The 288,358-nt window shown below is 36.6% G+C and overlaps 1 protein-coding gene across 5 annotated transcripts; it reads right to left on the reverse strand.

Annotated features, from left to right (window-relative positions):
- Nucleotides 1-26,743: 26,743 nt before the first annotated feature.
- HS3ST5 (heparan sulfate-glucosamine 3-sulfotransferase 5) lies at nucleotides 26,744-226,275 on the reverse strand. 5 transcript variants are annotated; one of them, XM_032184438.1, is made up of 9 exons: nucleotides 209,459-209,548; nucleotides 208,878-208,949; nucleotides 190,055-190,115; nucleotides 189,288-189,460; nucleotides 187,591-187,662; nucleotides 122,737-122,944; nucleotides 75,981-76,118; nucleotides 33,552-33,690; nucleotides 26,744-28,497 (listed from the first exon to the last, which is right to left on the reverse strand). In XM_032184438.1, exons 8-9 carry the CDS (start codon nucleotides 33,656-33,658, stop codon nucleotides 27,567-27,569), a joined length of 1,038 nt encoding a protein of 345 aa, XP_032040329.1. In that variant the 5' UTR covers nucleotides 33,659-33,690; nucleotides 75,981-76,118; nucleotides 122,737-122,944; nucleotides 187,591-187,662; nucleotides 189,288-189,460; nucleotides 190,055-190,115; nucleotides 208,878-208,949; nucleotides 209,459-209,548; the 3' UTR covers nucleotides 26,744-27,566. The 5 variants fall into 5 exon arrangements, with proteins under 5 accessions (XP_032040329.1, XP_032040324.1, XP_032040325.1 ...); XM_032184433.1 differs by lacking the exon at nucleotides 75,981-76,118; XM_032184434.1 differs by lacking the exons at nucleotides 75,981-76,118; nucleotides 187,591-187,662; nucleotides 189,288-189,460; ... (1 more) ...; nucleotides 208,878-208,949; nucleotides 209,459-209,548 and adding an exon at nucleotides 226,257-226,275.
- Between the last annotated feature and the right edge of the window lie 62,083 nt (nucleotides 226,276-288,358).

Consider the following 288,358-nt stretch of genomic DNA (forward strand, 5'->3'; position numbering starts at 1 on the left):
CTAGCATGAAATAACAGACTCTCTAGAGCAGCCCCATCTGTCTATAACATAATGATTCACACATTATTCCTCAGTAAAGGGTAGGGGAAGTCATCACTCTGGGAATTTACAATCCCCTTTGGTCGTCCACTATGCAGAACCATAACAACAGCTTTCATTATTGTGCTCTAGTTTAAATGGATTATCCCTTTTATTGCTGGCTGCAGTTGCAGTTCTCAGAAATAAACCAAAAATTATTCATTATATTAAAAAATTCTCCAATCTTCATTAATGTTGCTCTCTTTAGTGTTATTTATTGAATGATTAAATTACCATTAGCAGATGGTAACTGAAGTATATAAAATGCAAATGCCTACAATATCAGGCAAGCATATTTTACTGACAAAATTTAATACAAGTGAACATCATGATTGCTCGTTTTTGTGCACAGAATGGAGGATAATGGGGATGCGTACCATGTCTCACTTAGATTAATTAATCTATTTATTCAACAAATCAAGTTGATGCCAGTAGTTTAGTTAACAATATGGAAAGATAGGTGATATTAGAGCATATGTTCTGGAGTTAAAATGAACTTTGTTGCTCTATAATGGAACTTTTTCCCCATGTTTCTTTATTTTAATGGTACACCATCAGAAGCTTAAGGCATATTAAAGAACAAGGCTGTAAATTGTTTCTCAGTTTTATTCTGAAACCTAGGTAATCTCGTTTTATAGAGAAGACTCAAAACATTGAGATAAGGACTCTAAATACTTGAATAATAAAGAAAATGTTCTTTTTCATGTCACCAGGGTCTTCTACATTCCCCATGCAGTTTGTTTGAACATGTACCCCAAACTCCCATTAACTGCAGTGGGGATTAAACAAGCCATATACATTCAGAGTGGTAGCCTTTGCAGATTATAATATAAAGGTAATGGGAAAAATATGGAATATCCCCATTGTCTCATTTCCTGGTTCAGCAGGATTAGTTCTTCCTTTATGCATCTAATTCAGCAGGATATATCTGAAGAGTCCTGAAAACATTAGGGTAACCACACAATAGGGACCCCCCGTGCATATATTCTTTCTTAATTTACCTGGGGCTCAGGAAAGATTCTTCAGATTACAGAGACAAACGAAAGTGCTCATTTCAGTGGGTATAGCAGTTGCAAAAACAACTACACTTTCTGTGTTCTTCCTTTCTTCTCTAACCAGCCTGTGATGTTATATCCTTTGCAAACCACAAAGCCAGTTGACTAGTGCACAGGGCACAGAATTATTACTTCTTGCATGAGTAGAAATTTGTGATGCAGACTGGATGTTAGAGGTTTGCATTTGCTTAGTTGCATATTGTTTGTGACAAATCAAATGGAGGCAGTCAGCAATGAGGAGAATTAATATATATGAATACAATGATAACATAACCGAACTGTTTGCAAAGGCTGTATATTGCATATTCATTGGGATAAAAACATAGGTGATGAAGGAGAAGTTTCAGTTAGCTAACATGGAGATAGTAAGAAAAATCAGAGTAAATGTTATCTAGAACATATCTATATAGTGTTGCTGTATATAAGCTATTTCTACTGCTTTAAGAACAGATATGGATTATTTTACTTGAGGGAATTCATTTACTTTAAACAAACAAAGAAGCAAACAAACATTCTACTGCAACTGCACATCTTGCAAAGCATGTAGTATGGCTTCATGTGGCTCTGCATGTAAACATGCCTGGCTGCTGAGCACTCCCTCCAGCTATGCTTGCATAAGTTATACTTTCATTAAGTTATACTTACATTAGGACTTTTCAGGTCATATCCCAGAGGCTGTAGCATTGAGGAAAGCAGAGCAAGCAGAGCACTTTTCTTTCTCAGAAAAGTGTGGGTGGGCAGAGAAAGACTGTCAGCACAGGAGAAGTATAGCTTCTGCTGTTCCCTCAAAGGCCAATATATTTGCCACTTGAATTTTAGCCAGGATCCTGAGGGGTTTGTCCATACTGCCACAAGGAAGAAGAACTACTGAAGGACTGAGAAAGAGGTTTTTGTGCTCAGTAGAGCCAGAAAAGGAGTAATGTTAGAGCTGGAAAATAAACTGAGAACTTGATTTCAGGGTAAAGTCATATTAAGCATTAATTTTTTGTTGTTGTTGGTTTTTTTTTTTTTGTTTGTTTGTTTTTTTTTTTTTTTTGGAAGAGCTGAAAAATATAAGTATTTAATTTAAATTCTAAAGAGTTTGTTATAGCAAGATACAACAATAGCTTTGTCTGGACCAAATGAACAATAATTAACTAAATTTGACATAATTAACTCAATTAGATCCTTTCTCCCCATTTAACTGCAGCTTATTTCACTTTCAAACAGTGGCTACTCAAACTTTTTTGAACTGAGCAAAAGCAATTTCTCTGTCTCAGCAGGGGTCTACAGCTGCATCATATTTCCAGGTAGGTCCTGGGAAACCCTCTGGTTATACTGGCTGTGCCCTCCCAGCTGTTTCAGTTGAACAAATAAACATAATTTGCAAAGATTAACTATTAGATCTCTGGCAATCTGGCTCCTGAATGACTGAACATTCACTCTGACTGCTGAGAAGATTTAAGGGGCAATATCCCACAGCAGAGGTTCAGTATTTAGCAGCCAGGGCAGAGGTGCAGATGGTTACCTTTCTCAGTAGCATGGCTGTATGCCCAATGCCAGCTGCAGGCTACAGCAAAACTGTGAAGGTCTGAAAAATACACAGTGTAAATATTGTGCAATAAAAATAACAGGGAGCTGAAGAGTTTAAGGGGTCAAGATGAATGGTGAAGTGATGTTGCTGGGGCTGACAACGTGTAGTATTTTACTCCCTATCTACTGTACAGCATTGAAAGGAAAATAAGTGATAAATACTGTGCCAAGGTCATTTTCATGATTTCATCCAGTTTCTGGAAGAAGTAAAACTAAGCACATTCTGGAATAGCTGATCATGCCATGCTGAGATGTACCACAGAATGCTAAGAGTAGGACCTGGATAACCTGAAAGATTGTATTTTCCTAAGATGTCAATGGATGCAGTCAAGCAGATAAAGCTCTAATACCACCAAAACTGTTGCAGAGGATAACTTGTTCAAATCCTAAGAAGCATGGACATCTTCTCCCATGTAACCTGTTTATATAGATGTGTGGCTGGTCACTGCATGTGACCTATGATGAGTCAAAGTGAGGGCATGCTTGGGATGCTAGAGGCACTGAAAAGGGAACAAAGTCCCATTCCTGTTGATGCTGACAATTTTCTCTTCTCCCTCATGCTGATCTGCTTAGTACCAAAGACACTAGTAACTATTACTGGGTTATTACTAGTAACTATTACTTCTCTCCTCCTGCCCTTGTTTTGTTTTCATCACACTATATAATGAAGGGGCAGTAATGAATTCAGCCTGGCCTCCACTCAGTAATAATTATGTGCTGTTTTTTTTTTTTTTTTTTTTTTTTTTTTTTTTTTGATATATACAATTGTATGTCATTTTTACAGGATTTGGGTTTCTTTTTCTATCTAGACTGCAAAATGTTTATATCAGAGAAGCCAAGGCTGAAGACATGCATTGCAACTTAAAGCTGTAAGATATATGAAGGTCTTAATGTTTTGGGAAGGGTTTTACAGTTTTGGCCAAACCTAGTGGATATTTCTGAACACAGTGGATATTCTGAACATAGTGTGGTGACAGTCTCCTGTAGGTTTTCTTTTTTGCTACTGGAAATTTTCTGCCCCATCACCTCTTTTGCATGTATTGCATCAATGGACAGTGAGCAGTGAGACTACAGGAGAAACACTTTGACAAAGCTCCATGCAGCAATCCATCTAGCAGGTGTCATTTAGGTTTTGCTGAAGTGTGAGTGACAGGGCTGAGCCCAGATATGGCTTTTTGTACTATAGCAAAGTATCAGCCATTTTATAGTACAAGAATCTTAGTTCGAGTAAAATCATATGCAAATCTCCAAAGTTACCCAGATCAATGTTCTAATCTTTTCTGGCCTAGGTTTCTTTATTTAAGAACAGCCTCACTTCTACATGAAATTGCTTAGCAAACTGAATATCAGCCATAAGCGAATTAATGCCCTGAAGAAAATCTCTAAGATTTTGTAGGTTAGGATATCAAGATTGCTTTAGTTAAAATGAGAAATCTGTCTCTTATTGCAAAACTAGTTTCCCATTGTATTCCTTGAGGGGGAGCTCCAGTTAATGAAAAGAAGTGAGGGTGAAATACATGGAAGAAAAAAAAAAAAAGATGAAGTAAAGGAATATTTTTTAAAGATGCTAATAAGCCAATTGATGGAACAAATCTCTCACTCACATGTAACAAGCTTAATTTTCTAGCTGATACACTGCTTTTCCAGCTGTCCTCTCTCAATTAGTACACTGTAAAGTTCTGTAACAAGGATTTCAATGTCATCTTCGGGGGAGCACAATAGTGCAATCAGCTTCTGTTCTCTCAGCTCTTGATATTTGCGTACACTGACTTTCTAAGACTCTTCCAACTCAGAAAGAATATATTACTTTTCTGCGTTTTCCCAGCAACCCTCCTGGCAATAAAAGTTTCTGTGAATATAATTTTTTTTTTTTTAAATATATTTTATGACACAGAAAGAGAAACCTGTTAAATCTTTCTTATTTTAAAGAATATTATTCTTCTCAGCCCTCAAGAAAAAAGATGCAAAAGTGCTACAGATTCTGCATGGAGTACTAACCCATTTCCTTTCGAATATAGTACTACATTTTAAGAGGTTCAGAGGTTCTCACAGTAAGGTAGAATCTTACAACTTTTTCTCTTACTGAAGAGAAAATGTCTCTTACTGAGACATTTTCCTTTTGTTTCTCACTTTTTTGTTTGTTTGTTTGTTTTGTTTGTTCTTCTACTTGAAGGTTAGTTTTAATGCTATTATAATTGCATTCCAGGTGTTAACAATTACTGAATTCTCTACATCCAAGATAAAAAACAAACAGCCAAAACAACTACAACAATAACAACGAAAAACATATTGCCTTGGCCGTCTGGAAACAGATTATCAGCACAGGTGTGCCTGAGCATTAGTTTTACCTTTATAAACATAAAAGGTAGAGGAATGGGTTCCATAAATATTAATTTACTAAAAATTGAGATTTTATGGATTCCCATCCTTATTATGATTTTTTTTGCACCACCTCCCCCCCCCAAAAAAAAAAAAAAAGTTTTTGGATAGGAAAGCTATGAAACACCATGCTATTGATTTACTTTCATATCTTGTGCAATAATACATAAGTAGCAAGTACTTTAATAATTTTATGGCCTTTTCAGTCACAAGGTTACTGTAATATTGCTTTGAACAGCCTTTGGGTAGCGAAGAGCTTGTGTAAAGCTGGAAAGAAAGAAACCTTTATTTCTTTAAGATATATCTATTCCTATCTGAATAAATGCAACAAGATTAATTTCCCTTATGACAACCTGAATATGCTGTATTATTCTTTTACCCATTTTCACTTGCTTTCCATATACAAACACAGGGGGGTTGTGCAGTCATAAGGGAATCATTAGTCTACAGATGCACTTTACTCTTCATTTAAACTTTATTTATTTATTTATTTTTACCTAAACTCTTCATTTGCAGAATATATAGTCAAACACATGTCTTTGATCACGATGATCCTCGTAAGGGGGTGTCGAGAGGCAGGAGACCTTTTCTCCATTAACACTAGTGACAGGACCCGCGGGAACGGGGTTAAGCTGAGGCAGGGGAAATTCAGGCTGGACGTCAGGAGGGGGTTCTTCACAGAGAGGGTGGTTGCACACTGGAACAGGCTCCCCAGGGAAGTGGTCACTGCACCGAGCCTGTCTGAATTTAAGAAGAGATTGGATTGTGCACTTAGGCACATGGTCTGAACTTTTGGGTAGACCTGTGCGGTGTCAAGAGTTGGACTTGATGATCCTTAAGGGTCCCTTCCAACTCAGGATATTCTATGATTCTATGATGATGAGGAAGGCTTTATCAAGAAGGTTGAGGAAAGTTGCCATGCTTACAGGGCTACTTAGCATCATGAATCTTGCCTCTCAGCCAAATGTTCTGAAAATGAGGAGCAAAAGAAAAGCAAAATGCTCATTTGCCTATGCACAAATCAAAAGCTCATCACCTGCTCCATAGCAGTCTTCCACAAACATGTACAGCTGCAACAGCAGTTCCAGCTCCTGTTGTGTTCACGAAGTTCATCACAGTGCAAGATGTCCTCTACTACAGCAAGAATTTCCCCTCTGGACAAGTCTACAGCTCATTGCCTCCTGCCAGCCAGAGCTCAGTGGGACTAGAACAGCTCATTGTTACCTGCTTGCTGCTGTGGTTACAATGGTTGATGTTGAAGTCCGGCAAGTGTTTTGGATGCAGCTGTTTGCTTTCAGAATGTGGTCATGGTGATAGTCAGTGCCATCAGTTGTACCCATGCAGACAAGAAATAGCATGTACTCCAGCTGTGGTTGATATTACCAGGAGTAGAAGGACAGCACAGTGTTAACTGAAGTGAAAACCCTGAAGACAGATTTGTGTAGATTGTATAGCCCCTAACTGATCTGTCTGGGTTTGTTGTATTGCACTGAGTAATAAACAGCATTATGCTTGTGGATTTTGTGTTTCATTGAATAGTTGAATCTGAGGACCTGAAACAAAGTTGCTTGCACAGGTCTTTGAACATGTCTGGCATTGAACACAGGTAGTCTTACTGCTGCTTATCCCAGTTTTCCAGCACAGGATGACTCCTCAAAGAGATTCTTGTACTCCTGTCCCTGAAGCAGCTCCTACCATTAACTTTTCCACCCATTTTGTGTTGAACTACTCTAAATTAAAAAGAGGTTTTAGATATTCCTTTTGAGCATGGCCAACACATTCCTGTGACTGTAGTGGGAGAGGGTTGAGACCTCTCACCTTCATGTGTTAGGGAATGTAAAGTGATAAATTTCCAGTTAGCAAAGGTTAAGGGATAATCTGTTTGGCTTAGACCTGAGAAAAAAGGCCAACAGAGATTGTTCTTAATTGTGAATGTTACATACATCTTAAACATATTCTAGCTTCTCCGTATTCTTCATACCCTGGTATTATAGTTTACATATATACCAATAAAGAAGAGGTTTGGAGAGTGTTTGTGGCTACAAGTCACTGCCTTGACATGGGGAATGCTAGCAATATGGACCATGTTGAGATAGTGCTCTAGAACAATTTTGAACGAACAGATTTGATGCAGCTTAGATTACTGATAGAAATGTAGGCACAGTGCTCAATAGGTTGTTTTCCTTCTAACAAATTCCTGATGCACCTCTTATTGCATCAACATCCTTATTTAAATGAGGCATTCTAGTTTCTCAGTTTTATTTTATTTTCTAGAAGTTTAAAGGATAAAAAATAATTTTGTAATGATTTATTATTTCCTTAAAATATATTTAAATGGTACATAGTTTATATTTATTGTTTTTCACTTTTTCCTATATGACTATTTTTTTCTTTTTTCTTTCTTTTTTTCTTTCTTTTTTCTTTCTTTTTTTTTTTTTTTTTTTCTTCTGTCTTTCACTTCACACAAAGGTGAGATGTTGTCTGTGAAGGATGTGTCTTGCTGCACATAGATTTGTCAGCATTTCCTGGCATTAATTATTTCCTTGATGAACAACTCAGCAATGATAAATTGCTTGTCTAGTTTGCTCTGTAACTATCATTTTAAATAGGTGCGTGATCCAACTCTTGAAGTCTTATTATCAATAACCTAAAACTCCTAATGTTTCTCAGCCATGAAACTCTCTGAGAATTTTCATTTGATTATTAGGCTGTAAACAATGGCAAATTAGTCTTCTCCAACCTCAAAGTCCAGAATGTTTCTGCAGATTACTGCACAACATGAGCTCTTTTGAAAATACTGTTTTAATGAAAGATCTCATCAGCCACGCCCTTGCTCCAGTTATATTGGGAATTTTTTTTGAAGTTTTAGGACATTTCTTTCCATGACTGTAGAAGAATAGAAAAACTGCCTGACAGTCCTCTACAAGTAAAAGCATGAAATGATTCTGTGATGATAGCACTGTAGTTCTTTCATTGTAAAGTCAAACTGCTGGTCCTAGCTGTCTGTGGTAGAGACTGGAACACAGTGACAGCATATTAATGCTGACTAAGTGGTCACATAGTAGTAGGGCTAGCTGCAGCATTCAGGAATCTTTGAGCTTTTACCCCATGACAAACATTGACAAACATGCAGCATGACCTAGATTTTGGCTTAATTTCTGTGGTTCCATATACTTCTACCTTGATAACTGCAGCAGTGAAACCTTTTAGCACCATTGGTCCAAGAGGCTAGGCATACTCACAATCTGGCCCTAACTCTTTGGTATTTCACTGACTTTGATGTTAAAAGGTTCCTGTGTATAGTTCTGACTGCACAGTTGGTAAAAATCTCTGGACCATGGATTCTGACTTTCCATGCATATGCAAAACCCAATAATACAAGAAATCAATAAACAATAAGCTTACTAGTTTGGCATCTAGCATCACTCACAAGCAAACATAAATCAAACAGAAATAAAAGGCACCAAAGAGAGCTGAAGTAGTCCTTTCCTTTGCAAATGTGTGGTTCATTAGGCATACTGTACAAATTAGGTTTAAATGTGTAAACATGAAAAATATGAAGGTAAAAACGTTATTTTCCTTTTATTTTCAATGTAAACATATATTCTTTCTATGGATTAATGCTTATCTCCTGAAAATAAGTACTGGTAATATCACAAAAGTATTTTTATTTGAGAATATTTACTTTTATTATATTTTTTATTTTATTTTTTATTATATACATATTTACTTTTATTTGAACTGTTTTTCTCTGTTATGACTGCTGCCAATCTTCAGATTTACCTATCAGTATGCTGTTCAAAGATGAGCATAAACAGCTGTTTACATAATGGTACATAGAATAGAGTGGAACCCTTTAGTTTGATTTTCATGATAATTTTGTATGTGTTGTAGTTCAGGTATGAGTTGTAAGTATATTCAGGAAGGACTCATACAATAAAAACCATTTATTTTTCAGAACATGCATGTAATTTGCTCATATATGTTAGTTATTTCTTCACAGACCTACTTTGCAGAGATTAGTTGTGTTATAACTCAAGATAAAACACTTCTGATATAGATATTTTTTCCAAGTTATTTTTGTTTATTTAAATGAAAATCTGCTTGTTATTGAAAATAAAAAATTGCTTTCACAAGTTTTGCTGTTCATTTCTATCAACATTTTTGACTTTGGTATCATTTTATAGAGACATTCTTACATTTATGCTTATATTTCCCACAGTTTGGCCTAAAGATTTTTTTTTGAGGCATTTTCCTATTCTCATTGAACAAAGAAATGTAAGGACAGATCTCTTAACTGCTAAGATGTTATTGCTAAAAATGGAGCAATACTTTGCATTTAATACATTTTTTTTTTGGTGAATAATTATATTTTGCTCTCCAGATTTCCATCCACTTTTTTTTTTTTTTTTTTTTTAAATGTAATATAAATATAAACATATATCTATATATATATAAGCACACACATGTATATATACACTACTTTACTAATTGTTCTGATTCAAGTTATCTGCTCTGAAGGATCCATGAAGTCTTTCATATCCCAAAGAATTTTCAGGTTCTTAGTTGGAAGCATGGAATATTTATATTCTCTTTCTTTACATTTGCCAGTTACTGATGTGGTGGTAGAGTTACTGTATAAAGAAACTCGATTGCATTTGCAATTACACATGGAGAATGTGGTTGATGGGAAAGAAACCCTGAAGCACCAGTGGAATCTCTCCTGACCCCAATACTCTTCAGACCTGATTCTTCTAAAGCATTGAACACCATGACTACAACTTGTTCTTAAATTCTTAAAGTAGAATCACCCGAAGAGGGGTCATGGTGATTATGTGGTTAATGGCACGCTACCTCTGGGAAGTCAGGTGTTTGATAGACAAATGACTGAAAAGTTGCTTTTGGTAAAATACGCTGATCAGAAGGAAAATTGAGACTACTGCAATGTTAGCAGGTGAGTGTGTAAATCTTCAGCCCAAAAAAAGAAGTGTTACCATCTCCTTTGTTAGGTAGGAGTTGTCCCAGTCAGTCATGCCCGCTAGCTAAATCAATACTATTGACTAGAGCCAATTGTAATTTGGGACCTGTGAGATCAGAAAACAGAAGGTATCTCAGTTTTTAGCTCAGTGATGGATCATTATTGCTTTCCTATCCCCTTTTTGAAGTAGCAGAAATACTCCTGTGTATTTCTTTTTGTGGTGATGTTTTCTGGCCTAATGTGACATTTTGGCCTTTCAACCATATGTCTGTTTGACCTTATGAACTTTTCAGTTTATAATATTTCACCATCTGGCTCCAATCCATTTGCACAAACATTAACTTTCTGTTACTACTTTATCCACCAGTTTCTTGAGAGAAAAAAGAAGAAAAATAACTACATATCTACAGATTCACGAAGAAAGAGCTGCACATCCATGCACACACACATGTACATACACAAGCACACACATTTCATGGAAGAGGTATAATTCACTGTAAGATCATTTAACACACTCTCACTACCTCCATGAATAGATCAAAATGTTGATGGAGATAACAGTTTGACTTCTAAAAACTGCAAGTTTTTGTTGTTTTGTATTTAAATACTTAATGCTGAAGCTATATTATTGGAGCTAGAAGACATTTTGCAGTTTGGTAAAAGTCCAGCAAATATAAATGTTAAGGGAGAAAAATTCTCAAAAATCTCTCTTTTTTTTTTTTTTTTTTTTTTTTTTTTTTTTTTTTTGTAGCCTCTCACTTCTCTGATACATGTCTAATTCATTTATTCCTTACTGGTGTGCATTGTCAGGCATGTATGTTACTGAATTTACCTGGTATAAACTACACTGTGCAGAAACGAGATTTGCACTTTGTAGAGAAGAAAGTGAGGCACAAGTTACCTTCTAAAGGTCATATGGGGAGAGTGAAGCAGAGCCAGAAATTCAACCCATAGCTCCTGCATTTTTAGGCAGAGCCTTAACAGTAAAATGAGCCTTCCCTTTTATCAGATCATGTATGTTTCTTAAAAACCAGTAATTTCTAGCTTGAATGCCTAGGGTTAGAAACATAAATCCATATTTGTGTGTACTTTCATAAATATCTTGCCTTTCAGCTTCTTCTCCGGTGTTGCTTCATTTGAGATACTGTTGATGTTTGCTTTAAGTTGTTAAACATATTCTGGAAAGTGGGAAAGCTGTCTGTACACATTTTCTTCCTATATTCTTATTTGTAATGTAGAAATTGGCACTAATACTAATCTTGTGGAAGGGTTCATTTTCTATATTTAATTAGGCAATCCCATATAGATATTCATAGAAGTATCATTGTTGTCAAAAGCTTATACTACATTAATTCCAGACAAATTTATTTCATTTTTCTCACAACTCCTAGCCGTTCACAACCACTGTAAAACATCCACAATCCTGAAATTGTTATTATGCTATCTGTATCCTTTTCATCTACTTAAGACTAATGGGAATCAACTTCCTCTTACTACCTTCTAAGTGAAACATGATTATACCTCTCTTCAAGAGGGCTGCCTACCCTTAAATCAAGACATTTTCTTCTTTTTTTATTATTATTTCTTTATTATTATTATTATTTTATTTTAAGTGTTCCCATCTGATCTCTAAAAAATGGTAACTAATGCTTTTCTAAAAAGGTGTTAGACTAACTGTTTTAAAATCTCTGGAATACCCATAGGATTTTATCTGAATTATAACGTTAAACTAGTCCATTTTCAGTCTTCAGATATCTCTGTTCAACTTCTATTCAATGATCTTTTTAAAAAAATTGCTACTGAAATTTTCACCAGTTTGCAACTACCATTACCTTTAGAAATCTTAGGTATGACAGCTTATGTCCATTTTCTTGGCTCACTTAACTGGAAAAAAAAAAGGGGGGGGGGGGGTTGAGAATCTCAAGTCTTACTCTCAATGGACAGTGACCCTGTCACAATAATCATCTTTAAAGCAAAGGGTTGAAAATGGCATGAAGACTAGATTTGTCTCTCTCCTTTTGTTCTGCTTTGTCCTGTACTTATGGGTAGCTATAGATAAATTCACACTGCTCTTGACTATTTGATATTATTAATTGAGGCTTTTAGTCAATAGGGCTGTCTAATAAAGGTCTTTCATGTGCACTAAAGGATAAATCCTGAGGCTTCTTCATTAAAAATAAATAAATAAATAAATGATGTGCTCTTAGAATATGTGCACTTATTTATTTATTTGTTTATTTATTTTTGTCCTGGAAATTTTAACCCAGTGCAAGCAGTTTTGACCCAGCCATGACTTAAAGGTCCTACCCATAGAGTTAAGGTATGTGGATGTTCGGCACTTTCAGTAAGTCAAGTGGAGTTCCTACTCCAGCTGAGCTGCCAAATGTTTGGATATCTTAGCATTGTCAGCATAACTGCTGTGCCCAGTGGAGATAACTCTTGTGGTGAAGACTTTTGCAAAAGAACAGAAAGACAGCAACCCCCAGACAGCTATGAAAACCAACTTTCATCCTGATAACTGATGGTTCTATGTCCAAGTCAAGGCCAATGACAAGTGGTGTCCCTCAGGGGTCTGTCCTGGGACCAGTTGTGCTTAATATCTTTATCAGTGACATAGCATGATTGAGCGCACCCTCAGCAAGTTTGCAGGTGACACTAAGATAAGTGGTGCATCTGATACAATAGAAAGAAGGAATGCCATCCAACGGACCTGGAAAAGCTTGAGAATTGGGCCCCTGTTAACCTAATGAGGTTCAACAAGGCCAAGTGCAAGGTGCTGCACCTGTGTTGGGGCAATCCCAGACATGGGCACAGACTGGGAGAAGAACTCATTGAGAGTAGCCCTGCAGGGAAGGACTTGGGGATTCTGATAGATGAAAAGCTTGATATGAGTCGTCAGTGCATGCTTGCAGCCCAGAAGGCCAACTGTATCCTGGGCTACATTAAAAGAAAAGTGGTCAGCACGGGAAGGAGGTGATTGTCTCTTTCTGCTCTGCCCTTGTGAGGTCCCGCTGCATCCAGGTTTGGGGCCCCCAGCACAAGAAGGATGTGAATCTGTTAGAAAAGGTCCAGAGGAGGGCCACAAAAGTGATCAAGGGGCTGGAGCACCTCTCCTAGGAAGAAAGGCTGAGAGAGATCGGGATGTTCATCCTACAGAAGAGAAGGCTCTGGGGTGACCTCATTGTGTGTTTTCAGTACTTAAAGGGGACTTATAAAAATGGAGAGAGACTATCTTCTCAATGAGATAAAGACAGGATAAGGCAGAATGTTTTTAAGATAAAAGAAGGGAGATTTAGATCAGAGATTAAGAGGAAATTCTTCACTCAGAGGGTGGTGAGGCACTGGCACAGGTTGCCCAGAGAGGTTGTGGATGCCCCATCCCTGGAGGTGTTCAAGGCCAGGTTAGATGAGGCCCTGAGCAACCTGATCTAGTGGGTGACCTATGGGGGTGGGGTGGGGTGTGTGGAACTGGATGATTTTTGAGGTCTCTTCCAACCCAAGCCATTCTATGATTTGATTATATGATTCTATGAACTGATCTGGCAGATAGCACTAAAAGGACTTCTGCAAAATCATATAACAAAATTGGAAGGAGAGTTGATGATACTGAAGGAGACATAATATAAATGGTCTTGACAATGATGGAGCAATTCTGCATACAAACTGATTTTTTTTTTTTTTTGACATAAAAAATTTTTTTTTTCAATAAAAGAGTGATATATTTTTGGTCAAAGTGACAATAAAATACAGTCACTCTGTAGCAGTAGCTGGCTTCCTGATTGTTTATTCTCTCACTCATTTTTATGTCACCTGGAAATGGATAGGGAAAACTTTTAAGCTCATCAGTGCTGGTAAAATATTAAATAGCTATTGAACTTTGTGTTTAAAATTATAATTAATTATTAAATAATAGTGTAAAATATCATGCTAATAAAGTTCCAATCAAGTTTTGATCAATTTGATGACCTTTCCAGCAGAATTGCCATTAGGCATAATCACTAATTCTGATTGTTACTTCGTCTACTTACTTTTTTTTTTTTTTTTTTTTTTTTTTTTTTAAGAAGATATCCCTTCCATTCTCTGTGTAGATTTAGTGGCTTGAAACAGATGCACAGCAATGCTACATCACAAGTACAATTTATGTTGCTAACTGAAATTCTTATTTTCAAAAAATTCATGTTCTTGTGACACAGAATAATCTGAATCTCTGTGATAGGTAATGGGGAGTAAAAGTTTTTCTTTATCCTAAAGCACTACAGTGCATTTCTGTAGTGGGGTTTGAGGATAAGATCATAATTTGAAGTCTTAAGGGCTTTTATTTTTATTTTTTATTTAGTTTGTGGGTTATGATTTTTACTTCATAGCTTGACCTATTACTCAGGGATTTTATCTTAGTTATTACTCTGGCCTTTGAATAGAAAACAAACATCTCTGCTTCTGAGCAATGAATAGACAGCTCTCTACTCACCATCATCATCATTATTATTGTTAATTATTAATTTGAATTACAAGTGTATTATTTCTTAAGAATTAAGACTACCTTCCTTTGTAACAGCTTAAAGTCACTTAATTATGAATCCCATTTGACAGGTGTCTTATGAACAACAACAACAAAAAAAGCAGCTGCTATTCCAAAGAGATCTGTGTGAAGCACTGCCATGCTTATCTGTTCTATAAAACTTGGATGGATGGTGAGAGTTGCCAGTGCAGACAGACTTTAGATTACACAAGCTGAGGAAGTTCAAGCCTAAGTATCCAGCTTTTCAGTCCCTCTGCTGGACATAGACTGAGAAGCAGGAAGGGTTGTGAGATTGCTCAGAGAAGAGAGGGAAGCCTGGCTCTCACAGCTGAGCTCTGAATCTGGATCTCTGAAAAGTTTGGCTCACAGAGCAACAATGGAAAAACAAACAAACAAACAAACAAAACCCTTTGTATGAAGCTGAACATGACTGCTTTAGGTAAGTATTAAAACAATTACAACAAGTCTTTGCTAGGCTTCTGTGTTCTTAACTAGGAAAGCAGAATAGTTAACTTTCACTCTTGAGCTGAGTCTCTGCCCTCATTCACACAAACCTAAGTGTGCAGAATTCAGCAAGTCTCATCAGATAACACAAGCCTGGAACAGGCAGCAGGATTATATAGTTACATGACCTACATTAGAGATGAGTACCTGGAGAAAAAACTATCAGAAAGAGCAAACTACAATATGCATCTTCAGTTTATTTTAGCTCTTATTTTTGTTAAATTTCATGTCCAAATCTTTCTTTGGTATTTTTCGTGAATCAGAGAACTCATGCCTTGGATTATTTATCAATTTATTTTCTCTAGTATTTCCTTTCTCTGGAATACCTGTAAAAGACATTCTGATTCCTCTTAAATGTGTTGACTGGCATTAAAATGTTTTGCTTATTTCTATTGCTTACACTTTACCCTCACATATGGCAACTAGTATATTTTTTTCTCTTTTCTTTTCTTTTTTTTTTTCTTTTCATATTTATCATACTTAAAGTGACATCCTTTTACTCCTATTTCTTGTCAAATTGCATCAATGTTTGCTTCTATATATTCTTTCTTTCCAAAGTGTCCTGGTTTTGTCTAGGATAGAATTTTTCTCCTAATAGCTGGTAGAGTGCTGTGTTTGGGATTTAGGGTGAGAATAGTGTTGATACCATGCTGATGTTTTAATTGTTGCAGAGCAGTGCTTACACTAAGTCAATGACTTTTTGGCTTCTCACACTGTCCTGTCCTTTAGCCAGTTTGGGTCAGCTGTCCTGGTTCTGCCCCCTCCTAGCTCCTGCTGCACCCCCAGTCAAGTGTTTGACACCATATCCCACAGTACTCTGTGACTGGCTGCTCGTGACTTGGATGAATGGTCTGTTCACTGGGTGAAGAACAGGCTGGATGGCCAGACCCAAAGAGTCATAGTGAATGGAGTTCAGTCCAGGTAGCCTTTTCTAGCCTAGATGATTCTATTCTATATTTACACACTGGCTGAGTATGATAAGTATGATAGAAATCAATATTGGCAAACCATATTTAGTACACAGCCTTGACCTGTTTTTGAGGATATATTGTTTTGAATGTCTCCAGCAGCTGGTGCTCCCCTCTTTTTCACATCCAGAATTTCCCTTTTCTCTCTGCAGGGCTATAAAATAGGGCTTTACAGAGCTATCTCCCACTAATTTTACTATAGGTGCAGCAGATAGAGACTTACATTAAAGGCAGTTGTATTTCATTCTTTTGGGCTCTGCTTCTATCTTGGATTTGATTTTTATATCTGTGAAAGAAAATAAACTCCTTCTGGATTCTCAGACTGCATTTACAAAAAACTGTAACAAAATAGCTGGAATCAATTGAATATAAAGTGTTACTGCACCTTCAGCTTGATTATATGGAAAGTTGTGCAAGTCAAAACGACACCAGATCTGTTGAATTGTAACTCATTAAGAGCAGTAAAGGAGATGAAATTAGATCACCAGCGGTACTCAGATCAGCTCCATTTATTTATTTATTTATTTTGTTACTAGGTTTGAAGATTGCTTGGTGGATATCAGAGCAGTTCTGTTTCTTTACTGCTTGACCAAACTTCTCAGAGTACTTAGGTTTCCCCATACCATATGAACACATATAATTCTAGCCCTGCAGTTTACTATTCAGAGATGCAATATTGTAGAGTACCTGGCCTAATGTCCCTTCTTGAAATAGTTGTAGTGTTGGTTTCATTGCACAGACTGCTAATGTGTTGCTAAGTTTTGATGGTCCTAAGCTAGCTGTTAACTCACAGATCTAGAACCTGGTTTCACAACCAGTTCAAGGCTGTCACTCCAAGACGTGGGGTAACTGCAGCTCATTTTTTCAATGTCTAAACTTTGTAACCACCTTGTGGAATTTGTGACCCAGCAGTATGTGCTTAGGTTGCCCTTAATGTATGCATGGGCAGTGCTTTCCAGTGATTCAGCTACCAATACAGACCACACCAGCAGTATCATTACAGTATCTTACCTCTCCAAGATTTCATGGCAAGATCAGTGGGTGCTGAGCAAATCTAGCAAGCATTCAAACATGCATTAACGCTATGCCAACACTTCTGTTTTACATTTGCCTGTATTCATGGCTACCTTTCATTCCAGTTTCCTCATTTTGGAGGAATTTGAATGATTGTCCCATATGTTCAAAGAATATCCTAATCATGGTACAGGTAGAAACAGCCTTTGAATGTAGCTCAGTACATTTTTTGGATTAGGCAAAAGCACTGGCAAGAAGGGTCTTGCAGGCTAATTCTTAGCAACAACTAGGAAGAGAAAGACTCTGTAATTATATCCTATTCCTGTGTTCATTTCTACTGTCTTATACAACATGTATAAAATGTATTGCTGCTTGTCGTAGTTTTGGCAGGGATAGAGTTAATTGTCTTTGTAGAGGCTTATATATATTTATATATATATATATTTTTTTTTTTAAATGAATTTAGTTGTTGTTGAGCAGTGCTTTACACAGAGCCAAGGCCTCTCCTGCGGTGTCTGAGTACATATATTCTGGATTGTTTGTAATACCTAAGTGTCAGAAGTAGAAGTGAATATGACAGCTCTGAAATACTTAATATGAATTTTCAGTATTTCATATTAAAGCCTGTGTGGCTTTGCAAAAGGAAATTTTACAGGATCTGAAATATAGAAGAACTTCTATGATTTGCTGTACTTGTTTCACTTTTGGTATCAGCAGAGAGACTGGCAGTCTACCATGGCAGACCACATGCATGCAGGTGGCAGTTTTGGACTCCAGGATGGAAACATAGTCAGACTTTTACCCTAATCAGCACCGAGTGCAAGTTTCTCCTCCAGTTAATGCTGAGGCCTTTCAAAGCAAATTGATTTAAAAGAGCCTGAAGGTGTAACAGTAACTGCCCACAGTATTGGATATGAATTGTTAATTACTACCGATGGCAATGATAATTACATGTGGTTACCTTTTAGAAGACTGACTTTACCATTCACAAAAAAAAAAAAAAAGATAGGCTGTCCCTTTTGATTCATACCAAATGTGATACTTTTCCTTTTTTAAGACAAATGATGATTTCATTTCACCAACCTTATAGGTCTGGACTGCTTCTTTACAAGGCACTGTGATACACCACAACCATACAAAGTAAACAGATTTTTTACTGTTCCTAAAGCCTTATTAGTAGTGGAGTTACACTGAGGAGCTTGGAAGAGTTGGTGAGATTTTTTTTGAAGATGAAGTTAGTAGTAATGCTGCTGTTAGTCCCACCTCTTATGAAAGGCCTATCACTTTTTCATATAGTAGGGAATTGTAAATTAATTCTTCTCTGTCTCCATGGGTTTGGAATAGAAATGATGCCTTCACAGTTCAATGAAGTGGAAAGTCTTTCATCAGTAGAGAATCAGCCAAGGAATTGGATGGCAAAGGCCTCATACATTACAAAACAGTTGTTTGCAATTAAGGCCAGGAGTAAGATGTGCATGAGTCTGTCATGTTTCTTTTTGCTTATTTAATCAGCCTGAGGCATAACATTAGATGGTTTGAAGTGCTATTGTTTCCTTGTCACATCCTATGATTTGCTGTGTATTATATTTACAGTATATGTAATGTACTAAAGGACAACAAACTGTTCAAAATATAGTCATTTCATATTTTGCCTGAATCCTGATCAATAACCAGGACATTTTCACAGAAGCATTAACCTTCTAAAGCACTGACCACTGCTTATAGGGGAAGATTATTTTGAAAATTGCCAGAGGGAATCAGTTAAATACAAAGCCATCAACAGGATGAAATGCTGTGTGCCACAGTCTTTCTCTGCAGTCACAGTGGCAGAGACTGTGCCTCTTTGTGACAGCCTCTGCTAATGTCTCAAATAAATCTTCTGTCTCAAATAAATAAAACGTACATTTCAGTGAGAGCTGTGGATCACTGGGCACTGTGATAGAGAAGTTTGTAGCTGATATAAAGGTAAATAGAGTCAAGGCTGAACAGAAAGCAAACTAGTTACAAGCTAAAAAGTCGGGTAGTTTGGTCAACATCTGCTTCAAAAGTCACACTGCTGCCAGTTTTAACAGAGATCTCAGAACAGCAGGTAAGCTTATTAACAATATGCTGACCAAGGTTCAACAGATGGATGATGGTGTTCTAGTCGTTTCTGTGCTTTTCTTGCACATGTCAATTTGAGCCCTAGGAAAAAGGCTGGTATCCAGATTGATAACACATGGATGTTCTCTAAGGGCTTGACTCTTTCATCAGTGCACTATTGCAGAAATAATTGAAATTCCTTTCTCTATAAATGTAAATTAAGTTAGTGATAGCTAGTACTTCTGAAGGTGGATTTACTGTATCTGTCTCAAAGTTGTCAGAAGGTAAATCAGGCTTTAAAAAATGGATTAACCAGAGCTGATCAGCTGGTAGAAGTGTTATGAAATATCATACATCCAGCATCTCCACAGAGAAACTAGTAAACAAAAGAAAAAAGAGCTCATGGGTAGTGATGACAGTGAGCCTAGGCATATCTCTATTTCAGTACTATGCCTGAGTCTTCAGTAACAAAATTAAGTCCTTATAAGGTAATTTGAGACTATTTAGATCCATGTTGCCAAGGTTTATATATATATATATATATTTTTTTTTTTTCTCTGTGAAATAAATCTTACATGGTGGATTCTAAACAGTGACAGTGAAATAGAAGATTAATAGCACTGTAACCTGGTAGCAAGTTGGTCTCCTTGGAGTTGACAAGTAAAGTAAGAATTTTTTTTTTTAGATTTCTATTTAAAAAATCTATTTAAAGCATCTATCTGAAGTTCTTTGCAAGCAAGTTCTTGAAAAAGTCAAATTTACTATTCTTTGTTTGGTTCCTGCAGTTTTTCACAAATTTGAGAATGAAGATTGCTCAAAAATCTCCAATAAGATTGAAATATTGTGGCAATTTGTATTTATTTATTTACTTATTTATTAAAAGAACTAGAGGATTTCCAATGGAGGGCAACAAAGGTGGTGAAGGATATAGAAGGCAAGGTATATGGGGAGCAGCTGAGACCACTCAGGGGTCTTAAAGGGAAGGTACCTGAGGAGCAGCTGAAGTTCCTTGGTTTCTTCAGCCCAGAGAAGAGGAGACTGGCATGGAGCTGGGACAGGGGATAGTCAGGCTGAGGGTTAGGGAAATGTTCTTCACTCAAAGGGTGGTCAGGCACTGGAATAGGCTCCCCACAGAAGTGTTCACAGCACCAAGCCTGCCAGAGTTCAAGAAACATTTGGATAACACTCTCAGACATAGTGTCTGATTTTTGGGTGGTCCTGTGTGGAGCCATGAGTTGGACTCAATGATCCTTGTAGATCCCTTCCAACTCAAGATATTTTATGGTTTTATGATCCTGTAATAAAGAAAGCCATAGCATTTTCAGAGTGAATTAGGAGGGAAAATAAAACTTCTATTGCCATATCATTATGTTCATCATCAGATTTTAAAGGCACTACCCAAACTTTTCCAATGCATTTTGTACATCTATTATTGCAAACTGGTAAAATAGGAGGGCATAGAGTGCATCTCTGGAACACTTTTTAGTGGGCTCAGTGGGTTTCTGAGTGACTACATAGGACAGGAAGGCACTCGCTGCTACTTGTGATGATCACGCTCTCCTACTGAAGAATTCCAATGACTGAAGACTTGGGGCTTGGAAATGTCTTAATTCTTTCCTTGTCTTTATGCCCTCTCTGAGGCATTAAATATTGGTCACTTTTAGTGACAGATCCTGGTTTGAGAAGAACTTTGCACTGACTCAGAACACAGTTTTACCAATGTTACTCAATTTTTAGATCAGATTATTATTCTGCTTGCACAGTAGACCAAATCAACTCCACGTGGAAGGAGCAGGTGAGCATGAAAGTCAGTGCACAAAAGAGGGGAAGAGCACATTTTGTGGGCAGGGATGTTGAGATCTTAGCAGACAGCAAGTGGGTTGACAAACCACCATGAGATTGTAGGCTCATTCTACAAACCTGGTTTTCAAAGCTATTTTTATACAGCCAGAAGTAGCTGTGTATCCCATTGTAAATAAAAGCAGAGAGACCATTCCCTGTAACATTCAACTCCTGAACTCTATTTGAAGCAGGGTCATTTGTGAACTTCCTGATCACTGAGGGCTTCTTAGTCATTGTGCCAGAACCAGCAGCAGGGATTTGTAAGACTGTCATTAATGAACTAAAAATTAAAGCTAGAAAGACTAAAACTCATGAAATTTCTGAGTTTTGGAGCTTGAAGAGTGCATGACCATTTAAGTGGTAAATTCTTATCTGTTACAAAAGCAATGTTTGAAAAACTCATGCAAAAAAGTAATTTGTTTGCAAAAAATTCCTGGTAAATTTATAGGAATGTTATTCTCTCTGTTATTAATATTTGATTGTTTACAGTGAAATAGATCTAACTTCCTAAGCCATGATTTCAATAAACTTTATTAGCATCTTTGAGCCTATATTGAGGACAGGGAAAGGAAGTTTCTCTAAAACTTTATTCTCATGATTTTTTAGGTTGATTGAACTTTTACTTTTTTTTTTTTTTTTTTTTTTTTTTTTTTTTTAATTGTGATCTACACGTTGGTCTTACATATAATCAACATCAGAAGGCAAAATCAGTGTAATTTAAACACTTACCATGTACATTCAGGCATTCAGGCACGATATTTTTGCATTCATTTAGCAGTGCGTACATTCTGAATATATCCCTAAGTCATTACAATCCCAGTTTATGTAGCTACTAATATAATTTGGAACTTCAAATAATTTGAATAATATGCATTCATAAAAGAGGTTTTAATGGCTCTATTGCCCAAGTTTATGGGTATACCTCAGGTTCTTGCTGTGGAGTACACTGTGCAGGAGATACTACCAACTGTGAATTTCTTGAAAAGAGCATCACTGAGTTCTATTTTCTGAAGATTGCCTACTATGGAGTCTGCATTAGTATATCCTCTACCACTCAACATCCCTGCTGAGGTCATCCAGGATAGGAAAAAGAGAGATTTGTTCTAAGTTACTTCCTTCTCTTCTCTGATCTGAAGGCTTCAATCAGTTGCAGAGGCTTCCAATGTGTGTTAGGTCAAGTAGCCAGAGAGCAAACACACAGTAATGCTTCCACAGCTTGGGTTTGGTCAGTGACTGGACTGGCTTGTGACCCTGGGCTTGGACCTTCTCTGTGGTCTGTGTAACACTGATGTCAAGAAGAACATTAATGGTGGAGGGAGATCCTGGACTACTCCAATGAAATATGATGCTGCAAACCTCATCTCTCCTCTATTCTCAGATATCATGGCAGAAAATAATGCCATTAAAATATAGGAAATATGTTTTCATCATAAGTTTACTCTGCTTTCCTTAGGAAAAGACAGTATAATGGGTTAATGGCAAATGAATCACTGATCTCCAAATGTCAGTCCCCTAGCTATCTATATACTGATTTCAGAAAATACAATTTTAAATTTATCTTTCATTTTCTTTTATGCTGAAAATTGTTGTTCTATAGAGTTTAAATAGCAGCTGGGACAATCTGATAAAAATGCACAGAAATATTAGAAGTTTTAATCCAAACATTTATCAGAGCTGTGAAGCCTGCAATTTTACAGTACAGAAAATACAAATGGGGCAATGTCTTTAAAGAACTTGAATGACATAAGTTAACAGCTGCAACTTAATATAACTGTGCATCACTCTGCAATCATAAACTCAAGCTCTGAGCACTCTTCCCAGTCTGAACACTCATGATCAATTTGAATAGAAATGATTCACCCAGGATTTTGGAAGCAAAGCAAAGTGGCTGAAATGAATTATTCACAAATTGCTCATGAGGTAAATACTATAAGGTCAGAACTTCTCAAACCAGTTACGAATACTGCAGCAAAACCCCCATAAACCTGAGTGTGCTTTGGGTGTTATACTGAATCTGAGTATTAAGACTCATGTTTGACACTTTATTTTCACTAGGTAATGTCAAAAAGACTTGAGGATATTGCACTGAAGTCTCCATGAAAGTGAATCAGTATCCTGCTCTTCTAAGCTTCTTAATGATCCCTCTTACCTGCCCTGATCCCTCTTACCTGCCCTGTTATTCCTGACTATTCCTCTGTGCTTTTTTGAACCAGATTTTTGAACCAAAACTCAATCAGATGAAGGGAGTATACAGCATGTGGAAAGAGGGACAAGCCCTTGGGAAGAATATAGGAACATTGTCAGAGTATACAGGGATGTGATGAGGAAGGCCAAGGCCCATTTGGAATTTAATCTGGCAAGGGATATCAAGGACAACAAGAAGGGCTTCTTCAAATACATCGGTAGCAAAAGGAAGACTAGGGAAAATGTGGGCTCACTGCTGAATGGTGTGGGTGCCCTGTTGATGAAGGATACAGAGAAGGCAGAGTTACTGAATCAGCCCTCGGAAATCTCAGACCCTAGAGACAACCGAGGAAGTCTGGGGAAAGAGGGACTTCCCCTTTGTTAAGGAAGATTATGTTAGAGATCACTTAGGCAAACTTGACACCTACAAATCCATTGGCTGCAATGGAATGCACCCACAAATTATGAGGGAGCTGGTGGATGTTATTGCTAGGCCACTCCAACATCTTTGTAAGGTCATGGAGAACAGGAGAGTTGCCTGAGGACTGGAAGAATGTCACTGTCACCCCAGTCTTGAAAAAGTGTAAGAAGGAGGACCCAGGAAACTACACACTAGTCAGCCTTACCACTATCCCTGGAAAGGTAATGGAACAGCTCATCCTGGATGTCATCTCAAAGCATGTGAAGAATAAGAAGGTGATCAGGAGTAGTCAGCATAGATTCACCAAGGGGAAATCAAGCTTAAGCAATTTTGTAGCCTTCTATGATGAGATTATTGTCTGGGTAGATGAGGAGAGTGCGGTGGATGTTTTCTATCTTGACTTCAGCAAGGCTTTTGACCCTGTCTTCTATAACCTCCTCATAGGCAAGCTCAAGAATTGTGGGATAGATGAGTGGACAGTGAGGTGGATTGAGAACTGGCTGGATGGCAGAGTTCAGAGAGTTGTGCTCAGTGGCACAGTCTAGTTGGAGGCCTGTAGCTAGCAGGGTCCCCCAGGGGCAGTACTGGGTCCAAGCTCATTCAATTTAGTCATCAATGACCTGTACGATAATAGAACAGAATGCGGCCTCAACAAGTTTGCTGATGACACAAAGCTGGGAAGAGTGGCTGAGACACCAGAGGGTTGTGCTGCCATTCAAAGGGAAATGGGGCTGGAAAGGCTCATGAAATTCAAGAAAGGCAAGTGCAGGATCCTTCACCTACAGCACAATAACCCCATGCACCAGTATGGGTGGGGGCTCACCTACTGGAAAGCAGCTCTGAGGAGAAAGACCTTTGCAGTCCTGGTGGACAGAAGGTTAACCATGAGACAGTAATGCTGTCTTGTGGCTGACAAGGCCAATGGTATCCTGGGGTGCATTCAGAAGAGTACTGTCAGCAGGCTGAGGGAGGTGACTCTCCACCTCTTCTCAGCCCTGGTGAGGCCACACCTGGAGTTTTGTGTCCAATGTACAAGAGGGATGTACAATGTACTGTCCCCAGTACAAGAGGGACACGGAGCTACTGGAGTGAGTCCAGCAGAGGACTACAGAGATGATGAAGGGATGGGAGCATCTGTCATATGAGGAGAGGTTGAGAGAGCTGGGCCTGTTTACCTTGGAGAACAGAAGGCTGAGATACACATCTTATCAATGTGTACAAATATCTGAAGGGAGGGTGTCAAGAGGATGCAGCCAGTTTCTTTTCAGTTTGCCTAGCGACAGGACAAGAGTCCTGTCAAGGGTGTGATCCTGTGCAGTATGCTCTAGGTGGGCCTGCTTGGCAGGGGGTTTAGAACAGATGATCTCTGGAGGTCTCTTCCAACCTCAACCATTCTGTGATTCTATGATTTTTCTAAGATATTGCCTACATTTGTCCACGTGTCTCCAAGATTGCAAATGAGAAGCTGGAGGTAAAGTAAGTTGATTTCAATAAGCAGTCTTTGCCTTTTAGACCACAGTCTCTGAGTTAGTTTGTTGTTATTGTTGTTGTTTATTTTATTTGTCTGTTTTTCTAGGTAATTCAAGGAGATGTTGTTTTCAAAAGAGTATTTCAAACTTTGAGGTAACTTTTCCTTTTCATTGCAAATATATCAGCCCTTGGCTGGAGCTTGTTGACAGTAAGTATTACAACATACTCTTAAGCCAGTAAGTATTACAAAAGCCATCTGGAATCTGACTGCTCACCTTAAAATTATGCAAATTTTTGATTGGTTAAAGTCTTCTCTTTGTGCACTGTTAGGTGAGTTAAATGTTTTAGTCTTTATGCATGGACGTGGGCAGGATAAATGGCTGTCATGCAGGAAAACAGTGAGTAGTATTGTAGCTACTGCAGAAAATTTCACATATGCTTTACTGTGTTGTGTTGGCAAGTCTGAATCAGCATGAAGAAAGGGCACGTTGCTCACATGAAGAAAGGGCATGTTGCTCACAGTGCTAGCACATATGATTAAAGATACAGCAAGACAAGTACCAATCTCTCACAAGAGATTTAAAAATCACTTATTTAGAAAACCGATGCTTCCAAATCACTGAGCAAGATAAACAGCCCACAGGGAAAACTTGATCTTATTATAATCCGAACTACCAACTACTCTGCTATTGTAGGTCAGAATTTTCAGATGTTCTGGATACCTTCCAAAACCTGTGTCCTTACCAATCTTTAGGGGCTATTTTTAAATTGCTCTTTCTTTCTTTCTTTCTTTCTTTCTTTCTTTCTTTCTTTCTTTCTTTCTTTCTTTCTTTCTTTCTTTCTTTCTTTCTTTCTTTCTTTCTTTCTTTCTTTCTTTCTTTCTTTCTTTCTTTCTTTCTTTCTTTCTTTCTTTCTCTTTCTTTCTTTCTTTCTTTCTTTCTCTCTCTCTCTCTCTCTCTCTCTCTCTCTCTCTCCCTCCCTCCCTCCCTCCCTCCCTCCCTATCTCCCTCCCTTCCCTCCTTCCCTTCCCTTCCTTTTCCTTCCTTTTCCTTCCTTTTTTTTTTTTTTTAAATTATTATATATATATATATATATATTTTTTTTTCCATAAGAGTAATGCAATGTATAAGGCATTGAAACACTCATTTCCTCTATTAATTTCTTGTAACTTACTGAATGGATACATGAATTATACGTTTACACGAGTAATAACAACACTGTGGTTGTTTCTGAACAGATGCATATGCTATCGTATAAAAGCAGAAGAATCACAACAGTTTTGCCTGACTTCTGAAACATCACCAGCTTTCAGTGATGAAATCTCTATAACTCCTAGTCTGCTTTGTTTGACTGTTGTTTTGGTTTCAATGGATGTTCTGTGTTTCTGATATACCTGTTTATACCAACAGTTTACAGTCATTCTTTAGCCTCATGGGCTACTGCAACTGAATTAATTATTGCAAAGTGCTGTAACAGAGCAGCAATAATGTTCTTTGAGCTGTGTATAACACCGGATTCCCAGACGGTTGAGTTTTTTAATAAACTCAACTTCAATTCATGTATTGGTTTTCTCGACTGTCTAGAAACCAAATATACACATGCAACTCTTACATGTACATGCACATGATTTATCTGGGATAAAGCCCCACAATGATGTACATCAAACGAAGGTAAAAATCAGTTGCACATATAGTTAACTTTAATCCATTCCATTTTTAAATACCACAATAAATTTAATTTTCACAATAAATTAAATAGCCATATTCAGTTTACAAAATAGAATTACTTAGTGTGAAACCAGTATTTACAAACATTGTACACTATGTACATGATGTTTATCTTTGTCGACACACAAGCATAGAAGGAAAACTTATTTGACCTTTCTTTGACACATGATTGACATGCTACAAGTGACACTATGGTCCATACATTAAAACAATAGTGCAAACTCACCACAGGAACTCCAAAACAATGTAGTTTGTATGAGATAAGTTATTCATTTCAAATAATAAGAAAATAGTACTATCCACTCTCATTGTAAAAATTCAGCACTATATTTAAAGTGTCAGTATTCCTTCAACAATATACATACCAAATATAGCCTGAATATTATTCTTTCTCACAGCTTCACATACTTTTGACATGAATTTGTATGGCATAAACTAACATTCTGTTTAGGTCAATAATTATGTCACACAAACACTTCACCAAGCAAGAGGAACACTGACCCTTTTAATGGTGTCTGACTTTGTTTCCCTAAATACCTCCTTTTCCTTTATTAGTATATCTGAAAAGACACAAATATGTCGATGGTAAATTATGTTAGTTACTACTCTGTAGAAAAAATTTATCCCACCGTATATTTGGTCACACACTGCATATGTACATGTATGCATGAAAAGAAGTCACTTTGAAAGCCGTGTCTATGAAAAGTGCATATTTTAGCAGAGACATTACTTCATGTCTCAGGTGCAACAGAAAGTTTTGTATGAAGTTTAGGTTAGGGCCAGTTAAAAGTCCTCCCAGTGATCTGGTAAAATTTTTGATTAAAAGGATGAAAGAACTTGCGCAATTTGGTAATGACAGAGGTATCCACCTCTGGATGAATGCGTCCCTTGCTACCTGCCAGGCACTTGTTAAATACAATATTAAATCGCAAACAATAAAACCCTCTGGTGGCATTGAAGTATAAATTGTACTGACTTATCCTTGGAGGAAGATTTAGGAACTTCTCAACCAGCTGGAGTTCTGGTAGTGGTTCTGTGATGAGCCTGTCTCCATCTACTATATGAAATTGTTCAATTGGAAAGTATTTTAACCACCTCTCCAGATGTTTTGTGTAGATGCTGGTTCTCACTGCTTTGTACTTAGTGTTCACTTCGCAGGTATTAGGATCAATTGCCAGCTTCTCAAATTTGTAGTAGGTTTTGTTCTTTCTTTCCTTGCCTTCCAGCACCTGAGTATAATCAGAAATAGCTCTTGTGGTGGGTTCCCTGACAATGATCAATAACTTGATAGACGAGTTCATTTTGTAAATCCTCTCAGGTACTTCCTCAGTGATAAAATATGCAGGGCTTTTCTCAATTGTTATTTGATGAGGGTAAGAAAAAGGCATTTTTTTCCGGTACCACTCAATCCCCTTGGCATAGTTCTCATCATTGTCAAAGAAGTGAATCTCCTGGGAAGCTTTGACCACTGCAGGGTGAAGGTTCAGCATCTCTAGCAGTGCGCGGGTGCCTCCTTTCCGCACACCAATGATGATGGCCTTGGGAAGCTGCTGAACCAGATTGTGCAGTCGTATTTGCTCCTTTGTGGCATTGCCTTTTCGGAACTCGTGGAGTAGCCCTCGCTTGAACTGCAGAGCTCGCAGTGCAATTTCTTCCTGGCCACGGGGTCCAAACTGACCATCGACGGGGCAAAGGGGCTGCAGTCTGTAACCAACAGAAGATGTATTTGTAAACAGAAGCCAGCTTTTAAGACAAGTTTTCTGTACAGCTCATAGAAACCTTTTGCAATGTGGTGTTTTTCAACTTTTCTTTTATTCTGCCAGAGATTAGTAATTAGTGCAAATGGTTTGATTATTTATTCTGGTATTTTGCTATGATCTGTCTGAATAACCCCTTCCTTCCTTCTTCTGCTCTTTTCAAGCATAGGCACTGTGATTACTGTTCTTGGAGCTTCTTGAACCTTACCTCACCTCCCACATTACCAACTAATTTGAGATTGCTTCAGCAGTTCTTAAAACATTCTAATATGAATTTTATGTGGTCATTTTGATCCAAAAATCCAGCTCATCTAAGTACTGTCTTTCCAACACTAGTCCTATTCTAGCCCAAATTCTTTCCTCTACTTCCCATTGCATTATTAGCTACTGATCCAGTTAGCTTTTTTAGTGAAGATGAGAAAAAGAGATTAAAAACAACTCTCTAGGCATCAACTCTCAATATTTTCCCTCCTGTTTAGAAGATATCCATTATTTTTTCCCGGGACAAAATCAGAGAGACCAAGGTTTTGAATCAGACATGCTTAGTGAAGAACAAAAAAAAAAATAAGAGAAATTTTCAAAAATACATTTATTGCATCATTATATCTATGATTTTCTTATCACCATTTGTGTATCCTCTCTCTGAACCAACCATTTGTGCTTTAGTGTTTCCTCTGTTACCCCTGTTTGTCTGAGCCATTCTTTTACAATCACCTGCAATTATTTCATGTAATTTCTACTTTTCTAATGCTTCCTTATTGTATTTGATGTCAAGGAATGTAAGAAATGAGTCAGTAAGAAAAATATTAAAATTTTGCTCCTACAGGACCTTGAAAAATCCCTCACTTCCACTCCCAAATCAGTGCTTTGCTCTTTATACAAGCCAATGTTACACTGAAGATGAAATCAGTACGTAGGCAGAACTTCCAAGGTCCTACAGAAAAAAAAATAACATTAATAATTTTGCAGAGCCATGCTCTCCAAAATTAAAGATATCTAAGAACAAAGGTTGCCTAGGCAATTCTAATATGAGCTCACTGTGCAAGTATATTATGATACATTTTTTAAATTACATGACCACATGCTATTATTTTTTCACAGGACCCCTGCCTCAGCCAGTATACCAGATGGGTAATGCTCATTAATAGCTGTTTAGGTATGCAGTATTTATTCTGGTTCCTCAGCATGTGGCCCCTCACTCATTTACTGTATATTATTAAAACCTTGCTTTCAGGACAGAATTATTTATTTCTTTGTGGCATTTCCATCCATCACTGCTTGTTGGGGTCTCCTATTTGACACTGATGCTAGGACAATTGATGTCTGGGACAAAGTAAGTTTGATCCCTCTGCATTACCCAATAGCTGCTTCCTTGGCTATCCAGATGCTGAGAGATATACCCCATTCAGGCAGAGCTGGAGAAATAACCCAGATGAAATTGATGGGTTCACATGAGCTTTAGATAAATCCTGCAGACTAATGACAAAGTGTGATGAGAAGTGAGTATCTGCTATTTCTTTTCTTAAGTTTCTGTTCTCTTCATTTGCTCTCTGCCATCTACTGAGTAAGAGCCTGACTTGGTCACAAAAATTGTTGCAACATGGATGCTAACCTGCCTGAAAGCAACATCTTAAACTACTTGACTGTGATATTATTTGGTCAGACTGTGGTGTGGCTAGTAAGAGTCTTTCTGCTGCAACAAGGTGGCAATTAAAAGCATAAGAAACAGAAGTTGCAATTGCTATCTCTGTTCTTCTATTCCCTCTCCTTCTGTGTATTTGTTATTTGTTTTCAAGCAAAAAGGATTCCACAACAGCAGTTCCAGACCCATCTCAACTAATTTTATCTTTTTCCCTCAAAAAGACAGTTAGCACTGCCTTCAGTATAACACAACAGCTTGTCAAACAGGGTGGCTTCCTTTAAAGTAAATAAATACTTAAGATATCCTGTAGCCTAAGGGAAAGATTGGATGTTGTTAAGAGTTCTTCCTCAACACTTTACATTTCAGTATTTTCACTCTTTCCCCTTTCTTCTTCTCTCTCTAAACAATAAGAATATCCTTTAAAACACCATGGCTATTGAGGGAGTAAACAAGCATCAACTCTGGGTAGTTGAACTCTGAGATACAACTGTTTACCATACTAATATTTTTGCTTCTCTGAGTATTTTTTTTCCCCATTAAAATAACAGAATTGTTTGTGAAGAAAGAATATGTGACATTTATTGTATCATTGAAGCTGTTCTCCCAAAACAGTCAGTTTCTCAAACAGCTATGATAAAACTTCACAAATATTCTTCTTGAGAAAATCCAGCATAGGCAATCTCAGAAAACTATATTTTTGATAAATATCTGTCCTGTTTTTTGGCTAGGATAGAGTTAGTTTTCCTCCTAGTAGCTGGTAGAGTGCTATGTTTTGGATTTAGGATGAGAAAAAATGTTGATAACACACTGGTGTTTTAATTGTTGCAGAGCAGTGCTTACACTAAGCCTTCTCACTCTGTTCTGCCAGTGGGCAGGCTGGGGGTGCAGCAGGAGCTGGGAGGGGACAGACCCAGGACAGCTGACCCAAACTGGCCAAAGGGATATTCCATACCATCTGACGGCATGCTAAACAATTAATACAGGGGTCTGGTTGGGGTGTGGGTACCGGCTGTTCAAGGATAGGCTGGGCATTGGTCGGCATCAGGTGGTGAGCAATTGCATTGCGCATCACTTGTTTGTACACATTGTTATTATTATTATTATTAATATTATTATTATTATCATCATCATCATCATCATCATCATCATCATCATTTATTTTCTGTCCTAATAAACTGTCTTTATCTCAACCCACAGGCTTAATTTTTCAGATTCTCTCCCATGTCCCAGAGAGGGAGGGGGGAAGGGTGAGCAAAAGGCTGTGTGGTGCTTAGTTGCTGTCTGGTTTAAACCATAATGATATAAAAACAGCTAAAATAAGTCTAGGTAGGCAATCTTAACAAGTAGTGTTGCTGCCTTCACTGTCTCTCCTTATCCAAATCAGTGGCTAATTTGGTCCCAATACAAATATCACAGTGGCAGGAGATTAGGAGACTGGTTCCAGCATAAGCAATTTGGAGCATCAGAGTTGAGTGTGGAGGCTCCTCATGCTGACAGTAAGAGAATCAAGCAACTTGAAGATTGATCCAGATTTTCTCAAAACTTCTAGGGGAAAAAATTGTTTGAATTTCTACAAGTGAAGTAGCTCCATGCACTCAGGATCCCAAGGACAGGGAACTTCCCTGGTGGGAGGTGCTCAGTTGATCAGACTTTATGACTCAATGAATCAGATAAGCTATCAGTAATTTTCTAAGAAAACTCAAATAATTCTTGAGGCTGTTAAATAAGCAATCTCTAGATCTCTTCAAGTTTGGACTGTGCCCTAGTGCAGAGGTGGAACATTTCCAGTTAATTAATACTTGTCTCATGTTTTCTAGTGATTCTTTTCTCTGTTTTTCATAACAAGTGCAAATAAAGGGCTTTGTTTTCACAGTGTGTTTTTTTTTTTTCCACATTGGGTAATGCAAGAAAATTAAACTGATTTTTATTGCCATTGGCAACATTATATATGAAACCTGCGGAATTCACTGCCACAGGAGGTCGATGAGTCAAATACTGTGGTGAGTTAATTTTATGGCCATCAGTAAATTCTGTAGATGTGCAAGCATAGACAATAGCATAAGGTTAATTAGATTTCATGCCTTCCAGCACAAAATATACTGTTTCAGGGACCAATAAGGACCTCTGCCTCCATTTCTGGAATCATCTTAATCTCAATGAAGTTTTCACCTCTGGAGCATCAGAGATGCTTTGATCACCAGGGGAAGAAAGATAAATCCTGGGGCTTAATTTGCAATATAGTTAGTCCTAGCTGAGAACATGGCCTCCCTCTTCTTCTGAAGTGGGGATAAGCAGATGAAGAAAGCAGGTAGTAACCCTCGATGGAACTCAGTTGATGTTAGGTATCTCTATTTTCAAACAATTTTCCATGCATTGTTTATTCAGTGTTGTGTCACATGTTTGAACTCAACTAATATTTTCCATGTTTTTAAATAAGATCACTAATAAGACACTCACAAACCGTCTATCAACTTCTGGCAATCTTGAAATCTTGTTTCATTCATTCTTTCAAAACAGCTTTTTCTATACTGTCTTTGTATAGCACCTACAAGAGTAATCCCAGGTCATTGTGAAGATAGTAGAACCAGCAAGGTCAGTTTAGGTAACACCATGGTTACACTGTCAATAACGAGCCAAAAATTGGCCTGGTCAAAAGTGCCAAATACTCTTTGATTACCTCTTCTGGACTTTATACTGCTCTTCAGGAAATCACTTGCAGAGACAATTTACTTATTTAGCACTTTCAACTCTAGAAAATACTGGCTAATTAATGCAGTTAAAATTCTCAAACCCTGCAGCAATCGTTCAAGTGAAATAGTATTCAAAACTTGACGAGCTACTCTGCAGGCTCATACTTAATTTTAACTACCACTGTAGCACATTAATTGCTAGCTCGTAAATTTAGTAAAGATGGTATATAAATACATCATAACTGTTTTGCTGAAAGTAGAGGTCAACACACAGATGCACATAGACTAAAATGAACTACCGTAATGGCATTTTTACTGGATGTTGTATTATTTCTTCTCTGAAAACAAGTGTCAATGTGCTTAGAATACAAATGGGCAGACAGAAATACTTTGACAATGATGACCTGCAACTTAATTTTTCTACTCTGTTCTCCAAAGGGAAGGAAAGACCAATGAAAATCAGTATTAGGATGGACAGCCTTTCAATATATGAGAAGGAAGGAAGGAAGGAAGGAAGGAAGGAAGGAAGGAAGGAAGGAAGGAAGGAAGGAAGGAAGGAAGGAAGGAAGGAAGGAAGGAAGGAAGGAAAAATAAATCAGACCTTTTAAACAAAGGCTCAGACAATCTGAGCACATTTACAATTAAGAGAGCAGCTACTGAATGACTTACCTATCCAAGCTCCCAACTCTGGCAACTAGATATAGGAGACTTCCAATAGCAAGGCTGCCTAGCACAAAAAGCTTCTGTCTCAGCAACGCCTGCTGTTTGAATAGCATGGCCCTCCATCAATCTTCAGGACTTCTTCAGTCTGCAGAGACAAGAACATATAAAGCTCTCATCAGAAAACAATATGCAGGGTGATGTTTTTAACAGGCTTTTGGTCGGTTGTTGCAAGTAATTAAGCCACATTTGCAAATAATCTTTCAAAACTGCAAAATGAGTAGTTAAAACTTGTTTATTTGTTTATTTGCTACTGTTTCTGTCTCACATAGTAACACCAGGCAGTGCATCTGGACAAGGGAGATAATTCTGGAAGTTATGTTTCAGCTACAACCATCATCACTAGGGCTCTCTAATAGTCACAGCTTAGGGCTTGGCTGTGTTAGAGGTTTGTATAGTAATAGCATCAGCAACTGGGCTTGAAGATCCTGTGCAAAGAGTGCATGGGGCAGGTTTACTGTGTCTCTATTATATTATTAGAATGTTAACCGTACAGAAATCTAAACTACTACATTTCCTGATCTGTGCCAGCAAGTTCTTGGTGTCAGACCTGAGAAGCATGTAGCTAGGCTGGGCACATGGATGTTTTTTCAACAGCAGTGTGACAGTGTGTGACATATCCTGTCAACTCTCCTTGCGTGTCAGCTTTGGCTGGAGAACCCCCTAAGCACTACATCTGCCTGACACCGGCCTTGGCTGTCACCTTAGGACCTGGTGTGATGCAAACTGTTGCCTCTGAGCTGAGAATGTCCTTACTCATTCCCAGCTTATAGGAACAACTAAGCATGGACTTAAATTTCCTTTTCTGATGTGTGCCAAAGATTACTAAAAACCCACTGTCCTGGTTTTGTTGAGATCAAATTTTTTTTTTTCCCTTCCTTCCATACTAGCTCACAGAGTGCTATATTTTGGATTTGTGATGAAAATAGTGGTGATAACACACAAATATGTTACCTGTTGCACAGCAGTGCTTGCAAAGAGCCAAAGACTTTCCTACTTCTTGTGTTGCCATGCCAGCAAGGACTGTGGGTATACCAGGACCCATGACGGAAGATATCCAGGACAGCTGGCCCAAACTGGCAAAAGGAATATACCATGACTCTTCCCTCAATATTAGGTTGGTACTTGGGACTGCAGACCTGTTTAGAAGACTCATTAGACTGGATGCCTAAATACTTTGTTACTGAGAACTGAAGAGAAAGATCATTCCTTCCCTTCAAAGCACAGATAAAGATGATGCTGTTCTTCACTCTGTTCCAGTCTTGGACTTTCTTATAAATGCACAAGAGACTTAAGTTACAAGTCCCCTCACTGGCTCATATCTCCTGTCTGCCAGATGAATGTTTTAATCACCAAATTACTTCTCTTGATATAAAAAACAAACATAAACCACTAATTTGTCTTTCCCTAGACCAGGGAATATTTCATGTACTGTGGATCAGTTTCAACAAAAGCAGTTTTTTTTTTTTTTTCCCTTCTGAATTTTAACAACTTATTTTAAATGATTTTTTTGATGTCAAGCCTCTTATGTTTTGTGAGTAAATCTCCCTTTGCAGTTCACTTTATTTTATTTTATTTTTTCCCCACCCTTGGGATTGCATCAAGAAAGACAGGGATAGATTATTAGAAGTATATGACTATATGCAGAAGGTATTAAACAAAGCCAAAGCTTACAAATATTTATTTGTCCTGCCTGACCATACTGTCATATTTTTTGGCCCAGGAAGCTCTCACAGGATTCTAGGATATAGTTTGGCAGCTATCACAAGCCAGAGACCATTCACTCCCAATAACCAGCATTCATGCAGCCTGTCTGCCTCAGTGCTAGGTGAATTGAATGGTAGGTCACTCCATATGGATTGTCTTCAGGGCAGTAGGATAGTCAGACTCAAGCACATTTAATTTATTGGTACAGAGAAAGCCTTTGTAACTCTAACCCATCATCTCTTGCATGCAACAGTGGAGCTCTGAGTCCAGCTGAGTCTGTAATACATGTCTGCTGAGTTAATAATAACAATAGCTCCTTAAATAGTCAAGTCATAGCTACATATAACCTATCATACAGAACATATTGCTTTCCACATAGATAAAAGCAACTCTATAATAAGAATGTTTAAAGATCTTTTTGCAAAAAGAATCATATAAAACAGAGTAAAAGGAGTTTGCAATGTAAGTAGAAAGACAGGAGTATTATAATCCTTTTAAAAATAAATGAGAAACAAAGGTAGAGAGAGATTAAGTGATTTTTTCAAGGTCACAGAGAAAACCTGTAGTCATAGTGAGATTCAGTGTGAAGTGTCTGCATTCCTATCTAGTACCTTAACTACATGATAAGTTTTTTTGTTTTGTTTTGTTTTGTTTTTGTATACTTTTTCTTAACAGCAAACAAAAGATATAAAAATGCTGTATGGAGAAGGAATGCTAGAGATTCAACAAGGCAGAAAGAAACAGTTGAAGATTAATAATTAAGAATAATGCACAGATACTTTATCACTGTTAATATGCTACTGTCAATTACTCTTTTAATTTATTTAATTAAAGAAGAGGGAGGAGAAAGACATGATGATCACGATGAGAATACCAAATTTTCACAGGCTTCCAGTTTTAAGTCCTTCAGTGCTACTCTCTCTAAATAAAAGTATAATGTCTATGTTACAACAATTGGTTCTGAACTTCCTCTCTCAGAAACAGCCCTCTACATGAAACAAAAGTGCTCTCCACATGTCCTCCTTCACACACTCTTGGACTATAGTTAATTCCTCTTTGCAGGTCTCCCTGAGGCTAAGGAGGTCTTCAGGCCATAATGAAATCAATTAAAGACAAAACTGAAGACAAGCTGTTTCAGGAAGTAAGTTCCACATGGTCTTATTCATTCCATATTCACGCGTGCAATAAAATTCAATGAGAAAAACAAAAACAGAAACAAAAACAACAACAACAACAACAACAACAACAACAACAAAATGTTTCCTTTACTCTGTGTTTCTATGTACCTGTATTTCCACATATGAAAACCTGTTTGGCAGAATATCAAGTATTGAACACTCACTAGAAATGCAAATGTAACATTATTTATTTGATTAAGTATTTTTTGTTATTACTTTCAGCATTTAAAGTCTACAGAAGGAGCTTTATTCTAGAGAGGCTGTGCCCCCTATAATACTTTTCTCAGATGTTAGCTGTTTTCATAAAACAAAATAGAGAAAAATAATATCTCAGCTTCAGAAATGGCTACATCTTGCACTGGATGTACTGAGACAGCTCCATGTGACAGAGAAGACCACTGAAGAAACAGTGCTATTTAAGCCACAGAGTTAATGCAACCAGAATGTGGTTAAGGTGAAGGTCCCTAAGGCAGAAATGTTGGAGACTAACACAGCAACACTTAAAAATGGAAGAAACAAGAATTCTGGGACACATTATAAGCTTCACAGTTTACTGTAGGGAATGTGCACTTTTAAACCTAACAAGAAGCTGGAAGGCAAGATAAAATGTAATCCAAAGTGACAAGATTTTAACAGTTAAGCAAATAAGGATTATATTTTTGGAATTTTGATCTCTGTCTTAGGGACCATGACTGAACTCACACACCAGGTTCTGAGCAGCAGCAGGAGGCTTGGGAAAGCAGCAGGCAGAACTTTGCCAGTAACTGGATTCTGAATGTCCTACCAAAAGAGGTGACAGTATACTGCTGCAAATCTCCAGTGGGCTTACATCACAAACACCTATCTTGAACAATCTAGTTAAATATGAAAATAGACAAAGAAAGTCATTTCCTGGATATCCACAATGCACAAGAACAACATAATTCACAATTTAGAACATGTAATTTCTAGAAATGAAACTGTGCTCAACAGAGAAAAAAAAAAAAAAAAAAAAAAAAAGATGATTGAGAATTTCAGATGAACAACTAACCTAACCTGTTAGATTGACATGGAAAAGTTAAATAAAAAGGCTTAATTTAGTGTATTGATGCGTATGCCTCACTCAGCCCCATTTCCCCTGGGAGAATGCAGTGAGAAGAAGGTGTTTATTGAATGAATTGCCAAGAGAAGACAGAGGAAGACCATGTAGAACTATGATAATAATACCATCTGAAAAGCAGATGGACTATTCCTAAGGAGACAATGATTGTGGTTAGAGGAAGATGTTGCAAGTGCTGGCCAAATAGAGCAAATTTTTGGTGAACTCTCCCACAAATTAATTTTAGGTTCAAGTTACGTCAAAGTTAAATTAAGTTTAAATTAAAGATGTAAAATATAAGTAAAATCAGAAGCTTTATAAATACTTGCTAGATTGGTGTGGAAGTAAAAGGAATGTTTTATGGGATATGGGGCTGACAATATCAGGCAACAGCATCATTCACTCTGGTGGACGTGCCAAAGACCTGAAATGACAATCCAGAAGAAAGCAAGCAGACAGTGACATAAAGCAAGTTACACAACAGGTGCCAATTAGACTGAAGAAGGCATATGCCCTAAGTGTAATTTTAAGAAGCAAGAATACCATGATATTTCAACAAATGAAATTAAAATTACTTAGGACATTAAGAATTTTCCAGAGTACCGAGACAGAAACATGGTGGCAGTGAAACAAATTGCTTTCCCTCTGTGAAAGGGAAGGAATTATAACCCCCTATGCCACTATACAACATCATTGACTAAAATTATTGAAAAGTTCAGTGTGTTAGTCAAAAATTTAGTCCATTGGCTAACATAAATGGGTGAAAATGGGAAAACAAAACAAAACAAAACCTTATCAACAATGATGTCACCACTGATATAAGTCTGAATTTGATAACAAATTTCCAGAAGCACTGAAACCAGTTGTTGCTATAATAACCTTTTCCAAATAAACAGACAATGAAGCAACAACATCATCAGAAAGTTGTTTGAAAATTATCAGAGGGAATTTTTTAGACCCCCAGGGCAGAGATAAGAAGATGCTAAGTGAATAAAGCATGGTTGACTATGGAGAGAAGTGTAAGAAAGAAGGCAACATGAAATCCTTGAATAAGCAGGTTGAAGAGAGTCTTGATGGAGTGATGTGATGTGCTAAGCAAAGTGAAGTACAAACCACTGACAAATACGCACAAAGGAGGCTGAAGAAATAATAAATAAGATTTGTAAAAATTGAATTTATCAATCATTTGGCTTTTAAATTATTATTATTATTATTATTATTATTATTATTATTATTATTATTATTATTATTATTATTATTATTATTATTATTATTATTATTATTTGGCACACCAGCAGGGGTCATCTGTTGACCAACAAATATTTGTCTTCATGCATTGCAAAAATATCTTCGTGTTTATGTAGGATTTAAACAGTGACTGAGAAAACAAGTCATGGAACTGACCACTTGGCACATTTCCATTTCTTTTGCTTTTGCATTATGTTTCTAGGAAGTTAACTACAGCTTCTTGCATTTGTCACTGTCAGTAAAATTTATACAAATCAAGCACTTAGTCTTTGTACAAGGTTGGAAAACTCATAGCGTTTGGGAAAGAATTAAATTTATCCTTCAAATTGTGTGCATCAGCTTATGAGCTCATGATCTGCATGCTCTGGCAGAAATAGCCAGTCATGCACCTGCTCTTCTTTTAGCCTCCTCTTCTTCCCTTTTTGCAAGGTCACCACTGATAACAGCCTAGGCCAGTGGCAAAGAAAAGGTACACACTCTGTATTTTTCGCAGTACCCTATGCTTATACAGTTTAATTGCAACAATACTGCTGCATCATGTGAAATGCACTAGAGTTTCAATGATCATGATAAAGCATAATGTGACATTTCATTAGAGAGAGGGTTTTTCATTCCTAATAGAATTGAATAGCCTAAGAACTGGCAATTATTATTTTATTTTTATTTTTATTTTTATTTTTATTTTTATTTTTATTTTTATTTTTATTTTTATTTTTATTTTTATTTTTATTTTTATTTTTATTTTTATTTTTATTTTTATTTTTATTTTTATTTTTATTTATTTTTTTTTATTTTTATTTTTATTTTTTATTTTTATTTGTTAACATTGTACCACAAAATAAATAATGAAAACAAAAATCTTTGAAAATATGAGTTTTCTGTGGGAAGGACAAAGGTCTGAGCCTGTACAAAAGGGAATTTCAATTTTAGTTTTTCAAAAATCTTCCTTAGTAACTCATACTTGCAATATCAAAACAAAACAAAACAAAACAACAACAACAACAACAACAAACACAACAATTTAATTGCAGATGAGTAATTACATTTCTTTAATTCATTCTTTTTCTCTCTTAAATACTATAGAATGAAATGGGATGAAGTAATGTTAGTACACATTTCAGGACCTGAAGGAAGAGAAGATGGAAACCCTTTCACTACAGGGAACAAGTTCACAGATTCACATAAATGTCCCTGCCTTCTAAACATGTCCTTTTCTCCTCATAACTCATATTGACTGAAAAAGTGAAACAGTGGAGAAGAAAATGTCAGCAAAGCTGGCAGAAAATAGTAGTGGATGCAGATAAACTCCAACATAAAGATTTCGTATAATCTTATGCCACTGCTGTGACAATAACTTAAAAATACCTTTTCCTATCTGCTATTATAGAGTTTTGACATTTACAACTGCCTTTAAGCTGCCCTTGAAGCCAGTTCTTTGTGTAACAAAGGTGTAATATATTTTCTCTAGAAAGTTTGTTTTACTCTGGGATACCATCCACAAACTCTGCATTTGAATGCAGATATTAGGTAAACAGATACATGATTCTTTCACAGAAGTGAGCACACTATCAGTGCTGAAGGAAAACGTTTGTGATTCATATCCAAAATCTGTCATGGCTGGCTCGGGTGGTATGCCTGGATATCTGGGTTCTCTGAAGCCTACAGAGAATAGTAGAGGATACTTATTTAGTCCATTCTCCATAGGTCATCTCAGTCTAGACTCCCTTAGTGTTCATCTATATGTAGTTTTACTATCCCTAGATATTCAATGTGTCAAATGACAATAGTAGACAAGGTCATAACCAGGTCTTTTTCTCATTCCTTTCTCAGTCTGACCTATTTTTTTTTTTTTTTTAAATCTCAGTGAAAGACATTGAGCAAAGTGGTAATCGAAAGAGAGAAACAACTGCAAAGCTGCCCTGTGCCAAACAGATCTGCTGCCAAACTGTCAGAGTAGTTAGGAATCTCAGACTCTTTGATGCCCTTGAGGTCTCAGACACATCTGCTTAGGAAAACTGCCTTATTGCCTCTGAGCCAGCGAGGCAAGTGGCTGTGTTCTGCTGAAAGATGACTAGGCTGCCATGATCCATGCTTAGCTACAGTGCTCCAGGAATACTTCCAAGCACATAGATCTTAATAGGACTTCATTAGTCCAAAATACATATGCCTGTCTCCTTGCCAGCATCCTGGAGTATATTACCCTGCATTGCTCTTCAAAGAGCATAAGATTAATCTGATAGGGTTAGCCCTTTTCTTCGTATTAATGGTGTTTCCCCAGCTACTTTCCTTCTGAAATCAGCACCTTTCTTGTCTGCTTAATTTCTCAGGAATATTGGAGCTGATGATGCTGTGATAGAAAACCTGTGGAATTGGATTTCTGACTGTGGAAAGTTTATAATAGATACTAATTTCACACTTTTCAAAAGAGAATGCCAGCCTCATTTCTTCCGTCTAGCATTATGACAGCTGCAACCAAAAATTGACAGAGAAGAACTAGGGAACATTGGCACTTTAGGAATCAACAGGGAAATACCCATGAATTGTCCCAAAAGAATTAGGGAGGGCTCCTCCAAAAAGGTGATACAGCCTATAGCCCAGCTATTTTGCCCCTATACCAATGTACAACAGATGGGAAACAAGCAGGAGGAGTTGGAAACCACTGTGCAACTAGAAAACCATGACCTAATGTCTGTCATGGAAATATGATGGGACAAATCTAACAAAAGAAACACAGCAATTAAGGGCTACAAGTCTTTCAGAAAGATAGGCAGGGAAGGAGGGGCATGGTGTTGCTCTCTGTGTTAAGGAAGGGATATATTACGAAGAGCTGCCTCTGAGAAACACACAGAGACAGGTTGGGAGCTAGAGTGTGAAAAGTTAAGGTCCAGATGAATAAAGGTATGGTTATGGTCTACTAAAAGCCACATGATCAAGGGGAGCCTGTTGACAAGGCCTTCCTGCTTCAGCTACAAGAAGCACTGAGCTCACAGGCTCTCATCCTGATGGGGGACTTAATCCCCTGTCTACTCACTGAGAAAGCTACACAGGAGGCTGTAAGTGATCCAGGAGTGTGTCAAGGATAACTTCCTGATCCAGGTTTTAAACAGACCAGCCAGACGAGAAGCATACTGGACCTGGTCCTCACCAGTACATATAAACTCATGAAAGAGGTTCGAACTGGAGGCAGTCTGGGCAGCAGTGACAAAGCCCTAGTTGAGTTTGTGATCTCAGGGAATATGAGACTTGCAAAAAGCAAAGTCAGGACCCTGAACTTTGGTAGAGCAAACTTGCAGCTATTAACCTAGTGGATGACATCCCTTGGGACACTGTCCTTAGGGACAAAGAAACTGATTAGAGCTGGCAGCTCTTTAAGGACTTCAGAGTGCAAGATTTGGGTTTGTGACTCTGTGATCTGCTTCTTCTGCAGCTGCAGATTTCCCTGTGTATCCTGTGGAGCAGTCAGCTCTCTCTTGCCCACCTGCATATCCTTATGTAGATCACTTGCTCATCTCTTTTCGCTTGTCCAAACTTATATCTGGGACTGCTTCACTACGGATGAAAAAACACCACACTAATTAGTATAGAGCACACATTCTGGATCAGTAGCATCAATCTTTTACTCAGACCCTTAATCTGAGCCATCTTCAGCTCAGACTACTCTCCAAAACCTCGTATGAAGGTTTATTTTATATATATATGTATATGTATATATATTTCTTTTTTTCCCCCCATGGATTCACCACTTTATCTTAAATACTTCAGTGGTCTTTCCTCTGGCCTTGGCAAATATAACTTTGCTCCGTTCACACCTATTCTGAACAATGTTGCTAAGATCATTTTTACAGCTTGTGTCTCTGACCACACCACATTTGTCTAGGTATCCTTTACCTGTCTTCCCTTCCTCTCCATGCCTTTCTGTATATTTTTATTTCTTCATGTTCCATGGATTTTGTATTGGGGGCACAGGGAGAACAGGAATGTAAAACTAGACCCCAAAGACAACTCAGTTAATTTTCAAAATGTAAATTCTAGATGCTTATTCCTCTGTAAGTCCTGGTCATAACATCTCCCTAAGTAGTGCTGCTTATTTTAATGATGAAATCTAAGTGAAAATATCAATACCAGTTTAACCAGGGACTTGTTACAACACCTTCATGAGAAAGGGAGACCTATTAACAGTTTTCTCTGAAAATGAAAGAGCTGTGATTTTCTGCTCTGCATGTGTTTTAAAGACCCATAATGCATTGCTATATTGGCCTGAGTGACAGCTTACAGTCCCCATTTGGGAGGAAAAAAGGGGAAAAGGAAAGACAGCTCATGTCTGTAGCAACCAGGTGTTACAGAACTGCACAGTGCCAGAGAGTTCCCTATAAATGAGCTCTCTGCTTGCTAAGCAGTCCTGTTTCCCTTGCACAGCCCATTCATCTTCCTCCCACTGGGCAGCATGAGCTGCAGAATTAACTGCTGTCTTGGGGCTATGTTCACTCTCTTGCATGTATCCAGCTTGGCAAATAAGCCTGTACCACGGTTTTAAATTAAACAAAGTAACAAACAGAACAAACAAAAAAGTTAACCAAAACCTCTTTGTACATCCTTTACTGGTGGGTTTCTGAGGCAAGAAGGATGCCACCAGAGAGGTGTGCTTCTGATCCTCACTGCAATCACACCTGAAAAATCTTAGGCTGCTCCTCTGCTGGCAGGAGATGCCTTCTCTATCTGTCTCTTTTGAGCGACTTGAATATTTTTGGTCTACTATTCATGGTCCTTCTCTTATCCTGACTTCACACTAATGCAGCTTGATTGGCTTGCTAGACTAAGTTTAGCTCCATGGAACAGAGAGAATCTAATCCTTCCTTTATGGGTGATTATGATTTAACATCACTTTCCTAGAGATATATTTGTTTATTAAAGTTAACCTTATTTTTCCCTTATCTAACATAGTGACTTACACCACATGGACTATCCATATTTTTGGATGTAGACAAATTTTGCTTGCATGGTAATATATGTTAGAAATGATGCCACAGCTAAGGATCATCACTTGCATACCACGTAAGTTAGTCATGAATCAGTGAAAGAAGAGAGAGAATCAATGGATTTAGCTAGATGTGAACCTCCAGTGATTTATCCAGGAATTTGAAATAACCTCTGGCCTATGCAGTTCACATTTGTAGTGGTCATTACTCAAGATATCTGTCTGGTTTGGCTACATTTGCCCCTGAAATTCATTTACAGAACTTATATTATAGTGCCTATTAGGGATATGGGCTGGTGGTAGCCTCAATGCTGATTATTTTGTACTAATATAGGAAGCTGTAAAATAATCTGCACAATTTCAAATATATTGTAATGTATTGTTGGCTGAGAATTAACTGCAAAATATCTCAATGCTTTGTTTAATTGTCTTTGAAATGTAAAAAACCACCTCCACATGTCAACTTATGTTCAAAAGAACTTGCATTCAAAACAACTGTGCTACATGTATGAAATAAAGTTAAACTAATTCAATTTCCTATGGGGGAAAAAAAAAAGTTCTCCAGTGTTTTACAACTAGTGGAGACATCAGGGAGTGACATGTTATAAATGTCTCAACAGATGGAAGATTTGATCTAATAATGTAGAAAAAGATACTCACAAATAATTTATTTGTCAATTGGTGGGGGAAAAAAGAGTGAATAATTTATTTGGTCAATATTATTCAATCATCAATAGAGCTGGTAGAATAATTTATAAATTTTCTTATGAATAATTTATTCACCAATTGATGGTAGGAGGAAATTAATGAAGTAAACAATATTCTAATAACACTGAACAGGCTCTTAGACTCAGGCAGGGCAGCCACACAGGATCTGAGGAATGGATTTTGTTCTCCTCAGCCTGATGACAGGCTATGCACCAATGCAGCACATCACCAAAGTGCAGCTGCTCTGTAGCTGCTTCTGCAGTTTGCTGGTAGCAATCACCTTTCCCATCTACCCACCAAGGCCAAGAAATCACCAAAGGTGCCCTGACAGTGCTGGGTGGTTTCTCTGTCTTTGGTGGGGAGCAGCTTGGAAATTTGTCATGTAGTAGTCTGCTGGTGTCTGCAGACCGTCTGCTTCTGACACATGCTAGCAAAGGCTGCAGGTGCCATCACAGCCCTTCAGCAGCTTGAAATGTGTCACACGGTTGAGAAATGTGCTGCACCCTGCTTGTGCACGCAAAGTAGGAAGCAGAGGGTTTCCTTCAGAAAGCCACAGGGCAGTGTCCCTTATTTCCAGACAGACTGCAAAAATAAAAAGTAAAACTCCAAGATAATCTAGGAGAAAAAAACTTAACAGCTTAAACTATTTCATTGTACATCCTTAAAGGGGCAAATCATCAAGCTGCTGAGATCCACAACAGATTTTAAAAGTCTGGTTGTGCAACTGAATCGTGCTGCGCATGAAATCACATGACAAAGTGTTGACATGTAAAGAGTTAAAAATACCCCCCTTGACACCCTGTCTTTTCAAATATGACTTCACAGGCTTGTTACTTTGACAGCTGAAATCATTTCAAGGCAAATCTTATTTGAAAATAATTTCTAGATTTGTGTGTGTGGGGAAATTTAGTAATATTTATTAATATCTTTCTAATGTGGCTGTGTGAGATGGAAGTTTCTCAATGTGTAATGCATTCAGAAACATCCCACTGCCTTCAGACAGAATCCACAGGTTTGCTCTGAGTTTGCTTTATGGCCATTGAATGGATCATTTACAAATCCAGTCTGAACATTAACCAGGAGCTGTAAAAGAATATAATTAATAAAAATAATTTCAACATAGCTTCTGTTGTACTGTAATCTCACTTTGTAATAGCTGGCATAAAGACACAAATAAAAACTAAGCATGAGGATATGAGCATTTTTTTTTCTTTCTATCTTTTCCCATTTTCAAAGTGCTAAATTTAATGGTGGATATATGTGTAGTTTGGGATGAAAACAGATGCCCTTTATGAATAGACTAAGTGGAGGAATCAGCTGGCTTATGCCCTCTCTCAACTGTTACCAGGGTTTTTCTATCCTTTGTTCCTTTGTTAAATATAAACTGTAAGCAGTGAAAATCAAAAAAAAAAAAAAAAAAAAAAAGGAAAGTTTATGAATTATACACGGTCACAGAGTTTATTAGTGCTCTGTGCTCAGCCTCTTGGGAGTCACTGGAAGAAGAGCTTTGAGCAATTTCTAAATTTTCATATGGGTTCTCCATTTCTTTATCTCATCCAGCTTTTGATATGGTGCATAAATTATTTATCAGGGCTACCATTATTTCGTTAGCTCGCGTTGTCCTCTGGCACCATGTCTGTAGAACGATATTCATTTTGCATTTGCAATTACTAAACTTAAAAGAAATCAGTTAATTCTTCCTCTCTTCAGTTCTCTCATTTAACAGAATGATGTGTGAAGGACTGGGACGGAAAAAGAATTCCATTTTGACCTTGAATCCTAATTACTCTTTTCATCCTGGCATTTCACCAGAAGTAACTGAAGTTTATGTGGGAAATATTTCTATTTTCCTTTCTCTCTTTCTTTTTTTAATGAGAAGATGTGATAGGAAATAAATTTTTCCACATCATAAATTCACCATTAAAGCTTTAGTGAATTATGTGCTATGCTGGTTAAGTTCAGAGAAGGATCCTCTTTTATATACTTCAAGTCTGTCTCCTGGAAGTTAATTTTTGAAGTATTTCATCTCATAGCCTGCTGGTTGCAGTAAAAGAGACACTAGTCTTTTCCCCCACCAGAGTGTACAATATGTTCACAAACAAATGTTGATTCTGATTCTGCTGAGCACTGCTGCATCCCCACTCAAGGCCACTGTCAGGACTGGGGCTGGATGGTTGTGATGCGCTCCTTCCCCTGTGCTGACAGCCACCCAGGTGAAGGACTCGCCTCCTCTCTGCAATAGGCACTGCTTTCTCAAACGCAAGATCACAGTCTAGAAGAAATAAGCAACATTATAGTGTTACCTAAGATAATTTTACCAGTAGCAGATGTGGATTAATTCATCAATTTCTTTCAGGTAGCAGAGTCTGACCTACAGGTTCCCTTAATTCTTCAGTCCTTAAAGATGCTTCTTTCAGGACTCCATGAAAATTCTTGTTGTTACCTACCTTATTTCTCGTTAGAAATATTTATTTTCTTAAAAATCAATGTCCTGTAATACTTCCCTGAGCAATTCTTCTTGAGGGGACAGGAACTTTTAGTCTTGTAAATTTATTAATTGTATTGCGTATGATCAAATTTAATGTATCTAGTAGTCTGTGGGACTGAGTACCCTTAATAACAATTAAGAATCCAAGAAGGTGGGATGATGGCAGGGGCCACATTGTTGATAACAACAGAATCAAACCCTGGAGAGTGTGGTATGAGAAAGGGTACCTCCTTACTCCAATTTATTGGTCTTATTGTTATCTGTTTAATAGTTATCTACGGAATATGAAGTTGCAGAGATGTCTTTATGTTGTGTTAGGTCAGCACAGGAAGTTTCTAACTTGTTTTATAAAATGTAGACATAAAGTAGGTACAAAGGAACCATGGAGTTGAAGTTTTATATATGAAGAGAACCTTGCTCTCTTCTATTGCAAAGGATTGTTGTTACATTTATACGTAACGTTTATTCTTTCCTTCCCCTTTGAATTTGTAGATATAGTTTTTGCCTCTGAAGGGTGTTTGTTCAGAGCCCTTGACAGATAAAGCTACTCACAGAAGAGATGTCAGATTAGCCTCAGCAGAAGAAAGTTTCTCTAGCTACACCTTGTCAGAGGAACAGTTCAGCGCCTGAGAACCATGTCTGCTGGGATTCCAGGAGCAATATTTTTTTAATGCAAATACACAACTCCTAGGCAGAAAAATGTTTCCCTGATGTGAGGCCACTGCTCTCCCTGCTCTCTTCACTCCAGCTGCCTGCATTTTTTCCAGGAAGAAGCTTCTGGGCTTCTGCCCAACCTGCCCATGCTCCCAGGCAGCCCAACTTCAGGCTTTGTTCACACTGCTGTGTGAAGAACAAGGATGATTAAAAAGAAATCAACCCTCTACACACATTCACACTTCTTGTCCTAAGCCCTCACAGCTCTATCAGCATATGCTGCAGAAACCAGCCACAGAACTATGAACATATTTGTACCCTTTGATTCACCAGGCAAGAAAGAAAAAAAAATCTTTTATCTCTTAGAACACTAACAGCTTCTTTCCATCTATGAAAATAACAAACACTTGCTTTGAAATGAAGTCTGTCAGCAGAATATTAATGGAAAGCACTTCTGCAGACTAGTATCTAGGATCTACTCTGCAGTGTAAAGGTAAAAAAAAAAAAAAAATAAAAAAAAATAAAGGCAACCACCCAGTTGTCTAGTTGTCTCCTATCAGAGAGAGACTGTTCTGCACAACACTGTGTGTCCTGTTACTTCCAAGGTTACTGCAGGGACCAGCCCCAGCACATGGAGTTTCTCTTGTTACTGCAGCCTCTGTAAGGATATAAATATTACACAACAACAGCAGCTGCTAGGCTTATCTCTTGAACAAACAGAAGATAATGCAATTGAGTTCGCTTTTGGCCAAGGAAGGTCTACTCAGAGGGTAACATAATGCTTTGGATAAAATTGTGGATCAGATTATTTGACACCAATTTAATACTTGGGATTCGAGAGCAGGCAGTTGCCGCTACCGTGGTGTCATTCCTATACATTTCCCTACAGTGTCCCAAGCCTTGATGGCTGCAATGTTGTGATAACAGGACAGTTCCTCCTGCCTGTAACTGCCTCTCAAATTGCAGCTTGGAAAACGTACACTCCATTGACAACTTCTTCCTCTGCTCAGGGTTACCATTTTTCCACCAGATCCTTCCCCTGCCAGCTAACAGAAGTAATCGAGCTGAGACCTCTGTTGTGACTGGCAGTGCATTGAGCTGTACCAGCCATCTGCTTTATAGAAAGGCAGATGTGTTTGAAATTTCTGTAGAAGAACAATACTATTATTATTTCTAATTAATAGTCTACAAGGACACAAAACCATTCAAAATCAAATTAAATCCCAATCAAAAAAGTCAAGAGTGATTTCTCATTGATTGCATTTTAAAGTCAACCGAGTTGAATTTTTTTTTTTCCACAAGATATAATAGCTTAGTGATAGGTGTTTTTCTAGTGAGATTGAAACTGAAATGACTGTGCTTTTTTTTTTTTTTTTTTTTTCTGTTTTCTTTTTCTTTTTTTTTCTTAATATTTTTTTTAATGTAATCAATTGTTTAAAGGAAGATCTATTTTAATTAGAATGGCATAGCAAGGTCTGTCAAGCTTATGCTCCTCTGGAAGTTTATTATGAAGTTGTGCAGAAAGAAAAATGTTCTGTGTGTTTACTCTCTCCCAAAGGGCAAGATGAAGTTAAAATGAGCCTTTGTGCCTGCTAGCATATACAGACCCCATGGGTCTCCTAAATTCCTGCTCTGCAAAGGCTGCTGCATACTGAGAAAAGGAAATATCATCGCCTTTCTTCAGAATGGCAGATTAAGTTTTCCCTGGTTCCTCCTTTCTGAGGATCAGACTCTAACATAACATATATGGATGCTAAAGAGCCCAGATGGCTGGTTCAGCTTTAAATTAATAACATCAGCACTCCAGTCAGATGGGGGATGATACAGTTGTTAAGTTTGTTCAACCCCACCCCTTCTGTGTGTTGCACTAATAGTTTAATTTAGTGCTGCTTGCATTCCTCTTGCCCAAATTTAAGGAAACTGTTATTGAATAGCAGTTGCCTGTATTTGGCCACGAATACTCAACATTAGAAGAAGGGATGCTGCGCCTTGTTTCAGACTGTGACAGTTAAAACTCTTGAAAAGCTGTAAAAATATATCTAACAATATTGGAGTTAAGTCTTTTGATGCTACAAGGAGGAGATGTTGTAAAAGTCTGAGTCTCCAAATTCCTGAACTCTTGGTTGCTCATGACTGCATTTCAAGGGGATGTTAGTAAAGGAAAAAAAACCAACACAGTATGGAGCAAGCACTCTGTACTATGCAGGATGAATGAACAAATCCCGAGTAAGAATGATCATGGATCTGTGGAAATCAATACTACAGGACATTTAATGGTGATGCAGGAAAATCTGTATCACTGTGAGTGAATCCTTGGAAAAACAAATCAATATTAAGCCAGTCATTCATTACAGAATGACCATGAAAATGATGTGGTTTAAGTATTAGAATCTAAAAACTGGATAAAGGCATACAATATTCTCCACAGCAAAAACAAATAAATAAATAAATAAATCCACATTTCATTGTATTTGAACAATCCAACTTACATTTTGGGCAGAACCAATATTGAATCTTTGGCACTTGCCTAATGGAAAGAGTGACTTGCAGAGGTGTCTACAATAGCAGAGATGTTATCCTATTAGAGAGGGCCATGGACAGCTGTTCCTGTTTACAGTATAAATTATTTTTTCTCCCATTGTTTCCTTATGTTCTTGAAGGGCATTTAAAATTTCTGGGGAATTAATACATATTTCTTCCTTGTTATTTCATTCAAAATATGAGGAAAGACTGAAACTGGCTTTAGTATGTGTTATGTTCCAGTCTTCCTGATGAGGTGACATCTTTCTGTTGTGGGTCTAAGGCTGCATTCCTAAAGGACAGTACTTTGCACTGGGCTCTGTTACGCTGTCAGAGCTCCAAGCCTATCCTCCAGAGGACTCTTTAGCTCTCTGAGGAATATACCTATATACCATTAACTGTTCTTCTCAATTGTAAAAGTGGTAGAAAACTCATTATATTCTTCTTGCACTATGTTTTCCTTAACTAAATTATATTTGCCACTGTAAAAGACCTATTGATTAATTTAATAGATCTTTTGTTCTTTCTACAGATTGATGTCTTACTTGTTATCTTGCCTTCCTGTGCATTCTTCACTTCAGTCTATTTAAGCATTCTGAAAGCTTTATAAGATTTTTAAAATTCTTTATTATTTTGTCCCTCATGTATCAGTCTGGACAGGGGTGAAATCACACAGGCACTCAGCAACTACCAGCCACAAACAGGTCCTCTCCCCCCCTAGGGTAGTGTCTGGTGCAAAGATGACAAGTGCCAAAAGGATTTGTCACTCAGAAAACTGACATCAGGAACACTGGGCTAAAAGTTGACTCCAATCCCCAACAGGACTGCGTACGAATATATATGATTTTCCTTTGTCTTTAACAGAAAATATTCTGACAGCACTTCTTGGTTCTCATCTCTCTTTCAGCTGGAGCCTTGGGAAGCCAGTCTAGGTGTGAAGCTGTAATAAATCCTGAGGACCACAGCAGAGGCAACAAGAAAACAACTATTATACCAGTGTGATAATATAATGGGTAAAGTGATGGGGTAGGGGAAGCAGGACATAACACTTGATGATAAAAGTTCTCCCTGGTCAGTGTCCTAAATGTCAAAAGTGTCACCAAGCAATTTAATACAGACAGCAATCTGACTTCAGAGCTACATGGTGGAAAGTCATATTCCCCTGGATGGTAGTCTTAAATCACTATCTCAGCCTGCACAGTTCACACTGTACTGAGTATCTAGGCTTTTTACAAATTTCCCATCTGCATACCGCAATTTGCTTGTTGATGTTTAGACATGATTGATATAATTTGACAATCTGGCTTATTAGTTTGCTTTGTAACTATGTAAAACACTGACAATGATTACCCCAGTTGACTGAGGACATGTTTCCTGTGACGCAGTAAACAAACGTAGCAAAGGAGGCTTTTTCCAAGTGATTGCTCCAGTCCCCTAATGAGAATGTTAACTTATTTCATCAGCTCTGCACTACACCAAGCTTCCTAATGAATCCTGAAGCCATGCAGCTCTGTTTCTGTTTCTTCAGCTTGGGGTACAGTAGCTAGAATTGTGTTCCAATGGTCTTTTCTCCCATCTTCAGCTGTGTTATAATGAAGCCACTTTTTTTTTTTTTTTTTTTTTTTTTTTTTTTTAGATTGCCTGCACAAGGGCATTTCTTTGAAAAAGAAAGTATTTCCGAAATTTAGTTTCAAAACCAAGCAAACTCCTTAGAGGAGTGCTTATAAAAAAAAAAGTGCTTATATAAATCAGTGTCTCTTAATGGAAAGAACATGATGAGAGAATGAGTAATGATAGCTAAAAAAAAATAAGAATGAATCAACCTGCTCATTAACCTGCTTGCAGAGTAAATCCTCTGTGCTCTGAAGGCCAGGATTTAAGACAGTTCCTTTAAATCAAAGTTGTTTTTTTTTTTTTTTTTTTTTTCTTATGAATACTGTTCTTCTCCTCCCTTCTGTAAGTTATATTTGGGTCTTCAATGGCTATATGTAGGGGACATTTTTCAGGTGACTGCAAACATCACTGCTGATTTATATGGAGGAAATAACACATGGTATTCCCAGGGGAGAAAATCATTACCTTGGTTTTGGTGCATCTAATTACAATAAGCCTCAATCACACTCACCATCTACCCTAATTATCGAGGGAATTGGCAGTGTTTAACAATGAAGGAAAGAGTGCTCCCATGTCCAATTAAGGTTTTCTTTGAGGATTAATAAATCATGTCTCATCAGCCCCACTGACCCAGAGGTGTTAATCTTCACCTTATCACTCTAATCTTGAAGTAAAATTCTGCAGATCAAGAGCAACAGAGTGGTTGAGTTAATTGTTCCATTAAGTTGATGAAGTCTTTATGCCCATGTCCAATAATATACTATTCCCTAAGCATCTTTCCAGGCTCCGCTACAGAACAGAAAACAAATAATATAAAGAGTGCCACAGCCATTGGTTGCAGGCAAGCAGTGGTTTGGACTCTGATCTGTACCTGTTTTATATGACTACTGATGCTACATTCAAACACTGCAGCAAGAGAGTGAGAAGATGATATAGAGTGAAGAGAGGTTTTAGCACATCTAAATGCAGTTGCAAAAAGAAGTAAATCATATAGTCAATAATGTAAAGAAGACTTAACTGTTATCTGCCCTGTAAACAGTATCCTTGATTACAAGGCATAAACAATAATGTTTTATTTAAGGGCAAGTATCCAGATATTTTTCTGGTAAGTTTTTCTTATTGACAAACCTACAGTAATCATGGAGAACACAGGAAATTGAGTTAAAATATGCTCCTAACCACTACAACAAATTAGAAAACAAATTTTAACTGCCTTCCCAGTCTACTTGTATTTGTTTGTGTTTCTAAGTACTCAGTCATGTAAGATTCTTTTGGCATGAATATTCACAAACGTACTGAGCTCACAGTAAAAAAGCAATTTCATAAACATTTATTTTCAAGAAGTTCCTCTTCACTATGAGAGCTGAGAAGGAAAGGAAATGGGAATTGTTACCTTTCAGGGCATGGGTCAAATACTTGTGTCACTGAACAAAGGAAGAGGGCAAAAAATGGGATCAAAGACAATAATTTCATGGGGTGGGTAGAGGGGTGAAGGGAGGTGGACTGGATTTGTGAAAGGCTTTTTAATGTATAATCTTTTTTTTTGTTTGTTTGTTTTTTTCCTATTCACACATTATTTCCTTCCCCCCTCTGCCTCTTTTCCTTCTACACAAAACACAAATCTGATTTTCCTCTTGCCCCTCAGTCTAGCCCCAAAGCAATGAAACTCATACTCTTCCAGGAGTGAAAGACTAAAAATGCTGTATTGGATTCAATAGCACAGGAGCATGTGCTTAAAACAAGACAGGCATTAAATGAGGGTTAAAGAGTTAGTTGAGAGGAGATAAAAAAGAGTAATATTTTTCCCCATTCTGTCAAAAATACAAGCTTTATATATATATATATTCTGAAGCTCAGGTAAAGCCTCTTATGCACTGAATTCACTTCTGAATAAACACCTAAATAAGAAAATACAGCATTAAACAACATGACTGATAATGTTTTTCATAAAGATTTCTCAGAGAATTTTGAACAGTTCTCTTAGCTGCTATTTCATCCATATTATTGTTTCTTTTTTCTTTTTCTCTTTTTTTTTCTTTCCATCTTGAAGATATTTCAAATTTTAGAATGAAAACAGATAAGCTATTATCATGTCTCCTCTCTATGTCCTGTGCTAAGAAATGGGATATACCATTATACTGACTTCAAAGCACTGCATCTGTAAAAATGACAAGTGACTTACACATCAAAGCGTGCACCTAATAAAGCACCCCCACCAGATCATTAAAATGATTATTTTCACCCATAAAGTTTTGGGATAACTTGATTTGCCTCTTTCCCACTACTTGTCATCTTCTCTGCCTTCCAAAAATTTATTATTCAATAAAATACAAGGCATGCAATATTCCCAAGGTCACTCTACCTTTCTCCTTCAAGACCTCCACTAAAACTCTCTTGTAGTATAAGAGTATGAAAACAAACAAAGAAACAACAAAACAAAAACAAAACAAAACACAAACAACAACAACAAACCACCACCGCCACCGCCACCAAAACACAAAATTAATCCTCCCTTACCCTCAAGCCTAAGAGGATTCAAACTCACATATCTCACCTCCCAAGAGAATTACAACCTTTCCATTTATGGGCTGGTGTCATTATGTATGTGCATGCATGTGCAAATGTACAGAGACAGAGGGACAGACAGAACACTGCACTACTTCTAACAAAGCTGTTTTATTTTACATTAAATAATTAAGAATTCCTTGGGCTAGAAAGCAGGACAGAGCATGACTAGAGGCAGCAATTAGGACATTCAGCAAGGACAGGGAACACCTCGTTTTTGTTCTTTGCTTCAAAAAATACTCATTATTTAAATCAGTGACTGCTCTAATTTAAATACGTAGCTGTGTCTTTGCCCCTAGACTGGCTGATGAAGCATGTGAGCCCTCGTGTTCCATGTGACTAGTTAGGTACATCAGAAGGACTTCAAGAAAAAGAAGTATTTTTTAAGTCTGCTGCACTGGGGCAGTTTCTGGCACTGGGTATTTGCTAGGGCATGATTTTGTCAGGTCACTGCCTCATTGGGTAACCACAAAATTCAAACACATCTCAGAAAACTCAGGATTCAGTAACAGCTGTATTACTTTTCTGCTGCACTTGTGTTTGACTGGTTCTTCTCACAGGGTGGAAGAGATGGTAAAACTATGTCAGTATCTTTTTCTGGGTAAGCTTTAAGAAAAGCAATGGCACTAGTTCCCCAGGTAAGAATCCTAGCACAAATTGTGAGATATGTTCATCTGATTCATGTCAGTTTGGAACAGTGCTAGGGCCGCATGGTATGATGAATGTGACCTTCTGTCTTACACACCTTTGTATAACCACAAGTCTAAGAAAAACAGAGTGGTTAATGTATATAATTCTTGTATCTTGCAAAGGAATGTTTTAGCAATTTGTGTCAATAGAGAGATTGAAGGGAAATGTATTTGTAGGTTATTCCTTGAAGTCTCTGATATCTGGGGGGTTTCAGAATAACTGCTAACTATTATGACTATTGCATGGGACACTATACAAGTCTCTGATATCTGGCCAGGAGATTAAGGAGACAGGGAGAGCTGAAGAACAACTAAAAGACAAAGCTTGCAGGGGATGTTGCACAAGTCTCTGACATACAGCCAAGTTGGACAATAGAGAGGGGGGAGGAAGACTATGAGCCTTCAGCATGAGAGACCCCCAGAGACCCCCAGAGGGACCACCGGAGACTGATACGCATGCTCCAGTAGGAGGGTTTGGATTCCGGAAACTAATTATAATAACCCTGTTTTTTTTAGAAGTAGTAATGAATATGTATCAGCCTAGGAGCATAAAAATCAGCTGCTTGATGTAATTGGTGTGCGTCTTGGTGGAGCAGAGACTCCTGGTGCACCCAGTGCTGTTTGCTTACCTCTATTCCTTTAATAAATTGTAAACTTTGATTATAGTCCTATTTTGAAGACTGAGCCATCTATTACAAAACCAAAGGTGAATTCTTAAACGAAACAATTGTCTACCCATTTTTCTAGTCACTCTGGTTCACAGAAGTACCTTCAGAACATACCTAAGGTTGGAGTTAAGGGTTACAGGATTAAGTACTGCCAACACTTAGGTAACTCAACTGGGTTATCAAGATTCAAGTCCATGCTCCAGAACAAATAATTAATCATAATTCTCTATTTGCATTAGGTGAATGGATGAAATATCATAGAAATATGTGAAATGTGTCTGGTTCATCAAATATAGAAGGAAGGTTTTGGCACCTAGCTGTAGGGCAGAATGTATGTCCAAGAATATTGAGAGAAAGATGTCCCTCTAGCCAGAGGTAAATGATCCTTTCCCCTTCATTTAATTCCTGGTTTGTCTAGGTACTTTCCTGTGCAGTTCCAAGGTGGAGCACTGCACCAGGGATTGAGGACTCCAGGAGATGTTAATTAAATACTCTACATATCAGTACATGTCTTCTACCTGAATCTAGGTAGGTATAACCTATGTCCCTTCTATTTAATCCTTCAGAAGTATAGAAGGAATATATGTTTCCAAAGTTGGATGAAACCATACAGATTATTTTCAGTTATTGTTCTTAGAAAACAGATGTGTGAGACAGCACTGGAAATTGTTGTGTTGACAAAATAAAATCAATTATGCAAAGAACATTATTATGAGACAAGTAAAATGTTTGTAAAGTAGTTAATGTCAGATTGTTCCTATTCATGCATTTTTAAAATAGATTTATAAAATGCATCCAATTCATAAGTGTTTTACCTTTCATACTTTTTGTTAATTTATTTTATATTAGAATTCCACTAAGTGATTATCTCTGCACATTTTTTACATAGCAGTAAAATAATTTTATATCTTCTTCCATATCCCTCTGCCTCAATTTTAATAATAATAAGTCTGATAGTTATAAATACAAAACTGAAAGCAACCTGCCTGACAAACTAGAATGCATAAAAAATCTGAGTGTCACCATTCTTTCCTAATCTGTGACAAATTACACCAAGTTTGTACAAGATATTACCTTCTTGTTTCTTCTCTTAAAACAAAACAAAACAAACAAATCAAAAACAAAAGCCTCTACATTTATGATTCTCATTTTGTTTCGCAGCAAAAAAGTAAATGAAATTAAAAGGGACTAAAACCTGTTTAAAGTGATGAAAAATGAAAAGGGAACCTTGTGAACACCTTTCTTTCAATTGCTTTTATTTCATCAGCCCATACAACTGGGCATCTATCTATAAATCAGTTGCAGACTTTAAATTCAGTTTGCTGGAGCCATAAAAATGATTTATTATTATTATTATTATTTTTATAATTTTAATCAGCAGGAACCTGAACCACATCAATATGAAATTGATAGGAGTATTTCCACAAACCGAAACATACTTCGGGCTACACTTCTAATTTGCTCCAGAATTTTTCTTGTTTTGGGACACACTTTTCCCCTAGTGGCTGGAAGACTACCAGGTTACTTCTGTGGTACTTGATCTGTTTTCCTGTACAATTTAGAATATCATTTTCTCCATTAACACCAGTGACAGGACCTGCGGGAATGGGGTTAAGCTGAGGCAGGGGAAATTTAGGCTGGACATCAGGAGGGGGTTCTTCACAGAGAGGGTGGTTGCACACTGGAACAGGCTCCCCAGGGAAGTGGTCACTGCACCGAGCCTGTCTGAATTTAAGAAGAGATTGGACTGTGCACTTAGTCACATGGTCTGAACTTTTGGGTAGACCTGTGCGGTGTCAAGAGTTGGACTTGATGATCCTTAAGGGTCCCTTCCAACTCAGGATATTCTATGATTCTATGATTCTAAGATTTCTATATTTTCAGTTAGAAATAATTCTTTTGTCATTCTGGGGAAACAACAGTTGAGGTGAGAAGGGTGCCAGCTGCAGAATCTGGCACTCAGTAGAGATATGGCTTGCAGGGATTCCAAGAGGGCAAGCTAGAAATTGTCAAAGTATCTAAAGCCTTGAAGAAATGCCAATAAAGTAAATAACATTTATCTCAAGGTTGCCTCCATACTAAATACAACCCTTCTTTGTTGTCTTTTGTCAATTCTTAGAAGATTTGAGTTGCAATAGACTGTCTACCACATCCTGTTGTCACCTCTAAGCAAGGTATAAAAAATTAGTTCATTAGCAGGATTCTTTGTCAAAGACCTGGAGGAGTATTTCTTGCTAAGATGTAGCAAGGTAGAAATTTTAGCTAAAAGACCTAGTAGTAGTTTTTAATCCAGTAGAAAAAGCTATAACATTGATTTAGTGACAATTGCAGTTTGTATTTGATTCTTTACAGAAAAGAAAAAAAAAAAGGGGGTGGGGTAAAGGAGAGGAGAGGAGAGGAGAGGAGAGGAGAGGAGAGGAGAGGAGAGGAGAGGAGAGGAGAGGAGAGGAGAGGAGAGGAGAGGAGAGGAGAGGAGAGGAGAGGAGAGGAGAGGAGAGGAGAGGAGAGGAGAGGAGAGGAGAGGAGAGGAGAGGAGAGGAGAGGAGGTAACTGTTATCTGTATTTTCCTAAACTATTTTGTATATCCCTAGCTGAGGATGATGCAAACTCAACAAATAGTATATTTGGATTACATCTCCAGGATCACCCCTTTCTCTTCTGTTAGCATTCACCCAACAGAAAGGATCTTGTAGGGTCTCTTGCTGTAGACTTCAACTTTCCAAAGGGAAATTCTTTCTGTGTCTACTCCATCTGAGTGCATGCCTCCCCAGGGATAGCAGGATTCCCTTTCTGCCTTTTTTCTGTCCTTGGTTCTTGTTGAGTGCAATTTATATCAATACACATTTTTATTGCAAACAACTACTTTTTTTTTTTTTTTTTTTTTAAATTGGGTTTGCTCTGCAAGTATTAGACTACAAGCTTGGTCTGGAAAATTTGTCCTCTCTAACATTTGATTTATTCTCTTTGTCATTTATTTTTCCTCACCTATCTATTTTCTCAAAAATAAATTTTGTCAACATTGCTGCTCGCAGCATGGTGTCCATACTACCTCAGTAAAAGAAGGAAGTTTGATGTCTGGACATATGTAGTCTTGTGGAAAGGGGTCTTACTTCACTCACTGGCAAGCTTAGAAGTATAGCTAACAGTATTTCCCAGGGGGTGGGGGGTGGTCTTGTTAAAAAAAAAAAAAAAAAAAGAGAGAGAGAGAGAAGAAGAAACAGAAAAAAAAAAATCAATATTGACTCTTGACACATTTTCATTTACATCCCTGCATGGCTTTCAGTCTGGGCGCAAATCAATAAGCAGCTTTTAACACTGCTCAACTAGTTTGTTCTATGTAAAAGAAGAGAGATTTGCCTCAAGTGGCTTGTTTTTCCCTTTGGGCTCAAGGCAGGCTCTCTGCCATTAACACAGTGTGGTTCTTCAAAATGAAGTTGAGTTTATTTGACTGCTCTTTCTGTGACTGATCAGAAGAGCTTGAACTGTAATATTAATCACACAATGTTTTCTTCATCACCACTTACAGTCAATTGACTTTGTACTTAGTGAAAGCATCTCAAGCAGCCAACTCGATGTACCAGAGGGCAAGAAGTCAATAGGAGGAAGAAAGATTTAGTTTCAAAATACACATTACACAGCCTGTGGAGCTGCTGCCACTGAAACTCTGGGCGGTTTATCATGCTGCAGATGCGCTGCTATTACATGTTTGTTATTTGCATGATGAAGGCGTCTATATCATCTTAGTTGTTTTCCTTGAATAAGTCTCCTCAATCAGCTGCAACTTCAAGATCAGTTCTGCATGGGAGATGAAGAGACCAGATAGTTTCTCTAAATTGAGCTGGGTTCAAATACTACTTAGTTTCAATTCAACTGTCCAGATTTCAGCAGAGAACTGACCCATGAAGCAGACACCTTCTGTTTCAGCCAGACTGATGACTGTTACTCAAATGCCAGGCATATGTCATGCTAATACTACTACCCATATGCTTAACAAGTGCCAGTTTGCCTAAGCTACCATTAATATTTCATAGCCACTTGCATACAGTGGGCCTTCTAAAACCACGTCTTTAATATACATCAGATTTTGAAGATAGACTAGGAGTACAGATGCCCAGAGATATAACATAATCACGTTTTCCTGAAGTCTCAGCACATCAGCTCAGAGTATTTCTAGCTCAGGAAGCCTCCACAGAATTTTCCATGCTAAACAAGTGCATATAACACTCCAAAAAACAGCCTAGAGGGTACATTTATTGCATGTAATAACTTAGAAATGTTTTTTGCTGTTTTGTACTCTGTGGGAGGTACAACATGCCATAAACTGGGCAATCATGACCTTTTTTTTTTTTTTTTTTTTTTAAATGGAACATTTTAAACATGCACAACAAGAGAATTCCCACTTGTATAAATTTGCTCATTGACTGATTTCATTGCTTTCTTGGGGATGTAGTAGTGCAGAACTAATGTAACACCTAGCACAATGCTGACCCTTTGTCTTCTTTTCTTTTTCTCCCTAATTATGTACATGCATAGATATATGTAGTAATAAAATAATGTATAATAAATTAATATGTGTTCATACTGAACGAGCTTCTTATCACCTTATTAAGCAAACTATATATATATATATATATATATATATATATATGTTTTCTTTTGTGAATGAACCAAAGCTTATTGAATGGATAGAATTAGTATAATTTGAATAGAACACATTGAGAATATTTTCCTTGAGACAGATTTTTTTGGTTGTGAATTTTTCAAAATTTCCATTGACTGGCACAAATTATGAAGCGGCTGTCAGTCTTGGACCATGCAAATCAGTTTTTATTTGACAATCTAAGTTTTCTTGACATTAGTCTCTTAGGAGTTTAAAGTTACAGGACAACATGTGTTTCCCAGTGGAAAAGAACAGACTCGTAATAAGAATAAAGAAGGACTTTCAAGGACACTCACAGAGAGAAGATAACAAAGGCTTTCTTTAAGTCTGTATTCTTATTTGGTTGGGAGGGGGATGTTAAAAACATATTATATCAAAACAGTGAAGAAAAACAAATAAAAATAACTGTCCAATTAAAATATAACTGAACATTAATCTGGAATTCAGCTCTGCATACCATCAGTTTTTCACTATTCTTTTTCCCTCAGTTCTTAATACAAATAACAACATGCACTTGTTCTCAACTTTGTCCTCTGACATTTACAAAATAGTAGGAAAAACTCATATTAATTGCTTAATTAGGAAGCATAAAGGCACATTTCCTGTGGAACAGATCTGTTTCGATATGACTTGTACACCATGTACTAGTACCAGACGCATAAGGCTTGTACTGCTACTCACCAGAAAGCCCATTAAATGACAAGTCCATAAGAACACTCCAGCTGTTTTACAATGTTTCACCAAGAGGGGTTGAGGCAAATTACCCCTGTTTAGTGGGACTGGCTATCACATAACAGTTAGAAATGCAGACAGTGCACAATACAGCGATCAACACTGTGCTACAGGGCAGCAGCAGTGGGAGGTTGGGAGCCGAGCACTCCTCAGCAGCCCAGTTCTTTCCCTATCAGGTGACAAACAGTGAGCACACCACAACGATTGCAATGCCTTTGCTCAGCTTCCTCCCCACACCTTCTGAAATTCACCGACTACTTAGACACAAAGTATGAGAAGCACTTTTATGTCAAATTTATAGCAGAAATAAAATTTCACATCTATTATAAGAATACTTACAGATCCTGTGATTGTTTTTATACATCTCTGGTGTTATGTACTTACAAAATTCTTTCTGAATACATGTTATATAAAATATCAAATGAGCATTATATATCTGTTGATAGAATAAATTGTAACATACAAGATCATCAAAGTAAATTTAAATTTTACGTTCTTGTCAGTTAAAATTAAATTAAATTTTACTCCTTAATTACTGAGAAATAGACTAGTATTGAAGAACTTTTCCCAGGACAGAAACTAATTGCTCAGGGGAGAGCTGAAGGAGATGATGGGCACTTGGAGCTGTGTATAGAGGACAGGGTGAGACTGGAGCTGTCTTCTGGAAGCTTCCAGCTCTATTGCATTAAGCTCAACATGATGGACTATTTTAACTCTGTCTATCCTAGTTCAGAAGTGTAATCTAACAGAGGTAATACTAGGCAAAGTTTCAATGGCAGTGGGGTGAGGCTAAATTGCTCTAAATCTGAAATAGAGCCTAACATTCTTTTCTGGCGACCATACCACTGAAGTGCAACATACGTTTAAGTGGACAGTCAGAGTTCAAACATATGCAGTCAGGCTGGTATTTCACAGAGGACTGCATTTGGAATGAAAAAGAACATGAGGATAAGGCCATGGGACTTTTTCACCATCTGTGATAATCATTCAGAAAAGGCCTGGCACACAATCCGCAGAAGAAATTTTCTCTTTGGGTTACAATTCCAGGATTAACTTATAGGATTCAAGAATTAATTTTTATTTTATTTTATTTTATTTTATTTTATTTTATTTTATTTTATTTTATTTTATTTTATTTTATTTTATTTTATTTTATTTTATTTTATTTTTTTTATGCCTTATGATTGTTCACAGAGGCGGATGATTTTTGTGTGTGGCATAATTCTCGGAATAAGTTGCCATTCAGTATAAACCACTACCCAAAAAATATTTGCAAATGACCAGACACAAGGTAGTACTTAGGCTAATTTCCAGTGCAGTACCCCATTATAGGCTGTCCCATTCTTTCAAATCACATTTCCTGAAATGAAAGATTAAAGACTGTAAAACCTGCCTTGGGTATATCCTGCTGCCTGATGCTACTGTCCCTTCACAGATCATGCTTAACTCAACACTGGCTTTTCTGCCTCCAGGCAGGCAGGGTCAGACCCTTGTTTTCAGGACTGTTATTTCTGCTAACACTGAGAGAATCAGTGCCAAACTATTCATAGCAGTTTCCAATGGAGTCCAAAGCCTGCTAGATTTTTTCTTTCTACTTCTTCTCCCTGTCCCTGGAAATGAATGGTATAAAACAAACAAGAAGCAAGACAATAAAAACAAAGAGTACTATTTTGGAAGAACCTTTCTGATGGGTAAATTAGCTCTTAATCCTCTTGTTTGTTTGTTTGTTTTATGCTCAATACATGACACTTCCAGACTAGAATGCTTTAAAATTCTTATGTAAAAAACATTTAATCCTATTCATTACATGTTCTCAAACATTTCTTTTGACAACGAGCTTCACTGACTAATTATTTATTACTGAGTCAGCTGGGGCTTGCAACACCATTGTTATTAATCAGATCAGGTGTTTTCATTTACACTGAAATGCAATTGGAAAAAAAAAAAAAGTCCATTTCAACCATTATGATCCCTGTACAGACATGAATGTGGACTGAACAGAAACCTCTGCAGAGCTGAACATTTCTGGCCTCTATGGAAATGTCAGAAAACCCAAGACAAAGTCCTGCTGATGACTTCTCTGGTTTGGCTTTAAAGGTCAGAAAAAATATAATTCCAGCCCTGAGACCACAGAATCCAATGATAGTCAAGATACATCTAAAGGAAAAGTATTTGGGGAGCATCCTCTTTTTCATTTGTTTACCATTGTTAAAGAAATCTCAACTTTCAAAATTTTGCAGTTGATTAACTTTGGTGTTACAAAGAGGTTTATTTTGTTCAAAGCCATGGGCTCTAGTTAGGATAGAAATTTAGTCATTGAAAGCTAGGATAGAAAGTTAGGCATCAGAAAGTTTCAGAAAGAGAAGGCTTTTGTGAGAGCTTTTGATTTAAACTTGAGTTTGAGGCATAGGCAATCTTGGACATTTGGCAGTTGTATTAGCATCAGGTGTCTATCACTGACTGCTGTCCCTTGTTCCACTCCAGCCAGGCTGGCACATCACCTGTTCATAGAACTGTGCCACAGCCCCTTCCATGCTCTGTGATCACATCTATCAACTAGTGATAAGCTGTGTGTGACATATTGAGTCCTGGAGCAGGAGAAAAGCTGCCATAGAATCATAGAATGGCTCAGTCTGGAAGGTATCCCAAAAATCACCTAGTTCCAACCCTCTTGCCATAGGCAGGGATGTCACCCACTAGATCAGGTTACTCAGGGCCTCATCCAACCTGGTCTTGAATGCCTCCAGGGTTGGGGCATCCACAGCTTCTCTGGGTAACCTGTTCCAGTACCTCACCTCCCTCTGAGTGAAAAATTTCCTCTTAATCTCTAATCTAAATTTCCTTTCTTTTAGTTTAAAACCATTCCCCTTTATCCTGCTGTTATCTCTTTGAGCAGAGTCAATCTCCATCTCTTTTATAAGTCCCCTTTAAGTACTGAAAAGCCACAATGAGGTCACCTTGGAGACGTTTCTTCTCCAAGCTGAACAGCCCCAGCTTTCTCAGCCTGTCTTCATAGGAAGGATACTACAGCCCCTTGATCATCTTTGTGGCCCCCCTCTGGACTCATTCAAACAACTCCACATCCTTCTTGTGCTGGGTGACCCAGAAGTGGATGCAGTACTCCAAGTGGGATCTCACAAGGGCAGAGCAGAGAGGGACAATTCCCTCCCTCCACCAGCTGGCCATACTTTTGATGCAGCCCAGAATGCACTTGGCCTTCTGGGCTGCAAGTGAGCACTGCCACCTCATGTTGAGCTTTTCAACTGCCAGAACCCCTGAGTCCTTCTCTGCAGGGCCATACTTTGCTACTCAACAAGGCCTGCATGCTCACAGGAGCAGTATCCCTCTTTTTGACTTGTCAGCAGCATGGCCCTCCATTGAGATGTTGCTGCGTTATGTGTGGAAGAAGTGGACAGGAGAGATCTGCTTTGGATAACCCAGACAAGAACCCATCTGTTTATTTTTATTACCCTCATCCAGACACATGATGGGAAGCAGGTCTATACGAGTATTATCAATAGGTATAGAAATAGACAAGTAGGTGCAAAGGTACAGATGAACATTGCATATCCTACATTTGATGAGATAACTATGTTCTTTTAGCTTGGGTAAAACTTACAAAGCAAAGTAAGGATAGCAGACATGGCTACCCAGCAATGAAAACTTGTTTAGGGTGAAGATATTAAGGTGATATTTTAGCCTACTTTTATGCAGGAAGGGAGTCTTTAAAAGACACACAATTAACTGAACTCTGCATTGGTTCAGAGCAATTAAAAATCTGAAGTTGTTAAGAGCTCTCTGTAGAATAGTGACAAAAATGTAATGACATCTCTTCAGAGTCCAGGCACTAATAACGATGCCTTTATTTTCGTTATGCTTCTCAGGAGTGAGAGATTAAGAGAACAATTTTCCTGCCACAAGCAGACCTAAGAATTAGAGAGTACAATATTGCATTTTTATACTGCACAAAAAAACTTTTAAGATAGTTCTCTAGAGACATAGTGTTAGAGAGATGGATTGTCCACTATAAGGAATATAGGCTTACATGTCATAACATGAGTATTTATTCTAGCATATTCATACCAGTCACACATGTGGCTGGATGCACAACTCCTTCAAGCTATAGAGAGATATTCCACACACTAGTAGTTCTACAGAGCTGTATTTACATGGTGACAAAAGATGTTGAAGTCACAAAATGTTATTACCATTGAGTGGCACCCACCACTGCATTTGGACTAATAAATAAAGCAGTCTGTGATCTTGGAAGTAGTTTTCACCCATACAGCTAAATACTTTTTAAAAAGAGGTGACTATTTTTTCTTATTGGGAATAGCTGGAATGGTGCTGGGGCACTGGCTTAGAGAGTGTTACTTGGCAAGAACCCAAGTGGATGTCGGAAAGCACACAAGCAATTAGTGAACAACTGAAGGATAGTGCTTGAGCCCCTGTCCTGGCACTTAGTGATGTAGGTGCAGTCTGTGCACTTAGTGGTGTAGGTGCAGCCTGAAGCTTTCTTTTCTTTGTCAAATAAAGTTGCTCTTGGACTGGGAATACTGGGGGTAAACAGGCTGTGGGAAAGAAGAGGACTACAAAGATAAGAAAGACCATATGCTGGAGATAAATATTCACATGATCATATTATGCTAAAGACCTCCCAATGACCATCCAACAAACAGTCTGAGTCCTTCACTGAGATCTTGGACCTCTACTGAGATCAGATAATCTAGAGGGTGAGGAAGGTGAGCGAGAGAAAAAGAAATGAAATTTCCATCCAGCTCTCTGCTCATTTCTTGCCTGAAGGAATTATACTAAATATATCAAGTACTACAATACTTTGTACTACTATTTTTTGGCATTGATTTATTGAAAGGTTCATATTTTTTTTGCCTACCACTAACTTGTACACAGATGGTGGCTTGGTGAATGGGCATCAGTTATTTATATGTATCAGGTAAGCATAAATAAACATGAAACAGATCCCTTCAAAGAAAAAAAGTTTGCAGTTTTGCAGTATTACAGTTCTACAAAATAAAAAATCTCCTGTGTTTGCCAGACCTAGAAGCAAATTGGTTGAGAATCATCAAATATGTTTACATAGGAAATAAGTTTGTGAAAGGCAGGGATACTTTTAGTTCAATTATTGAGCTCTTCTCTAGAAAGAATAGATTAAAGTGACATTTTAGTTTAATTTTACATTTCCCATGAAGGCTTTCTCCTAACAATCATTTTTTGATGAAATGTCCATTTCAATTTTAAAGAGTTCTTGACAGAAGATTTACCCACCTATTTCTGAAGAAGGAAGATTAATTTTTTAATATTATGATTATTTTGGTTTATTATTATATAGTTGTATTAATATAACCTGGTTTTAGAAAACATACAATACATGGTAGAAAGATGTAAATGAGGAGCCATTTCGTTCATATTGGTATTAAAATATGCAAAATGAACTCATTATTTTGAAGCTGCAAAACTACCAGATATGTGTGGAACAGTGAGGCAAGTGGGGCTGTTAGGGTAAAATGCTGCAGAAGCTGCTAAACGGAGGCAGCTTGTGCTGCCATTCAGAAGCACACCAGCTGCAGATCTGCCGAGCTGCTGACACTGTTACAGCCACATCATTGCTCTCTACAGCTTTTATCAAGAGTAGAGTATGTGCACTTTGGACCAGCAGAAGGAGCTCCTCTGACAGCACCCTGGGGGGCTGTAGTTTCATACTTTGCTTTTCCCTCAGTACACAAGGATAATACTTTCTTTTGCTTCTTGCAGGAAAAACTACTCCTTCAAACAGACTTACCATGATGTTTCTTTACAATAGTGTCTTCCATTTCTGTTTCATCCTACTCTTGAAATTGCAAAAGGAATGAGAATTTTGGAAATTTACGGTAGATAATTCAGATATCCAGTTTCTAATGCTCCTCTTTGTGTGTTTATTATTGTTCTGTCCCTCTCTGTGATAACAGATGTAGTCCCTACAGACTAGATGTCTCACTACAGACAGCACCTCAGTGAGTCCCCCTGTGATGCTTGCCTTTATAGCCCATCTTCAAGGTGATCAGAATAGAGAAACACATGTGCGTAAGTACAGAATGTAGTTCACAGATTTTAATTTTCAGAAGACAGTTGTTTCCTAGCAGGGAAAGAAAAAAAATAATATATAAGTGTAGTGGAGAGTTAGATTAGGGATTTGTAGTGGTTCAAATTCCTAGAGTTTTTCCTCCGTGAAAAGTAGGAAGGTAACAAAGGACTTAATATATACAATTATATACATATATATGTACATATATACGCAGACATATGTAAGGAAAGGTCTGTATATATTTTAAAATATTTGCTTAGAAAATTATATCTGTTTCTATTTAGTTCTGGAGATACCTCATCCCTATATCATAACAAGATCCAATACAATGTTATCACCTAATTTGGATAAATAATATTTTTCGCATGTACCTAGGAACACTGGAAAAAGGCTCTTATATTTAAAATGACTAACTCTGCTGAAGCCATGTTGAGAGATTTCAAGCTGTGATATTTTCTTTATCTCTTATGTCATTTAAAATGTCTTAAAAAATATGTACATCTTACTAGAAAAAATGTAGTGGAGTTTTGGCTTCTGTTAACTCAATGGCAAGGTAGGTATTCTGTTTTCTCCTTTCAGTTTTCAAGTTCACACTTATTGCCCACTCTTTTTTTCTGCCACCTCCTTGTATTTATTTTCTGCTGTACTTCCTGACATGACTTGTGCTTACACTAATTGGACATCTAAATCACAGTGAGAAATTTACATGCTGTATTCTCTAGCTTTAAAAAATGCCAAACTAGCTGAAATGACAAAAGACGTCCAGTCAAGGAAGAAAATATGATGTTTTGATAACAGGATATATAAACCTTGTTATGATCTGTTAATATTGTGACCATTTGGATAGAACAGATTAATGGTATTTGGATAAAACATAGCTCAGAAATAATGTCTTTCTTTTATAAATTCTACAGAAAAAAAATAAAAAATATTCTGAAGTAAAGGTGACAACTCCCTTCGAACCATGCTTGTTGCCCTTATAAGGGTGATATTTCTGTTGCCCTCAGTAAGGGATGTTTTTACATTCTGTAGTGCACTTTCAACTTTTTATAAAACATCTGATAACACTCAGTGATTTATTATAATTGCTTTTATTTAAAATGAAGCCTCATTTCCTATATGCATGTGATTAAACTGGAGAAACAGAATAAAATAAACTCACTCAACATATCAGTAACTGACAAACCAGATTTAATAGCTGGGGAGAATAGCTTGCAAACATTTTTGAATTATTCTCCAAAAGTAAAGCTCAATGTTGAAAGACAATCTTTTAAAATAGATTTTAGCAATATCATGATTTTTGAGGCCTCACTAGATATTCTGTCTGACCTCACTGAATCCAAGTAAATCTTATGTCAGAAGGCTATTCAAAAGGTTGTGGATGTGAAAGGCTTGACATGGTGTTGTGGGCAAAAGAGGAGACCATGAAGCCTCTTCCTCAATTCTGGCACTGGAGGATACTTTACCAGTTCACATCCCAGAGAGCAACTGGGCAGGGAAGGTGGAGCTGACCATTGGGAGGGATCCCATGAAAGAAAAAGCTGCAAAGCACTGGGGCCATAGAGATACTGAACAACAGTTCTTGAGCATTTGCATCAGTCCAGCTTGATACCTGTGGCTTAGTTGTTAAATCTTTTGGAGATGACTCGGGCAAATATAAGTTCCCTTGTGGTTTTCTGTTGACAGATATGCAGTTTTAAATAAATAAATTGATAACAGCATCTGACATCATCAGCTTGTTGATGGAAGTTTTATCTTTTGGCACAAATATTATCTTTAACCACTATATAATCTGGCTGAAAAAAAAAGAAAAAAAAAAAAAAGAAAAAAAAAAGAAAAAAAAGAAAAAAAAAAGAAAAAAAGTATAACACTGTGTAAAATAAGATGAAAAGAAGAATAACAGAATACAATGGACATTAGCAGGGAATGACAGTCATTGCATTTAAGATACTTTATTAAGAATCAGGACATCCAAGTCCAGTTTCCCCTTTTACCTAATTATTTATCAGCTTATTGGGGAAGTGACTAAGTCTATCTGTGCCTCAGCACCATATCTTAAAATATTTCCTTTCTTCATCTCATCAAATTAGATTTGAACTGCTCACGTTAGAGACTTTCTCTAGCTATCTACAATGATTAACATAAAGAGGTCTCTTGTACTGAGTGCACTGGCTACATCTGCACTAGTAAATTAAATATTGACATCATACCTTCAATAATATGAGCCTCTAATAGTGGTCATCTATACCTTTAAATAATGTTTTTATATGATACATTCAAATGGCACATAATTTATATAAAAGGAGAAACATTGTCATATATAAAATACTCAAAATACATATTATACACATGTAACAAATTGTATATTGAATTAAGAATATAAAACAATAAATTTTACATATAGTATCATTTTTCTGTCCCAAGATACATGGCTAGATGTTTAGCCATAATGTATTTAACTTCACAAGATGTTGCTGGTTCATCTCACTTCATAATATAAGCCAGGGTAATTAGCTGCACATTATAAATGCTTTATGTATTATTATCGTTTATGTTGTTTGACTAGTACCATATTTTACCTTCTAACATTTATTAATCTAGTGAAAAAGACCTCCTGTCAATAAGATAGTACTGGACATAAAAGAAAAATGGTTCTCCTTTTAGTTAAATAAGACTCTATGTTACAAAAAAACATGAATTCTCTCTCTGATGTAAATAAACCCACAGCAATTTCAAGGAAGTTATTGCATGAACTCCACACTGAATTTTGTGCAGCCATTTGGGGAAAGAAGTGAAGTGATTTTCTGCACTGTAAAAGCAACTTCTGTCACTTATAGCTACTCCTGGAAAAGACTGCATGGTGGTATGGATTTGATTAGCTCATCTTCTTTTGACTCAGAGACAGGGAAAATGAATGACTAATCACTTCAGGTTGCTGTTTTTACACTGAGGCTATTAAAGAACCAATTAAAAAAGTCAGACAGAAAGCTATATAAATGTGATTATGTTACAATGCTAATACAAGGAAATGTGTAAAGATAATTATTCTGCAGTACAGATAATTCCAACAAAGACTAATCAGAAGACATATCAAACACCCAGGAATCACAATTCTGCCTGAATAATTTTTAACTGGGATTTTAAAAACTTCACATACATTGTGACATTTTAAACAATAATTAGCTGTGACTCTTTCCTTCTTTGCCTTGCATGACATTGCCCTGCAGTTCACAGAAGCTCAGTTTGCACTGTGTTCTGGCGTTAGTCACATCTGGGGTGTAATTCAAAACAGTTTGGAATTTCTCTATATTCCACTGGCTGGTAATAGCTTCGTAGGGACTACCCAACTGTGGACTATAACAGCACTGCACACACAATAGTGTGTGGGCTAGAGGGGAATGCACCTCTGCATCAGGAGATGCTGAATTAGACTCCAAGGCTAGGAATAACAATGACCTTCCAGAAACCCAGGTATAGAAGGGAATACAACAAACAGTAAGTTGAAGTAGTGCCATGCCACCCTTTGTGTCTGATTTCTAGAAATGGGCAGAAAACAGGAACAAACTCATTTATATTGTTATCTTCAAATATATTCACCTTTCTAATGTTCATTTTGAAATGCTGAAGAGCTTGCCGTGTATGCAACTCCTCTTGACCCACTGCAACGCATTTCCTTCTCCCCTTCCTTGTCACCACTCTTTTGTCTGAGTCCTCTCTGCAGTGGTGCTCAGAATAGAGCCTGCTTCTCTCTGCCAGTAACTCGCATTTTATCTCAAAACATGACTCAGTATCGTGCTCTCCTTCTCTTTTTCATTATTTATACCATGTGCCCTACACAAAGTCATATTATTCAGCTCTGAAAACCCTGATGCAATTCAATTCACATCAAAGCAGCCTGTTTGTCAGCTGCTCCATCACCTAAAAACCTCCATATTTACTGTCTGACCTCCCTGAGCAGATCTGCTACTTCCCTGCCTTCTGCCACATGAAAAAAAAAAAAAAAAGAAGAAAAAACAAAAACACTTCTGCCATGCTACTTGCAGGGAATTGACTGATTTGATACATAAATTTTCTCTTGTCTTCTCTTTTTCACTGCCTGCTGACTTTTTGTCTCTTCAGCATGTTTGTTCCTCAGGGCAGAAACACTGCTCAGAAAGCATTTAGCATGCACGGAGTGGTGCTTAAGTAATAATTGCCAACTTCACTGTGCACCTAAATGCATAAGGCACCACTGATAGTTTCTGCTTTATTCCAAAATGTATTTTTATACCCGTGCTTTAAACCTTTCAAGAAACAGCATTTTCCCAGCAAATGATGCCCTGTGTGTGAAATAAAACCTTTGAAGAATGGCTTGCTGGGAGCCGTTAATCAAATAATTTAAGGAAAAATTGAAAAGTTTCTCAGCATCTGCCAAGCCCCCATTAACTCAGATGTTGCCACGAGCTGTTTCTTGAGGTGTACAACTCTATTTTTTGTTGTTGTTGTTGTTTTTTTTTTTTTTTTTTTTTGACGAGCAGAAGGTGTAGCCTGAATGGGCTGTAAAGGTGATCTGAGTTGCAGAATAAAGTACAGTAGCAACATCATAAACTCCTACAAATTGCCGTCTTATATCCTAAGGTCACCAAAAAAGATAAATTCTAAAAATAATTAGGCCTTGATATGACCTGCTTCATGGACTATACCTTTCACTATTTTTTTAATCTTAATTAGTATTTAGCATTTATGCAAGTCTCTGTGATTTAAGATGCTGAGTGATATATGAGTTCAACGGAGTCCTCAGCTGAAGGACAAGTATTTTAGTGAATGTGAGACCTGACCCAAAGGCTATTTCCAGCAGTTTGTCATTTAGTACAGGGAAGGTTAGGTAGGTTACAGTGATATATGATCTTTCATGCTCTGAACCTAACAGCACAGTTGAACTGCTCCTATGGACTTTCATTAATTGTATGCAGGTCTTATATATATATATATAAAATTGCAAATGTTTTAACCTGTGACTGAAAGAGAAGTGAAAACTTAGCCATTAGGTTTGGTCAGTCCACCTAAGCTCCATGATCATGTAAGCCTGAATGCAAATTCTTGCTGAGTTTATTTTGCACCCATCTGTATACCAAAAGGGAGAGTGGGGAAATCTTGGCGAGGGCTCTGGGTGGACTCCTGCCAGCATGCTGCATTAAGCAGTCATGGTAGCAGAGTAGCAGCCAGGGGGACAGCGGTGATAAACAGCACCTGCAAGTGTGCTGCAAATGACACTGGTCTGTGAAAGGGGTGGAGAATAAATGAAAATGGACAAAATATGATGAAAATGGCTAAAAGCCACAAGCAAGAAAGACATATGGGTAAACTTTTCTGCTTACAGGAACAAGTCAGTGGAACAATTCTCTTCTTTTCATGTATACATAAAAAATAGAGCTGTTAAAATTTCAAACAGTGAGAAATGAACATTTTTTTAAACAAGCAGTGTTATGAAAAATTCTGTTTTATTCCTCATTGTTGTCATTTTCCCACATCAACATTTTCCGCTACAAGAATGATAAAAAAAAATAAAAAAGGAAAGAAAATCTGGAATTGACTTACTTTTCTCTAGCCAGCTGAACAGACACCATCAAAAACAAATAAACAATTATTTCAAGTGGCAGTTCATAATGTAGATTATAATCACAAATATTTTCATCAGTAATGTCCCCCCCCCCCCCCTTTTTTTTTTTTTATTGAAATCTTTTCAGATGAAAAATTTCCAACAAGCTCTAGGTAAAATATTAAGGGCCTGATTCTCCCAGTAAGCTAGTGAGGCATTTCTGTTCAGCTCGAGTTGCCTTGCATAAAACAGCTGAATGGAGAGCTAAGAGTCTGCTGTGTACTCATGTCATCGTGGGTGTTAATATAGCAAGTTTCCCAATGGTGACATACCCTTAAAAGCATCTTAGAATATCTAATTGTAAGTCAAATAGACATTCAGGTACATATGGAGAAGAGTGAGTGGGAAATGAAGCAATGTTTTGCTAACCTTTGTTTCAAGGTCATTTTAGGTTCCCCCTGGTAATAGCTGAAAAAAGTGTGCAGTTTTTGTAAAAAACAAACTCAATCCCCAAGACGGAAAACTTCTAAGAGCTAGAAATTTTGAAAACCAACAACTGTTTTACAGAAAGCCAAGAGACATATCTTTCTTTTGTCCATGCTTTTTGTTCAATCCAGAGACAGAAGTCTGGGGGGCATCCATGGAATGGCACTGCTTGTTTCACCCAGATAAGCTATGGTAGTGAGAGCAGGATTCAGGTATGACATTGAAGAATATACCCCAGTTTACAACCTCTTCCCATTGCATGACACTAATTTGATAATGGAATAATGGTTAGAATTCCCTTAGTCTTGAATAACCATTTCCCATAATGGTTTTCCAAAAGTGAGTAAAATAAGATGTACTTGCTTCTTAATATTGTCAGGCTGATAATCACTAGATGCTTTTGACCTTGCTGCATGCAGCCTCTCCTTTGCTCTAGGACTTTAAGAATTCATTTCTTAGAATTCATTTCTTAGAATTCATTGCCAAGTATGGGATGAATCAAGTGCATTATTACAAGCAACTTAGCATCTTCAGCTTTGGAAAGCAACTATTCCACAGTGCTTTCCACCCCCTCACAACAGACATCTGCATTTCTTCTATATATAGACCAAATAAAAAGCTTTTGAAGGAAGGAAGAGCCCCAGCATGGTAAGCAGCTGCAGAAAATCATGCTGGGAAGCTCCCCTTTTCATGAGTGATTCCTCCTTACATCTGCAGAGTTGTTGATTTACTGCACCTTTTGGGGGGCAGTGGAGACCACAGTGGTGCTGACCACACCTCTTGTTTTCAAATAAGTTGGGCAGCAGCGGTCTTTCACTCACTTGTATCAAGGTAAAGAGGAAAAGTTTTGCCTTTTTTTTTTTTTTTTTAATTTGATTTAAAGTACATGAGACAGCAATATTTCTAGATTCCTCATCTATTACATTATTGTTAACTGAGGTAAATGATGTCCTGCTTATACAGCATGAAACTTTCCATGAAAAACAAACAAACCCACGTGCAATTCACTGTATACCCAACCAGACTTAGATGTGAAAAACCACGGGGCAGAAACACCTTTAACTGTGGTTACTTGCACTGTTTCAGGCAAGGTGCCGTTCAGCATGGTCACAGCCACTCTGCATTGCTTGGTGCTGCAGGGATGTGCAAGAGCCCCCTTCTGCACTGCATACACACATTTTATATGAAAATTAAAAGGTCTTATCATGTGACCTTATCATTGTAAGGAAGTTTTAAAAATTAACACTTGCTTAACAAAGCACTCCTTTAATGGTAATACAATGCAGTATCTCAGAGTGTGGACATACACTTTTGAAGCCTTTGGAAATTAAAATCTGCTTCAGCCTTCCACATTGCTTTAACATTTAAGAATCTTCTGAATTTCCTCTACCAATTGCTGACATTTTACTATTTGTATGAAATACTTGTTATTTTTAACCTAAATCTTCAAAACAACTACCCTGAGAAAATTCTAGCAGACAGAAATACATCTTGAAATTAGAAAGGCCTTAAGGAAATAATAAATGTACAAGGTCTTAAATAGTGTATGAAACTTCGTTTAAAATTGCCATTTACAAATGAGTGATAAGACAGACCATTTGGGGGTTTAAACTACTAAAATTTTTTTGAAATTTCAAATACTGTAGAACATGCAAACCTACAACTTCCCCCAACCCCATCACTGGTCTGACAATGAAGTTATGATTACAAAGGCATTTCCTGCTTTCTAAGACAGCTGCTTTCCAGGTTGCTAGCCCTGAGGGACTCATTCTTGCTCCAAAGAGTTGGACACCTTGTCTAGAGGCAATTATCCTGTAGGTCCTACCTCTGCCTCGTCAACTTATTTGTTAATTCTTGCTTGTGCAAAGGTCTGAGAGTCATTAGCTCCCTTTGAACTCAATATGAATAAAAGTAATTCAACATCAGAAGCCTGACATTATTTTGAATGAAATCATGACATTAGTCAGACAATGAAATGAGTAGATTTTACTTGGTCTTCTGTCCAACAGATATACATTTCAAGCACATGAACATGACCCTCCTATTTAGGCATCTGCCCTGTTCTATGGAGCAAGAAAGGATTTAATAAAGGTGAGGTCAATTTGGCTGATCTTAGTAAAAAATAATCTTGATATTTCTTAGCACTAGATTATGCATTTAGTGATTTCAAACTTTCCAAGATTTTGAAGACATAGGCTTGAATTTTCCATGTGTGGTGGCTTTTTCAGGCTGCATTTTTGGCATGGAAAATTCATAGTCAATAATTCATCTGTTTCAGAAAATAAGAAGAGAACCAATGTTGAAGAATGAAAAAGTGGAAAAAAAAAAAAAAAAAAAGGAAAGAAAGAAGGAAGTACAAGGCACTTACGATGGAGAGGACAGAGAAAGGGGCATAATTATGGAAGCCAGAAAGGAGAGTAAAAGAGTGAGTATGAGACAAATAAGTGTGCACAGATGGAAAGGATAGGACCTGAATTGGGTGCTAGGATGCTCGTAAAATGAAAATTGATTGTGTTACCATTTTCAGGGTGTAGTATATGACTAGGAGTTATTTCATACAATCTGCTATCAAATTTGTGTACTTGAAGCTGCAAAAGGGTAGGGAATAAAGCAGTATGGTCTCATTGTTGACTCTTCCTGATACATTCAAAAGAACATTAAAGAATTGCCTCTTTTGCTAGTAGAACATGTCTTTGTTCTAAATCTATGCAATTTATCAAGTTTATTGAAGTGGGAATGATTATTTACTTCTCGAAAGTGAAAATCATTAGAGGTTTGCAAACCACTCAGTAGGTTTCAGAATGATTTCAGATATCCTGAGGAGAACTCCAGATACGTAGACCACACCAACCTCTGAACCATGAATTGATTTTCTTGTATTAAGGTCTAAAAAATTGGGAAAACGCATGGAAGCATTTAAATTTTATGTTTAAAATTGTGTTAAATTGTTAAAGATAAATACTTTTCTCTTCAACACAATATAGGAAGCTGAGTTTCTTCCCTCATTACAGAGGGAAATCCTCTTCTTTTGCTCCAACACATTCTATTCGCACTGGAGTATTTGCCTGACTTCATGTCTTAGCAAAATCATTTCCCTCACTATGCACTCTCAGAGACAGAAAATAATCTTAAGATTTACTTCCAAGGAAAAGCATTCTAAAAGAGTAAAGGTTATCTGAAGGGATATCTGAAAGGTTTGCTGTTAAAGGATCTGTAAAAACACCTGTGAAAGCAGAGCAATTAAGTGTTTTCTGTTAATTATGTTGTTAATATGCTCTATTGTATTAGGCAGCACCCATACATACCTGTCATTAGAAGAAAATGTTGTCCCTTCACCATTAATAGTTTCTAAGTTAGTCAGTCATCTTACAACTATAAATTTGTTCTTGCATAACATTCAGTGACAGATATTTCAAGACACATATCTCTTTTCTATGGCAATTACCAACAACATGGCTACACTCTCAGGTTGATAGAACTGGTTACATGATTGACTATTTCATTAGCAACAGAGAATGTGCTCTAGAAATCACTCTCCAAAGGGTAAGTCTTGCTGTATGAGTGCTCACTAAAGTCAGAGATTGCGTTCCCCCTTTCTCCTCCTTTGCCCCAGCTGCTATCACTGAGCACACTGCCACATGGTGTGGGACATCCCTTTGGGCAGCCTGGGCCAGTTGTTCTGGCCGTGTCCCTTCCCAGCTCCTGGGGCACCCCTACCTCCTCGCTGGCTGGGCAGCACCAGGAGCAGGAGAGGCCTTGTCTCTGAGTGAGCACTGCTCTGCAGCAACAGAAACATCCCTCTGTTATCAGCACAATTTTCATCACAAATCCAAAATACATCATCATACAAGTCTCTATGAAGAAAACTAACTCTATCCAAGCCAAAACCATGACAATTACCAGAGAGGAATCAACATCTGCAGCATCACGAAACCCCCACTTAAGTCAGTTGGAGGTAGGGAAGGTATAAATTAGCTCAACTAAAAATGTCTTAAGAGGTAATCATAAAGAAGTCACATAGCATACAAGGCATTCAAAGGCATTTCAAGTGGATAAGTAAGACTGTTGTTTTAGGTGCAAGTTGAAGACTCACCAAAACGTTTTATTCGGGTGAGAGAGAAGTATTAGGAGATGAAATGGAGCCATAGGAAAAGCCATAAACATGCAGTAAAAGCATGGTCTTGACTAAAGAGGCAACCATGTTTGCCAGGGCTTGCAGTGGGAGCAGTGACCCTGAGGGAAACTGGAAGCCAGGACAGGAGCTCAGGAAGAAAATGGCAAAGCAAGCTATTGCATGTGAAACATCCTCTCTAGTTAAAAAACAAGGGTTAGACTGGATGAACTGCATTTCAGTAAGCTACATTTGAGCCATGCCATGTCATTCATTGTAATCTTTTAAATGTACCTAAATAATGTAAACTGACAGACTTCTCCTAGTACCTAATCTCTCCTACCTGAAAGGAGTAAGCTTGTATTTCAGCTTTTTTTTTTTTTTTTTTTTTTTTTTTTTTTTTTTCTTGGGAAGGTCTTCTCTACCTGATTGCTTATTTTCATAAACAATAGCTATTGCAGAGAATTCTATCTTCTGCCAGGTTTGGTCAACGGATTCAAGTTAATAGCCTTCTAGACAAATATGGGAAGCATGTGCAAGTAAAACACATTTTCCTTGGGGAAAAATGAAAAAATAAAAAAATAAAGTGAAAAATTTCATTTACTAATTCACATAGCCTGACATGTATGGTATCGTTTTTTGCTCAGGAGACATGCTCATATATATATCATTTTTTATACTCCTAAATTTCACATGCATACATAAACTAAAAAAAGAAAAGCCTCACAACTTTTTGAGGTTAGTCCATCCTTGGGAAAGAGATGTTTTCTCATCTGCTGGCAAAGCATATTTGTCACATTTCAGGCAAGAGCATCTGAGCATGTTTTAGTTATCTATTTATTTGCTTGCCAAAAAGAACAGATGATGTTAATCACAGCAATGATGGAAGAGAGCATCCAAAAGGTCCACATGGCTTTTGATTAAAGCTTGTTAGATAGCATTTTAACTTCAAGGGGCTTGTTGTTGTCACAGCTCCCTGTAGGGAGGCACCTAATATATCTGTGCTTTTTCATCGAGTAATGCATGTTGTGTGCTAGATCTACTTCTGCTACTTCACATCTCACTTTTTCTATTTAAAACCCTTGGTGATTTCATATTCATATCTAAAGCTTTATCCAGTGTTTTAAAATATTTTAGAAAGCCCCAGAACTGAGTTTTCCTGCTGTTTATACCACAACTCCTTAACTCAGGAGATTCAGCTCCATAATTTGTCCTGCATCATGGAGACATCCTTCACAGGCAGCAAGATTCAGCCTCACCTGACCTCCCTTGACTACTATTTCTTATACTGACATGCCATTTTCCTTTATATACCTATATTACTGTTTGAGCTACCATGGGGTTTGTATTAAGAACTACTTAGGTAGTTCTATAGATGCAGAAAAATTCTTTTGCCTACACTACAGGCTGTGCATGTACCTTTTAGGAAAATATCACAGAATCACAGAATTGAAGGGGTTGGAAGGGACCTCAAAAGATCATTGGGTCCAACCCCCCTGCCAAAGCAGGTTCCTTAGAGCAGGCTGTCCAGGTAGGTGTCCAGACAGGTCTTAAATATCTCCAGAGAAGGAGACTCCACAACCTCCCTGGGCAGCCTGTTCCAGTGCTCCGTCACCCTCACCGTGAAGAAATTCTTTCTCATGTTTGTGCAGAACTTCCTGTGCTCTATCTAGTGACCATTACTCCTTGTCCTGTCACTGCAAACCACTGAAGAGTTTGGTCAAATCCACCTGTCTCTCACACCTCAGGTATTTATAAACATTGATGAGACCCCCTCTCAGTCTTCTTTTCTCCAGGCTGAACAGACCCAAGTCTCTCTTCCTTTCCTCATAAAGAAGATGCTCCAGGCCCCGTATCATCTTTGTGGCCCTCCGCTGGACTCTTTCCAGGAGATCCCTGTCTTTTTTTGTACCGGGGAGCCCAGAACTGGACACGGTACTCCAGGTGAGGCCTGACCAGGGCAGAGTAGAGGGAGAGGATCACCTCCCTTGACCTGCTGGCCACGCTCCTTTTAATGCACGTCAGGATCCCTCTTGGCCATGAGGGCACAGTGCTGGCTCATGGTCAACCTGTCGTCCACCAGGACCCCCAGGTCCTTCTTGTCAGAGCTCTTCTCCAGCAGGTCATCCCCCAGCCTGTACTGATACTTTGGGTTGTTCCTTCCCAGGTGCAGGACTCTACACTTGCTCTTGTTAAACCTCATTTGGTTTCTTCCTGCCCATCTCTCCAACCTGTCTGGTCTCACTGAATGGCAGCACAGCCTTCTGGCGTGTCAGCCACTCCTCCCACCCAGCTTTGTGTTATCAGTATACTTGCTGAGGGCAGACACTATTCCCTCATCAAGGTGGTTGATGAAGATGTTGAAAAAGACTGGACCCAGCACTGCCCCCTGGGGAACACCGCTAGTCATAGGTCTCCAGCCGGACTCTGCGCCACTGATCACCACCCTCTGAACTCAGCCAGTCAGCCAGTTCTCAGCCCACCTTGCCGTCCACTCATCTATCCCACACTTTATCAATTTTTCTAGTAGGATGTCACGGGACACAATATCAAAAGCCTTGCTAAAGTCAAGGTAGGTGACATCCACTGCTTTCCCCTCATCTACCCAGCTGGTGATGCCAATCATAGAAGGCAACAAGGTTGGTCGAGCACAACTTCCCCTTGTGAATCTATGCTGATTCCTCCTCATAACCTTCTTCTCTTCCATTGCTTGGAGATGGCATCCAGAACAAGCTGTTCCAACAGATATACACAGATGGGCTGCCCAGGGAAGTGGTGGGGTTACCATCCCTGAAGGTCTTTAAAGACGTTTAGATGTTGAACTTAGCAATATGGTTTAGTGTTAGTGTTAGGACTTGTTAGTGTTAGGTCAGAGGTTGGACTCGATGATCTTGAGGTTTCTTCCAACCAGACAATTCTATGATTCTGTGATTCTGTGATAAACACAATATACTTGTGTAATCCAAGTTTGATTTGAAACTAATACTGTTGTATGCCAATGCATATGAGCAGTTGTAGATCTGTTACAGGAGAGGCATTTGTTTAAACAGGAAAGGAGACGAGAGAGGTAGTATCAGGAAAAAGGAAGGATTGAAGAGGTGGAATTCCACACAGGGCCTCTTTCAGAGGATGCATTTCCACAAACAAGTGCGGCGGCACACTCTAAAACTTCAGCACAAGGACTACATCAAATTCTTGTTCTTTCTAGTGAAGAGATTTAATCACTAATGAGCTATAATCGTGTATTGACTGTACTTAGTACATATGACAACTGCAAAGAATAGGCATAGAATATAATTAAACAGTCTGTTTTCCCCTGGATAACATATACATGTAGCTTGAGTATTCTTCCTAGTTCCAGTACCAGGATGTCCACAGTTCCTCTGCAATAGCACCAATACTTTGGCATCAATTAAAACATCTCAGAACTGGAGGTTTTCTGTAAGAAAGGTTTGTGATGGAGAGATATGGGTAGGGTCACACATATTTCATATGATGTCATATGTAATCTAGTGATACACAGTGAGCATATGCAATAATAAATGTGATAATCGTTCCTCCAAGCTCACTTCTGAGTTTCTTTGATATGCAGAACTTTGTTGGATATTCTGACCTAAAAGGAACAAACACAGACCTTTTTCTACTTGACTCAACAGGTTCCAGTGACTGTATCTGGTGTAACATTAAGTACTAAGCATAACGGAACTAAAAAATATAGTAATTACAGAATAATGGGCAACATGTAAAGCCTGCAGATATTAAGATTATTGGTGTGTGTATATGATAACTATGTGGGTGACTTTTAATAAGTTCTGCCAATTACACTGGTTGTAATACATATTTGTATGAACTGCAATGTGTGAATATTTGTTTTACAATAGGTGATTATTTCATAAAGAAAATAATTTCATAGGGCAGACATATTGTGTGTTTCAAGGCAGATATTTCTGGTGACAAGGTGTCCATGTAATTCTTATAAATTTATAATTCCTACAACAATTATATCTATCATTGAAATAAAATAAAATAATAAAATAAAATAAAATAAAATAAAATAAAATAAAATAAAATAAAATAAAATAAATAAAATAAAATAAAATAAAATAAAATAAAATAAAATAAAATAAATAAAATAAATAAATAACACTGTTTTTTTGTTAAGAACACAAACTTTGCTTTTTAATACTCTTAAACTGTTTCTGCATAAGCTTTGATAGTGTTACTGTCACACAAAACAAGAGACAAAAATAAATGAGCATTGTTCAAAGGTATAGCACGACTAAAAAAAAAAAGTGCATTATTTAATTGAATGATGATAGTTTCGAGTCTTAAGTTGACGTTAAAGTCTTTGTGAAGTAAATGGAAAGATTAATTGCACACTGTATGTACTTCAAGATTGTAAACATTTCAACAGACAATCACGAGTGAAAAACTGACCTGAAACATACTTTTGGCAACATCCTTACTTGTAGCTGTTATGTGAACATATTTTTTTTTTTTTTTATAGCCTACATAAACAAAAATAGAGGCCAAGGAAAATATTGAATATACATTTCGTTTTCCAATCAACTGTAGCATGACTTCTAAATAGATTTTCCCTTGAATCCTCTTTTGGCTATGTAATTGGTATACACCTTTGATTCTGCCTGAAAAATCCCAAGCCATTAGTTATGTAATCTTTCTGATTATACATATTGCTAGATTTATGGTAAATTGCACTATGGCAGTTTATTTTTCTTTTAGGAAACATTGCATTGATTTACTAACTGGGAATACAAGAAAAAAAGTCTCTGCTGTAATGTGTTATCTCACACAGACAAAACTGACCTGGAAACTGAGCTGAGATTGAATACTAATACTGTTGGTATGAGAAAATTTTCATGTTATTCCAAACAAAACCTGATTGAGAAGAATTACAGAAGGAATCTCATGTTACTGAATGACATGAAAATTATATGGCAGACAAAACTTTGTCAAAAAGTCAAACTAGTGTGTATTAGTAGTAACAACCTAAGTATACATGCACACTAAGACACAGTCATGAAAATCAGCTTTCACTCATCAGAAGAAATGAATACAAATACCCCTATGCAAAATGTCAGCTTAGTGCTCAGGGTAGTTAAAATAACACAGAAATGGTAGAGAAGGACAATAAGAGATGAAACATTATTATGTTACCGTGTGCATTCCTGGCATGCGTACATCCTGAATTCTGCAGATAGTTCTGCTTATGTTACTTCAAAAGAGATAAAGTAGAATTAAAAATTCTTCAAAGAAGAACAATAAAGTTGGTCAATGACCTCCCTAGGAGGGGTAATTAAGTAAACTAGAACTTTTCAGATTTAAAAGGAATATTGTTAGAAGGAAGAGAATATGATTTATGTCTATAAAATCACAAATTGCATAGAGATACTGAACATGGACTGATTATCCATTATTTTTCAGCACTAGGAAGAACCAAATAAGATTATCATTAGGAGATTTAAAATAAACAAAAGAAGGTACTTTTTCAAATAAAGCGTAATTGAGTTGTGAAACTCATGGTGAATGTCAAAAATATAAGTGGATTCAAAGGTAGATTGAAAACTTTCAGTGGAAGATCTTTCAAAAGCTATTAAACACAGTGATGTGATTACAACATGCAGCTCACAGTCTCGCAAATGCAAATTGTTGAGAGTAGCAAAGGTACATGTTAAAGTATCATTCTGTATTAAAGTATCATTCTGTATTTGTCTTGTTTCTTAGTCTTCTCCTTAAAAACAATATATTTATTCTTGCCTGAAATGGTACACTAGATTAAATTAATTTTTAAGCAATTCTGTACAGGTGTTCTGTATGTAGTACATAATTCAAATTTCATTTAAACCAACAAAGTAATTTCATCGACTAAAGGGAGCTGAATTAAGCTATCTGAGAAAATGAACTTCCCAGTATGATGTTTTTCTAATGATATGATAACTAGGCTTGTTAGATTGGTTATTGTAAACTCAAGGAAATGTCAAAGTTGTCCAAAACAAAGAGTGCCTGGAATGTAGCTATTGTGGCTGCAAAGCACCCCCTCATACATTCTAGGTTTCATTTTAAAGCCACATCCAAAAATTATAGTTCTACGATTTATCTATTGTTGAATTTAAGAGATTGGTCAGATGACTGCTTTTTCTCTCTTGAGTGATAGCTGATCTGGTTACCTAACTCTTCATCTGAGTTTATGAATTGCATGGTCAATTGGAGGCTAGTCTGCAGTTTTATGAAATTAAGATATTAATAGATAATTGCCAATCTACAAAATAGAAGTCACCTCCTTTTCCCAAACAATTTGTCTTTATGAGGTAGGCAGACCTTAGAAAGTGCAAATGTAGTGAAATGTGCAAAATGAAAGTGCAAATGAAAGTGAAATGTGCAAAATTTTATTTTGTTTTATTCTAGAAAAAAAATGAGTCTTTTAGAGAACAAGTCATAGGTTTACATACAGAACATGTTCTTAAAATTAAAAAAAAAATAAATAAATAAAAAGGAAATAAAATCAGATTAGGCCAGAATAATTTTTAAGAGTGTTAACTACTGACATTTCTTTAGTTCTACTATCATGACTGACTCTGTTATGTAAAAGAAGCTAAATAGCAAAGAATATTAACATGAATATACATAACATGAACTGACAAAAATATTTATTTATATGAAACAACAAAAATTTGAAGATAAATCCAGGCGTTTAGCTATAGAGGCTCTCTCTGCAGTCAATGGAGAAAAACAGGTACCTCCCAATGGCCTTTCATTTCTGCCAATGGTACTATTTTAAGATAGATAGTGGAATCACTTGTTATTATTCTCTGTGATGAGAGAGAGAGCTTTAATGATTAACCATCTAACTCAGACTTGATATTTAGCTCTTCTTCAGCCAATGTCAAGTGAGGTGTATCCCACCCAGTTATTCTACTGGGGCACAATTGCAATATGGATATTAAAAATGCATAGGGTTTTATTTCCCCAAAGTTCAGAAGAGTCTCTGAAGGACTTCATCTTAAATCTTTTTCTTTCCTGATGAGGGAATGGGGCAAGAGTTTACCCCAGTTCATTTGCCAAGTTATTAGAAGATCTTGCAATGCAGTCTTTGCTTGTGGACAGCTAAATACCGTTTATGAAACCTACTTTATCCTAATGATGAATTGCTAATAACCTGTCTAGGAACAAAGGTGGAACTAATTGGATTTGTTTCATGTTTCATGGTGAGTCAAATATTATATATAGCTAATATAGGTGAACAAATTAATATGGCAAGAACATTAAACTTCACAAGGACACTTATTGATAGAAAAATGTAGGAAATTGAATGGGAAATAAGAGCAGTAGGTTTTACCTTAAGTGTCTGGACTCACTGGGGAGGTGTGAATATGCATTACCCCGACCAAATATTACAATGAAGACAGAGGAAATTCAGCACTGTCAGAGGCAAACATATTACATTTACTGCAGTCTTCCACTACTTGGTAGAATATCTCTCTAGGGAGCTATTGCAGGGCTTCTGCACACTGGGAACAACTTGATGGTCTATGTACAAAGGAGACAGTTTTTTGAAATGACATCCTGCTAAAAGGAAGGATGGGAGCATGAGAACTTATAGGTAAGTGAGAAGAATCTTTTCACTTTTTCTTTGTGTAATAAAAATAAACACTTTAATTTTACATTGATTAACAGTTACTTTATCTTTAAAAATAAGAATGCTTCTGTTAAAAACAAACAAACAAAAAATCACAAAACAAAACAACAGCAATTTCCTTGAAATTAAAGAAGGAGAAGCATGTTCTCGAAAATGCCATTTTTTTTTTATTATTGTGGATGCACATACAGAAACATACGGTACTGTTAGAGGAAAAAAAAAAAGAAAAAAGACTTAAAATGCATAGATATTTCATTATGCATGGAGGTGATATGCACATGACAAAAGTGTTAATACTTCCATCTGAAGTTCCAAGAGGTGCCAATATGTTATCTCAAAGCAGTATGTGCTATATTTTTACCAATTTGGGGATCATTATGTGCTTTACATATATTTATACATTGCTCAAAATGGGCTGATATAATCTAGTTTTACATTTTATGCTCTGGGCTGATATAATCTAGTTTTACATTTTATGCTCTATGTATTTACCTACACACACCCCCATACAGAGTCATGAAAACATATCTTACATATCCTCCAAAAAAAGTAAATAGTAACATTAAAATGCAAAGAAATTAAGATGTCTTTTCTTTCACTATTTTCCTATTCAAGAAAAAAAAAAAAGGATTTTGAAAGAAATCCTGCCATAAGTATTTTAATTTTGAATAAAAATATTGCTTAAAAGAAAATAAACACAAAAATTTGAAAAATTGGCAGAAGCCAACTGTCTTGTATTCTGTTAACAATTAAAAACCAAAGAACAACAATTTCTCCCATTCAAAAGGTGAGTTAAATCATCCTGAAAACATCCCTTTAAATTTAAAACCTGAAGTACAGAGTCATTCCAGAGATCTCAATAGGCTGTAAAAATGTGTAAAATGTTTCTTTCTTTTTATTTCTTTTCTCTTTTCTTTTTCTTTTTTTTTCTTTTTCTTTTCTTTTTCTTTTTCTTTTTCTTTTTCTTTTTCTTTTCTTTTCTTTTTCTTTTTCTTTTTCTTTTTCTTTTTCTTTTTCTTTTTCTTTTCTTTTCTTTTTCTTTTTCTTTTCTTTTTTTTTTCTTTTTCTTTTTCTTTTTCTTTTTTTTTCTTTTTCTTTTTCTTTTTCTTTTTTCTTTTTCTTTTTCTTTTTCTTTTTCTTTTTCTTTTTCTTTTTCTTTTTCTTTTTCTTTTTCTTTTTCTGTTTCCTTTTCTTCCTCTTCCTCTTCCTCTTCCTCTTCCTCTTCCTCTTCCTCTTCCTCTTCCTCTTCGTCTTCCTCTTCCTCTCTTTTTCTTTTTTTTTTTCTTGCAACACCAGAAGCTCATTCTGCTTCATACCCACAGTGGGCTCTGCCAGCTCTGAAGAGAGTGGAATTCCTCCGTTGCTCTGATACATCAATTTTATAATTTGATTTGAAATAATTAACAAAGTTATAATTTGACAGCTGGATTAGTGCACAGTATGCATTTTCTTCTTGGTGTGTATATATATGTATATACGCATACACAAGTTTTTAAATTCAAGAGTGTCAAAACAATGGTGTAAAACCAATTAAGGATAAAAAAAAAAAAAAAAAAAAAAAGAAGTAAAACTAGAAGTGTTACTTGAATTATTTCTTGTTGTTCACTATTGCCAATTTTTAAATAAGTACTTACCAGACCTTACTGTAACTCTCTTAGCAATACAGTAATTTATTTAATGCACTGTTCAGCAGTTTCTTAACATTAAACTGAAATAGTCTATATAGCGCACATGTTGTGAGCCTCTTTGAAAGCTCCTAAATTTGGACTGTTTACCATTTATGAAAATCTTCATGCAGAGCTATATTTATTAATTACATTCAATAATCCGATATACTAAGCAGGTATTGATTTCTGTGGAAGGGAATATCAAGATTTACTGACTAGAAAGATTAATACTGATCAATTTAAAGCCAAGGTCAATATTTATCTTGAGGAGAAATAAATCTTGATATTCAGAAAAAATGAAAGACTGCTATGCAGTTATTTACAGTCTCAGTGTCTTTACCAGAAATATCTGGAAATCTCTCCTGCTTGGATGTGAATTTCAGGTATGTCATCTTTTTCACCGAGATTGATATGATAATGTGGGAAAAATATTTATAGGACTGGGAAAACTGTCTTTTCTAACTCATCTTCACCAGCATTACGTGGGATATGCTGAATACAATCAGGAAGCATTTATTTTTAAGAATGAACAGATTGGTCAACACAGCCACAGATTTACTGATTTGTGGTCTAGTAGGAAACAGGAACCTCATGATGTACACACAGCAGCTCTGTTCAGCAATATCATTTCAATATTCACAAAGGCCATATTTGAACCATGTGGAGGGACTCTGGTGTGTCCCACATTGGGGTCTGGGTAAGGCTGGAATAGACACCTTGTTGTGGGGCTCAGAGACAGTCCAGCACCATGGTCTCACACACAGCACCCTGAGCTTCTCCCAGTTAAACCAGAACCTGTTTTCCTGCAATATAATTTGTTCTTATCCATAAACCCATTCCATCTCTTGTGAACTGTGGCATTGCACAGAACCTGTTGCAAAGGCATAAAGCAAGAATTCAAGCATTGCATATTATAAACTTAAATAACTACACCATACAGAAGATAACTTCATCAGGGCCTTACCCTCTATGCTGCCATGCGGATCAGCCTAATGAAATGGAGAATGAAATTCAGTAATATCTATGAGGTTCTGAGAGTTGATGGCAAGTTGTCCTTCATGCCTACAGAAATAGGGTTTCTAACAGTGAATGTTAAATTCTGGTTTTGAGAGAAGATTATTTTCAATGCCATTATCTTCCTATCTGAGCTGTAGGTGTTATACACTCTAAACATTTAGGCTGAGTTACAAATCTTTATCTATACACATGCTTGCTTGAAGAATAGTGTCAACTTTTTAAATTGACACTATTTACTTATAGGAAGTTTTAGGAAGTTTTTTTTTTTTTTTTTTTTTTTTTTTTAAACAAAAAAACAAACAAACAAACAAAACAGTACTTCATACTAAACCATTCTGAGTTAATTGTTCCAAATTAAAAAAAATATGCAGGGCATTGCTGTGCACCTTAGGATGGAAATTTTATTGTGCTGTGAGAGAAGTCAACAGGAGTTCAAAGCACTCAGCCCCCTGCAGAACAGATTATCAAGTGCCAAAATTTCAGAATTCATGCTGAAAAAATAAACTGCTCTATATGCAGATACAGTGTCAAAAATGGGTGGAAGCCTTCATGTTGCTACATCTTCTCCCTTCCCCCAACCTGCTTCCAAAAAAGAAATGAAATGTTGAATTTCTTCTGTCTTTTAGTATTGCTGAGCTCTACATAAATAGGAATACATTCACTGCAGGGTAACAGTGAGATTCAACTATTCCCATTAAAATGCTAATTACCATCCTTTTATAGATTGGTTGGAGAGGGTTTGGGGAACAAAAATAGCATCCAAAACCAGAGATTATCACAGGAAGAAAAAAAAATCAAAGAAGAATACATGAGATTAAAATACCCTTTATTTCTAAATTTAGAAGCCCACTAAAGTGATTCTAACCATTTATTCTCCCTGGAGCTGCTCCATATATTAAACTGATACTGAGAAGCCATGAATTGCTATGCTTCCAAGCACAGTTCACAGTTTGGGTTGTTGCACATTCATATATTTTGTGTCATGACCAAGATATCACTGGCATCTTAAAAGAAGTCCTCCAATCCTTACCAGATAGAAATAATGTGGGACAACAGTATTAAGCAACATAATAATAAAATTACTTGTTATTAAAAACACAGCACAATTTTTTAGAGGAAATATATTACTCAGCTGTAAAATAATATGTTTGCCATTCACTCTAATGTTTCAACATTATGATTCAATCTTCTAAAAAGCTGACATGGAAAATAACAGCGTAATAAACCAATTCATCATAATGTGTAAAAGAAACTAGTGAAATAAATTGTAATAACCTTTCAAAAACTAGCAGCTTTTAAAAGTATTAATTCCTACTCCAGATAATTGGAAAAGACACCTGGGTGGCCAGGCAATATTTTTTATGGGATTGCTCTGTCAGGGACTCAGATTGTCTTCAGAGTCAGGAGCGATCGTTTAGCACTAAGTGACAGTGAATCTTGCAAATGGGTCTTCCTGGATGGTGTTTGCCATAAATTACCAAACTGAACTCTCCTTCAAGGTCAACCATAAAAGGCAGCAGATATCAAATGGCCTTCGTGGAGAACCAAAGTAAGCTCCAGGCTTCACATAAGCAGGCACTAGTTGTGTTGGATTCTGTAAAATTGACTTTGTATGCTGACAGCATGAATTGTTATCAAAGTTTGAAGATGTTCTTAGGAACTAAATAGCTGAAGAATGTAATTGGGAATTTAAATTCTCAGGAAGGACTAGCAAAGGCTGCTCCCTATTACACTGCAATACATGACGCTAAATCAATAACATTAAAATTGAAGATATCAATGTGTTTCAATGCAAACATGGGAACCAACTTCCTTAAGAAAAGTAACCCATGCTATGTCTGTCAACTTATTTTACCTTTTGCCTTTCCCAAAAACCCTTGTCTTTTTTTTTTTTTTTTTTTTTTTTTTCCAAATGAATATCAAAATGTTTATATAAATATTATCAGTACCAGTGCTTCTGCTTTGAAATCATAGTTAATGAAAATGTAGTCAGTGGTATTCGTAAGAGCAGCCTGCAGTAGCATACATATGTGCTTAAAAGTTTTTTTTTTTTTTTTTTTTTTTTTTTTTCCCTCTCTTATGAGATAAGAAAACATCAGCAATGTGAACCTTGAAGTCTTGAAATGGCAGAATGATCTTTACTGCCATTCCTTTTTCTCCAGTATGGGAGATGTGTTGCAATGGAAAAAAATGTTAGCTCAAGTTAACAACAACCAAAATCACCAAAAACAAACAAACAAAGAAACAAACAAACAACAACAACAACAAAAAAGTGTAGGTGATTGTTGTGTTCTGGCCTGCTTTGCAGCATTCACATTTAAGCAGATGTCACTTCTCTCACTTTCCATTGGAAGATCTGCCTGTGGTGCGTTATGAAATGCCAACCAAAGAACACTTGCACTTGGTGCTTCCATAGCAAAAAGACAGGAAAAATTGCGATCAGTAGGGTGTGTTCTTCCTAAAGGCACTGAAAACAGCTGGATATGAGGAGGATGAGTGTCACAGAAGACAGCTACTGCAGGGACACTAGAAGGCCCATGGGACCATGGTGCTGGAGGGAGAGCTGAGGCTGTTCAGCCTCTGTTGCATGTTGGTTGAGGTCATACTGGGGTATGTCACAACCCTATTGTATAATTTTGTATTATATTGTGTAGCGTGAAATCAAGGCTTTTTAAACTGAACTTTTGGTCGTTTTACAATAGTTCAGCAATTATTGTCTGAAAAAAGGTTGGTTGATTATTCAAGAGCCCATGAAAAGAACAGAAACATTACTAGACAAATCCAAGGCACTGTAATTCCTGTGACTGCATGTATGAATAAAATGACTTGCAAAGTTTCATACTGTGTATCTACCTTTCTTTGCTCTACAATGCTCCTTTCCTCCCAGCATGGTGAACAAGTTTTTCTCGTGCACACTTTTGTGTGTGATGACACCCAGAACTGAATTGATATTTTATTGCAAAGCTACTTTACTCTTTCCCACCAGCTTCACCTCAATCCTGAGAAACAAAACAAAAGAGATTCTCTCATAGCTGCATTTCAGTCAGTTCGGATGTCTCAGCCACAGCCAAAACTAGGTCAAACAGCCTGTTTTTCACATCACATACTGACCTCTAATAATTTTGCTCTATGATATTCCTAGTGGGTCTTTAACACAGGCTTTTACAAGAAATAAGATGAATAAAGTCTTCTCCAACACTTTCTCTAATTTCAAAATAAATTGGTGACATAGTTTGAAGTTCAGACTAAAGATGTGCTAATTATACAGGGAAAAATCTAATTAAGCGAATCAGGAAACCCATAGCAACTATTGTCACATTCTTGTATGACAGAAGCATCAATCTGGCAGTCACTGGAGCATACGCTCAATAACTGACTGAACTCAGATCCTTTTTCATCAAGACCTGCAAAGTTAAAATGAGATACCAGCTATGACAACAGTTCAGCTTCACAGACCATATTGCATGAAGCAGCACTTTCTTCTCTCCTTTTTCTTTCATCTATGAAATAGATATATAAGAATATCCTCCAAACAAAATACACTTAGCATACTTTTTTTGTTGAAATGTTATGAAAATTGTGTTCCTTGCTAGTGAGAGGGGCTGAGATTTTTAATATAACACAATATACATATATATTCTTTATACACCACTGAATATATTCCATTGAAAAAACACTGAATTTCTAGTTAAAGAAATGCAAAGATTAAGAGAGTGAGAAAGTGCCAGAAAGATTGAATCTCATATCTGTAGGAGAGATGAAACTGTTAAAACCACTAAAGTTACCACTTCTCCTAGAATTGAGATGCCTCAGAACTAATTTCCCTGTCTATAAAAGAAGTTAAATATTACGGTAATTTTGAAGGCCTTTCTCTCTCCAAAAAAGAAGGAGGAATGTTAATCTCATACAGAAAGACACACAATTTGTAACACTGTGAGATGTAGGACCTATTCAGAGTGTGGTGCACATCTTCCCAAAGCTTTGCAGTTATAAAATTTATCCAAACAACCTCTGGCATGATTAAATTGCTTGTAAAGATTAGGGGAGTGCTTTAGAAATAGTAAGGTTTTTTTTTTTTTTTTTTTTTTTTTTTAAGTTTTAAGTGTTGTTTAGGTGGTTGCTAAAACCAATGAACTAACAGAGATTCCATCCCAGAATTCAACAACATGCACAAGGGAAAAAGAAGCAGATCTGAAGTAAGGATTGGTCTATGGCAAGGAACACAGTAATGTCCTACCCAAACACCTTGTTTCTCTGATGTGAGAAATTCAGATGAGGACTGGGAAGAAATCTGCAAATAAAAGAATGAAAGTAGACACTAGCTAGCCAAGATTGTTCAGGACAGAGGTACCTGTAGTGGGAAACAGTTCCTATTACATTAAGTTCTGATTGAACAGCCACATCCTTCCATGGGAAATAGTGTGCATAACATGCATCTTCTCATTAGCAAAATTACACATATTGTTATTTGCCAAAAGACTCATCTCCATTTTTCTATGAAGCTAAAATGAGATACACTGGTTGCTCATATGTGAGGCTACTTAAGAACAATGATCTAAGCATCAGGATAAAAAAAATAATAATCAGAAAACCATAAAACAATTTCTGAGCATGTCTAGGTAATAAATTCATTAAACAGGTAATGTCAGAGATGGATCTCTGCATTCTGCTGCCACTAGGACGTAGTAAGCAAAATAGCACAATAAAAGGACACATATATTTATATCATAGATTATATCATTTTTCTAGATATGCTATTATAGAAATTACTATCATAGATCCAGTTGATTCAATAATACTTGCTGTACTTTACATCTCTCTTTTTTTTTTTTTTTTCCTACTCAGCTAAAGATTTTGTAACTTTAAAAAGCATTAGGTGCAATTACTTACAAATGGTTTCATAGAATACTGAAACAAAGGATGCAGAAGTATGCCTCGCTGTTCTATAGTTAGATTTCACTTGGTCTCCATGTGATACAGAAGCTTATCTGCAAAGAATGGCTTACAACATTTATCCCATAATTAACTGATGTCCATTTTTTTTTGGTATCTTGGATACAGCAGCTCAACATATTGTTTATTGATAATTACAGTTAGTAATTGACAAAAGGGGATATAGTCACCCATGTTATTACTTAATGTAGATTCACCCCAAGAAGCATCTCTTAAAAAAAAGTGAACAAAGCCTAGGCTTGTAATCAAGTGACTGTAGAACTGTATAAGAACATGTTGCTAATCCATGCACCATGCTCCAGAGAAAGAAGTCAAACAAATGTAAATCCATTAGCATACTATGATAATAACTAGGAGGTAGGAATTCCACATGAATTCACTTAAGTATAGGCATGAAACTCTCTATGCATGAGAGGAAGAAGGTCATTTGCATATTGCTGCTTCCCGGGAACATCAAGTCTTGAAAAATTGTTGCAAGGAGTACTTAAGTCAATGTATAAAATGAAGAAAAGGCACTGAGAAGGCCTTGGAGTCAAGCAGAAAGAAAAATACCGGTGTGGTATCAACAGTCACTGAGAATATTTTTATACTAGTAGAAATTCAAGTTTGTCAAAGACAAACCAGAAATATGCCTGTTGACAATACTGGACACAGGTTTTGTCTAACAGAGATGACAGTATGCTACAACCTTCTAAAGTAAGAGTTACTTTAGAAATAGACACTCTATATGTGAAACAAGCAGATAAAAACACTAGATTTTATTTTATTTTATTTTAATTTAATTTAATTTAATTTAATTTTATTTGTTTTGTTTTGTTTTATTTTATTTTATTTTGTTGTATTTTATTATTTTATTTTTTAACTTCTGACTTATGCATGCTGCTAGAAACAAAGATTGCTGGTCTGACAATAGAAATGTTTCGTTTGCCAAATCGGTGGGGTCTCAGTTATTCATGAAGAACAAACACTTAGAAAGACCTAATCTTAGAGGTGAAAGGTGTTACCATGATCACTATCCTTTTCTTTTCTATTTTGGCTTGGTCTGGATGAAAGTATTGAAATGAATCTAAGCTGTCCATGTTGCTCACTGCATTCCTTGCTTGAGAACTTTATCAGGCCTGCATTTTGACGTAAGTAAAGGTAACAGCTGTCTGTCTGGGTTTATACTAGTGATGAACAAAACCCTTTGACCTTCATTCCACAGTTACTTTCTGGTACCCGGGGTCAGAGAAGTGGGAAACCCTCTTATATTAATTTTTAAGGCCACCATTTAATTTGTAGCTAAATCCCTGGTGTGGAGTGCATACCACTCAGTACCAGAGACTCTGCTTCCTGATGATGCTTCCCATTATGATTTACAGGACAATATCTTGTGTTATTTACAATCACATGAGCAAATGAATTAATTATTAGTGAAGTGATCACTATAAAACACTGACATCTAATGCAAAATAATGAGAAAACAAACACATGAAATCCTCCCCTAACAATATTAAAGAAACTTGCTCTTTGCTGTGTTAATTAAACTCATCATACATGGATGATAGGGTCATTCATCTTATTAGTTATATTTCACTACCTAATTTCAGGGTATGTTCTTCCTGATCATCAACAAACCCATGAGTAATCATTCCACTTATCAGCTGGGAAAAGTTTTATGTCTAAGCAGGTGTTATATATGGAGTGGTGATTCGTGTCCAGAAGATGGTTGATATTAATAAAGAAGGGGGAGATTTGAGAGTGTGGCCATGGGGGTCAGAAAGCCCCGTGGTTGAGATAACATTAGACTCTTAACAATGAGGCCATCAGGAATGTAAAAGAGTTCAGAGGGAACAAAGAAGGGTAATTCAGGAGACTCCATGCAGTCTCGGGTTGCTTGTTCTCCAGCTGTTAAGGCATGGAAGTTTCTGGGTGTTTGCTGTTGTTGTTATATTCAAAGATGTTTGACCAATGAAAAGTTGTTTTGAAAAGAACTGCTATGGGTGAAGGGTATAAGAGGGGAGCCTGCCCTCAAGATAAAAAAAGAAGGCAACACGATGTGATGAAGTTATGTCATCAATAAAGTAGCAGAAAGAAAGAATGAAGAGAAACAGGCTGGCAGAATGGAGACCAGGACGGGAACAGGCACGTTGATTGCCTCCATGAAGATACGTTTGGCCAAACTCAGCAAACCGCTCAGAGAAACTCGTACTGAATGTCGCTGGAAATGGGTGCACCAGGGCTGGGAAGAAGCTCAACAAGCTGAGAGAAAGTGGACCCACGCACACAACTGCCCCTCGTTGGTAAGCAGTTGCACATTATGGGGAATCACATGTCCTTAGAAACAAAGACTGTCCTGGTAACCTTACAGCTTATTCTCCTTCTTAACAATCAGACAGTTTATGATCCTGAATTATGGGACCAAACTGAGGTCAAACTCTGCAACTAAAAATGACATGGTTGCGGCGGGATTGCTCAGCACCTGGCGAGCAGTCTCTGAGGCTTTAAAGAGCCATGTGAGGCCACAATCAGAAACGTGTGGTTTGCCAGACATTGAGGGAACTGCGAGCTCGTTTACTGATCCTTCTGCTACATCATCGGCCCCCCCACCGCTACAGCCATCGCAGGCTTTTGCTGTTACGCCCCCTGTTGACCTGGACGTGCCTTTTGACCTATTTGCCTTTTGACGTGCCTTTTGGCCTTGAAAAGGAGATGGATATGCTTTTCTTCGATCTTGGAAGAATGGGATACATAAGGCCCGAAGACTGAGTTGCTTGACAACTTAAAGAAAGACATATTGTTCAAAAGGAATGGAAAATGGAGACTGTTAAGTCATGGAACTTAAAGGATTGTTTGTTACCTTTTCTGATTGTACATATGTATAGGTGTACTCGGGTTTGGTATGTAAACACAATGTTAATGTTTGATGTTCGTGTGTGCGTGTTGGTGGAGCGTAGACTCCCCGCACACTCAGCACTGTTTACTTGCCTTTTATACCTTTTATAAATGTTCCTTTTAAAAATATTACTAAATTCAGATTGAGTTGTGACTTCATTTATAACAGAATGGAAACAAAAATCAGGAAACTTACTGCCATATATTGTTGCTAAGAGCATAGGTACTTCCTGTATTGTCTTAAAAAAAAATAAAAATAATGACATTGTCATTGAACTGAAAGCATTAGATCAATATTGACTTGAGAGCTCTCATAATTCTTGTAGTTTTAAAGTTTAAATGACAGTGCTGAATCTTAAGTGTATGAAATGTAGATGACTTGAGTATTAATTTCTCATTAGAATGGCAAGGACGATTAACTTTATTGAACCTTCACCTTTCTTTGGCAGGGTATTGAAAATTTATCTTAATTTCTTAAAAGTACAGGAAAAGATAACATGAGCAAGTTGACTGTTCACATGTAGATGTTATTTACCTTTAGAGCTTATACAGCAAAGATTTTTTTTTTTTTTTTTCATTTTAAATAATTAGGAATTTTGTGTATTTCCAGTTTGAACGATTTATTATAACAGTATTGTTACTGCTGAAAAGGTCTCTTTATTTTGCAGAAAATAGTATATTATTTGAACAAGACTAGCAAAACACTTAAAACAGCAAAGGTGAAGCTCCACAACAAATTGGAAATCATTTCAAAGAAATAGTTATCTATTGCTAGACGACACTTATGAAATCGTGGAAAGCTTTTTTTTTTTTTTTTTTTTTTTTTTGTGTTACTGTTTTGTTTTTATTTTTCATGGCAGGAATCATTACAAATAGAATACAAGTGACCTACAGATGATAAATTGCCTTCTAGCTATTTCTTCGTATTTGATTCTTCAGGCTTTTTATTTAATAACTACAGTTGGTTAAATATGTTTACTTATGTTTGAATTTAAAATAATAATTACAAAAATATGTAAGCCTTGATGTTACTGTCACAACTATTTCACATTCATTATTTATAAAAGAGAATATAAAGCATATTAAGTCTTTGATCATTACAAGGCCTAGATGTAATCTGGCTTCTTTGTTGGTTTTGGCTGGTGATTGTCTACAGTAGTCTGTTTATATTTGACACTATTGCAGTGTTCTGAGATGTTAATATACAGCAATATTAGACAACTACAATGGAAATTTCCAATTGCTGTGCAAAATATTCATCAACTCTGTGATGACAAAAAACATAATCACTGTAATTTGGTTGTTCGATATACAATGAATTTTGACTCATCATTCTTAGCTCCCCTTACTCAGATTTCTCTCTCTCTCTTTTTTCTTTTTTTTCTCTTTTTTTTTCTCTTTTTTTTTTTTTTTTTCGTTTTTATTCCCCCTTTCTACAGAGGTATTTGTTATTTCAGCAACTGTGTGAGGTGCTTTGAAAATAACTGCTTCTTATACTCATGCAACTAGACCTTATCATACAAAAAGTTCACTAATTTTTAATATTACAACTGTTATTACACTGTTATTACAACTGAAATTACACTGTTGTAATTTCAATATCTATACAGTTTCATGGGTTAGGTCGAATAGAAAATGTTTATTCTGGTTGCCTGATATGCCACTCAGACTTCTCTCTGGCAGTACTTTCATTGACATTAATAAGCTTTGGATCAGGATTCTGGTGCCAATAATTGGCTAACTATCTTTAAGAATAACATGGAGCTATCTAGACTGATTTGGTAGTAATGTCTACAATATAAATATCGGACAATGAGATACAGAAATAGAGAATACTCTGCAGAAGTTATTTGAAAAGAAATAGTTCTTAAATGACAAAGACCCAAGGTCATGGCAATGGTAGTGGCACAGGAAATCATGCAGAACAGAAATTCATCAAGATGGGGTAAGAAGCAAACTGTGCACAAACAAGGGCAGGAAGCATGCCCTGGGGAACAGAAGCTGGGGATGTTACTGGTGTGCTAGCATCACCTGCTCCTGGGAAGATTTTGAAAATGGGAAGATTTTGAAAGGTGTCATATATATATATTATATATATATATAATCAACCTCCTTTGGATTAAAAGACCCAGCAAACTCAGCTTAAATTTTAATTCTCTGCTCCATCTTCAGCACATTGAAATGTGGTTAGCAGTAGCAAGTGTTTGTACTAGATAAGGGAATTGTTGCTACTCATATAATTATGCTGTTTCTATAGCTGAGCCCGACAGTGAGGCAGAGCAAGACATAGCATCACACTATTAGGACAGTTAGTGCCTTTGACAAGAATCTATTTTCCAGTGATCAGAGATGCAGTTTCTATTACTCCTTCTGTGCAAGCTCAAACATCAGTGAAACAAACATTTTCCAGAAGATGAGTTGCTTTTAAATCCTTTTTTGCAATGCCGATGCTTTTAATGTGTTTTTATAAAACTCCAACAAAGAAGACAAGTGTGAAGATCAAGAAGAACTGCATACAAATAGCATCCTTAATCTGTATCTGTAATAGGAACTGAGCTTTCTCAGTACTGTAGATGCATATATTTTTTTAATGATGCAGACGAATCCTTTCCCAAACATATTAAGTAATTCAGTTTTTTATTTATTTAATTTTATTTTATTTTTCTTCCTCTATTACCTAGAACAACACCTTCAGAAATCTCAATATGCAGAGTAGCATTCAGGAGTTGTGCACAGTACGTTATCTGAGGTACTCAAGACAGTTTTATTGTTTCAAAACCCTCCCCCTCAAAAACTTGAAAAAAAAAAACACATCGCAATGGACTCACGCGTGCCATCTGCTGGCACTTTCTAAACCTGTTATTGACAAATCCCTCTTTCACGGCCTCTCCTGTGTTTGTCTCAATGACACGAAGCACCCCAATACCTGCTCTGGTCTGTAACAGCTACAGGTGCTCCTACAGGGCAGAATTTCCCAACCAGATGCCCGGCTCCTGAGCTACCCGAGTGTAATAGGCACTTTGTAAATATGCCTTTGCCTGAATCTCTTTCTCTTTAAAACAAATTTTATAAGAATTCTGGTATAACTAGTTTTTGCATTACTGGGAAAAGTGTTGAAAAAATACTGAATGAAAAAAATATTTACATATTCCTTCATGAAAAAATATTTTATTTCAGTGTGATTCAGCGTCATACATTCATATGTGTGGGTAAATGGTTTTATGGTATATAGAACATGAATGTTTGGTGCCAGTGATTTATAAAATCTTGTCACAGTAAAAAAAAAAATGTTGAAAAATGCAGTTCCCTGTTATGTCAGCATGCTTCCACAGACAGCAGTTGCTTTCAACATTATTATTGGCTGCATTTTATTTATGCTTTCTCAATCACTTTAATATATGGAAGTTAATTGCAATTTTAAAACTATGCACTTGAATTTAAAAACTTGTTTGTGAATATGTACAAAAAGACTTGTCTATGCACAAATAGGTATATGCATGTATTTATATAAAGATAGATTTAGATGTCTTTGTGTCTATATGTGTGTCATAGACAAATAAACCAGCAATGTCGGAACATTGTAGAGCATCACCAGAACTTTCTTCTGTTTCAAAGTATGTGTGTATACACTCATTCATACAATATCCCTCCCAGTATGTGTGTTAGCTGGCTGAAGAGCAAGTAGCTGAGTCATGTACAGTAGCAGACAACCTGAATTAATGCTCCATGTTTCATGTATACTCAACCTACACTCCTCAGGAGAAGATATAAAATTTGCTGGTATTCTAAGGAAATTGTGAAGAGGCTAAAAGGATGATCTAAGAGAAACATTTTATAGTGAAGGCCCCTTCAGATGAGGAAAATGTATTGTGGTAAAACCAACAAAATTAATAGGCTTCCCCATCCCATCTACATAAACTACCTGCCTTGTCCTGGATGCTGCTAGGGATGGGGTGAAGGCTTATGCTCTCAGCTCCTGTACAAATTCACCAGTTTGACATAAACCATTTACCATATTCTCATTTCTGGCTCATCAAAAATGGCATCAAAATAACAGGATGCAGGAAAGTCTGTTCAGACAACCACTGGAAGAGATTTAAAGCACCGAAACATCTATATAGCCTCTCCTGCCTCTCTTCTTTGGGCCTGTTTTATGGACTTTTTGGAGTAGGACCTGTGTTCCACCCTCCTCCCTCTCCACACATCTCCCTCCCCCTTGTGACCAATGAATTTGTTAATGCTAATAGAGGAGAAAATAAAAAAAGGAAAACATACAATCCTGTACAATCTGTACAATCTGTACAAAAATTCTGTACAATCCTATGTACAGACACCATTACAAAGTTTAAAGCAATGCAAGAAGTTCTTAATCATGTTTCTTGCAGCTTAAGACATGGCTTCTCTAACCCTGCCTCTCAGCATCTCAGTTTGTAGGAATTTAAAGCACATATGATGGACATTCCAGTTTAGAGAATGTACAACACAGTAAAAAAAAGCACAGTAAAAAAAAAAAAAAAAAAAGCACAGTTAAGCACAGTAAAACAAAATCATTTAAAATTAATCTCTTAAAATGATAGCATATGAGAAAAAAAAAAAAAAAAGATAAATTCTATAGTATACGCAGAAGAAACAGGGTGAAAGAATCTGTCTAATCTCTTACCCTTGCTCTTCCACACTCTATTTCAACAGTAAAAGTCTTACATTTTGGATTTCCTTGTTCTATTTAGGTTATCTCTGAAATGGAAAAATAGCACACGTTGGAATTACATTGGTTTCTGAAAATGAATACATTATATGTTTTTAAGAATTGGTTTGATAATCTTATGAACGTTTTAAGGCACTAAACCATTAATGTTAAGCCTCTTATTAAGATCATATTTAGAAAAAATGTCACAGTGACACACTTCTGGGAATCATAATTAAGAGAAAACAGACCAACAGAAAAGATGTTATTCTTCACAGAGCAATATGAGAAGTAACAAAATTTTTTTTCTGTTACTTATATAAATCATTGGGTGTAATTATAACAGTGTTCAAGGATTAATATTGGAATGTTAGAATGATAACATTTAAAATAATTGCTTTTGTTCCTTTAATGCCCTAGCTTCATTGTTCTTTAATTTTCTGCTTAAATCCAAATGTCGGCATTTAGAAACTTTTAAAAATATTTCACCAAAAAAGCTCATGGAGATATATTATCACACTTTCATTTCTGTCCTGAGGCTATCATGTTTGACAGTGACAGAAAATAGTTTCAAGGACAGTATAATGACAGAGTTGGAATAAATTAAAGGAAAGTATAAACTACTTAGTTGCAGAGATAATTCGCTCTTGTTCTAAAACCATAGTTTGGAATAAATATTTTAGAATGTAAAAATGCCTTGAAAACATATCAGGCTTTTAAAAGGCTGCTACAATTTAATTCACTGATAGCCATGTTTTGAAGGAACATTTCTAATGTTCAGTCACCAGTCTCTCTGTAAATGTAAAATTTGAGTGAAATATTGCTTACATATATATCTACCAGAAGTATTTAATCATACTAAAGCAAGCTCAGCTCAAAATGCCAAGGGTGGTTATGAGTCTGTATGTTTTTTGGGTGATGGGAACCTCTCCTGGCTGAAGGACATGGTAAACACTGTTACAGCTTTCATAGGCAAATAATTGCTTCAGTTAGGAATTTCAGTGCTGGGCACACAATCCTGTCAGAAATCTAATGTGTGATCTAGTATGTGTCATACAACACAAAGATGGTGTTCTGTGCCTGGGCGTACATGTAGTAGCATGTGAAACAGGAGCTGTTTGAGCAGAACAGTAGGAAACACCAAGCCCAGGTATATGTGCAAAATCTTGGCCTCAATCCAGGCTCAGGAGCTGGCTCCTGTGATGAGTAGGTACCTCCATAACTCTGGGACTAAGAAACAAAAAACAAGAAAAATTACTCAGAGAGTAATGAGATGTATAACAGTAACCAATGCATATCAGTTAGGTCTGAACTAACTAAAAACATAGAAAGATGCTGCTTTATTTCAGACCTGAAGGTTGGCTTTCCTAATTTTAGTGCTTTAAATAGTTAGTGTAAGATATATGAGACTTCTGCTGATTTTGTTGTGGCTATAGCAAAATAAAAGTGAGGCTGCTGGTTAATGTACTCTCCAGTGTAGAGGAAATATTTAAATTCCCTCAGGCCAAAGTCCTTTGGTGCCTGTGAAGAAACATTAAAAAGAACTTTACAAACTGAAATAAACAGCTACAGAAAGTCCTTCAGCATCCAGAAGTGGCAACACAAATGTGGATTTCCTTTTCCTTTTCCATTTCCTTTTTTTTTTTTTTTTTTTTTTTTTTTTTTTTTTTTAATCTTAATAACATTGGTGTTGAAGTCCTAATATGAATTCTGAAATTCACTCCAAGTCCTTCATTGTTTCTAGCTGCAATGACTGGCAGGGTGTCTAACATCCTGTAGCTCTTCTGAAAGTCTTAACCATAGTTAATATTTTGTATGGTAACAGCAAATGTTACTGTTTATTACTTTAAAAAGAAATGTAAATATTTTCAGCCTAAGTTACGAGAATTGATTAATGTTGTCAGCTAGTAAGTTTACACACTTAAAGAAACCTGATATTAAATGCTGATTTAATACTCAGTGTTTTCTTTCTATGCATATCAAATGAAGCACTCGCGGTGTGAATTACTGACTGTTTCTGAAAATGTAAGTCTATATGTCTTTCAACTCACTGATTAATATACATAAAGGTAGCAGCAGGCAGTTCTTTCTGAATGGCTATGCTTGCAATGCCTAGATTAAATAATTTTGAAGATGTTCTGAAAAAAAAAAAAAAAAAAAAAAAAAAGCAAACTCTGAACCTGGAAGAATGCCTTAGAAATAGACTTCTTATTATTATTATTATTTAAATGCATTTAGTTTTATTCTACTTCCAATAAAAATACCGGGTAGAAAAGACAAAGGATGAAGAAGAATCCCAAACTTTCATGATGACTAGTTTATTTTGGGGACTAATAGCATAACTTTTAACTACTGTATAACTATTGTGTCTATAATTACATAAATGAATTCTGTTTTATTTCTTACTATATTCCCCAAATGTCTTGCTGCTTCCTCAAGTGTTATACCCTTTATATTTTTCTTAATACTTCCCCTGTAACAGCCTACTCAAAGGCTTTTAAATAACTTATGCAAGACTTTTTTATTTCCTTTTTTTTTTTTTTTTTAATTAATCACCTATAAAACTGCATATTCTCTAGATACTATGAGACGAGGATTGCCCCCATTTTGCATAAATTGCTTTTTTGTTATTATTACAAGGCTTATGAGCTCAGCTCCTTGTTAACATGGCTCACAATAAAATCGAGTTTGTTCAGGTCACACTGGAGACTAACACTTGCCCAAAGATATTTCTGTGCTTATTGCCTTTTATCTCCAAGAAATCCTCCTCACTGAGCAATAACATTGTTAAATGTGTCTCCAGTTCACTTGAGTTTGAAAAGAGAGGGCATTTCTAATGTACCTCCTTTTAGTGGTTTCACACAGGCCAAAACTTTGACTTTATGATTTCTTTTGGCTGACTGACAGCTCAGCGTCAGAGGAAAAAGAGAAAGCTTTCTCCTTCCCATGTTCACACCCACTACCCTCAGACTTTTTTCATTTTAAGTCCTGCTGTAATTTTGGTAAATCCAGGCTGAGCCCTGCTCGGCAGAGATCCTTTCTACCCAGCTTCTTGGTGGAAGGTAGTGACAGGATCCAAGTTTCTGGTGCTTCTGACCAAAGCTTGGAGTGTCCCTCTGGCATGTTGTCCATTATCAGAAGAAAAAATACACAATGTCACCTAAACTAATGAGGGGTATAGACATTATTCTACATGCACTTGCAAACAAAAGAATATATATATTTCTTAGTTTGTTCTTCAGTCTCTGTTCAAACAGGAGGGCTGCAATTCTTGTAGAAACCAAGCCATTTGTTTTTAATCAGCCTTGTTAATCAGTTCTCTAATCAATATCCCTGTTTAAACAACTATCCTTTAATTTTGGAACAATTCAGTAACTGTGACAATCCAGTTGTGCTTAATACTTAGTGTATGCTTTTCTCCAACTTTCCCCTTCTCAAAATGATGTACGTATATATATAAAGATTTCATATTTTTAATATGCATAACACTATATTTTTCCCACCTCTCACCCTCCTCAGTACATGGGGTAAGCTCTCGTCTCTTTCTGAACCAATATGGACTACAAAAAGAAAGTAGAGTCAAGTGAGAAAAAAAAAAATAAAATTGCTCAAATAAGCAAGGCATGTATATTCATATGTTCGCAATGAAATTCAGCAATGTTTTTAAAATGAGAGAGTTCTGGAGATTTTCCAGTTTTCTTCTGGCACTATCAGTAGGGGATATTTCAAACTGCTGTTTCTTCGTCTCAACTGCAGAGTCACTATTAAGCAATACACAGGAAACAACCGAGCCAACGAGTCTTGTTTCATTCACCGTATTATGATCAGATCATAGGAATGCACACAACTGTAACATATAGTGATGATATAAGGCAAATTTCCTGAAAAGAAATTAACCATGTATTTTACTACATTATCAGTTTAACTACTGTTGAGAAAATGTGTCTTGTTGACTGGAATCAACACATGAAATATAGTTTGTTAGTAACCATATCAATTTCCTAATCAACACTACTTAACGTTGACAGAATAATGATAAACAATGTGAAAACAGGGCACATACAAAAAGGCACTCTGTAATATTGAGAGGAAGCTCTCTATGCTAGAACAAAACCCACTCCCTCTTCCCCCCCCCCCCAAAAAAAAAAAAAAAAAAAAAAGTAAAAAGAAAAGCAAAGACAGACAAGCCTGTCTATACATCCTTTCACTCACACATTATAAGTGTGAAAAGGATATCCAGGCATCATTTGCCACATGCTATGAAGGGCAAATTAAAAAAAATAAAATATCATTTTTTGTCACATTCAGGAATTTTACAAGTGTGAGTGAAAAAGATGAAATCGGACAGTGGTACACAACAGATGGGCTACATTTCACTTTATACCTCTAATAGGAATGACAGTTTTCTTAAACCTAGAGTTTCCATAATGAAGTTCTTTACAAGCACTAATAGATATACCTTAATAATGTCCATATGAAATGAGAGTATTGCCTGCATTCCTACAAGACAGGGAACAGACCCATAGAGATTCAAGATAAATTGTAAGAAATATCAGCTACTTTGGAAGACAATTTGGAAGGCTGCAGCCTGGCTCCACTCTGCCAGAATTCTCAGGGAATGGAACCCATTGACTGCAGCTGCACTTGCGGGTTGTTTGCTCTTTCTATCAGTAAGACCCCAACTGTTAGCCTTTCAGTTAGTCACAGGGAGAGAATTGTAAATAAAACACACTTAGTGGTCAGCTGTGAAAACATACATTTTTGTCACCTGCCCACTGTCACCAGGAAGCCTCTGTCAGAGGCAGGGAGAAACCAAGGCAGAGGTATACTTCTTGTGGATAGCATTGAAACAGTTTAAGAATTTGCCCTCCCCTGCTGTTACTACCTCCGCCACTAAACTGCTTTAATACCTTCATCAAGGGTTTGAATTTGCTTTGGTACAAAGGCATCAGGCTTGTTCTAAACAACCAGCTGTGAATACAGCTCAGCTGAGGAGGTTGAAACCTCCAGCTAAAGGATAGTAAGGAACAGCTGTTGGGTAGTAACTGCTAAAATTGCTATACCTACTTTGGAAACCTCAGGTGCTGTAATTTTTTTCTTTCTGCATTTTCCTGCCTTAGCTGTCATATAACTCCCATTTTTGTCATGTATGAGACAGTCATTTTCCAGAGATTAGCATATTTTTTCTGAGCATGGTTGGCTTGTTCTCAGTGCATAGTTCCTCCTGTGCAGAGAATGAAGCTCAGATCTGAAACAAATAGTATATAATGATGAACTAAAGACTGAACTATAATGTAGACACTCAGGAGGAGCAAGTTAGAGTTACATTGGGCTGCACTTATCTCTTGGTTGCTACGTCGGTTACAGGCATTTTAGAACAAAAGCCTGTAATTTCTCCATGTTTTCTGTCTAAGCTTGGCAGCGCTTGGATTTGTATGTAGGAAGGATACTATAGTGTTTTCCCCTTTGGATGAGAGTGCTGTGAAGTGCTCTGGAGCACATAACAGCCTCTCTGGGTCATCAGAGAGCTGGGGAGCACCCAGAGCAGTTCCCCATCTGGCCTTACTGGCATAAGTCTTTTCTCTTTGTCCTAAGAGGGTGTACTACTTTCTGAAGGCCCCACTGGTGAAAAGGAAGCAAACGCTTTACCAGGGAAACAAATGATTACACTACAAAGAAATGCTGTACCTTAAAAAACGTTGGGTTTAGTTCCTGCTGATTGTACTTCTCCTGCTGTGCCATACACTTGCCCTCAGCAAACCCTTGTTTCACTTGGCAGCAATTCTCCCATGGGCTTTACGATTTCTGCCATTTGTAAACTCCACCCTTTTCACTCTCCCCTGCCTATCCTCTCCAGGATTTTATTCCCCTTAAAAGCTTGTTTAAGTTTTCTCCCCAAATTCATCTCCATTCAAGATGATTTTTCACAATTTGTAGTAAATAATAGAAGGAAATGCCCTCTAAGCAGATGTCTGTTCTATTTATGCTTTCATATAATTAAATCACCATCTTTTTGTGCCTTGAAACTTGAAAAATACACATTAATAACACATCTGTAGGGTTACAGGAGTACATCTGAAAGTACCAATTCACTTCTATTTACACACTATACTGAAGAAGCAAAAGGCTGGAGGCAATAGAATGAGGAAGACTGAAATGTTGTTTGCAGTTGAGTCTGCCCTTGTCTTTTGAAAGGCTAAAATTATTATTATTTCCTAACACTGTAGCTCTATGGATTTGTTTGTGTCATAAATTGTGAGGTACCTATTTATAGGTTTTCCAGAATTTTGTCATTTGCCTTGCTTGCAGAATCTGTCTGCAAAAGCTGGAACACACTTCCTCTGTGGAGCAATTACAAGAGTTTCTTGATATTATGAGCATGATCCTGCAACACATCTGGCAGCACACTATGCTACATAAGTTTGTTGCCTCTTTGTATGGGGGATGCCCTAAGGAAATCATCACAAAAGTATCAAAAGAATATCTACTGATGATATCTAGAAAAAAAAAAAAATCCTCTAGTAAACTGGGAAAATTGAGAAACTTGTTGAATGGGAGCAAAGGTCTTCAAGCACTAAGGGATTCCAGGAGCTGAGGCATTAAGAAACCGATCAAGCACCACGAGACTGAAGATAACAATGTGGGCATGGCAAAAGTGAGCAATGGAGGAGCTGGAATGATTCATGTGTTTGCAGACCTTGCTCTCTGTTGATGTTGTACTTACTAGTATAGAGTTTATCTTATGCATTCTTTGTTACCTTCATTCATTTTAACCTTCAGGCTGTAAACACATTTATTATGAAAAGAATAAAATTACACAAACTCTGTATGAAGTCCCTGAAATCTTGCTACAGGACTCTTTATCACCTTTCCATTCTCATCACAAAGGCAATGCACCATTTGTTATTATTAGATAACATGAGAGAGAAAGGAAAACAGAAAGGGGGAGAGGGGGAGAGAGAGAGAACAACAACAAATGATGAAGCAGGGAAGATGGACAAAAGGAATAAGAGACATGGTGGTGGGGTTGGAGAAGTTAAAAAAGTGAAAATAGAGAGACAAGCAGAGCAGAGTGATGAGATTCAATTCAGCAACAGCATTCTGTTTTTGAAAAGGTTTTCTCTTGCCTCACTACTTTTCTGGTGTAATAAGGTTGGGGTTTTGAATCATTTTGAATAGTGCAGTGACAGTGATTATCAGAACAGTCTCATGAGTACTTTTAGGCAAATAGTCTTCAGAAGCTCCTCAGTCCATTTTGTCAATTCAATAAGAATTTTAATTGACTATTAAAATACAGCAATACACAATAAAGACATTGCTGTGCTGCTGCAGAAATACTAGCAAATGTGCCAGCAACAGAAAAGCGATTCTTTACTGTGGGCTTATCAGAATTGCTAGAACAGTGTAAATAGCCTGGAGCAGTGGTAACTGAGGGTATAGAAGATCTTTCCAAATACGCTTTTCTCCCAAACACAAACAAAATAAAGCAAAAGTCCTACAATTAGAGCATTAATTGTATATGTGTTGGAAAGTTTCCCTTCCATTACTGCATATGTAATAGGTCATATTTTACTGTGTAATGCAGGATGATGGTTTGCACATTTATATAAAAAATGGTAAAAATTACTAAGTAAAATTGCCATATGATGACACTACATAAAACTCAGTATCTTTGAGCAAATTTGCTCTCTTTATGATTTCCAGAACAAACATCGCAGTAACTGCACAGAGGGAAGATGCAAGGCTTTTTGTGCCCTCTGCTTCACAAGCTCAAAGGTCTGGACTGAATCATGATTTCACCAGAGCCCTGTCACAGCCAGCAGGTTCTTCCGTAGCAGGTTCTCCAAACACCACTACAGGCAGGAAGGGACACATCATCCCATGCCAGCTCTCACAAACAGAAACAGACAGTTACAGCAGGTGTCAATCATCATGTCAGCAGCAGTCTGTACCAAAATCAGCTCATGGTAAGGCCAGTGCGATACTGTGACTACTGTGACTCTGTACTGCAGACAGAGCCACTGTAAGTTGTAAACAGACAACGTGTATTTTGCAGAAATGATGTATTCTCAGGAACGTGCATATCACAAAAGCACATTAATCAGATGAATTTGTATTTCCAGAAAACACAGAAATGAAATAACATTTTTCCATGCTGTATTTCGAGCAAAGCTGCGAAAGAAGCAGATAACCTTTCCACTTACTCAGAAGTTTGCTCATTAAACAGCAAACATTTAAGAAGAAAGCATGGCAGACTCTGTCGATGAGCAGCATAAAGACCATACACAGACCAAAAGCTGGATAAATATTACACACTGCTGCTGGTCTCAAAGGGCTTTATTAAAAACAAAAGCATAAGAAGTAGTTCCTGAACAGGATGATTTTTAATTGTGTCCTCCTGGGAAGATGTACAAGGCTGACTTTCTTGCTTCTCTTTGTAGTCTACAGGGACATAAAAGCTCTCAACAGATTCCTTTTGGTCTAAGACCAGTTACTGCTGAGTTTCTGGACTCTCGTTTTAATAGCAAATTATATTTAGCTGGTTCTGAGTCAAATGAATTTTTATTGATATCTATTTTACACTAAAACAAATAATATTATATATATATATAAATGCTTCAGTGTTATCTATTTTTTTAGTGTAAGACTAATAATACATAAACAACAAGTGGTAAAGCTCACAAATATTGTCCATTAAAACAATGATGACTTGATGTGTCTGACTGCAGTGGGATTGGTATCCAGTCTGCATTAATTTATGACCTTCAGGAAGCCAAGGAACCTGTTTCCTTGGTACTTTGTACAGTCCAAGTACTCCTGAGCCAGATACAGAACAGGCACCTGGGACAGCACTGTAATGCTGCCCTTTACACCTCTTCATCATCTATGCTCTGCCTTCCACATATGACATATAGGCAATGCAAGATAAAGGTTGAGAAGAAAATCCATAACTGTGCTAATAAACAAACAAACAATCCCCCTCACTCTGCACCCTCCCCGCCCCTCCCCCCCCCCCCCCCCACCCCCCCCCCCCCCCCCCCCCCCCCCCCCCCCCCCCCCCCCCCCCCCCATTAAAACAATCTACAAAAAGACCTATACAGCTAACCAAGCTAAACAATAGGAAGCACCAATGGAGAGTAAGTATCTTAGATTTTGATCCTGCCTTTCTGTAATTTTTTTTTGTTTTGTTTTTGTTTGTTTGTTTTTCATGAATTAGCAGAGGGTGCTTTTGTCCCACTGAGATTTGCAGACTAACATCTGTAGCAATAACAATTATTTATCATAAAAGATAATCAGAGGAGAAAGAACAGAGCCCTCCTCTACAATCCTTGGTTTATTTCACAGCTTTGTAGTTAGTGCCAGAGAAAAAACACACACCCCAAGCAGAGCTCTTTCTCTGATGATGAGGCACCCCCTTAGAAAGAGGTAAACTAGGCTTCAGTGGCCGCTTGGCAGCAAATAGGACAAAACCAGCAGGAGGGCCTGGTGATCTTCAGCTATGTTACCCAAAACTTTATGCCAAGAGGTCTCGGTTTTACAGTCACTAACCAGCCAGATTTTACCCAAACCTGGGGATTTCTACTCACAGCCACTCTATTTCCCCAATTTATGTTTGCTGCAATATGGTAAAGATATGGTATATTCCTCTACCATCCCATTGCCTTACATTGATCTCTCAGATGTTGGGAAAGACGATGAGAGACACGAGATGAAAGAAAAAGGAAAAGCTCAAAACAAACTTACATAAAATATTCATAACTGGCAATAATTACAAACAGAAAATAGGAAATAAAAATTCCTCATAAGTAGCAGTGATTATGCAGTGTCCAAATCATCTATGTGCAATTCCCTCCAGGATATTTTCTCTACAGATTTCTGTTGCTGGAGTCTGAAAGTGAACCAGTTATTTTTGCCTATATCTTCAGCTAGATTTTGCAGCTTTATATAAATGTAGCCTGGTGTTACTAGTAAAATTAAAGCTTTATGCCTTATTTCTACTCTCCATTAAAACCTATAACAAATCTCTGCCTTCTGTAAAAGCAAGATGACATCTCAAATGCAAAAAACTTATATTTTAACAGATAAATTGTCTGTCTCTTCAGGTGTTAAATGTGTTCTTTTGTGCACTCATAAAATGAACTGACTTTTTTTTTTTTTTTTTCCCACTCAACACTTGTTGAGTCTGGTAACCAAAATCTTTATAGAAAATATGTTTAAAATGTTGTTGTTCAAATACAAGGTGAGAGCAAACTAATAACTTTATCCGAAGGCTTCTTAAAGGTGTAAAAAATATATCAATTTCATGTAAAGAAGTGAGGAATATGTTGATTTTCTGGAAATTGCCATTTTTTTTCAACTACATAAAATCATGTTTATTCCAGTCTGTTTCCGTTTCTGTGGTGTAAAAACTACTGTTCTTTAACCATTGATAAATACCAATTCACATATGAAGAGACATGATACATGTCCTAGAACATTCTTATGGGTTAAATATGCAGAACTATTTGATTTGATTTTTATGTTAATGCTACAAAATAAGGTGTTCAGTCAGATTAAGGGTGAAAAAGTTTGTTGAAGTCCACTATGAATTTCCTGAGCCATAACAGTCCTGTCAAATTACAGAAAATCACAGATAATTTACCCTGTTACTACTTTCAGTCATTTTAATTTTCCCGTGAAGTAGTGTCCCCCTCTGATATGAAACATCAGTTCATAGAAAAAAGCACGAATTATACTTCCATGGTGAACTTGTCAGTTTTTTCCATGTGAGTGCTCCACTCAGCTTTGGAGACCACAGTAGCCTTGTTAGGTTTCTAAGGCACCCTAATTACATACATTTGAGATTGCAGAATGCTTTAATTTAAGCCAGCACACAATCAGATGCTGTGCTTTCACAAATATTCAGAAACATCATCTGCCAGGATCAAGAGTAATTGAACTGATATCTTCTGGGTTTTATCTGCAGCTTTGCTGCATAATTTTTCATTTTCTTTGGAACACTTTAACACAAAGAGAGAACATGCCTAGAGTCCCACAGAGGTGTTTTGACATTAGGCTTAATAAAGCATGAAGAACTCATTAATAAATAATGTTCTGCTAGGTTAACAAATAAAGCTGAATGCATTGGCAAGACCCAGAAGCAAATCACATCATGCATGCAGCCAAGTAACTTGTTAAAAAGATTGCAATGGTGCCATTTCTTCAGTGTGTTTGGCACAGCCAAACACAACACTGCACAAATAAAAACACTGTGGCATATATGCATGGGCCTTCAATTATAATGTTACCTGTCAATTTTTATCTGAACTCTGTGGCTTGAAGAGTTTGTAAACAAGCATTCATGACATTGACAAAGAAATATCAATATATTGTTAAGCTTTGCTGAGAAAACACTGCTGCCTGGAGTTTCAAAGGAAAAGACCTCTTGTATTCATTGAGCTGTGCATCATCCCATTCCTGTGTCAAAGCTACAAGCTTGATACATTTTACTGCAGACACGTTTGAGTCAGAGCTTTCAAGGCTATGTCAATATTTCCATATGTCCTTATTTTCCAAGGTTAAACATTCTGACAAGTTTTAAAACTGAGGAGAGTATAAGGAGAACTTCTGGCAGCCTGGGGTCAATGACACAATTCCCATCAGCTTCAGCTACAACAGGATTTCATATAGGAACCAGAGGAAGATTGTGGCAACTTGAGGGTCTAGATTTATCCTTCATCTTTCATTATGATGCCTCTAAGTGCCTAAGTTAGGAGCTGAAGTCACCTTAAACTCCCCTTGTAATCAATGCCAACAAACAAATGCTTCCAGAATGTGATTCAGATCTGGGCTGCTGATTACAGAATCAGCTTAAAATGAGCAAGTTCTCAATTTAGAGACTTCTGCTCCATGCTTATGCTTCTAGGCAGAAAATCTCCTCAGTCCCTCCAATGAGGCCAAGTAACAGATTGCACAATTCAAGTTTGGGCCTGTGAGATCTACACAGTTAGTCAGGGGATTAAAAAAAAAAAAAAAAAAAAAAAAAAAGTTTCTTTATTTTATTTTTAGCTTATATTTGAGTTATAGTCATATTCTAAGTAAAGGATTTATGATCTTTAGAAACAGGGACAAAGAATCCAATGCAGGTCTTCAAATATCCATTCTACATTCTTCTCTGTTGATTTACTGTTATCTGTAAGTAATACTTGGACTGAATATTGGACTGAATATAGATTTAAAAAAAAAAAAGAAAAAGAAAAAAAAAAGTATTTCATGCCATATATTAAAAAAAAAAAAAAAAAAAAAAAATAAAGCACACAAATTCCAGCATATTTAGAGTGCTTAGAAAAATGAGATTTTTTCACACCTGACAGAGCTGCCAGGTTCCAAGAGTTACTGTGAATAAGAGGATCAGATGAAGCTACAATATCTTCTGCAAATGACTTAAAAACTCTGATATTTTTGATGAAAGCTATAGCTATTTGGTTGATGCACACTCATCTTTCCAGTGATATAAAGTCTCTCTCTCTCTCTTTTTTTAATAGTCTTCAGATCCATACCATTTTTCAAACACCAAATTGAAAAGAACTGAACATTTGCATCTGAGCCACAATGTATTCCGTGATAGCATAAGAATACAAATGTAAGGACATGAGGTAGTGAAAATTGAACAGTGAAGTGTTTTAGAGAATACATTTTCTGTATGTAATCCTGTGGATTCACAACCTCTGCTGACTTGGTGTTGGGAAGCAGACTTGCTGTTCAGTACCTGGAGCTTTCCAAGAAATGTGTAGATGTAGAACATAATAGCATGGAGTAGCATGGTTTAGTGGTGGACTTGTCAATATTAGATTAAAGATTGGACTAGATGATCTCAGAGGTCTTTTCCAACCTGAATGATTGTATGATTCTATGAGTGCTCAGCACAACTGGTAAAGCAATGCTTCTTTTCTTTTTTTTTTTTTTTTTTTTTTTTGTGTTTTCACTAGATCTGAAGTGACAGTATTTATTGCAAACAAAGATATTTGTGAATCTTCAAATACTACGTGGGCATTAGAGAGTCTGTATTATTATTTTTTTCTTCTCTCCACTATACCCCCCCTCCCCCCTCCCCCCCCCCCCCAGAATTACAATGGTAGGTTTCTGTATTTAAATTCTGTTTGCACTCTATTTCAGTCATCTAAATGCTTTTAGGATCATGCCAATAATTCAGAAACTATCTAACAACAATGATTTTTGTTCTGAAGAGCATTGTTTTTATTCTAGAATAACTTAGTCTTACATGGCATTGGATAGCAGTATTACTTCAGAAAGTTCTTTCCTTTATGTTTAAGAGGGCACAGCTGACATTTTCAATGAAGCTGCAATGGATATTCACATAATCGCGTAGTAGTGATGTGTGCATATTACCATGTGTTGGAAACGCACCATACAAACAACTGTAAAAGGAATTGCTTTATGGAAAGAAAATATTATTCCTACTTCATTTTGATGCATATCAATCTGTGAGAAGAAAAAAAAAGTATCAAAGTATGCTTTTTTGTGCCACATAGTGTATGCTAGCTAGAAAATTAAAAACAGCAGAAAAAGAGAGATATTTGAAGATTTTCCCCTTACATTACTGACTTAAAAGAAACTTGCAATTAAATATTTGTAAGCAATGTGTACATAATTTTTGTATACTTAAAATATTAAAAATAATATTTGAAGCAATACACAATAGCTGTCAAAACGAGTTTTTCAGGCCCATTAAGATAGTAGTTTTCTTGATCTCAAGCAAGATATCAACATAACAATGAGGGAAAATGCCATCCCCTGTCAGAACAGCAAGAAAGGATCCAGTAAGCTTTTGGTATTCTGTAGTATACACATTTTGTGGCTGATTTTGTAATCTAATTTTAGGGAAGGAAGCAGGACTTAGGCTTTAAAATAACAGTTAGAAATGTACAAAAACAACCAAGCAGATCACCAAACATAAATTCCCCATGGAACCCAGTACTTTATGGCAATGTTTGTGGTAAATCTCCTAGCAGATCAAAGCAAACCAGCTCTCATTACACCTCCTCAAGAGAAAAGCATTCACACCTCAAGCCCTGGCTTTTAAAGTCTTTTTTATTTATTTATTTTTTGTTTGTTTGTTTGTTTGACAGAGACTGACCAGGTTGACCAGGCAGAATTTTGTGGTCTTCACAGCTCTGGGCTCTGCTGGGACTTACTGGAGCTGGGGGAGACAAGTAGATGCTGAAGTCGATCCATCAGCCATTCAATCCTCAAAGGACCTGGGTTACATAAATGGTCAAGGAAAAGGAATTGCCAGATTTCAGGAGGTGTCCCCTGTGTCCCTTTAGCTGGTCAGACTGCAGTCAGAATTTATGATTATCCCTTATGGTTCGAATATTGAAATGGGAGAAATTCTGCATTGTTTCCATGCCTCCTCTAACAAGCTCTGTCTGTTAAGTACCCCTCTAGGAATATACACACAATTTAGAAAAACAAATGCTTTATTCATGATAGCAATAAGTACAGCATGGCTGTACACATACAAATTGAATAGTAATTTTGCATTTTTTATTTTATTCCTCCCAATAACTACATGTTCCTACAAGTACCTCACGAATGTGCACTGAGTTTTCTACACAGTTCTTAATGGAGAACATTTAAAAAAAAAAAAAAATTGGAAAGTGAATGAAGCTATGATAAGCAGTACAGCTGGTGAGTCAGTGGAGACTGCTAGGAAGGAATTACCCGGAGGAAAATATTCCAGGAAACTACTTTAATTATGAGGCCCAAGAATTAACCAATTAAGTGTGGTGCTCCAGTTCATATACGAAGAATATATAGACTGGTAATAAATAGGATGACTTGAATATTGTCTGAAAATATCTTCACTTTTGAGACAGAAATTTCTCTGGCAAATCTTTACCAAAAATCCCAAACATGCATTCATCAGTAAGAAAAGCTAAAAGCTAATGGCTTGTATCACTCTTTTGCTTACTCTCAAATGTGAACTGGAGGAAATACAAGAAAAATATTAACGACATATCTTATGTGGGTCACTTTGAGACCTTAGAATAGCCAGGGGAATAAACAAGCATACTGAAGTTGACCATGTTTACACCAACAAAATCCTCACCAGTGAAACTCCAGAATGCCTTTTTTCCTGTTGGGGAAACTGAGTAAAGCAAAGCTCTTTCTGCCAGGGAACAGGTGCAAGATTCTGACCATGAATATTAATGTAGTGTGTTTATGGGGCAAGCAAGGTTTTGGTAGCTGTGCTGCAGGGGTAGCCACTGTGAGAAGAATCCAGAACCTGCCCATGTAAGATAAGGGCCAGTTTCAGTCAGTTCCAAAGGGACCTGCCGCTGACCAGTTGGGCCAAGAAGCAATGTTGCTTATGTCTCTGTGAGAGCCAACATAAGAATGGGAAAAAAACCTGCTGCACACCAGCAGGTGAGAGACAGGAGTAAGAACCAGCCCTGCAAACCCCAAGGTCAGTGCAGGAGGGCAGGAGGTGCTCCAGGCACACAGCAGAAGTTCCCCTGCAGCTGTGGAGAGGCCCCTGGTGGAGTAGGTTGTCCTCATGCAGCCCATGAGTCCCACACGGAGCAGATCTCCACACTGCAGGCCATGAAGGAGCCCCCGGTGGAGCAGGTGGATGTGGCCTGAAGGAGGCTACAGGCCATGGAGAGCCCCTGCAGCAGCAGGTCCTGGGCCAGAGCTGCAGTGTGTGGAGAGGATCCCACGCAGGAGCAGGGGGCCTGGGGGGAGCTGCTGCCTGTGGGGGACCCGTGCTGGAGCAGTTTCTCTTGGGGGATGTACCCCCTGGTACGGACCCATGTTGGGGTTGTTATTGAAGAGCTGCTGCCTGTGGGAAGCCCACACAGGATCAGTTTGGGAAAGATGGCGTCCCGTGGGAGGGTCCCCATGCTGGAGCAGAGAAGAAGTGAAGGAAGTAATAAGTACTATGAAAGAACGGCAGAGACAAAAATCTATAGACTGACACCAATCCCCATTCCCCATTCCACTGCACTGCTTGGGGGAAGGAGGTGGGAGAGGGTGGATGGAGGGAAGATGTTTTTAGTTTTCCTTTGTTTCTCACTTCTCTATCTTGTTAGGAATAAGTAATAAATTTCTTTAATCTCCCTACTCTGAGTCTGTTTTGCCCATGACAATAATTGTTGAGTGATCTCACTGTCATTATCTCAACTCTTGAGCTCTATTGTAGTGTATTTTCTTGCCCTTTCCCTTTGGAGAGGGGGAGTAAGAGAGCAGTTGTGGTGAAACTTGTCTGTCCACCTGAATAAAACCACCACATACCAACAGATTTACAGTTATTTGTCCTCCTTAAAGATGCCTGTAGCTTTTCACTGATGCATTCCAGCAGCTGAGAGAGAGGATGTGGATATACATTCTCCAACTGTGGTCTTGCCTGGGGAGTAGTTCTAGTACTTTCTAGAAGACGGGTTTTAGGAAGAGTGGTTGAGGGAACTGGGATTATTTAGCCTAGAGAAAAGGAGGCTCAGGGGAGGCCTTATCTCTCTGTACAATTACCTTAATGGAGGCTATGGTGAGGAGGGTATTGGGCTCTTTTCCCAAGCACCATGTGATAAGATGAAATGGCCTCAAGTTGAATCAAGGGAGGTTTAGGTTGAATATTAGGAGACATTTCTTTACTGAAAGAGTTGTGTGACATTGAAACAGGCTGCCCAGGGAAGTGGTTGAGCCACCATCCCAGGAGGTTTTCAAGAAATGTGTGAACATAGTATCGTGGAGTAGCGTGATTTAGCGGTGGAATTTTAGTACTAGGTTAAAGATTGGACTAGATGATCTCAGAGGTCTTTTCCAACCTGAATGATTCAATGATTCTATAATTTACTAGAAGCTTTCATGTATGTTTTCACCTCTACTGGCCAGTTATTGATTTCAATAGGTTCCTACTGTTGTGTCCTGTTTCACAGATGAGGGATGTTTGTATGACCTCCCAGTGTTTAAGTCACCTGTCTTTCACCATCCTCCCACAAAGTATAAAAGCCTTGATGTTAGCAGATATACAGAACTTCAGAAAGAAAAATTCTTTGTCCAACCTCTTTTCAGTGGTTTGTGGGGACAGGACAAGGAGTAATGGTCACAAGATAAAGCACAGGAAGTTCTACACCAACATGAGAAAGAACTTCTTCACGGTGAGGGTGACAGAGCACTGGAACAGGCTGCCCAGGGAGGTTGTGGAGTCTCCTTCTCTGGAGATATTTAAGGCCCGTCTGGACACCTACCTGGGCAGCCTGCTCTAAGGAACCTGCTTTAGCAGGGGGGTTGGACCCAATGATCTTTTGAGGTCCCTTCCAACCCCTTCAATTCCGTGATTCTGTGATTCTGTTAAAGTACTCTGCAGTGCGTACAGACCCTAAAAACTCACTTGAATAGATAGAAGAGATGCATTATGCAAACAGATTGGGAGCTTTAGAGACACTGCAATTCAGGAGCAGTATGCTTATATTGTAGAGTGTACCAGCCCTGGATACAATGATTTAGATTAAACACTTACAACATGTACACAGTTCTCTATTGATAGAGGCCTTTGTCTTAGAGGCACTGAAGTGTTTTCAAGACTTTGTCACTTTTGCTGCCTCATTTTCTAAACTTGGTAAAAATCTAAGAAAAAAATATATAAAAAAAATACCACTGTGTTGCAGATACTTCTGTTTGGAGGATTGGGAAGAGTTCTTGGTTCATTCTTTGGAGCTGCAACTGAGCAACATTCTTAACCCTGCTTTTTCCAAGGATATGAATAGTCTCATTGGAAACTAATGCTCAAAGGCATTCGCCTAGAAATCTTGCTACACTGGCTGTCTAGATCATTTCTGGCTTTCAAATAGTATTGTCTGGATCTCACCCAAGCTCAATCTGAGCCAGATGCTCTTCTCCAGGAGCCACTTTCCTCTAGGCAATGCAACATCTTTGTGATGGCTCTGGTTGCATCTGTGGAAAATGAGATATAGATTTGGGTGTCATCTGCAGAGCCTGCAGCAGCTTAGCCCCTCTCTGAACAGACTTCTGGAAGCATTGGAAAGAGGTGTATAAAAAGGATTTATAGCCCTGTGGTCAGGCTACAGGTGCAGGATATTGGGAAGAAAAAAACAATTTTACCACTGCTGTTTTTGGGTTCTAGTGGAATGAGGTTTTGTGTCTGCAAGGTATACAAGATTGGAATATGTTCACTTGGCACTTAAAGGCAGAAGAAAGATAAATAATTCTTTATCAAAGTCTGAAATTAAAAAGTGCTTGCAAATTAACTACAGGAAGCCAAATTAATGTTATTAGCAAATGGAAACGTGGTCCACAATATAAAACAGAATAAAGAATATTGTTTCCTACTGCAATATATTTTGGCCACTATGAATTTTACATTTAATTTTATGGTACAGAAGGCATTACTGAAAGAACAGCTTTACTTTACAATTTTCTTGCTTAGTAGAGCTGATGTATTAAAAAGGTTAATGTACTAAATTTACATTTTTCTAGACTGATTATTTCTTACACCATTCTCTCCTGCCTTATTCTTAACCTCTTTAAAAAAGAAATGATACAAAATAGGACTTCTATTTGACAGTCTGAGTCAGAAAACTTACTTTCCCTGCCGATTTTCATGCTCTACAAGCTTTGCCATCATAAACCACTTTGCATGTATTAAGGAGTATTATATTAGATGAGGCAATTTAAGTGTATCCCATTTCGCTTGGTGAAACTAAGCAGCTTTGCATTATAACTAAGTTGAGCTAATGAGAATACGCTTGAAGCATGTGTTACCTGGAACTGAAGTTAGCTAGTCTTTCGATACTGCAACCTAAGAGTTTTCAGAATGATGGCAGGAATCCTGCTGTGAGAGAGATAGGAAAATTATTATAATCTGCATTCCTAAATTGAATGAGTATTTTGCTCAGCAGAGGCCTCTTGACTGCAAATAGTCTGAAATTACATCCTGCTGTTTAAAATATTTTTTTTTTTTTTTTTTTTTAAGTGAGTAAAAATGCCCACGTTTTCTCAAGCCAAATAATTTTGAAATTGTATGTGACTAAAATTATGGAAAAAAAAGAAATCTATATACCCTTCATTTCCTCTAGTAAAAGCTGTTTTATATTGTTATTTTTGACAGAAGCATCTAGAATTTGTGGTTTTATACTTTGATCTTAATTATTTAATTATAATATTGATAAAGCTTATTGTATCTCCCTGTAACCCTTCATCACCGAAATAAATTTCATGTTGACAACTTTCTTATTTTGTACAAAGGAAATCATAATATAAGCATTTCATCAAAATCAACTAATGGGTATGATGCTCAAAACACTAGTAAGCTAAAACATATACATACATGTATAAAGACATATATGTATTCAGGTGATCCTGTCTCTCCATCCCCAAACTAGGTAGCTGTATTCTTATCTGCTTCCTGGAATCTATCCCTATCCCATACTTGGATAGGATATTGCATGGGATTGTGTGGGAAAATGCTGCTGGGGAACATGTGAACAGATGGGATGGATGGGCTCAAACTAATGAGCCAGGGCTCAAACTAATGTCCAAGGCCTGTTTTGCTGCTACAAATATGTAGGTTTAGGTTTGCTGAGACATAATGGTTTAGGGGAAGATGTGGTTACTCTGGTGTGAAAGATGGTTCTCAGGAGAGTCACAAGCCAGGCAAAGGTGATGACAAGGGCAGAGACGTAGCTTAAATATAACCCCTTTTCTAGAACTCAAAACACCTTATGTTGAGTTTCAGTCATATTGTTTTGTATTAGGATTCACATATATCACCTACTTCTGAAGTGGTGGATATATCACTTCTGTTTTTTCCACAAAAAAAAAAATTAAAAAAAAATACAGCTGACAGTAGAAATCCTTTTTCTGCTTATTAGGTCAACCTCCCGTGACAGTGACATCTGTCTTCCTCAAGTGAGGGGATGACACTCTCATCCTCCATGAGGCTTTTGTTGCCTCCAGGACTTAGTCTATATGCAGAAAATGTCCAGGATCCATTTTAAATGTGGGGTTATGCCTAACATTCCCACCTCATGAGCTATCATACCTTTTTGTGTGTGTATGTGCATGTGCATTTCTTCACTAAATGCCCAGTTTCTTTTCACTTAGTAAGCTAGGTACTCATTTCAGCATATCCATCATTTTTTCATTTACATCAAGGTAGTTTATTACGTTTGTTACCTAAGCTTCTGTGGAGCTTTGTGAAAAATGCTAGTTTCACTTGTATTCTTACAAAATGAAAAAACCAGTAGCAGAATTCGTCATGGAAAAATCAGATGGGTGAAACTCTACTGATTTTGTAGCCAGTCAGAGAATTTAGCTCATTCATTTTGATTTGCACTGCTTAAATGGACATATCCATTACCTATCAAAGAAAGTTTGTTCTCCGGTCTATTAAATAACATCTGTAATGTCTGTAGTAGCATGAACTACAAAATCAATAAAAGTTAATAATAAACCATTTATTTGCATAATTTACTATCCAAATTTATATATTGGTATTAATAAGCATGTGCTGTAGTAACAATGCTGTAAGGCAAAATTAGAGATACCTAGGATATTTCAGCATTACGTGTCCTAATATAGGAAGGTTCTGTCAATAGTTGTACTTGTAGTTTGAAGACCATGTAATTCTGTATGTTTTGTATAATTAACAGTCCACACGAATGCATATTACACAATTCCCCAAACAAAAGTTCAAACACATATGCAGTGCAATGCAATGGAGTTCACAACACTTTTGACATTTGACCTGCAACTGTGTGAGATATTCACCTCTTTTAAACATGCTTTGTACATATACATGCATAAAAGATGTAAAAAATCAGTCTATACATTAAAGCTATAATAGGTAGATCTCCTATATGAATTTGGCTTTCTTGGGAAATACTTAGGCACTACAGTGAGGGCACTACATAGCACTCCTTTGTATGGGAATCTTTGCCAAGTCTTGCAGCTCTCTTAACCTTCTATTTTTAAATGGGGTCTGTATTTTTGTACCCACGTTCTTGCTTCTACTGAACACCATTACAAAAACTCTCAGTAACTTCAGTAAAACTTAGATGAAGCAAAACTGCATTATTAATTTTTTTCCTCTTCTATCTGGAGTAGACAATTGGTGTCAGTTGGGAAACAATTCCTTTTGATGAAGGATGATATTTTTGTCTTCTATTTACTTTATAGAGTAGGCATTTAGAATACACACAGAAATGCTAGGTAGAGTAGCAGACAGAATGAGATAGATTAGAAAGCTATTATGCAGACGATATCACTAGAATCCCTCCACAAAAACATGAGAAAGTTAAATTTATTCCATGTAGTTCCAAATGCATCAAGATTGAGTACTATCTATTTTATCCAAGGGTGTTCCTGGAAACATTTTAATTCATTGTGTGGAGGATTAATATGAACAAAATATATTTGTAAAACTAATTATTAGAAAAACAAACAAACAAAAACAAACAAACACAAAACAAATCAAATAAGGTAAGGTTAACATAAAAAGACTGAGAAGGATTTTTCTCCCTTTTTACCCACATAGAGCAAATCCTGAAGAATATTCTGAGAAAGAAAAAACAGATGGCATTCATAGATAAACCCAAGGTTACATGACTGTTCACTTTCTTCTCTACGGTACATATAATTATCCACATAATTATAAACATAGCCTTTTTTCCCCCATAAGGTTATGGTGCTGAAAGTCCTCATGTATCTTTATGATCTTGCTACTTTCCTTGTCAGTTATGTGCCTGAGACATCACTTGATATGCACACACATACACACACATTCCATCACCTTTCTGAGCATATATCTGTTTGCACAATGGTTTATTCCACATTTTCAGTCATACAGCATTATGTCACTGAATTGTTCTGATCAAGGGTGATTTCCTGCAGTAGTGAAGATAGATTAATGCCCATAGATTATAAGATGTTTTAACAGAAATCAACAACGAGATAAAGCATTTTAATAAAATATCACAAATTACAGGAAATGTATAGCTGATACGAGGAAGAATTTTGATTTTCCTGATGCATTATCTATGTTTTCAGTATTCCCCTGTCCCACATGTCATCTAGAGGAAGTAAATATACACACAGAAAAACATCTACCCCCATATTCCTACTGACTGTAAACAAGGGCTGTCATGGGAACAGAGATAAGCAGAATACTCTCCTCCTCCCATTTTACCAGTCATTAATCAGATGAATGTGATAGCCATGGACTAAACTCAAGCTCAGAAAAAAAATATAGCAAAAATGGTTGACAGTAATCAAGCTCAGAGCATGTGTAGAGCTTGCTCTTGTCTACTAGCAAGTCATATAGAAGGCTGTAAGTTGGACTAGATCACTACCTAAATTTATTCCTCGGCATTTTAAAGCATAGTCTCCACTATATATATGACTCCATTCACCATTTTATCAATCTGTGCCTTTGTGTAAGCCACAAATAGAAACATATTTTTAGCTGGTAATGGGTAAGTGAATCAGTCCCGAAACTTTAGCCTTTTAAGTAGTACACTAACCTTTGTGTCCTTGTGCACATCCAGAAAGCCTAGTACATCGACTTTTGATGAAGAACATTCAGAAAGAATTTAACACATCTGTTCCAGTGTTCAGTCTCAAGAAGTCTTTAGTGGTTACTGAAAAGACCGGTGAAGGCATAAAGAAACTCCAGATACGCAGATCGAAAAATCAAACATCTCTGCTGAAATGGTATACAACTCGCTGAGCCTGTATGAAAAGAGAAGATGCTAGTTACATGTTTGAAAATAATTAATGAAATAAATAATAAACAAAATAAATTCTCTCTCTACGATCTAAAATAAATTTTGTGCAGCAGGGTCCCACAGGTAGTACTTGCCCACTCAAGTTTTTGAAAGTACTGTCTCGATATCTTGCAAATATTGACAGATCTGGAGGACATTTTAGGGAGGAAAGTGAAAGGGAAGAAAAATTACAGCATATGTGTTTCATAACAGTAAGACCCAAACAAGAAACATTCCCAAGAACAGAAAATTGCAAATTATACATATTTTTAAGTAGGATAAAGGAAAAAAGAATGTTAGATCTTTACTAGCAAGAGGGAAAATACTGTGCATACTACTATTACTTTGCTGACTTTTAATCTTGACATTGACCAGAAATTTATTTCCTGCCATTTTGTAAATCACTGGAAAAATTACTTTTATACTGAGAATAATGCCAAACGCATCTTTAGAAAATGTTAACAGTATTTAGTGAGAATTGTTTGACTGTTCTTGTCTTTTTCCTGTTTTCTTTATAAACTATGGATAATTGTGATCTAAATATGTTTCCATATTGAAGAAGTGGAACACAGACACAAATCATAGAATCATAGAATCATTAAAGTTGGAAAAGACCTCCAAGATCATCAGGTCCAACCATCCCCCTACCACCACTATCACCCACTAAGTCATGTCCCTAAGCACCAAATTCAGCCTTTCCTTAAACACCCCGAGGGGCAGTGACTCCACGACCTCCCTGGGCAACCTGTTCCAATGCCTGACTGCTCTTCCTGAGAAGAAATTTCTCCTAATTTCCAACTTAAACCTCCCCTGGCGCAACTTGATGCTGTTCCTTCTAGTTGTATCACTAGTTACCTGCAGGAGGCTGATCCCTAGCTCCCCACAGCTTCCTCTCAGGTAGTTGTACAAAGCAATAAAGTCCCCCCGAGCCTTCTCTTCTCCAGACTCAAAAAGAGTCCCCCCAGTTCCCTCAGCCACTCCTTACAGGACTTGTGTTCCAGACCCCTCACCAGCTTTGTAACCCTTCTCTGGATGTGTTCCAGGGCCTTGATGTCCTTCTTGTGAGGGGCCCAAAACTGAACACAGTACTCAAGGTAAGGCCTCACCAGAGCAAAGGGGATGATCACCTCACTGGACCTGCTAGCTACACTATTCCTGATACAAGTCAGGATGCTGTTGGCCTTCTCGGCCACCTGGGCACACTGGCAGCTCACGTTTGGGTGAGCATCAACCAGCACCCCCAGATGCTTTTCCTATGCACAGCTTTCCAGCCACTCTGCCCCAAGCCTAATGCATTGCGTTGGGATGTTGTGGGCAAAATGCAGGAGCCATGTTGAACCTCATCCCATTGTCCTCTTCCCATTGACCCATCCTGTCCAGTTCCTTCTGCAGGGACTTTCTACCCTCCGTCAGATTGACACTTCCCCCCAGCTTGGTGTCATCTGTAAACTTACTGAGGGTGCCCTCAATTCCCTCATCCCAATCATCAATAAAGATATTAAAGAGGATGGCCCCCAACACTGACCCCTGAGGAACACCAATGGTGATCGGTTATCAGCTGGATTTGATTCCATTCACTACCATTCTCTGGGCCTGGCTGTCCAGGCAGTTTTAACCTAGCAAAGAGTGTACCTGTCCAAGCCATGGGCTGCCAGCTTCTCCAGGAGAATTCTGTGGGAGACCATGTCAAAGGCGAAGTATAGGTAAACTACATCAACAGCTTTTCCATCATCCACCAGGCCGTTCACCTGGTCACAGAAGGAGATGGGGTTAGGCAGGACTTGCCTTTCATGAACCCATGCTGATTGGGCCTGATCTCCTGGTTGTCCTGCATATGCTCTGTGTGACCTGTTCCATCACCTTTTCTGGCACCAAGGTCAGGCCTGACAGGGTCCTCCTTATGACCCTTCTTATAGATGAGTGTCACATTAGCATGTCTCTAGTCATCTGGAACTTCTTCAGATGGCCATGACTGTTGATAGATGATGGAAAGTGGCCCAGCAATCACATCTGCCAACTCCCTCAGCACCCTTGGGTGGATCCCATCTGGCCCCATGGATTTGTGACAGTACAGGTGGAGCAGCAGGTCTCTAACTGCTTCGACCTGAACTGTGGGGGTTTCTTCTGCTCCCAGTCCCAGACTTCCAGGTGAGGTGTCTGAGTACCCTGAGGATAAGTAGTCTGATTAGTAAAGACAGATGTAAAGAAGGCTCAGACTTTTCCTTATCCTCAGTAGTCATGCGCCCCACTGCATTAAGTAGAGAATGGAGATTTTCTTCGGCCCTTCTCTTGCTGTTAATACATTTATAAAACATTTTGTGTTACCCTTAACCATAGTGGCTAGGCTGAGCTTGTGCTGGGCTTAGTAGACAGAAAGGAAAAGAGACAAACTAAGAAAATAACCAATTGGTGTAAATGTATCACTGCTCTCTATCAAGAGAGCTAATCCTCGCTCAGTCACTTAATGATTTAAAAGCATTTCAAAAGCTCATTGAATTGAAAGCAAAGGGTATTGTCTCATTAGAAACTATTCAAGTGGAGTCACCTACAATACATAAAGGTTTACACAAGCCTAAGTTGGTTCCTGCACCAGGCTCCTTAATAAGAGTGGTAACTCTACATAGCTGTGTGAATCATGGATTCACACATGAATCCTTGGGTTGGAAGGGAACTCAAAGATCATCCAGTTCCAACCCCCCTGCCATTGGCATGGATGCCACCCACTAGATCAGGTTGCCCAGTGCCTCATCCAACCTGGTTCTGAACACCCCCAGGGATTGTTCATCCTCAGCTTCTCTGGGCAACCTCTAGTGCCTTATCTCTCTGAGTGAAGAATTTCCTCCTATCATCTAATCTAAATCTCCCTTCTTTTAGCTACAGGTATGGCTGCACCTGCATCTAGTTCTGTGAACTCCAACCATTGAAATGTATACCTACTTGTTTCCTTCTCTGAACTTGCTAGTTTCATTTTTTAATATATATTGATATTTATATATTTTAATATATATGTTTGTTTCAAGAACAAGAAAATATTCTGCAAGAAATCTTATAAAACACAAGAAAAGATGGGAGTTTCCTGGTTCTAAAAATACAGTATTTAAAAAGAAATATTCTGTTTGTTGTTCTGTTGTTTTTGTCGTTGTTTTTCAGTTCAGAAAATAGAAAGCAATTAAACAGTTGTACATTTTAAGAACTGACCATTCTCCACAGATCAGAGTTACTCTCCTTCAAATAATGCACTAAAACTGATCATGTGCATATGCCTAGTCCATTGCAATGTAAAACAAAATGCATGAGATTAAACCATGATAGAATCATACATGCTGCCTCAACAGAGTGGGACAGAAGGCACTAAATCTCAAAGGATAGAAGTTTTTTCTTTTACTTATCACTATGAACTTACAGTAGTAACAACATAAAGTCTAAGACCAAATGAACAATACTTAGAAGGATGCACACTAGTTCATGTTCATCTTTCTAAAACATTTCACATCTCAGTGTTTTAACTGGAAGCTATGAAACAGTTCAGGTGAATAAAAAGCAGTCAGTTGTTTACATTTCCTTCTAGACACTGCTGTGAAAACAGCACACAGAACAGCTGTAGCTTCTTCCCTGGCTTTGAAGAGGCTGTCCTGGCATTACATATCAGGGATGTTCAGGGAGGCTCAAGTCACAGTCAGAGCTGGTCTCCACAAAAGTGATGAACTTTCCATGAATGCCACAAAAACACATACAGAGAACTAAATAAATGGGATTTAGGACAAAGGAAAATGAAATATGAAATATCTGAAATATCTGGGATGCTTGCTTGCACAGATCTCCACTTCCTGGCTGCTCCCTGATCAGTGAAAATCGTTTTCAGAATAATGTCCCTAGAAATGTACAACCTTCACAGTCAGACTGCCCTAACTTTTAAGAACTCAGGGCTTCCAGTGTTTGTATCTCTGGGGTAAACCTTCCTGACAGATTGACTTAGGGCAGTAACATTGGTAAGCCCTCCAGCACAGACCTGCAGAGCTCACTGCACATAGTCAAGGAACTCTTGATGAAATCTCCAAAGAATTTCTATAGGTTGCTTCTTCCACTTGCCACATATGGGTGAAGCACAGTTATTCTAAGGGAACCCATCCTCCATTCTTGCGAATTTTGACATGCCACCTAGTACACATTCAGCTGTTATTCAAAATGTTTTAGATACATGTGAAGCCATGATATGTCATCATGATCACCACAGCACCATGTTCATCACTAGCTTTTCAGTTCCAAGTTAAATTTTGATTGTGGAGTGGAATGAATTCCAAGCAACACAGCAAGAAACCAAATACTAGCAACCTGTATTTTCAAAAATATACTTTTTTCCTCTTGAGCACAGATTCAGTGTGACTTGGCTTGGACTATTTGCATCAATGTGTAATACATGTTGCTAAATGCATTATATTAAAGTGTTGAAATTTCAAAATATATATAAACCTCCTGTTGCTCCTGTTGAATTGTCAGTCAAAAAGTGATGTCAGCATACCATGCTGAGTAATTTGTTCCTAATGTGTCAACCTAGTGCACTGTGTCTTTCTATGCATAAGACATTTATAAATAAGTCAAAAAATTCTAAATCTGAACTAAAAGTACTTCAAAAAAATAAAATATGCAGTAAATATCTTGAGGAAGTAGTTTGAAATAGCAAGGTTGTAATGTATGGTTTAAGAGGAAAAACAAACATGAAACATACAGGGACTGACTTTCTCAAAATACGTTCCTAGAGTACAACAAACAAAACCTCATTTATACCTGAATGAAGCTCAAAGTACCACAAAAGTTTATGTATATACCTCTAATACACCATATTCTATATATACACCACATATACTATACACATGTATCACATACAGTTTATGTGATTTCTTGTGCACCAGCTCTGAAATAGGTTTTCAATGCAACTTACTACTTGGGACAAGAGGAGCTGTGCTTCTAATGTAAATTTAGCACAACAGCACAACTATACAGCCAGCTACGGAAGCTGAAGAACTGGCACATGATATACAGAAATTAGTCAGTTTTGTGAGATGATCACTAGTTCATGGAGGAAATAAATAGAAAACTTCTTGGAGTAGACACCACTGCAGACAGAAGACCAATGTAGATTTGCTAAGTAGGAAAACTTTTCCATGTGAGTCAGACAAGGGAGCAGCCAGTGGTTCAGCATCCAAGCCTGTGTGCAGGTAGATGCCTTTCTATGACACTAACATGAGAGACAGCGTAAAATGGCACAAGGATTAGATGGATCTGTGACACTGTTCATGTCACAGCCCTGGCAGCAGAGGTACACCACACTTTCTGGAAAGGGCAGTCTGCAAATGATATTGACCCTTGGCAGCTTTGTGTGACAGTAAGATGAGGAAGATGGTCAGTGAGACTCGCACATACGCATCAGCACACTACAAACAAACAAGCTACCTCAAAGATTTTATGAATGAAGTTTAGGTGCTTATATTTAAAATAGAGACATTTGTTTTGAAGATATTTCTCATAATAATGTATTCCTATGTTCATATATATTCAAATACATGCATTCATAACATTGAATGAATTATTTATGCCCATTATTTATGGGCAAGATGATGAGCATAAAGTCTGTATATATTATCATAAGTACTGATTTTTTTCCCTTCAAAGCCTGAACAAATATTGATATCTGTTGCTCCATCTCTTCAGCCTTACTTCCTAGATATTGCCATGTACTAAATTTACCTGATACTGCCTGCAAGTGGAAGAGAACAGCAGAAAAAAAAAAACACTAGGAGTTCTTCATTGCTACGGTATTAGTACCCTGTCTTTCCTGACCCATAAGTTCAAGGTCACTGGCAAGTTCTTCATTATTTTCATGTTAAGCAGTGTGTGAATTGTTCTTGTATAATTGGTCCTGTGTTCTATTTTCTTAACTGAAATTTCCAAATATTCAATTTTTCTGGATTTTTTTTTTTTTAAGTCCAGAAGAAGAACAACAGAAGATCCATTACTGGAGCACAGGACATACAAGGCAAAACAAAACAAAGAGAACAAAGTTTGTTCATCTTTAAGAAGGGATGGCCAAGGGGAGACATAGACTGCTTTCATGTAAGGGGAAGGTGTGGAGAAAATGCAACCAGATCCTCCTCAGAGGTGCACAGGTGCAAGATGAGAAGCACTGGTCACAAGTTACAGCACAGAACATTTTGCCTAAATAAAAAAAGAAAAAAAAAACAAAAAGCAAAAAACACCATGAAGGTGGTAACCTACAGCAAGTTGCCCAGACAGGTTATGGAGTCTCCATCCTTGGAGATATTCAAAGCTCAGCAGGACAAGTTTGAGCTATCTGCTTTCAGTGGGAGGTTGGACAAGAGATGCCCTAAGGCCTCTTGCCTGAAGCATCTTACCCCACAGATAACTCTGCTGAGCAGAGCTACTAGTTTCTGTGGCAGATCAAACACTGCAGCAGAACAGCTTCCCACAAAATCTTAGGTATTTCTACAGAGGAAAGAGTTTCTTATCTTTCTGAGTGAAGTCCACACAGAAGTACTCAAAATCCCGAACCTCATGCAAACTTAACTATACTATTTGCAGACCTGAGCTGACTCACAAAGATGTACAGGTTTTAGAGAGCAGTCAATATGTTCTCAATGCAAGTATTGCATAGAACATGCATGGCTTATCTTTTCAATACCTTTGCTCATTTAAATTTTCTTTCTCATTTGGGGATGCAGTTGTATCAAGCACAAGCCAATCATAAAATGAGCTAAATGGCTCTCCTTTACCACCTTCCCTCCCTAAGCTGCTAAGCATATAAATTAGATTAATTTATATTTTCTAGCTCTAATTTCTCTGTCTGGATGACTTATTTGTTTCACCCGTGTTTTCATCAGCTTCATTTCTCCTTTATGTATCTGGTTGGGAATGGTATTATTACATTTCCAGACAGGCAGTAAAAACAATCTAATCCTGTATAGAACCTCCTGGGATCTGATTAAATACCCCTTGCCCAAAGGCAGTGTCTTTTGATCTCAGCATCTTGCCTGCAGACCCCTCCTCTCTTGGCTTTTGCAGCTAGCCCCATGCAATGTCTGCAGCTGGTGGAGAGGCAGGAGTTTTCCATAGGCATGCCAAAGGACAACTGCCAGGTGCATGAGGTAGTGCTGTGGGTATGTATTCACTGTGTATCTGCACAACCATTAAAACATCCTGTCATTAACCAGTCAGTTATTTAAACAACCAAAATGACCACCTTTTCAGAATTTTACACCAAGACACTGTCAGCCATGATGAATGCAGAAAAGTTGCCTGTGCTAATAGAATTATCTTGCCGTTTCCTGGTTTCCTTAATAAACACACACAGAAGAATTGCTCTATACCACATAACAGCCATATTTGAGACAGAGCAGCAGTCTTTATTTCCAATTTGCTTTTATGTCAATTCCCATCCCTGCCCAAATGCTGCCAACCATTTTCATATTAACAGCAGATTTGAAAAGTATTTTTCCTTTCCAGACCAGAGGTATTCAGTCCAGACTCAGATGACATGGTTGAAGTTTCACAGTGTTCTCTTGTCACATGTCAAATTAATTAACTCAGTTTTTATTAATTAAATTAAAAGTTTCTGTTATTCAGCTATCTAAAATACCAAACCCAACTGATTTCCTGCAGAGATACTAAGGCACATCGATTCCCACTGCAATTTTTCATTATTCTTTACAGAGATACTGTTCCATATTCTCTACTCCCACTAGAATTTTACTGATGTGGCTGTACTGACATTGGTAAAAATATTATTGATTTACTTTGGTACAAAAAAGATCAGCATCATGCCTATTGGGATACAATAGTTCTTCCCCATTCTTATATTTGCTTTACTTAAGAATACAAAATGAATAATAAATAAATAAATAAATACATACATACATACTTTGCTCAGACAGCTGCAATATACCATTCTGTCTTATGCAAAATTAATCAATAAATAAATAACTATCTGCTCTAAGGTGGCCTGCTGTTCTTTGTGCTTACCTGGAAGAATGAGAACAGTATTAATCTAGCAAAATACTGAGCTAACTTGCTTGTTCATTTTCACATATGCATATTATCTCAGAATCATAGAATCATTGAATCAGTAAGGTTGGAAAAAAACCTCCAAGATCATCTGGTGCAACTGTTCCCCTACCACCAGTACTACCTACTAACTATGCCCCTAAGTACCATGTCCAACCTTTCCTTAAGCACCCCCAGGGACAGTAATGCACCTCCCTGGGCAACCCCTTCCAATGCCTGACTACTCTTTCTGAGAAGAAATGTCTCCTAATTTCCAACCTGAACTTCCCATGGTGCAAGTTGAGGCCATTCCCTCTGGTCCTATTGCTAGTTGCCTGCAAGAAGAGGCTGACCCCCAGATCCCCACAACTTCCTTTCAGGTAGTTGTAGAGAGCAATAGAAAGCATTGGATCTTCTATATACAATGCTGCTTAAGAAATCTTTTTTTTTTTTTTTTTTTTTTTTCTTCAAAAGAGGGTGATGGGGATGATGGTTCTCATTAAAAATTGAGAAAGCAATTCAAATGAAAACAGGGTCATCTTAAGCTCCCCCCAGTTGATAACACTCCCCAAATGGGAACAGTTCCAGTCTTATTTCCATTCACATGATGTTGCCAGCTCTTGTAAAAAACAACGGATCCTCTACAACAGACCACTACCAATTGCTGCCTTTTGCTTGTGGTGTTTCATCAGCTGAAACTGATAGGAAGGCTGGGAAAACAAATGAAAAAGAAGGATATGATAAATGAAGATTGTCAAGGAAAGGGAAGTGAGCGACAGAAGCTGCTTCACCAAGAAAGGAAAATGAATGTTTGAATAAATTTTTTTTTTTTTTTTTTTTTTTTTTTTTTTTTTTTTTTCCCCACTTTGGTGAATATTTTCCATTAAACATCATATGAACAAGATTATTTGAAACACTTTCTGTGTTTTTTGTTTTGTTTTGTTTTTTGTTTTTAGAAGCCAATTAGTGTTAGTAAGTAAGCATATTACATCTCATGCATGTCAGTTTTGTAAATTAAATGTATATATTTAGGGTGTTCAGGTACCAGTGTGGTAAGAACAACACAGCAACTTGAAATGAGCAGAATGTAAATATATTGAAATAATGCCACTTGTGGTAATGTTTCAGCATGCTGTGCAGAAATGTGGTGGAGCTCCTGCAGATGCATAGAAGGTTTTTTTGGCCACAAAGCTCGGTCAACAAATCTGCTCTTTCAGCTTTAGTTTTCAGCCATAGCTTCTCCTAATTAATCTATTAAACTACAAGTTACATGATGGTGCCAAGAAGTCTTAAAGGCAACCCTTCTGTACCTTTTGTGGTAAAAGCCTTTCCACTTACATTAATATGAATATTTTGCAAAGATCTTGCAAAAGGAGTGTAAGAATTAAGCAGACTTTGCTAGCTCCTCATTCCAGCTGGACATAAAGCACACTGATTTAGATCTGCATGTGTTCTACAAGTTCATGTACCCATGAGCTCTAAGGACACACAGAATATACATTTTCCTACCTGCTCTCACCACTGTTGTCGCAAAAAAATGATGTGTGGATAATAATAATAATAATAATAATATGTTTGAATTAAAATAAACAGAGAACAGAATTTCCCACTACCTTGTAATAAAACAGGCATTATTTTCTGTTCTTTTCTGGTGACCAAACCTTCTCCATGCAAACAGGACATGCTCTCTAGGTTTTAATTTTCCTGAAACAAGAGGTACATTTTAATTTGTTCTTCAATGAAAGCCGAGGTTCTTATATGCTCACTTGACTATGGGCTTTAGTGACCATACAAAAGTCACAACAGATAACAAAATGTCGTTGGGCTTATCATAGAATCATTTCATATAATAGCTTATTTTGGAAGAGACCTCAAAAATATCCAGTTACACCTCCCCCGCCACAGGCAGGGATGCCACCCACTAGATCAGGTTGCTCAGGGCCTCATCCAACCTGGTCTTGAGCACTGCCAGGGATGGGGCATCCACAAGTTTTTGTTTTACAGTTCCCCCTAAAGTTAATTTTGCACTACACAACACAAGCTATCAGCAGATTGGTTTGATCTGCCACTGTGTGACCCAAAAAAGTCATCAGTAACCATTCTTCATAAAGCAGCAAAGACCACAATGGATGTCAGAGACAGCTGGATACCAGCAAATGGGAACAGTTTTGTGGGACTAACAAAATTTCAGCTTTTTTTTTTTTTTTTTTTTTTTTTTTTTTTTTAACTCTCTTTCACTCAAGCTAAAGTGACACTACCGAATTTCAGCAAATCTTCTACTTCTGCCTCTAGTATCTTGAAACATCAAAAGAAAATCATCTGTCAGAAGTGAATTAAATACTAGCCAGTCATAGATGTACTTGCAGCCAAGTCCAGTAGCCCAGCTCTGAGCAGGTATAGATGACACTACCAGCACCTCATATAATACTCCAGCAGTGGCAATAGAGTTCAAGAGTGAGCTCAGTTATGGCCATGTATGGTCTCAGTGCATGTACGAAATGACAGACATATGAGAAAGAGGTTATTCTACTAAGTTTATTCTGTTTATGAGTACTTAATTTATTAGGAGGAATATTTTCAGAAAGATGCAGAAAAAATAATTCTTAAATCAATGTTTGAGAAGATCCATGTCAAAAAGTGCTTTCTTATTTTTTTACATTCTTTTGTAAAGAGACAGGTGGTTCAGAGAACCTAAACCTTATTTCTCCAGAACAGAAGGCTGTGCCTTTGGGCTTATTGCTGTCACAGCATGAAGATAACTTCCACTCACATTCTTCTGAAGCTCAGCTTGCTCACCAGTTACAAGCCCCATGGTCATTCATGTGGTCAATGATTAGCCGTAAAATAAGCTTAAAATTAGACATAGTGAAAAAAAAAAAAAAAGAAAATCATTTAGGAAAAATATTTTTCTGCATTTTGGGGGTCAAAATCTTAAACCTTTCAAACCAGCTTTTGTTGAAAAGACAAAAGAATAATCTTATTCACAAATACATTTATGCAAATGAATTGTATCTCTCAAATGAGTACTTGTATAGACAAACTTTTAGATTCAAGAATTCGGGTATAACAGATGTGGTCATTTAATTATTTTCTATAGACACTTTTCTGATCCAAAAGATTCACTTTAAAAATGTGTAAAATGGACAAAGGTGCATCAGTTTCTACTACATTCAAAATAATTCCTTCTCAGCATTGCTAATTAGGAAATCCCAGCAGAGCAAGTAATAAGATACTCTATAGAACTATTGAGAATCTGAAAAACAGCAAACTCCAAACACTCCAAACCGAATATCTTAAGAACTCCCAGTGCAACAAATCTGTTCCATATGAAAGAGTTACAGCTCTTGTTCAAAGCCTCAACAAATGCAAATATCATCACTTCATATAGACTGAGCTGATGTAATTTGCCATAGCTCCATGGAAGTCAATGATGATACATTGATTTCCAGTAATGAGGGTCTGACCTAAAAAATGATGCATTTATTTACCAAAGCAATGCCTTTTATTTATTTATTTATTTATTATTATTTTTTTATTTAGCTTTTCTCCAGGGGAGCAGAAGTATTGAACTAGCAAATGAGCATCTATACTTTGAGCTGGGAAAGGAGGACAAGAGGAGGACATAAGAAATTCACAATTGTTCCTCTCCATACTATGGATTGAGACAATCACTGTCATAGACATGAAGAAAGAAAAACACAGAAAGTGTTCTGGAAAAAAAAAAACTTCTGTTGTTTAGAAAACCTATGGTAGCAACTGGGAAACAAGTTATGTAGTTTTATTATATGACTCCAGATACAAACAAAGTTATTTGTTCATCATCAGCATTTAGGAAGAAAGAATAACAAAAAGTGTTTATTTGGCTCAATCTCAAAAAACAACTACAACAACAACAACAACAACAACAAACAGACAAACAAAAAACGGTTTTTAAAATAAAACCAGAGAAAAAAACAGGTGAGTTGAAATAATTAAAATAATTTGCAATCTATCCTGCTGTTTTAGTAGGATTCTTTTATTTATTTATTCCTTTACTTTAGAGTATCAAAGTACTCTATTTTTCTTCTAGACTAAAAGAAACATAATATACAACTTTTCTTAAGAAGAGTGGTAAGTGACCCAGTTTCTGAGGTAACATTCCTATAATTATCCTCTGGGTTTTATGTTTAAAAGATTATCTTGACATTAGGAAAGAAGCTTTTTCTGTATTTTGTTCCCAGTTAAATTTTGAACTCTATGCTTTCACGAAAAGCTAAGCTGATAAAAGAAAAGAAAAGAAGGTTTCATACAAGAGTATGGAAAAAATAAAAAGAACACTTTTAAAGATACAGTTTTCTCTTGCTATTGAAATTTCTTTTTTGGGGTTTATTTTCACAAACAAAGCACTTGCTGAACTACTTGCTTGACACTACTGCCCAATCCAGAACATAGAATTTATGAACAGAGAGTCTCACATACTCTCCTCACTGAAGAGAGCAAAATCTCAGGCACCCTGTGTGTTTGCTTGCCTCTTGTCAGAGGCACTGAGTTTCTTTTGTTTAGAAGCTGGGAATCTACCATGGCTAGGAGTCATGGCTGTGCCTGTATTTAAAGAAAACCTTTTACTAAATGTTTGTTTCCTTGGTCATAACCTTGCACCTTAACTGAACTGGAACCTATAACATGGTCAGATAAAAGAGTGTTTTTCATTTTAAAAATTCTTTCACTAGTGTCACATGTGTAAAAATATTGTGCAACAGATCAACCTATGAAAGTAATTTATGCAAGAGAAACTAATTTGCCTGTCCAGATACCAGTTAATAATATACACATACCCAATTTGCCTGCATGCTTTTCTTTCTTGACCAATAATACAAATTCAAATCCTTATTTTATCAGTGATCAAAATCCAGCTGAGGGTGAAATTTGAATGAAATGTTGGTTGCCAGGCCAGATAAACAAAATCAATGTCTAGTTGTTTGCTGATTTAATATCTTTAATAAAAACATACAAACAAACAAAAAAACTCATATTCCAAAGTCATTTTGCTTTTATTCCTATTAGGTGCCTAAATCTTCCACTGTGCTAATCATGTAGAAACTGAGACACGGCAGTGCTTGCTGGAACTTGACATTAAATATACCATGAACAGCCTTATTTAAGGCCAGTACCCTTCAATTTTCAGTAAGAGTAACTCATACATGTAATGTTATTATAAAATGTTAATAGTTTTGAAATGTAAAAAGCCGACCATATAATCATCACTTTCTTTTCTACATAATTATAGTCATTTTGTAACATATCCAGAATGTAAACACAGAAAAAATATAATTGTAGTTTTCAGCAACAGATAGTAAAAACACCTTTTTAAACTTAAACCCACAAAGATACTGTCATTACTTATGCTAGTGTTGTCTGGAACAGCAGAAAACAACCCTAAAACATTGTTGTTTTATAAAATGTAGGGATTAAATATGTGACTGAAGCTAGAAATTTCAAAGTTCAAAAAGTAGAACATCCTGAGTGGTATAAGAAAGGTTTTGCATATCATCAGAGGAACAAAGGAACACACAGCACTTGCACAAAGTGGTTTTGATATCAATAGGCTGAATTGTCAAAGCTATGAATCATCATAAAAAAAGTCCCTGTAACAAGTAATACAAGAGTTTCTAAGTAGTCAATTGTGATTTTTTTTTCTTAAATCTATTTAACTTCTTTTAACATTTTTTTTTTCCTGTCAGAATAATATCATATAATATAGAAAACTTGTTTTGTTTTATTTTATTTAGTTTTGTGTCCTATTGTACCTGTCCTCGGAAGAACAATAATTGTACTCTTTTCCTTCAGAATTACTAAAAGTCTTGGAGAAAATATTAAGACCAAAAAAAAAAAAAAAAAAAAAAAAACACACAAAAAACAACTAAACCATGTTTCCTTCAATACTGTTGCTGAATTGATTGGATTTAAAGGTTAGAAATCAGTGATTTGTTCCTAACTTTTGTTAGTGTGTGTGTGATAGTTCCATAATACTGCTCACATTTTATCTACCTTTTTGTTATATTCTCTGAACATGCTTTCATATCTTCAGAAGACAGATAGAAACTAAAGAAACAATATTCTATTTATTTTATTTTTTTTTCTCATCAGTAAGAAAATGGACACTTTTGTGTGGAATAGGTAGGATATAGAAATACAGTATATCACACTTACTATAGTGAAATGCAGCTTGTACAGATAAATCAGCTAAATTCTTTGCTGCGTACTGATCTTCTACTTTGCCCACCAGTAAAGCTGCAACGAATGGGGAACTGTTTCATCCATATTATCAAAAAGGAAATAAGGTTTCCAGAGAGGCTGGGTGGTATAAAACAGAGCTGCATGGCAACACACACATACAGTCCATGGGCTGTGTGAGCTTGACTGATCCAGCAGGTGCATCTGTAACTGCATGAAGGACCCCTAGGATTTCTTTCATTTTCCCAAGTGAAACCTCAGTTCTGAGACCAGCTGGTAGAAACATTCTAGAAACATGATTATTTGAAGGTTTGGCTTGTCTAATATGACACTTGCATACAGGACAGAACTAAATGATAAAACTAAGTAATGAAAAAAAAAATTCATTATTGATTTTTTTTTTTTCTTTTAATAAACTAGGATCTATTTTATTATGAAAAGTGCAGAAACTTTATGGTAGTAAATAATATACATGTATAACTCAAAATATATCCTTTTTTTTTTTTTTATGGATCTTCTGCGATTTTTCACAAGGTCTGGTTTAGCTCTACAAAGCAAATAGTTAAACAGTGAACACAGACTTATGAGATCAGTTGGTAAGCAACTACTTCTTTCTCTTGTCCTAGCACCACCTCATTAAAAATTTGTTGAAAGAAATCTGTTACCTGATGTTTTTTAAAGACAGAAGGTAACATTGTAGTTTTCCAGCACAATCTGAAAACACACTAAGATGAATTCTTCAAAGAATTTCTATAGAGCTTGGAATATCATAAGTGCAAACCTCAAAATCTGTGATGACAGTCAATCATCTTATGAAAGATATTTTCTAAACAGGGCATCTCCCTGAACTGAACTGCTTTGTCAGACTTCGGGCTTAGAGAGCTAAGGATCAATTTAAAAAACAATCTTAGTCAAAGTTGTTGGTGATATCTGATGATAGCAATTACACGTGTTTAAGGTTCCTAATGTCTTCCTATGTAATACTTGGCAAGTGTTACTGTATTTTTACAAAATAATAATTATGGCATGAAATGTCAGCTGTGAAGTACACTTTTTGGGTGTTTTGTATCCCAGAGAAAACTTAATTCAGTGCAAGAATTTATTGTTTCTGCTTAGATGTAAATTAATACTAAAATTACTCTTGAACTGTTGATTAGTAACTGTGTGTTCTTCCAGAACACTAGATCTGTGGTATTCATTTTCAGAATATATGTAAAAATCTTCCTACTAAAAGCACCAGAAATATGGAATAGGGTAAATAGGGAATGGGTTAAATAGGGAAAACTGTACAGAAAACAACACTAGATCCTCAGTACTGCCTACTGGTGAAAGAAATATTTAGAGACAAAGTATAAACTATTACAGTACAATCTTTGGACAACATTGATAACAAGTTGCTGCACTTGGTATGGATGTATGCAAAGCCCAGTAACTACAGTGAACCTACACTGAGAGCACTGAGGAAAAATAAGAAAGGAATACAACAAGATGTGATCAATAAAAACAGATGTTAGAAAAATTCATTGAGGTTGGAAAAACAAATCAGAAAATGCAAGTGATATCTGCACATGTTGGGATGCTAAAAGGAATTTAACAATTTTTAACAATTATTTCTGACACTTTTTTTTTTTTTGGTCTTCCTATTTAGAAATGCTTATTTCACAAACACATTTCACATTTTACCACCATGTCCAGCTAGATTTCTTGACAAAGTGGATCCTTGGTTTAGTGGGGGAAGGCTGAACTTCAGCTGAGTTCCATATCACATTCAGAGAACATAAAAATGAATGTTGATGGTGAACATGTACTCTGGGAGTTGTGAGGTGTTGTGGGAAGCAAAGGACCATTTCCAGGAGACAGAAGAAATATAATTTCAGACACAGTACACATCACCTGAAATTCCCTTTTTGGCAGCGTTCCCCTGCACAGAATTTCCATTGTGTTCACAAAGGATGAAAGAACTAAGGTGGTCTTAGAAGAAACTAATAGTAAGCACAGATTTTACAGATGTCTTTCCAAGGAGAGGGAAAGGAAGACTGTGAGAAAAAAAAAAAAAAAAAAAAAAAAGTAAATATGTTTGAGATGCCATTATTGAATACTGACTTGCAGCACCCATTCCCTGCAATCTGACACTTTCCTTTACTGCCTTGTAGAAGAACTGGTCAGCAACAAACTGTCTCATCTTGCCTGACTTACAATGCAGGGTCAACAGTGATGGAACAATGTTAGTCTTTCGTGACCTTTCTCTGACTTTCTCAGGACTTTTTGGCTGATTCTATTGCCATAAGTCCCTAGGATGTTGCAGCCAGTAAAATGTTAGTATGCCTTTCAGAAAGGGAAACTTCCATAATATTAGAGGGCTTTCCTAAGCAGTGGGCACAGATAGATATTCCTTTTCTGCTCCACTGTCTGTCTAAAGGTAATTTTGGAGCCATATGTGCTGGACTACGTGATGTAGAAGCATTAGAGCTGTCTCAAGGAACAGTGTAGTCATGACTGTGCTGTCAGGTTTGCTTAGCAGAATGTATTAGTTTTAGCACAAATGTGCCTTCCTCAGGACCTCCAAGTTGCTGAAAAGAAACGCATTATCTCAACTGAGGACAGGATATCAACATCTTATACATTTCTGTAGCTTTGCTCCCCTTCAGTGTCTTTCACCATGGTCTTAGTCATCTGGGATCAGAATGAAAACAAAGAGAAGACAAAACTCTTAACCCCAAATAATAGGAGTCTTCTGACTATCTTTCTCATCACATATTTTCTTTTCTTCCTCTACCTCCCCTCTCTCTTAGGCACCTCACTCTTGTCCCAGTGCTCTTGTTATCCAAATACTGGGTGACATAACATGCAACTATACAACATCTTTGAAGGCTGAGCACCGAAGATTTGCAGATGAAAAAACTCTCAAACCTCATAAAATGTGAGCAGTCAGTCTTCTGAGCAGTTAGTTAATTTTTAATATGACCAAAAAAAAAAAAAAAAAAGTGTTTCTGTACTAGACAAGCTTGTTTAGAATAAACGGTTCATTTTCTTGAGCACTTATGTTAATGGAATTTCTTTGCCTACAGCAGTTTATCTCAGTAGTATAGTTCTTCTGCTGAATAGATACCCAATAAATGCTATTTAAGATGGCTAAGTTTCATTAGTAATTTTTATTGGATCTGGAAAAACAAAACAAAACAACAACAAAAACAAAAAACACATGTATCCCTAAAAAGCAAGGGATAGTTCCTCAGGGCTTTGATATTAGGTGACGTCTTGCAGGAAACTTTTAATCAGCATCGTTAGAATAGACCAAGTGGCCAGAGAGAGGGTATTTTTACACCAGTGATGATGCTTTTGGCTGCTGTAAATATTTACTGGTGGCTCTCTAGGATCCAATAACTGTATTAAGCCTTTCACTAATGACCTGTTGACAATAATGAGATCTTGGAAATCTATTTCATCTGAATACCTACATGTGGATGCCTAAATTTAGTTGTTTGATATGTGATCTGAATCTTTTTTTCAAAGCAACCCAATGCCCATGAATGACCAAATATTAAATACAGCTTTCAGTCTCCAAAATACCTAAATTCCACATTTACTGAGTCATCAAGTTTGTGTTAAAAATGAAAGTGAAAAAAGAAATTCTTGACTTCCTGGTCTCCCCTTTGCCCATGACATAGACAGTGGGATTGAGCACACCCTCAGCAAGTTTGCTGATGACATGAAGCAGTGTGGTGTGCCCAACATGCTGGAGGGAAAGGATACCATCCAGAGGGACCCTAACAGTCTTGACAGGTGGGCCTGTGCAAACCTCATGATGTTCAACAAGACCAAGTTCAAGGTCCTGTATTGCCAGGGCAATCACAAGTATTAATACGGGCTGGGTGGAGAATGGATTAAGAACAGCCCTGAGGGGAATGACCTGGGGGTGTTAGTTGATGAGAAGCTTAACATGAGCCAGCAAGATGAGTTTGCAGCCCAGAAAGCCAACAATAGAGCTGAAACAAAAGAAGCATGGCCAGGAGGTCGAGGGAGGTGATTTGCCCCACCCTGCTCTGTTCTTGTGATAACCCACCTGGAGTACTGCATTCACCTCTGGGGCCCCCAGCATAAGAAGGATGTGGACCTCTTAGAATGAGTCCAGAGGAGGACCAAAATCAGAGGGGCTAGAGCAGCTCTCCTGTGAAGACAGGTTGAGGGAGTTGGGGTTGTTCAGCCTAGAGAAGAGAAGGCTTTGTGGAGACCTTATAGCGGCCTTTTTCTACCTAAAAAGGGGGCCTAAAATAAAGCAGGAGAGAGACTCTTTGTAAGGGAGTGTAGTGATAGGACAAGGACTAGTGGTTAAAAAAGAAAAGAAAAAAAAAGAAAGAAAGAAAGAAAGAAGAAAAAGAAAGAAAGAAAGAAAGAAAGAAAGAAAGAAAGAAAGAAAGAAAGAAAGAAAGAAAGAAGAAAGAAAGAAGGAAAGAAGGAAGGAAGGAAGGAAGGAAGAAGGAAGGAAGGAAGGAAGGAAGGAAGGAAGGAAGGAAGAAAGAAAGAAAGAAGAAAGAAAGAAAGAAAGAAAGAAAGAAAGAAAGAAAGAAAGAAAAAGAAAGAAAGAAAGAAAAAAGTTAAATTTATATTAGATATTTGGAAGAAATTCTTTATTATGAGGGTGGTGAGGCACTGCCATGTTGCCCAGAGAAGTTGTGGATGCCCCATCCTTGGACGTATTCAAGGCCAGGTTGTATGGGGCTTTGGACAACCTAGTCTTGTGGAAGGTGTTTCTCCTCACTGCAGGGGGGGTTGGAATTAGATGATCTTTAGGTGATTCTATGATTAGATGATTCTATGATTCTATGTGATAGCTAACCAATTTTGGGAATATAAATGCATCAAGATCCATTAGCTGGAGGGAGCAAGATCCCAAGCTACGAGGATTTGTAAAAATACAGCAAACAGATAGGGCTAGAAAGATAGGGCTTTCATCTTTAAGCAGGGGATGCCATTATACAACACTCACAACAACCATGTTATGGTACCAAGCAAAATAACTCGTGTTCAGCTTACTCTCTTCTGTTTGTTTTTCAGTTATGATTCTATAAAAATAGATATATTACACATCTGTTCAGTAGCAACCCATTATTAAACAAATCCCACACTAGAAAGTCCTCTGCATAGTTCATTACCTAGTAATGAACTTGTCTTTTTCTTATATTTGTAACTCAGGGTATTAGATTCCCCAGGAAGCTGGAGCTGCTTTTAGTTATACAGATACTGTTCCTTAAAGCTATCATACCTTTAGTAAACTGTCCCACACAAGGGAAAAGATCTTATGGTAGAGTCAGATTACTCTGCTGACTGATACCCTCACAGTCGTATATTGAAAAAGCAGAGTATACCTGGAAAATGGTAAGGTGCCAATACCACATCTCCAGTTATCCCATCAAAAAGACTGTCTGACTTGTCTTGCCAAAATGCAAGAGTACATCTTAAACTGCTGCTGCACACTACTTTCTCTGTGGATGCACTCCCATACTTGTTCACTTCCTCCTTTCATAGGTTATACACATCTTTCCTGATTCTATGTAACTGGTTTTGTGCAACTTTTTCAGGGAAAGTGCTGACATAGCAGTTCCGCTCATGGATCAGCTCAAACTGCCAAAACACAAATGCAGGATGTGTGTTTCAAAACACTCCAACTCAAGAAGAAATCTCTTTCTTGACAGATAATGCTGATTTCAAATCTGCACTTTTGTCTACTGCCATTCCTGCAGACAGCACATGACAAGCTCTGTGACAGTGATTGCAATCCCTGGTGATAACAGTGGGATTGTTATCTGCCCTTCAACAGCATGCTGCCAGCAGGAGCCTCTTTAAGCTTGTGAAACATGCAAGGTCACTCTTTTCTTTTTCAAGTCTCCACAAATCTCCATAATTTTTTTTTCAAATCTCCACCAAAAAAAAAAAAAAAAAAAAAAAAAAAAAGTTCTGTTTAGTCTCCCGATGTTTAATTCAATGATTCAACTTCTATGGACAAAGCAAGACATTTTTAATTTTAGGTCATTAACTACACATACTACTCCTATTTTATCAACAAATATCTATTACTTTACACAGCTGCATTAATCCATGTAGCATCCAACACAGGGGGTTATATGGTTGTCTTTAGCACTCCACAGATATGTGTTTTCCATTATTACTGTACTCAAAAAGCTTTTCTCCCTGGGGGGGCTCCTAATGTGGTATTTAGCTTGAATCCTAACACAGCTAAGCTCCATTAAAACTGTGCACACAGACTCAAGGGCAACTGTAAATAATGCAAAAATAGATCAATACTAATCTTGAATTGTTCATGTATAATTCTAACAGAACTCTTATTTATAACTTCAGCTACATCCTGAGCCATAGGTTCTGACTGGCTGTTCTTTCCAAGCCATGGCAGTGACTGTGGGAGCATTTAACATTAGGGTTACTTTTATGGCTTATATAAGATACACAAGAAGAAGTATATTCTCTCTATGTAAGTACATATAAAGATACATAGACGATATATTCTCTAGAATATATTCTTTTCTTGAGAAGAATAAAGTTAAGGATGGAAAATAAATAACATCTCTTCAGTGTTGTTCATTCTTATGGGGCTTAACTTTCTGATCCTAAAAGATGATTTTGTTTTATTTATCCAGCCCTGCAAGCATAAACACATTTGGAAAATAACTCTGGTTTATTCTAAATCTTAACAGAAACAATCTGTGTTTCTATATCGCACCTGTTATGTTAGTAAACTATTTATGTATGTATATGTTATATCAGAAGAAGTCAACCATTCACAGCTTTTTATTGAAGAAAATATTTGAATCCACTTTTAGACCTCAAAAATATAACCTCATAATAATAATAATAATAATAATAATAAACATTTAATTCTTAAAGTACATATTTTTCTTTTAAAACTATATTGCTGTGAACAAACCCTTTTAACTTAAAACTCTGAAGTTGTTCTTATTCAGAAAACAGTCTGAATTATACAACTTCCTGGACAGCAAAAAACCTTCCTTCTCCCCCTCCACCTGCCATTCCATTTTGTTTATCTATTGTGTTTTTTCTACCTTTGTTTTTCTCGTTACCAAGTCCTTTTAGTTACATCAACCCAAGAGCTGCATTTCAGGCACTAAAATAAGTGTGATTTTGAGAACAGCTTCTTCCAGGGTTCTATCAGCGTGTTCTGCTCATTAAAAAGTAGCAGACAGATTGCTGATGAAAATTCTAATAAGTAATTTTAAAGCATTAATACCATCAGCTCAGGGTTTTGTTTAACACAGCGAACAGTATGCTGCAGAGCTGGGGATCTCTTTCCAGCTGTCAGCTGACAGTATCCCTGGGTTTCTGTTAATTGCTGACACACCAAGGCAAACAAGTCAGCTAATTCCAGAACAGTGAACTGATTAACTTTGGGTATATATGCATATTTATAAAGAGAGTATTGCTTTTGTCCCAATAACCAAAAATATGCTCAGTCTTAAATAGCAAAAGTTGTGGATTACATGTGTTCCATGATTTAAAAACTAATGTTTCAAAGGTTCAGGAAGCAGTGTAGCAGTCAAGAGTGGGGTTCTACTTTATGAACAGAATTCAGTAATTTGGTAAAGAAAGGAAACAAACAAACAAAAAAAGGCTAGGAAAATAAAGCAATATTGAGGAATATTGGAAAGTGTGCTGCAGGGTTCTACTGTTCTACTGCCTTAGAAACAATAGATGGTGAAGACAAATGGTGGCTAAGGAAACTTCTGATTATATTTTGATCTCATACATGCCTGATCCCACAGTAATCTAGAAAGTGCAGTTTTGGATGGGGCCATGTACGGTTTGTTCCTTATAATGGCAGAGCAATTATAGCATATTTTCAATACAGCAATATTGAATGAAAGGGGCATAAACAGTTCAAAGAGGCTGGAACCCCATATCTAGCTAATAAAAATTGAGTATCTTCACTTGTAAACCAGAAATAGTGCCTTGAAGTTGTTTTCCTAGGCTCACCACTTTTGCATTCCTAGTTTCATACTGGCTCAATTTCAAGAGAGAGTTGGAAGAAAATCCATTAGTCAGTGTTGTTCTGGTGGGGTCAGCTGTGATTTTAAACTCCCTGACGACAGTAAAGGCCTTGAGATTTGGCCTCCCACTTCCTAAACCAAATCAATAGAACACATCTGTGGTTACAACTAGAAGCATTGTGCTGATGAGTGGTTAACCACTGCTTTTTGTTTTTCCAAAAAAAAAATAATAAAAAAAAAAATATTATCAGACCCTATTATCTGCTTGAAGATGGACAATAGTGTTTTACTGTATAGTTTAAGTTTACCCTGTATTCTTTGATCAAGATCTGTGTAGATTTATTAGTGTGACTTATCAATGGAAAACCATCAGCTTGGCCACAACTATGTTCAATTAGCTGAGAAAATCGAGGACATTATACTTCATTGTTCTAGGGCTAAGGCCTATAAGTCCTTATTGCAGGACTTCCTCTCCACCATCATTTATAATTTAGAACCATTCCACATTAACAGATAAAACTTTCTGTATCAAGTCTTTGCTATTGCCAACTGCTTTTCCTTCCAACAGGTTTTCTTATTGGAAAAACAATAAATTTGGCAATTATTGTAAAGTGTTTTTGTTTGTTTGATATTTTTTTTTTCTCCCCACTCAAATCTAGTCTTAATTTTATATGAACACTATTCTCTCCAGAGATCCTTATGTCCCTTCTGAACACTGTCCACACTCATTAACTTGAGCCATTAAATGCCAGAGTGTGCTGCAGGCAGGAACAGGAATCCTAAAAGATATGTATTCAAATATTAAAAGATGATATGCAATATTTCTGGTTCCTGAATTAGCAAATCAGCAGAAGAAAGGCTTATGCTTATATAAACTTTTCAGCTCGAGTGTGACAACATTAATTATCCACTGCAACATGCTGATTTATAATTATGAAATCAGTAATTTAATTGGCATCTAGTGCAGTAAAAACATCCCTGCAAGTGTCATTATCTGAGTGCCGATGCTTGATGCTTTCTTTCTTAGTTAAGCTGTCAAAAAAAAACACATTACTCTGTTAAAGTTTTATACCTGAAAAACTGATAACTATTTGACAAAAAGTGCTACTACCTGACTGCTAAAGACACCATATACACATTTCAAACAAACCAGCTGTCCTGGTTTCAGCAGGGGTAGTTAATTTTCTTCCTAGTAGATAGTATGGTGCTGTGTTTTGGATTTAGGAAAAGAATAATGTTGGTAGCATAGGGATGTATTAACTGTTGCAGTGTAGTGCTTACACTGCAAGCACTAAAAAAAAGTCAAGGACTTTTCGTCTTCTTATGTTGGCCTGCCAGCAAGGAGCCTGGGGGTACACAAGAAGCAAGGAATGGACAGAGCCAAGACAGCTTGCGCAAACTGGCCAAAGGGATGTCCCATACCATATGGCATCATGCTGAACAACAAAACTGGGGGGAGTTTGCCGGGGCAACACATTTGCCTGTTTAGTGACTGTCTGGGCATCTGTCAGCAGGTGGTGAGCAATTGCATTGTGCATTATTTGTTTTATATATTCTTTTGCTATTTTATTATTATTGCTATTGCTATTGCTATTGCTATTACTATTGCCATTACCATTACCATTACCATTACCATTACCAGTTATTGCTATTGCTATTGCTACTACTATACTTCATCATCAGGCACATGTCTTACTGCTGATAGAAATAGTGAATATCTTTAATCCCTGAGAGCAGAAGTTGCTGCCAAATCATAAAAATTATAGGTATGTCAATTACTGATTATCAGTCTGACAGTTAGAGCTTCTTTCATGGAAGTTGCAGTTTGTGGTGGCATTCATGTGTTTGTAGGCGTGTGATGGTGCAGAGAGAACTTCAGCTTAATGTAGCACCCACCGAAAGATGACAGTATCTGCTTGAAACAGAGATGAGTAGTACAAGAGATGGGGTCAGATAAGCCAGTTCACTGCACTGGAGGTACTGCATGTTAAAAAGTCCAGGGACTAGTTTTATTTCTGCTATTCCTTTCACTTCCGAACTAGAGATCATAGCTGGAGCAGCAGGCAGCTCTTCAACCTTGTAGACTTGGGTGAAGGGCCTGATCTTCCGAGACACAGTCACACAAAGGGAATATATCAAAATAACCGTAAAAGGACAGTGATCTGCATGAGTGATGCTCTGTCAAAAGAAGAATCCAAGTCAAAAACTGGGTACAGCAGGCGGTGGAAGGCAGAAAAGAGAATTAAAAACAAAACAAAATAAAACAAAAACACAAACAACAACACAGTGCTTTAGTCAGTAAATCATTCTTCAATGGTTTCTTAGCCCTGCTCTACTTGACATATTGTGCCTGTGTAACTATTTCTATGATGGAAGGGGTTCCTTCCGCTGAAACTGTTTTTACCTCTGCTGCTGCTAATGCGAGTGAAATACTACCACTATAAGCAGTTCGTTAAAAACTATGGGAATAAGCATGGATAAGTAAGATATAACTGATGACATAACAACATGAGCTTCTGAAATATTTAAGCATCATTTTAAGTTATTGCACACAGGCCTTTTTTGGCTTCCAGACAGAGTTGAAGTGCTACATCTGCTGTGTGTACACGAGGCCATCTACTCAGATTATTTTAGAAAAGTATCAATTCCTTACACTATATGTCATTTTGATATAAATAAAAGTATTCTACTGAAAGCTGCTAAGTTAAAGAGAGCTATAAGCATACCATCAACAATGAAAAATATATATAGTATTACCAGTAGAATGACCTAAGAGGATTCCTGAAGGCAGATATATAACAGAATTTTACATTAAAAGAGCCATTCTGTCAGGTGTATATGGAATAGAATTCAACTTTCAGTAAAAAATGCTAAGCAACAAACTTCAGGTAGGTAATGTGAGTCTGTCTGCAGCCAGTGGAGACAGGCAGATCCCTTGGGGTGACCATCCCTTCCCTACTTAGTGCAACACAGTACCTTTGGGTTTTCTATTGCCAATGTTTTTTGCTTGTTTGTTTGTTTTGTTTTGCAACTCTGAAGTCAGCCTTTCACTCATAGCTCTCTCACATAAGTCCCATGGCAGTGATTTTCCAAAGCCTTGTGACAGTATTATGCCACAATTTTTCTCATATCTTTGCATCTGTAAGCTCACAAATTGTCACTGTGTGTTCTTGTGGGAAACAACCTCCACCAGCGCGAGAATCACCCTTCTTCCACATACCTTTTTGTTACTCAGTGCACACAGTAACATGTATGCACACACATGAAACACAGCTTAACTAGAGCATACCCCTTGTGCCTCAGGTGTGTTTCTGTCAGTGCTAGCAACATCATGTCATTTGCATGACATTCAGCAAAGTTTATGACCCAGGTCCTGTACTTGGGTGATAACAAAACCATGCAGTTGTATAGACTGGAGGAAGAGTGGCTGGAAAGTTGCCTGGCAGAAAAAGACCTGGGGCTGTTAGTCAACAGCTGGCTGAATATGAGCCAGCAATGTGCCCAAGTGGCCAAGAAGGCCAATGGCATCCTGGCCTGCATCAGAAATAGTGTGGCAAGCAGGACTAAGGAATTGGTTGTCCCTCTTTGCTCAGCACTGGTGAGACCACCTTGACTATTGTGTTCAGTTTGGGGCCACTCATTACAAGAAGGATGTTGAGTCGCTTGAGTATATGCAGAGATAGAGCAACAAAGCTGGTGAAGGGACTAGAAAATAAGACTTACAAGGACTGACTGAGGAAACTGGGGCTGTTCAGCCTGAGGATTCTGAGGAGAGACCTCATCATTCTCTAGAACTACCTGAAAGGAGGTTAAGATGAGGTTGGTTTCTTTTCTCAGATGACAAGTGACAGGACATGAAGACTAGGACTCAAATTGCACCAGATGAAGTTTAGATTAGATAATAGGAAGAATTTCTTCATGGAGATGGTGGTTAGGCATTAGAACAGACTGCCCAGGGAAGTGGTGGAGTCCTTGTTTGGGTGTGGCACTAAGGGACATGGTTTAGCGATGAGACTTAGTAGGCCGAGTCTCATGCTTAGGATTGGTGTTCTTGAAAGTATTTTCCAACCTAGATGATTCTATAATTCTATGCCTACAAACAACTTGATGTTTGAGGAGGTCTTGAAGGAAGATAGTTACTAGAGAAATTTGTGTGTGTGTAGTGGTAAATACCTTCTCTGATGAGAGCTGAGCTGGGACCATGGGGTGCTCAGCTGCGGACTTTGTCAGTTTTCTCCCCTTATGCCCATCGGGGATGATTTTTCCTTTCCCTTTTCTGTCTCTCTCATTTGTTTTTATTTCCCTCCCCCCTAAATCTAACTTCAACTGTCAATATATGCCACCGGCTATGGACCTGCTGATAAATCTCTACACATGTGAATTTATCTCATTTGTGCCACAATAGGTGACTGATATTTTTTAGACACCTGATTTTCTGACAGTTGGAGTTAGGTGAAACAAATCCCACCCTCAGGCAGTACTGACACGGAGAACTGGCAGGAGCCCTTTGCTAACATCTGACTTAAATGCTTAGCTGATGTGCACAGCCCTGAAGACACACACTAACCAACACACAGTAGCAATAGGGTAATAGCCTATGCTAGTGGAATAACTTAATTGTTTTTATTCATTCTTACTAATACTTGCCACAGCTTCTGCTTTAATTGAAAGTAAGCCACAGCTTCACAAGCACTTTTAAGTCTTTGGCAACATTAATAGACCCTAATCACGGAAGAATCAGAACTGTGAGAAATAAAAGTTCTAGCTTAGCACTTGTAAATCAAGATTCCTAAGCTTCTTTTATCACTATAAAATTAATTAACCACAAAACAAAGGGAAATAAACATGAAAAAAAAAATATTCAAAAAATAAGCTATTATTTGGACATCTGGGGAAAAAAAAAAAAAAAAAAAAAAAAAAAAAACAGGATATGCAAAATAATGCAGAATACATAATTCCATTTCTTTGTGTATTTTCATTATCAATTGTCATTACTAAGAAGACTCAAAATGGAAAACATTATCCCAATTTTTAATCACTTTAAATACAAATTTGTGAAGCATCACATAATTACCTTTTATTCTCCCTTTTGTACTATAAGAATAATATGAAAAGAGCTATTTTTAAAGTTACATGCTGCAATATAATGACCATGTATTTACAAAACATTAACAGTTAGTGAGATTCCTCAGCACAGTGATTTGTTACCCACTGTAATGAAAAAGAAGCCAATTCAAAACAGCCACTGTTGTAAAAATACCAACAGCAACATAGGCTACATGTTTTAATGAGAGCCAGAACAGCTTTAAAATAATGGAAAATAAATGTGAATTACCAAAATATTCAGATTAAGTGTGCTGAACATAAAAACCTTCAGTTATGGCATTTTAGAGAGGGGGCAGACCCACCAGACCCCCAGGCCAGGGAGACAGTAAGTGAGACATAGCAGAGCAAATTAGCAACACACAGACATAGTTATGTAGTTCCTGGACCAGAGCTGATTCATATCCAGCCAAACAGAAGCCTGGGGAAAAAGCTAGCCTGGCATAAGAAGTCTGTTAAAACACTTGCTTACTCATTTTGCTATTAGATATAATCCATAATTCAACATTAAGTAGTTTGTTCAAGATACATTGAGAGCATCTGTAACTTTTTGTGTATCCTCTGGTGTGCTTTTCTTAAAGAACTAGCTTCCAGAAGTTATGCTTGCTTAATTGCCAAGCATATTGCTAGTCTTAATAGCTGTGTTAAAAATCTGAAAATATTATCAGAGTATATAAAAACAGAAGAAAAAAAAAAAACACAACAAAACAACAACAAAAAATGCAAATGTTGGTGGCTTGTTTTGCCACATTTTTAGATCATGATTTTTGAACTGCGAAGCTTAAGCTAAACTTGAGCTAAATTCTCATATAAACCAGGGTGAACTGGAATTAATAGCACTTAAGTAGGTCTTAAGTACTTTAATATAAGGACATTTTCACTAAATTTCTGGAATTGGGACTGGTCTGCCCTTTTGCACAAACTAATTTAGATTCTATTTATATAAATCTAACAGGCTACAAATTAATTCATTCAAGTTTTTCAAAAGTAAATTACTGAAGAAGTAAGTTGAATAAAATTGTAACATGTATCTGAAAAAAAAAATAAAAATAAGTTTACAAAACATTTGAAAAGAAAGTGTTTTCCTTTACATTAAAGGAAATTTACTACATATAAATAGTAAAAGTAGGTAAAGCCAAGGGAAATCCTGTACCATGTTCAAAAGCATTAAAACTGACATAACATGAATGATTGTCAAAAAGAATGATGGGATCTGGCAATGTTAGTAAATATTAAATAGGGCAGAGATTTTGTATAATGTTTTACCATTTTTGACAGTTTATATATCTAGAAAGAAGGCTCATTAATAGTTATAAAATGCAACACATTCACTTTTGTTTCATATTCACTGAGGCACTTCAGAAGCAATGAAAAGATGATTTGGACTCAAGTGAAAGCTTTATAATAGCTGCCAACTTGACCAAATAATATTTTGAGCAGTCAGGACAAGAAGTTTGACAGTGCACTTAATTCCATAGACAATTAATAAAGGCAATTCAATAAAAAATTTTTATTCATTAATTTATTTTTATTCTTTATTCAAGAAAGAAGGAGAAGAAATCTGGTATGCTCATGCACTTCTATTTTTCTTTCCTATTATGGACTAAAAGACATTCATTTTATGTACAAATTCTATTTAGATGAATGGCTGCCTCCAAGGAATTAGCCTGTGTTGAGACATCACTTTCTGAAATGAAAAACAAAGTCTTGACACTGAGTCATTCATTGACTTGGGGCTATGTGAACACAGCATTTATAAGTTTGCTCATTTCCATATATATTTAATAAAATATAGTTGATTGTCACTTCCTGCTTTAGTCAAGTGACACACAGTTTGTGTTTTCAAAAAACACTTTGTTTCTTTATTCCACCATCCCCCATCTTCTTCACCTCACTTGTTATTTTCTGTTCTGCAACTTTGGACCTGAAATTAATAATATATTTTTTATTTGATTATGAAGACCAATGTTCCCGTAGCATTTATGGAAAAATTATATATCTATTTGAAAAGAACATTTGACTTTGTGGTGGTTTTACCCATCTAGGCAGCTGAACTACACCACAACTGTTCTCTCACTCAAAGCAAAAAGGGAGCAAATATGATGAAAAGGGTTCAAGGGTTAGTATAAGGACAGGCATAGGGAGAATGAAGAAATTTATTACCTATTACTAACAAGCTACAGAAGTGAAAACTAAACTAAAACCACCATCCAACTTGTTTTATGTTCCTCCTTGTTCCCCTGAGTGGCACAAGGGAACAGGGAATGGGTGCTGCAGTCAGTCTCTGCCACTCCTTCATGGTCACTCTCTACCCTGCTCCCCATGGGATCCCTCCCACGGGATGCCGTCCTTCCTGAACTGAGCCTGAGGGGACCGCCCACAGGCAGCAGCTCTGCAAGAACTACTCCCGCATGTCTCCATACCATGGGGTACATCCTCCAAGAGCAAACTGCTCCAACATGGGTCCAGCTGCTGTTTTGCAGCAGATTTTTTCCCCTTTCTTCAATCTGCTCTACCAGCATCGCTCATTGGCTCAGCTCTGGCCAGCAACAGGTCCCTTTTGGAGCCAGCTGGAGCTGGCTCTGATCTGACCTGGGCAGCTGCTGGGCTCTGCTCACAGAGGCCACCCCTGCAGACCCCTGTTACCAAAAGCTTGCCATTAAAACCCAATACAGACTTACATAAAAGAGAATTAGAACCATAAAATCTCAAATTTCCTCCCCCCCCACTCCTTCCCCTCATTGTAGAATAAAAAAGACAAAATATGATATTAGCTGTAGAAGCTTTTATGTTTTAGCAACCCTTGATCAGAAAATGTTACTATATTGTCTGAAGATGTACTCCTTCATACAAATCTTCAAGAATAAACACTATGTAAATATACACACCGGAACAAGGAAAAGAAATTTAAATCTACAAGGCCATGAAGAACAATTTGCTCCTGCTGTCAGCATTAGTGATTTTCCTTTCTTCCCAAAAGGTTGATTGCTAACACTGTACACCACCACTAGATTATGTTGATGTAGTGAAAAAGAAGCTATTTCATGACCCAAGACTTACTTTGCCTTACTCAATAGAGTATTTTTATCCAAGAGACCATATTCTTCAGGTTAAATATTTGTTTGTTTGTTTGTTTTTCTAGTTAGTTTTATACTATAATAGTTATTACAAATACTATAATCTGGTTACCGAGAGAACCCTTAAAAGAAAGAAAAAAACAAACAAAACAGAAAACAAACATGATCCCATCACTTTAATACCACACACACAACAACAACAATAAATAATAATACATAAGTTCCAGCCATCCAGAGGTAAGGAAAAAGGCAAAGTAATAGCTTGTGAAGGATGTGAACATAGCATGAACATAGTATCTCATAACATAGGATATCTGTGAAGTGTTTCACTTCACTCAGTAGCTTGAACTAAGACCTACACCTTGGGACCAGAGATGTCCTACATCCAAGAGCTGTCCTAGATCCTAGAGGACCAAGGGTAATTGTCCCAACATCTCCCTGTGCCACCCTGGTGCCCCTGGGATACAATCAGACATCCATGCACAGAGCTATATATCAGCTCACCTGAGGCTGATGCATCTCAATAGTCTTCACTGAACAGGCAGCTCTTTCCACACTCTCACAGGTGCCTTTTTCCCTCTGTTTGTGTCTATCCTGTAAATTTTATCTAAACCTGTTTGTGTTCAGACCTGTGCTAACTTGCCTAAAATCTAGAGAGTTTCATTTGTACCAGTAACTTCTAATTATGGATCAAGACATAACACTAAACCACTCCAGAGATGACAATGCCTTTTGCAGCTCCACAGTTTCCCCTGTCTTCCTTCCAGAAGAACAGAACAGAACAAGTGCTATCACAAGTCACCACAACCACTCATTTACCACACCATGAGATGCCACAAAAAACATCCCTCCAGAAAAGATCCAAGTGCATATAGAGAGCTGCCAGTATCATTTATTTCTGTTCAGCAGAGTGGCCTCTCTTAACCTAGAATTGGTACCCTGAAACTCAGTGAAATTGGCAGAGAGTTCTGTGGAGGTGTGGCATGATCAAGGTCTCAAACAAAATGAGCTTCTTCCCATGCTTAATTAATAATCACAGTTTACATGGCAGGCAGAAGAGAGAGAAGTTCTGTCTCTATCACCTGTCTCATTGAGATACAGAATTTGTAGGCAATGTGTTCTAACAGAGTATGGCTGATATGTGCTTCTTAAGTTATATAATGACAGCCTTTAGTTATCTGACTCATGCCTTACCTTGCAGTGTTAGGCATGAATCAAAACCACCTCTGGTCAGAACACATTATCCTTTGCTGCTGAAACATCATTTGAGTGGCCACCTAAACACAATATTCAGTAGGATGACTGTGGATGCAGAAAACTAATGTCAAAATGCATTTACATAACATGACAGTCCTAAGAAACATGCCTCTTCAGCACAAAAAACTCATACATGCATGGATCTCAGAAGGATTGTATTCAAGAAACAGATAGAAGTTTGCAATATTTTTCAAATGAAAAGTGAAGTAATAGGAAATAGCCTGCAGAGTGCCAGACAATCCAGATAGATCACCAGTAGCTTACCACTTATTAAGGGGAGGGCAAGGGAGGAAACAAAAACCTAGCAGTGTGCAAAATCTGAAGTCACCAGGATATACTTTACTGTTTGAAAACTGATATTACTCTATTTATTTATCTATTTGTTATTTATTTATTTATTTTTATTTACAACAAGGTAGGAAAAATCATTGTGATAGGGCAGGAAAACACTATCTGTGCAAATGAATACCACTTCCAGTAATGACTAATAACTTATAAGGAGCCTGCAGCAGAGACTGAGTTATTATGCAGTCTCTTGCCTGGAAACAGCAGCTGGGTTTATCATGAGAATTCAGAACTTCGACAAAGTCTTTCACACAAATGTGAAAATGGATGGGAAATGGTAGAGTATAAAATATTCCATCTATGGCCATTCCTTGCTACGGTGGAGGTCAGTAGCTGACTGTTGGTCCCCAAGAGCCTTTAAAGCTTTACTTATGTACTTCTCTCTAAGCCCATAGAGCTCCAAGCTGATTTGTCTCCATCTAGAAGGGAGCAGTGGAAGTCTCCATCTAGAAAGGAGCATGGTCCTCTGTTCTTGGTGGACGGTTTCTAACACTCACAGTAAGATGTGGTAAAGGCAGGTTCACTAAAAAACTGTGTATAATATGCAAAAACATGGATAACAGAGTACAACACTGATTGGAAGAATACATAATTTAAAAGTAAAAAAGAAACTTAACACACCAATGGTGACAAGAGGTAACCTCAGTTATGTGGAAATAGTTTTGTTTCTGAAAGCATTGCAATCAGAGCATCACCTCAGCCACAATGAAGTTAACGTGAAAGACAGATGACTAAGTTCTGATTTATAAGCAAATTTATTTAGTTTAAATTACTGCTTTCCTATAAAGGTACATATATGTCTTCTCTCACACTCCACATAATGCAGGGAAAAAAAAAAAAAAAAGAGAAAAAAAAAACACACTTTTTTACAGCTGAATATCAGACTTCTATTATGCTTCTGATAACAACAGGAAAATCCATGTAGGATTAGTCTTTTTGTGATCTGCCACCTAAGAAGGAGACAGCACAATTTTTAGCATAATAACACACTGTTAGATTACCTCTTCCCATGTACCCAGGTCAGGGACAAGAAGAAACAACATCCATGCTTTCCAAAGAACTGCAAATTAAAAACAAACAAACAAACAAAACAAAAACAAACAACAAACAAAATAAAAACAACAAAAACCTCTAGAAAGTGGAAAGCCAGGGTCCCAGAAAGGCACAATAGAACTGAATGTGTATGAAGTATTTTAAAACTGATTTAGGTCTGACTGTGTTAACAGCACCTCTATTAAACCAGACCAAATGACAGTCATAATAGCCTTATCCCCATCACTGGTTAAGGAGCATTAAAGAGATCTGGCTGTCCATAACTCTTTAGCCTGTGCTACAGCTCCATTGCCTTTAAAAGTGAGGTATATACAAGTGAAGGGGTAGTAGGGAAGGCCACATTAACGGAATCTCTCATACAGAATGTCTGATGAACTGGAAATCAAGTACAATTCAAGTGGAACTATTTCGAATTCAGAAAGCTAAGTCCTGAGAAAAGTCATATGTAAAGGATTTTGAAAGAATAAAACCACAGGCTATTGGTACTGGAGACCAAACTGCAGTCTTATTTTTTGACAAAACAAAAAACTATAAGAAGCATACTGAAATCTGCATTAAGTGATAAAATGCTAAGGAAAATGTCAGAATAAGAACCAAGTGAAAATATGTTTGTAGCTTTGCAAATGTCATCCTCAATACCATTGTGCCATAATTTTGATTATGATAATTTTCTAATTGTTAGGATGATGCAGTGGTGTGTTCACTGGCTTCATACATATATCTGTGTGCGTATTTGTTATATTTATTTCTATTCCATCTCCTGGATCAAGGAATAAGAAAAGCCCAGCTGAGGAGTTCCCCTGTGACAGGGTTAGCTCAAATGTTTTCCCCAAGTCCCACTGGTGTAAAGGAACATATTGGCAGTGAAAGGACATGGTTATACTCTTCTGGAAACCTCCATCTGGCATGTTTGTCCCAGTGGTGCTGCAGACAGCTGGCATTAGTTTCAATAGGCAGATTCAAATCTTTCTCTGGATCAATGTGTACAAATCAGTCACTTTTGGTCAGAAATCAGAGACTTTTGGTCACTGTGCTCTGCATCAAGTGCACTTTACCACAGTTGAAGAAACACAGGTTTCTGTCTTATTTGTTCACATTTGAAACTAAAATATTATCAGTGGTAAAACCAGATAGTCATCATCAGCTTCCTGTCTTCATTGACCTTCTAGAATAGGAAACTGAGTATAAATCCCTTCCAATGCAATAATTTGTCCCACATTTTTGAAAAAAAAGAAAGGAAACCATTAAAAATATAGCACCACCCTTACAATTTCAGGGTATCTGAAGTTGCTATCAAAAAATACCAAGCCAGTGAACTGAACCTGGTCTTCTACAGGCAGTACTGAACAGCAGGACAGGATCTGTCTTCCCTACAACGTTGTCCATGAACAAAATCTAGCTGAAATCATACCTGAAGAATCTGTAAGTTACCTTAAAAGTTTAAAGAAGTAAAAAAAAAAAAAAAAAAAAAAAAAAAAAAAGAAAAGAAAAAGAAAAAATATTACTTCTTTATTCCTTCTTTGTTCCAGACATCTTGAATTCATATTTCTGTTAATTTAGTTAATTAATTGGATATTTTTTTATATAGTGTATTAATATTAGAGCAAAGAGTCAACTTTCAGAAAAGGACTATTATATCTATTATACAGTTGTTCATTAGACTGTCATTGTTCAAGACTGTAATGCTATTACAGAAATGTGCACAACACAAATGGTCAATGATTAAAAATTAAATTGTCACCTTAATACTGCAGACATTATTAGTCCTTGAGAATAATCCCATTGAAATTAGACAGCTCCAAATGTTTATATTTCATTACATTTAACAAGGTCTTTTTATTTTATTTATTTTATTTTATTTATTTTATTTATTTTATTTTATTTTATTTTATTTTATTTTATTTATTTAAATTTTTAGAAAACAACAACAATTTGAAACTATTCCAATATCTAAAGCTATTTTGGAGGATACAATTGCTGCTTCCATGTGGGATTTCTTCTAGTGAAGTGAATTGAAAAGCTGTCTTTTGAAACTTAAAAATGTGCCTTTATTTATATAAATATTTCTAAAAGTACGAATAATGATACAGAAACTTCTTAGAGAGAAAAAAAAATAAAATAAAAAAAAATCCCCTTTATGTCCCCATTTCCCGTTCATGCTGTTTTACATGTCTATCATTCTCTTAATAGTTATGCATCATCAGAGAAGACTGAACACAAATTCCAATACTATTTCTGTTATGACTCGATTATTTTGTGTTAAAAATAGTGTCAAATAGAATCATAGAATCATAGATATCCTGAGTTGGAAGGGACCCTTAAGGATCATCAAGTCCAACTCTTGACACCGCACAGGTCTACCCAAAAGTTCAGACCATGTGCCTAAGTGCACAGTCCAATCTCTTCTTAATTCAGACAGGCTCGGTTGCAGTGACCACTTCCCTGGGGAGCCTGTTCCAGTGTGCAACCACCCTCTCTGTGAAGAACCCCCTCCTGATGTCCAGCCTAAATTTCCCCTGCCTCAGCTTAAACCCCGTTCCCGAGGGTCCTGTCACTGGTGTTAATGGAGAAAAGGTCTCCTGCCTCTCGACACCCCCTTACGAGGAAGTTGTAGACTGTGATGAGGTCTCCCCTCAGCCTCCTCTTCTCCAGGCTGAACAGGCCCAGTGACCTCAGCCGTTCCTCGTACGTCTTCCCCTCCAGGCCTTTCACCATCTTCGTAGCCCTCCTCTGGACACTTTCCAACAGTTTTCATGTCCTTTTTATACTGTGGTGCCCAGAAATGCACACAGTACTCGAGGTGAGGCCGCACCAGCACAGAGTAGAGCGGGACAATCACCTCCCCTGACCTTGAAATATTTATGATATGGTAAAAAATGGGACTGTCAGAGAAGGTCCTATGGAGCATCATATCCAGTTTTCATGTGGTAGTTTTATTACTTAACATTTTAAAATATTTTGTACTAAAGTGTAATTGGTCTTGAAAACAACAACAGAAAACTGAAATGCTCCTCCTTTCTAATCCCATCTTTTCTTTCCTCAAGACTACCTGAGAAGCTGTTCAAGTTTGACATCTAACCAATAATTAAAAGAAAATAAATAAATGAATGAGATAGGCTGTAAGAGATATTCCCTGTTACAGAACAAGAAAAATACATGTTTTTAATATTGTGTTTAATCCATTATCCATACCCAGAATAGAATGGCTTCACTGACAGAACTTTATTCCTGCTTCTGTGAGACATTTTTTCCAGTGAGATGTTGAACTGCCTCTCAGCTACCAATATGTCACTTGGCTGAAAAAGCTGCTATCAAAATACATGTGAACTTAATTGAAGAAACTGGACCTTAAAAAAACAAACAAACCATACAACAAAGAAAAGCAACAAGAAAAAAAATGTTAAAGGCTGAAGGATGTTGGTGTAGAGGGGAGGAAGCTATATATTGGGATGTTGTGACCAAGAGAGGAAAAAGAAATACTATAATTTCCAGAAAGTATCAAATCATGACTAATGACATCAGATTCTGTAAGTTTCAAAGACATTTGACTCAAACTTTCTATTAGTTTATTTCATTAATATTTATTAAAATAATTTCTTTGTATGTCCTAGAGCTCCTGTATACATATATATATATATATATATATTTCCAAATACATAAATGAATTTTGACAAAATTCAGGTAACAAGTGTAATGAAAGTAACTTAAATGTAATAGTTCTGATCAAAAGCTCCTTGCTTTTTCTGGGAACATTTTCATTGACCTCAGTGAGCTTTGATTGACCTCCAAAGAAGACTCTTAATGTGCTTTGTTTCAAAACTAACTAAAATATGGAAAATTAAGACTTAGAAGGGACAGGTTTGTAGCTGCTGTAAATTTTCATAGCTCTATTGGCTTCAAGGATGTTTTAGTAAGCAGTAGATGATTTACCTCGAAAATTCACAAATGACTTTCAATCACTTTCTACTACCCTTCCACACTGCACAGACCACATTTTGGACAGTAAATATGAATGGAGGGTCAGTATTTTGAACTGTCATTCTTTATTACCAGCTATTTGGATACCAATAATTTTTGTGCACATTGATTTCCATGTTTCATATGTGAAGTAGATAACAAATCCATAACCCATAAAATGTGCTTCAGAAAAAGATCCACACTGGACATTAGAGCATGTAATTAGGTCAAAAAGGTAGCCAGGTCAGCCATCTTGTCTGGAGTCAGAGACCTAATCTAAAAACATACTGAACACAGCTTGTAGGCATTTTTGCTGGCAAGAGAAGATTCCTGAGTATTTCTTTTCTCTTTTTCATTTTTTTTATTTTATTTTTTTAAAATATATATATATATTTTTTTTATGAGACATAAAATGTAAAACTTTTGATTGCTATGAGTTATTGTGCTAGGAAGTGAGGTCTTTCATAAGTCAAGAGAAGCATTTGGGAGTTCTGGTAGAGAGAGATTATAAACAAAGTTGAACTGGGAAGCATGTAGTTCTATATCACAGAATCATAGAGCATCTTAGCTTTGAAGGGACCTATGGAGGTCATCTGGTTCAAGTCCCTGCTCAAAGCAGGGCCACCCTTAATGTTAGATCTTGCTTTGACTTTAGATCAGGCTATTGAGCGTCATATATATTATTGTTTTAAATGTCTCTGAAGAAGGACCTCCCTGGAAAACCCATGTGATGTTTTACCACCTTTTATCTGAGAGTCAAAATATTCCATCCACCCTACCCCCCAGTATTTAACTGAAATATCATTCATTATAATTTGTGTCCTTTTATTTTGAACTTTTGAGAGGAAACTGGTTCCACCTTCTCTATATCCTCCAGGCAGTTGAAGACATCCCTAAGACCTCTCTCGTTTTTCTCTTCTTGGGACTCTTCTAAGGACTTTAGCATTTCCATACACTTCATGAGCTCCAGCTACTTTATTATTTTGCTTGCTGTCCTCTGGATTTGCTTCACTATGTCAACATCTTTCATATATTGGGGGCCCCAAACTGGACACATTTCTTCAGCTGAAGTCTCAAAAGAGTTGGTGTTAGGGAAATATGCACTTATCAACTGAAAATAACTTGTGAATGCAGTCTGGTATTAGCATTCACCACTTCAAGAATACACAGCTAATTCAAGTAGTGCATCACTTGGAAGCTAAAAGAATTATGAATGCAGTTTCCTAAATATTATGGAGCAAATCCTACTGTGAATACATACAAAAGTTAAAAAACTGCACTTGCAATTAAGAGATGTTTTTGAACTTCTAATGCCTGCATTACTTAGAAGACAGATGAACGGTCTTTTCCTCTGCTGTAACATGTGACTAGACCTAGAGCTTAGATCAGTTTAACTTAAATTATACCTTCTTAGGTTGTATGCTTAGGACTTCTCAGGTGTCAGACTCACTGTTCAGATTCATTTTCTTTTCCCCCACCCCCACTCATAAAATAATGTAGTGTTTTTGTTAGTTAGTTTGGTTTTAGGCATCTAAAAAAAATAAATGTAGTAAGTTGATCAGTATGAAGTTAAGATTACCTGTCCATTTAATTTTTTTTGTACTACTTATTACCTAAAAATAATATTTATTTATAAACTGCAAGTTGTTATTACTTTCTAAATGGCATTAAGAATGATCTAGTAATATCAGAAACCAGTGGTATCACAAACATTTATAAAAGTGTAGGGCTAGACTTAAGGAATACCTTCACTCACGTGAAGAAGAAACTGGATATTAGGTATTTGAAATAGGGCTAAATTCTTCAAATTTCAATCTTCATCAAGGTTTTGTGATGGATTTCACATCTTGTAGATCAAATATACATATCAAGCAACTTGAGAAATATTGCTTTTTTGAGCCTGAAGCCACTTGGAAGTATCATAGGTTTAATTTTTTGTAGAGACTTCTTCAGAATCTTGCCTTATGCAACTACATCAATTCTTAATCTTGTTTATCAGTGAACTCTAAACACTCTTCAACAAGAAAAAAGGTTGGAAGCCATTTGCAGAGTGGCACTATCAAAGTAATCAATTTTACATAATCAAGTTTTTTTCTGTGTTACTTTTGCATATTCTTTGGATTTTTTTTCATAGACCACATTTCTGTTGGCAATAAATTTAATACAACTGTTCTAGGCCAAGTCAGCTTTTAGATACAGCTTTACATAAAACACAAAATACTTCTTGAATAGTATTTTAAAGACAAGACCTTTCTGAGTCTTACATCTCAGAAAACACCTTGTCGAAGAGATCTTAAAAATTTTCTATTTAAAGAAAAAAAATTATGAAATTTAAATCATAATAAGATTTCCCTAGTAGTGACAGCAGAATGAAATCCATAACCTGACTGGAATCTTATTAAGCTTCTCATTCTAAATCTCTGAAGCCATCCAGATCAAAGGGCTTTGGACTGACTTTAAAAGATGCAATTTAAAACAGACAAACAAACAAACAAACAAAACAAATAAACAAAAATGCATGGAATTATTTGTAATATGAAATAATATATTTAATAAAAGGATGCTATACATCATTTTTTTAAAAATGTATCCAAGCCCCTGAGCTATGATAAATATCTATAGAACATAGTTTACAGTATTATTTGCTTTGTTGGAGCATTGCTGTGTTATGACATTCACTTTGATCTCTCCATGCAGAAATGTCACTGTTGTGGGAGAGCCATGTACCCCTTCTGAGAGCTCCTTGCAGGCAGATGGTCAAAGAACAGGGAAAAAGCATGGAAAGAAAAGCACTTTGACTCTAACCAAACTACTCTTTAGGTTGCTATAAATTATTAACACTGAAGCTGTCCCTTGAGAATTGAAGGACTATATTGGTTTCTGGAAGCTCCCACTGATTCACCTCCCCAAAGGAAAAACAGGATATATTGTTATCATCACCATCGGAAAATTTTAATGCATTCATCTGTACCTGGGCTTGTGACTTACTAAATTCTTGCATACAACCACATTGCAGAAAATCATATAAAAATCAAAATACTGCAGTAGCTTTCATAAAGCAATACCAAATCTAACCTTAGAAACTTTCTAATCTCCACACAATGTTGCTATATAGATAGTTTTAAACAGATCAACTTAACCTTGTGAATCTTTCTTGCTCTGTTTACTTTGTGATCTGTGACTTATGCAAGTACACAGAAATTAAGCATCAACAATATCCATTCTGCTTAAACTGACAACGATGCACCTGGTCTAAAATCTGTAAACCCAGTCACCTACCCCACTGCCTCACCTGATCTGAATCACAAGAATTCAGACTTGTCTTTTTTGTAGCAGAAGAACCAGACGGAATATTATTGATGGAAACAAGCAGCTGCTGGTTTGTCACTGACCCCAGGGAGAGTACACAGAAATTTGATTCAGTCTGTATAGTCTCCTGACTGAAACATTGTTAAAGGTTTGCACAGATGTATAAATTATGTAATCTCTAGGATAGGGCATGGTTTTGTAAGATAATTTTGAGACGTTCTGAACTTGGTCAAAGGCTAAACATGCTGGGGAGGTCTGCTCTTTAAACTTCAATTAGTAATTAGTGTTGTTTATAAACACTGCATGCATGGTCTTCACTGCAACAACAGAAGAGAAAGCTATAAAACAGGAGGTGATGAGAAGAATAATATAATGAACATAGTATCTAGAATCATAGAATCATAGAAAAGGTTGGAAAAGACGTTCAAGATCATCTGGTCCAACATCACCCTACCACCAATATCACCTACTAAACCATGTCCCTAAAGCATCAAATCCAACCTTTTCTTAAACACCCCCAGGAATGGTGACTCCAACACTTCCATAGGGCAACCGTTCCAATGCCTGACTACTCCTTCTGAGGAGAAATGTCTCCTAATTTCCAACCTATACCTCCCCTGGCACAACTTGTGGCCATTCCCTAAGGTATTCTAGACACAATAATGATTTTTGATCCTTTTGTGAATAGTGTGGGGATGCAAAACTGCTCTTTTTAGTCTTTTCCAAGATACTTTAAGTGGGATTTTGAATGAAATAAAGAACTTCTTTCTCCTCTTACAGACTGATAAATAGGCCAACACAAGTATTATTTGACTTAATTAACTGTTTGATCCCTGAAGTTATGGTTCCTGTCTCAGGCAGCGTTCTCTGTCTTGGTGGCATTCTGAGTTGTGAAATTTTCATACATCCAAAGGGACCTAGGCAGGCTTGAGTAGTGAGCCCACATAAACCTAAAGAGGTTCAACAAATCTAAGTGCAGGGTGCTGCAACTGGGCCAGGGTAATGCTGGACAGGAGTAAAGTCTTGGTGAAGAACACATTGAAAGCAGCCCTGCAGAGAAGGACTTGGGGATTCTGATGGATGAAAAGCTCAACATGAGCTGACAGTGCATGCTTGCAGCCCGTAAGGCCAACTGCATCCGGGACTGCATCAACAGAGAAGTGGCCAGCAGGTCAAGGGAGGTGATTGTGCCCCTCTACTTTGCCCTTGTGAGGCCCCTTTTATAGTACTTGGAGGTTGCAAATATTGTTCTACACTTCTGTTGGTGTCCTGGTTTCAGTTAGGACAGAGTTAATTTTCTTCCTAGTAGCTGGTAGAATGCTATGTTTTGGCTTAGGATGAGAAGAGTGCTGATAATACCCCAATGTTTTAATTGTTGCAGAGCAGTGCTTACACCAAGCCAAGGATGCCTCAGCTTCTTGCTCTGTCCTGCCAACGGGCAGGCTGGGGGTGCAGCAAGAGCTGGGAGGGGACAGACCCAGGACAGGTGACCCAAACTAGCCAAAGGGGTATTCCATACCATCTGACGTCATGCTAAAAAATATATAGGGGTGGCTAGCCGGGGGAGGGGGGCCGGACTGCTCAGGGTTAGGCTGGGCATTGGTCAGCGGGTGGTGAGCAATTGCATTGTACATCACTTGTTTGTACACATTATTAGTAGTAGTACTATTATCATCATTGTTGTTGTTATTATTATTATTATTGTTATTATTATTTTCCTGTCTTAATAAACTGTCTTTATCTCAACTCACGGGCTTTACTTTCCGTTTCTCTCCCCCATCCCAGAGAGGGGGGGGGAGGGTGAGTGAATGGCTGTGTGGTGTTTAGCTGCCAGCTGGGTTAAACCACAACTGTTGGATAAAGGCCTACTTCTAGCTTTTTACTAAATCCATAGAAACACTTTCACTCACATTTGGAGTGCCTGAATCAAACATTTCATAGAGTTATATTACTTATTAAATTGGTGTAGAATATGAAACTTCTGATCTTCCCTTGTCTTTCTTTTAAATAAAATGTTTTTTATGCTTCCCATTTACTTTGTGCATTTCTTTTCTGGATAATTCAAATGTATTGCAATTTTAGCATCTGTTATATGCTGAATTTTCCAATAGCTTTACTATTAAAAATGTATGTTTTAAATATTCTGAATTGAGAATACTACTATCACCAATTGCTGGTCAGTAGAAAACAAGAACCTAGAAACCATCTCTGCAACACACCATTGGCTCCACCCTCCTTCACTGAAAGAAATATGCAATTTGATTTAGAATTATTTACACCTTGATAGTGTTGTGGCTTAACCCAGACAGCAGCTAAGCATCACACAGCTGTTTACTCTCCACACACAACCCCACCCCATCATGGGATAGGGGAAATAATCAAAAATAGTGAAAGTTGTGGGTTGAGATAAAGACAGTTTGTTAGGACAAAAAAGAAAGGAAAATAATTATAATAATAACAGTACTACTACTAATAATGTGTGCAAACAAGTGATATAGAATGCAATTGCTCACTACCCTCTGATTGATGCCCAGCCTATCCCCGAACAGTGGTTCCCTCACCCTGGCCAGCCTCCCCATATTAATTGTTCAGCATGACGTCACATGGTATGGAATACCCCTCTGGCCAGTTTGGGTCAGCTGTCCTGGGTCTGTTCTCTCCCAGCTCCTGCTGAGTGCCCCACCTGCTCCCTGTCAGGAGAAGCTAAAAAGATGTTGGCTTTGTGTCCTGCAACAATTAAAACATCAATGTGATATCAACATTATTTTCATCCTAAATCCCAAACACAGCACTCTATCAGCTACTAGGAGGAAAATTAACTCCATTCTAGCTAAAACCAGGACAGATAGTAACTATTTTGTTGACTTTTTATTAAAAAATGAAGTGTGTGTGTGTGCATGCGTGTGAGTGTGTGTATAAAATGTCAATAGAAAACTGACATTTGCAAAAAAACTTTCCTTTGTATAGTTGTAGCTATCTTGTAGAAACTTAATTGTACAAAAAAAAAAAAGGGTAATTTTCCACTTACACAGAAAACTGAAATCTATGCTCTGAGCCATAGATTCATAGATTTTGACCCTACATTATATTTTGAAAACTAGATTAAAAGATGAACATTCTTTTATCTGTGTCCATGTTAGAAGAGAGAGACACCGAGGAAGAATGGAAGTAGACAGGATTCTTTCTTTGGTCCATATTTGCCAAAAAAATTAGATAACATGGAACTAATCAGACAGCAAAATATAGTTTACCCTTTAACAAATTAAAATAAATGCTTATTGCTTTAGGCTACAGGTAATTTAATTTAAATCTCATTTGTGTATACCAAATTAAATAAGTTGTAACCAGTGAACAAGATGAACAGGAAAGTCAGACATATTCCCATGGGTTTTATCTTACTTTTCTGCCACAATTTTTTCCCTGTTATTCCTTCTGACACGAGTACATCACAGAACAGTCTGTCTTTCACATGCTTCTCTGATTTAACTTAATATTTGCTGTGAGTTTGATGAGTGAGTATTGGTAGAGTCACTTAAGTTTGCTAATGAGTATCCAAGTGATAAAGACACATAAAACAATTGAGTTTTAAATTTATTTTCTTGCTTGAAATTATTTAAATGATTTTGTGGAGGCATGAAGTCAGGCAAATACTCCAGTGCAAATAGAATGTGTTGGAACAAAAGAAGGGGATTTCTATCTATAATGAGGGAAGGGACTCAGCTTCCTGTATCTTGAGAGGAGAGGAGAGGAGGAGAGGAGAGGAGAGGAGAGGAGAGGAGAGGAGGAGAGGAGAGAGAGGAGAGGAGAGGAGAGGAGGGAGAGGAGAGGAGAGGAGAGGAGAGGAGAGGAGAGAGAGGAGAGGAGAGGAGAGGAGAGGAGAGAACTAGAGCTTATCTCCTATGATAAAAAGCTGTGAGATCTGGATCTCTTCAGCCTGGAGAAGAGGAGGTTTAAGGCGAATCTCAGCAATGATACACATAGATACACAAATGTAGGAAGGGAGGGTGCAAAGAAGATGGAAACAGATTGCCCAGAGAGTTTGGAACCTCCTTCCTTGGAGATCTTCAAAAGCTGTCTAGACATGGTCCTGGGCAATCCGCTCTATGTGTCCCTGCTTGAGCAGTGGGACTGAAGCAGATGACCTCTAGAGGTCCCTTCCAACCTCAATTATTCTGTGATTCTGTTATTATTGATTATCATAGAATATCCTGAGTTGGAAGGGATCCACAAGGATCATTGAACCCAACTCCTGTTGCAGCTTGAACTTCTCCTGTTGCAGCTTGACTCCATTCCCTCAGGTCCTATCGCTGGTCACCAGAAGAACTAACAGAAGACACTCTTTTCCTTCTACCTGCAAAAACGTTAAAGTTTCTTAATTTTCTAAATATGCATGTAAGCATTACTCACTTTCAACCTGCTCTGATTTTTTCTTGTTTCATCTGTACTTGAAAATATTAATAAAAGCTAAGGGCATCATGCAGTTTGAATGAATAACCCCCTCCTGTGTCACGGTGACACAGAAGTGTGTCCTCACCCGACTTAACTGGTGCTGCAATGTGACTTCTGAGTGAAGTTCTGGAGGTCTAGTTTTGCTTTAAGTGAGCAGTAGACTGTGCTCTGCCTACCTGAAAAACTATCTCATTCATGTTCAGTGCAGTTATCATCAATAGCAAAAGGTCATCTCTGTTGATTTGAATATAAAGGAAAAAGAGCAAGAACTTCTTAAAGAGGAACTCTTAACCTCAGAAAGGCCTTCTTCCCTCATCCTGTATAACAGAGCTTGTTGTAGATCTTGTCAGGGTATAATAGAATGAGCTCCTTTGTACATAGCAACTAGCCTATGTGCTGTGCTGAATACAAAGGTCATAAGGTTAAAATGGACTACCAGTGAAATTACAGATATTTTCTCCATCTTTCAACCCTTTTTCAGTGTTCAAAATTTATCTAACTATTTTCTTTCATTATTTTTTTTTCTATTCAGAACTGATCTTGGCTTTCAGTTTAAAATAACAAGGATCAACTTCTGTTAAAAAAAGATAAATTGTAGAGTTCTTGACAGTCTTCCTAAATGCATAAATTACGGAAGCCACTCTGCAGTGGTGAAGCTTTCAATTTTTTTCTTGTTTGTTACTAAAATTCAGTATGTAATTGTGAATCCCATTTCCTTTCTTCTCTTTGTTTTTTTTTTTTTTTTTTTTTTTTTTTTCATAAATGTGTACAGTGTCAATGTGATGAGATAAGATATATATCAATCCTCTCCTGTAGGTAGCTATTGCTGTTACATTTTCAGATTCAATCTAATTAGCATTCAAAATGCAGTCTAGAAAGATTCGTTAAACACTGCATGAATCAGCTTTTGAAAGTGTTCACTGTACCAAAACCAATACCTTCTGTATATCATGCTGCAGGCTTAAAATGACAAATACTTTAAGCTATTGTTCTTTGTGTAGGCTTGGAATAATTAGCAGTTGATAGACTTAGAAGGGAGGATTCCAATATCTCCTCCAGATACAATTACAAAAACATCAGTAAAGGAATAGAGTATCATTCTAAGTGTTCTTTACAAATTACAGTTTTCACCTTGAGCTTTAGACAAAGATGGACCTGCATTCTTTAAGATGAACTTGATTAGATAAGACAGAAAAGAAAAATGTTTTAACCAATATTTATATACTGACAAACAGCCTTCAGAAAACCTGCTTGACATGTGTTGTATATCAGTTCAATACTTTTAAATTGTTCATATCATTACATAGCATGCATTATCCAGTACTGTATGCTAGATTTTAACTAATGTATCTGTCATCTGTGGATGTACTGTTTAAGTAAGGATCCACTTTTCTTACTAAGTAATCAGAATGACTACAGTTTAATTCTGTACTTGTTTTCAGCAACCCTATAATGGCAACTAGGAAGAAAGAATCCTTGTAGTTACTGTGCAACTATGAAAGAAATCTCTTTAAAAGAACCATGGAAAGTATCTTGAAGAAACACCAATAATGTACACTTGTATCAAAGGACACATCTTGGAAATTTATGAGTAGACACTATAAATGAAGACCTAAAGCTATTTTTAATAAGAGTGATCTCCACTGAATAATAATTTAGGGTATTTTAAAGCAATTAAGTCAATTAAACAAACCATTGTTTTATGAACATGTCATTTTAATAGTAAACCTTTGAATTTAGTCAGAATTGTGTGAGAATCCTAAGCAGAACTGAACTTTGATTCAGAAAGCTATAAGATGATAAGGAATGCCAAATGAACATTTTGTACACTACAGAAACATAAAGATATAATTTTTTGGGTATAAAGCTTACTAGTAACAATACTATGAGAATGTATATCTGGACTCCAAACTGTTTTTTTTTTTTTTTTTTTCTCTTAGTATTACATGATGCAATATTGCCATAGAAAAACACAATGTAAGTACAAATTCTTTTCTGTCAATTCAGCAAAAGTTTGACAGACTCAAGCTTTCAACAAGCTAAACATTTTTTTTTTTAAATCTCATTTAATGTATAATCAGTTTAAGAGAAGGCAGCAACTCTGTAGGATGAGCTAACAGTAATACCAATCTAATTTTAGCAAAAACTTCAAAGGAGAGAAATAGTAAAATAGTGACTATAGCTTTCCATAGATGCAACTCACTTTTCTGAAGCAAAAAAGGACTTGAGGACAAATCTCAAACATCAGCCATATAAATAATGATCATAACCTTTAACTGTTGATATTGCCGGCAACATGAAAACAAATAATAACGAAAAAGAACACTTCATTAGACATTCATAGAGTCATGGAGAATGGCTCAGGTTGGAAAGGACCTTAAAGATCATCTACCTCCAACCCCTCTGCCACATATAAGGATGCCACCCACTAGATCAGGTTGGTCAAGTAACCATCCAGCCTGGCCCTGAACACCTCCAGGTATGGGGCATCCACAATTTATCTTGGAAACCTGTTTCAGTGCCTTGCTACCCTTACAGTGAAGAATTTCTGCCCAATGTCTAGTCTAAATCTCTCCCCTTTTAGTTTAAGACCATTCTCTCTTGTCCCATCATTATCTACCAGAGTAGAGTCCTTCTCCGTCTTTTTGATAAGCCCTCTTTAAGTATTCAAAGGCTGTAATGAGGTCTCCCCAGAGCCTTCTTTTCTCCAGGCTGAAAATCCCCAGCTTTCTCAGCCTTTCTTCGTAGTAGAGGTGCTCCAGCCCTCTGATCAGTAGATGGACTCACTCTATGGACTCACTCTATAGACTCACTCTAACCATATCCTTCTTATTCTTGGGGCACCAAACCTGGATGTAGTCCAGGATGTAGTGAGACCCATCTGGGGTCTCACTAGGGCAGAGTAGAGAGGCTCAATCACCTCCCTCAACCTGCAGATCACACCTTGATGCAGCCCAAGGTCATATCTAAAAGGAAGTTATATGTATCTTCTGGTATTTGCATTTGTTGAGTTTTGATTAGAATTAAGTAGCTTAAGCAACTGGACAAAGATTAAGCTTCCAGATCTTTAGGAATGTAGAACTACACTATTATTATTATTATTATTATTATTATTATTATTATTATTATTATTATTTAAATTTTGTTTGTTTGTTCAGAAGATTAAAAAATTAAAATTAAGAAAAAAAAAAAAAGAGAGAGAGAGAGAGAGAGAAAAAGGACAAAATAAAACCAGAAAAAAAAAAAAAAAAAAAAAAAAAGCAGTGTTTACAATGTAAGCTGAAGTTGAAGGTAAAGTAGGATTTCAGATGTTGGTCTCTGCAGTATTATTCCTGTTTCTAATTCAATAGATTGAATAAATTCTCCAGCATCAGTCTGTCTCTACCCTATTAAGACATCTTAATGGTAAGTCTAATTATGCTCTGAGTGGACATTTCTTCTTGGTGCTTGTCCTTCACCAATGACTTGTGCTGTTTCCTTAGAAGCTGAATAGATGTAACAGGATGAGGGCACCTATTTAAAACTAAGTGAAGAGTTGAGTCATACTGACTCTTCTACAAAGAGATGAGCTCAAACTCAAGTCTCTTGTCTTCAGCTAGAGAAACAAAAATGTTTTTGCCCAATATTTTGCTTCAAACACTTCTGTTAATGTCTTACATTTCTCTTAATTGTTTTGTATGCTTGTTTGTTTTCCAGTCAGCATTTCTGCTAGATTTAAGGAAATTCTATTTAAGTTCATTCTATTGATTAAAATAATAACCCTTTCCCTTCTCTCTCTCTTTTTTTTTTTTTTTTTTTTTTTTTTTCCTTTGTGAATATTTATTAACAGTTCTGAGTTACTTGAAATCAATGTCAAAGTTACTTGAACTATACTACAACAAAACAGTCATAGGTTTGCAGTTCTTCAGGTTTTGTTTGTTAAAGACCCTGAAAGGTAGAACAGCATCATTGACATAGGCTTATTTAATACAAGGAATCACTCATGCTGTGGTGTTACTGATTGTATAAGGGAGTTCAAGATGTTGTTGATGGGGCTGCTACACACAGTTACAATGCAGCTTCTCACTGCTTCCCCTGCTACACTGTTGACTTACCTGCTTCTGCTCTTCTGACAGTTTGCTGAACCAGTGCAGATATTAAGTCCTGCAAAAAGTGCAAGCGATTTTCTGGTAGATTAGTGAGCTGAATAAGATTGCTGTGGTGCTGGAAGAGCACCAGAACTCATACAGAGAAGTTGGTAAGAAAAGTGGAAAAAGGGACAGGTAACAGCTGAGGATGGGGCAGGAAAGAGGAACAGCAGAACAGGCACAGAGTTTGGGAATCAGCTCTTTCATGATAGCTGTATGGTTACATTGGTTCAGCTCCATCACCTGCCTGCACTCACATTATGACTTCCTCAATACTTTCTATTTGAAAGGTCTATAATTTGGCTTCTTATCAGGAATCACTGGAAAAAGAAAAGCAAGTACTGTATTGATCTCTTAATGAGGGCCCTGCAGACTATAGTTTAACATTAACTATGCCATTTATAATAGACCAAACTCTATTCAATTTCTCTACTTTTAGCCACTTGTTCCAGTTCCCCCTTGGAGATTTCTCTCTTCTCTGTTATGCTGATTCAACTTTTAATGTGGCTGTGCTCTCAACTGGACATGTGGAACGAAGTGTTGGGTTTAAAAAAAATAAATAAAAAATAAAAAATCTTACGTCTTGTCCTTAAATAAAAACGTCATATCATTTAGTCTGTCTAATTTATAGTCAGGGCAAAAAGCTGCTGAACTGGCATAAATAACCGTCAGGTCCCAAAGGAAGGCAGGAATGCATGGCTAACCATGGAAGGGGGAGACACATCTCACATGTGATATGATCTTGACAGAATAGGAGCATGGAGAAACTACAGGCTTAGCTCAAGCATCAGTTAAGACTTGTGAACAGTATAGCCATGTGGCAGATTAGGTTGCTTAGGGAGACTGCAAAGTCTTCACTAAAGGTTTCTAAGAACAGATTAGACACAAGCCTGACAGGATATGCATAGTTTATCAGAACTTTGGAGTTTGGGTGCTATAACCTTATTTTCTACCAGTTGGTAAAGTGTTTTGAAATATTGTCACTCTTTAGTTATTACTATATTCTCAATGTATTTTCAAATTAAAGATTTTTTTTGTTTAAGGTAATTTTATCTGAAGTAGCAAAAATTTGCTATAAAAGCATTTTTTTTTTTTTTTTTTGCTATAAAGCCATTTTATTGGTCCTGTATCTCCATATCTCCATGACAATTCCTTCCAGCTAAAGAATAATAAAGATCTGAAGTAATACCTACTTCATCTTAAATCAAAAGACTCTAAAGTGTTTTGAACTTGAACATACTTGAACATCCACCTTTTAACATTAGTGGTATTATGTTGTAGAAACATAATATAAAGAGCTGCAGCTTGTGGGAAGCCCAACTAGGATCAGTTTGGGAAGGACAGCATTCTGTGGGAGGGACTCCATGCTGGAGCATAGGAGGAGAACAAATATGAAGGAGAGGCAGAGATGAAGCATTATGGACTGACCACAACCCCCATTCCCTGTTCCCTTGCACAACTTGGGAGGAGGTCATAGAAGAAGGTGGTTGGGGGGAAAGTGTTTTAAATTTTACTTTTAGTTTCTCATTGCTCTAGTCTGTTACTAATAGGCAATACATTACATTACACTTCCTTATGGTGAGCTTGTTTTGTCCATGATGGTAGTAGGTGAGTGATCTCTCTGTCATTATTTCAACCCATGAACTTTTTTCATTATATTTTTCCTTTTGAGAATGGGGAGTGAGAAAGTGTCAGTCATGGTGCTGCTGAGATGTCCATTGGTGTGAAACCACCACAGTTAGGAAGATATTCATATTTGAAATACTCAAAATAACTACAATAGATTAGGACAGAATTGGCTTTTTCAGTGTTTCACATGAAGAAATTTGAGCTAATTTGGATAAGCACTCTATATTTTGTATACTCTATATTTTTCAGGAGCTTATGAAGCACAGAAGAGTGCCTTGTTGAAATGTCTAATCTTTTTCCAGCTTGACTGTTTCTCTAGAGACCAAATCTTTATATAGCCAAATTATTACTTTTTCAAAATATAACTTATTTTGCAAGTGGAACAGATCTGGTCACTCGAGGTTTCTTTGAATTCTTAAGACAGTTTCAGATATCTGTAATGCTAGATATCTGAGTTGTATACAAATGCCAAATCTCTCAGATATCAAAACTGGACCTTTCATTTAAAACTAATAAATGCAATTTCATATCTTTCTAGTTATTAATAGCATCAATACAAAAATAAATTTGGTATTATTAATAAATAAAGTGATGACAAAATAAATGTTCTCCAGACTTTAGAACTATATTTCAACCAAAAATACAGACTTTCATTCGCAGTGTCATGTTTTTGTTTACTGAAACAGTTTGTATTTTGTTAGGGTCTGAAGGAATGAAAGCCAGAAGCAAACAGATTCATAAAGCCAAAGAATCTGAAAACCACTCTTGAAACAGAGAAAGTCTGGGGGGAGAGGGAGGAGGGGAACGAAGTGAGAATAAGTGGGACAGAATCATTGCCCCAGCCTTTTCTCATGTGTACAGAATTTCAAAAAAAAGCAACAGCGTATTGTAAATTTGTGCCAAAGCTATTAAGCCATTCCAAAGGGCACATGGAGAGATTATTTATTCTTTTTATGTTGTCTGCATACGTATTAACTCTATACTTATTAATTAAGTGATGACCTAAAATTTGCTTAACCAACAGAAAATTAAAAGTTGTGTAATGTTTTCCATCATAAAGTCCTAATTTCAGTTGTTTGTAACCTTCCCAAATTTGAATGACAGTGGTTTGAAACATTCTTGTTAAGTAGCTGCCTCAGATTGCAATGCTTTGGTAAATTTCAATCACTTTAAAGAAAGAAACTCAGGAAACAACAATGCTCAAAACAAAACAGCAACAACACCTCCTCTAAAACCAACCAACCAAGAAAAAAAAAAAAAAAAAACAGACAACACCACACACACACAAAAACAAAATAAAACAAAACAAATATCCTGTTAGGACAATTTATTTTATAGATTTCAGCGTACCTAATGGCTTGGAAGCAAGACCCTAGATCTTGTGAGATGACTAGTATTGACTGGTTTGGTGGTTTTATTCAGCTGTGCACCTGAACTCCACCACAACCACTCTCTCACTTCTCCACCTCAAAAGGAAAGGGAGAGAAAATACAGTGAAAAGTTCTCAAGGGTTGAGATAAGGGTGGAGAGATCACCCAATAATTATCATCACCACCGCACCTTGATGGTCACTCTCTGACCCTGCTCCAGCATGGGGTCCCTCCCACAGGAGGCCATCCTTCCCAGAATGATCCTACATGGGCTTCTCATGTAGAAACTTTTCAAGAACTGCTCCACATATGGGTCCATACCACTAGCTCCATATATCAGGAGCAAACTGCTTCAACATGGTTTCCTCATGGGTGGTATCTCCCACAAGATCACCTGCTCCTGCGTGGGCTCCTCTCCACCAGTACAGCTCTGGCCTGGGGCCTGTTCCTGCAGGGCTCTCCATGGGCTGCAAGCCTCCTTCAGGGCAAATCTACTTGCTCCACTGTGAACTCCTCCACAGGCTACAGTGTGGAGATCTGCTCCACCATGGGACCCATATGCTACAGGGGGACAATCTGCTCCACCATGTTGCAGGGGGACAGCCTGCTTCACCAGGAGGCTCTCTACAGGCCACAAGGGAACTTCTGCTCTGTGCCTGGAGCACCTCCTGCGCTCCTGCTGCACTGACCTTGGGGTCTGCAGGGCTGGTTCTCATTCCTCAATCCCAGCTGCTGTTGTACAGAAGGTATTTTCCCTTTCTTAAATAGGCTCTCACAGAAACATAAGCAGCATTTCTTCTTGCAGAAGTGGCCAGTGGCAGGTCCCTTTGGAAGTGGCTGAAAGTGGCCCTTATCATACCTGGGGCAGTTTTTGCATTCTTCTCACAGAGGTCAGTGCTGCAGCCCCCCCCACCCCCTCCCCCCCCCCCCCCCCCCCCCAAATAAATAAATAAATAAATAAAATAATCTTGCCAAGTAAACCCAATACAACTGGACACCAAAGAACTTCAGAGGTGTAACTAAGTACACTTAGTAGTGACATGTATAATTATTTCCTTAAGTAAGAAACATTTGGAAGGGAATCTAGAGTCTCAGCTCTGCTGAGATATGCTTGGGTATGTGATATCATAAGAACAGTATTAGAAGGAAGCAACACATTGTCTTTAGATTTTACTTCTGTTTTATTATTATTTTTTTATATATATATATTTTTTTTTATTTGGATGGACCTGCTGTAAGAATAACTCTGGAACATGATAAAGAGAGGAAAAAGTTGCAAGGTCTTTTGCTTAACCTCCTATGGGAGATAGAAGATGCTTAGTGGTAAGGCAATGCTTCTATAACAGAAACAGAACTTATTTTTATAGTAAAAACACTCTGGAGATTTGACCAAGTCTAAGAATTTTTATGTAAAGTTATAAGAGTTGTTTAAATCAGATTAATCTCTGCTCATTTGTTCTTTATTTTGCTGGTACCAGATTTGCAGAAACTCTGACTATGCAGGTGAAAAAAAAAAAAAAAAAAAAGCTGAGTTTTGAGCACTCAAACTGCTGCATAGTATTGAAAAACAAAACAAAACAAACAACAACAAAACAGGTCTTCAACATCTCAAAGTGGACTTCCAAAATCAGTTTACTTCATAAATTTTAATGCCCATATATCACTTATCCACCCGTAAAATGGATATAGTACTTCTCGCAAGACATTTTGAAGAAGCAGCATTAATATTCAATGAATAAGGCAAAATTGTAATGAAAACCTTAGTAGGGAAAGACACAAGAAAAAACATACCGCTATATTCAAAAGAGGCATAACTAATATATGGCTAATATTACGTAAGTACACATAAGAAACTATGAGGACAAAGAATGACACTATGCATCTGCATATAATGGCATGAAAGTGTATGAGGGGAAGTCCAGGTTAGGTATTAGGAAAAAGTTCTTCACTGAGAGGGTAATTGGGCATTGGTACATGCTCCTCATGGAAGTGGTCAAGACCTGCCAGAGTTCAAGAAGCATGTGTCCAATTCTCTCAGACATACGGTCTGATTTTTGGGTGGTCCTGTGTGGAGTCAGGGGTTGGACTTGATTACCCCTGCGGATACCTTCCAACACTGGATATTCTATGATTATATGATTCTGTATCACAAGAACGCTGTGCTGGCCAGTGGCAGAGTGCACAGAGAACAGACTATGACTGTATGATCCCTGTGTCTTGATACACACTCTGTGGAGATGTCATAAAAACTTCATATCTGGTATTTCCTGGAATACCATTCCTTTGCGTGGGAGTGTTTTTTGGTGTATATTTATGTGTATGTATTTCTGTCCAATGTAACTCAGACAGTATTTACGTACAACTGAGATGTATGTATTTCTAATATCCTCTTTGAATTTTAATGTCAGGACAAATCACATCAGAACAGTATCTCAAAAGAAATGACTATTATGTCCTGATTAAATCCCTCACTTCCATTCAAATAAATAAATTTCTAATTTTCACTGCTTCTCATGGAGTCCATTATTAAACAACTTCACTTTACAATTATGTATTTTTCAGCAGATAACAAAACCACCTAGCAACCTAGAGCTTAATTTTGAAGTTATTTTAAGCTATGATAAAAGGAATAGGATTTCAATGTTTACAATAGCCACTATACAAAGTGTTGCTATCAAAATCTTAACTGGAAATCAAGTGATTGACTGTTACTATAGAAGAACTATTGGAATCTTCATTGACGTGCATGAGAAATTAAGTAGCCACTAAATCAATATGATTTATTCAGGGAAGACTAACACGTGACTTTAAAGAAGTTCAAGTGAGGCTGTCCTGCCACATATACACTGAATGATAACATCAACACTGATAACATAACGAGATGTCCCCATTATGGGAAAAAACAAGCCTGGCTTACTGAGGCTTGGAGCATGAGGACATGTTCGAACTAATCACAGGTTAATTTCTGTGCATCATACAGCTGAGAAGTAGACCCAGGAGGAAGCACCAACTTCTTTAGCCTCTAAATTGTTAGGTTTGTTCTCTTCAGTTTTCCTTGAGGTAACTGAATGACTTGAAATTTACAGTAGAGTAGGGAGATAGATTAAAAAATGCCTGCAGCTTCAGAAACAATTTAACGTTGGGTAACTTATTCAGACATTTTACAGCTCAAAATATTTTAGTTTCTCTATAAAGCAGAAAGAGAGTTTCCTTTCAATTAAACTTACCTTAAAAACAACTGCAATATGCATATAGGAGTTGCTAAAATTCTGATTATCTTATCCCTGATCTCTATCCAGTATCTCCTGTTTTGGAAATCACACAAACAAACAAGCAAGCAAGCAAACAAAAACTATAATTGTTTAGAACAAGTTGTGTGCTACTACATTTCCACACATTTTTTTTTTTCAGTCACAACTGAAAGACATTGGCTTCAGAGGACTCCAAAGGCCAATCTTAGAGGCAGACAGTACATTCAGACAAAATTAGTTTTTTTCCTAGCTAATGTAGCCTGCCAAAATTCTTTCTATTAGTGGCATCTTGGCTTTTCACAAGACTACTGTCACAGTACCCTATAATTAAAGGGCATTTATCTCTCCACATTCACATTAGTATAAAATTGACTTGTATGGCCAAAAACCTAGTTAAGCATTTGGTTGAGCCAAAATAGTTGAGGGAAAAGATACCATTAAACTCTGTGGACTGTTAAACACATTCTTAAGACTTTAAGAATGTGCTACCTTTAACTGTGCTCACATGTTGCAGTTTAGTTCTGTGGAACTTGAATTAAAAATTTATACTATTTAATTCTCATGTAAGTTTTAAGTAGCCTATATTTTCTCTCCTTGAACAGAAGGATTCTGAAGAGTATGTGAAACTTCTGAATTTTTTAATGGAAAGTATGTCTAACTCATTTTACCACCACTGCTTCCTCATGTGTCATTGATTTCAGACAATTTAATGCCAGAAGGAGTATTTGATCATCTAGTATGACCTCTGGAATATCACACCTTATTAAATATCACCCATTTGCCCATTTAGAATCAAATATTTTGACAGGACTGAATTGTTTTGATCTGCAGGTGATTAACTTGTTATGGGCAAGGCTAACTAAGGTGTCACAGTTTCCCAGAACCATAGCAATAGCTAGCAATAGATGGGAAGAACTGGGAAAAAGTATGATATGCTTGTCTAACCCTACAACAGGATTCATACCCTACAGTGCAGAGAAATCTGATATAGACGAGGATCCCTACTGACCAGTGGTGGGAAAACATTCCCTCCTGGTCCCATGATCCTAATCCCAATTGGGATAGTATGTGAACAGGAATGACCACAGAAAAGTTTATCAATTTACTGGTCAGTAACAACTAGCGTGCTGTTCTATTTACAGCCTATCACTAAAACCTCAAAAAAAAAAAAAAAATAAAAATCTAATAACCCCAAATATAAATGGACCAGCTTTTCACAAGGGAAAAGTTCAATTTTATGCTGTGCAAAAAAAGTACTTTCCCTTATTTTTGCATAGATCTGTGCACATTACTGCTCTCTCTCAAGTGAGTGTTTTATGAATCATCTTACAAATCCTGCAATGAATTATCTCAGTTATCAAGTATCTTTAGAGAGGAAAACCATGAATGATACTATATTGGCAAAGGGATTACTTAAACTCTTAATATTATTGTTAACTTCGAAATGATTCAACTAGTAATGTTTTCTGCATTTTTATTTTTATTTTTATAACAATAGAGCCCTAGAGCTGCTACCTAGAAGATGGAATTGATGTAATGAAAGCTTTTAGTCTACACTGACTCCCCAGTTGACAAGGCAGTTACAACTATTCCAGGTTAAGATGCAAATTCCCATTGGCTGAGATTCTGTAGCATGACTGCCCAAAATTTATTTAAAACATGAAAAAGAAGAACAACAAAAATAGTACACACAGAAGCCACCTTCTCAATGACAGTACTTTAAAAATAAAAGAAAACACATTAGTGGCTAAATTTTTTGAATAGTCTATTTATGGTTGTCAATGGACTCATTCTTCTAAATTTTCCATACTTCATTCCTGGAGAAAATGCTATCCACTCAACAGAAAGCTCAACTAAAGAATAATTATTAAAAAAAAAAAAAAAAGTTTTACAAATTCAATAAATAGTTCTTAAGAATATCAGTGTACAAGTAGTCCCTGCATTTATCACAATATTAAATTTACCCTTCATGGGTATCTCATTAGCATAATGCAAAAACTAATCCATTATTATTGACCAAAAATTCAAACAATAGTGATTGGCATGTACAACATTTTAATGCATCTGAACTGAAAAAAAGGACAAGAAGATGGAGTTCTCCCTGTTTCCAAAAAGTCTTTGAACTGAGCTTCTGATTTTGTGAAGGTTATTTAAACATAAGAATCACTTTAAATGCCAAAACTTTTACAGGAGTATAGGTTTTCTAATGTACAGGATATGTGTAAAAAATCTATATCTTTCCAGTTTTGTGTTCAATTGTAAATACTTTTCAGGTATAAGTTAGAAATGTCAAGATCAAGAAATTGTTGTATTAAGTGATTATTTTCAAAGAGATAGAATAACTAAAAGGCCCTGTCTACTTTACTGAGGACAGAGGATGTCTCTCTTTTGAACTTAATAAACATGGGAACTGAAAGTATCTCATATTCCAGAAAAATAAATAAAAAAAAGTCACTTGGAGTAATAACTTCATAAGCTTATTCTGGCACTCTTCAGAGAAGGAAAAAAGCTGTGACAGGCAGGGAAATAAATGCAGGAACAGAAAATAAATGCTAATGAAAACAACAGGTGACAAATCTTGGATAGAAATGAGGAAGAAATACAAAGTAGGACAAGTTTTTGCCAAAATCTCAAATCTGAAGAGATAAGTTTTCTTTGAACATTCTTTTCAACCACTGCAATTCAATTTAATATTTATAACAAATAAATCATTTTATAATTTTCTCCATGTCCTCCCTATCTACATACATGTATATTTATATAGCTATGAAACTTTGCAGAAAATTTTAAAATAAATTTGGAATTCTTAAGATGCAGTGCATGAGTAAGACCTCAGGCAGAGCAGGACACAGCACAAGAGATCAGAAGCTCCAGGTCCTTTCTCAGGTCTCATCAAGATAAGATCATTATTTATTACAGTAAAGAACAAGTTACAAATAACCTGCATTACACATGAAGTGGACCACCAGGTTCACTTAAGTGCTAATCTTAAGTACATAAAATATGTACTTAAAAAAGTGCATAAATATGTACATAAAAAAGTGCTAATCTTAAGTACATAAATGCAATTTTATGTAGCTGCTGCTGTTAGTACCTTTACATTTTTAGTTACTTTTTAAATATATAGTTCGTGTAAGCCCTGATAAGACCACTTACACAATAAAAAGTTGTCTCAGGACTCCTACTCCAGGAGTATTTTGTTCTGGAATATGACAAGCAAAATACTCCTCTTGAGAAGGCAACTTAAGTCATCAGAACTGTACTCCAGCCAATATACTTTACTTCAACACACCTTTCCTCTTCCTATGATAAATAAGTTATCTTGAGAGCTGGCTGTACTTAACAGGTTTGGCGATAAGTGCTGCCCTGATAGAATTACACCAGCCTCTCCTTTGTAGTACAGAAATAGATCATTCTGATAAAATAGCTTTCCCTGCGGGTACAGCTTAAGTCAACTCCTTTAACAGAATAACATAGCCTATCTCCTATCTTTTTTTTTTTTTTTCTTTTTTTTTTTTTTTTTTTCTCCTAGCTTTTTAACTAGCAACTCTGCTTTCATACTGTTTCATTTAGGGATATTATATCTAGATTGACCAGAAACATAACATCTTTGAATGCTGCTGGTAGAAGCCTGATATTTTTGTCTTAACTGCTTCTTTACATGCTTTTAGGTGTTTTTAGCGCTACGGTTGTGTCAACCAGAGGTTGGACTGTCAGGCTTTTGGCTAATATATGCTAATGTAAATTTGCCCATAAACTGGTGTGATATTCCTTTTCCATACAGGATATGCCTGCTAACACTGGGTGATTACTTAAATCATAGAGTGTACCAGTATAGCTTTTATTGTGTACTAATGCACTAATCTTAATGTCCCACCTGTGGGGCAGAATTGCACTGATTTAACTTAAATTGGATTTCAATCTGGCATAAAGCTTTAACCCACAAATGTAGTACTGTGAATCAGCTGCTCTGATGTTCTTATGCATAATCTTACTCTGCAGCATCCTCTGCATAAGTCAAGAAGCTTACCCTCCTTATTGAAGGGTAACCTGAATCAAATACCTCACATTTATCACGAGCAAATGGAGCATGCACAATGTACAGTTATCATGGAGTCACTGATGCCTGGTAACATATTGTCACCCGGTCACTTCCTAATATGTCAAAGCTGATAGTTATACAGTGATAGACACCTGTGCAGACAGTGAAAAGGAGTATATCTAGGTATTTCACATGAGTAGAATAGATTAGTCTATTGCAATTTTTATGTTGCCACTAGCAATACAACTTAGTCATAGTCTATACAATTTAGACTAGATCTATGTTTTTGTTAAACTAAAGCTGCCTCTGTAGCTTCACTACAGATATATTCTTTAATCTACAAGCATATAAATGCATAAATTTTTGACAAGGGATGACATCCTCATCCTAAGGATATTCAAACTCTTTAGAGTCATGAAACAGATTCTTGAAATGGCAGTCATCTACACTGCCTTAAATGAAGGTTAATATATTTTTTTCTTTGCATGAAGTATAGTGATTTGGTTTATGCCTTGACCTCTGTGTCTCTGTTCATATGTCCATGGCTTCATATCTGTGCAAGGCTGATTTCATTCATAAATCTGGTCCCAGTTGACCCATAAAATTATTCACTTATATTTCATTATTCTAACGAAAATGGTGTCCACAAACCAATTTTGACCTATTTAGTAAAGCAATTTAAATTCATCTTTTTGTTTTATACCTATGTAACTTTCCTGTGTGGCCGAGGCTAGAGAAGGAAGTGCAGGTGGCAGAAAGATTTTTTTTTTCCTTTTTTATTGCTGTGTTCTCTTTTGAAGAGATAAGTGGGAAGAAGGAATTTGCATTTTTATTTAAAGCAACAAAAGTGAATTTGCATTTTACTAAGAACTGCAGTTTTTTCTCAATGCCTAATAAAATATTAATATTAAAATAAACAACGAAGGCACTGAACAAACAAAAATTTTAATTAGTGCTGCTAAATGATGAATTCAATTTTCTGTTCATATTTAGAACCTTTTCAGATGTTGCCCACTGCTCATTTTGGATTCAGGAAAATTTAAGCTTTTAACTACCACATCTAAAACAGAGATAGAGCTTAAACAAATTGAAATAATAAATAAATAAATTAGTTCTCTGCTATCATGAGCCAGAGTTGCAAAGGTCACATCTGAGTTGTGAAAAGTGACTTGAAAGAATATCAGCAAGGAAAAGAAAGCTTTGTGGAGGATGAGCAGGATTGGCTCTGGGAAGGACTCAGGAAGCTTTAAGGAAAGTTTCTGGGTGACAGCAAAGGAGAGGACAATATCATCTACTTTTCTTCTGAGATTAAGGATTGCTCTTGCTTGAAAGTACCTGAAAGTACCTCTTTTTTTGCTTGGATTCCTACTCTTTCTTTAATATTGATAAAGAGACTAAATGAAACCTTTCTATCCCTCCAGTTTTTGTAGGCTGAATTCTACCAGACATTTCACCATAATTCCTTGGCTTGTGCTAAAGCAGTGATTTCATGTTTCCTTTTTCAGACATTAAATGAGCGTAGCATCACTTTACTTCTCAAAACAAATACCAATATACAGTCTGTAACACATAAAGGCAAAAGGTCTTCATTTTAACTGAGCTTCTCAACTTTCCACTAGCCATTCCTTATATTTAGATCAGAAAGAGCAAGGGGACTTTTCTTATCCAGGGGAAAAAGCAAACAAACAAACAACACGACAGAGCATGAGCATGAATTCACAGAGAATTTCACAGGGAACCTAAAGAACTAGTGCAGGTTTAAATAATGAAATGTGCAGCAGCTTCTGCTCAGATTCCAAAAGGACACTTCCAAGAAGTACATGGAAGCATTTCACTTTAAAATAATAACATAATTATAAAAATAAGCCATTTATATCAATAATAAATTAATAAGAGTACTTTAAAGGTATATTATATTCATTTAATGTCCCTTTGAAGTCTGTATGCTTCATGTACTTCACTTTCTGTACATGTGCAAGAACAAAGACAGTGTCACCATTCATGTTAGCGGTGATCCTCTGTAGAAAACTACTGAAGATTATAATATACTTAATATTCCAGAAATATCTACTTTTAAGGATATTAAAGGCCTGGACCAAAATTCAACCTCTGATCACAAGTTAGAATTTTATGGAACTTTTTAGCTACATTTTATTTGAGAGCTAGAGTATCAGGAATTTTAGACTAAGAATTTTGTCTATGTGTAGATTTTCAAACTTTAACAAAATGTACTTGAGTTTTTGTTTGTACAAATTGACACATATCAAGAAATTGATTGTAAATGAGCTGTGCTCAGGACTTCACAAAATTGGATTTTTATGGATATTTCAAGCTGGGTACGCATAAGACATTAGAGTTCAGTTCAGGTGTTGTTTTTTCCAGAAAACTTCTGTCAACTTCTGACAATAGTTTTGACATTTTCAGTGGGAGAAAAAAAATAGTAAAAAATGAATACTTGAGAATGTGTGGTTGAGACACATGTTCTTCTGAACATTTAGTGGAATTTCAATTTTATTGATCTATGTTGCAGTTTGTGGCTTTTTATTGTCTGTATCCTTAAGGAGAATACTTGCCAAATTGCCTAAAAGAAAGTAAATGACATGCTGGCTGTTACCTCTCTTTTCTATTGCAAATCCTCTGTGCTTAGTAGTGATTTGTTGATCCAATAGAAAACATATTAACTACCAAGCTTCCTATTTGTACAGACATTATAACTGTAAATATTTTCTCCTGTAAGACTAACACATGACCACCTAACAGGCAACCACTTATTTCTCACTCATTGCTGGTTAATCACACAAATATTTCTAAATACATATGGATAAAATGCTTGTTTTCCCTGTAATTATATGCTCACCTGAAGCAACACCTGGTAATCTAAAATCTTGTTTTAATGTCAATAGATCAGAGGCTACCAAGTTACACAGGCAAATATGAAAGTATCATGTTACTTCCATCTTCAAAAATCTCACCCCAAACTGAAAAGTAGAAAGATTAAAAATAAAGAAACAAAATAAAAGATGAAAAGACAAAAACCAATAAGACAAAACCAAACCAAACAACAACAAAACAAAACAAAACAAACAAACAAACAAACAAACAAAAAACAACAGAAAGGGAGGATAGGATGAAAAAACTCTTCTTTGATCCCTGTGAAAATTAGCTTCCAATAAAAGAAATATATGCAAAGTGATAATATTCAATGTAAAAGATCTTAAGTTTTTGACTTTCTGGTGCCCTTTTTTTATTTTAACTGTCTTTCTCCACTTTTGTGTTTCCTTTTCTGTATACTTTACTACTCTTGCAACTTATTTATGTCCTTGGTTGCCTCATGCAAGGTCAACTATTATCACAGCATCCTCCCAAATACTCCCACTCTGTCCTTCACCAAACTCTTAGAATGTTCTGTATACATAACATGATATATTATCTCAATATCTTTGTCAAATAGGGCATTATGCAGAGAGCCAAATAAGCTGTACAGAGTGCTGAACTCCAGTAATATGCTGAGTGTAAAAGTACATGATTGTTTTGTATTCAGATTTTCTGTGGACATCAAACTCTGAAGAAAGACCAAATAAAGGAGCTTCATGAATAGACTTTATAATTTTGTGAGGTAAATCAGGAAGTAGCTGGTACTCAAATTAAAAATAATAATAATAAAGAGACAAAAGGTTTTTTTATTATTTTTATTTTATTTCTAATTTTTTCCCCCTGAATACAATTGTTGAAGAATACAAATCTTTCCTTTACATGTCATCTTTGCGCAAATTTAACAAGGCCTTGCTGGAAGGCAGCAGGTCTAGCAAAAGATAGCATTTCAACCACAAGCAACACTTAGGAATGATGGGTAGATATCAGGGCACATGTGATTGTTCATACTATCCATAATATTGTTAAACTTAGGAGTAGGAAACTAGGAGACTGATTCTACTCCCAAAGCTTTTATTTTAGTATATATTTTAAATTTTATGTTATTTTATTTTATGTTATTTTATTTTATTTTATTTATTTATTTTATTTTATTTTATTTTATTTTTAATAAATAGCAACCAGTATATGGAACCTGGCCTCTCATTGTCTCTTCAAAATGTTAATATGACTTCAGAATTGAAGTAAATTCTGTTAATTTCAGCCTTGTGGTTCTCTAAGACATTTGTGCAAGAAATCACTTCTTACATGATATTCCCAAAAAATCTCAGAAGAGAAGCTGTCTGGGGAGAATTTTCCCATAAGCATAATAAAAGCATATGTCTTGAATACTTATTTCGGGGAAGGAAAACATATATTGGATTATGTAACAGTGCAAATCAGGCATGACTACGTAGTCTTGTTGGATACTAAAGGTAAAAAAAGACATATAAAAAAGATTTCATAATTGGCTAATCGTTGTTATTTGTTGAGATTAATAACATACAGGACCCTATCCATTAATAGCACTCTGTAAATAATTTTCTTTATTAAAAGCTGATTATCCACCTGTTAGAATCCTTTAAACGGTTCATTGGAAGAGAAGGGAAAACTTTCTCTCTGTCAGCCAAGGAGGGGCCAGGACAGGGTTTCTAGTGTCAAGAAATGTTGCTGACCTGGTAAAGTGAGGGAGCTTCAACTAATAAAGCAGAGTTATGTTCCTTTCATTCAGATTTCAAATTCTTTGAACAATGAGAATGTAGCTAGGCCTAGCATTGATAAAATCAACTATATCTCATGCTGCAGTAAGACAACACTCACCCTCTCTCTGCCAAAATCTGATCTTGAAAGATGCTAAGCCCCAAATAACTTTACGAACTTCCAAGGGAACAACAGTTCCCAAGATTTCTGGGAAAGCCTATCCTTGGCCAGTTAATAGTGTACATATTACAATTATAAGGGGAAAAAATAAAGCCTTTGTCACCTTGAGGAACGCCTTTTGACATTTATAGATGAATACATGCCGTGTGGTTTATATATTTTTATGTCTTCTGCAATAGAAACATGTCTAAATAACATTAAAGCAAGAAAATGCACAAAGACAGAAGATATAATTCCTTTCCCCAAACACATGCCATCAATACTTTCTTTTCTTTTAAAGCTGTGTAAGCATTTATATATCACTCATAAAATTATTCTGCAGTGGGCAGAAAGAAGACCTAAGCATTGTCTATCTTGAAGTAAGTTCTTGTTACATCTGTGTTGCTAGAACAGATAAAAATGCAACTTCCTGTGTCATCAAGGCTCAAGAAACAGAAATACAAAATCTACTTCTGAAACATTGTTAAGATATTCAAAAGGACACTTCGTTATATAACTGCCTCTATAGCAGAATCTCTATTAACTAGTTATGTAGGGCATTTTCAGATGCAGTTTGCACACTTACGCCAGCAGAACTTAGTATGGGCTGAAACTTGCAGCAGTAGCTTCTCACACTGTCCTGGCCTCTTCACAGTACCTGCCCATACATTGAAGAAATAAAGATCTTGCACATCTTACACACCAAATAATATATGCCTAAGCATTCCAACTGAAATATGAGAAAATTTATTAGAGATTAATCTGGGCTCTTTATCGGTTTGTAAACAACCACTAATTTATGAAGACATTGCTGGCTGATTTCAAATCTGACCTTTTCTTCCTTATCCTCTAAAATACCCGTGCCCATTGACTTTAATAAGAATTTGGACATGCAAAAATGCAGGATTGGGTCCATACTATTCAGACATAATTGAAATATTAAAAGGTTATTCCACATATGTAGTGTTCTTGACTGCAAAATTTTATAACTAGAAGTACTTGGAAAGCATTTTTATTGTAGCAAATTTACTACTTGCAGCCAGTGATTTATTTCATTCCCTAATGTGCTAAAAGGTCAATAGCCTAAATTTATCTCAGAGCTTTTCAACAGGTTATGCTTCTACAAGCATGTTCATACATCAACTACCTTTAGATGCTAATGTTCAACCTAATCTCGAAATTTTTCAAGTTAATGGGAATTCCTTTAGATCTGAACTTTGCCTTTTTTCTCCTGTTGTAATCTGTGCATAAAATCACCTTGCAGCAAGATGGTACATTCTCATTTTTTTTGCTTGTTTTGAACAGCTTTTAATTTGGAAAAGACTGTCTCTGAGTTTACTGCGCCTGACTGGTTTCAGCTCAATTGTTTCCCTAGCCAACAGAGCATTTCATTTCTCCTGAAGGTCACCGCAAGCTGCCAAGGCTTTGAAACATACCAGCTTTTCATTCATGCTGCAATGTAACATTGCATTACTATTAAGATAAATGGAAGCAGGCATTTGTGTATGACTTTTTCTATCAACAGTTACCAAATTTATTATAATACAAAATAACTTGGGCCATCAGTGAATGAACAACTTGTAATGACATGCCCTCTTGATTTCAACCTTTTCTTCAAATCACTAGAAACGAATTCTTTCATTTTAGTGATTTGACAATTTTATTTAATTAATTTATTTATTTATTTGTTACAAATTATGCCATGATGTCATCTGCTTGTGGAAATGGCTCTTCCAACTGTAGCACCTCTAGTTGCAACAAGCCAGAAGTGCAGTTAACTGCATGGATCCAAACTCTCCCATAAAACAAATATAGTGGCCATCTGTTGGAGGAGGGCAGCCATTAACAGTTTTAAGAGTCTGGATGTGGTCCAGCATTGGTGTATTCTGCCCACTGACTTGAAATGATCATTTTAATCAACAATAAAACATTTTAAAACTGGGTCATCAGGTAGCTCCAAAGCTTATGTTGTTTGTAATCAATACATACACTGCTTACTCACTTGCTAAAAGGCAAGCTACTCCATTCTGTTTTCAAGCTGAACGATTTTTAAGTTTGTGTGCTCTTAAGTTTTCAGATTCATTAATATGAGAAATAGCTTAAACTCTGTTAAGACTCAGATTCTAACTAAAATCTGAGAATGGAGAGTTTGACAAAATAAACTTATTTTCTTGACAGTTCTGCTGGACTTTTCAACAAAGTAGTAAAATACAGTGTTCAATCATGACCATAAGAATAAAGAATCTCTAGGAATCTGCAATAATATTAATGCTAAAGAAATACCTTGGATAACACAGACAAAATGTGGAGTCTGTCCAATAGTTATTTTATTCCATTTGAAAGACAAAAGAAGAAAGAAGATTGTTTCAGGAACCTTACATCTTTCCAGTTGAGTATTGTGTTCAAAGTTGGACTTCCGACTGCATATAGAAATTTTTAAGGAATTCTTAGATCTCCTGTGGAAGGAATGGGAAACTCATTGGCTAGATGTGGAAATAAAATAATGTATGCACAACGCTGTAAGTGTCCTCATAAAGCCTGTCAACACCTTTACTTTTTTACAACTGCTACCTTGGTACTGCGAATTATGCTTGGCTCTGTAATAGTCTTGTCTTACAGATAAATATTTACTAGAATCAAAATCAAGTAATTTAATTTTATTCATGGTTTCAGTCAAAACTAAGTGCAAATCTCAAGCAGTGAATAACTAATACATTGCATCCAGTCCAAGATGGAAAACCTTGGCTGATGATTAGGAACAGAAGGTAAAGGAGGGTGGCTTGCTTTACACTCTCATTTTGTATTAGTTCCTTATTTAAAACTTCATCTAATTAAATACTATATAAATATTAGAATAACTAAGTATTGTTTGCATTTGAATTTCAGGTACAGAAACCTGAAGTAAGCTTCCATGTTTGAGCAATTGCACTAACGTATTCTAAAGTAAATATTTTAGAAAAAAAAAAATAGCCTTTGGTGACGTTTCAATCTATCAAAGCATCTGTATTACAGATGGGTTACTTGCTGTAAAGAACTAATTAATAATTCACCTCTGGAATTGATCTGGTCCTAATCCAACTGTTAGGTCACCTTTCTTATACGACTGAAGTTCTGAAATGTAAAAGGAAGCCAAATTATATATAATTATTTTGGTTTAAATCCTTCTCAAAACATGAAGAAAACATGCTCAAGCACACCAAGCCTAGGAAAAAAAAATAATAAAAAAAATAAATAAAACTGATTATTTTAATGTTTTCCACTGAGGAAACAGAATTTTTGATCAAGCACCATGGGTGAATTTTTTATTTTTTTCTTTTGATCTTTCAGTGGCGTAATTAAAGGCTTAAGTCCTTGAACTTACAGAAAATCTGAACAATTTCTGATCCATCAGGAGGAAATCCTCTTGACCAGTGGCACTGATATTCTGTCCTGAGGATTAAAGTTACATAAAGAATGATTTTGAAGTCATGCTGCCTCAGGCAGACATATTCTGTTGAGGTGGGTGCAGGTATAAACTGGGAAATCACCTGAACAACACTGCTTTAAACCTAACCTGCGTGGTTAGGATGCATGCAGTGGATGTGTAAGTACGTGTAGTCTTTCTCACACTCTGTTGGGCTGATCCTGGTGACTCTACTTTGTATTTCATATAATTCATTTTACTGGGGTATTGGTTGAAAAATATAATGATAATGATTTACAAGAACTTTTTTTTCTTATTTTAGGTACCTTGACTTGCTGTCCAAATATGAGGTTAATCCAGAAGTGGTGGGCAAGCATGTATTTTTTTCAACAACTTCACTGTTGTATGAAATGGGTGAAAAGAAAGTAACAGAGAGACACTGATTTCACCAACTATTTCAACAATAGCTGGAGGTGGCAATAGTTTTGTGATACATTATTAATAACCTTTGTTTATATACTTCCCAAAATAACACATAAGATGGGCTTGATACACCTAATTTAGATGTGCCATGTTTACTAAGTGCTAACCAACTGAGGCATAACTTGGTTCATAGTTCAGGCATGAAGTATATTGGAGAAAAATACTTCCCAGGCTGCCCAGGGAAGTGGTGGAGTCACCATCCCTGGAAGTCTTCAAAAGACGTTTAGATGTAGAGCTTAGGGATATGGTTAGGGGAGGGCTGTTAGCGTTAGGTTGGAGGTTGGACTCGATGACCTTGAGGTCTCTTCCAACCTAGAAAATTCTGTGAATCTGTGATTCTGTGAAAACATACTTACTGGGGTCTGCAGAGCTACCTAGAAACCCTGTTTCTTTTTGCTTCTTCTTTGGCTAGAGGTTCTACCCCCACTGCAGAGCCAGCAATGCAGTCATACAACTGCTTCCTCATCCACTGCAGATGAGATCAGCTTTGTACAGCCTAGCTGATAAAGCCAATTTCCATAGCTTATTCATTCTGCCCTGGAAGCTAGCTAGGGATTCCTTCCACCCACATCTCCTTGGAGGGGCACTGACAAGCATGGAGCAGTGAGCACTGTGAAGTTTTCACCATGGCACCAGGAAGAACCAGGCTACTATTCATTCTCTGAGCCCTAAAGGGTGCATATATTGCAGGTCTGCAGGATGCAGACAGCAGGTCTGCAGTTAAGGTAAAAAAAAAAAAAAAAAAAAAAGTTCCTATTATTAAGAAAAAATCCAAGCACCTACCTGAACTTTGCCTAATGCTATCTTTTATTCACCATAATCTTGCTCAATGAAAAACAAAAGAAAACATCAGAAAGCTCTCTCTAGCAATTTATTCTCATTATAGTTTGGCGTCCTGGCTACTAATTAAAGAGCCTTAGGTGCCAGATCAACAGTGTTTGCAATTTGTTTCTCCTGATATGCTGTTGCATAAGAAAGAGTTAACTCAGAAAGATGCATAAGGTGAAAGAACAGGGACAGCAAGATGTTAGGAATCTCCAGGATAAGATATGTGATATTATGTTGGTTATGTATTAGAAATCCCCAAAGGGATTTTGCAATATTTAGTAATAAGAGCAAACACCATTAAGGGCTTTACAGAAGATGAGATTTTCTGCACACCTCTCATAAAAAATCTATTAGACACAACTGAATGAGATCTCACTTGCTTTTTTTTACTAGACGATACTCTCATCACAGTGTATGTGTGCTCGAATTTTTGCTGTGGTTCACAAAAAGCTTAGTAACTGAGATACACAGATCCTACAGAAATCTCAGGTCAGATGCAATAGTGCTTTTTTTTTTTTTTTTTTTTTTTTTTTTTTTAATCCCACAGAATGATATCCCTTGTTCTGTTTTCAGCCTGGATAACTTTTATAGAATTAATGTAGAGAGCAGTCAAATGGTCATGCTGGAGTAATCGAGGAGACAGAGTAATCTGATAGAAGAAGGAGTCCAGATAAATGTGACTGTTTTGTTATAGGTAGTTTACATATAAGCTAAAAGTAGGGAAGTAATTTTACTAGCAGAGCTATTGTTATACTGATAGAGGACAGCCATCAAGAAAAAATTATGCACACGAAATCCCAGTATAACAACATCTCCAGTAGGGCATTAAGCTGGCACAAAGTACAAATCAGGATCACTCTGAGCACAGTAGCAGAGCTTTGTCACACAGAAAAAGAGGGGAGGCTTGGTGAGCTATAAAAAGTTCCTCTCTAAGGGCTTGTCTGTGTTCTAAAAGCACAGATGTTTTTACTTAAAACTTATATGTCACTGGTGTAACAACTCATGTGAATGGTCTCATAATGGAATAAAAATGGTTAAGTTTGGGGTTGTTTTGTAGTTTTTCATTTTTCATTCAAATTGAAAACAAAACAAAACAAAACAAATCCAACTTAAATATATTAAAATGAGAGAATTTACAAATGGACTTATTCCTGTAGACTTACAGCATTTAAAATGCTGTGTTTGTTAACACTGCTGTATTTTCCCTAAGCTGGCAAGACCACAATGCCCAACCACCCCCCTGTAGTCTGACTGTACTGAAAGCAGATGTATTTAAAACGGTATGAAAAATGTGCTGCTGTGAGGAATGTTAAGCCACCTTCTGTCTAGGGCATATAGTAGCACACACCTTCCTCCCTAAGTGCTATGAAGAACTGCAAACTTTTCAGAAGATTACAGAACCAAGAATTGCCAGGGTAGCATAAAATAAATATCCCAAATATGCAAATCCTTCTATATTCTGGAACTAAATACCCTCAAGAATTAAACATGGCAGTTTCCTAATAAGCAATAGACTTTCTCCCACCCACTGAAAAGAAGATAAAGGCTCCATATAACATATGTCTGGATACATTCAGGTCATACATAGTGACATAACACAATATGCCAGAAATTATTAAATGGATTCATATAGTTTGGCAGAAATGAGGAGGGGAATTCATAAAATTTTAGCATATATTCAGCTAGACAGCACATCTTTATTGAATGAAAATGCATATCTAATAAGTGACCACTCACTTAGGAAAGTTGTTCATTGGAGGTGATTTATAATGTTATCAAAAAAAACAGGAATACAAAGTCTGATTCTTTCAAATGTCAGGAAGGCCTTCAATAAAGTTAGAAGGGCCTGCTGATAAAGCTGTACACTACAGGTAAATTGGTAAACCCTAACAACGGAGATAGAGCCAAGCATTATTTCCTTCCTTCCTTCCTTCCTTCCTTCCTTCCTTCCTTCCTTCCTTCCTTCCTTCCTTCCTTCCTTCCTTCCTTCCTTCCTTCCTTCCTTCCTTCCTTCCTTCTTCCTTCCTTCCTTCCTTCCTTCCTTCCTTCCTTCCTTTTACAAGCATTTATATATCCGGGCAGATGCTATCATATTTACGTCAGTCAGGGATGGTGAAAATATCTCACCCCTCCTCAGCCCAGCTATGTCAGCAAAATTGTTTTAGGGGCAAACTTAGTCTAAGAAAAGATATTATCAGAGACATTTTATTCCATTTAATGTCTTGTTTTAGTAAGGCTTACTGGAAATGATATGTGTTTTGTTGTATTAGATTTTGTTTGCTAGATATCAATATAAATTATACTTAGTATTTCAAGCAATTGTCATTTTGTTTTATCCTGTCACTCTTTTTCTCTCCCTGTTTTTCCAAGCCCTTCACACAGTAATGCTATTTCAGAAGGTAGTGTTTGTTTGTAGGGAAAGATACAAATACCAGTGCTCAATATTGTATGAGAAAAAATATATTCTCAAGTTAAAAAATGCATGATAAAAAATGACTTTTATGCCAACTCTGTACAGAAGTGCACATCTTTAATTAACTTCAAACACTAAATTGTGATTTTTAATTTGCATAAATATAAACATGACAATAAAAAATTTGCATTTCATCTAGTTTCTTTAGGTTTTCTTTGTAGGTAGTGGAGAGAAATAGGTACTTGCAGGACATTTCATCTATTTCCTATTTGAAACAGGCCAAATGAATCACACTCTAAACATGTACCTGTCTTTCTGTTGAATATAAAGGCCATCCAAGTGATACATTATAAATACTGAAAGTTAGTGTTACATGCTGTTTTGTTTAATATGAGCTACCGCTTTAAATAAGTATTTTATAATTACTTTGCAAACACAAAATTTGCATCACCTACAAATTAAACTGATGATATATTCTAATGATGAATTTCCGTGTAGATGCCCATCTTTATTATTTCAAGGGACTTCTACTTCATCTGTTACTAGTTTACAAAGGCTTTGTTTGTTTTTATTCCTAAGCATCAACCAAACAAACTCACCCTGTTCTGAAAGCCAAGCTGTGCTCTTCTTTTTCACACATCATCACCAGTAATAAAGATTCTGAAGGCAAAATTAAAACCCAGCTAATGCTGGGCCACCCCACTGTCTTTAGATTAGGACTACAATGGAATTGCATAAGTGCAATTGACTGGAACTTAAGTAAATAAATCTGGTCAAGCTGAAAAAAAAATAGACAGACTTAGCTCTCTCCTTATTACCTAAGTTGGTCTATAGTCCTGCCAGAAGCCTAGATTTTAAGTCCTCTAAAGTATTCTTTGATAATTAAGGCTTCTCTAATTGGCTACCATTGCTAAATTTAAATGTGTAAAACCACAATGAAAAAAAACAACAACAACAACAAACAAACAAACAAACAAACAAACAAACAAAAAAACAAACAAACAAAAAAAAACAAACACTATTAAAATTTCATCTTCCACAAGTAAAAAATATATATGTATACATACATGTATATGTCCCATGAGTTATAACTAACCAGAATATCCATGGCTAGTTTTCCATTGTTTTGGGCAATTCTTCTATATAGAGAAATGAACATCCAATTTTAAGCAGCAAGTTAAAGAGGGTCTAAATTGCGAGTTCTTGACAAAAAGTCCTCAAATAAATCAATAAGGAAAAGTCACCCTCCTGAATAACTAAGTAACATAAAACCAGTTAATTTTCCGCTTCTTTCACACAAGAGGGGAGAAAGAACATGGTTTTCTAGACCCCCTACACAAAACAGTACTACAACAAAAGTCAACTTCAGTACTGAACAGCATAAATTATAGATCCACCTCCCCACAGGGAAATAAATAAATAATAAATAAAAGTATGTTTCTGTCTAAATTTAGCTGCATAATCAATCTTATGAGGCATGTGGGAGAATGCTGTTCAAGACAATGGGCGTACTCCCAGAGTTTCAAGATAAGAAAGGATGGAAGGCACAAAGTGTTAGGAGAGAGAAAACTATAATCTCTTTGAACACAAGTGACTATGTGACTTCCTGCATGGCACTGGCATTGAGGGCATGAAAACAAGCAATGATCCTACAGAGTTTATATAACCTCATTTTCAAAGTCACTGAACCCATACATCTCCTATTTATCCTAGTAAAGCAACAGTACTTCAAGTGAAGCCATAGGTCTAGAAGAATGCTTGATTCCTTGCTTTCAAAAAATGGTCCACTACCCAGTCCCTTTGCTTCTGCCTCTGTGAATGTCTAGGTCATTTACATCTAAATTAGCATATTTAGGAAATCCAAAATCACAATGATCCTGAAGAAAAAATAAAACACAACACATTTTTTAATAACCTCATGTTAAGGCATTTTGCACTTCTGTGTATTTTAACATATTTTGTTGCTGAGGACTTCAATAGTACACAGGGGCAACTAATTAAAGAAATCAGGGAAGAAAGGGAGACTTACAAAGAGGTGTAAATTCCAAAGGACTGCACAAGGCAGAAGATATTGAGAGATGTTTTTGTTTTTCTCAACTAGACTAGAGTTTTGAATTTCACATCTAATGACAGCTCTTCTTAATAAAGCCAATCTATTAATTTTGTAGGCTCTCCAAAGTTATTAGGAAGTGCTAAATGAATATATTACAATATCCACTTTATAAAATGAACCACTGATCCAAGTACAATTTATTCTATAATGGTGGAGGAAACATTCATCTAATCCTTTAATAATTTTCTGGTAACTCTGGAAAAAAAAAATAAAATCTATAGCTCCCATCTCTTTTCAAAAATGGTCACAGGTAAAAAGATGTGGAAGTTAACAATTAGAGAAATTTGAGAAATTAAATTAAATACAGATTATCCAAAGACAGGTGTTTGGCTATAACACTCCAAGTAATATTGGTGTCAGACATCATCATGTAATAGCCACATACATGCACAGTATCTGGAAAGACATTGAAAAATCTTTCTTTTTTTTTTTTTTTTCTTTTTCTTTTTCTTTTTCCTTTTTATTTTTTATTTTTGTTTTGTTTTGTTTTGTTTTTTTCCTAATAGCAGATTTCCTCAGTTCAATAATGAAACTAATCACTTTTGACATTTAGGCTGGCATTTTTGCATAAAAGTTTCTTCTTCCTCAATATTTTTTATATTTGTTGATGGACATAGATCAAAGCTTCCAAGAGCTACTTTATGCATTCAGGGAGAACACTCTTTCCACTTATAAATCCATGTTTGGGTGGAGACATAAGTGTGTAGAAGTATATTTACTATTTCTTAGGGGATTTTTTGAGATGCTACACAGTATTGAAAAAGAAGAAAGTGACAGTGGGAACAGAGGGGTGATATTTCTTTGGGGAAAGGGGTGGGTGTAGGCGAGTTCCTATAGGCATACAAGCTGTTGCCTCACAGCAGAGTGACCTGAGAGAGGCAGCAGCTCCCAGCTCCTGCTGAGTTCCTCTGGAGCAGGCAGTCTCATACTGCGACAAATTATCTCTGTATGAATAATATCATTAAGGCAAATGCAGAGAAAAAAAAAATAAATTACCATTCAGGATGCAACTATTTGCCTAAAAGAAGTGGTAGCATAGTGTTTCCACCTCATGACAGTTTCTGCATTCACTGGAAAAAAGTTTTCTTAAAAATAACAACAACACAACAACAAAAAAACACACAAGACATACCTACTTAAAATTAGGATGAATTGAAGCGTTATATTCAATTTTATCTATTTTATCTAATATCTTAGAATGCTAAGTAAGGTACTCTGTCATAGCTAAATCTGAAAGGGTACATAATAACAGCATATACAGTTGTGTTTGCTTCAGATTAAGCACTTTCCTAATGCATTACTGGACTGCATAAATGTCTCTTCCAGCTTTCAGTTATTCATTCTAATACACAATGTTCCACTACTTCCACTACTCTTACTGAATATATAATGTAATACAACGATTATAGTTTTCATTAAAACAACTTTCAAAATTCTTAAAGAGTTAGCATCATTCAAAAGCAAAAAATATATTACTTTCATGAAACTTTCAAAGCTGAAGTCAAATTTTGTTTTACACCTTCTTAAGACATTAGCCTATAGTGTTTTCTTCATGATAACAAAGTAGTTTAATGTGATATGAAAAGCTGCTGTTCTTCCAATTTAAGATCATTTGCTTCATTGTCAATGAATATATCCCCTTTTTCTTAATGAGGAGTGATATACCTACTGGGACTTTAGAGATTGGGGCATTTGTAATGGATGGCACAAGATCCAAGCTAGCCCATAAAGCTCTAAAGAGAGATACTCTCTTTCAGTGTAAATTTATTTTTGTTACTGTAAACTTTTAAAAAAGGTTCTTTTATATGAACGTGTGTTATAGAGATATCAGCTAATACTTCTGTCACCTAAAAAATGTTGACTGACTGTTCTTTCCTGTTTCAGTCTGGTCCATAACACTGTCATTCACTTACCACAACCTCTCTATCAGGAGTGATGTATTAGAAAGGGAAGGAAAAATGGTCAAAACCCTAAAGAAGGTCAGACACTAGGTATATATCAGAGAAATCTAAACATCGCAGCCCATTTTTGATACATGATGTTAAGATATGACTGAGATAATTATATTCTTTCCTAAATGGAAGGGAGAGGAGAGAGGTGTGCCAGAGAGCTAGAACTGATCTTTTGAATGTTATACCTTGTGACAGGCATCGCCAGTCTGTACAGCTGGCTTCATACCCATCAGGGACTCTGGTAGAGTCAGCTTCAAGTAGCAGAGTTGTGCTCTGACAGATTACTTCTCATGTCAGTCATGCAGGCTCTGTGACCTGGATGAGAGTCCCCATGTGGCCACCACACTGCTGAAAAGCCAAACTGTCCAGTGAGATGCTTCACGGTATTCTGCAGAGCAGCTTTGCACAACCTCATCAGGTCTGGACTGGATACTTCACAATAATTATTCTTGCTGAGAGACTGGAGTTTTCAAGAGACTCAAGATGACTTTATGTCATCAAGTCCTTATATCCAACATGGATGGCATAAAGGCCTTATATCTATGTTGGAAGAATATATTGCTCCTTCTGTTGCTATTCTGATAGTGTGAGGCTAGAGTAAGATCCATGATACTAGTGATGAATAAATGATCCCTCCAATGGAAAACATGCTGTAGTAAACCTTTATTATTATTATTATTATTATTATTATTATTATTATTATTATTATTATTATTATTATTATTTGTTTTGTTTTGCTTTTCTGACTCTGAGAATTGCTTTGAGGACTTTTATTTTAGACAACACCTACAGCCCAGAGGTAATAGTGGTGGATAGCACTTTTGAGTTTCTCAAAATCTTGATATTAAACAAGTAAGTAAGTAAACAAATAAATAATGTTACAATGTCATCAGGGAGCATGAGACCATTAAAACTTTTGGACAAGTATCATTAGAGCTTAGGGAGACTGTGCATATGGGCAGGGGTCTCTCCTTTCCCCACTAACCCTCCAGTATGCAGATAATTCTGCCTTGCTGTAGCTGAGACTGTAGTAAGCTACAGCATGAGGTAGCATTGAGCCCTCTATTTTTCCTCCAACTATGCGGGGTTTACTAACTGTCTATCTCAGGGGCAAAAAAAACAACAAAACACACACTACCATCCCAGGCAAGGGCAATGTTACATTTCTGAGTGATATTATTTCCTGCTTGTTTTCAGTCTCCAAAGAGGGAAGTGTTTAGCTGGTGGTGAGCTGTGCTGCCCTGCCACATAATGGTCTCCTCCCTTTCTTGCAATTTTTTCTTATAACAAGACTGTTTTCAAACCCTTTTTCTCAGTGAGATCCTATCATCAAATCACTGCTTCCTCAGAGCATGTTAAGGGCATGCAACAGATAAGGACCAAGCCATCTAGTTGTCTGTGCTAAAACAGGTGAGGCACTGAGATTCCCCAAGAATATGCAATGCTGATTTAACACCAATGCAGCCTTGGAAGCTGACTTTTTTCAGATCTCTTCATGATAATTGATCCTTCTGGCTCCAGTTTTTCCAGGAAGGCTACAGCAGCCTGGGCTAACTACAATATGGCATCATGACAGGGTCAAAGAACCAGATCTCCTGCAGAGACCAGATGAAAGCTCCTGGCCAAAGTCCTGCCAGAATTTGGAAGAAGCCAAGGCCTCAGCCTCTGTTTTCATGGGTTCCCTAATTATCGTGATTTGACTGACTATATAATTCACAGATATGCAGTACACCCACTGGTCAGCCTGGCTGGCATTTTACAGTCCTGAAAACATATCAGAAACACCTTCTGTCAAAATTGTATCACCAGAAACAAATCCAAGTAAATCCATCAGTTCATGGCTAACAAACCTTCCACAAATTCCTTCTTACTATTCATACCACAGAAAAAGACTCATTAACTCTGAATGTAAGTATATTGATCTTCATCATCTCTTGCATTTGGACTGCTGAGTATTTATATTTCATAAGATAAAAGACAGAGAGAACCAGTTCACTGCAGGAATACCTATCCTCTGCTGTTTTCTAAAACACAAGATGAAACATGTCTGTGTAACTGTATTTTTTAATCCTAGCTCTACTTCTAGAATGATCTTATTGGATTTTAAAAGTGTAAATGTGATGTTATGGATTGCACAATGTAGTCTCTACCTTGTGCTGGGGTAATTCTCAGTTATATTATCCAAGCGGCAGGCGTTGGAATCAAGCATAACGCAGAGCTTGTGGTAAAGGGATCGCAGCAACAACATTTCAGAGGGAGCAGCAGATGCTCTGATCTGCACAGGCCAGCTGTGCTGTTCAATAGAAAGGAAAGAGTGCCCAACACCCTGTCTCCCTCCGAGTCAAGAGCACCACTTAATATCCCCAGGCACATCTGTGCTTGAGGACTCTGATTGCTCCTGTCCTCATAACGGTCAGTAAGGTCACCAAAATCTTCAAATTCATTATGGTTTATCTTTATATGGTAACATTGCCATATTACTGTACCATATGTACCACAAGTATCTCATTTAAGTTTTGTTCTTTTACATATAGTTGATTTTACTGTGAAAGGTTTGATACCCTGCAACAAGTAAGCATTGATCTGAATAGGTAACTTTAGCTTTTTATGAATTGCTAACATCTCTACAATTATTGTTCCTCAAAATTGAAAATGTTTCAAAAATTAAACTACAATAAGAAATGTAGACTTTTGTAGAGGGCAATGTACATGCCATACTATATTTGCTAGGATTCTAAAGAAATAATAATATTTTCATTTAAAATTTTATGAAAAGTGTATGCAAAATATTAATTAATCAACTGGAATATAACCAGGGACACCAGAGCTGGACTTCCATGCTCCCTATAAAAAGTACCATTGCATATTTGTTGCATATTTTTCCTATGACATGAGAGGTTGAAAACTTTGCAGAATAATGCCCAAATGAAAATCAAACACAGTCTCAAACTAGGGCATTGTTTCATTGGTTCCTTATGGGGGAAAAAAAAATAAATAAATAATATCACTAGAAAAATTTGTTTGGAAGATCTTGGATATTTTTTTTTTCAGTTCTTTAATTGCATCAAAATTGAGTAATAACTGAAAATCAATAATGTAATTCATAAGACAAAAGCCTCCTTTCAAATCAAGAACTTCTGACTTCTGGCAGTGTGATGTGTTGTGGTTTAACCCTGGCAGGCAGTTCAACACCACACAGCTACTTTCTCACTGCCCCCAGCTGGGATGGGGGGAGAGAATCAGAAAGGTAAAAGAGCCAGAACTCATGAGTTGAGACCAAGACAGCTCTCTAGGTGAAGCAAAATCTGTGTGCACAAGTGCAGCAGGACAAGGAATCCATTTGCTTCTTCCCATCTGCAGGCAGGAGTTCAGCCACCTGCAGGAGAGCTGGGCTCATCCGGCAGCAAAACTCCTTGAGAAGACAAATGCCATCACCCCAATGTCCCCCCTGCCTCCTCCTTTCCCTCAGCTGCTATTGCTGAACACGGTGTCACACTGTGTGGGACATCCCTTTGGGCATCCTGGGCCAGCTGTCCTGGCCACGTCCCATCCCAGCTCCTGGGGCACCCCCAGTCTCCTCACTGGCCAGGCAGCACCAGGAGCAGGAAAGGCCTTGGCTCTGTGAAAGCACTGCTCTGCAGTGACTGAAACATCCCTCTGTTATCAACACTATTTTCATCATTATGTGAACCTCTACAAAGAAAACTAACTCTGTCCCAGCCAAAACCATGACAAAGTACAGAAGTCCTATATAGCACCTATTTCTGATACAATGTATGTGGAAACAATTATTAAAAATATTTATTGAATATGTATTGACCACTAATCAAATTCCCAACATTTTGAAAAGATAGTAGATCTTTGATATAGATTTTAGATAGACATCTACAACTCTGATAATTCTTATCATAGTTCTTAGTTGGGACTTTTATGGACTTCAGTAAAACATATAATTAAATACATAAGTCAATCTATATTAAAAGCAAAACAAAACAAAACAAAAATAAAAACAAAACAAAAAACTGCTCTTTTAATATTGTAGTATATTACCCAGCTACATCCCCATCTACTGTCATACATTTTCTGAGTTTGTTACTACTTCATGGGTTAGAGAGGTATTGTTGCAGTTTCCCAACACAGACTGACAGAAATCCCTGTTTCATAACGTGAAGCTCTCAAATCAAATTTTTAATCAAATAAGTTTTTCAGTTTGGGTTTGAAACATGACAAATTTGCTTGAATGACTCATGTTCTGGAACTGAATGTTTGTGCACCTAGAATGTTCCTTTAGGAGATTCAATTTTTTACACATGGAAAACACCTCTTTTCTTTTTGCCTTTGAGATCTTCATACTTATATTGAAGAATTTCATGCTAAATAATAGCAATGAGTTGATATCTTTATGTTTAGTTGAGTTTCAGTTCTGAACTGTGAAAACAGTTTCCTCTTTAAGGTCTATGAAAATTAATTAGTGATTCTTCTTATTACTTTTAATATATATTATTGATGATGAACACTGGAAAACACCAATAAGAAAATCAGAATTTCTGTCTTCAAAATAAGTCTCTGACTGCATGTGAGAATGAAGTGCATGAAGCATGGATTTACTCAGTAAACAATAAAAAGAAAAAAAAAAGTTGCTCATTAGAGAACTTATTCTAATCATTGTACCAAATGAGTCAAGATTCCTTCTGAAAAGGTATAATGTACTCACGTAATTGAAGTCTGAATCATAATGCATCCACGTAAGTGGCTGCATTATGGGCTGAAAGTAAAATATCTGCCATTTGTGATATGGTTGCTTACTTGCTTATTGCTTGGTTAAAAGACAAGCTACTAGTTTGACGTCATGATCTCTCTTTTTTTTTTTTTTTTCTGGATTTGCATGACTAAAAAAAGGTTTTTCAAACTCCACAACTGAAAGCAGTGGCTATTTTTGAGATCTGTTCTCCTTTTATACAGACAAGCTGTTAGTGCAACCAACAATTATATACATTCCCCATCATTGTACAAAAAAAAAAAAGAAAAAAAAAAGAAAGGATTACACAATACAAAAAGGATCATTAAGAGAGCCAAAATTAGTCTACTAATGATTCAATATGACAGTTTCATTATGATAATGCAGATAAAAGTGATAGTGAACTCCTTTTAAATTACTTCTGATATGTTCTGAGAAAGACCAATAAACCAACCTAGAATACACTAGCTTATGTTCTTTTGTAATAAATTTATCATAATGGTACATATGTAAGCAGCTATATATTTTTCCCTTTTATACCAAATGTTCAGGACAGTATTTTGATCTAATTATATTTCACCTAATTATAGTTCATCATCAGATTTAATGGTATGTCATGGATTAACAGAATAATTTGATTTCTACATTGTTAATTAGAATGTACATTTACTTGATTATGGAAAGTTATACATGAATTACAAAATTAGTATTTATTTATTTATTTTAAAATAAACACTTATGCCTGTGTCTAAGAGCATCTGTAGACAAAGGAAATTATTCAAAAATATATTTAGATATTTAAAATCAACTAATAGGTTTCTTGGGCAACTATGCTCTACTATAGACATTTTAAAAGTTAAAAATTAGTTTCTAATACATTAGTCATTCAAGTGTGACAGTCTCCAACATAAACTTGGAAGAATCAATGAGTTCTCAGGCTAGTTAGGTCCCTCATCTCTTTCTCCCAATACACATCCATTGCACTGAGGCAAAGAATGTTCCCCATCCCCAGAGTTCACCAATGTTTCAGCCCATACAGAAACAAAACTGAGAGTGTGGGGCTTTGTTTCTAGGCTGTTGTGGTGCAAAACCACATGTCCCATATCATCTTACAGGCATGGGATAAACAGCAGGGACCGCACAACCAAATAAAAGAGATATTTTCAGGATTTTATGGGATAGACAAGAAAACAAGGCCATTCCAATCCAGAAGATGCAGCTAATAATCATACAGATGGCCAGAGATCATTCTGTCTAGTCACCTGTATACGTGCTGCTGGTGGTCAGATAGACAAGCTGTTCTGTGGTTCAGTGATAGATGACGTGCTGCTCTGCATTCATGTCTAGCTGAAATCAGTGGTCAAGAGAAGATTTTCACCTCTAGCTTCTGAGCTGGAAATAATATCAGGTCCTCTAGTTTAAATGCAGATGCTGACAGTTGCCATGTCAGAAAGTGTGAGTATGTCAACAACAAAACTGTAGCAGCCACTTTGCAGGCTGCAGACAGTCATGGGGGCAGTGGCATATGACACTATGAGCTGTGCAGTAAAGTATGAATTGTTGAAGAGCGGCAGCAGTCATCCATAGGGACAAGCTGGGATTTCATTCTTTCACAGTGACATAACCATCAGCACTGTTTGCAGACACAGCACGGGAGGCAAGACAGTGCAGTAATTATTATAGTGGGTGAGGAAGACCAGTAAAAGAAAGTTTTTTGTTTGTTTGTTTGTTTGTTTGTTTGTTTCCAAATGCATAGCAGGTTAAGCTTCTGTGGAAAATGGCAGCTCACTATCATGTGGGAATGTCATAGTGTGAAAGCAACTGTAAGAAATGCTGCTATTTTGGGGATGGTTTGATTTAGGAACATTTTTTATTGCTTTAACACCTCACAAGAGTTTTCCTGTCTTTTCCTACTTTTCCTTTTCACTTTCACAAACTCAAGTGCAATCATACTATGCAAATCTATATTCTGCCAGAATTTAACAGAAATATCAGTTACTTGTGCACAATTGTAGAATACTTATAAATATTCAAAGGAAATAAGCATAATATTCAAAGGTCCAAAGTTTCGCAAAACAAGGAAAGACTCAGCTGGCTCCTTGATTATCATGGCCAATATCCAAGTTTAAAACCTCAAAGCATTTTATAGGAGAATTGTGTAAATGCCATAAAGAGAATGAGAAACATATTAGCTTTCCTAGTCCTTTAATCTACCCTCCCCCCATCCCCAGTCCCCCTTTAATAAAAACAAAGAACAAAGTAATACCAAACATCCCCTCTTCATATGCAATATCAGTATAAACAAAAAGTCACTTCCAAAAGGTTGATTTGCTTTTATTTCTTCTAGTGCACTAGACTACTCTGATTTCATCCTGGGAAAGAAGACTCAAGGAAAAGCAACATGACAACTTAATACTGTTGAAAAATAAAATATTGGGAGGCATCTGGTTTGGGTCATAACAGTACAAAATTGGAGTCCTTTAAGTAGTACAGGTTCAAACATAATGTCATAATATTTGGGAAAACTTGGCTTCATATTATATTTTCAGAACCCCTAGACCGATAGAAAAACAGGCCACAGGTGGAAAATATGTAAATAAGATTTTCATCATCTAGTGACTGAACCACATATCAAAGAATGGATAGGGCTAATTAGCAACTAAGGCAGCTGTTGAAAACTTGCCTTACGTGGGAATCTCAAAGGGATGCCTGCGCTGCAGTCCTGCTGGGAGCACAGCTCGTGTCACACCAGCCCACGTAAGGGAAAGCCACCACCACAGAGAGCCTGCTGTGTTCCCACATTCTCACCCAACATGGAACTTGTCTCAGATCACAGGCACTGGGTGGAATGGGCAGGGAGAGGCCTGTTTTCAAAGCAAGGTATAATTACTGGTATGTTGGATATCACAGTCTTCATCTGGGTTTACTGCTTGGTTATACATGAACACTCCTACCTTTCCATGCCACAGATTCTTCTGAGATAGTGGTGAAAGTCCTGCAGTTAACACTACCAGATTATAAATGTTATGCCTGCTCCTATGCCTCTCTTTTAACCCTGCCTCAGACTGTGCTTGGAAAATTACAGTTAGCCAGTTAGTACCTGTTAGGCCACCTAGCTGCACATGTTAATTTTGAACCAAAAGGATCACTGCCTCTTTCAATTAATTGATATACTTTTGCCAGTTCCTCCTGCCATCCTCAGATAATTTCCATACTTTTTCTTAACCATATATGTTCCTATCTATGCCATGAAGAACAGCGTCTACAACAGAACTTCCTCCACAGATCATGATTGTTTCTGTGCTGATGCAGGACATTATCCATCCTCCTCTCTGAGGAGCAGCAAGGGACTAGAAAAAAGTGATGTACATGGGGTGTTGCTGGAAAATAACTGTCTGCATATAGATACACTTTTTCTGATTTCATCCTCAAGGTCAATAAGCATGCCGGGGCTTACCACTTAGTACATGCTTTGTCTCATTCATCATTCATAAATGAGTCAAGAGGGCTCAGGATGAAGGTACTTATGGACACACTTCTGTATTGTGAGTATGAACTCTATCAGTTGCAACTTAGCAGCCTCACTGTTGTGGCTAAACCTTACCCCATCTCCATGCTCACACTCCCCCCTCCTCACACATGCACACACTTCACTTTTCAATGTAATAAAGCTTAAAATCTTAATCTAGTTTAGATTATTAAAAAAAAAAAAAAAAAAAAAAAAAGAAGCCTGTACATCTTGCCATAGACTTTACCTTTACCTATACCTGGAATGACTGTTACCAGTGTTGCAGAGGCTTTAATTAACATTTTATATGACAGGTCAAATCTTTAGACTTCAATGTCCTCCTAAAGCAAGGTAAGGGTTCTAAGTTTAGCAATAACTGTGCTCTAATAATGGGATCGTTCTCCTCTCACCATTCTGGAAGCAGAATATGCAAATTACCCTTCTTCTAAAAATCCCCCCCGCCCCGTAAGAAATGAACACTATGGAGTAGCCATCTTGAATTAAATAAAAAAAAAAAAAATAAAAAATAAATAAATAAATAAAGGAAACTTCTACTGTGTTAGATGAGGGAAATTACCTGAAGAGTTCTTAGATTGGATATTTTTAGCTGTTTTTTTTTGTTTGTTTGTTTTGTTTTTTGTTTTTTTTTTTTTTAATATATATCTTTAAAACTCATTTTATGAAAGAATACCCAGAAAAGCAGGTTTCTTGTTTAGAAAAGTAATATAATTTGGTCTTGATGGTACTGTTCAGTAAAATTCCTTTGTTGCAGGCACTGTTCAGCTGGTAGGAGTATGAACTAAGACATGAGATAGATTTATGAAAGTGTCTGTCTTGTCAGAGAGAAGCCTGTGGTTTAAATCATACTAAAAAATGTCAGGAGATAGTGACCAGTTCTGGTACAGACATTTTCCTCTTACTAGTGGAAAAGTGACCTTTTTATGGAGTATTTTAACACTTTCAGTATTATTAGGTATCTTAAGTCTCCTTGTAAATTATTGGAATAGCACACTTTGAAAAAGGAAAATGCACAGATACACGAAAGGGAGGAAAAAAACCAACAACACTCAGCTATATGAAAAGCTAATTCATTAAAATATACATTTTAGGGGAATCTACAGAGCAATGAGCATTAATGATAAAAAAGGCTAAACATTTTTATTGTAATTTATACTCTGGAAATGCTTAAAGAAAATATTGATAATAAATTAGTATTAAATACTTACATAGTAGTAGCTGAACATCTTTCCAAAACTCAATCCCTACTGAAATGTAATCTGTGTGCATCTCTGTGCATAAGTTGGTTTATGTATATAAAGAGAGAAAAGGACTGAAAAATGTGACTAAGAATTTAATGTCATGCAAGGATGCTCACACTGGCAGACCCCATGGATGTGCTCTTATGAAAAACACAGATGTGATCATTTCATGAATATATGATCATTAAAAAACAAAACAAAACAAAACAAAACAAAAAAAAAAAACACAGATATTTTCATAAGCTTTCAGTGAATTGTACATTGTGCAGGTGTTCTGTGGAGAGAACCTCACCTTTTTGCCTGTTCTGATACCTCACTGAATCACTAAAATAGCATTTGGTAATGCTACTAAAATAACATTTAGTAATCTATAGAAAATTAAAATATAAAGCTTATATATATATATATATATAAGTATTAGAAAAGAATAGGTCTTGGGATGTGACAAAAAAATCTATTGTAACGGTTTCTACAGTCATTTTTTAAAATGCATTTCAAGTAGTAATTCCCTATTTATTTATTTATCTGAGATTAATATAATGAAGAAAATCTCCAGGAAAATTATTTGAAAGATTGGATAATGATTATTTTAAGAATTTCTTATTATCTATATTGTCTTTATCTCACTTTTCTTCAGAAAGTTTCCTATAACACAGAAGATCTTTTGCAATTGATTGGAAAAAATCTGGAATGGCTTAGTTTTGTTGCAAGATTCAGGCTATCGGAAATGGAGACAAAATTCTTGCAGAGGCAAATAGAATGCAGATAGAAAGAGCAATATGACTATTCACACCTAAAATTAGACTATGTCAAGTAGTAAAATCCAATTGCCAGTCACTGTCTGCAAAAAAGACATAATCTTAACTCAAGTTTTTTTTTTTTAAATTTTTCTTTGTCATTGTCACAGCTAGACTTTTTTTATTTCTTTGTCTCCCCCTCCCCCCACCCCCATTTTTATTTTAAAAGAAATGACAGAACTTCTCTTCTTTCAGAGAAGCACCAGAGAAATGCCTTTGCCAGGTTTCAGTAAAGACTAAAATGTGCTGACACAGATTCTAAGGTCAGAAGGAAACAATATAATAATCTAGTCTGACCTTTTCCAAAACACATGGCACAGAAAATCAGGAGGCAATATTTGCAATAAAAGTTACTTTTGCTAAGTTTACATTTACGCACAATGACAGCTTTAATTTTCTCTCACTGAATGGATTTTCAGTAGGATTTTTCCAAGGTTATCTGGTGATGTTGCTGTAAAGAAAAACATGAGAGGAAGGTATGAATTGATAATAATAATAATAATAATAATAATAATAATAATAATAATAATAATAATAATAATAATAATAATAATTAATAATAATAATAGATTTATCAGTTTAAAATATGCTGGCTGTGTATTACGCAATGTCATTTAAGTGTCTGTCTCAGATATGGACTGCATTATTTTCTGTAAGAAATCCACAGGACAGCATTATTCTTCAGTGAAAAGCAGGAAATGCACATTAGGCATCCTTTGTGTTAAATATAGAGGACAATATATCCCTCTCATTCCGTTGCATGCTTAGTATGTTCCAAAAAAAATATACAGAACTACATTTATGCATAGGTTTAAAAAAAATCTTACAGTATTTTTGAAATGCTTTCTTGCTTTCTTTTTGAAATGCTGTGTCTCAGCCAAATGTCAATGGTAATTGACATTGATAATTGACAAAATCCATTGTAAGAAAGTGTTATTTGTGAAATGATTTTGGATGTACCTTTTTCAGCTTTCCAGACTTGGAAGTTTCTTTTTTCACAAGCAGTAAAAATATCCAAGACTTTTGTTTTTTTTAACGATTAATGTGATTATTGAGTTCTCCCTGTATATAAAAAGAGAAACATTTTTCCTTGAACATTCCAGCTACCTACAGTAATAGGTTAATCTAGGAAATTTTATTTAATAGATATTTTCAGAACCTTATAACTCCTTCAAAACTGAGGTTGGCATCCTCACAGTTATTAAACATAACTAAGGTGGTTAGAACTATCCCAACGTTGATATTTTTATGGCTGGCTGGTGTCACTGAGTGGCTCTGTTATATATAGTCTTCCAATCTCTTCTATCAGACTGTTTAGCTTTGGTTATGAAAAGGCAGCAATCTTCATCCATCAGCTTTGCATAAGTAACTAAGGAGTTTGTTACTTTTTGTTTACTTTTATTGAAAAGTAAATTAAAAAATACACATACAAATTAGGTAGGAGTTTGGGTCTGTGACTCCAAGAAAGAACTAGGTGGTTTCTGACCTCCACTCAGGAGAGACATATCTTCACCCAGAAACAAGTTACATGTGGAATAGATCTAGATTAACTGCCATTCACTTATTTTCCATTAAAAAACAAACAAACAAACAAACAAAAACCTGCAAAGGCTCCAGGTAGCTGTAACTCTTCATAAGCAAGTCATGTCAGGGTGCATCCTCACTGTCTGCTTATATGTGCGAGAGCTTTATGCATTATACTCAGTGACATGTCATATAAAGTTTGAGAGGACTTGAGTTAATTAAAAAAGGTAGTTATGATCTGTTAGAATTATAATGACATTTTCAGAGTGACAATGCAAAATCTTTCTAAAGAAATCACAAGACCTCAGCATAAATAAACTGAGTTGATAACATTTATTGGCAGAACAGAGGTATAATCTCATTAATATTTGCAAATTTCAATTACAGGGAGGGCATGAGTATGTTAAGAAGTCACCATTTTCCATTATGATTGCAACAAACACCAATTTATTAATCCATCATCTAATTTTGAACAAGGTGAAAGTCTGATGTTAGTGAGAATGATATATGATAAAGTAGATTATTTTTGCATAGATGTAATGTTACTTTCTTCCCATGACATTGAAATTCTGTGTTAAACTTTGAGAGGGAGGAAAGGGTAAGAAAGCATAGGTCATTCTTCATCTAAGTGAAGAATTGAGATGGATCACTTAACATGATGAAAACAAGTAATACACTATTTTATTATTCAAGATCTGGATCTGTTGGATAACAATCACACTTGCAGTTTACAAAAAACTGTATGTGTATTCCCAAGAGGAAGAAAAAGGTAATTAAATGACATTTTGATTATTTATTTATTTATTTTCCCAGCAAAGATATCCCCAAATGAGAAAATGAACAATTAATCAAACAGGAAGATTCCATTCGCATCAGGGCTCCAACTCATGGAGGACCATAGCTCAAAACAGGTATCTACATATCAAAAGACATAGAGCATTCTAGATATGCATTAGTATCTTCTACACAATTACATGCTTATAGAAATTAACATCACATTTTCTATGCCAAAGTAATGGATTATTTGTGGTTGTTCTTTTTTCCTTCTGTTTTGTTTTGTTGATAATAAAAAACAATATCGTTACTTTATTATTTGCATGATTTGGAGCATATTTGTACCAAAAGACCACTTTAAAGAATCAGGACTGTTAGCTACCTCAACAAACAACCAAAAAAAAGTCACCCAGTTCCTAAGGAGTCAATGATGTTAGACCAGGACAAGGATAAAATAAGCCCTCTGAAGCAAGTCCTGCCCTCCTTCTAGTCAAAGAGCAGAACTGGTGTATTATGAATCACACATCTAGCACAAAAGCAACCATTCAGTCCCAGAAAGAATAGCTTGCAGATGTCACTGCCAGGCACAGTTTGCTGTCAATCTAAAAATAAGACACACGACCTTAGAAGGAACCAAAGAAGCATTCTAGAAACTCTTTGCTAACTGGAGAAGGGCTGGACATATTTCAAAATTAATAAGCTTTTTCCAACACAGAGTATATGGATAATTGTTAAACTCTTTTTTTTTTTTTTTTTTTTTTTTTTTTTTCCTAGAGCTTTCTGGAGTACTCAGAAAAGACTGGCTCTGTGACTTATCTGAGAAACTAGAGAATCTCTTTTTTCTCACATGCTATGAGACTGTAGCAGCCATCCTAAACTTTTACTTCATTCTACCCCTGAAAGCACAACAGTGAAACGCATCTGTTTTGGCATTCTTCATTAAATGTGATAAAAAAAGAGAGATTGGAACTACAGCCTCATCACCTGTGATGGAAGATGTCACTCTGTCTCATCAGGGTGTGCAGTGTGAATGGATTTGGACTCATGGTTCCTTGGAGGGAAGATAAATACATTTGGTGGCAGCTGGTAGAACAAGGAATATATTGAGCTCATTCTCCTTTTCCCTCTGGCTCAAAAAGACCCCGTCCCAGAGGAGAACCACTCCAGTCAAACTGAGTAAGATGTGCTGTGAGCTGGGAACTGTTTCCAGTTTTTCAGAATTTGATTTCAATATTGAGAAGGTTAGATCTAACATATCTCTAAGGCTATCAACAAGAGACAGTTCAGATAAAACAGAAAGGTACAGTTGCTCAAGGCCTTGTTAAAACTACCTCTGGGTAGCCTTTATCCCTAACGATCCAGCAGAACAGATGGCTAATGGGTTGCACTCCTTGCCTGGAAGCAGTAGGGACTTTTGTGCCCAAAAGCTGGTACCATTCTATGGCTGGATGCCCACTGCAATCTGGGGTTTGGAAATATTCTGAGGGCAAGAGCAGGGTCAGACAGGAAGAGGAAGGAGAGGACCAGAGGAGGAACCCAGTGGGTTGGGCTGAATGACAAAGTTTCAGCAATACTTGTGCAATTGAAGAGCCCACAATGGAAGAAGCTGTAAAATATGGGCTGGAGGACATGAGAATCACTATATGATAAGAATCAGTAAAAGGACAAGGTGGGGCACCAGGAGAAGTGAAAATACTGGAGAAAATGCATGTAAAATACTTATACAGAAATTACTTTCTCAAGACAAAGAGGGTGATAATCTTTGCATAATTCCAGATTATAAAAGGATAATTTTCTATAAGGGTTTGAGAGTAATCCCACATATTTGAGTAGGCAGTAAAAAAAAAAAAAAAAAAAAAAAAAAAAAAAAAAGCAGAATGGTTTATTCAGATGCAAATGTTAAAATTACGGTAACATTGAAATCAAACACTTAACAATCGACAGGGCAGATACTTAGATAATGAACACTAAAATAACTGCTTGTATCTATAAATTCAGATTCTTACCCTACATTTTTATTAATTTTAGCCTGCATATCAATGTGCTATTAGCTGAACTGAGCTCAAAATTCTCTGTGCAGACTTAAAGATAATTTTTGAAAAGTATGGCCTTCTGAGGATAGTTACTTAGAATTCAGAAGGTTGCCCAGGATATCAAAGTGAGTCCAGCATTAGTGTAATTTTTCAGCCTGACCCCCAGAGGCCTACAGACTAAAACGCCAGCTGATTAAAGTGCCTTTTAAGAAACATACTGCACTAAGTGTATGTATGACAGAGTTACATTTTGAGTTATAAGCAGACAGGATCACTTTTGAAGTGGCAGCTGACACAGCTGGTCTAGGACAATTTTGCGAGAGGATGCTAAATGGTTGCAGGACCAGTCTAAGAGATAGGTCTCCATTACCATAATGGCAGCTTCAAGGTTAGTTTGCAAGGGTCAGTCAGGCCTATTGCACACAAAGAGCAGTTGAGAGGGAGGAACAATTTTGGCCAAAGTGACAGCTGCTTTTTCAGAAGGAACATGCACTGCCTTGTAGCTTATAAGAAGCTGTTAGCACCAGTATGATATTGTCACCAAATTCATCACAATCTTTCTCAGTGGATGTCTCAACCTAATATCTGTCCAAAGTACCTTTATAGCATAGACTGAAACATTGACTAGATGCTTATATTAATGCCACAAGTGACAATGTTTCAAGATTGAGGTAGTCTGCAGGGAGATTTGCAGAACTAGAGTGTGCTTTTGCAGCTTTTTACAATAAACGATCTGGATGAAAAGGCATTATCTTTGAGAGACATATGCTTAAGGAAATCTCAAGCTTGTGGTAAAGTCTCTGTCTGGTCCCAGTTTGAGACCAGCTATCCATGAGCCATCATTTGGTAGGAGTTTTTTCTTACCCTGGACTGTGTAACTTGGAGTTACCAGCTGGGAGCTATCACACTCGCAGACCCCACTGAAGGGAGAGAAGGGAAAGACAGGGACACCAGGGGCCTTACAGCAAGATGCCAGGGGCAGGATGTTCTTTAGAACATGAAACACATCTGTGGTTTCTAGACAGGCTTCAGCCACACACCAAAAGAAGCTCCAGGACAGTTTGACAGCTATTTATTTAACTATTCTTTTTAAAGTATCACTGATAAATAAGTTAAACTTTTTAGAACATTTTCATTTCTCTGTAATCATTACTTCCTCTACCTTCAGATAAAATGCACTTGTGTTTTGGTGTGAGTGTGTACAATATATATTTAAGAACAAATTAAAAATCAGTGTCAACAGGTATATCATAATCATACAGTACTTTTTTTTTTCATTTTTTTTTACCAGGAATCTTACAATATCTATTACTATGCTTTTATGTTTAAATATGTATATGGAATTGCATATGACACATGATTTTCCAAAAAAAGAAGGATTTTAGGGAACTCAGTGATTACAAGAGAAAAGTAAAGTGATTTATATATCATGAAGACCTCTAAAACAAATCTGATTTCAGAATCCTGATATGCTTCGTTTGAATTTTCTAATCAAATAGCTCCTGCTGAGTACTGAAACTGATATTTGACTGTTGTCTATTTGACTGTTGTCTGTTTGTCAGATTCAGATCCAGATTTTTGTAGGTTATGTCCACCAGGTAGCTTATATATGTGCTTACACAATGGTAAAGTCAAAACTCCTTGAAACTCCCCTGAGAGATAAAATCCTAAAAGCCTCACTCAAGAGAACGAAATGGCTAAAAGATTTAGGTTTGTTCTCCCTCCCAAGTTAAAACCACCAAAGGTATTAAATCAATGCAACCTCCATGAGCTCTGACTTAAAGCATTGTCCAGAAAAGCCACCAGAACCTCATGACCTTGGCCCCAGGACTTGGTATAACCACATACCTGCAGTCATAATAGTTGGAGGCCATTATTTTGCTATTGGAAAGTCCTCTCTCTGATAGGAGACTTTTCCCCCAGGAGCACTGTAATTTTTATATGTAGTCTGTGAACCACAAAAATGGTACTGAAGGATTAGCAGTGAGAAGCAGAGTATCTCCTGGGCTTCATGTAAGACACTTTGATTTACCCACAGCCAGATATGTTTTCAATATTTTTCAGGTTGTGTTGCCCCACATCCATGAAACACTCATAAAACTTTGCCAAAGCTCAGCAGTAAAATATGAAGAAAGAGTAAAAAAGGTGACTTGTAGATGTTGCAAAATAAGTAACAGTGATGCTAAATACCAAGAAATGAAAACTTGTGATAACAAGTAAAAATGAAGGTATTTTTCCTCCATAAGTAAATGAAGTATTATTTTTTTATGCAATTAGTCCAGTGTTGTGCATTTACTTATTAAAAGTTTATCCAACTGCCTTAGTAAGCTTAATTTTCACTGTTAGCTGAGGGTGTCTGTATTTTAAAGCTTGAAGGAGTTTGATTTCTGAGACAGCACCTTAAAATGTTTGACATGATTTCTTTTCTGACACACAGAATACGGAATATACTACCAATCAAGCATTTTTGTCTACATTTGTATTCTCTGGCAAAAGTTATTAATATATCTTTAAGAAGTGCTTGTACTCTTACTTTTCTAAAACAGGTTTTTCAATGTTTTACAAAATTCTGACAACAAATGTACTGTAGACAATAACTTTCCTATAACAGCAATTTCTCAACAAACTGGCTTCAGCATTCAATAAGAAACAACTATAAATAGAAACTGCAGAAAAGGAGCTATCATTTCCTAAAACATTTTATCACGTTTAAATCTTCTGGTACTCTCGTAACACTGATGTACGTACCACAGTTGATGGCTATTTACAAATAAATATTAAGCCTGTTTTACATGATTTATAAAAATGTCATGTTCTGCTGTAATAGCACAACTTAAATCAGTGGAGCTCATTCTCATTCAGAAAAAAAAATAAAAAAAATATGTATGTATATGGAGCCATTATACTGATCTAAATACTATTACGACTACAACTATGCAAGTGAATTAAATAGTCCATGATCAACTGTTGTTTTCTAAAATATGTTTAATATATTTTTTTTCAAGGCAATGCCTCATTTGATCCTGGCTGCTTGACCAGCTGCTTCCCAAGGGCTTTCTGGGCATGGCCAGGGCGCATGCCCAGACTTGGGATGGCTCCCAAGAGGCAGGTTAGTTGCAGCCTGTGCTCCGGAGGCTACAAGAGTTTAACCATATGGAAGTGGCCATGATTAGCTGACATCAAGGCTAGAGGGATGCCTTGCGTTATTCAATCATAAAATATAAGCAAAGAACAGAAATGCAGCTGTAATAGGTAAAAATAAAAATAAAATCCACACTTCCAATCAACAATGTGCTGCGGCCAACAGTAAATTTTGCCAATTATGGTCTAATTATTGCTGGAATAAAAGAGAGAAACCCTGACAAATCTGTTCTCATGTGTCCCTGGGGGATAAACATAAGTGAGTGGCCGGCTTCTGCCTATCACTGTGCTGGGGACTGTGCTGTGTCTCCCCATGCTGTGTATTCCATACTGATCCAGTGCACTGGTGCTGGTATACATCCCAGATCAGAAGCAAGCTGTCTCATTTATAAGCATGACTTACTGATACTTTGTCAAGTCACATAAGCAACATATATTAAACTTAAATTTCTGAAGCGGTAAGCTAGGCAAATTAGATTTCTTTCCAAATGGCAACTAATTGTCTTTTAATATCTACATCCTGAGCCTAAATACTGCATGGTCAGAGGACATTCCCCTCTTAAACTTGTTAGAAAGATATGTTTGATTTCCTACTCACTGTTTTCTTTATTTATGGCAAAACAACAACAATCAACCAAACAAGAACACTTTCTTGTTCCTTTCTTTCTGTTATCACCTAAAGTCTTCCTCATTATATGAGTTGCATTCAGGAATAAAATAATAACCAACACTTCACTAACTAGTACCTTTCCAGGAAAGCACCTGCTTACCTTTCCAAGGATCATAGTTTCTTGTGATCCAGCAGACAAAAATGTGATCTATTCTAGAGATGTGTGCTCTAGAACAAAATAAAAGGTATTCTACTCACCAGAAACACATTCAGAGTTTTTAAAATTATTTTTGGAAGTCTTAGAATGACTTTAAAAATATTAAAATTTAGAAATAAAACATTATGATTAGGGACAAATCAAGAGTCTTGTGTCAGTATTTTGTAGTGTTTTTTTTTTTTTTTTTCGTTTTTTTTTTTTTTTTTTCAGTTTCTTATTATTTTTTACAAATAATCATTTTATAGCTGGGAAAAATAAAAATAAATAAAAAGTATACCTTGTATACCTTTAATTAGTTTATCATCACAGCACACAGAAAACATGAAAACACACCTTTTCTACGGACAGCTTTGGTTTCAAAGGATTAAGTCTGAAAAATCATACAACAAAGGAATTTCAACCAACTCCCTGATTTTCATCAGAGCTGACTAAAATATTTTCAAAGACAAGACTTTTGAAATTAAAAAAAAAAAAAGTTTACTCCAATTTTCATTGATATCATTTATTTTTAAATTTAATACAGAATATTTTCAAAATAATGAAAGAAAAAAGTGGGATTAAGCAGATATTTTTACCATGTGCAAAAGAAAAAAAAAAAAGTTTAATTTTTTTTTTTTTTCTTTTTCTCACTGAAATTTCTTCCTGCTTCTCCAGCAAGAAAAACAGAAAATGAAAATGATATACACATATTGAAGTAGCATATACACGTTTTTGGTTCTGAAGCAAACAAACCACAAAAGTTTCTGGTTTTCTTTGTTTGAGAAGAAGACAACTGTCAAATCTAAACAACAGAAAAATCTTTTTCAACTTCTTTTTTTCTTTTTTTTTTCTTTTTCTCTTTTTCTCTTTTTTTTTTTTTTTTTTTGTTAAATAAAACAATTTCTGTGTAGGTATAAAGCTGGTAAGTAAGGCTTATGTCATGAAATATATCCTTTGTTGTTTCTTGCTAGTAAGTTGTGTAAAAAGGAAGTATCAAAAAATGTCTCTCCAAACACCTGCATCATAAAAAGTCTGTGATAGCCTCCAGGAGACAAGCCAAGGCAGTTACAGAACCATAGGTCTGATATATAAGGGAAGAAACAGCTGTTGATTCATATTTACCTGGATCTACCTCACAGCAGTCATGAAGGAGCTGCTGGGAAAGCAACCATAAGCAATCAGTCCTGAATTTTACGTGAGGAAAGTCCTGAGTGAAGGACTGTATTTCATTTTCCATAGTTGCATGATTCACCTTTTTGAAGCCTGAGTACTTTGATTATATGTAAAGGAAGCACATTTCATTCTTAGGTTAGAAACCACTATGAAAGAGGGGATAGTAATGTCAAATGTAACCAGAACTGTTTGGTATATGTCAACTGCGAGCTTCTAATCCTAGAAGGAATTTTCATTAATTCTCAAATTATTTCTACCTCTGAGTGAAGACTGACTGGTTGGTAATTAGCTAATCAGTCATATTTTCTCTTAGAGCTATTTATCAAAAAAGATTCTAGTAGATTATTTTAGCCATATTTTACTTCATTCAGGAATATAATTTTCCACCAGAATACAAACACATGTTGTGTAACTCTACTCATATACTCTATACTATATCAATAGACCTTTTCCCTAATGCAATTCTCTTTTACTTTACATTGCAGATTAATCCTTTTAGGATTAATGTGAATCCTAGGAATGTGGAATTAGAAATAGTAGAGATTTGCTGCCACCCCTGCCATTATTTATACTCATACAGCTATGGATAGGGTGAAGATGTGCAGCAGGAAATTATTTAAAATAATTTTCTCCAAATCTTCTGACATCATGCCAGAGTTAACTCCACTCAATTCAGGTAACTGTTTTTTCAACATCAGAAATAGATGTTAAAAATGGTATTTACTGTGTTAAATTGAGTATAGTGTTAAATATATCATCTTCTATTTTTCTGCACGTTGCATTCAGGGATGATCTTTCTTTCTTTCCTGGCTCTTCCATATAAGATTATAGCTGTTTTTTGAGCCATAGAAGGAAGATCTTGACTGTGATTTTAGATGACACTAGCTTGTAGCTGGGAAAAGATCTTTCAGTTTCATGTTTTTCAGGACATAGTGTAATGCTGGCTTCAGACACTGAAGTGAAGATTCATTTTGTTTTCTCCTTTTTCGGGATTAGGGGATTTTCTATTTTTTATTTTTGGCTGCACTGGATATTATTTATAGCCTTGGGTTGAAAACATTCTGCAGGAGAACCATTGGACCCTGTTGTTTTACCTTCAGGAAAGAGTTTAACTACTCTCAGCTATTTATTGTGCTGTCACATCTTCCTCCATGCCTTCTTGTTCAGAAAGAAAGAACAACCAGCAAATTCCTGCTAGGGATGAGGAAACCAGACAATAACAAAGTTGAAAATTATGCATATTTTTATACTGAAAAAGAAAAGAGTGTGTATAAATACATAGATAAATGTGTATGCAGATACACATAAAATCTGGGGCCATCTAGATTTCCAAGACACAAAATGCTTATTTTCTGTCTTTTGTCTTCTTTTGAAGCTCCCAACCTACTATCTTTAGTTACTGTTCCTGTGGCAGGAACATGTTAGGTAACTTAACTTTTGTAATTTTATTTTTAACCTCAGTTGCTTTAATTTTTCCATTTTACTTCTGTCTTAAAGATTTTTTTATGAAAGAATGTATTTTTCCTCTCATGAAATAAAACAAAACAAAACTAATCAGTGTATATTTTAACCTCAGTTTGCCATGTCTCTACTATTTCAAAATTTGTCTCTAAGTTCAGTTAATTTTTTTGCCAAACTCAGTTGTATCTGCATTTCTGGCAAAAGCCATGCCTTCTGTATTATGTGGTACATAGTACATAGTACTTTCTTCTTACATGTGGTAAGAGGAAAAATGCAAACAAACCTGTCTGCACAGAATCTAGGTTGAAGAGTAAATCCATTTCCATTGATGTAAACTGACTCCCATGAGATGCCAGTTTTCTGATGCTGTCATCATAGTAGCAATGCCAGGTTGCAAAGGGAGGTTTTGATTTAAGTTGAGAGTCTGTCAGCTAGTGTAGAAAGTTTACTCGCTGCTGAGCAAGCTAAAGTAACTGTTGTAGAGCACAAATCCTTTATTCGTTGGCTCAGTTTCCAATTAATTATATATAGGATTAATCCATTAATATTAATATTTCCTTTATATACTTTTAAAGAAAAAAATAGCACATATATATGTAGATTATAAATTGGTTCATGATGTCCTTCTACCAATCATTTTTTAGTATTCACAGACATTTTGTAGCGATTTGTGCTTCAGTGCAGAATCCTGTCATCCCTTGGTAGATTTTGAATATTTGTCTGCTACAATAAAGTCTAATAGTTTTATTTATGACAGCCCTTTGGAGACTCCAGCAACTATGTGCAGTCAAGATTGTTCAAGCCATTATAATACAAGATTGTGTTAAAATGATTTGAATGGATAGAAGTTCTTTCAACTCCAAAAGGAATGGATTGATAGACACTGTTCTGTAACATATCAGGGTAAATCTGCTACTTTAATCCCCCAGAAATTTATATTTTCTCAAGCAACATTTGCTTGCAAACAAGGAGATGCATATGGACTAAAGGTGCCAGGGCATGAAAAGTACTGGGGATTAACTTTTTTTTTTTTTTTTTTTTTTTTTTTTTTTTTTTTTTTTTGTAGCATAAGACATTATATACCAACTCAGGTAGCTTTAAAACTTTTAAAATATTTGGGGATATTCAACAGTTTAAACAGGGTGTCATTCCTTAAATTTACCTCCTTAAAAAATGGCTGGATCTTAAAAAAAATAGCTAGTAAAGTCTACCTTATATAATATTGGTTCCAGACATTTAGAGTTTATTTTGCGGCAATCTTTCATTACAAACTTCATCTTTCAGATCTTGTCTATAATAGCTCATTTGGTTTAGAAATATCATCAAAGACTATTGTTACCCAAATCTTTTTAAAATAGTTAATGGCTTGCAGCACTTATATATAATTATTTATTTATCTATTTTAAGTAGAAACATTTCAAATTTTCCCCTGCCAATGAGAGAGAGGGAGAGAGAGAGATGTGTGACTGACTATATTTCATAAGCACACATTTAAACACTTGAATAAACTTTGGAAAAATATTGCTTTTCATGGTCATTGGTCAGGAAAACTTCTGTGTACAACAAAACTGTGTGTGATTAGGTCCCTTTGAGGTTAGCAAATGTTAACTAAAAAACTAATATTTATTTAAGGGTTTTGATGATGTGAATCTTTCTGCAATGATCATTTCATCTACTATGTTAACAATGCACAGTAATAGTTTTTTTTTTTTTTTTTTTTTTTTTTTTTTTTTTTTCAGGAAGAAAAGTTGAACTTACAGATTTGTAATACTTGAGAGAGAGAATGTGTGGTGCTAACAGTATTTATGTAATAGGCCAGAAGTACTAATAAGTACTATTGCTGGAATGGGCAAATGAAATTCATAAATAATACAGATGAACCCAGTCTTGTTAGAAAATGGTGTTTGGCTATTTTTTTTTACAAGACTAAAACTTCTGTTCTCGATTATTTTTTAAATTTTTGTGCAACTGCATTGTAAACCATAACTAAGCCAAACTAGTTTTTCTTCTATATCCACCTTTATTTCATTCAGTCAATGCCGTATCATTTCAGCCTGAACACTTTTCTAGGGAAGACCTATAAAGGAAAGGTCTTGAATGAAGAAGAAATTGAACACATGTACCTGCACAAACACACACACACATGAAAATGAAGTGCAGTTGAGACTAGACATAGGCCAGTGACTGATATTTTAAGTTACATGCGAATGTGGCACTCTTTCCACGTTCTGTTGCACTGCATTTGGATATTGTATGGTTCTCCAGACATGCTATGAATAATTTTACATACCATCTGCTTTACATGCCAGGTTCCATATGTACAATGTATAACCTAAAACCAATATTTTGATTGATTTGAGCTACAGTGGAAGCTTTTTGTTCTTAAATTGTTGGATATAAGAATATAGTCTAAATAAATTATCTGACAATTGTCTTCTGTCATTAACAAATGATAACATTTATTTTGAAAAAGTTTTTTAAAGATGTAATAATCACAAAGTCAGCTTTAAATAATCTCACCATGATTATTTCCTATATTTGAACACTGAGGCCTGTAAACACCTGTGACTGTTCACTTAATAACACAGTAATACAATGCCATAAACATGTTTCAGAGTCAAGAAAATGACAGCAAAATTGTAGTAGCCTAGAAAAAGAGATATCTGAATTAAGATAAGCAGCACTTGTTCTACAGGGTGAGGTTTATAAAGACACTACAAGTGAGTAAGTTATACTTGTTAAACAAGATGAGGTTATAAAGATGCTAGAAGTGAGCAACAGGAATTCAAAATGTTCTCCAAGTGGTTCTCTGTACTTCATTATCTGGCTTCCTTTGACTCTGCCTTATATACTCTAATTTTACATACTCTTCAGTTACAGGTAAAACTAAATTTTTAAAAAAAAAAAAAAAAAAAAAAACTTTCTATTTTGCAGATGCTGTCCACGAGAAAATCTGGCTGTATTCCCACATGCACATATGAGGAGGAAATACGGAAATACTGAAACATCAAAGTGAAAAGAATATAGAATTTCACACCAATGGCTCTCAGGACAAAACAGAAGGTTTATTTAAGTATGTATCATAATTTTGTGAACTATTGACTCTCCTCATCCAAACAAGGAAAGAGAAATAAAGATAGATTTGAACCACAAAATAAACAAACAAACAAACCAAAACAGCAACAACAACAAACTGACAATCAACCACAACCACCACCACCACCAAGTGTCCCCAGACTCTTAATACGTAATAATTATATTTTTACATTTGACTTTAAATTGAAATACTATCAGCAAAAATAGATTGTGGCATTATGGTGTGTGAGTAAAGAGCAGATAGAGTAGAGAAAAGAAGCAACAAAGAAATTCAGAATAATTTTTTTTCCATAATGTGTCCCATAAAATATGTATCCTCCACTCCCATATATGATATGTGATAAAAGGCATGTTTGACTTCATAGGAAAATCAGAAATGAATATGACATATAAGGAAGGATTTTTCATCTCCCCTATAGGCAAGAAGCAAAAGAAATAACCAGTGAAGCATTTGTCCATTCTAGAGTGTTTTTTTTTTTTTTGTTTTTGTTTTTTTTAAATCCTTTGTAACACGAACATCTTAATCTGTTCATAGTGTGGTACATTCTGTTCAATCACCAATGACAAATTTACCAGATGCTTACAAACAAAACTGAAGGAGAAAACCAGTACCTCAAAGTTTTTCTACACTTGCCTATTAACACACACACTTAGTACAGAAACATTATTATTGAACCTTAACTGAGAAAGGTTATTATTCTTAAGAAACACTTATTTATCACAATGTAATAGTCAAAGTCTTCATGAGATATGGTCATAATTCTGATACTTGACAAGTTGAGGACAACTAGCAGTACTTTGGGGGTTCTTTCAGCACTCAGATTTGAAAATAAAGTAAAATAAAAGCATTTCTTCACACTTCCTTTTTAAATACATTCCAGCCAAGTGAGAGGTTAGTCAGGTTACGGGAGTAAGAATAACTTTTGCCATTATATTCAAATAGCATTTTTTATACAATATTTAATTATATATCTGACTATTCTAAATAAGTCTAAATACTGCACTGAACAGAAGATGTTCAGTGAACTAGAACTTCCATTTGCTAATGGATCTTTTTTTTTTTTTTCTTCATAAAATCTTATTTACAGTCCATATGAATATGGACATTTTAATTATTAAACAGAAGCATTATTTCTTATTTGTATCTGTGTTGTGAAAGAGTTCTTTAAAACTGAATAAGAAAGTAATGCACATTTAGATTTTCTCCTCCCTAGAGGGAGGCTGCTCATGAGTTAAACGCTTATGCAACACCTTTCCTCACACTTTCCTTCACATCTCTCCTATTACCCCTCTACTGAACCTTTCTGGGCCTGATCCACAGGCCACTGAAGTCAGTGCGAGCCCATCCAGTAGCCTCAGAGAGTTTTGGATCTAGTCTCCCACTGCTTCTAACATTTTAGTAAGAAAAAAGATATACAACGCCATAATAGTATAAGGTGTGAATCTGATAATATTTTGTAATGTCTGTGTGTAAAACAATGGGCTTCAGTCCATCTTGATGTCAAACACATCAAGAAATCATCCTGATACTTGTTCATTGCAAAGTGGGAATGACAATCCAGAAAATATTTCTGGCTGAGTGCAGCTAAATCTCTTTGGTTAAAACGGCTATCTTTTTGAAATGAAGTTTCTTTTATGCATCTCTCTCACTTCACCTTCTCACAGCCTTCTGCCCAGTCCCCTTCATTTGAAAAGTACTCTGCATTGGCCAAAACCTTCTTTCTCTGAAGTCAACGGGAGAGTGATCATGCCCAGTTTGCAAAACGCAGTGAGAAAAGACATCATTGTCAAAGTTAAAAGTAAGAAAAACATTTTACCAAAATCCACCTTACCAAAACCCACTTTTCGACCTGCAGCACCCACCAGCTTTTGTCTGCCTTTCCTGCACATCACGCCCGGCGGTGCAGCCGAAGCAAAGCCCCGCTGCCCTCTGGCACTCGGCAGCGGGCTGGGACGCCGGGCTGCGAGGAGTTGGCCGTGCGCAAGCCCCAGCTCAGCACCGCTGTGCACTGAGTCGACGGCGAGCGTTTTGCAAACATCGAGCCTTCCTTCCCTGGGGAACGGCCGCTTTTGGATCCCACGGCACGGGACAGGGGCAGGGGAGCGGCGGGCACGGTGTGACAGCGGTGCCGGGGCACCTGGCCGCCTCCTTCGGCAGGTGAGGAGCTCCGGGCTCCACAAAACGCCGGACCCCGCCGGCAACCCCAGGGAACGCCTCCAAAACCGAGGCACGGAGAGCAGGACACCGGCCCCGGTGCACACTGGGGGCACCGTGTGCTCCGAGCCCCGGCTCCGGCAAAGCGCGGAGCGGAGCCACCTCCGAGGTCCCCCAGCCCGGCAAGGCATCCTCCACCTCTCCCCCGTCCCCGACGGATTCCGGAGCGGCTCGGAGCCCCGTACTCACCACGATGCAGCAGGCGACAGCCCGCAGCGCAGGCGAGGCGCCCCCGCCCCGGCCGGTGCCCGCTGCGGCGCACGGACCCCGTCCCTCGGCGCCCACATCCGAACCCCGGGAGCGCAGCTAAAAGTCCTTCTGAGGAGCACCCGGCCAGCCCCGCCACCTCCCGCCTCGGATTGCTGTCATCTCCTCTCCCCTCCCCTCTTCCCCCCGCGCCCCCCCCCGGCGGGCGGCAGCATTATAAAGCGGTCCCTAAGCCGTGAGATCACGCACCGGCAGAGGTGCTGGTCCTCGCCGCTACTTACCGGGCATCCTTCAGAGCGGCGGGAGCGAGGGAGGAGAAGGAGGAGGAGGAGGAGGAGGAGAAGGAGGGAGGGAAGGAGGGAGGAAGGAAGGAAGGGGGCTTCTGGCGGCGCTGCTCGGCAGCCTGGGCAGCTCAGCAGAGTGCTGCTAGTCAGTGAGTGAGTGCCTCGGTGCGTGCGCTGCCGGGCACGGCCGAGCGCGCACTCAAGCAGCGAGGGGCAGAGGGGAGAGGTGGCGGAGTTGAGGGAGCGCAGCACGGCGCGGCCAGGTGCGGCCCAGCACGCCCCCGGCCCCGCGGCCCTCCGCGGCCCCCCGCGACCCGCCGCCGCGGCCGGAGCTGCCGGGGCTGGAGCTGGGGGAGCCGCGCATCCTCCCCTGGTGGCACACGCACCGCAGTCGGGTGGGAGCGGGGCGGGGGGTGAAGGGGGGGGGGGGTTAAAAATAATATGTATAAAAAGCTTAATAGCCAAAAAAAAAAAAAAAAAAAAAAGAAACAAAAAGGAAAAATAGAAACAAAAAACAGCGCAACTCTCTGGCTGTACTTCCCGGCTGAGCTCCGAGCCCCCCGCCTCGAAGCTCTGCGGTCCCGCGGCACAGGCGCGCTCCCGCCGCGCTGGGAGCCGCCACCGCCCGCGGTGCAGCACGGCAGCAGCTGCCGGGAGCGCCCAGCTGAGAGCCTGAGCCTCTCCCCGCGCACAGAGGAGCCTCCCTCTCTCCCTCCTTCCTCCCTCCCTCCATCCCTCCCTTCTTCCCTCCTTCCTCTCCTCCCTCCCAGCCCGCCGAGGCAGGTGCAGGGCAGGGCCCTCCGCCGGCGCTGTGCGGCCCCTCCGCGGGCAGAGGCCGGGCTCCGCCGGGCAAAGCGGAGGCTGGCCTCCCCGGGACGAGGCCGGAGAGGTTTGGGGGGCTGTTGCCCCCGGGAGCTGCCGGCGGGCCCCAGGAGCAGCCGCGGCGGAATAAGGAAGAGGCGGCGAGGGCCCGCCTCAGCCGGGCAGCGGTGCGGTGCTCCTTCTCCTGCCTGCAAACGTTTCTCCTTCCCCATCCCGGCTCACCTTCCGCCCGAGCGCAGTGACCTGCCCAAAGAGGACCGAGGACGGTGCATCCTTATTGCCGGGTTTCGTGGCGGGGAGGGGGGAGCCGGCGGAGAAGGGAGGGAGGGAGAGAATAATTATAACAATCATATGGAAAGGGAGGGTTGGAGGGGGGGGGGGCAACACACACCAAAAAAAGCCTGTTCTCGGGAGAGAAATCCAAAATAGCCACAAGAGCATTGGAAGTTGCTCGCTTTGTGATTCGCATTGTAACACTGCCGCCACTGTCTGCCTCTTCCAGCAGTGTACCCAAGAAGCGTGCAAGATGGGAGAGGGGGAGCTATGTACTTTTGGTGTGCTTGCCCTTCCCGGCTGTAGTTCTCTCCCTCAACTTCTGTGCCTAAAAATAAAAATAAATAAAAATAATAAACAATAAAGATCCCCACAGCCCTCCTTCTCCTCCCCACGCAAGTTCCACGCCTGTGCCCTGTGGAGCAAGGAGCCTCCAAGCGCAGGAGGCCACTGCTGCTATCCCTCGTTCCTCCAGCTGTGGAAATCCAGTGATGAGTGGTGTTGTTTTCAGGAAAAGATCAGATAAAATCTAACTTTTATTTACCAACGACTCATGCCCTGATTTAAAACAAAGCCACCAACAGGAAAAAACAAACAGCACCAAATCTCAACCCAGATTACACAGTTAAACGTATTGAGCTGGAGGTAGCATGGCTGTTTGCCAGAGCTATGATCCATTAACCTCTTTAGCTCATTGTTGGCAGGCAACAGTAGCACACAATCAAATTCTTGTGTTCTAAAGACAAATCATTTTCTTTTTGTAGTAAACTCCACTCTCCCACGTTGCAATTAAAAAGGGGTTCTTTAATAATAAAGCAGTAAGAATGAATTACATTGTGTTTTTCAGCTACTTCGTGTTCATTTTCTGGTTTAAAAACATTCTCCCATGCTTAACATACTATGTACAAATGTAAACATTGACATATGAAAAAATCATACTTTGTAACATGTATTTTGAACTGTTTTACCTTCACTATTTCATTATCTATTTTTAGACTACGTGCCATTTGAAGTTTAGTTCAATTTCTAGAGAAACAAAGCAAAGCCCAACATATCAACTAGAGTATGAAAATGGGATATATGTCTTTTTTGTTTCTTTATTCCCTATATATGAAATACATCACAGAATCAAAGAATCATAGAATGGCTTGGGTTGGAAGGGACCTTAAAGATATCTAACTCCAACCCTCCTGCCACATGCAGGGATGCCACCCACTAGATGAGGTTGGCCAAGGCCCTGTCCAGTCTGGCCTTGAACACCTCCAGGGACAGGGCAAATAATCTCCAGGGAAGGGGCAATATATGCATATATGTTCTTTAATCCAAATACATTTTCTGAAGTTATATTTTTATACATCACTGTTTGTGCACACATAGATGCTGTATATGTATATACCCATTATATAAATAACATAGTTCAAAATCATTCAAAAAATAATATTGAAAATGAGTATAGAAAAGAAGCAAAGCTAAAACCAGAGTTCTTAAGCCCCCTGCTGAGATCTATAAAAAAGTGGAAAAGCCATAGAATTACTGATACAGAAAGAATATGAAAGATTGCATGTACAAAAAAAAAAAATACATTTTTTTTTCTTCATAAGACATTTTAGCATTAGGCTGACATCCTAATTTCCTAATTGTAATGTGCTAAAATATTTGTTTTAGAAAATCTACATTCATAGAATTTAAATTTTTCCCTGCTTAATGGAGCTGTCTTGTGTGGGGATGGAAGATAATATGTGCAAAAATGAGACTGATCTTGCAAGGATCTGTGGCAAAAACATGGGAAAGATGTTGCGGATGGGTAACAGGGCTAGCTGTGTGAAGAGAGAAGATATGAGAACGTGGTATATAACAGGGGAAAATGGGCCTTGAAATAAAATGCTATCTCATTTGGAGGAAGTGACATCAACAAAAATGCTCAATTCACTTCTCATGGTCAAGTTGTACTGCAAAACACTTCTCATTGCCAGGAGTGTAAGATAAGACCTACGTCATCTCAGGAGCTATACACTTTCCTTCTCAATGATCATCTATGTCTAAGAAAAGTTCTCCAGAAAACATAAAGAAACTCTGAGAAATGCTAAAAAATCTAAGTTCATGGAACTCACCCACTTCTTGGGCAGAGGATTTTTGTTTTCCCCAAGGTTTTTGGGTTTTTTTTTTTTTTTTTTTTTTTTTTTTTTTTTTTTCTGGTAGTGGTTTATTTTTTGTTTGTTTGTTTGTTTTTGTCACTCTGACCAACACCTCAGCCATAGCCAGCAGCCACCATGCTGTCTTTGTCTGAAGAAACAAAGATACAGGACTCTTGGTTGCCTATTGCATGGTTTTAACCTGAGAAAATGGAGTCTTGATGTCATTTTTGTTAAGATCAGTAAAAACAAGAACTGACTAACACATTATCAGAATATTTTGAGTGCAGAAGAATGCTTGGATTCAAGGGCAGACTTTTGAGATGAGAAAGAAAATAAGATGTAAAAAAAAAATAAAAAAAGATGTAAATTGGCACTAAAAAAAAAAAAGTGTTAAATTTAGGCTATATTTCACTTGTTTTGGAAGAGTAGTGATTAATAGCTCAAAAATGAATGAGTACTTTCCACTCCTGCAGATAGCCTATTAAATATTGAAGCTAGACATATTTTATATGGTTGTTTTTTATATGGTTGTTTTTTTTCTTATGTTTCCTTCACAAATGTTAAAGTTTCTTTTTTCTTTTTCTATCTCTTTTCCTTTTTTTTTTTTTTGTTTGTTTCTTACTCAAGAGTTTTCAGTGTCATATGGAAGATGTAGAGGGTATATTGCATATGTTGTGTACGATAATCATATTGACAATAACTGATCCAAAGCTGTAATGTTCCTAGCTACACAAGCTTCCTGTCTGTCACATGGTACACAAATAGCTGATATTTGGAAGATATTATTTTAAGGAATTACAAAGTTGGGCCCTCTGTTCTTTAATTATATTCTTTTCCACATATTTCTTTTTCTACTACAAGGTTTTTCTACATCATTTCTTTTTTCTACTACAAGTTTTACTGTATTCATTTTCGCTACTGTAACTTGAAGAAATATGTGTCATTTGTTACAAACATGACAATAAAAATACTATTTGATAATAAAATAATTAGGAAAAAAATGTAATTTTCTGAGAAAAAGCAAATCCAGTGAAATACATCACAGAAATGTAGAATCAGAATGTCTTAGTATGGAATATCACCTAGTTCTCCCCACTCTCTAGTGGCACAGACACCTCCCACTAACCCTGGTTTCCCAAATCCCTACCTAATCTGGCTTTGTACACTTTCAGTGATGGGGCATCCACTACTCTGGGCAATCTGTTCCAGTGCCTCACCACTCTCTGAGTGAAGAATTTCATTCCAACCTCCATTCTAAATCTCCCCTCTTTAGATTAAAACCATTCCTCTTGTTTTAGCGCTATCTGCCCATGTAAAAAATTGTTCCCCATCTTTTTTATAAGTCGTTTTCAAGTATTAAAATGCTGCAATGGGGCCACCCTGGAGCCTTCTCTTCACCAGGCATCTGAACATCCCCAGTTCTTTCAGCCTTCCTTCATAGCAGAGGTACTCCAGCCCTCTGATCATCTTCATGGCCCTCCAATGTTGGCCTTCAACAACTTTCTTTTGCTGGGGGCCCCAGACCTGGAAAAAGGACTCTAAATGGGGCCTCACAAGGGCAGAGTAGAGGGACACAATTACCTCCCTCGACCTGTTGGCCACTCCTCTGTTGTTGATGCAGACCAGGATGCAGTTGGCCTTCTGGGCTGCAAGCATGCATTATTAGCTCATGCCTAATTTTTCATCCACTGATACCCCCAGGTCCTTCTCTGCAGCAATACTGCCAATGCATTCACTCCCCAGCCTGTACTTATATTTGCGTCTACCCTGATCAAGCTGCATCACCTTGCACTTGGTCTTATTGAACTTCATAAGGTTTGTATGGGACCACTTCTCAAGCTTGTCCGGGTCCCTCTGGATAGCATCCCTTCCTCATACTGGGTCAGCTGTGCCACTCAGCTTGTTATCAACTGCAAGTTTGCTAAGAGTTCATTTGATCCCACAGTCTATGTCATTAATAAGGATATTAAACAGTTTGGATCACTATTACCATATATAAGAATGAGAATATTTAAATTCCTATCCTCTATTACAATTGGTATATGACTGTATTGTCTGTAAACTCATTGGCCCCTTTAAACCTTTTTTTGACACTCAAATATTTTCTAAGTAAACAAGATGGAGAAAATGATATTGAATGGTATAGAATGGTTTCTCTTATGCAAAGGAAGGAACCAGGACTATACCTCAGAATACCAGTGTTTTGACAAAATATTGAATTCAGGTTGCAATTTAACATCTGTCCATTAAAATTCATACTATTTTCTCACATGTAGACACATTCTCTCAGTTGTTCAAAAATAATGTAGCTAATGTTAATAGGAATATATTCTGCCCACATTTTCAGCTTTATATTCAGGTTCCAGTAACAGTTCTGTAATTAGAATACAGTGAGGTTTTTTTTGTTAAACATCTGGTCTGTCATAAAGGTATATTTTATGTAATGATATCCAATTTTTTAAACCTTGCATTATGTTCCATTTAAAGTATCTTATACACCAACCATCTATTAATTTACAGTAGATTGCCATAAATTTATGGCCTTATTTTATGGAAAAAATAATTGTGCTCTTCAGAAACTTCATAAAAAACTAAGATGCTTAAGGATCTTGTAGGATTATGTAAATTAATATATTAGAAGAATAAATATAATTTTAAATAAACCTAACAAATATTCTTCTGCTAGGCTGAAATGTGCCATCATAACCCACTAAAAACATGCTTCACTGAGTCAGTAAATACTATATTTTTGAGCTGTCTGCATATTATTGACTTTTCTGGTTTCTGCAAAGCATTACATCAGATGTCCCTTCCCCCCATTGTTTTTATACCAGAAAAATCAATTCAAATCTTAGATATACAAAGCAACAAAGGTAATCTAACCTTGACAAATTTCAGAATTTATAGCATCTCCTCCTTTATTTTGTTGAAGATCTACTTTGCAGGCTTATTTGCAACATCTGAGAGTTTTGACAACTCTTTCTAAATATACAGGAAAACATAATAAACCATACTAGGTTGAGAGCTAGATTATTTAAGATCATAGTGGAATTTGACTAGCATGTTAAAGAGAGACTTTCATTTTAAGGAAAAAAAAACACCCAAAAATACTAAGCTTTGAATCAAATTTTACCTTCAGATGTCCATTCCTGATTCCCTTTAGTAAGAAAAAATCTGATGTACAAAGATCTAATATAAATTGTAACAGAATATCAATATATACATGCACCCAGAATTATTTGGTCATTGAGCACCCATGCAAATCATTGTTTTCAAAGTTTTATAGTGGTTTTACTGCTCTGTTCATGTCCAAACTAACATACAAGTCCTACTGACCTCTTTTTCATTCATATAAGCATTAATAAAGTATATGGGGCTTGTATATAAGAGGAATAACTCAGCTATTTTACTATCCCTTCCATGTTTGTTATTGTTGTTATTGTTTTCCTTCCCCTGAAACTGCCATCATCTTATCCTGCTTATAGCTTCTTATAACTTTGCTAAACTTCAATGGTCTTCCCTGACATTCTGCATGTTGGAGGTTTACCTCAGGTTACATATTTTTAGCACATCCAACAAAAGCTTACCTACTTCTGAGGACAAGATTGATTTTATTTTGTTTTATTTCTTGCTAATCCATTCCTTATATGACTTACTAAGAGCTATAGTACTTGCAAGCAATAAAGAAGACACTTGTAAGCTGGCAGGGTGATAAATTTAGTTGAGGACCGCTTGGAATCTGCCAGGACACCGCCAAAATCTCCCTAGCTCATGAACATTTGAAAACAGTTCACACATGCTAGTAGCATTTTGAGTTATGCAACTATATGAACATTTTTAACTGCTCTCCATCCAGGTATATTCAGATGCTGCATAGTTTTGTCTCACCCAGTGCTGTTGGTCTTAAGCAAGATTCTGTCTTTCTTATGCCCTTCATTTGGTAAGAACCAAAGCTGCACTGAGAAAGAGGCTTGCTCATCTGAGCGCAAGAATGCAAGCAGTCTTCCCTGTCTGTCTTGGGACTGGGGAGCTGGCAAAGCTGGAATGAAGATAAGGGATTTCAATGATCTTTCAGAGAAGGATCTGAAACCTGGATGAAACTGGTAGTCAGATGACTGAGTTTTACATGACTGAGCTCGAATGACTAACTGATGGGTACAGGAAGAGAACATGAGAAGAGACAACAGATCTGACTGTGTGGCTGTCAGATGGGAAAACTGTGAGAAGTTTATAATTTTAGATATGCTGATAAGGAAAAAAGAAGAAATCTAAATACTGAGGACCATAGCTGGCTAAGTGAAAAAAGTCAGGTGGAAGCAAGCCAGTGAAGATGTGAACATGAGAAAGAAGTCCCAGAAGTTGGGGAGAGAGAGTGAAAAAAGACATGAAGGCAGAAGAAGAAACAGAAGAGTCTTTAATACTGCCATGTGGAACTTGGAAATGAAGCAGTCATCCCAAACTTCAGCATTTATCTGTTATCTTTGAAATCTGTAAAATGTGCTCCTCACTCTCCTCTGGTGCAGCTCTGTACAAGGGATGACCGTCTGCTATTCCTATCAATCCTGGCATTAGCTCTACTGGCAGAAATATATCCTGTAGATCTAACTTTGATCTCAGTGATGAATCTTACTGGTATCAGGCTGTGTTTTTGTTATTATTATTATTTTTTAATTCTTCACCAAAGAATAGAGAAGTGATAAAAACTGGAAGAAGAGGGAAAGAAAGAGAAATGAAATGCAAGGAAACATGAGGAAAGCCAAGGAATCATAGAACATCTTGGGGTGGAAGTGAGCTTTAAGATTATCTAATTCCAACCACCCTGCCATGGGCAGGGATACCACCCACTAGATCATGTTAGCCCAGGGCCTCATCCAACCTTGTCTTCAACACCTCCAGGGATGGGACATCCATAACCTCTCTGGGCAACCTGTTCCAGTGCCTCACTACCCTTACAGTGAAGAATTTCCTCCTAACCTCTAATCCAAATCTCCACTCTTTTAGGTTAAAACCATTCCTGTGAACCAAACCTTGTCCTGTGATTATCTAACTAAGCAAAAAGTTGCTCTCCAACTTTTTTTGGTAAGCCCCCTTTAAGTACTGAAAAGCTGCAATAAGGTTACCCTGGAGCCTTCTATTCTTTAGGCTGAACAGCCCTATCTCTTTCGGTCTTTCTTCATAAGAGAGGTGCTCCAGCCCTCTGATCAACTTCGTTGCTTTCCTCTGGATCCACTCTAACTACTCCATATCCTTCTTGTGCTGGGGGCCCCAAACCTGGATGCAACACTTCAAGAGGGGCCTCACAAGGGCAGAACAGAGGGTGACAATCACTTATCTTGACCTGCTGGATATTCTTCTGTTGATGCAGCCCAGGATGCAGTAGGCCTTCTGAGATGCAAGCACGCACTGGAGCTTTTCATCCACCAGAACCCCCAAGTCCTTCTCTGCAGGGCTGCTCTCAGAGTTCTTCTCCCAGTTTGTACTCAGATCTGGGATTGCCCCAAACCTGGTTTAGCACCTTGGTCTTGGTCTTGATGAACCTCATTAGGTTCACATGGACCCAATTCTCAAGCTTGTCCAGATCCCTTTGTTTGGTCTGCCTTCTTTCTGGTTGTATTAACTGAATCACTTGGCTTGGTATCATCTGCAAACTTCCTGAGGGTGCACTTGATCTGACAGTCTACGTTGTAGTTAAATATATTAAACAGCACCTATCCCAGCATGGACCTCTAAGCAATGCCTTTATCACTGATCTCCACCTGGACATAGAGCTGTTGACTGGAGATTTCTGGCTGTGGCCATCCAACCAGTTCCTTATCCACCAAATGGTCCACCCTTCAAATCCATATCTCCCTAGTCTGGAAATCAAGATGTCATGTGGGACTGTGTTAAAGGCCTTACAGAATTCCAGGTATATGACATCAGTTGGTCTTCCCTTGATAAGTGTTGTACTCACTCCGTCATAGAAGGCCACCATATTGGTCAGGCATGATTTGCCCTTGGTGAAGCCATGCTGGCTGTCTCAGATCACGTGTCTTGTATGTGCCTTAACATTGCTTCCAGGAGGATCTTTACCATGATCTTCCCAGGCACAGAGGTGAGACTCACTGGTCTGCAGTTCCCTGGCTCCCTGTTTCTGCCCTTTTTAAACATGGGAGTTGAAACACTACTGAGAAAAAAATATTAATTACACCTTCAGAGAAATTTCTCCAATACCATAGAATCATACCAGTCAATATTCCATATACATACCTCACAAATTAATATTAAATTATTGTAACAGCATTTCCATTGTTCCAATTTTAGAGTAAGGAATTGAAACATAACAAATTAAAGCAGTAATATCTGCAGATTCTGAGATTAAATGTAAAAAAATAGGAATTAACATTTTACTTAATTTTTTTTTTTTTTTTTTTGAGAGGTGAACAGAGGTGAGCCCTTCTACAGATGAGACACGGTCTTTTAAGTAGTGTATCCAAATATAAAATACTCATAATTTGTGAAAAATACATGAACAGTTCAGTAGCATTGGCTTTTCCACCATTCAGCAATGCAAGATGATAGTATTCTGCTCTTTGTGTCACCCTTCAAATGACTTAAGAATGAAACATTCACTGAAAAACATTCTAAAACATTTTTACTACATAATTTCTAAAGTCAGGAGAAAAAAAAAAGGGGGGGGGGAAAGAAAAAAATGTATGACAGCATTGTTTAAACTGACACAACTCTATCCTCAGAGATGTGCTGTCTTATGCATTGATGAGGAGATGTCCCATAGAAACAAAAAATACCTTCATAATCCATGTCTGAACTAAACTGGAAATCACTTATGCTTCAAACTTAGATTATAGCCAAATATTTATTAATTCTTGCATTATAATGAAAATCTAACTCCCAAAATAACCCATTATTTAAAAGTTTGCTGAACATTTTAGAGCTAAACTGGAAAGGTTTGTCTGTTTTCCAGAAAGTACCTGGAAATTTTCCAGCTTTGAACTTGACACCCTACTTCACTTCTGGTGATGTCATTTTATTTTTTCTGGACACTAAAAATATTACACTTACAGGGAGAGAAAAGATCCAAGCAGAACAAGAGGGAATGGAAATTGCTTAGAATTTCTGGAGCTGGAAACCTTTGCTTCTCTCTCCCAGCAAAAGAGTTGCCAAAATAACTTTTCTTGTTTTCTGATTGAAAACACTGAGGAAGAAGTGAAATATGACAATTTTTCTGTTACTGTCTGCACCAAGAAACTTCTTTGCTAGATTATGCCTTCAGAGAATTTCAACAGGACATGAAATGTTACAGTTATTTTCAAATTCATTTTCCACTGAACCTGAAGAACAAAATCCTTAAGATTAACAAGAACTGACATACAAGAGAGGGGCTTCTTTTTCTCTGATAAAAAAAAAAAAAAACAAAAAACCACGGCAGGAAGGACTTTTATCTGTAAGAATCTCTAAATTAATATTTCCCCTGAATTATTCCCTTCTTAACTAGGGTATTGTTGACCAGAATGTTTTTGTTTGGCCAAGATAGACAGATTTGTAATATTCCCAGAACAGCTTGGTTAAGGTCATGGCAGCTAAGAACTGTTTTTCTTCATCATTTCTGTAACCACTATCTACTACTGTAGCTATCCTTTATGTTAATTTTACCAGTTCTAGTGGAACTACACTGGAGACCGCTTCTCTAAACTTTGACTGACCTACATGCCTATTTGAATCCATGCATTTTAATAACACTGGAGAGATGCTGAAGAGCTAGGCTCTATGCTCTTCTCTATGGAAATCACAAAATTTAGCATGCACATCTCAGCACCTTAGCTTTGCTGATGTGTTTCCTTCTTGAACTGTTGATCCACAACAAGCTCTGAACAATGGAAACATCTGAATTTCTTTAACTCAGATTCTAGGTTTATGGAAAACAAATCAAACAAACAAACAAAAACAAACAGCCTACCAACTACCAACAAAAAACACCCTACAAGTACGTGTTGAATAATGTTTTTTAAGAACTGCCTGTGAATGAGATTGTTTACGTAGAGCTTAGGGATATGGTTTAGTGGGGACTGTTAGCGTTAGGTCAGAGGTTGGACTCGATGATCTTGAGGTCTCTTCCAACCTAGAAATTCTGTGATTCTGTGTGTGATTTACCTCCATATTTAAGAGATTTTTTTTTTTTTTTTTGGTAAAAAATCCAAACACTTAACATCACATATGTAGTTAAATTTGCATTTCATGATATGTGTACCTGGCAGAAATAGAGAAAGATAAGCAGCACCTTCCAGTTGATCACTATATTTTGAAGATGGTGTACAATTATTTTTTTATCTTTCAAGCTCAGATTTTACAATCTAATCTTTGATATTGCTCAGTTTTATCTTAAGAGACACAGATCACTGAACCTCTATACTTTTAGGTGTTACAGAACCATGTATTACTCTTCTAGAGTAATTTAGAAGCACTGATGCCCTGGAGACTACATAGTGAGAGTGAAGAATGAAAAGGACATGTGTCATGTATCCCATTTCACTGCTGGCTCAGGTACATGTCAAACAATCCCATTCATAATGGGATTAGATATACCAAGATCTCTTTTAAAAGCTTTCTTCCCACGTAAACTGACTGGAAAGCCACAGGAAATTTTGCTTGGTGTAATGTAATAAAAAAATTTATTTCCACCTCAATATCTTTATGTCCATCTAGATTTTTTTTTGTCAACATTATTAATCAATGAGCTTTTTTTTTTCTTTATTTATCCATTGATGTATTTACGGACCCTAATCATCTCTCTCTCAGATTCTTTTCTACACATTTTCCTACCAAAATAAAACAGTTTTAGGCTCATCTTGAATACTGGGCCTCTGCTTCTGTTTATTCTATAACCTTCTCTACTTATATTGTCATTCAAGGTTATCTTTTTTGACCAGAAAACTAAATATTGTTCTGCAGGCAAAGTTTAACTAGATCCCAGTGTAATGATACCATTGTCTGTCTGTCTGTCATGGAATCACTTTTTGCAATGCATTTTCAGTTTGCATTTGGCATTTTTATGCTTTATCATACAGGCAGATCATTCATTTAGAGACTGACTACCACATCCCATTCCTACAAAACATTTCCAGTTGATAAGCCTCCAGCATACTGGAGGACATTTTGTTATTAGCTCCATGTGCATGGAGCTAATAGCTCCAAGTGGAGCTAATAGCTCCATGGAGTTATTAGCTACAGGAGTTATGCTTAGCTCTTTGGTATTCCTTTCTAATCTCCTCTGTTCTACCTTCCATGGATTCATGGCATCAGCAAACTTTATAATTACACATCTAAAACTGTGCCAGGTCATTAACAACAAACAAGATGAGTTCTCAGATCATATTTTGAGGAACTTGACTAGAAACCACCTTCTAGCCTGATATTGCTCTGAAATGTCTGCATGCTGCTGTCTGTAAAATAATATATCTTAGTTAATTTTATAATTTCTCTATTAATTAATTTATTTATTTTTTTCTTTTTTCCAAATTTAGGAATAGTTTGCTAAGTACTACTATATGAAATATCCCACTACATTGTATAGAAAAGATTGTAAAATTGTCAAAGAACTAAATGGGTAACAAAAATCCTCATAATACATATAGTTCTAAAGGAAAGAAGAGGCATTATTCACATTAATTTTATTACAATAAGAATGCTTTCTCATCTATATTAAAAATATCTGTGGCTGCTTGTATATTCAAACACAACAGAAGTTATGATTTTGGTGCTAGAATACTTCAATACTACAGTTCATGTGGGGATTCTACAAAATCAAGTCTATCTTTTCTAGTTCTCCAGGAGTCAGGAAAATGATCAATTTCTCCCCCTCCTCCCCCCCCCCCCAAAAAAAAAAAAAAAAAGCGCTATTGATTTTTGTTTTGTTTTGTTTTAGAGAACTCAGCAATTGTGATACAAAGAATAAATATGACATAGAAGTAGGTTGTGATCTAGCCAAGAATCATCCATAGTATGCAATAATTTTATAAATTTTCTCTGAAGTCATGTAGGCAAAATTACTATGGTGGACATTATATAATGTTCCTATAAGATCTTTTTGCCAGTTAATAATACATCTCATAATACATCTCAGAACACATTTTTCTTATAATGTAGGCTATATGTTATTTCCTACTCCTTTTCATTACATTTTCTGTCAACATAATTCATATGTCTGTATTTCTTTTGTGACTGCTCATATATATTGCATTGAGTTTGAAAGGGATTATTAAAACATTCATGTATGTTGTATAATTTCTTTTTATGTTGTATAATTTCTTTTGTGTGTAGCTACATGGACTGTCAGTGTTACCATGTCTTGCATTTTATTTATTTATTTATTTCCATAGCTCATGCTCGTCTTGCTAGCTTTATATACGTATTTTCCAGAGTAATAACTGTTCTCATATTCAGCCTAAATAAGCAATTTAATAGACATAAGTTTTGCTTATTCTTTTCAGAGACAAAAAAAAAAAAAAAAAAAAAAAAAGATATTAATCCAATGTCAAACAGTTTACTATAATATAATTCAGGTACCAAATTGCAAAGTGTTTTTAAGTACTGTACTGTTTCCCTAATGAGACGGATCTCTAAACATGATGAAGGAAAAGAGCTATATAGAATGCATAGCGGAAATAAGGAGAATATTTCTTATCCGTTAATTTATTATGGTGAATTGACATAATGAAAGATGACAAATAGGTCTTTTCTTCATCCACACAACACTTCCCATTAAAATGTGAAAGTTTTCTGTATGAGTGTGAGGAGTAACACATTTAATTACACAAAAGTCATGTGTCATCTGTTGTGCAGGCAATATGGGGCACAAGAAAAAATAAATAGCACATTGCTAGTAAAAAGTTGAAGGAGAACCAGAGACCTAAGCTAACAGTGAGCCTGTGCAGTAGTAGAAGTGATTGAAAACACAGATTTTTATATATATATATATATAAAATACACATATAATATGTATTATGTTTAAAATCATCTTAGGCACAAAAATTGCATAGACTTTTGTCTTTAACTTTTCTTCTGTCTTGTAAGATGAAACTTGTTGCTGCCAGAGTACTTGCAATGTAGTACAGAGAAATATTTATACCTTATATAAAATAATAATAGGTGCTACATAACAACAACGGTGTATAATGTCATATGTTCTGTTTATAATTTTTATCAAATTATATATACTTATATATATATGTTTATAATATATATAGGTTATTTGTAGTTCGCTGTATATATTTATAAAATATTAAATTATTAAATATATTACTAAATAAATATTTTCATATCTAATTAAAATCTTCACTGAAATTAATGAAAGTAAAATGGACATGAATTTGACCTTGTTCATTTTGATGAACAATGAAACTCAATAATTTACCATGAAACTTGTCCAAAAGAAAGTGATAGGCATGAGTATTATTCATTCTCTAAAACCAGCAAAAACAGTTTCATATTAATAAATTACCAACAAAAAAAGGGTCCTTTTTTTTTTTTTTTTTAAGTCTGTATGCAGTTATAAGTGCTTAATAGCTATCTTTCATCAACCAGTACAGCAGAGACAAATTTGCAATATAGGCAAAGCTAACAGTTACAGCACAGTACAGTTTTTCTTGTTTGATTTTGTTAGGCATGATACAATTTTTATAGTGGTCAAGTTCAAGCTGACATGGAAATTACCATATGTAATTCAACAAAGCTAGCTCTCAGTTAACTTTGAAATATATGCAGTATTGAGGAAAACAAAACAAAACAAAACAAAACACACACACACACAAAAACACAAACAAAAACAACAACAACAACAACAAAACAAAAACTCCATTAAATGCATTCATTTGCAGTTTGTGTACTTCTGCATGACACTTCCATATGTTTTACTTTTTTTGATTGCTGTTCATTATATATCAAACAATGAGAAAACAAATCTGTTTTATTAGTACATTGGTTGGTTTTCTTCTTCATCTAAGCACAGTTTTTGTACAGGGTACTGGAATTTCAAAAACATTCTTACCTATGGGTTAGCAAACTCAATGACTCAAAGATCCATTGAGTCTGACAATTTTCAACAAGCTGTTTAGCAGAGAGAAATTTTTCCAAGATGTAGACAGTATTACTGACCTATTATTTTTACTGGAGATTTTTTTTTTTTTCCCCACAAGATTCAGAAATTATTCTACTCCTTCAGATTACCATTAGTTATTTCTTAAGTTTTGTTTCTCTACCAAGAGAGAAAAAGCTGTACTGCAGCGAGACAAATTATGAACAAAAGTATGAGCACAACCTTCACTGTTGTCTTACTCAAAGAATCATAGAATCACAGAATTGTTTGGGTCAGAAGGGACATTAAAGCTCCAACTCCCCTGCATGGGGGGGACACCTTCTACCAGACCAGGCTTCCCAGATCCCCATACAACCTGGTCTTGAACATGTCTAGGAATGGGGCATCCAGAACTCGGGGCAACTTGTGCCTGTGCCTCATCACCCTCATAATAAAGAATTTGTTCCTTATCTAAATCTACCCTTTTATAGTTTAAAGCCTTTACCCCTTGTCCTATCACTAAGCTCCCGGATAAAGGCTCCCTCTCCAGCTTTCTTGTAGGCCTCCTTTAAATATTTTAGGAAGGCTGCTATAAGGTCTCCCTGGCACCTTCTCTTCTGCAGGCTGGATAACCCCAACTCCTTCAGCTTTTCTTCATAGAGGGCCATTTTCTCCAGCCCTCTGATCAACCTCTTTGCTCTCCTCTGGACTTGTTCTAATATGTTTAATTCCTTGTGCTGGAGGCAATACTCCATATGGGGTCTCACAAGAGAGCCTATGCATCCCTGCCAGCCCCAGGGGGGTTGGAACTAGGTAATCTTTGAGCCACACAGCAGCATCACCCCAGCAACCTGGAAATGACACTTAGGAGGGAAGTAGTCAGATAAGGATGACTGAATGAAATTTGCTCATTAAAGAGGCTGTTGATGGTGTCTCATGAGCAGGATGCCACTTTATTAAATGAAATAACCCTATTGCTATGAGGAGATTGTGTGATGCCCAGCACTTGTGAGGCTGAGGGGACACCTTCCCAGAAGGAAGAGGGGCTGGATGGCAGAACTGAAAAATCTGACCAGCCAGATGTGAGGGTGGTTTTACAGCCTGCCAGCAACTACCTAACCCCAGGCATCCTTAAGAATAGTAACTGCTACTGAGAGATTAGAAAAAGCAGAGTTTTTTCTTGCAGCTTGAACAAAGAGCAACCTCTTTAAAGAAAACTTTTTTTTTTTTAAGGGTACTTTGTTTTGTAAATAAGAATATTTCTTCATGACTGTTAAACATGGTCAATCTATTATGTTTATTTTGTGTCATATAGCATCTTTTTATGTATCTTTCTTACTTCATACCTGTTCACTCCTTCAATATTTAGTAATATACTGAAGTGTTATAGGAACACAACAGTTGAGGTAGAAAGCAAATTTTTGAAACATAGAGGCAAATACAATGAATAGTTGTTTTACATTTTAAGGCACAGAAGTCTTCTTGAAATAATTATATACAGTTTTCACAGAAGGATGTAATATGACACTGAAATAAGTCTACTACAGATTATTGTAAATGACATTTCTGTGGCTTGTTTCCTTATGTTTTTGTCTTCCTGCACTTGATTTAGAAAGAGATTCATGGAAAGTCATAATTATTTTAAGAAGGCAGCAGGGAAGAGTGTTTCACCAGGTCTATAAATCTTTATGCTCTACAGAGTACCCTGCTGCCATGTCTGCTTTAACAGAATAAGAGAAGTATATCATAATGCCTTCAGTTGTCAGAGCTTCAGGACTCCTTATAATAAGAAATCACAATTGGAGACAATTTCATTGTAATAGTCTTGGTTACAAAGAGAAAAAGACACCAATTCAGCTGGCACACAGACATGATAGCAAGGATGTGTTCTCTTATACAGTTAAATTATGTGTCAGGTTGGAATATAATACACATAATATAAATATGTCATTGTATGTATTGTAAATGTAAATATATTTATTTATATAACCATATGTATGTATATAAACATATGTACACATTGTATATACATATATATGTACAGCTAGTATGTACATATATACGTACAGCCAGCAAATACAAGACTTAAGAAAGAAAGTGACTACTGAAAATATGGACTATTTTTGGAATATCTTTAATAGTGAAAAGCAGAATGTAAATATTGGTTCCTCTAGAAAAGTAAGAAAAGTTCTAGAAAAGTTTCTTCTGCCTTTCAGCAGAAGAAAATACCATTTATCTTGATGAAGTCCACAACAGATAGCAGGTAGGGGTTTTGCCTTTAACTCTCCTAAACATACCTTTGCAAAAGAAAAAATTCCTTTTCTTTTTCTCTTCTGCCAGACAATAGGCCTTTGTAGGGATTACAGCCCATGAAAGTTTTTTCTGGTGGTTAAATATAGGCATAGATTTCTTGCAGATATCAGGGTTTTGTGGTTCAATCCCAATGGCATCTAAGCATCACACAGCCATTTATTCACGCTTGGGTTTACAGAGAGAACTGGAAAAAAAAGTAAAAGGTTGTGGGTTCTGTTAAAGACAGTTTATTAGGACAGAAATATATATAATATAATAAAATATAATAAAATATAATAAAATATAATAAAATATAATAAAATATAATAAAATATAATATAATATAATATAATATAATATAATATAATATAATATAATATAATATAATATAATATAATATAATAATAATAATAGTAATAACAATAATAATAATAATAATAATAATAATAATAATAATAATAATAATAATAATAATAATAATAATAATAATAATAATAATAATGTATATAAAACCAAGTGCTACACAATGCGTTCCTTACCACCCACTGACCCAGCCTATCCCTGGGCAGCAGTCCCCTACCCCAGCCAGTACCCCCATATTAATTTCTCAACATGACTTCTTATGGTATGGAATTATTTTTGCCAGTTTGGGTCACCTGTCCTTGTTCTGTCACCTTCCAGCTCCTTGTGCACCCCCAGCCTCTTCACTGTCAGGGCACTGTGAGAAACTGAAGAGTCCTTGGCTTGGTGTAAGCACTGCTCTGCAACAATTAAAACATTACCATGTTAACAACATTTTTCTCATCCTAAATCCAGAACAAAGTACCATACCAGCTACTAGGAAGAAAATTAACTCTATCCTAACAGAAACTGAGAAACCAAGACACAGGGAAATCTCTTTATTGGAAGTTTAGAGAACAGTTAGAGAACATAAATATTTCACTTTTTTTTTTTTTTTTTTTTTTTTAATAGTCATAACTTATTGTGTGTTTTGGGTAAGAGTTAAGCTAAATGACTAAATGACATTTCATGCTCCTTCTTCCAACTTTTTTTTTTTTTTTTTTTTTTTTTTTTTTAACAGTTCTCTATGGGGTTTGACTGGTAAGCAAAAATCCCTAAAACACTTTATCTGAAAGTATTTATCCACAACACTTTGTTTTAAGAACATCCCAATGTTTACTGTTTCTATTTATATGAAGTCACCTTCTGGTCATTTATGAGGAATTCCTTGCCCAAGAATGGATGTCTGTAGTCTTATTGGCTACTCTGCAAGATAGTGCACTGTTTTCTGAGTGCATATTAATGATACAAATTGAGAAAGAAATAAAAAGAACCAGGAGTATTCAAGTTACAGGAAACAAGTATTCAAATATTTCATTTTCATATATGATTTTTAAAAATGGGAGAGCTAAATAAAACAAAAATCTAAAGAAATAAAAAAATCAGTCAAGAAAAATCAGTCAAGAAAAAAAAAAAAAAAACACAAAAAACAGCTGATTTGACAACATATGTTGAATGGGTTCTAGTCAACACTTTCCAGAAATGTAAAAAAAAGGAAAGAAAGAAAATAAATTAAATGTGTTTTAGTAGTTATGTAAGCAAAATTTTATCCATTGCTGTATCAGACATTTAACAAATAACTGTCCTTTCTTTGACCTGCTTTGCTTTGCCTTTCTCTTGAAATTAATGGTGTGGTTAACAAAAATTGTAAACTTTTGTTACTCTTTTCCCTCACTATTTGTCTTTTTCTATAAGTATGAAAAACATAGATAGAGTAAAAGTATGTCCTTCCTGAACAAAATGTTTGTAATAAAAAATGAGGTAAAATTCAGGAGTTTTCTTTAATGTCAGTCTCTTATTCCCAGCTATTCAAATAAAATATGTATATTTACATATAGATTTATTCTCCAGATTAAACTTTTTACTGTATTTGTTACCTCAAATAAATAAATAAATAAAATCATCAAGTAATATATATTTTTAAAGTAAAGTATATTTAACTTGGCAGATTAGGAAAATGTGTAATCTTCTGTTTATTAAAATCCTATATATTTAGAATGATCAGTAATGCAAGGTGAAGATGTCATAGAATCATAGAATCACAGAATGATTTGAATTGTAAGGGACCTTAAACATCAAATTCCACCCTCCTTGACAGAGACACCTTCCACTAGACCAGGTTACTCAAAGCCCTATCCAACCTGGCCTTAAACAATTCTGGCAATGGGGCAAGGATGTCCTTTCTTAAACTGAAAATAAACCTTTCTTTCATACAATTCTATTTAAATATATATATATATATTTCTAATGATTTCCTGTTGCAAGGTGTAAATATGCTGTGTATTGGTTATGTATGCTTAAATTAAGGAAAGACTATTATGAACTATCGAAAATACTAAATGCATAGATGAAATCATTAAGTCATTAAGTGATGAGAAATAATTTTGTTATTTTTCCTCTTAGAGATTTCACTACTGTTCTGAAATATCTGTAGAAATACTGCTATTATAACCCTCCCTCAAGAGCGTAAAGCTTTGATTCACCAAAACTCAAATGAATTCTTCCACACAGAACCATAAAATACAAGTTGGAAGGGATTCACAAGAATCATCAAGTCCAACTCCTAGCTTCACAAAGGACCACCCAAAAATCAAATCATGTCTGAAAACATTGTCCAAATGCTTCTTGAACTCTGGAAGGCTTGGTACTATGACTATTTCCCTGGGGAGCCCATTCCAGTGCCCAGCTACCATCTCAGTGAAGAACCTGGACTTTGGTAAGGCCTTTGACATGGTCCTAAATGACATCCTTATCTCTAAATTGGGGAGATATAGATCTGAAAGATGGACTGGAAGGCTAAGGGTGGATAAGGAACTGGTTGGATGGCCACAACCAGAGAGCTGCAGTCAACAGCTCTATGTCCAGGTGGAGATCAGTGATGCAGGTGTTGCTCAGGGGTCCATACTGGGATAGATGCTTTATCAATGACATAGACAATGGGATCAAGTGCACCTTCAGCAAGTTTGCAGATGACACCAAGCTAATTCTTGCAGTCAATAACCAGAAGGAAGGGATGTTATCTAATGAGATCTGAACAAGCTTAAGAATTGGGCCCTTGTGAACCTCATGAGCTTCATCAAGACCAAGACCAAGGTGTTAAACTTGGGTTGGGGCAATCCCAGACCTGAGAACAGACTAGGAGAAGAACTCACTGAAAGCAACGCTGCTCTTGATGGACTAAAGAAGGGCTTGAGGGTTCTGGTAGATGAAAATTTGCCTTGAGACAACAGTGAGCACTTTCATCCCAGAAGGCCAACTGCATCGTGGACTGCATCAAAAGAGAAGTGGCCAGCAGGCTGAAGGAGGTGATTCTTCCTCTCTACTCTACCCTACCTGTGAGGCTCTACTTGGAATCCTGAGTCCAGGTCTGGGGACCCCAGCACAAGGAAGACCTGTGTTACCTGTTAGAGCGAGTCCAGAAGCCATGAGGATGTTCATAGGGCTGAAGCACCTCTCCTATGAAGAAAGGCTGAAGGAGGATGGGGATGGTCATCTTGGAGAAAAGAAGGCTCAAGGGAGACCTCTTTATGGCCTTTCAGTACTTGAGTCTCTGGGCACAGTTAGCCCATTTGAGCTGTGGATGCCACATTCCTAGAGGTATTCAAGGCCAGGTTGGATGGGGCTTTGAAAAACCTGGTCTAGTGGGAGTTGTCCCTGCCCTTGGCAGGGAGATTGGAACTGGATGATCATTCTATGATTCTTAAGCTCCTATTACACAATGCCATTCTTTTACTTCATGCCATTCTCTCATGTCTTATTTCTTGTTACCAGAGCGCAGAAATCTGTGCCTTTCCCTCTGCTCCATTAGTGAGGAAGCTGTGGCCACCACAAGGCCTCCCTTTAACCCCCTCTTCTCTAGGCTGAACAAACCAAGTGATCTCAGCTGCTCCTCATACATCTTGCCCTCCAGACCCTTCACCATCTTTGTTGCTCTCCTTTGGATGCTCTCTAACAGTTCTATGTCCTTCTTATGTTGAGGTGCTCAAAATTGCACAATGTACTCATGGTGAGGCTGCAGCAGCACAGAGTAGAGTGGGACAGTTCCCTTGATTTACTAGCAATGCTGCACTTAATGCACATAAAATATAGTTATCTAATGAATAACCCATCTACTGCCATGACACAGAATTTGTCTCCAAAGACATTGAAAGACTAGTAGAAAAAAAAAATAGAGAAAGTGTTGCTTTACATCAGAATAGAGCAGTTTTTTTGTTTGTTTGTTTGTTTTTGTTTTGTTCTGCATTGTTTTGTTTTTGCTGAGGGCCCTCCTTTTATGCAATTGGGCTTTGTTTAACAATCCATTTTAATAAGCATTGTTTTTAACAATGTGTAAGTAAGGAGTATTGGTGCCACCAGCTAGAGGCATTAAAATTGCTAAAATATAGAAAAACATAGGATTGACACAAACTTGAGAGAACCCACCCTTGTAAGATTGTTGCTAATCCTTAGCAACCTACTTACTTACTTACTTACCCTTACTGTTATTACTGATTTTGTAATTGTGCTTCTGTTACTGTAAATGACTTAATCTTACCTGGTCACTTTAGTGATCATGAAAATGTTGTCCTGAAATGCTAACTCATGGTCATTGGCATTTAGAAATATGCTATATGAATCTAATTATTTTTATATGTTTCCTATAGAAAGATCATATTTGCACTTATTGAGTCCAATTTTGTCTCATTTAAAATATTTCTTTCATCAGGCTTTATCTATATAAATCTTTGTTTTTATATAAATCTTTGTTTTTCCTTTTGATACCAGTCTCACATAGCTCAGAGGCATATTCAGATTATTGGAAATCTTACAGGCCTAAGTCTGTGTTGTGGTCTCCAGTCTTAAGACTGAAGTAATATCGGTCTTAAGATTGTCATAAGATCAGTCTTATGACTGAAATAATAACAATCCTAATGCTAACAAAGATAACTGGTAAAAGCAAACTAATCTCCTTGAGGATTCATCTGCAGCTACCATTCAGATCAGGACATAGTCCTTCTTATACTCCAGATAGATGTGCCAGTGATTTATTTGTTTATTATGTTTCAAAATCTTTACCAAAACATATCACTTGATCACTTGCCAAATTTAACAGGAGGACTAATAGATGTCACATGTACAGGACTAAGATGTTTCCATATGCTCTCAATTCTTAGTATTAACCTTCCAAAAGGAATTAAATTTAGCAGTATATTTTCTTTAATATCTACATATGTGATGCTTCCCTTAATTAAAAAAATGCACAATCTGATTATATTTTGTATGTATGGGTAGTAGAATACATAAACAGAAGAGAAAAAGCTTGTGTTCAACTATAACAGGTTTTCAAAGCAATTTCAAAGAAACAAACATCATATGTTATGGTTATTTATTTATTTATTTATTTTTTATTTTTTCTCCAGTGACATGACAAGTTGTTCAAGGTTTTCTTTTGTTTCTCGTAATAGTAAGATAGCTGCTATGTTAGCTAGCTCTTCCATATAGGTGATTTAGATAAGATTAGAGTTTGGTGCATTTAAAATGGAATCAACTACCAGTTCAGGAAGAGGAAGAGTGGGTTTCTAATATGAAAAATTGTCTGCTTCCTTGAATTTTTACCAGTCATGTCATGTTACATTAGACAGAGTAATAGAACATTAGCTGTGTAATGAGACATGACTTCTAAAATGTAAAGGAGAACACATTTTCAGATTGGCTAGTCCTGTTGAAAGTGATAGCTTGCGTCTAATCTGCAATGCTTGTAGATATTATACAAACCAGCTGTTTGTGAATTCCAGATCATTTGGAAATTGGAAGAAGTGTCAAATATGCTATCAACTTAAAATATTTCTGTATTTTACTTTTGATTTCTAAATAAAAGGAGTGGTTTTTTGTTTGTTTGTTTGTTTGTTTTTGTTTTGTTTTTAGTAATTATAAACTATTTTCATTTAACACTTGACAGTTTTACTTAGATTCTTTGGGCCAGAACTCCAGTTGTATTAAACAAGTTTTTGTTTTACTGAAGTTAATAGAGCTTCAGACATTTAAACAAATTTAAATCCAGTTTATTTTACAGAGGTGTAACTGTTCTGTAATCAATCAAAAATATAAAACTTTATTCGGTAGTTAACAACATTGGACCAAATGTAGTTTCCCTGTTATAAAACGGTAATTCATTGCAACTAAAATAATTGAAATTTCTTATAAACTTTGTAAGGAAAGAGGAAGGCAGATATTTTGTTTTCAGCATAATTTGAACCAGTCATAGTAAAGATCTGACCCTTGAATTTCAAGATTTGAGGCATGTTCTCTAACCACTGAGTTGCCAGAAATTTTGAAGCATGCCAGGTGGTCTCTTCTGTTGCATGACTAATTTGACTAATTTCAAAAGGTTTTCTTTCCTCCCTCTCTTAACCACTACTAAACAAGAACTTTTTTTTTTTTTTTTTTTTGTATGCTATCACTGTAGTTTTCAACCATATCCAGCAGCTTTCAAAATTTAAATATTTCTAATATTTATGTCCTTGTGGACAAAATATTAGAAAGTTTAGTACTTGTCACAGGAATGCTCTGCACCATGTATGAATCCTCCAGAACTAAATCACATACATAAACTGCATTTTGTGTCTGGAAAGGGAGAACAAAATGGTTGTCATCTCATAATGGATTCTAAAAACTGAGGTACTAGATTTATGTTTTGTCTGTGTTGAATACCACAGATACAATCAATGATGAAAATAACTCTCTAAGTGGGAATATGAGATTAATTTTCTCAGTAAAAAGAACATTGAAAAAAGGAATGATTACATATGTGGAAATGCACATCTAGAGAATGTCAGGAGATGCAAGCTTTTAACGCTATAAAATCAATCTGCATATTGTGTCCCTTACATCTAATATTTACAAAAGTGATTCTACTTTCAAGTACTTCAGTTTATTCAGAGTGCTGTCATTTCATTAAGATATGTGTGCAAGGTAAAACTAGCTTCCTCTGAAATCACTAGGAATAGTCAATCTCATAAAGAGCAACTAATATTTAAAACAGGAAAAAAAAAAAAAAAAGACATTTTTCAACGTTGATTATAGATGAACATTTATAAGGAAAATGGAACAGACTGAATCTATGAAATATTTTGTATGTAGCTTTTGTGAAACTTTCTTATTTATTATTACTATGCAATTGAAGTCGCATATTTCTATAGCATATTTTACCATCAATGTGTAAGACTTGTAAATATTTGGCTTCCTCTGAGCAGAAAATGCCAAACTACTGAGCTGAATTATATTAGCAAGCAAAGTACAAGTTTCTAGCTGTTCTGCCTTTATTTGCATCTTGGGAATCATATTGCTGAATCCTCACATGGTATCTTAAAAGAGCACCCCTTTATGACCACATTTTTTCTACATATACTTTTTATTTAAAGTTAAGATGTCTCTGCTAACTTACATTTTTAATAGAAGTGATGTCCTTTGGGTTCTTATTAGATGGAATCTAAGCACAAGATTCTCTCATCTGTGGCACTATACAGATGTTTTATTTGAAGGGTAAAAAATCTCTTTTACATTTGCAACTGTGGTTACAGACTGACATTCTGATGTCTTAAAGTTGCCAAAAACATCCAAGTTTTATATATGCAGTTTGAAATCAGTGTCAAAGGGGGAAAAATTAGGAGGAGAAATTAATGTATGACGTCTTTGGACCCTGGTGTAAAGTTTTGCACTCACAGACGTACAGATTTTTTTTATTTATTTTATTATTTATGTTTTTGGGGAGGAGGCAGAGTGGTGTTGGTGGTGGGATTCCCTACATTTTAATAAAACCTTGTACTGGAAAGAGATCTAGAAGCAGACCAAGCTAAAAGATCATGTTTTCGACTGTAGTTGCAGCTAAAATTATATCCCCAAAAGACAAATAAAAAAGACTACCTGCATGCCAGGCCTTACTTCCTGCAAGTTAGTTTGTTTACATCTCTTGAATAGAGATTTCATTATGGAAGGTATTTTTGTATACAAAAGCATAATATAGAACTGTATAGTGTGGACAGCTCATTACAGGCAAGAAGAAAACCCATTATAAACCTTGTTTGAAAGCCACCTTGCCTAGGCTATTGACTTAATGATACTAATCAGAAATTGGCTATGATGTCTAGACTAAGTGAGAGTTAGAGAGAGCTGTCACTGATAAAAAAAAAAAACAACAAAACAAAACAACAATAACAACAAAAGAACAGCAAACGAACATAAATAAATAACATGAGAAAAAAAGAGCAAGAATCATTTAGCTATCAAGTTAAGTAATTGCAGGATCTCTTTCCCATCTAAGTTTTCCTATTTATTGTTATTTTTATTTTGCTTTTGAAAAATATATAAATAGATGCATACATATTTTAATTGCAGGGGATTCCACTGTAGGATTGTTAACGAAATATACAATGATTTTTGTGAGAGTGCAACGTCTTACAAGTCATTATGCAATCTACAGATAGAGTCATTCTCACTGCAGGCAATAAAAAAAATATAAAATAAAAAGCTAGGCTACGTAATTGAAGTTCCTCTTCATTATTCTGACATTAGCTAGCCTCAGGCATTAGAATCTGCTCAATTGTAATGAATCGTTAAGATTTCTGTTGGACGAAGGAGAAGATAACACCTCATTTTACTTTGTTGTTTGCGAGATTTTAACAAAATAACATCTGCTATCTTAGATTGTGGATGATTTAATTTTTAAACACTTCTTCCCAACCTTTAATTTTCTGCAAAACAACCACATAAATTATTAATTCATATATATTTCCTCAAGGCGAGCTAGTCTTATGGTCCTTCATAAATATTTAAGAATTCTACTGCAAAATAAACAAAAACTTTCACTTAACTTTTAATTGCAAGTCCCAACAACCAGCAACAACATCATCAGCAACAGCAGACATAAACATTTCAGGTAGATCTACCCCAACTTCAGAAGAACATCTTGATAAAAAGATCTAGCCTTTTTAACTTGTGGAAATCCAATGTGTGTTGCACCAAGTTTGCAAAGGGCGCATTTCATTAGTGAGAAGAAGAAGAAAAGCCTATGCTCAAATTTAATCTGGTCTTGACGTGAAAGACTCCTGTTTCCCAGGAGCACTAAGTGCAGCACACATCTGCACCTGCACATGCACTTTCTCCACAAAGACATCTGTCTACTAATGTGGTGTACTCTCCAGGCCCAAATCTCAGTTGGTGTCTAATTCTGGCATAGGATCTGAGAAGTGAAGGAGGTCTCAAGCTCCAGGGCTACCCCAGCATAATCCCAGCTGTCACCTAATTTCCTTTCCCCAAAGGAATTGTTCTAATAACTATGGACCACTGTAGATGCTGTAATTCACCCCTCATGAGAACAATCTCCACCTGCCAGTTAAAAAAGCTTTCCAAACCTTTTGGAGTGCTACAGAGATCACAAAAACAAATTAAGGTCTGGGTCCTGTGAATGAAAACAAAATTAATTTTAACTTATTTATAAAGCGTTTTCTGTTTGCAGAAGTGTGCTTCTCCATAAATTTGAACTGGATTTTTCCCCATGTTCCACTCGAGAAAACAGTTTTCATGTTTTAGTATTGATTTGGGATAGATCTAGCATTTTGAAACATATTATTAGTTGAATTTATATATTTAGGTAAATATATTACCTTTAGATCTTTAGATTTTTTTTTTTTTTTTTTTCCTAAGGTAAAATCAAAGAATTGATTTTGAAGGTTCAGGTCATGCATTTCTTCATTTAAGAATTAATTTTATGGTGACTATAACCAAATAAAAGTTCCCCCCAGAAAAATAAAACTTGACAAAAGTCCAAGCCTGTGTAACAGTGGAGAAATCAAAACATTCTGTACAGTGTAGGGCAGCTCCATCTGTAACTGCTTTTGCTCCCTGTTTTCTCTTCCAGCACCCCAGAGAGCATTTTGGTCACTGCTCATGGACTCATTGAGTCTGACTGTGCTTTCATCTTTCTAATGCTGTCCAGAAGTAATTCCAGGGAAGTGCACAAAATATGGGGATGTGAGAGTGGAGTAAGGGAGATTTAAAACAGGCCAATGAAAGTATTCGTCCTGCCTTGCCATATGGATATTGATTTCTCTCCCTCAGGCTGAATATAATTGCCTGCTCTAATTTAGCATTGATCTACCCACCCAAGTTTCTTAAAGCATTACACAGGCATCAATTAAATTGTTCCTAATACCACCTTTGTGAAGTAGCATAGATATAATTATCCACGCTTAGAAGATGGTGAGAGGTAAAAAGTGATTCGTCCTAAACTATGCAGTGCAACAAGCTGATATTAAAGCAGAAGACAATTATACCATGCCACGTGACCTATATCAGATCATTCAGAGTTTTTCTAAAGGCAAAATATTTGCTTATCTAATAATTTGGGATTCCAGTGAAACATATTTGGTTCAGTAATGAGTGTTCTAGAAATGCTGCTGATCATATGGAATTAACCTATTGACTTGATTTGTCTGCTTTATGGGTTTTTCCACTATTTTTTTTTCTGCTAGCCACTCAGCATAAAATGTAAAAAGCTTTCATTTTATACACTTCAGCTCTTGATTGTTGTTTTATTCCCTGTTCAGAATTTCTATGCATTATTGCATGTAAGAAACAACACCTTTTGCTCCTGAGATCAACAAACATGGTTTTGACACTCTGCTTTTTAATGTTATTTTATTAATTTGAGAGAAATCATCTGGTACAGAGTGTTTCACGTACACATCCAATAGCTCAGAAAAAAATTGCAATTTCCAGTATATTTATTGAGAAAATCCAATGCTAATGAGTTAGATAATTCTTTGAATCAGATAATAATTATATACCAGAGTAGGACTGGGTATCAGATGGAACTTAGCCAGTTTCCCTATGCAATATAAGACCTGAATTTAGTGAAGAGGAAAACAAAAACACTATTATTAGGCTTGTAACCTGTGTGATATAAATTCAAATATAAGGTGGACATGGTGGATGTGATCTTTCACATGCTGATTCTAGATTTATTTGAGAGAAAAGGAAAATAATATTGATACTGGAAAGATGTGTAATGTGCATGAACTTGTCATCTATGCTACATTTTTGAATGATTACACAGAAAAACTACAAGAAGGTCAACAGCACATTTCTTATCGTCTGACCTCAATTTTGATACATTGCTTGATTTGAACCATATAAATCTTTGCATTTTTGGCCAAGAACTTCCTATTTCAGAGTAAATTTTGGGCTGTAGCTAGGGCCCTGGATTAGCTTTTTGATAATATGAGCCATGTTGCTCTGGGCTTCACTGTTAACAGTCTAGGAAACTAGGGATATAAACTCCTTAAGCTGTTTCTTTCAAATAACACTTAATAATGCTTTTTTAATATAATAATAAATTAATAATAATTAATAATAATGCAACAGGTGATGCAAGGGAGGTTAATGAATTCAGTCTTCCCTCATGATGAAGTGAGGTGATGGAAATTAGTTTCCCTTGCTCTACCTTTACTAATGTGATACGAATGAAAAAAATATATGTGTGTGTTTTGTTGTTTGTTTTTAGTTGTTTGTTTTCACAATAAGATCTAGACATGTAGTCTTATGTAGTCTTATACCAGAAGACATCAGTGTGAAGAGATGCTTGTGCCTGGCTGAGGTCTTCCCATGAAGATAATAGCATACAAAAAAATCAGAGACCTGGGTCAAAAGTTTGGACTCCCTCAGCAATACACCCAAATACATGCTCCCTCTCTGTTTCTTACCTATATGATGATGTACTTTCCTGTAAAAAGTTTGGGTTCTAGTCTTTCCAAGGGATGAGCCTTATGGCAAACTGTCCCCCTCGTGTCCCATTAGTCTACATGTACAGCCTGAAAAAAAAATGTATTACATGAGAAATAATATTTTTATCCACTTACCTTATAATGTTTACAGCATGTGATGGTTCTCAACGACTTCAGCATCATCCAAAAAGAGAAAACCTTTCCACCCCATGCTGGTCTCTTTGTCTCTGCTAACACTGCCCATTCCCTTCTCCAGACATGTGGAAATAACACTGTCCTTGTACCAAGACTTCCGTCCTACATACTTGGAAACCTGTGGTGCAGGTAGCCTTTAGGGCAAGGAGAGTAAGAGACAAATTCCTTTTTTGTTCTGTGGTAAAATATTAAACATGAATTTCTCATATAGTCATATTATATGGAAATATTTACTTCTGCTGTCATTTCTTTCCCCTCAAGTAAAAGTGAGTTTCGGGAATATATATTATCAGTGCTCAAATAGCACATTTTGTTTATGTGCTATTTAAAAAGGCAACTGTGCCTGAAAGTGCAATTAAGCAAGAAATGGAGATAATTGCTATTGTTAATTTTCCATTTGCAGAACGAAATGGGGAACTTTCTTATATATCCATATACAAAAAGGAAAGCACAGATAACTTAAATGTAGCAAGTAGCAGAAATAGCAGCAAAAAAATTTGAGCTTTATGGTGTTTTCCAGGAGGCAAGGCAGATAATAGCTTCCTCTGATAAAAGTTCCCCAGTCAGAGAAAAGCATTTAATAGCAGCAATACCTGAAGCTCATACTGTGCAACTTTAAGCATCACCTGAGCTGGGGAACAGTTGGACATATTCATAGGGGCTTTTTTACAACCCCGGGACATAATGTGTGCTCTGATGCTCTGATCATTTACAAGAAATAGGAATGCTTTTCATATGCATGACCTACTATGCATTTTACTGGGAAAGGCAAGGTACTTATCAAGATAACACTGACAGGTGGCAGAGCAACTTGAACAGTACAAGATAGAAATTCTCAGCCAGTGGGTGGCAAGAAAAAATGGAATAACGCAGACTGGTGTACGCTGATACATCTCCAATTACAGCCTTCTGATTGCATGAAATAGGACAGTAGGAAAGACCTGGACAGCTAACACCACAAATTCTTTTTTCCCCCACTGGAGTTCCTTGATTTTTCTTACAGTATGCTTTCACAGTGAATGCAACTATGCTTTATGCAGTAACATTCAGCTTTGAAAGGAAAAACCTGAGAATTATTATTATTTTTTTCTTGTCTGTGTACTAAAGAACGATCATTAGATTGTGAATCATGTAGCCACAACTAATCTGTTTAAATGAAGAAAATATTTTTCACACATCCTGAGTCATGTTCTCTTTTTACACCATTTTTCCATTGTTGGATTTTGTTTTACCTTCTCCATGACCTAAATAACCCCAAACAGCTCAAAGACAATATATCATCCTTTGGTATCTATTAAGTTTAAAGTAAGCTCTCTTTTTATACACTTTCTTCTCCAAACATGCACCATGATTAAACTTTGATCTGAGCTTTTTATTTTTTGTTTGTTTGTTTGTTTTTGAGCAAGGACAAGTATTTGATAGATATAAAGAGATGTTTTTTTCTCAATCTCCTTTCTTTCAGTCTAACTACTTTGTAATGAAAATGTTTCACTAAAACTGCTTGCCAGCTTCACTAGCATATTTTAGCCACTTTGGACTATTTTTTCTGAGTCAAAATAGTAAGAAACCCAACCCCAATTTGATAATTATTTCAGATTTATAGTTCTTTTATGTTGGTGTGAACTATCGCATGTCATGGCCACCTGTGCATAAAGGCAGTCCTTTATATTTTTCTATGTATTTAATCAACAATACCTCAGTACTGTGCCGATATCAGTTGTAACAAAACAGCAGGTCAGATCTAAAGTTGTCTTTAACTTCATATGCACATGTACACATGCACGTGTGAACTATAAATACCCAGACACCTCTTGTCAGACATAACTAGGCTGCTCTCTTTAATCACTTCTCAATAAACTAAAAAATGTTTTAAAAAAACATTTATATTATCTGATAATGCATAGGACTTGCTGTACATTGTGTTAAGTGTGAGTTAATCTCTCATACAATAATGTTTTACCAAGTCTCAAGGTTGGCTGTAGGACATAGCATTTTATCTAATATCACACAGGAGATCAGTTATTTCCCATTGTGATTCCCAATTGGCATCTTGCAGTGAGCTTGTTTACTGCTCCGCAGCAAAATGGATTGTCTGTTGTTAAGTACAAAAAAGCTGCATAAAAACAATGTTAAGTCTTTGGCTTAAGCTGACAAATTCCAGTGAAATCTAAATTAAAGATGAAGTATCAGAACAGCACTTGTTATGTGCAGTAATATTGTCTTGGAATGGGAAAAGAAGTCAGGGCAGGTAATAGCTTTTGTCTAGCCATTACCATGACAGGCTTTTACTTGGATTCAGAATAAGAACTCTTTAAAAAGTCTTTTCTTTCTTCCTTTTTTTTTTCTCTCTTTTTTCTTTTTTTTTTTTCCTTTTTTTTCTTCTTTTTTTTTTTTTTTTTTAATAAACAATGTAAGTGGGGCAGTATGTAGGACAACTTTTAGTCCAATTACAGATAGAAATATTTGAGTTAGTGATTTAGAAGAATAAGATATATAACGGAGATGTTGAATGAGCAAGCCAGCAATGTATTTATAATATTGTCTGTGTGATAGAATCTGCGCTTCAGGAGAACAGAAGGTCTCCTTAACTAGAGGGGCTCTAGATTAACTAGTTTAAAAGGTACTTGTCTGAAATAGGAGAGCAATACACAAGTAGCATTAAAAATCTAGTGTAATGAGACTTTTTGCTTTCTCTGTGCCAACCTTAAAGACATCCAGTGAGAGAAATACAACTTAGACAAAAAACTTAAAACAAAACACAACAGCAAGAATGGCAAGCATGTAAAATCAAACAGAATATACTCTATACTGAAGAGGATGAGGAAAAAAGGTATATTCTGGTTTCTGAGAAAAGGTCAAAATATAGATGGGTGGGTGACAGAAGAAAAGTTCTCTTCAAGAAGGGTGGCCACAAAAAAGATGCCAAAGGAAGGTTGATAAGGTTGTGAAACTAAACAGGAAAAAAAAAAGTTTCAAAAAGAGCTAAGCAATTAGGAGTTTGTACTGTCTCTCCAAAACAAACTAGCCATGTCTCCTCCCAGTACTGCTTCTAGGCACACAAAAAGTTCTGTTGATCAGAAGACAAACTCCTGAGCAGCCTACAGGGGGGAAAGAATGGCTGTGCTCATATCATACATTTGATAAAGATGGACGATCTTATTCTAAACTCAAGCACACATTGGTGGAAAAGAAAAAAGATTTGCAGAAGTGATATTTCTACTAGTTACTATTCTAGGCTTAGATGCAAATCACCTAGCACAGACCATTTAAAATAGGAAAGTCAGTTAGACTTTGTGTATGGACTGTAGAAATAAAATAGCACCTCCAGGCCACCACAGTTCTAATTTACTTGTAGAAATGTCTTTCTATATTGGCAGCTATGCTTCAAAAACTGACATAATCAGCAATACAAGGTGAAGGGTTTTGAAACTGTGCTCCAAATTTAGCTAATTGTCCTTGCTCTGTGTCACCGTGTTTATTCAGTACTTTGATAATAGTAAGATTTTCTCTGTGCCAGGGCTCTTCTAAACAAAAATCTATCCTTGTGAAGCTGTACAACTTCTGCATAAGCACTGCATGGAATAGTTGCTATTTTTTGGTAAGGATGTGGGTTGCAGCTACGGAGAACAAAGTTTGGCTTCTATTTTCAAAGCCTGAGGCTCCAGTCTGCAGTCAAAGCCAAGCTCTTGCTGCTTGAGTTGTGCAGTGTTTAAATAAAAGTAATCTCAGTGTTAAATTCAAGCTCTCCAACCCATAGCAATGAAAATAACACTGTGCCTGGGAATTGCCTGTAGGGATGGAGCCATGCTGCTGGAAGCAGGTGTGTGCATACAAATGGCAAGCAAGAGACAGGAGCTTTCAGAAAGCACTAGACTTTTTGTAGTTCATGAAGATTATGTGGCTCAGCAGTTAGGTCATTGTTGCAGCAATGGATGGCTAGATAAATCCACCTGCTTCCATGCGTAGGTCCTACGAGACCACTAAGAGAATTTTTCTCCATATTTTTTGGCCAATTCTATATAGGATGTTTTTAGACACAAACAAACTACTGTCACTGAACTAATTTGACTCAGTTTCATACTTATTTATGAATAGGTAATACATGTTGTTCTTATTTAAATGAAAATATATATATATACTCTAATAAGAATTTAAAGTATTTGAAGAATAAAGCTGGCTGTATGTGTCCATCAAGACATAAGAAAAGTAATTACATTGCAAGTACATCCCAGGAAAAAAAAAAAAAAAAAAAAGTTCTTAACATTAAACAAAAACAAAGACAAACGAAAATGAAAGTGTCTCTGTGTCAGGACCCTGAGGGCAGCCACAGGCCTTAGTTGCCCTCACTCATGCTCTGCCAATAGGCCTGGGCACCCAATTTGAACTCCACCTGCAGCTGTTGCTGAGCTGTGTTTTAGACATATTTGTGCCTTGTCCTCAGATGATATTGGTTGAATTTCCTGTGTTGGCTTGACCTTGGACCTGGCTCTTCATCTCACATTTGTTTAATTTTCACTGGAATATTTATAGAATCCACTACTGTCACCACCCTTTCCTGCTTGCCTGCTTGGGTTGTTTGGGATGGTCAGGACATAGTCTGTCCTCAGGTCAAGGACCTTATGGTCCTTGAGGCTTAATATTTTGATGGGAGAAATAACATGATAATAAGACATATCATGCTGTCCATATGATCTGATAAACTTTGACTTGTACTATTGTAATATTGTAATTTCACATTTTCTCTTCATATTCAAAATTAATTGGTTCATTCTTCTGTGGAAACCTTCCACCCAGTATTTGTTTGAAGATATTCCTAGATGGTTTAAGGTCTTACTTAACATGCAAGACAAATTCTGCATGAAAAAGAGCCAGGAGTTCTTATGCTTACAGTTAGGTTAATAAAGACTTTATTTAGAAGTTCAAAAATTTGATGCACTGAAATATATATCTTTAAAGCTCTAACATGCAACATCTGCTTACAACCTATAATGTCATCCTATTGTAAGTGAACATTTAATCCTAATTCATTATGTCTCTCTAAACAAGCTGCAACTCTGAAACCTAGGAAGGAGATTTGCTTCTTTTCACAGAGATTGATGCAATTTGTAATTAGAAACCCATACTCTTCCCAGCTGCTGCTGTTGGCACAGTTGCATTTGAGAATGATGTAATATATCTTCTAGTGCTGTACTTCCTAATCTTTTCACTCAAACATACAAGCTTGCAAGCTTGAAACTCAGCAGTGTCAGTCACTAGCCCTTAGTACCTATATAACTTTGTGCAGAGTTAAAAGGAGGTAGCATTAAGTATTAGTGTCATGCTAGCATCCTGTACAGAAGTTTGTTATTAACTGAAGGTGAAGCATAGCTGAAGGTCAGTAGAAAATGCTTGAAATACAAAGCAGTAGTATAACATAGAATCATATTTTCTTAGATCTAGGTCATACATCTAAAGCTGAAGAACACGACCATTATTACAGAATGGGGGACCGCAAATCTGGAAAGCAATGATTCTAAGAACTGGTTATAGTCCAGGAAAGAACCTGTCCAGGATGATGTTATAGTAAAAGGACAAAATCAATGTTAGGACAATATGCAAAGAAACTCTGACCAATATTTAGGAAATCATTACATAATTTTACACCTACCTATGACTTAAACCAGACTGTTAGATGGAAACCAGTCTTCTTGTTTCTATATATGATAATATAAGCCAAAAACTTTAGAAGAAAAAGAATGAGATTATACTCTATGTTTGCTATAGACAGATTCATAAACTAGAGAAACTAATTAACTAGTTTGAGATAACTTTTAATTACCTAGAACTAGACAAATCTTTAAGAAGTCATACACATCTGTTATTTGTTAAAAAGAAACAGAGAAATCATTAAATTTCAATGAGAGAGCTTCTGAACAAAATAGTGGGTGGTAAAAGGCTAAAGTTTATTAATGATAGAAAGAATAACCTAATTCTAGAAACTGAATAGAAGCAATTTTAAAACATATGAAAGTACAAGTTGCTAAATGTTATTTTCTCACAGAGTTTAATATCTGGAACAACATATGTATAGAAGTCCTTCAACAGGTAAGGTCCTAAAATGAAAATCAGATGTCTTTTTGAAAGATATGCTTTAGTTAGAACCAAGTTAGAGAACCCACTAACTAGATGAAACAATATGAATGAGTTCAGAGTGGAAAAATGAATGATTCCTTTTACTCATAAAAGTCTCTGAAGCCAACTCAAACACACCAGTTGTTCTCAGTAGATATTTTTCTATAAAAATAACTAAGAGCATTATTCTTGTTAGGCCACACACCATTATTTAGTTATTTTCCATTCTCAGTAAATTTTATAGAAAAATCACATGCTATCAGGATTAAACACATCTATTTTTTACTGCAGATAACAGACTTCACACAGAGAAGTACTAGAGATATCGAACTGTATATACTCAAGTGAATTACAGCACCTGGGATCAAATCAATGGATTATCTTTGGTATATGTAGGTAGAAACAATCTGGTGGCATTCAAGTGTATGCAGTAAATTAGAAATATTTCTGTATTTTACTTGGAAAAGGAAGAGATTTGTGTTCAGAATTAGTTAAACAGAGAGACTGAATTTAATTGCCAGTCCAGCATCTCTTGTTTAAAGTGTTTTGAGAGCAGCCCTGCATGATGGCACATTTGTGAGGGAGGTATAATATTTTGCTGATCAAAAGAGCTGAGAAAGCAAAACCTTGACTATTTTTGTTGTCAGCTGATATGAGGAACATGAGTTAATGAAATAGGTTTGAGGATTGTTTCAGTAAATCGCTTGCTAAGATAAGTTTCCTCTCATCTACAATGTGGGAAATTGGAACAGAAGATTCTATAATCTGTTGTCTGATTCTGTATCTGAAACATATGTATATATATTTTACTGGAGCCCAAAACTGTATATGTTTACATTTTTGTTGTCACTGTAGAATATAGGCCTGGAAATATGTGGATTGTTAGTCATAATAACATCTGAGAAAACAAAGGGGTAAAACATTTCCAATTCCCTTTCTTTCCTTTTCCTCTTCTACAAAAATATTCATGTATGGTGTCGCATTAAGGAGCATAAGTTGGTCTCTCTTCCCTGTACATCTGTATAGCTCCCTTGCCATCTGTGAGATGGTCCACATGGGTATCGTAGAATTTATTTCCACATATCTTGCAATTAATATCAAGTGATTTTTTAAACATGTGGTTCAAATTCAGTGGGGAATTTTATAATAAGTTTTTATTTTCCTGACAGTACTTCAAACTAGTATCAAGTATGTAGTAAAAGGGAAAATAGTTGTTGTGGGATAAACTTAAGGGTCATTTTTTAAAAGGACACAGTCAGATGGAAGAGTAATTCTCTCTTCTGAGCTAAGGGATCTATCCTTCAGTCTTAGAATCTGTATCTCAGTAATGTTAATCAGAGATATGTTTGTGTACTGAGTGGAGGTTAGATCATTAGCTGTCCTATTTATATTGTGTTAATAAGTTTTTGTTTGTTTGTTTGTTTGTTTGTTTCTTGTTTTGGTCTTCTATTCTTACTGGGCTTAACCAAATATGTAAATAGGAAGTGCAAAGTTGCCCTCATTTACTGAAAAGGTTGTCATCTGGAAGAATCAAAAGAACAAGAATACAACACTGACTCCTACAACAGAGTCTCTTTAATTCTGTTGATTAACACAATTGTAAATAAAAAAGTGTTGCCCTTTTAATAACATAGTAAACTTCTGTGTAAATCTTGAGAGTGGGAAGATGTTTTATTATATGAGTAATGTTGCAATTTTATTTTTTAGATAAATGCTAAGTGCAACACCATTCCGGATTCCTCCCACCATCTAAAAGTATCTAAAAGAAAATAAATCCGTGTTATAGCTAACGACACATTCTGTTCATGGACCCCTAAGCAACCTGAATAAGAACATACCACAGCCTTTTTGCCGTTAAGGGATCTGACACATGGAAAATGTTTTCCCTGGAGAAACACCCACATAAACACTAATTACAAATCTTGTTCAGATAGAAGTCTGAATCATCCTATTTACACAACTAATGACAGGGGATGTTAAAGCCAGCACAAGTAGATGGACACAGAGCAGTCACATCCTGGGATCCTATGTAGGCCTACATACAGCAAGACATGAAAGAACCTTGAGGCTGTGTTTAATTTCTGACCAAAAGACATTGCCAGCAGCTCCTCCCTAGCAAAGAAATGGAACCTGGAGCACAGGATGTCTTCTGTTTGTTGCAGACATAACAAGACAGGTTTGCTATGATGTTATTTTTTTTGTTTGTTTGTTTGTTAGTTAATAAGACGCAACTGAGTTATTGTGTTAATCTCAGTAGTTCTTTGTTTTCTTTTAGTTGACAGAAGTGATTACATGGTGCTGTCTTTACCTATATGGGATGCAGAACATCTTATTCCTCCTCTACAGCTAAAGGCAATTAAAATTTGTTTAAAAAAAATTGCAGAACGATGTGTTCAAGGTATCAAAGGCTGACACAATAGAGAAACTGATGATTTTGACCTAACAGTTCTGCCACTTGTTAATTTTCTGAGTTAGATTGTACAATTCTTTAAGAAAATACAATTATAGTGCATGTGTTACTCAAGAACACCGTCAGTCAGGATGCAGTGCATGTATGCAGAGGGCTGCACTTGTCTCCTCTCTTTTCCCTGACAGGTTCTTGATGGAGGAGAGGTAGATCATATTCAAGACATAAGAACAATTTCTACTTATTAAGTTTTTGTTATTCGAAGAATGTACCTGTTATTAATATCAGATCATTTACTTGTTTCCTCACACAAATCACACATACACTCTCATAACTGCATGTTGGGAGCAACAATTAAGAGGACAACCAAAATGTTAACTTAGTACTCATGCATCAGTGGCCTCTAGGAAGAATAGCATACACCACCTTCTTCCATGTGAGCTGAATCATACAACTGTGAAATGTGTTCATCTGATTCGTGTCAATATGGAACAATGCTAGGGCCGCATGGTATGATGAATGTGACTTTCTGTCTTACATACCCTTGTATAACCACAAGTCTAAGAAAAACAGAGTGGTTAATGTATGATAATTCTTGTATCTTGCAAAGGAATAGTCCAGCAATTTGTGTTAATAAAGGATAAGAGAACAAAGGGGTTTCAGAATAACTGCTAACTATTATGACTATTGCATGGAACACTATGCAAGTCTCCGATATCTGGCCAAGAGATTAAGAAGAAGGGGAAAGCTGAAGGATGACTAAAAGACAAAGCTTGCAGAGGACACTGCACAAGTCTCTGACATCCAGCCAAGACGGACAAAGGAGAAGGACAAGAAAAAAAAGCCTAGGAGGAAGACTACGAGCCTTCAGCATGAGACACCCCCAGAGGTGACTGGAGACTGATACACATGCACCAGTAGAAGGGTTTGGATTCCAGAAACTAATTATAATAACCCTGCCTTTTCTAGAAGTAATAATGAATATGTAGGCGCCTAGGAGCATAAAAACCAGCCACCTGATATAACTTCCATGCATCTTGGTGGAGCAGAGACTCCCGGTGAACCCAGCACTGTTTGCTTACCTCTATTCATTTAATAATTTGTAAACTTTGATTGTAACCCTATTTGGGACTTAGCCATTAATTACACAACCATTGCTATGTCTGTTGGTGGCCTTGCAAAAATTTGGGCAGCTTTTGGTTTCCTGAGTTTACGAGGTCTCAGAATCATCAGGATCGCTGTTCTCCAAAGCTTCTTTCTGTCCACTTAAACTTCTCCTTCCCCCCGTCCCACACCAATGTATTTTAATTTTATTTTATTGAGGAATAAAAACAAAAGTTGTTCTATTCTGGGATTCTTTCACTCCTTGCAAAAAAAAAAAAAAAACAAAAAAAAAAAAAACAAAAAAAAAGTTCTTTTCCTTCTTAGAGCTATTTGTAATGAATCTCTTCTGGACGCATTGCTTTTCAGAATTTCTAGTATAAAAAGTGTATATGGAATTAATATGATGTAGCCTGGTTATGTGCAAGTAACAGTATTAAAAATGTCAGATATTTTCCCAACATTTACTGCAATCAGTAATTATAGTGAAGTTTTTTTCCAGCTAGGGACCTACAAATGGTTCTTGTTTCCCTATTCTGTATATTACTGAACACCACTTTTCTACTTAGAAATGGAGAGAAAACGGAAACAGCCAAAAAAATTACACAACTAAAAAAGGCCTATTGTTTTGAATCGTAAAACTGCCAAAAAGGTAAATTGCAGGTCTGAAAATGAATTTATTAAAAGAAGATGGAAGACCTGTTTTTTTTTCAAACCTTCCAACAGAGGCACTAAATCAAATCCCAAATCTTCAGTAGCAGATATTAGACGTCAAGCCTACAGCTCCCACATTTATCTCCCTATACTCTGAGTATAGCTTGGTTGATGCTGGAGAGAAGAGAGCTGCTATAATTAAGACACAAAGACATTGCCTCTGTGTTCTTTCTCACACTATCTATATCATTAGTCCTTGAAACCCAGGCATCTGAGACTTAAAAATCTTCACAAGGGGAAAAATATTAAGGCATAAACTGTTGATAATTTACAATGTATTTAGGAAACCAGAGCATTATGTTTTTACTGATTCAAACAACAACAAAAACAACAACAACTTTATTAAGTTATTCTGTTTGGAAAAGAAAAAAAAAATATTAAAAAATAATAATAATAAAAAAAGATTCATAATTTCTTCTGCTAGCTCCAGTAGAATCCATCTGAAAATGTTTCCTTTTAAGATTCAAACACAAAGCTTTCTACTGTCTTGTTGGATACTGCCGTGTATGTTTCTGAAGAGTGATTTATAGGCCATATACTCTCTTACAAGTACAAGATTCAAAATGAAAAGGTTCATGGCAAATTAGAAAGCCAACCTAAAAGGGTCAAGTTCAGGCCTAAAACTTTGATTTAGTAGGTTGCTTTCATGCCGCTTACAAATTGATAGAACACAATATAGTTTCTCTTCAAAAGGAAAGAAACACTACACTGAAGAGTCTGCAGACAGTATGGGGTTACAAATTTTATGGGATGAGTCATCAAAAAATTAAACCTCCACTTACGATATTCTGGCAAACAAACAAATATACAAACAAAAACAACAACAACAAAATACCCTCTCCTCCAAACAACAATAACAGATAGGAATGAACAAACAAACCAAGAAGGTTCATGTGCATAATAGCCTTGTAAATTAATTGGCACATGACATTTACTTTAACATGATATGAATTACCCCTATACAAAAACCGTAGACCTTACAGAATGTCCACTGATATGAACATGCCATTTGGAGACAGTAACTGGAAATTCTGAGTAACTTAAACACTGTTGCAGTATAAATAAATAATTTATAAATACATGTAGATGTAAATGGAGGTGCAATAGGTTTGTAAACATCCTCATAAGCTATTCTGGATGTATATGATAAGAATTAAATATAGATGTGTCTCCATTAGTGGTGTCTGGTCTTACTCTGTTGTCCTAATTTTTAGGTAGCAAACCTGAGGAGATCCTCACCAAAGGGCATTGTGGATGCATGGGTTCAGGGTAGACTGGGAGGCATATTCATTGAGGATTACTCAATAAGCACACACACTGGAACAGGAAATGCTCTGAGATGAAAAATGGTAAAGGCTAGGGCAATTGTAAAGAGAAAAAGCATTACCAGTTCTTACTCTCCCCCCGTTATCTCATATGAGTGACAGCTGGAGACAGCATACTCAGTTGAAGGCCCTTCTGATGTTGTTATTCCTCTGGGCAAGGCCAACCCAAGACAGTTTTCAGAATATACTTTCTTTAGCATGGACAAGTTTGATTTTGATTACCTTCAACTGTTGCTTCTAGTCATATCAACTACTTGCAACTGTTGATCATGCTTCTCTTTCTAGCTACCATCATTATGATGAAAAGTACCTTTCACAGTATTTTTGATAGAAATTGCTAGATGTTATTTATGAATGAATGTCATTTGCCTAGCAGAATTTAGAACTCTTCAACATGTGCTATAATTTTTCTTTTTCTTCTCTTTTCTTTCTTTTTTTTTCATTTTTTTTTGTTTTCTTTCTTTTTTTTAATTATTTTTTCTTTTTTTCCTTTTTCATTTTTTAAACACAGAGTAATACATATTGAAACAGATTGAAGGTGTGATTCCTTTGCTGTTGTACATATTGTGTCTAAAAGAACAGCTGTGCTTTTCCCTCTCACTTATCATCCAGACCAGGTGCAACTAAAAATGGGAGAGAAGACAGAGGGCTGCTTTAGTAGTATCAGGAAGCACATTTTATTTGAGTAAAAGAAACAGGTCAATTTATTATTTGATAGAATATGTTTGTGGGTAGTGAGGGAAGTAAATAAAATAAATACATAAAATGATAAAAAATAAATAAATAAAAAGCTAATAAGTATCAGCTTGAACATGGAGATCAAAAAAAAAATTATATATATATATATATTAGAATTGTAATTAATCTCTATAGAGAAATAGTGAGGAGAAATAGTGAGGGTGCTCAGAGAACCCTCAGGAGGATTGTGCAGGTCAGACTTGAGATGATTTCTGGTCAGAGTGCAAAAGAGAAGGACTATAGTTTCCGACCGTCATTAAAATTTTCTATGATTTTTCAACTTACAACAAATTTTAGCCATTTGTGATTGACTTAGTTGAAGCAGTGTTTCTTGCCTTGCCTTGCCTTGCCCTGCCCTGCTTTGTATTTATTGCCTTACCTTTCCCTTGCTTTGCCTTGCCTTGCTTTGCCTTCATAGCTTTATAAATTTTACTGAATTTCCCTCTGATCTTAATGTGTCATCATTCGTATTTTATAATACTGGAAATAATGTGTCAGTCTGATGATCAGTACTCCTCCCATATGGACTTGTAGAGTCTTTATTGGACACTACAAGGTGGGACAGCAATAACACGCAGCTGAGGTTTGCCATCAGGGAGTGTTTTTCACAGTTGCCTGAGAAGGTATAGTTGGATAACTATCAAGGTAAAAGATAATTGTAAGCAGGTGCAGATGTAGTTCTCACTAATGTTGTTAGGGTGGGATTCTTGTCACCTAAAAGTCAGAAAGTACAATAAGGACACGTACATCAAGGCTAGTCACTTTGAACTTTCTGGGGAAGAGAAGTACAGTGAGGAGAGAGAGCATAATTCATCTGACCAGATGTAGATGTTTAGTTCATGATGAGAGAAATCTAAGCATATAAATGCCTATTTCTATGCAGAAACTATAAAGAAAGCCCCACTCAGATACAGAAATGTACATTTGGTCAGATGAATCCCATGCAGAGCGCCTAACACAGCAGAGTATTGAAAGGTATTTTCACCCTTATTTGCTGTAGGACTTCCTTTGAGCTCTGGTGCTTGTAATTTCTACAGAAGAGAGAATTAATCTCCAAGGGTTTCAATGGCTGATTCTTTTTTTTTCTTTTGTATCCCTGGTGTGAGTGTATATCATGTATCAGTCATACTGAATTAAAACATTTCTGAACCATGAAAAGAATCTAGAAAAGTCATTCATGCACTTTTTTTTTTTTTTTTTTTTTTTTTTTCCCATCAAAAACTTATTTAAAGCAAGTTATTCTATCTCATTAGAGTAACCGAGCCTGTATTTTTTTTTCTTTGTTGGGAAACCAATAAGGATCTGTATAGCTGCTCAAACATGTCTGCTAATGGAAAGTTCCTTATAAACATTCCTAAACTGAAAACAGAGCAGCCTCTGGAGAGTTTGATTTTCTCAAAAGACCGGCAAAGTGTTAAACATATAATCCTACTCCTGTGTGATTAATTATATCTCAAGTTTCATGAGACAAGCACTGAACTTGCAGAAACATGAAAACCAACATTCAGCATGAATACACTCAAAAATATGTATGAAAAATAAATTGGCATTCTTGAAATTTCATATGTTGGAGAGAGAAATGAAACTGTATAAATTTACTTCCAAGAACTAAGATCGTATTTGAAACAAGATAGATGGAAACAATGTCTACTTGTTCCCTCTTGCATTTTAGATGAGGTGCTGCCTTGCTGTGTGTGACCTGAAGGAGTTGTTGCAACACAGAAATAGCAACGATACAACTATGTCTCATTTCTTATGTAGGCATATAACACTCTTTAAATGTTAATATTCATGCTAACTGCCACTGCTATATTCGACAATTCTCCTTGCCTACCCAGTCTCTAATTTTTCATGTCAAAAAGCATAACAGGACTGGTTCTAACAGAGCAGTAGACCACGTGTCCTACTAAGTTAGCAGAAAATAGTGCTCCAAGAGAAGATCTGAAACATACTTTTTCCTTCTGACAGCCCTCTGTTGGTTGCCATTAAGTAATAAAGAGTTAAAACAAATAAACAACAACAACAAAAAAGGCATTCATTGTTTCAAGCTTTTAGTATATCAGAAATTTGATATTTTGGATACTTACACTGGTGTCAGCAGAGAGTTCCCTCTTTCACAGTACCTCGAGAAATGTTGGTGCAGATGCCTTTCAGCCATTTCTCCATGCTTTTACAATTCTCATTTAGTCTAGAAAATGCACCCAATAATTTAAGAACCTTTTAAGGATACTCTAAATTACAATGTTGCACACACTACTCATGGCCAAGGATCTGACTGAACACTGCACATGCCATTCCATGCCCATTTCATTCCTATGATTCTTCTCTTAATCTTGCTTTTGAAAAAAGAATGAGGACTGGGAGCTGAAGCAATATTTTAAAAACAAAAACAAAAACAAAACAAACAAACAAAGAATTCTGCCCTGACTATCTAACCTTGACTGTGGCATTTTCTATCAAGAAAATACTCATAATTTCATAATTTCAGGTAATTAAATAACTAGAAAGCCCATTCTGTGCTTGGCAGCCAAAATTAAACATGTCAAATGAACAAAACCTGCTTAAATGAGTGAAATACTGAGACTGTTATTGATTACAATTGGTTAATTAGATTTAGAGAATATTTTGATCAATGTTTTTGCCTATTGAAAATTATGTTATAAATGCAAACCTTATTTTCTCGCTAGCATGGTGGGGACTAAGGAAGAGGGTTGGTTTGTATGTTTTCTACTGCAAGAACAAAGCTACAGTATGGTAGTTCTGGTTATTTCTGCTCCCATTAAGAGTAACTATGAACAATTTTGAAAGAACATGTAAAAAAATAGAAAACATTACCTGATAAAGACTTTTCAGCAATTTTTTATGTTTCTCAGCTTCAAAATGCATATATATATATTAATTTTTAGAACACATTTCAGACAGCCATGTCTAACTTAACATGCTCTTTATTCAATGAAAGAAAAGACTCTTCTGTAAGTTCATGATATAAAGCTCCTCAGAAGCTCAGTATGTTCATTTACCAGATCTGTTTTTAGAATGGCAAATGCTACATTCAAAAAAAAAGTGTTATATACTCCATTATGTCCAAATAACACTCTACATTTTGATAGATATTCATTTTACTGTGTAGCAAAACAGATCTTTTAATAGTTTTTCTGAAGGTTAATATACACATAATGGTCTACATATGTATTAGTATGTCTACATGCAATAATATAGACAGAAATAAATTAATTCATATTTAACACAGTATTCATGATCTGGGTGGTTGTATTTCTCAGAAAATTCAAAGAGTTTGGATTCTAAGCACCCACTAAGTTTCATTTTTAATGAAAACTGTGATGAAAGTAAACACACAAAATAGATTGCCAGAAGAACTCATTTTCATTCTTTGCATTTTTATTATGTGAAGTCCTCTTATAAATAGAACTTAACAGGAGGAGAAATTTAGATGAGGAATATTGCTGCAGCTACCACTATTATAACTTCAAGGAAAGCAATGCACTGCAACACAAGCCAGACTGGTTTTAAAGTATGTCTAAGTCTTGATGGCCCAGAGATGCCTAGTCTACTGAAAATTTTTGGAGACGGTTTCTGATTATGGAGTGGAATGATAAGCAAAGAAAGTGAGTGGATTCTCCATTTCCTTTTGAACGTTACTGTTCTCCTGAACCCTCCATGTGAGTTGTTTTTTAATTACTATCCAGCAAGTCTGATTACTGTGGCCAACATTTCAAACTTGCTGTGAAGTGGTAGAGACAATTTGTAGATAGAACATGTAAGTAGCTGGAAAGTTTCTTGTATCCAACTATTCTTCACAGCTGCAGAAGAGGCTAGAGAAAGCTCGACCCTTAAGGGTTACATCCTCTGATCTGGTAAGCTCTTGAGTGTATGCAAAAGATAATTCCCACAAATGTGTGTATATTCGACATGGTGAGCTACAAGTGTGTGTAAGAGCTTGAGGGTTTTGGGACAGAGGGCTTTTAAATACACTTGCCAGATTATTTTACACCTTTGCAGATGTGCTTTGCTGAAAGCATGATGAAGTTCAGATGAATCTCTTCAGAAAAGTGATGGAAATGAGCTGAGCTTCACCCTGATATAGATGCGCATAGACAAGAGATTTTTTAAATCAAGTCAGCTAAATGAAAATAAAGCATGTCCCCTGCAGAGTTGCCAAAGTCAGTAAGAGTGCTGGTAATCTGCTGTATAAATGCCAGATGCACTAGGTATAGTGCCCCAAGGCATTTTTAGTTCATATTTTTTATAATGGAAGTCAAACGCCAAGCTTTATTACAGTAAGAAGTTCAATGTATTTTAGTTGGTGGTGTTTTTTTTTTTTTTTTTTTTTTTTTTCTGTCTTGCTTTGACATAAATCTCAGTACAAGTAAATAAACAACAATCTAATGATTTAGGCAGTATCCTTTCCCAGGCATGACTCTATAGTAAAATTTAAAGGGGGAAGGAAGTTTACATTATTATTTTTTTTTTTTTTTTGTAGTTCAGGCAACACAGGATCTGACTTTCCATTATCAAGAGGCAGTTTCATAAAACATCTTGCAGTTAGTCATCTTTTCTTGAACAAAGCATTTGTTTTCTAAATAATTAATCCAATATATTTTGACCAATTGACCAAAGATAAGAGATTCAAAATCTTGTTGTTTTGTCAAAAAAATCCAGGTGCTGCAGATTTTCTTTATTTAATAAAATAAGAATGGACACTTAATCTAGATTGAAAGCTCCTGAGCCTTTGGGTCCTAGATGCCAGAAGCAGTCGTTCTTCATGATCCCTTCCTGCTTATTGAGTGTGGGATGCAGTAAGCCCTCTGGAAAGATATTATGGAATATTCTTCTAACGTCTAGAAACCTCATTCTGATTTCTACACTAGAATAATTTATGACCAGTTTCTACCCATTTGTTCTTGTGCCGATCCCATCTTTCAGTTCAAATAGGTCATCTCTTGCCCTGGTGTTTCCAAACCTGTATATTTATAGATCATAGTTCAATATCCTTTTAGCCTCTGATTTATTAGATTACAGAAGATAAATACAGTTTTACTCTTTCTCTGGAACTCATGGTCCTCTGATCACTAGAAGAGCCTTTTTCTTTACCAGTTCTTTGCTGAGCAGTCTTAAATCATGGATATTTCTCCAAAAGTGGTCAGCTGTGCTTTCACGTAAAGCCACTTAACTGCTATGGTTCTTTCTGGAAACACCTCACCTGATAGAAGTATGAATTACTTTATTACATTTATCATTATGGTTCAGAATCATTACATACAGGGAGATCCTTTCATTTTCTCATGTTTTGAGCTCATAGCAGAAGCTCTTAGTATTAGCCCCTAAGTGTATGACATTGCCCTTTGCATAATTGAATATTATCCTACTATTGTTGCTCAAATTCCCAAGATCATTAGATCTTTCAAACCTCTCTTGCATTGGAGATGCTTCCCAACTTTGCGTTATCAGTAAATTCAATTAAATTAGATTTTTTTTTTGTTTGTACCAATGTCACTATAGAAAACATTAGATATGCCCAGAATTGATTCTTTAATGTAATGCATCTTTCAGTATTTTCAGCTATTCCTTGCCTTGCCTTGCCTTGCCCTTTCTTGCCTTGCCTTGCCTTGCCATGCTTTTTCTTGCCTTGCCCTTTCTTGCCTTGCCTTTGCCTTTGCCTTTCTTCCTCCCACGCCCCTGCCCTTGCCCTTGCCCTTGCCCATAAAGGCCCCGGATCCTGCCTTCATGGTAACTTTTACATGCTAACAAGCATGTTCTCCCAAAAAATCAGAAAAAAGAACGTTTCAGATATGTCTTTTTTATTAAAAAAAATAAATAAATAAATAAAAATAATTGCCAGATTAATTTAGTGTAATCTAACTTTGGTAAAGTTCTACTGTGTTTTATGATAATGTCTTATGTTTTATGTTTTATGACACTATGACCCTCTTCTTAGATTTATTTTAAAACCTTTCATTCTATTCTGAAGACTTGTATGTTATTGAGATCTGGTGAGTAGGTCAGTATTTGCCCAAAGAAAATCTTCTCTCACATGTACTTTATGAGTTAAAGTCATTCTATGTCCTAAAATGACAAAAGAGTGAAACAAAAAGTCTAGGAGTAGGCACCAAGACTAAGTTCTCAGCTTGTGGACTAATGCCATAATTTTACAATGTACAAATTGAACACCTTGCAAAAAAACCTTTAGGAAGCGACTGCATTGAAGAACAACTAAGATTCTTGCTTAAATTGAATTCTAAATGAAAACATTATATTAACTTCACTTTTAAAACCATTTTTCTAGATTCAAATTGCAAAAATTGTTGTTTATAATGTCTTTAATTAGTTTTATAGCTATTCGTGGTTTCTGATTTTAATGTAAACTTTTTTCTTACAAAAAAAAAAAAAAGTTTCACATTTAAAAGTCTCACTGCAAAGTTCAACATCTCATTCCCATCCCTAGCACAAAACCAATAAATTCTCTTATGTATATTCAGAATCAGTACTGTCTTCTGTTAGCCAAATGTTTTAGTTTGCTCCATGTTCCTTCAGGAGCCCTTCAGTTTGAAGTCATCTGATTTTGACTTCTTTGTAATTTGTTTAGTTACAAATAATAGCATTTTTTTAATGTCTGTGAGATGTCTTGTTGCAAACTCACTCTTTCCATACTGCTTTGTACAAGCCTTTCTAAGAGGTTGGAATGAGACAGAGATCAACCTGTTGTGTCCTTTCATATCTCACTGATTTTGAGACTGCCTGGAGACCAGTTTATCATATAAGATATGGAAAACACTAGTTCTTCCTTAATCTGTATTTATCTGTCTAGTGCAATTGTAATCAGTTATGTCTGACTTTCTCTGGACAATCTCAAAGATTTCAGTGGTCGGTAATGAAGAATGTAATCAATCCGTCTCTTCCTGTCTGCTTTCCCACATTGTGGCATCAAATTTCTCCTAAACCAAACAAAACCAAACCAAACCAAAACAACAACAACAACAATAGAGTTAGGCACCAGAATAGTTTTCATTGTGGTTCAGATAAAACATACAAGGAAAAGATGGGGAGATAAGGTGAAACTGTGAAATGCATGTCAGCACCAGTTTTCTCAAAATATTTTTTTTTCTAAAAACTAGAAAGACTGGGGCTTTTCCTTTTTAGAGAGAAGGTTTGATTTTATTTCAGGTTTGACAATCTAAAGCATACTGTGTAGATTTGGAACCTGACATTCATTTTAAATGGCACGTTTGAAAAAAAATAATACTTATGCTGTTTGAGTAAGATGTTATACATGACCTCTCTACCCAGAGAAGAAGGATGCAAAAATATAGCTTACTGAGAGGACTTTATATAATTTGAGTAAAGGAGTAAATTAACAAAATTATTAAGGTTTCCTGAATGAAAATACCAGAGGTAGGCAGAGCAGAGAAAAAAAGAAAACAGACAGTAATGTTATTAGACTTAATGATATACTTCTGCAACAATTCAGGCAGCAATTTTGATTGCCACCATACAGAGCATGAACTATACCCTTGGAGTTTATGAATTCTTCAATTCCTTAATCATCCACTATATATAATATTATAGGGTCTATAAATGGACATTACTTGATAGTCCCAGAGATGAAGAATTTCAGAAACATTTAAGGTTCAGATCCCTTCCTTACCAAACACTGTCCTTTCAAGAGCTTCCTTGTTCATACTGTGAAGTGTGGAAAAACAAGCAAATAAGCAAACAAACAAACAAAAATAAATAAATAACAAAATAACTTTACTGCAGTATTTTCTTTATGACTGAGTCAGAAGTCTTACGTTTACCAAGTGTTGAATGGTCCTGTGGCAAAACATAGGTTGTGAGTAAGGAAGTTTGTATTCTTATCCTGGCTGTGACCCAGGCTTTGTATGTATCTTTGGGCAAGTAGTTTAACCTCTTTGGTTCTCAATTTATTTTGCAGCAAACTGGGGGGAAAATGATACAGTATGTCTTGTGAAGGTGTCATGAGGGTACCTTCTGGCACTTTTCGATGGAATAGAATGCTCCAGAAAAGCAGATCTTATTACCTTCTAACCTACTCCAGTCTATTAACCATAATTGGAAATAAGATCAGGGGCCTTACCATTTGCCAAGGGAGATGTATGCAAAAAGTCAGTTTGAAGATTTAACTAAATGTTCAATATTAACTATTAAAACTTTCATTAATGAATTCCAAATAGGTAAAAATTCCTTTAGTCCCTTAATTCACTTGCCCTTTTAATTATGATACCTGTGAACACTCAAATTTCAAACAGAAGGTAAATTATTCCTGCTAAGCATCTCCCCTCTCCTTACAATAGTCACTTGGAACATTTTTCTAGGAAAAATCCCTATTTCAGATAAAATCTAAATTCACAAATGAGTGCCAATACTGGAAAGATAAGCTTGGCATCTGGACATTTGAAGCTGCCAGGTGTACCATATATGTGACCACAGCTGTTCACTGTGGTAAACGAAGGGAAAAATGAGCAAAAGAGAGACAGACATTAGGCACTAAGAAGAGGCAGTACTGTGTTATTATTTTAATTACAAGGGGGTACTGATTTGCTTTGTAATTGCCATGCAAATGGTTGAATGTCCAATATATGCCTGAAATAAAGCTCTGATGCAAGTTTTCAATAGGAATAAAGGCTTCCATCAAGAACGCTGCTGAAACACACTAAGCAGAAGAGGAGAAAAATAGAGTGATGACTTCTTAATATAATTTAGGAAGACCATGATCTATCTCCAAATTGAAGAAGCCATGTGAATAATATGACACAGGAAAAAAAAATAAAAAATCCATATAATTTATTTCATAATCCGTGCCATAAAAAAATGCATCACATATCATCGTCATAAAAATAATTTGTTGATGTTGGGTTTTTTAAAGGGAATTATTTGGATTTTACAGTATTTTTTTTCCCAACATGCAATAGAATACATGCTGTATATGTATTCATTGCTCCATCTTAAAACAGCCTCCAAAATAAAAGAACACCTTCAAAATCTCATACATCAGTGATCAGTGGGCATGATTTTGTTTCTGATGGTTTGGGTTTTTTTTTTGGTAACCCCTTGGTAGTCAATTATTTTGGCACAGCTCTACAAAGTACTAACCAATTACACATACATGTAAGAGTGAGAACAAAGGTTAGGAGACAAGAGTGGGTGGACATCCTGACCGCTCCTCAGCAAAGGGTTCGAAGTGGGTGCAGACAGAATAAGCTTTACTCCCTGCTGTTCTTGTTGCCAAGGAGGCATGGCTCAAAGAGGCCAAAGCAATATTGGGTGCTGATGTTGGAGCAGAGGGAGGAGAGAAGGGCTTGCCTTGTGCAGTACTGTGAATAACCTGCCATAGTTCTAGGTAAGTCTGTAGGTATAACCCAAAAAGCTGGCTAACCAGCTTTTTTCTCAGTGCAGCATCTGTTTCAGGGTCACAGGGGGAAGCAAACTTTCTTGTTCAACCACTTCAGCATGCACCATTATGGATTACAGCTGAGAAAGTGAGAATTATTATTTTACATACATACAAGTAGCCCCCAAACTTCCCATTTCCAAGCAGTTCCTCATGTAAGTTGTCCTTGTGTGACATGGCAAAGAAGTTGACGATGCAGGGACAGCCTAGAACTCCTGGAGCAGCAGGACAAGAAAACATCCTTCAGTTTTGCTGCAGTGATCCTTCAGTGATCATGCTGAATGTCTTCATAGAATCAGAGAATGGTTTGGGTTGGAAGAAACTTTAACTGCCTGCCATGGGCAGGAATGCCACACAGTAGATCAGGTCTCCTAGGGCCCCAACCAACATGGTCTTGAGGTGTTCAAGACACCTCCAGGGATAGTCAGGTGCACCCCATCCACTATAATAATGCCTGGTCTCTCAAAAGTATGTCTGAGATTGTAGAACCCCAAACCTTGAGAATGGCAACAGCTACACAGCCAATTGTTCACTTGGGTCTGTTCATCTCCTTCTTGGGTCCCCATCACCTACAAGGAGGATGGAGGAGAACACTACTTGTGCTCCCAAACGCTTCAACATTTTTCTGACATAAGCTTTTCTTATACAATATTTCTTTATCCAAAATTAGGTAGGGATGTGACTTCAGTGAATTACAACAATGTCCAAAATGAAAGAACACAGGTAAATTTTAAATAAACACTCTGTTTGGAGAAGAGGATGTGTATATCTGAAGTTAAAATGGATGGTATTATAACTGTAATTTCAAAGATAAACATTCAAATCCCAGATCTGCAACTTCAGTCAGGCCTAAGTTGTCTCATTTTTAGTGCAGAGTGAGAACAAGCACTCAGGCTATTGTTAAAGGGTAGCAAAAATGCTATAAATCTACATCCCTGCTTACACTGTGACAACTTATTCATGTAGCTGTCTGCTTCTTTGTGATTTTATCTACAATCTGCACATGCAGATAAAACTAAACTTTGAAATTATCAAATACTTTACAACAGAGTTTAAAACATAACATGTAAAAGGTTATGCTTTTTTAGTTTATTTTTTTTTCTTCTTTGTTTTAAGAAAGAAAACATATTAAGACTCATTCATAAATGTCTGTCTAGGAAATTCATAACTGTTTTTTCCTCTTTCTTTGGTTGCTCTCAGAAGACTTCTGGTGTTTTTTCTTCCTCCTTCTCCAAAGTACTAGATGGTAAACACACCTCAAGGGGAAGCCCGCAGGTAATGTGTCAATGAAAGTCAGGCTATTAACAATAGGTACAAGCAGTTAAATCCTTCAGTCATTGACAGTTGCAACACTTTTAGAAAGACTACTAAGACGAGTAAGTATGTTCAGAGTTGTATATATGCCTTTTTGTTAATCTTGTTAATATAAGTCCAGCACCCAGGAATAAACATTTCATCCTTGCAAATATATAATATATATATACGGCTTATAATATATATATACAGTTTCCAGTATATAACCGTATATAATATATATATATATATATATATATACGGTTTCCAGTACATCCTCCTAAGTTTTGGCATTTTTTTTTTATTAGGAAAACAAAACAAAACAAAACAACAAACTCATAGACTTTTTAAATTAGATATTTTCATAAAGATTTACATTCCAAGAGATATAAGCACACAAAAATGTTGTAATTACTAGAAGTGGTGAAACTGTTATTGGTATATCTGTACTTTCTGCTAGGAAAGCTTGGTATGGAAAAAAAATTAAAAGGTTTCATCGAGTTTATGATTTTTTTTCTGTTTTAATAAGTATCATTACCTGTCATTTCAACAAAGTCAATTTTATTGTGACATATAAAATTTATCATATTGAGTTTGTCACTTCAATCACCCTTTATTAAATGTTTCAGAACATAAAATTTCATGTAAAGGTATGTGAAGATTCTTGGCATCAAAGCCAAAGACCAAAATCTGAGAATTTTTCTGGGGACAAAAATTCTTGCTGTTTGTCTAAAAAACTAAAATAAAAAAATAAAAAATTATCTATTGAATTCTGAGGCACATGTTAAAGTCCCCATTACTTCTTATTTTCAAGGCACCAGAGTTGATAGACATTAAGGTTGAACCAGGAATTCTGAAGAATGTTATCTCAGATTATAGAAACTTTTAATTCTTTGCAGTCTTTCCATTTTCCTCTTCAGCTCTACTTAGCCCCAAAACTAATGTTGGTACATAGAGTGAGTTACAAAACAATCTTTCTTCCTATCATAAAACTATAAAATGTTGGAAAAATAGTTACTGTTCTTGTAATCTTGTCCTGATCATTAAGAAGCATCCCTATTAATTATTTATTTGCTTCCCCATTATATTTAATTTAATTCATCCCTGTTTTCTACCAACATTTTTTTTTTTTATTTTCTTAAACTATTTTCCTACTGTTTGATATTTTAAATCCCAAATAAATATACATTTACTCCTATTATATGCTAGGTGCCCTTCTTCTGTGTTAGACTTGTCAATTTTCTTATAGGTCTACTTCTTTAATTTCCATATTGGCTTCTAATCTGTTTTGTCACTCTTCTGTTTCTATTCTTTTTCTCTACTTATCTGAAATTAAAATAAAATTTCATCAACTTGCATTTCTTTGTGACTTTACCTACCTAAAGAGATTTCACCTTGATTGTTGTGTTGGGCAAAGTTCCTAAGATGGTGTTCCCTCATATACAGTCTCTTAATTCAGAAAAATGAAAACAAACCTGAATAATGCACTTGTGTAAATGGTGGCATTAAGGCTCATACATTTTTTTTTTTTCTTATGGATCATTATCTACATTTTTTTGCCTCAATATGCCTTTTAATGTTTGCTGTTATCCCAAATTGAGAGAGACAAGGGAAATGTCTTCAACATGTGTTAGAAATCAGAAAACCTTGAAAAGCATTTAACAGCTCAAAGTCAGGAAAGGAAATTCTATTTCCACATATTTTTAATATATTATAAACCCGTTGTATCTTATAAATCATGTTATAAACCTGTTGACAACTTCCAAAGCTCACTCAGTTGAATCTTTGTAAACAAGTTATGGTGGATCCCATTTTGTTGCTGGTTAAGAACTGATTCACCATTACCCCACATCAGTGGAACTTGCTGGAGCTACTCTGGGGTGTTATCATTGACTTTTATTGCTGCTGCAGAGCAAACCAGTCAATAAAGAAAACTAAGTTCAGGATTTATGCTTTACAGGGGTATACCTCATGCTTGGAAGATTAATGAAAAATTCCTGGTTCACTGTTTACTAAAGGCAGCTCTGTTCTATAGCATTTTAATTGTAAATCCCTTATTTGACAAGCTAACTAATGGTTCCTGCTGAATTAATAAAAGCGACATATTAACTTTAAATCCAAGATAAAGTAAAGATTGCTGTTTTAATATCCCATCCATATCCTTTATCTTTCTACAGGGGCTTTCAGGCCAGTAGTTTTAATAACATGCATGAACGAAGATGCTCTTTTTCAACGCAAATGGTGGCAAAGAGTTTTTCCTTTATATTAGCAGGCAATCAATTCCAATAGCTTTTTAATGCTTTCTTAAAGAATCAATTTTAAAGCAGAAGCTCTTCAGGGGACCCTCTTAAACTTCTTCACAGCCAGTCTCCTAATTTTCTATTACAATGCAATCTAAAACAGCTACAAAAATAATGCAGATAATGTTTGCTGGATAATGATTTCCAATTTCCCCATTCCATGTACCCTGTTATTAGGAGGATCATCTTAGCTGTGTAAATTAATTTTCAATTCACTTCAGGGGAACATTACAATGATTTATTCAGCACTGGTGCTGAAGAAAGTGTTGGGAGGATTTTAGCAATCTGAGAAACAAAATCAATTTGTTCTGATTATCACCATGTTAAAAAAAAAGGAGAAGACAAAAGGTTCACAGAAATGTCTTAGAGGTTAGCACACACTTTACTGGAACAGTAAGTGTGATCCTGGGTATGGTTACCTGACCAAATGAAATATCTGAGTCTGATTGATTTCTTCCCACGTTTCAATATTTTGGAAGGACCGAGTAGATTCTAGACTTTTTTGTGTTTTATACAAACCAAAACTACAGATCAACTTTTCAGTCATTAAAATCTCCTCTGAATGATCTGAAAGATCATTCTTTCTGCAAGTTACACAAGGAACAAATTGTTTCAAAAATGGATATGTTCTTAGTAATGATACCCAAGATTTGTGAGAGCTCCAGACTAGGAAGAAGGATTAAAAGATTTTCCAGTATCACAAACAAAGGATTTGATGTGTACTAAGCATCTAGAAACTTGTACTTAAAGCATTCTTCTCTAACACTCATATCAAATAAACAAATACTTCTAAGTATGCATAGCGGCTGAAATCTGGATGTTTGTTCATTACCATTTAGTTGTTGTATTTCAAAAATTAACCCAATGAGATTCGTATCACCTGACTTTGAATGACCACAGAAAAAAATCTGATCCAAGCGAGACTCTCTTTGGAGAAAAGGAAGGTTAGAAACATTTGGAGTCAAAACATCTGATTTGGATGCCTATGAGTCAAGCTCTGACATGATAATTCTCTAGCTGCTGTAAAGAAAGTTGGGAAAGATTAATTCAGACAGAAGTGCAGATATCAACATAGCAGATACTTGCATTTGAATTCACTAATATGTTTTACAGTGGTATCTATTATGTTGTAGCAATTGCCACTAGTTAAAATGAGATATATATATATATATATATATTTTTTTTTTTTTTTCTGGCATTGACATGGAAGAGACTACAGTTATTTTTATTTTCTTTTTCATTTATTTATTATTTTCATCTTTTAAGGATATATATATATTTAGTTCAGGCTCACATTTACATAAAACAAGAGCTCATGAAATCGGCAGGAAGAGCTACAGATTACAATTATTAATTTATAGGAGAAAAATAACCAATCTGTTCTGAACTGCCATATTGAAAAATTATTACTTTCAGTGTAGTTACAGTGGTGAGAAGGATGCCCTGAACATAATAAATAGCATAAAAGAAATTGGTCATAGCCCCAAAGGAATTTTGGAATGATAATTAGCTGTAATCTGTCACTATTGCTGAAGATCCTACACATCATGCAAGATAGAAATATTTAGTATTGATTTACTGATGCCTAATTTGAAGTTGAAGGAAACTTGATTTCAATGAGAGCTGTGAAAGACCAAGACAGGAGTTTTACAAGTCCTATCCATTACAGTATTACCTTCTAGATTGATTTTTCCTTTCACTTTAGAAGTATATTAGAAACCAAGAAATTATTTTTTTTTTGTTTGTTTGTTTGTTTGCTTTTGGTGTCTTGAGTCCGTAGTCAGGCATTAGTATATCACAGCTATTATGCTTTCAGCATGGTAGTAGCATAGCTGTCAAAAGCAAGTCTTTAGTGGAATGTTAGCAGGGAGATGAACTGATATTATTTCTTACAAATAAAACAGTAAGGAATAATAAACTCATATGACAAAATAGCCAGTGAAGGTACCATCTTCAAGTGTATGTGTGTTGCCTGATTTCAAAGAAACTGCAGAATCTTAGAATCATAGAATATCCCTATTTCGAAGGGACCCACAAGAATCACTGAGTCCAACTCCTCAATCTTCTCAGTATTATTTTAAAAATAATGCAAAATACAGAGAAAACAATGATATTACTTCACTGCAGGCCACAGTAAATTGTCTGATACTGGTGGAACATGACTTGATTTTAAAAAGGTTCCTTGGCCTTGGTAAATAAACACAGTAGATTAAGTTTGTAACTATCACTATACTCAAAAAGTTATGGACCTTTACATGTGATGTTCTAGAATGTTTCACAGATATCTGGAATATTTTACAGGGTCAGCTGCGAAATTACTCTCTATCAAACCAAGTAAAGGTTTAATTATTTAAGCAACTTTCCTATAAGTGTCTTATAAGTACATATCAACAGGACAAACACATTGTGTTATGTTGCCTGAAATGCTATGAAAGCTTTTGGCAATGAGCCTTTCAGGGGCTTGTTGTGGAAGAGACTATTTTGACAGGTTTTGATAGATCTAAATACCTCCTGAATCTACATAAACTTCTGCCACCCACAACATCCTGTTGTGGTGACACAACTACAGCAAATGACTACAGTTTCAAACAAGATGTAAATGTTGGAGAGTACTAGTCGTTTTAATCTCTTCTAGTATGTACACTATTCCACATCTTTGATAACATCTGTTGCTCCTTTTGATACTTTTTCTGCTTCTAGTTAGCTAAATACTTCATTTTAAGTAAAAGAAAGCTGAAGCAAAGAGATTTTTTTTTCTTTTTTAAAGACTCTAATGAAGATCAGTGTACAAACATTTTTTGTACTTCAAATTGACATTCTTACCTTAGCAGTTATCAAAATGGTACATTATTTCTACTTTTTTAGACAAATGACATTCCATATCATGTTCTCACCTTTATGAGTAGTATAGTAGTATTGTGAGAGAAAATTTCTTCTTTAACTTTAAATTAGAGTAATAGAATTGTTCAACTTCATTATCATGACTTTTCCTGGTAGTGTCAATAATATGAAAATTCAGAAGTGAATTCATTTTGCATAAATCTGTCTAGGCATCCCGTGCTTCTCATCAGTGCTAGGTGTCTGCAGCTTCCCTTACAGTCAATGAAGAGAATGAGGTGCATCTCTGGAGAGCTATTCATCCCATTCTAAGAGAGATGTTTGTGCTTTGTGGTCTGAATTGTTCCCTAGAGGATCAGAATAATTGCATTACAGAGGTCCCACTGTCTCATTCCTCTAGGCTCTCTCAATCATTGATAATAAGCAATAACTTACTTTGATTAAAATGAGAACTATCAGGCAACTAATTAGATGAAATTACTACTATGCTCAGTGTCTTGGTATGTAGAGAGATTAAATACAACAAATATTGTGATTTCTTTTCTTCATGGGCAGAAGAACATAGTAAAGGGAGACAAGGGAGGTTGCCTTCTCCCTGTCCCCCAATGCCTTCCTCAGAGGAGAAGGGGAAACTTTCCTTTCTTGCCTGTGCTTCTCTTGCAGTTTGACACCCTTCTTTCCAGGCTACTTTAACTGTGTACTTTAGCAACACATGCAGATTGAGATACAGTGCTCCCTCCAAGACACACACTGCAGCAGCAAAGGAAATCTTCTTAAAATAACAGGTTATTGAATCATGTTCTCCCTCACCAGACTCCACTAATCCTTTCCCAGTCTCTTGCAATTTCATCTTTTTCTTTCATGTCAGCAAAACAAAGAAACCATTTTTAGCAAGTCTCATCCACTAGTTGGCAAGGATAACATTCTTAAATATCACAGTGCTATTATGATAAGCACAGCACATTCCAGGCAGAAAAACTGCAGATTATGGCAACCTTCAGTAAGTATGGATGATATTAAAAGTTAGATTTTTTTTTATTATTATTTTTTTTAGCACCCAAAAAGCCATTAACAAGCCTGTCAAAAAGAGAAAAGCCTATCAGCATTTCAAATAAAAGAAATGAAAAATCCATTTATGAATACTTATCTCCCAGATCCTCTCTGCATTTTAAGCAGAAAATGATATATACTGTCTTCAGAAATAGTCATCACATTTGAACATCTGAGTTATAGGAAAATACAAGAAATATATATATATATATAATTTTATTTGAGAATATGTAGGTGTAAAAAAAAAAAAAAAGGAAAGAAATATATTAAAATTCTACATCATGATCCATCCCCCTTTCAGGAAAAGAAATACAACTGTTTCATTACTCTGGCAAAGCTCAATCGGGTCATAAGCAAAAACATTCATCCATGCTAGGTGCAAATAAGGAGATTTATATCAAAGTCTAGCACTGTACTTATTAAAGTGTATTGAGAAACATTTCTCACTGTGTGATCCTTTGTGAAACTCACTGAAATTTTGTTACTACTTAAATTCTTGAATCTTCTAAATTTTGTTAATTCTTTATTGTTTGCCCTCAAAAGCAAAGATTAAACAAAGAATTACTAACAGACGATTAATCAGTTATGAAAGCCAAGCTAATAATAGCATACAAATATTTTTATGACTTTATAGTAGTTTCTAAGTCAGTAGTTAATGAAGGCTTCATCAAACATAAACATTGTTATATTGGTGTACAGAGGAATGCTAGTCCTGAGACTCAGCAGCTGAGAGAGTGAGAAGAGTGAGAAACAGCCTTGCAGGTGGCAAGGTAAGTGAAGAAGGAGGGCAGGAGGTGCTCCAGGCAGGAGGTACTCTAGGAGCAGAAGTGGTGAGGGCCATGGTGAAGCAGGATGTCCCCATGCAGCCCATGGATCCCATGGTTGAGCAGGGTTGCAGCCCATGGAGGAGACCACAGTGGAGCAGGTGGAGCTGAACTGACAGAGGCTGCAGCCTGTGGAGAACCCATTTATGAGCAGGTTCTGAGCTGGAGCTGCTGCCCATGGAGAGGAGCCCACACAGGAGCAAGTGATCTGGCAGGAGCTGCTGCCCATGGGGGACCCAGGTTGGAGCAGTTTGCTCCTGAGGGATGGGCCCTGTAGTATCAACCCAGCTCTTGAAGAGCTGCTGCCTGTGGGAAGCCCCCACAGGATCAGTTCAACAAGGACTGCATCCCATGGGAGGGACCCCACAGCACAGAGTGACCGTGAAGGAGCAGCAGAGATGAAACACTACAGACTGACCACAGCCCCCATTCCTCTGCTCCCCTGTGCCACCAGGCCACACAGGGGGAGGTGGTGGAAGAGGGTGGATGGGGGGGAAGGCATTTTTGTTTTCTTTACTTTGTTTCTCACTTCTCTAGCTTGTTAGTAATAGGCAATAAATTTTACTATCTCCCTATGCTGAATCTGTTTTTTTTTGTTATGATAATTGTTGAATCACAGAATCACAGAATTTCCTAGGTTGGAAGAGACCTCAAGGTCATTGAGTCCAACCTCCAACCTAACGCTAACAGCCCTCCACTAAACCATATCCCTAAGCTCTACATCTAAACGTCTTTTGAAGACTTCCAGGGATGGTGACTCCACCACTTCCCTGGGCAGCCTGTTCCAGTGCCTCACAACCCTTTCAGTGAAGAAGTTCTTCCTAACATCTAACCTAAAACTCCCCTGGCTCAACTTAAACCCATTCCCCCTCGTCCTGTCACCAGGCACGTGGGAGAACAGGCCAACCCCCACCTCGCTACAGCCTCCCTTGAGGTACCTAAAAAGAGCGATAAGGTCACCCCTGAGCCTCCTCTTCTCCAGGCTGAACAAGCCCAGCTCCCTCAGCCGCTCCTCGTAGGACTTGTTCTCCAGGCCCCTCACCAGCTTCGTCGCCCTAAAAATTGAGCAATCACCCTGTCCTTATCTCAACCCTTGACCTCTTTATGTCATATTTTCTCCCCCTCCTCAAAGAGGAAGGGGGAGTGAGAGAGTGGCCATGGTGGAATTCAGCTGCCCACCTGAGAAAAAAACACCACATCATGGCACCAAGCCTGCCAGAGTTCAAGAAGCATTTGGACAATGCCCTCAGACCCATGGTTTGATTTTTGGTTGGTCCTCTGTGAAGCCAGGAGTTGGACTCGATGATCCTTGTCTGTCCTTTCTAATTCAGGATATTCTATGATTCTAAAACACCTTGTGGTAAAGTTTCTAGATAGCGCAGGTTTTATTTATAGCACTACAAACAACAAAATAAAATATATTCTAACAATACTGTAACAATTTTAATTTTCAGTCAGATTTTAAAATAATTAACACATTATAAAGATGAATTTGATAGATTTTTTTATTATTATTACAAATCCCAGCAAAATCCAACTACTTACCATATTCTCATTAGTGTTTTGCTAAGTTAAAAGAATGAGGCTTGAATTCTTCATTAAAACAACAACAACAACAACAAACTTTTAAAACTTATTTTTAAGCACATCTCAGAATGGCTCTATCTTTCATTAAAGCTTCCTCCAAACCTGTGTTCTTTCAGTAAGTTTGGCATAGATATTTTAGTATGGAAAAGGTCTAGCAAGGGATATAAGGATGGATAAGGTGACTTTATTTTCCTGTTTTCTGTGAAACTTGATATCCCACCATGCCAAACTGGAGACAATGGCTATGAATTCCTGTTCACAAAAACAAACAAACAAACAAACAAAAAAACAGAGAAACAACATCAGTGATATGTGTCCTGTCTGCACTAGACGTTTTATTTTGAAATTAAATACTTTTACTTAAGGCCTTCTCCAATCCTATGTGCTGCTTTAAATATTTACCCTTGTAACATAATCTGTCCAAAATAATTCTGTATCTATATTTTTAAAATGCTCAATGCAAGAGGAGTGCAACTGATGTGAAGATAGATTAGGTTTAATAATAGAAACATATGTCTGGGGTTGGCTAACAGTTTGATGAGATCAGAACAACAGACATAATCATGTTTTTGTGCAAGCTTTAAACAACAGAATCATTTTGTCATTAAAATTACAGTGTGTACTTGGCTCAAATTATGCCAATATCACAGATGTGTTTTACGAGAACACTTGCAACCATTTCAGTCCGGATTGACAAATGTCATATTTACATTTCTCTTTAGAATGTTGCCATTTGATTTTCCATTTTTATGAGCAATAGGGAAAAAGGAAAACAAAAAGAGAAAGGAAAGGAAAGGAAAGGAAAGGAAAGGAAAGGAAAGGAAAGGAAAGGAAAGGAAAGGAAAGGAAAGGAAAGGAAAGGAAAGGAAAGGAAAGGAAAGGAAAGGAAAGGAAAGGAAAGGAAAGGAAAGGAAAGGAAAGGAAAGGAAAGGAAAGGAAAGGAAAGGAAAGGAAAGGAAAGGAAAACTATTCAATCAGCATCTATATGTGCATTATAAGCAGTATCTTGTTTTTCATCTGTTACTGTTTTCACTGTTTTGAAGAAAACCTGTGTGCTCTTCCCTTGTTTATATCACAGAGTTTGTGATATTGTTTAGTGGCAGCACACCAAGCATACCAAGGCTGGTAGTAGTAAATTACCTTGACCTTTAGAATATTCTTAATTTTGGTTGCCAACTCATTCTACTCATCAACATTTACAGCCATACTCATTTCTGGGGAAGACAGAGCTAGGTACTAAAATGGAAAATGTCAAATGCTGATGTACTCCAAGGACATTCTAGACATTCAAATTCTCATACTTTATTATCATAGCAAAAGACTGCAACAGGAGTAGGAAATAACCTAACATTAATCTATACACATGACAGACAGTAACAAAGAGGACAAATGGCACAAGTCAGCCTGTTACAACTTTAAGATGTTCATTTTGTGGTTACCTTCAGATGCTGCTCATCCTTTCTGAGATGAATCATAAACAACAGAGTCACTGAAAGTGATTACCAATCTATATGTGCTCATCTCACACTCCTGCAATCAACCTGGAAGCCACAGCAAAGTCTCCCAGTGAGACTGCACCTGCTGCATGCTGGTTCCTCTGTCACTTCTGGATCTGTCTGCAATCGCACACCACTTCAAATGCAAGTGCCATTTCTCTTGCACTTTCCTGTCCACTTGTCTTTCCCCTTCTAATTTCATAGCTGTTTTTTCTCACCTTTAGCTCCATCTTTCAAAGCTCATTCTGTTTCTTTTTCTCATTTATTAATAATATATATATTTATTAATATAAATATTTTATTAGATATATATTTATTAATAGATATTT

Source organism: Aythya fuligula, chromosome 3, assembly GCF_009819795.1.
Source record: "Aythya fuligula isolate bAytFul2 chromosome 3, bAytFul2.pri, whole genome shotgun sequence".
Classification (NCBI taxonomy): Eukaryota; Metazoa; Chordata; class Aves; order Anseriformes; family Anatidae; genus Aythya; species Aythya fuligula.

Coding starts and splice junctions, on each gene's coding strand:
- HS3ST5 (XM_032184434.1), bottom strand. CDS start 33,658: ATGCTATTCAAACAGCAGGCGTTGCTGAGACAGAAGCTTTTTGTGCTA. Junction 28,498..33,551: donor AGAGTTGGGAGCTTGGATAG/GTAAGTCATTCA, acceptor TGTTGGTTACAG/ACTGCAGCCCCTTTGCCCCG.